The sequence below is a fragment of the Xiphophorus maculatus genome, chromosome 16 (assembly GCF_002775205.1).
Source record: "Xiphophorus maculatus strain JP 163 A chromosome 16, X_maculatus-5.0-male, whole genome shotgun sequence".
Classification (NCBI taxonomy): Eukaryota; Metazoa; Chordata; class Actinopteri; order Cyprinodontiformes; family Poeciliidae; genus Xiphophorus; species Xiphophorus maculatus.
In genome coordinates, this window is record NC_036458.1 from 13,884,233 (window position 1) to 14,172,590 (window position 288,358).

At 39.5% G+C, this 288,358-nt stretch overlaps 14 protein-coding genes and 1 pseudogene across 19 annotated transcripts; 5 read left to right on the forward strand and 10 right to left on the reverse strand.

Moving 5' to 3' along the window:
* Positions 1 to 14,034: 14,034 nt before the first annotated feature.
* On the reverse strand, positions 14,035 to 14,785 carry LOC111611659 (annotated as a pseudogene).
* A 249-nt stretch (positions 14,786 to 15,034) lies between these two features.
* On the reverse strand, positions 15,035 to 17,502 carry LOC102234805 (methionine-R-sulfoxide reductase B1-A). Its single transcript, XM_014472406.2, has 4 exons — positions 17,370 to 17,502; positions 15,851 to 15,993; positions 15,620 to 15,734; positions 15,035 to 15,481 (listed from the first exon to the last, which is right to left on the reverse strand). Exons 1-4 carry the CDS (start codon positions 17,422 to 17,424, stop codon positions 15,462 to 15,464), a joined length of 333 nt encoding a protein of 110 aa, XP_014327892.1. The 5' UTR covers positions 17,425 to 17,502; the 3' UTR covers positions 15,035 to 15,461.
* Positions 17,503 to 18,390: 888 nt separating this feature from the next.
* On the forward strand, positions 18,391 to 29,945 carry LOC102218385 (testis-expressed protein 2-like). Its single transcript, XM_005808757.3, has 12 exons — positions 18,391 to 18,771; positions 22,332 to 23,603; positions 24,257 to 24,457; positions 24,816 to 25,095; positions 25,204 to 25,385; positions 25,855 to 26,055; positions 26,653 to 26,752; positions 28,417 to 28,549; positions 28,653 to 28,790; positions 28,894 to 29,103; positions 29,221 to 29,341; positions 29,436 to 29,945. The coding sequence occupies exons 2-12, from the start codon at positions 22,404 to 22,406 to the stop codon at positions 29,580 to 29,582; spliced, it is 2,913 nt and encodes a 970-aa protein (XP_005808814.2). The 5' UTR covers positions 18,391 to 18,771; positions 22,332 to 22,403; the 3' UTR covers positions 29,583 to 29,945.
* A 127-nt stretch (positions 29,946 to 30,072) lies between these two features.
* LOC102218121 (60S ribosomal protein L3) lies at positions 30,073 to 33,221 on the reverse strand. 2 transcript variants are annotated; one of them, XM_023349091.1, is made up of 3 exons: positions 30,478 to 33,221; positions 30,327 to 30,388; positions 30,073 to 30,190 (listed from the first exon to the last, which is right to left on the reverse strand). In XM_023349091.1, exons 1-3 carry the CDS (start codon positions 30,623 to 30,625, stop codon positions 30,131 to 30,133), a joined length of 270 nt encoding a protein of 89 aa, XP_023204859.1. In that variant the 5' UTR covers positions 30,626 to 33,221; the 3' UTR covers positions 30,073 to 30,130. The 2 variants fall into 2 exon arrangements, with proteins under 2 accessions (XP_023204859.1, XP_023204858.1); XM_023349090.1 differs by having other exon boundaries at positions 30,268 to 30,388.
* Positions 33,222 to 33,930: 709 nt separating this feature from the next.
* Positions 33,931 to 35,897, forward strand: ndufb10 (NADH:ubiquinone oxidoreductase subunit B10). Its single transcript, XM_005808736.3, has 4 exons — positions 33,931 to 34,179; positions 34,285 to 34,423; positions 35,330 to 35,469; positions 35,749 to 35,897. Exons 1-4 carry the CDS (start codon positions 34,032 to 34,034, stop codon positions 35,835 to 35,837), a joined length of 516 nt encoding a protein of 171 aa, XP_005808793.3. The 5' UTR covers positions 33,931 to 34,031; the 3' UTR covers positions 35,838 to 35,897.
* Positions 35,898 to 36,983: 1,086 nt separating this feature from the next.
* Positions 36,984 to 39,218, reverse strand: rps2 (ribosomal protein S2). The gene is made up of 7 exons (XM_005808735.2): positions 39,156 to 39,218; positions 38,737 to 38,874; positions 38,568 to 38,657; positions 37,933 to 38,040; positions 37,529 to 37,862; positions 37,202 to 37,293; positions 36,984 to 37,108 (listed from the first exon to the last, which is right to left on the reverse strand). Exons 2-7 carry the CDS (start codon positions 38,869 to 38,871, stop codon positions 37,028 to 37,030), a joined length of 840 nt encoding a protein of 279 aa, XP_005808792.1. The 5' UTR covers positions 38,872 to 38,874; positions 39,156 to 39,218; the 3' UTR covers positions 36,984 to 37,027.
* A 211-nt stretch (positions 39,219 to 39,429) lies between these two features.
* Positions 39,430 to 42,080, reverse strand: rnf151 (ring finger protein 151). The gene is made up of 4 exons (XM_023349087.1): positions 41,557 to 42,080; positions 40,878 to 41,047; positions 40,684 to 40,780; positions 39,430 to 40,388 (listed from the first exon to the last, which is right to left on the reverse strand). Exons 1-4 carry the CDS (start codon positions 41,557 to 41,559, stop codon positions 39,921 to 39,923), a joined length of 738 nt encoding a protein of 245 aa, XP_023204855.1. The 5' UTR covers positions 41,560 to 42,080; the 3' UTR covers positions 39,430 to 39,920.
* A 1,161-nt stretch (positions 42,081 to 43,241) lies between these two features.
* tbl3 (transducin beta like 3) lies at positions 43,242 to 53,985 on the forward strand. The gene is made up of 23 exons (XM_005808755.2): positions 43,242 to 43,401; positions 43,497 to 43,548; positions 43,649 to 43,744; positions 44,042 to 44,089; positions 44,174 to 44,315; positions 44,423 to 44,507; positions 45,185 to 45,355; positions 45,451 to 45,526; positions 45,604 to 45,700; positions 45,783 to 46,000; positions 46,791 to 46,932; positions 47,387 to 47,445; positions 47,547 to 47,653; positions 47,780 to 47,909; positions 49,056 to 49,295; positions 49,400 to 49,470; positions 49,900 to 50,056; positions 50,170 to 50,228; positions 50,799 to 50,902; positions 51,362 to 51,433; positions 51,621 to 51,779; positions 52,320 to 52,413; positions 52,728 to 53,985. Exons 1-23 carry the CDS (start codon positions 43,370 to 43,372, stop codon positions 53,095 to 53,097), a joined length of 2,781 nt encoding a protein of 926 aa, XP_005808812.1. The 5' UTR covers positions 43,242 to 43,369; the 3' UTR covers positions 53,098 to 53,985.
* A 112-nt stretch (positions 53,986 to 54,097) lies between these two features.
* noxo1 (NADPH oxidase organizer 1) lies at positions 54,098 to 57,472 on the reverse strand. The gene is made up of 8 exons (XM_023349080.1): positions 57,314 to 57,472; positions 57,150 to 57,230; positions 57,001 to 57,073; positions 56,739 to 56,922; positions 55,760 to 55,950; positions 55,572 to 55,685; positions 55,369 to 55,486; positions 54,098 to 55,081 (listed from the first exon to the last, which is right to left on the reverse strand). The coding sequence occupies exons 1-8, from the start codon at positions 57,377 to 57,379 to the stop codon at positions 54,361 to 54,363; spliced, it is 1,548 nt and encodes a 515-aa protein (XP_023204848.1). The 5' UTR covers positions 57,380 to 57,472; the 3' UTR covers positions 54,098 to 54,360.
* A 1,364-nt stretch (positions 57,473 to 58,836) lies between these two features.
* Positions 58,837 to 62,984, reverse strand: LOC102234038 (glucose-induced degradation protein 4 homolog). 2 transcript variants are annotated; one of them, XM_023349088.1, is made up of 6 exons: positions 62,571 to 62,984; positions 62,139 to 62,198; positions 60,926 to 61,033; positions 60,513 to 60,614; positions 60,306 to 60,430; positions 58,837 to 60,212 (listed from the first exon to the last, which is right to left on the reverse strand). In XM_023349088.1, exons 1-6 carry the CDS (start codon positions 62,793 to 62,795, stop codon positions 60,149 to 60,151), a joined length of 684 nt encoding a protein of 227 aa, XP_023204856.1. In that variant the 5' UTR covers positions 62,796 to 62,984; the 3' UTR covers positions 58,837 to 60,148. The 2 variants fall into 2 exon arrangements, with proteins under 2 accessions (XP_023204856.1, XP_005808791.2); XM_005808734.2 differs by having other exon boundaries at positions 60,306 to 60,436; positions 62,571 to 62,975.
* An 872-nt stretch (positions 62,985 to 63,856) lies between these two features.
* On the reverse strand, positions 63,857 to 68,273 carry drc3 (dynein regulatory complex subunit 3). Its single transcript, XM_014472410.2, has 12 exons — positions 68,179 to 68,273; positions 67,922 to 68,093; positions 67,720 to 67,836; positions 66,613 to 66,779; positions 66,351 to 66,497; positions 66,114 to 66,194; positions 65,920 to 66,014; positions 65,658 to 65,832; positions 65,386 to 65,517; positions 65,219 to 65,257; positions 64,097 to 64,210; positions 63,857 to 64,009 (listed from the first exon to the last, which is right to left on the reverse strand). Exons 2-12 carry the CDS (start codon positions 68,073 to 68,075, stop codon positions 63,914 to 63,916), a joined length of 1,317 nt encoding a protein of 438 aa, XP_014327896.1. The 5' UTR covers positions 68,076 to 68,093; positions 68,179 to 68,273; the 3' UTR covers positions 63,857 to 63,913.
* A 479-nt stretch (positions 68,274 to 68,752) lies between these two features.
* On the forward strand, positions 68,753 to 91,747 carry tom1l2 (target of myb1 like 2 membrane trafficking protein). 3 transcript variants are annotated; one of them, XM_014472404.2, is made up of 16 exons: positions 68,753 to 68,861; positions 74,862 to 74,946; positions 76,048 to 76,126; positions 76,902 to 77,051; positions 77,883 to 78,017; positions 78,090 to 78,233; positions 78,355 to 78,471; positions 79,490 to 79,623; positions 79,752 to 79,794; positions 80,503 to 80,674; positions 80,906 to 81,020; positions 81,426 to 81,501; positions 82,238 to 82,312; positions 87,708 to 87,767; positions 88,165 to 88,201; positions 88,460 to 91,747. In XM_014472404.2, the coding sequence occupies exons 1-16, from the start codon at positions 68,810 to 68,812 to the stop codon at positions 88,603 to 88,605; spliced, it is 1,620 nt and encodes a 539-aa protein (XP_014327890.1). In that variant the 5' UTR covers positions 68,753 to 68,809; the 3' UTR covers positions 88,606 to 91,747. The 3 variants fall into 3 exon arrangements, with proteins under 3 accessions (XP_014327890.1, XP_023204846.1, XP_023204847.1); XM_023349078.1 differs by lacking the exon at positions 82,238 to 82,312; XM_023349079.1 differs by lacking the exons at positions 82,238 to 82,312; positions 87,708 to 87,767.
* Positions 91,748 to 93,774: 2,027 nt separating this feature from the next.
* On the forward strand, positions 93,775 to 108,219 carry srebf1 (sterol regulatory element binding transcription factor 1). The gene is made up of 19 exons (XM_005808733.3): positions 93,775 to 94,124; positions 96,078 to 96,635; positions 98,602 to 98,777; positions 98,868 to 99,008; positions 99,089 to 99,307; positions 99,494 to 99,608; positions 99,744 to 99,901; positions 100,019 to 100,235; positions 100,316 to 100,500; positions 100,584 to 100,845; positions 100,984 to 101,150; positions 101,251 to 101,419; positions 101,526 to 101,634; positions 101,782 to 101,891; positions 103,202 to 103,334; positions 103,491 to 103,656; positions 104,281 to 104,496; positions 105,364 to 105,475; positions 106,714 to 108,219. The coding sequence occupies exons 1-19, from the start codon at positions 94,022 to 94,024 to the stop codon at positions 106,932 to 106,934; spliced, it is 3,537 nt and encodes a 1,178-aa protein (XP_005808790.1). The 5' UTR covers positions 93,775 to 94,021; the 3' UTR covers positions 106,935 to 108,219.
* A 501-nt stretch (positions 108,220 to 108,720) lies between these two features.
* On the reverse strand, positions 108,721 to 171,316 carry rai1 (retinoic acid induced 1). 2 transcript variants are annotated; one of them, XM_014472413.2, is made up of 5 exons: positions 170,641 to 171,316; positions 114,410 to 120,905; positions 114,202 to 114,295; positions 113,240 to 113,289; positions 108,721 to 110,376 (listed from the first exon to the last, which is right to left on the reverse strand). In XM_014472413.2, the coding sequence occupies exons 2-5, from the start codon at positions 120,833 to 120,835 to the stop codon at positions 110,368 to 110,370; spliced, it is 6,579 nt and encodes a 2,192-aa protein (XP_014327899.2). In that variant the 5' UTR covers positions 120,836 to 120,905; positions 170,641 to 171,316; the 3' UTR covers positions 108,721 to 110,367. The 2 variants fall into 2 exon arrangements, with proteins under 2 accessions (XP_014327899.2, XP_023204835.1); XM_023349067.1 differs by lacking the exon at positions 108,721 to 110,376 and having other exon boundaries at positions 110,826 to 113,289.
* A 4,791-nt stretch (positions 171,317 to 176,107) lies between these two features.
* On the reverse strand, positions 176,108 to 218,399 carry LOC102233525 (extracellular serine/threonine protein kinase FAM20C). Its single transcript, XM_014472412.2, has 10 exons — positions 217,045 to 218,399; positions 216,437 to 216,621; positions 212,160 to 212,238; positions 185,230 to 185,322; positions 181,420 to 181,535; positions 180,164 to 180,344; positions 179,936 to 180,045; positions 179,730 to 179,811; positions 179,102 to 179,161; positions 176,108 to 178,400 (listed from the first exon to the last, which is right to left on the reverse strand). The coding sequence occupies exons 1-10, from the start codon at positions 217,587 to 217,589 to the stop codon at positions 178,142 to 178,144; spliced, it is 1,710 nt and encodes a 569-aa protein (XP_014327898.1). The 5' UTR covers positions 217,590 to 218,399; the 3' UTR covers positions 176,108 to 178,141.
* Between the last annotated feature and the right edge of the window lie 69,959 nt (positions 218,400 to 288,358).

Consider the following 288,358-nt stretch of genomic DNA (forward strand, 5'->3'; position numbering starts at 1 on the left):
GCCAAACAACTTATATCAGTGAACCTGACAAATACATCCATATTGCAAGCATTGCATGGTTAAACACAAAAGAAAAACAGAAGACGGTGACCACCAGGAAGGTATAAAACCAGTCAAACCGTTTTATTTTAAAGGATATTTAAACTAAATACTGAATATAAAATTCAGTGCATGAACACACATTTATATTTTATCGAACTTTTCACAAAATAATTTTTCCCAAGACTTATTATGAGGAGCCTACTGATTTTTTAAAGATATTTTGAAAAGCTTCACGTACCCCCTGCAGTACCTCCACGTACCCCCATTTGAGAACCACTGCTCTAGGGTGTCCCTACGCTCTTTCAGGTCTCATACTGATGTTTCCAGTTTTGTTAGAGCCAAATTATAGACAGCGTTTCACCAGGAGACCTAGAGTGAGGAGCCCCGCCCCTTTCCCCCTTGCGCCTCAGACAGAGTTTGGGGAAAAAGATGGCGGTCGTTCTTCGTTCGCTAAAGCTGTTCTTGTTTACAGGTTAGTAGTGTGAAGCTGGTGGAAACTATCCCCGCTAAAATGTAAATTTACAAGTTCATTCGGTGCTGATTTCGTAATTACTTGCTAGACGTGTTTAGACGTTCGAGGGAAAAAGAGTGATTTTGTTTCATAATTACGGTTTGTAGCTATAACGGTCGTAAAACAGCCGTTATAGAAGTTTGCTACATGTATCTAAACTTCGATACACTCTCCGACCCAACCTTATTAAGATTTCGGTGGTATCCTGACGGGTTGTGTTATCTTTTGATAGGAAGTGTTAAAGTTACTCTGTTACATGTACCGGAAATCAGTTCTCATCAGTTTCAAACATTTATTATAGACGTTACCACTTGTCCCCTACATCCCTGTAATTGATTCTACTGTACTAGCTTAAGCTAGATCTAGTCCTCTAAATATGCCCGTATTAAATTATAGAACTAATAATATGATTACATTTTTCAGAGTTATTACAATTCAAAGAAATTAGTAGCCTTACAATTTCACTGAACTTGAGGAATAGTTTTCTTTTTATGTAAATCTGTAAGATTTAAATCAATTGTTGAATTGTTTTGATTTGGCCCATGGATGCTGTCACAGCTGGTGTGGGCTGATGTTGTTTATTGAAGTAGATGGAATATGGTTGTTTTGGAGCAACGGAAGGACACATGGACATGAATGCACAAAGGAATGTTCAATGTATGATTGCATGATTTCATGATTTTGACAATTTGTAATAAAACAGACAGAGTTTGGGGAAGAAAACGGCGGTCGTTCTTCGTTCGCTAAAGCTGTTCTTGTTTCCAGGCTTCCCACTCGGAAGAAAGGAGAAGAAGAGACAAAACAAAACAAACATCAATTGTTACAACTGTTTCAATACAGCTGAGACATGTAACATAGGTATAAAAAACATTTTTTCTGAGGTAACAGCCTGCGATGTCATCGATGACATCACGTCATCGATGACATCACGTCCGTCCCTGACTGTCACTGATGACATCAGACCGACAAAACGAACTTGATGTCATCGATGACATCGCAGGCTGTTCCTTCAGAAGTGCTTGAATAAGACGACCACGTGGTAATGTGAAGGCCTGTGAAGGCCCTCGCACCGAACGTGGACGCGAGGGCCTGTGAAGGCCTGGGATCCTTCAAGGACCTGGCCTGTGAAGGCCCTCGCACCGAACGTGGACGCGAGGGCCTGTGAAGGCCTGGGATCCTTCAAGGACCTGGCCTGTGAAGGCCCTCGCACCGAACGTGGACGCGAGGGCCTGTGAAGGCCTGGGATCCTTCAAGGACCTGGCCTGTGAAGGCCCTCGCACCGAACGTGGACGCGAGGGCCTGTGAAGGCCTGGGATCCTTCAAGGACCTGGCCTGTGAAGGCCCTCGCACCGAACGTGGACGCGAGGGCCTGTGAAGGCCTGGGATCCTTCAAGGACCTGGCCTGTGAAGGCCCTCGCACCGAACGTGGACGCGAGGGCCTGTGAAGGCCTGGGATCCTTCAAGGACCTGGCCTGTGAAGGCCCTCGCACCGAACGTGGACGCGAGGGCCTGTGAAGGCCTGGGATCCTTCAAGGACCTGGCCTGTGAAGGCCCTCGCACTGAACGTGGACGCGAGGGCCTGTGAAGGCCTGGGATCCTTCAAGGACCTGGCCTGTGAAGGCCCTCGCACCGAACGTGGACGCGAGGGCCTGTGAAGGCCAGGGATCCTTCATGGACCTGGCCTGTGAAGGCCCTCGCACCGAACGTGGACGCGAGGGCCTGTGAAGGCCAGGGATCCTTGAATGACCTGACCTGTGAAGGCCCTCGCACCGAACGTGGACGCGAGGGCCTGTGAAGGCCAGGGATCCTTGAATGACCTGACCTGTGAAGGCCCTCGCATCGCCACGTGGATGCGAGGGGACTGTGAAGGCCAGGGATCCTTCATGAACCTGGCCTGTGAAGGCCCTTGCACCGCCACGTGGACGCGAGGGCCTGTGAAGGCCAGGGATCCTTCAAGGACCTGGCCTGTGAAGGCCCTTGCACCGCCACCTGGATGCGAAGGCATGTGAAGGCCCTGGCCTGTGAAAGCCCTCGCACCAGCACCTGTATGCGAGGGCCTGTGAAGTCGTGTAAAAGTAGTAGAAAAAGTTGAGTACCTTTCTACCGTTTCTACTCTCTGCTCCTTCCATGCGTTGCTCTAGAGCAGTGGTTCTCAAACTTTTTTCAGTGATGTACCCCCTTAAAAATATATTTTTAGTCAAGTACCCCCTGACACGGGCAAAACATTTTTGGAATTAAAAAGGGGTACAGTGCTGTAAAATCACTGTCTGATTTATTAAAGCCAAACAACTTATATCAGTGAACCTGACAAATACATCCATATTGCAAACATTGCATGGTTAAACACAAAAGAAAAACAGAAGACGGTGACCACCAGGAAGGTATAAAACCAGTCAAACCGTTTTATTTTAAAGGATATTGAAACTAAATACTGAATATAAAATTCAGTGCATGAACACACATTTATATTTTATCGAACTTTTCACAAAATAATTTTTCCCAAGACTTATTATGAGGAGCCTACTGATTTTTTAAAGATATTTTGAAAAGCTTCACGTACCCCCTGCAGTACCTCCACGTACCCCCAGGGGTACACGTACCCCCATTTGAGAACCACTGCTCTAGACAACTTCTGTTTAGGAGCCCAAATACTCTAATATTTGCATAATAGGTATTTACTGGAAACAATTTATTTGAATGTATTTAGGAATATCTGAGTATAAGATATAAAGGGGCTGAATACAAATCCAAAATGTTCACATTTCTTTCTGATATACAGTTGTAAAATGTAAAGAAAATTCTTCCGTTTTACAATTGTTCACTACTACACAGGTGCAACATGACAAAAGGTGAAAAAGGTTCAAAGGGAATAAATATACACTTTAAGGCATTGTAGCTTTTTGTGGATTCCCTCGCCTTTAGCAGATTATCTAAAGGATGTTAAACACACACACACAAAAAATAAATTTCAATCCTCATATTGTTCTGTCTCAGCTTTGGCTCTTTGAAGAGAGAACAGATGCCACGTTCTCTCTCAGACATGAAAGATGTTTAACAGCCAGGCCCTCAGGTAGGGAGGATCTCAGAGCACAAAGCCTCACAACAAAGCAGCTACAAAGCCCCACCTCCCCAACTTTTCCCAACAAGCTCAGTGATAAAGTCTGATAGAAAAGGGAGGAAAAATGTCCCTCTGATCTCTCCGGCCACGCACACAAAGCCTCTTCCTGTCCCCCCTCCCACCCTCTGTCGCTTACGTCCTGCTGCCTTCACACAGGTGCGCTGAAGGCTTCATCTCCGTGTTGACTTCCAGACTCTCGCTCTTGCCCTGCAGCTTCATGGAGACATCACTGGATGGATCAGTGGAGCAGAGATCAGAGAGGAGACATGTTCGGCGTCTGCGCGGCCTGGAAAGCAGACCCACATCATGCCTCAGAGTGCAACATGGAAGTAATTTATGTCTGTGGGAGAACTTACTGACTTTTAATTCAACTTGTTTGATTATAGCTTTTTTTTTGTATTTGAGAAAAAATATTTTAGATAAACAAACACACACGCACAAAAAAAATAAATAAATATCAGCCTTCTCCAGCAGCAAATAACCAGCTGTTGGGAACAGTTTTTGATATGTCTTTCATCTTGACAATAAAAACTTAAATACCTTTCCAGAGAGAGCATGTCTACACAGGAGCTTCGGACGGTTTCAAAAGTGTTATTTACTGTTTTGTCTGTGCTTTATCATAGCAGGAGAATCAGGCAAGACGGAATCCAAAGGGAATTAAAGTGAATGACAATCATGTCATCGCATAAGCCGCAGACCGTTCGGGAAATGCCTTCTTTTCTAATCCTCAGCTCTGCGGTGAAAAGTGTGGGATCTGGTGGTTGGCTCCAAAGTGGCTTTGGGTGTGTTAGGAAGGGTGGAGGAGCGAGGGCAGGGGTGAGATGGTGGTGGAGGAGGGCGGGCGGGGGGGTGGAGCAGGCGTGTATGTGTTTGTGCCTGCGTAATAAGTGGGAGACACAGATCAGCAAAGTTAAAGAGGAGATGTTCAAGAGGAGGCTCTTGTCATTCGCTAAGTATACAATTTCATGGCCCCGAGCTCAGCTTGGGAGTTTTAATCATGTAGGTCTGACAAAAGGTGCAAAGATGGAGCAGGCATTACAGACTGAAGCATGCGAATGACTGACATCCAGTGTCTCTGGGCCTCACTACAAAATTTATACACTTTGAACTTTTTCCACTTCACATCCACAGATTTCAACATCTTTTATCGGGAGTTTATGAGACAGACCCACACCAATTAATGCATAATTGTGACACATAGGGAAAGTCTCCAAAAGTGTGGCACGTATTGACAGTCAGTCCCTTTTATATCTGACACACCTTGTCAAAATTAGGTGAGGTCGCTCCTTATTTCCATGTGTAAAATAACTGGAAAGTAGTCTAACGGTGTTATGTTGCATGTGAGTAATTAAATGTGCATAATTGGATGCAGTTGTTCTGAAGATCTCAGAGGCTCGTTAGAGAACATTAGTGAACAAGCAGCAGCATGAAAACCAAAGAACAGAGCAGAGCAGACAAGGCAGGGAGAAACCTGAAGAAAAGTTTATAGAAGGTTTATGTCGTCAAACGTACAAAGCTTTAAACATCTCGCAGAACACTATTCAGTTCATTCTTTAACAATGGACTGACATTTTTAAAGGACAAACTATAGTTTTCCATTGGGACTGAAAGATTCGATCCTGCAGAGAGGGTGTAAATCAAAGAAGTAGTTGGTATCTCTGGAGGAGCTGCACAGATCCTCAGCTCAGGTGGGAGAAAGTGTTGTCAGACAGCTACCCGCCTACAATTCTGACTTTTCTGGACCAGGCCATTTTTACAAATGGCCTAGTCATAGAAGAGACCTACTAAACCCAATCGTGAATCTGCGATAAGACTTGAATACTGATGTTCACAGATGCTTTTCATTCAATCTGACTGAGACCGAGCTACTCCACAAGGAAATCTGGCCAAAAAAATGGCAGTCTCTGGACGTTTCAATCTAGTGGAAACATAACCCAAAACGACTTGCAGCTGTATTCGTAGCACAAAAGGTTCTATGAAGTTTCTACTCGGGCGCCACATTAAAATTTCCACCATTATGTTTTTTTTAAAAATATGTAGACACAATAATGATTCATCCCTGGAATTTAGCAACTTTTTCCATGCATGGATGAGACAATTAGCCAGAGTCTAGACTGGAATATTAAATTGATGAAACCAATCATCAAGGCCACGTTGAAAGAAAACAACAAAGTTGGATTCTTTGAAATGAAAATAAGAAGCAATTAGGAGCAATTTAAAACTTCTGCCCAGTTCTGCACATATATGCATGTGTTATGGAGGCCTATTGTTCCGTTCTATAACTATCTGTGGCACCCAGTCCTCTATATGGTTTCTCAGAGAAATGCCTGTGGGTTGCTCTGTGTGGCTTCCCTTCATTGAAACTCCTCATCGCCTTAAATGTTGATTGCCATGACGTCAGCCGAAAACCTCAGGCCTGCCCTTTATGTGTCGCCGTCACCATCTATTTCCGCCCAGTGAGCGAAAAACAACTTTTTCTTTCCATTGCAGTGAATCCTTAACGTGAACCCTCAGATTGAACACTGAGCTTCTGTTGCTGGGGCCAGAATCTCCACCCAGATGGGGGCGTGTGACAGCTTTCACACTCGCCAAACGTGTAAAACAGCTAAAATGCGTGGAGTTTCGTGTGTGCACGGTTGGCAGAGTGCCGCGTAATTTCGCCGGATCCAACGGGTCCATTAATGTCAACAAGTCCAGCCTGGTTTCTGTAAATAAAAACACAAACAGCCATCAGATGGGTGTTAACGGAGCGTAATTACTGGTGCAAAACCACAGCAGTTTGTCTGTCCGTTTCCTGGAGTTTCCAATGTTTTTCGAATTCCAATCTGTCACAGTAACTGTGAGAAAAAAAAGGATCTATCATCCTAAAAAAGAAGAGAGGAGGAGAGAAAAATTTCTTCGGTTCATGGGCTCACAGTTGAGTCAGTTATGCTAAAATAGGATCACCTGTCCTCTTAGATCCTGCAGGCCAGAGGGAGGGATGTGTATGTGTGTGTGTGTGCGTGTGCAGCAGAAACAGGAGATAGGCCTCTACCCTGTGGGATCTTTCACAGGAATGTGAATTTGTGTGAGAAGCAAACGAGCAAACCAGCAGCTCGGGTGCCGAAAGTTGTTTTGGCCAAGAGGGACAAGAGTGTACCAAAGTATGTGGCCTAGGAGAAGGGAAAAAACAGACCTGCTGGGAGATAAATGAGGTATTTCTTCTCAGGGATTGACACGTTGATTAGTTTGTGTAAGATGAATCAAAGGTGATAGATAATTTAATTGCTTTGACACTCACAAGTCACCATGAGTATAATGGCATCTTGGTCTTTCCAAAAGTGTCAACACAGTCAGAGGTGTCAGAATCAGGAAACATACTTTTTTCATTTTTGCTATAAAAAAAGTTCTTCCTAACAACTAGAGCGTGGACAGCAGGCACGTTTTATGTTTTATTAATAGTCGGAAAAAAGCAGGTACATATTTATTTTAGTTTCATTTTTTTATTGAAATACACAAATCTGACAACATGAAGAAGGCTAGAAGATTATGAAGAACATGTTATGTCCTGATCTGAAGAAATCTGAGAGCAAATAAGAAACAGAGTTGATATTCATCAAAAGAAAACAAAACATCTGCAGCACTGCATGGCTCACTTGCCTCAGTTAAGGTCAGTGTTCAAGATTCAACAACAAAAACAACAGTGTAGGAGAGTGACAAAAAAAAAGTCTGATAAAGAATTTCTTGCCGCTCCCAAAGAGTCCTATAAAACATGCTTCATGGACTCACAAAACAAATGGGAATTTCCTGGAAGACGTGTGTCATTTTCCACTTGACATAGAACTAACAAAGCATTTCAGAAAAAAGACCATACCTGGTGTCAAGTACGGTGGTGATAGTGCGATGGTCTGGGATATAAATCTGAATAAAATTCTGTGAAATTACGCTTTATAGGACGTTCAAGCACACAAATCCTCCAGTGTGGCTAAAATAAAACAATTCTGCAAAGAAGAGTGGGCCAAAATTCCTCCACAGCAATGTAACGGATATATCCATATGTACCTGAACTGTATTACATTTGACTGAATCGTCGGGTCTTTGTGCCAACCAGGCTCCAAATGTAATTTCACAAGTCAGCGCAGGTTCAGCACATCTTCAGTTGTGGTAATATGAAGTCACATATCCGTCCTCTGTCTTCAAAGCGTGACCACAAGCTCATTTTCTTGCTGGCCTGATAATCACAAGAGGTTGTCAGGGAGCTTCATTCCTGTGGGAACATATCCGGAGTCGTCTTCTTTTTCAACCTCCACGCCAGTGGAAGCGCAGCGCTCAAAAGCACATAACTCGTCCTCCCCTTCCTGAAGCCCTCATCTGGTCTCACTTTAGGCTTTTGAGGTTTGTGATTTTTAGGGACACGACAGTACTGCTGGTCCACATGAGAGCAGGGAGGTTTTTCTGAAGGCGAGCCCAAAACAGATTAGAAGTTAATAAGGATTCACTTCCTGCAGTAATTGTTGCAGATAGGCACTGCAAACCACTAACTTCAATGTGTTTAATGTTGGCAGTGTTCTCAGCTTGACAAGCAAATGAAGACAGACTTCAGAGTTACTGTGCAATGAGTGACAGGGGAAATTATGGGGTATTTGATTTTTTGGAATGGAAGGATGTATAAAAAAAATTGTGATGATGATTATTTTTGATATGGAGGGAGATGAATGATTTAATGCTGTCGAGTTTAGAAAGCAAATGTTGCACAACGTAAGTGCTGAAGGCCATAAAACTGAAAAAAGGTATGTGGAATTCCCCTGATTTAACAAGGATCCGCGTACAATATATCACACAAACACAGCAACTGACAACTCAGCTTCTGAATTTATTATTTGATAAAATGCTCCTTTAATACATAATCTCACTTTCTGCCTTCACACAGGTTGAGTTTGAAATACTTTCTCCAAAAATGTTGCCATCACGTCGAGTGAAAGGCAGAGTCAGAACACCTCCTTAGCTCTCTTTAAACACCAGGAGTGATGTAGATTATAAGGCAGCGATTGGCTTGTAATCACCGAGCAGCTTAAAGAGCTCAAGCACCTCTAGACACAGGAGTTAGCAATCAGTATAAACCGAAAGAGCAATTTCTACTATCAAGACCACCCATCGGGGGTGAGGGGGTGGTGGTCTCCGTGCGGATTTGGAGGGGTCACAAGGTCTGATCAGCTCCGTGTGTGTGTGAGTTGCAAGTTTGGGTAAGCACTAAGAGGGAAACGAAAGACCAAACAGGGAAGGAACTTTCGCAAAGGTGTTTAAAAGTCAGTGCTTTGCAAAAGTATTCACACCCATTAATATTATACCAGACTGAATCACAACGCCGCTTCAAAAATAGCCCAAATTCAATTCGACTACCATAAGAGCCTCTACAAACAGAAGTTTTCATGCCTGTTCACAGATTTATTTCTAGGCTTTGACTGGAACATTCTTACAAATGAATTCTCTTTGTGCCAAGTCATTCTGTAGGAGCTCTGACTGTAGTTTTAGGATGGGTTTTCTGGTAGAAAGGGAACTTCCAGTCCCAAGTCTTCTGCAGCTTTTAGCAAGTCTTCATACAGTTTCATCCTATTTTCAGCTTCATCTATCAGGAATACCGAGAACATGAATTAGAGCAAATTTAGAATCCAGAGAAACTCCGATTAGTTTATCTAGAGAAACTACTCATTACCTTATATCAACATTTAGCATTAAATTTCCAATATCGGAGCAAGACCTAGAGAAACTCCTGTGAGTTTACAAATCTAGAACAAACTTAGAAAGTACCATCTAGTTTTATCAGAACAAAAACCCAGAGAAGCCCCTATTACTTTATAAACTACGAACTACTTCTTCTTAAACATGGAGAACTAATATGTAGTTTTACACTTTTTGGGTTTTTTTTTTTTGGGGGGGGGGGTGTTGCTCTTTGCTTTGGTTTTATTGTGTTGTTGTTTTTCCTTCTAGTTCATGCACTTTGAAGTGCCTTGTTGCTGAAAATGTGCTATATAAATACAATTACCTTGCCTTACCACCAAGTTAACCAAGTTGTCACTTCTAAAGAAAAACATTCCCACAGTATAACACTATCACCACCGTGTTTCTGTATGAGAATGGGAAGAATTTACGTTTATTTTTGTAACATGACAAAATTTGAAAAGGTTAAAGGAATATACGTATATGTGTATATATACTGTATATACTGTATCTTTTTTTTTCCTACACCATTGTACATTTAGCCTGGATTAGATTTAGATTGGATTCTGCTGTTAGTTCTGGTGAATTTAGGGGGCTAGTTTGAGGGGCAATCTTGTCTACCAAAAAGAGATGCAGATGTGTACATTTTTGGGCATGTGCTGCAGCCTTGTCCACAGAATGTCTTCGGTGTGACTTAAATCCCTCATCGGACAAATCTGCACTCTGTTTGATAGCCATGGTCTCTGACTCGAACTCAAAGCTGGAAAATGATTTCACGGAGGTTCACCTTTGAGGTCTTTCAAAGCCCCAGATGGTCTGGTATTAAACATTCGAGACAATCACTCAACTTCTTTTAACCCATCCCTCACCCTCTGCAGTGTCCAAGTAAAACAAGGACCCCCTCTCTCAGATGATGATAGAGAACAATAACAGCACCACACACCTCAAGTACTCCTTTGAAGCCTCGAGACAAAACTGTGCCGCCGTCTGCAGGGGCCTATCTGCCTGAAACCGATCAGAGTGCAGATAGCAAATGATGTTTGCAAACAGCTGTATGTCCAAAGGCTGTCTGTGTTATTGAAGCTGCCAGTTCTCAGAAGCACGAAGATGAATGTGTGATAAAGCTGGCAATACAGAGGGAGAGCTCATTGAGTTTTACATTTTGTTTATTTTCTCACTGGCAGCCCTCGTGCTTTCAGAGTGGGCTTTTTTTGGAGAAGGCTTTAGTTTGCGTTCTGCGCTGTCAAGTGATACTTCGCAATACAATTATGAATCTGAAGTTGATTGTTTTTAAGCGTTTTTCTTTCTGGTTCTCTTTGGGGTCAGGGTGCAAAATAAGAAGATTCGCCAAAAAATGACAACAAAAATTAAATAAATCTGAGATTTAAGGGGGATCCAGCCAGCTGTTGAGTACAAAAAGAACAACTTTTATAGGGAAAAATGTATATACATGTTCCCCAAATTAATTTATGTTTTAAGTGACTGGATTTAAGTCTTCTTCAGCAGAATGTGGTTGTTTTGTAAAACTTTGGTTCCATTTAGAGTTGAAATACAAGTCTTCGCCACTTTGTGACTCCATGATAACATGCCTGTGTGACATTTCTTAAAACTGAACTTTTAAAATTCAGTTTTATAGTGTAGTGCAAGTATTACAGAGCAACATTATGTGGCTGTTTATTGTTCTAGTTTTTCCTTGTATTTTCTTTCCAGACACTTTGATTTCCTTATGATCTCTTAAAGTGGAACTTCAGGCTTTTTGTTGTTGATTGCAATGATTTGTTGCAATCTGATCTACAACTTTTCTGAGGGTACAAAAGATATGTTAATATGACGACACGTGTCCATATGAACCTAAGAAAAGCAAGAATCCGGATGTGTTTGTCTAACCAATTAAATGAATGAGGATTAAATGTGTACGTAACGAGTGCAAAAATAAATTGACCTGGATTTAAAATTTCAAACAGGTTTTAAAAACAAATTTATAGTTTGCAATATAAATTTGTTTAAATTGACTGGATTAAAACAGCCAATTAAAACAGGAGTTTATGGAAATATTTATTGGTTGTAGAATCTTTATCATGATTTTGACATTTTAGTTTTTTACTTTCTCCTGATTGAGTTGTTTAATTCTTCTCTTCTTTGTTTTTTTTTTTCTATTTAGCTTACCAATTATGCGTGTTGCCATTTTGAAAATGTTAATTTGACATGTAGCGTTGATATATTTTCTGAGATGTTACTTTGCTTTCTTTTTTTTTTTTTATGTGTTCCACAACAGGTTCACGTAATGGAGCTTTTATTTTCTGAAACTGCGGCGCCTTTTTCAAAACCTTCCATGGTGTTTGTGACGACCTCACTCACACCATATAAACTGAGTAAACTGCACGTTGCTGGAAGGACGGGCAACTTTATTTCTGTCTTGACAGAAACAAAACAATGAGCTTGTGCTCCCAGAAGGTTTCTCTGAAGTTATTCCAGTGTCATTTATAAAGCCCTATTTACTTCTCAAGTCTTCAGACAGACGTTTGGTCAGCACATGTACAGTAATGCTGAAACATGTGCAGAGCAGCCCCCTCTGTGTATGTATGAAGACATCCCATACAGCCTACATACTTGTCTCTGATGAAAGGAGCTTTCTGTATTTTTGTTACAATGTTGCATTAAGGAGCTTTATTCTTTTAACAAAGTAATCACAGCCTTGGTGGAGAGCTCAGCGCTGCTGGACAGATGTTTTCTGGACCAACCTGGTTATGACAACACGCCATTTTCTGCGGCTGCAAAACAGAAGCAGGTGCAGTTCCTGTAAACATCTAAAATTAAGCAACATGTTCATATATGCTCCAATTAAAACAAGATGTCCCGCCCATGAGTCAGTGTGTTCGGTCAGGCCTCGAGGCTGTCGGCCAGTGGGAGCGAGGGGAGACTTTGGACGAGCAGCGGTTTTGATGTAATTAAAGATCCTATTTGGTTAAAAGCAGGATGAGCCCCAGAGGTCAGGGGAAGAGTGATGCTATCAGACGATTACCACTTCCTCCTTCCTGTTTGCTTCCTCTCGGCCATACAGCTGTGCTCCGATGCCATGCAGAAAGGCCTGCTCTCAGAGATAGCAGATGCTAATTGCGAGCCCACGTCCTCTTCCTCCCTCTTCGTCCTTAAATCTCACATGTGGTTCATCTTGTTCTTCCTTTAGTCTCCATTTGTGAGGATGTCACTCTTTCCTTTTTCAATCTTTCCCACTCCCAAAGATGCCGCAGAAGTAGTGTGTGTGTGTGTGTGTGTGTGTGTGTGTGTGTGTGTGTGTGTGTGTGTGTGTGTGTGTGTGTGTGTGCGTGTGCATGTGCGTGTGCGTGTGCGTGTGCGTGTGCGTGTGTGTGTGTGTGTGTGTGTGTGTGTGCGTGTGTGTGTGTGTGTGTGTGTGTGTGTGTTCCAGCTGGCCACATTTATAGACAGCACAACAAAGATGCCCAATCAGTCACATGGAAGTTATTGGTTGATTAATGGGGGGGGATAGAGAGCTTGAGATGATGAGGTCAGAGGTAGCATCAGAACGGAAACTGATAGTTTTGTGGGTTTTGGTTCGGAGAAGGACGCACTTCAAATAAAAAAAAACTTCTTGCTTTTTCCACAAGTGCTGCCTTCAAAGTCAGCTCAGGAGTTTTGATTGCACACCTTACAGACAAAATCATCCAACATCAAACGAAGAACCCATCTAAGCGTTGCTCTCCATGAATGTTTGCACTTCCTGTCCTAATCCTGTGGCTGACACCGACACTTTCATCTCCTGCTCTGATCTTCTGGCCTTTAAAACAAGCAGCTCCACACCTGCTTCTCCCAGACACCTAAAAACTCCATGAAAGCTGTCGAGCGTGCCCCCACATCCCCGCTTTGTTTGAAATTCCACCACTGCATCAATGAAGCGCCTCTCTATATGAGAAAAGGATTCCTTCATGTCTGTGACATGAACTCATAAGAGTTTAACTTGAGGGTGCTTTCCAGAGGTTTTACATCTGTAGCTTATCTTAATACGGGATAATGCAGAGAAGTAGCACTATGCAGTGGAGATCTACTGCACAGTAACCATGTGCTTGTAGTTTTGATTTAAAAAGATCAATCAAAGCTTCCAAAAAGGAAAATAAAAATGTAGTGGAAAGCTGCACTGTATTGAATTCCCAACTTGGGAATATTTACTTACGTTTCCTTGCTGCCCTTTTAACTGTGAAATTACTAATGGATAAAGGTCAGAAAGTGACGCGTGATTGTACAATTACTCATAGAAAAAGTCTGGTTTGAAAAAAATGTGGCAAAAAGAGAGAGACAGCATCCAAAAAATCAAGACGTTCCGATAAATTTGATTCTCTGTTTTCAGAAAAACTCACTTTGGAATAACGGAATGATTGCCCATACTGCTAATATTACACTTTAATACTTGTGATTTAACTTAAAATGTTAAAAAAAAAAAAAAGCATTAATGGAAACCTTTTTTCTGGGTTTCTGGGTTCTTCAATAAGCTTCTCAGTCTGCGTCTTGTTGCTTGCAGTGCAAAGGAGATCCATGAGGGTTTGTTGTTCTGAAGCACATCATCCACCCTGGGACACAGGAACAAGTTTTACTTCTACACCTCACTTTTCTGTTCCCCACTCTCTGCTGTAGAAAAATGTTAGAGATTTTGTCAGTGTCTCGTTTGAATAAATAAACTAAAATCCCTTTTAGGGATGAACTTCAGTGAGCTGCTGAAGACTCAGAAGCACGACTGTCCCTTGTCTGGTCCATCGTGTAGAAACTCCAAGTCCATTTCCACACTTTCCACAGCAAATCTGAGGGTTGTAGTTTTAGAAGGTCCTCATGAAAACATTTGATGTTATTAGAGTAAAAATCAAGCTAGCGCTTAATGGGTCACCATGCCTCAGGATGTCTTGAGACGCTGTCTCTGGAGAAGAGTGCTCAAATTTTGAGGTGCTGGAAAATAACTTTTGACCACATTCAGAGCACACATACACACCTAAAGACACATAAAGACATGAGGACATTCATACAATTGTACTAAAGTATTTGGTTCTCAATCAATTCCTTTCTATTATGCTTTAAAAGAAACAGACTTTCTTTTCAATGAATTTTAAATGTTCAGCCATTTTGCTCATTTTCAGAGGAAAGTTTTAAAAGTTTAAGAGCACCACAGAGAATCTGTGATGGAATAAAGATTTTAAAAAAGTTCAAAGTTTTTCTCCAGAACAAAGACTGGACTGAGACTAAGAGGTAATGTTACACAACAATATCCAAATGAAAAGCCGTCTTTGCCTAAAAAAAAAAAAAGAAACAGAATATCTTGGGAGTCTCAGCGATTGCAACATGCAGCTCTGACACTCACCTGGCTGGAAGTTATTTCTATAAACTTCTCCCACAGAAAAAGAGCAATACGACATCTCCCCCATTCAGATGTCAATTGCCTAAATCTTACATTAGTTACGCTTTAGTTTGGAAATGAATATTTGCAAAAACGGACCCAGCTTAAACTGGAAGCAGCTGGTGAGTCCAGATCAAGTATCAACAGCTCTGGCTGTCTTGTGTAATGCCTGATCTTAATGTCACTACTTCCACCTAGTGGCAACATTTTGCATTTAAAGCAATGGCAGCTTTTCTACAAGGCTGGTATTATATTAAACACAAACAAATTTGATTAAATACATTTATTTGACTTTTATTTTAAACACTGTGAACAATTTGCATAAAATGCTCTTCTCATTTGATAAATGATTAAATATTACATAAAAGTCACATGTTTCTCAACAGTAGATTCATCTCTAAAAATAACTTGTCCCATTTCTTTCAGAGAGACTGATAAAAAGCAGAGTTGATATAAACAGTCTGTTTGCATAACGATGTGATTGGTGTGATCAATCTTGCAGCTCAATCCGTGATAATTGCATAATCAAAGGGTTTCCACCGTCTCTCTGTCCTTGCTCTCCAGTGAGGTCATAGTTCATCAGAGTCCTGGGGCTCCCTGAGAGGACTTTGTCCCAGAACACTTCATTCATTTTCCGCACCTGCAGCAGCACAGACAGGCTTCTGGCCCTTCAGTCTCCTGAATCACAGCTCACTTTACTGTCCATCGACCTTATCTGAGGATGGGGACAAAAACGAGACATTCAGCAACTTATTCAAATTAGAAAGATGTTTGGCAATGCATTGCTACACAAAGGTTGCCTGGTTTTGTTATAATATGTTGCTAATAGAACAAAGACTAAACTAGATTTTACCTTTAGGGACGAACTTCAGTGAGTTGCTGAAGATTCAGAAGCGAGAAACGCCCTTGGCTGGACCGTCATTCACAAATTCATGTCCCAGTCCGTTTCCGCACTTCCCACACTTCACCTGGGAAAACATTACACCAATTAGTCAAAACAACATGTAAACAACATGTAAATATTGTCTTTGAGAAATTATTCATTTTGCAGTATTCTGCTAATAATCTCAAAGTTTGAAGGTACCTTATAAGCCCCGGGCCTCTCCTTAAATTTGGATACACTGTTTTCATGAATGGTCTCCGTGAAGGCCGGCCAGGGGGACGAGTGCTCGTACTTGGAGCGACTGGAGAACAGCTCATGGTCACATTTAGAGCAAACATAAATCCCTGAGAAAAAAAGGAGAAGGGATCTTACAAAAGTTGTGGTTTCAATCCATTGCAAATGTATTCACACACCAAGAACTTTTTTTAACACAAGTTTCATGTCATTTTAGGTACTCTGTGTGACAGACGAACACAAAATAAAGCAGACGGGAATATTTAATCATGCACAAGTCTGACAAGAACAAAGCCTTTGGAAAAAAATAAATTACAAGAAGTTTGCTGTTTGAAATAGAACCTGAGCGCAGTATTCAAACTATAAAAAGTAGTTTTGGCTGCATGATGCTGTGGGGAGCAAATGCAAGGCAAAATGGAAAAAAGCATATTAGAGTAAAGAAATGAATTGTTTGGATCAAGTAATTTCAACTTTTATTTATTCACAAATAACACACACTTCATACAAAGCATGCTTTAAAGCAGGGGTGTCAAACTCCAGTCCTCAAGGGCCGCTGTCCTGCAGTTTTTAGATGTGCCACAGGTACGAAACGCTGGAAGGAAATGGCTTAATTACCTCCTCCTTGTGTAGATCAGTTCTCCCAGCCTTGCTAATGACCTAATTATTCTATTCAGGTGTGGTGCAGCAGAGGCACATCTAAAAGTTGCAAGACAGCGGCCCTTGAGGACTGGAGTTTGACACATGTGCTTTAAAGGGTCATTTTACTCTTCCAGCTTGGAACAGGAATGCTGGACAAAAGACTTATTTATAGAGAAATGAAAACAGAACTGCTAAAAAAAAACATAGAACTGCTAAAAATAGCTGAGGCCGGTTTGGTCACATATAGTCATGAAAATAGATATGTAGAAGAAGGATAAGGGTGTAGTTTTGACAGAGTCCTGTCTGTCTGCTGGGACAGTGATTGATTTCCTGACATATCCTAAAATGGCGATCAGAATCATAAATGAGAAAAAAGAGGTAACGATAGAAAGTCTTCAGAAAATAATGCACAAGTGGATTAGATTATAAATGAGATTAAAACTTTATTATGATTACATATTTTTTTTACTATTTTCTTCTTTTTAAATCTCATTGAGATCCAGATTCCACATTTTTTTAGAGAAAATTCTCTAACTCGTAGTAATAATTAACTTATTTTGTAAGACTTGTGTAAGAGTTATGTTATAGTGTAACCAAAACACGGATTACAAAACCTCAACAGCGAAAATAGGTAGCGTCTACAGCTGGATTAATGCCTTTCTGCAAGCATAATACTAACTCATCCACTATGTTTCGGTCCGAGGCGCATTTAAATTTCATTTATTGGACACACTTTAAAAGTTACATAGCGTGTGACGCAAGCAATAACATAACAGGTAGACAAACAGCTTAGGTTGGCCAGAAAGCGTAAAAACGTCGTAAGGAGTAACTGTAGAGAAGAAGATACCTGGTTTAAAGTGGTCTTTAAAGACCTCTCCGCCGACAAAAGAGCAAAACGACATCACTGCAGGTGAACTTAATCCCTTGCTCTCCTGCCGCACTGAGACGAAACGCAACGAGACTGCGCCACTTCCGGTAACTTCCGGCTCGATTTGAATTTCAAACTAAAACGTTGCCAAAAAGTTTTGGCCACACGCGGATTTTATTAGATAGCTTTCCGAATGTTTATTGTCGACACAGAATGCAATTATCGTGTTTGACTTTTCTTGGACATCATCACTGTCGGAAGCATGCAAAAATAAATTACTGTGCAGTGCGTGAATAGTTTTTGTCATTCCAGTTGTTGTTTTTTATTTAAAAAAAAAAAAACTATGCACATAAAGCATAGACAAAACTGATACTTGTTTAATTACAATTTTCAATCTGAAACAAGCTTCTCAGTTGAATAAAAATAACTTTACATATACATTTGCTCGCGGTGTGAATAACTGTATGGATTCAAAGATCAGATAGCTACGTTTACTAAAATATTACTAACTGGTTTAAAGTGGCCACCTGGAATACAATAAACATGTTTTGTTTTTTTAATTTAGACATAATCAGCATTAGGTGTCAATAGAAAAGCGTTACCTCCTTGCGGCCACGAGGCTGAAGTGCAATTGGAACAAATCCTAAAATAATAATCATTAACACCATTTGTATGCAGTCTTGTTTAAATGTTAGGCTTGAGGTTCTTGGTGCAGCCTGATGGTTATTTTTATAGGCAGCTAGCACAGGAAAATGTCTGACTGCAGTGGTCTGCGTTAGCAGCGATTTTGTGCGACCTGGCCAGATTTTTCCAGGTCGTGCGTAAGTCTGCTCTGCGTACAGGACTGCGGTGTTGGAGTTAAACTCACTCCGTGTTTTGACGCTGCTGAGGCAGCACAGTGGAGGAGGGGGGAAGAGGAGGAGGAGGAGGAGGAGGAGGAGGAGGAGGAGGAGGAGGAGGAGGAGGAGGAGGAGGAGGAGGAGGAGGAGTTGCCGCCGCCGCCGCTCGCATCTAATCTGGATTAAAGAGTCCTCTCTGCGGTCAGGATTCCCTGTAATGGTTTCATGATGAACCGAACTGGTCTGACGCTTCATGCAGTCAGCAGCGACGCTTAAACTGCGGCGGGTTGAATAATTTTAATTAAATTTGAGTGAATTTTTGAGACGAGAAGGACCTCTGGGGCAGTAAAGTTGCTTGAATAATTGTTGGTTCATAGATGGATGGATACCGACGCGTAGCAGCAGCGACACACACTGCGCTCTGCAGCAGCAGGCGGGCTGAACACTGCAGACCCACGCTCCATGCACGCTTCTGCATTTCACGATGAGAGAGCATCGCTACCGAATAAACAACGCCATCTTCTTAAGCATGTCACAATCAGGTGAGTAGGTCCTACTGCTGTTATTGAGGAGTGCAAATAATCTGGCACTTGCACTGCAGATGGCGGTTTTTCCAAAAGTAGTAGAATTGTTTAAATGTGGAGTCAGAAAACATCTCCAATAACTGATCATTTACTTGTCTTCAAATACGACTTTTTCTTAATGAAAGGTGTCATATAGTACTAAACGGTTCTCGTTAAGCCAGTTATTAAAGTTTTTTTCTTTTTTTTTAATATAATTATCAAAATGTCTGTGGCAGACATTAGAGGTAGATTTCACTCTGATAACATTGGGATAAACGTTCTGCCTATTTTTAGTCTGCAATCATCGTGTCATCCCAGAGGCATATCCTCTCATTTCTCATGTCTGCTATGCAAAAACTAATCTTTCGTTTTATTTTATTCATTGCATTTTATCCCACTGCAACTCATAATCCAGGATAGACAGAGTGACACGCACATAAATTCACAATGCTGATTTAAGGGTCAGGTCAGTGTGGGATTTTCAGATGGTTTCATCAAGATTTTACCTTATTCGTCTCTGCTTGTATTTAAAAATAAGAAGTGAATTAGGCAGATTGGGGGTGTAAAAAATGTGGCTTGTGTTGTGCCACCGATAGCAGTAGATCAGTTCAGTTTATGACTCAGTATTACATTAAAATTGATTATCAGATATCCAGATGCTGATTCTGACCAATCATTCATGCCTTCAACAACTAGTTTTCATTCTGCATCCTGGATTTCTGTTACCAATTCACCTGGTGTGTGTGTGGGAGGGGTGGATGTGTGTGTGTCGGTAAAGATCTGATTTCTGATAAACATCTGTTTGTCTGAAAACAGTAAGACTTTATCAAAGACTTTCAAAATTCAGAGATTTGTACACAATTCCTTAGTATTTGGTGTAGCTGCTTTTTTAAGTGCATGACATGAGTCAAATGTTGTATCTTTTCTCCTCAAGCTTTATCTAGTGTAACTGAGTCAGGTTTGCCCGTCGATCCTGCTCATGCTCACTTTCAGGTCTGCCTATAAATTTTCCATAAACCTGAGGTCAGGCCTGTTCAATGGCCACTTCAAAACCTGGTCTTTGTCAACCTTAATCCACTGCGTAGCTAAGTATACCGTATTCTTAGAGTCATTGTCCATTTGGAAGAACCATCCGCGTCCAAGCTTTATTTCTTGGGTAATGTCTTAAGTTGTTGTTTCTGTATTTTTCACATAATGTCCATTACTCATGATAATTATGATCGGTTTTTAGAGTGCACATGTTCCTCCTGCAGAAAAACATCCACAAAACATGCGTCTGCCCCTCCGGTACATCACAGTTGGGATGGTGTCCAAAGACCTTGAAACTTTCTGTTTTCCCCCATAGTCATCGTGACCAAACGCTTGAATTGTGGTTTCATCAGACAAGACGAAATATCTCCTTTGTCCCATGAACGCATTTCCTTTCAATCCATGCCAGTGGTGTTTAATCTTTTATATCTTTATTTTTTGTATATTATAACTTGGCACTATAGATATCTGGAAATTTAGCTAAAAAAAGACCCAGAATTGTAGAAGTCTTACAAACTTCACCCATTACTGTGTCTCCAGTTAACTCAAACATTGGGAATTAACCTGAAACTCACAAGGCCATGATATCATCATGTGGCCTTTCCCAAATTATTTAAAGTTGTAATAATTTTACTGTTTGTAAACCTGTGAATATAAAGAACTTGTTTTTATTCTAGCATTTAGCAATCAGAAATAATTTAGCTAAATCCTAACTAAATCTATCTAAAACAGTAAATGCTTAGTCCGATTTAATTTGACACAATGACAAAGAAATGTTATGTGTATTTTTACACCGTGCATTTAATTATAGGGATTTGACTGCAGATAAGAGTGGTGAGTTGGCTCTTGATGCTTTTTTTGTTGCCTTTATTTTTGGTCATGGGTCTCTTCCATGGTTAGCTGAATTGTCTGGGAACCGCTCTCTGAAACAGATAAAATAATGTCTTCAATAATTAAATTTTTTTTAAAAAACTTTACCATTGATGTTCAGGTAGGAGTGTTTTTCTTTCTCCTCTTAATTGAGCTGAAAATAGTTCAGAGTCCTCCCTGGGAAGCTGCCAGGCCTCTGCTGACTCCACTCAGCAGCAAAGATATTTAACGTTTTGCTCCTTATGTCAGCAGGAACTTTTTCCAAATTGACTCGTGAGTCATAATTGATTAGCCTGACACAGGGTTGTCTGCAGCAACAGCAGCTCAACCATATGCAGAGCAGCACTTCTGGTTAATTAGATTGAAAACGAAAAAGCCCAGCGTGTTTGTGTTCAAATTGATGTCCTGATGATGTTCATGAAGTGGAGGCATATTGTGGAAACGTATAGTAAGTTGTACAAGTTGTTAATGAATTCCTACTATGATGTATTGGAGTGATATTTTTATTTTTATTTTTTTTTTGCAAAACCAGTAAATGTGGTGGATTATGTACAATCTTTACACTTAGATAAACAATTGCACAAATGTAATATTTGAATGCACATGAGAAAAATAATATTTACACCATGAAAATCTGTTGGTAGAACAAATGAATCTTTCATTTGTTCTTTAAAGCTTTCAATCTTTCATTGAAAGCTCTTAAATGCAAAAATATTGAAGTTCACAGTTAATCCACTTTTAGCCTGGATCTTATGACATTGTGTACTCTGCCCAGTCTCCCTGACATACTGCATGGCTGTGGATGTTCAGTGTAAACAAACTTTTAAAAGGCTTGCTATAGATCAGCATGCTCTCAAGGGCTTGGTCTAATTGCTGTGCTTTCAAAGCTTTAATGGGCCATAGTTTCTAAAAGCCAGGGTTTTTTTGTTGTTGTTGTTCTTTATGTTTGCAACAAAGTGAAGTTTTGGCTCAGCTTTGATGTAAGTGGTAATTGTTAATTGGCTCTGTAAATACAAATCCATCTCACCAAATTAAAATATGATCAAAAGGTTTCTTTTTTTCTAGTATTTGAATTTAAAGGGGGGAATTCACATAAAATCACTAATGATAGAGTAACATATTTCAAAAATGTCTTCTTGTTCATTTGAAAAAACATTGTCATGATGGTGATCTGAGACATTGTATGAGAGTGGGACCCCCTACTGATCTTGAGGCTATGAGCAATAGTATAGTTTGTTTATGTCTTGGTTTGGGAGTTATCAATCCATTTATAGATTTTGTTTCACCTGAACGTGACTTTTTGAGTTTAAAAAATATATGGTGAGGTTCCAAAATGACCAACAGACTAATGTTAATACAAAAAATAAAAAAGCTCTGAGATAAACACTTTGGGAGAACTCAAGAGCTCACAAGGGCCTCTGCTGATCTGGAGGCATTAAAAGGCGGCTTATTCGACTTTGGCCATCTCTGGTTCCCTGAATGCCTGCAGAGGGGTAGGTTTAAATCAAGGAAATCTACAGAGAGGATTGGAAACAAGGGCAGTGCAATTAAAAGGGAACGTAAAGTGTAAAGTGGATGTGTTGCTGCAGATACATTAGCCACCGTTTAACATGTTGTCCCTTTTCCACTCCATTTGCAAGGTACGTCTGGATAAACTGCAGCTAGGCCTACAGTTTCACATTCATGACATTAGCTCCTGGTTTATATTCATCATGGAGGAGAGCAAGCTTATCTTCAGCCTGGACCACCATGATGAAGGTCCCTCTGTTGTCTTTTCCAAAGACAAACTGCAAACCCTGGATTGCCAGCATGACCTCAGTTTAAGGATGAATCTAGACCTGAACCAAAGCCACCACCCCCAGCCTCTCTACCTGCCGCACTCTCCTTTATCTCCAGGTTCTTTAACCGATTTAACATCAGCATCAGCAGACCTCCTCATCTCAACTGGCTTGGTCAAATCCTCCTCCACAGACCTGAAGCCAAAGGAAAGCAGCACCCTGAGAGGTAAGCCCCTCCTCAGCCTAGTCAAGTCCCTCAGTACAGAAATCTCCCGCCGGGGTGAGCCTGATGACAGTCTGTCAAAGTCAGACTCCAAGCTGCATCTGCATCCCTGGAAGCAAGTTACTCATCCAAAGATGCCAGAATGTGGGCCTGTATCGGGGGTGTTGAGCGAAAATGAGGACTGGGCATCCCCCCGGTCTGCCGGCAGCATGTCTCCCACTGAACCCCGGGGCAGTTCCCTAATAGCTGAACTGGAGGACACCAGGAGGAGGTTTTCAGAGGCCATGCAGGATCCATTAAGCATGCTGAGTAAGATCATGGGGGATGAGAGCTCTGGAAGCCCCAAGCAGGGCAGAGCATCTGGTACAGGAGACTCATCAGCCTCCCAGGGAAGCAGTGAAAGAGACGGGTGCAGTGAAGATTTAGACCTCAGGTGTAGAAAGAGAACGGACAGTGAGAACAGAGCTCTGTGTGACGCTCCACTCAAAAGACTCCAAGAAGATCAATTGATGCAATCTTCAGACTTCCCAAAACAAAACATGCAAAGCCGAGACAAGCATCTAGAAATCTGCACCTATGGGGATGTAATGGAGCTTCAGACGATTTCCACAGGGAAATATCCCAAAACTAACCTCCAGTCTCAAGTCTCTGTATCAGGAACATCATTGCCTTTTTACTGGCTCATCCCCATAGGTCTACTGGCTTACGGACTCTTTGTTCTCCCTCTGCCACCATACTTTGCCGGTCTGTCCATGGGGATTGCATGTGGCTTTATATTGGGCTTAGTGGTGGTCTTCGTGTTTGCCCCCCGACGTGTCCGCAGCAGAAACAAACAGGGGTCTCAAGGCAAGTCCACTCCCATGAACGTGGATCTGCTGGATGGAAAGTCCATGGACACAGAAATCATTGAGGTAATTCCTGAGAAACACTTTGATTATATGTTACTACTTCTTTTTTGGAATTAGTAATGTTTTGTATTTATACAAGTTGGAGTCATTAAGACCCAAACTCTAAATCTTGGACAGTTCTTCCTCTCCAGTGGTGCTGGAGGTCTAAGGTGCATTACTCCTGCTTTTTTCCGTTTTTATAATTAAATCTCTAAGAAAGTTTAGAAATTATTCCTTTGCTTGATCTCCTTAGGAGTTTACTCTTTGTCACATTACTTATTTGGCTACATAAAAACAAGCTGTATTACGAGCTTTGCATGAGGGAAGGTTTGCACAGCAGCAGATATTTGAGATGCCGTAAAGCACAAGCAGCCCATCATAGATTATTTTTGAGGCTATTTCTGTCTAACAAACTGCCTGCAGGCTCTGCAAGTTCAGCATCGTGGAGAAGGTCATAATGAACACAGAGTTATTGAGATAAACAAAGTGACATTTCAGATACATCTACTGTGGGGTGAGATGGAGGCATTCTGCTGGGTCTCATGTTTCCCCTCCTGCTGAGCTGTACTGTTACATTTTGCTCTGTCACTGAGACATTATCACCAACTCACAGGTTATTTATTGCTTGCATTGCTATTTATGATTTGAGATTTGGAGGTGTATCTTTCTACTTTCAGGGCTGGATGAATGAGGCGCACAGCTATGATCCTGACACCTTCCACCCCTCCATACTGCACTCAGTTTATGTGACGCTGGATGGGAGCAGGCTTCACTTGGCAAACCCCCGTGCCAGCATCCCCCGGTGGGCAGCTTTTGATGAGCCACTCCATGAAGCCGTGTTTTTGCACAGCCGTACTTACCAGCTGGCTAACAGCAAGGTGAATGTTTGCTCAAACAAGTCTAACCTGTTTACCTCAGAAGAACAGAGCACAGACCTTGATGGGGGAAAAAGGAGAAAGCAGAGGTGACCTCTGAACTGAACTTTTCACACTGACCTGTCTGCACCCACTTTGTCACCTAACACTGAGGTGACAGACCTACAGGACCAAGTGATGATGCACTGAACAAACTTGATCTCTCTGCACTTATCAGGCTTGCAAAGCGTTTCAGCTTAATGACAGGATAAACATTTTGCATGCCATCTCTTTGACATGCACATTGAAGGTTTAGAAGAATGAAAATAATATGGAAATGATTGCTATTTGTCAGTGGCTGATGCAAATGTGTTTCTCCCAGGTGTCTCTGGTGCCTCCTGGTTTAGCTCGTAAGAGGGTTTGGAACAAGAAGTACCCCATCTGCATCACTCTGGCTGAGGAGGAGCTGGAGGTAGAGAGTCTATTGGAAGGGCAGGAGGAGGGTGAAACAGCAGAGAAACCCAGCATCCCTAGCCATCGGTCTCCTGCCACTCTGTACCTATTTGGCCGCACAGGAAGAGAGAAAGAGGAATGGTTTCAGCACCTTCTGTCTGCTTCAAAGGCTGAACCCCAAAGTGAATCGAGCCCAGAGGAGAACACAGGTAATAAGAATGTACTTACCTGGTGAGCAACTTATCTTATTTTGATAAGGGTTTATGCATAAGATCAGGGTTTTATCAACCAGCTGTCATCTTCTATCTGTCATACAGAAGCACAGACTGGCGGAGAGGCTGTTAAGGAAGCCCCAGAGGAGTTCGCCGACTTGTCAATGAAAACAAAAATGTTGCTGGAGTACAGCACCTACATGATGCAGCTGATTGGCTCAGACAGAAATAGTCCTATTCTCAGCCCCAGCTGCAGTGACAAAGGAAGCCCCTCAGCTGGCAAAAAGGTCCAGAAGCTACATTTGTACTTAGCTTTAGCTCCACTATGACACATATAGTGCCTTGCATAAAATCCTGAGAATTTTCAAAGTTGCTAACTTTTGGGGGGAATTTATGGGAATCAGTGGAATAAAAAGAAATAAATCTGGAATTTGAAATATCAAAGTTTGGCTTTTTAAATATGGTTTGAGGAAATACTATATATTTTAGCATTAAATTGACAAGCAGATTTCTTGCAAATTTGCTTTAGTATATCAATGTTATCTTTCAGTGAAATGCACATAGCACACTACTAGCTGTCACTGTAACCAGCTTCCTTGTTCATGCTGAAGTTGTAACATGGTATAATGTGAAAAGTTAAAATCCTGGGAATTCTGTTGCAAGGCACTGTAATGGGAACTGCTGATTAAACAAAGTACCAGATCAAGCAGCTTATTTTGTCACCCAATATAATAACTTTCTTTATATTATCCACAGATTTCCACTGAAGATTGTGTTTCTGGGAGTGAAGCCGGAGAGGACATCGGGCCGGTCACTGAGTCGGGTGGATGCTCCACAGACAGCCAGTCTGCATGGATAAATTCTCTGGTGGGGAGGATTTTCTGGGACTTTCTCCGAGAAAAATACTGGGCCGATCAAGTGGCTCACAAAATCCAGAAGAAACTCAGTAAGATCAAGGTGAAGCTGACTAATTTCGTATTTCTGACAGATGTTTTTTTTTTTTTTATTATTTATATTTGATCCATCAATGAGTCAGTACACATCAAGTGTTCAAGGACTTCCTGTTGATCCTGACTACATTAAAGCAAAAATGAGATGCTCATCTATTTTTATCACATAGGCAGCGGGCATGTTAAAGGTTTAACAATGATAAATTGCTTGTCTTTAAGTATTGCTTTGCACAAGATCATAAGACAGTCACACATACTCCTCAGCTCTTTGTTTACATGAGAGCGAAAGCGTTTGCTGACAATGCACTCTTCCGGGTTTTCAAGTCAGGTGGGATACTACAGAAGACAAATGATGACACTGCATCACTCTTTACTCATTTCTTCTTCTTTTTGCCTCACACCATCCCTTTTAGTCTCCTACATGCACACACATTCATCCACGCTACAGTTAACCCTTTCTGCTTATTGGTTTGAGAGGTAGATATCTCTCAAACCAATAAGAGGTAGATATCTCTCAAACCAATAAGCAATAATCTGTGAGGTTTTTCTCTTTGATATCAACACTCCATACTTACAGATGAAATTCTCCTCCTGTTTTATACAGTTGCCTTACTTCATGAATGAGTTGACCCTAGCTGATCTGGACATGGGAAGCTGCCTTCCTCAAGTCTTAACCACATCAACACCTACACTGGATCGCAGAGGTACAGCATGCTTTATGCCAGTTTATATTGATTGTACTTACCCTGAACCTTCATCCCAGGGAGCTTTTTGATTGTTGGGAACTTTCAACATTTCTATCAATCCTGGTTCATTGCGTTACCACTAAGTACCTCTGTACATTAGGTAAATCCAGTTCTCAGATCAGTTGGGCTGTTAAGCATTGTTGTCATCTTAAATGTAAAAGAAAAATTGTGAAAGAGCTTTGCAACCTCCAAAAGCCATCTATAGGCAGACAGATATTTTGCAAATACATTATTTAGATTTAGCCTTTTATGCAGTTTCAGTCAGATAGAAAAAAAACTCAACAGGGGTTCACAACAACTAAAATCAGACTACGCATTACTTCTGATTTATTTTCAAAACAAGATTTGCATGGTATCATGCAAAACATGACAATGTGGTTTTATTGCTAAACGTGACTATAACAATATCGGTTGAAATTAAGTAATATTTTCCTAACTCTACTTTTTTCCCTCATCTTCCCAGGTCACACACTTCTCTCCTTGGTCTCTCTGATTTAGGTCACCAGGATCTCTATTAGTTGTGGGTCAAAAAGGGCATTGAAAGTTCATCCGAACCACAGCACTGCATATTCAGTAACTGATACATCACCTGTTTTTATTAGTGCCTCTGAACAAAGCCAAAACACTTTGTTAATGAAGACTGAAAGTACTAAACAGACAGAAAAAAAATAAACATGGAATCAGCTTGTTTGTGAAACTGATTAATCCAAACTCGGAAATCTTGGCAAACAACAATGTGGTAGACCATTGTTGCAGAAAGAGATAAGCTTAAGTAAGGCTGAGGATAGAGTCAGACGATACAGATAAGTAAGTTAGAAAGAAGGAGCAGCCATGACATAGTGATCTAGAAACTCAAGAAAGCCAAACTAAGGGCATCCAATGTTAATTTGACATCATATATAATCATGTCCTCTTCCAACAGTCCCAATGTATGTATGTAAGTTTAAATTGGCCCTAGGAGTTGGTGCATCAGTGCTTCATTACTCATCTCAAGTGCCTGTTTGCTGCCCGTGATGGACTAGCGACCTGACCATGTTGTTCCCCGACTCTCACTGAAAGAATAATTCAAAATATCTTCTTAGTACCACTAATGGGACCTGTACCCCAGTTTGGGAAGTATGGTAATAGATTTTTCCCAAATGTGGTTTACTATGAGCAGATAAACATCATAGTTTGGTATTGATTTCTTGGAACGAAGCCACGAATATTTAAATTGTTAGCAAAATGATCAAGCTGAACATGAAAATTCTAATTACTCTTAAAAATAAACCTAACCTTTTCATAGTTATTTCATAAAGAGTATCCCCTTATAATTTTTACTTCTATCTAGTAAGCAAAACAAGTGTACTCAAATGGTTCAGGTCATAATCTTGTTTGTTGTGTAACAAATAGGATCGCACTCTCTCATTGTCTCATTTAGTGAAGTGATTAGCAATCCTCTTAATCAAGCATTTCCATCCATGACATGTCAAAGCTAGGCTCTACTTATCTAGCATCGCTCCGGCCAGATTAGCTTTTGGCTCATGCTCCAAGATAACCTCATGGCTTAGATCAAAGTCCATTAAGGACACTGTTTGTCCGTATTCCCGCTACTTAACTTCCTCCTCCCGTTTTACCTCCAGGTTTGTGGCTGGACGTGGAGTTAGTGTACACAGGCTGCCTTCAGATGACCCTGGAGACTAAGATGAACCTGTGTAAGCTGGGCAAAGAGGGAGAGGCTGAAGCTCACAGTATTCCCGAGAACCTGCAAATGGGGTGAGCCCCTTGGAAACTTTACATGAAATATGCTGGGGTTTAATGAAGAAAAATGTTCAGAGCTCGAGGTTCACAGCAACCAATGCCACTGTGTTTTTTTTAGCTCTAAGCCGAGGCTGTGTTTACTAGCAGATAGCGACGAAGAGTCCTGCAGTGCTGGGTCTTCTGACGAAGAGGAAATACCCCCATTTGATCCACAGAGTTCACTGGGTGATAAGAACACTCCTGCAGCGACTGATGGGTGAATTTTTGCCACAAACATAATCAAATTACAGAAGAACGGCATATCAGCTGTGCAAAGCTATTGATTTACTCGCCAACTTTGCAGTTTTTCTTCTTTGCAGGCACGCAGGTGGTAGTACAGGCAGGAAAATCCTGAGATTTGTGGATAAAATAGCAAAATCCAAATACTTCCAAAAGGCCACCGAAAACGAGTACATCAAGAAGAAAATAGCTGAGGTCTCCAACATGCCCCTAATGCTCAGTGTCGAGGTCCTGGAGCTTTCTGGAACACTCACCATCAACATACCTCCTCCTCCGACTGATAGAATCTGGTACTTACCTTTACCCTCCTGATCTTAATTTCTTTTTAAGATTTTCATATTTACAGGAAACCTCATATATGTTTTCATCTTCCGCCAATTTCCTAGCTAACATTTGTTTGGTTTCAGGTATAGTTTCCGAGTGCCTCCCAGGTTAGACCTCCATGTGCGCCCCATGCTTGGAGAGAGGGAGGTCACCTTTACTCATGTGACAGAGTGGATCGAGAAAAAACTCCAGTGCGAGTTCCAGGTCAGTACATCAATTCACCATCTGTGTTGCCTTCATATTATTTAATAATCCCTGTATTGATTAGTAAATATGTTTACTCTCTGTATCTGAACAGAAAATATTTGTCATGCCCAACATGGATGATTTATATCTGCCCCTGATGACATCCGGCCTGGAAAACCCTCCTGCATCCCTCCACTCCTCTGTGATTTCAACTTCCCACCAGTCTTCCATGGAGTCTCAGGAATACATGTCAGAATAGCGCCACCTTGTGGCTGCAGAGCACATGTGATGTTGAAGAAAACTAGATGTGCATCTTTTGTGATGAAGCTTTGAGAGTGCAGCAGGTTGATGGTCATCCTAAATGACCTTGTAATCAGTGAAGGAAAAATGCTTCCTGCTGAACTCAAACTGTGACCTTGGGACCACCAGAATTGTGGGGACCAGGATAAGCCCCCCAACCCCCTTCAGGGAGTTTACTCAATTGCATTTTATTAACTAACAAATGTCTTTTTTTTAAGTAGTGCAAAACTGATCAACAGAAACTGCACAACACAAAAAGACATTCATCATTCCATCCATCCATCTCGCATGATATTATTTTATGTTCTTTTCAAATTAAAAATTATTTAAAATTTCAAAATTTTTCATTTTTTAAAGTTTTATTTGCACATAATACATGTACATAATAGAAAAACATATTTCTATTCCTGGTAATATTTTAAGACAGACAAACTAAAAAAAAAAACATGTTGTGAATAAGTAAAATATATTTATTGTTCTGCAAGTAGATTATCAGAAGCCATTCTTTCAGGCCTCCTTTGACAGAGGTTGCGGCATGGTCTTTAGAGGATCTTTTTTCAGTGGCCCCTATGAACAGAGGAGAGGGTAAATGTTTAAAAAGCTTCTGATCCTTAAATTGCAAAGACATGATGTGGTAAACTTGCCCGGCCCGAGCTATAGTGAAGGCCACACATGCAGGATGCCAGGCACCAATGCAGGCCACCTTTCTCAGCCCCTTGTGGGTCTTTCTGGGAAGCTTCTTCGTGTGCCAGCGACTTGTAACTCCTTAATGTAGGAAGCACAGATCCAATCTATCTTGTCATGTGTATTATGGACAGTCCTGTTACTGCAACAAGCTATAACACAGATCCTACCTTTGAAGCCATGACCTTTGGTGACTCCAACGACATCAATCATCTCATCCTGGTAAAACACTGCAGAAATGGGCACGGCTTTCTCCAAGTGCTCCTTGGCCCAGTCCACTTGATCTGCGGCTCTGCCTCCATTCAGCTGCACCTCCATGATGTGAGCCTTCTTCTTCTTCTTCTGATGCGACTGAATCTAGTCGCATCAGTCTAGATGCGACTACAGCCTTCAGTCTAGTCGCATCTAGACTGAAGGCTCAGTCTAGATGTGACTGAGCCTTCCTCAGTCGCATCTAGAGACAAGACAAAAGAGCAACAAGTAAATCAAGCTCTGAAATATCGGGCAATTGTGTTGCCTTTAAGTGGGGATGAAAGACATCTGGCTTTCAACCAGCTATAATTAGGATTAGTAGAAGTCATATTTAAAAACATGTCATGTTGTTATCAGCTTTGTGCAGAAAAAAGGATCCATAAAGCCATTTTAAGATCTGACAACTTTTCCAAGCTTTAAATAATCTGCTTCAGCTGTCAGGATTGACCCTGAAAAAATATTTTTAAACTGATATTTGAAACTGGACTCCTCAGATCTCCTCAGACTCAGTGTCGTGGCCTGAGCCAACGTGCTAAGGATTTACAAGCTGTTCTGTCTGTTGCCTGCTTCTTTTGAAGTGGTGTCATTACACTGTGGCGCAGGTGAATTAAGCCCACCTGAGAGTGAACAATAACCCTGATGACTGAACAGTACTTCTTCATCAGATTAAAATCCTTGGTAATTATGAGAGATGGTAATTATTGGCATTCAAATAACAGAGAATAGCACGTACTAACTACGTTTCTGTGTCTAGAAGCTAAACAACTTCACTGTTTTTCTAATATGCGCATACTTAGGCCAGGGTGGTGCACCTCCCTCAGAGTGTGGGTCATGCCAGCTTTATATCCCAGGAAGGCAGTGAGGTGGACGGGGTGGCTGGGGTCGTCTTTGGGCCACGTGCAGACCCTGCCCCTGTGCTTCTTGCTGCGCCTGTGGGGCAGGAACCCCATGTGCCCGTGGCGTGGGGCGTGGAACTTATGATGAGACTGAAAAACACCATAAGTAGTGCTGAATAGAAGCCGATGACCACCTGAACATTCAATTGACGTGGGTGAGATTTGCACTGAAACATTAAAACAACCTTTTCCAGTCATAGTTTTGAACTAATCCACAAACATTCTTCACATTCTGATATTTTTAAATGTGTCCAAATAAGAACTAGAAATTCACTCTATACATAACCAGCTACTAATCTAACAGTGCCCTCTTTTAAATCCATCATACAAAAGAACACACACTTTCATGTCAAGGACAGAATGGGATACAGCCATGAAAAAATGTACAAAAATATAACCCAAAGTAAGCAAAACAGTGACCCAATACTGACCATCACTTTGCAACCGTCCAGGCAAAGGAGAGCAGGAAAAAGGAACCTGTACTGCTGCAAGTGTCACACATAAGATGATACACAGACTAAGCACTCTAATTTGGTGTTTGGCCCTGTCCAAGAGACATATTCTCTTTCAAACAAGGCAATCTTTGCCAAGCTCTGACAGGAGAAGACAACTACAGGGAAAAGGGTAAAGCGAAAAGTCTGAGGTGGGTTGGGAGATCCAGTAGACGGCAAATTTACAACCGATAAAGGAGAGAGGGAGGACAACAAGGGCTTCACTGTCAAGAAACTAAGGTTTAATTGGACTTTATTTATCCCAGCCAGCAAATTAAATATTTTACCTTACCCTGATGAGTCTTTACTTTCTGCTCTAATATGAGATGGACTCTGTTTGTTGCTACAACTATCAGAATGTAGACAATTCCTTGGGGCTCTGTGAGTGTACTTACTCATATGATCAGATAGACCTACTAGAAGATGCAATGTGATACAATAATATCTGAGTCATCCAAGAGAAGACATGAATCAGATATGATCAAATAGTTTAATTACTTCTCTGTAAACACAGCTCGCTCCTAAAGTTTCCTTTGAAAATGAACCTATGGCAATCATCAGCGCTCAGGGACTGAATTGTTTCTCTGATAGGTTTTTGTATTTTAATCAGACTGTCTAGGAGATTTTAATTAGTAGTTCACAAGTTTTTCTTTTTCCGGGGTATGAATTCAAAGATGAAAATTAAACTTTCTTTAAAGATCTGGTTACTGAACTTGAATATGAATCACGGTTATCTATTAGCCACCAGTGAGTAGGATGGAAAGGGAGGTAAAAAGAAAACAATATTGTCAGGAGAAAGCTACAAAATGAGGTCTTTCAGAGACATTTTTTGAGTAACCAAGTCTTGAAAATAATCCACATGATAGATTTTTTTTCTGGCAAGAATGCCAGAAATAAAAGTCTCTTCTGTCCTACCATTACAAATGTGAAACAACTGTTTGGTAAACCAAGGTGATATTTTGAAGAATCAAAGGATATGCAGAAAAGTACCTCAAGTACAGTGAAGGATCTATTATGCTGTGGGCCTGTTTCAAAAATAACCCTAGGATCCTTGTTTAAAATCATTTAAGCACGACTCTTTCCAAATCTACACATTTTGAATAATACCCTGTTAGACTGTATCAGAAAACTGAAAAAGGGTCATTAGAGGATCATTCAGCAGAATAACCTGAAGATAATAGACACACAAGATTAACAACAAATAAGGCACTGGAGATTTTTCAAAAGAATGAATAAATGGATTTAAATTAAATGTTGGATTTTGTACTTTTTGATGTACAAATATGTACCTGAAAATTGATAAGATGCTCTGTCAGGAAAAATATTCCTAATTAAACAGCAGACAAAATCATATGAATCTCCTTCATTTTAAATTTTTAAATTGTCATACCTTACATTTAGCTTTCTATCAAAGGTCAACAGTCCAACAAATAAATAATCTGTCAAAGGAATATCAATGTTTGTGATGATTGAAATAAAGCTGGAATAAATACAATAATTAATTCTGCATAGCACTTTAACTATAAAACTTTTTTTTCTATTATAGACTGAAATCCGTTGAGAGACTCTAATTACTTAAGCTAACAAATAAGAAATTTTGTAAAACTGAAGAATGAGATAATTAAATCAACACTAAAACAATTATGCACACACTTTTAACGTTTTAATCAGTGATTATTTGCCTATTTTCAATCAAATAATTAAAATATGTTCATGTTTACATTCCCTCCATAATTTGTTAAAAATGTAATTATTCATGTGTAGCTTTTGAGATCTTCCTAGCTCTCTAGCACCTTCTAGTGGATTTAAAATGCACAACAGCTCAACCTTTATTTTTCGACCTTTGTGTTCGAGAAAAATGTCGTTTTATTATTTTATTTTTTTTTACATTATTCCTCATCAAAATCCTTTCCCCAAGATAATCACAAAAAACGCAGCTGTTAAATTATTATTTTTTATATATATATTTTGCTGACCTCTAATTCGCCATTGTGGTGTGTCTGCTACGCATGCGCCACCTCGAAAGGAACTCTGTCGAGGTCGAACGGTAGGATCTGTATAATCTTGAGCAAAACAAGACACAAAATGCCCGACGACTATGATAAAGCAGCATACCCCGAGCCTCCGCGACAAACTCCAGCCGTGGATAAGCAGACGGCGCTGCCAAACCCAGCTCTAATTCTGTCTAAACTCTTCTATTACACCGTGGACCTTCCTGTCACCACATTTAGAGGTAAGAGAAGCTAACGGGGCTAACAACAGGACACAGTGCAAGCTAACATAGCCTTCATTTGGTTTTCCTTCCCTCAGCATGAAGCTTGTTTCTCTCTTTATCCAGATACTATCGACAGCATTCGGTCTAAAAATAAGCTGGTCTACTACCACCAGAAGTTTCGCCGTGTTCCCGACCTGATGGACTGCAAGGAGGGAGACTTCACCTGCTACTATGAGGCTGACATGCAGTGGAGGAGAGACTAGTGAGTTGGAACAAATAATATAATAATATATAAACTTTTGCAAAACACTGTGTGTGGGAATATGAGACATAATCCTGACGCAAGGAACCTTAAGGCTCTAAATCTGCAAAACAATAATATAAAAAAGCATTTAAGCCTGTTTATGAATTTGCTCTTGGGAGCAATGGAGTCCACAGAAGAGGCGTGAATCTGTTTAGAGTTCAATTTGAGTCTTCATCCGGCTTCTCTGAGGCCAAATGCGGTTCTAAATAGCTGATATAGAAATAATCAGTGTTTTCAAAAAATAAGTCTAAAAGACTTGCATTAGCAGGGTTTCTATGCATTTTCATTCATGCAGTATATCAATAAAAATCCCACAACAGTGAGTCTTGTCATTATTTTTCTCATTAGGCAACCAATCTCATTTCTGTTGTTTTTTTTTTTATTTCACAAATGAGCAATTTTCTTTTCAAGAAAATGCATTCACTCTTTTTTTGTGGAAGTTTAGTACTTTTCTTTCCTCTAAAACCCAAATATATTAAGTCATGTTTTTTCAGCTGGAAAACAAATTTGGTATTGCAGATATAAATGAATAAACTACTTTTTATTGAAGAATCAATAAGGTTTTCTGGCTCTAATCTAGCTATAAAGCTCTACAGTAAGTCCACAGACTGTACTGAGTGGAAGCTAAGATACTACTGAAATGCCATGAAGAGTTTAAATGTAACATTTAATTACATTTTATGGACAGACCAGTGATATTTCTCACTTTGTTGTTTTCAAGTGTGTCTTGCCATTAACTTACATACTTCCAAAGTGTTCGGATTTTGTCCAATGTTGAACAGGATCAAGGAAAGGTGTCACTTCTGTTCCTCTGTGGAAAGTGAACTTGGTTACCACTTTTGGTTATCATTTTTCTCACCACAGTAAAGTGGATCAGGAGATTGTGAAGGTGATCCAGGAACGAATGAGGGCCTGTCAGCAGAGAGAAGGGCACAGCTACCAGCAGAACTGCACCAAAGAAATCCAGCAGTTCAATGAGGTGACCAAGAACTTCCAGTCACGCTGTAAGTATCTCACTGCTGAAACCTGGACACATTTAGTGCAACATTACAGCTAAGCCACAGTGTTACTGTGCATTACATTTTTACATTGTTATGCATAGAGATGTGCATTTCATTTTTTTCAAACAGAGCAAAGACTGGAAGGACCTGGGCTCTAAAATGACTTTTGTTGCTTGTTTTAAAATTAAAACAAAAACATAACTTTGAGTCCAAGCAAATCATGAGAATGTTTAGATTTAGGGAATCCTTGCACGTTTTAATTGTGGCCTAATTCTTCCCCAGATGGAGACCTTGGGGCCTACGCTAATGCGAGGAAATGTCTAATGAAGCAAAAAGAACGAATGATGGCCGCTCAGGCCCAAAGTGCTTAAAAATGGTCCTTTCTGTCTAGTGTATGAATTGTAAAATAAAGTTTATGTGAGTAAAATGTGTTTCTGTGTGCTTTTTTTTAAATCCCCCCGCCCAATTTGTTTTTCCAACATAAATGTCAACTGGCTGCTAACTTGACCAGTTCTGCCAGGTTGTGAAAAAATCTGAGCGGTTCAGCCGATTTCCTGAGTTATTTCAGCTTGGTTTGTTTTTGTCATTGTCCTTAAGTTCATTCACATACAAAATATCTTCATTGCTGAGATTTATTTATATATATATTCATTTTAAAAAATCTGAAAAATACTATATTTTTATTTGAAGAGGTCAAGACTCAAATGGGTTTTTAAATTCTGTTAATATAGAATTCTGCTGTAGCATTTAATTCAGTGTTAAATTACCATTTTATAGTTACCTGAACATCCTTGAATGTGCTCAATTTCAAAGTTACGCTGAGTTATTTTATACTAAAAATGGTTCATCTGCAATCCAGTTAATCTACCAGTAACTCGAACCAAGTGGATCTATCAGCTGAACAACTTGGATTGGAATGTGGCAAATGAGTAGAATGCCTTTTGTTCTGGATTTTTCCCCAGGGACAGTACAGAAGAAAATCTAGAAACCTGGATTTAAACCCATATACAGGTTTTTCTTAAAGTGAAGATGTGCCAGTTTTTTAGGTCACTTAATGAAATATCCACATTTATTTATAAAATACTACCCTGAAAGTCTGAACTAATTATGCATTAAGATTATAGCCTGATCTTTAAACTATCGGTAATCATTTGGTATAAAGTCTTTTGGATTCTCATACATATTTAGCATGGGTATTCCTGTCAGGGCTTACATTTTCTAGATGCTAGGTATGTTTAAATCACAAGTTTGCTCAAAAACTCAACATGCATGCTGAAAAATACATAAACTTTAATTTCTCAAAAATTGACACTTTTCAGTAAGAGCTCCTGAGCAACACCTGCCCATGAAATGGATCAATAAATCCCAATATATTTGTATCCCCATGTTGCCACCTCCAAGCAAATTATTTAATCTTACGGTGAAATAAGTTAAAAGTACAAAGTCAGCAGCAGCACTATTATTTTTCAGATTGCAAAAGAAACTTGTGCATGATGCAAAACTCAAAACGCATCAAGTGGTATCACAGAACGTTTATTCAACGATCTTCTGTACAAAACATTTAGGAGGTAGGAGCTGGCACAGGCTGGCCCCGCTGCACAGACACCCTGGTGTGAGTCTTAGCCAGATGGTCGGTGAACTCCTGAAAAAACAAAAAGATTTTGACCAAAACTGTACATATACAACTTTTAAAAAAAAGAAATTAAAATTTTTTAAAAATATCCATTGCACTGACCTGGTATGGAGACTTTGTGAAAACTGTTTCCTTCCACAGATCAGGGGTCAGATAGCTGTAGGTCTTTGAGATGGCATCAAAGGTGGCCTTAGCTAGTAAAGATAAAGGTAATTAGTGGATGATGCACAAAACAAACACAAATCTGTTCTAAAAAATAAAGATGTTCAACACAGTAGCTTGGGAACAGAGAAGACGTATGGTATTCGTTCTTTTCTCTCCTGATAATAAAGACAGCAACACCATTGCCGAGGTGAAGCTGAGCAGAGCAAAGAAGAAACTCAAAGACTCATTTGTTCTGCATTAAACTCCAAACACTTATCAACTTACCAAAGTTGCCGAGCGTGGCGGTGCAGCCCCTGGCGGAGGTGTAGCAGTCATCAATACCAGCCATCATGAGCAGCTTTTTGGGCACAGGCGCCGACACAATTCCAGTACCACGGGGAGCCGGGATGAGACGCACCAGTACCGAGCCACAGCGACCCGTCACCTTGCAGGGCACGGTGTGGGGTTTGCCGATCTTGTTACCCCAGTAACCTCTCCTGACTGGAACGATGGACAGCTTGGCCAGGATGATGGCTCCACGGATAGCTGTAGCTACCTCCTTGGAGCACTTCACTCCCAGACCAACATGGCCGTTGTAGTCGCCAATGGCAACAAAGGCCTGTAAATGAGGACGGACAAAATTAGAGGGCAACTATTCAACAAAACGAGTCGCAAGACACTCAGTTTACCTTGAATCTTGTGCGCTGACCAGCCCTGGTCTGCTTTTGGACAGGCATGATCTTCAGGACCTCGTCTTTCAGACCAGAACCCAGGAAGAAGTCAATGATCTCAGACTCCTACAAACAGGAACAACATCTCATCATCATGTAATAATAATAATATTTTATAAAGGCTGAGACTTTTTGGTGACGACTACCACCAAAAAGAGAAAGCTGGAGGAAAAGACAATGACACAGAATAATAGATTTGAGATGCGTTGGACAAACTAACAGATGTAGAGAAAAGATGGAAATGGGAAACGTGGGTGGAAGGATGTAACAGATTCTGTCATGACAGAAAAGCAACTGGTTGAACAAATGGAAAGTTGTAGGACAGATGGAGAGGTGGACAGAAGGATAAGTTTAAAGTGACAGAGCTTGATAACTTTCTGAAATTGCATTCAAGATGTGGCATATGAAAATAAAAAGCTATGGGGATTATCACTAAACACACAAACCGGTAAAAACTACATACATTAGGTAATATGTCACATATATAACAGGGACAGATCACAAAAGCTTAGATTAAAAAAAACACATTCCCTAGAATCACACAGGAAGTAATATTCACTGCATATTTTATATAAAATAGCTGATGCTCTTACCTTGATGGGCAGAGAGTAGAGATAGATCTCCTCCAGCGTCTTGATCTTCATGTCCTTAACAAGGCGGCCCAGCTTGGTGACGGGAACCCACTAAAAGGAAAGAGCATCACTGTTAATAAGTAACACTTTAAATCAACCGAGTTTAGCTTGATCCAAATAAAAATCCTACCTCCTTGTCTTCGGACTTGCCACCCCGAGCACCGCGGCCCCTTCCACGGCCCCTGCCGCGTCCACGGCCACGACCGCGGCCACCTGCGCCAAAGCCTCCGCGAAAACCTCCTCTACCACCGGCGTCGTCCGCCATTTGCTGTAAATGTTCAAATCAAACCCAAACATTGGATTATCTGCTATACCTGGATAAAATACAAGTTTAATCATCTCTACAAGACACGAGCATCGCCGCCATGTTTTGCGATTTTCTTTCATTTAAAAGTGTACATTTAGTTTCCATTTGCACTTAAATATCCACAGATAAATAAGAACGGACGTCTATATGTTTGACTGGGTGTTAAAATAATGTGTTTACGTGAACGATGCATTGGATAATTAAAGATTTCAACACAAGAGATAAACAGCACGTCCACTTACGTGATCAGTATAACAGGAAGAAGAACCATGAGAAGTTCCGCCGGGTTTTGTCTGGATCGTGTCATCGCGATATTTCCGTGAGGAGAGAATCTGCTCTCTGCTGCTTCTAGTGGTAGCTTTTGCAAATGTGATTCCTACCCCACTTAATATTACATATGTTTAAAAATAGATATTTTACAAAAATGCTATAATATTTCAAATATAATAAAAATACTATGACATAATAATTGCTGCAGATATATAATTTTTCCCTTTAAAATGCTCTGCTATGGTTTAAACACTTAAAAGAAAGAACAACACACATTATTCTTTCTTTTAAGGTGATATTATCCACCTTTGTTTTAGGAAACTTGAAATGTAAAGTGTTTTAAAGGTTGCAGGTATGTATTATGATTTTTAGTACTATTGTTATCACTATTCACAATGCTACTAATGCTATTATAATTTCTTATTATACATAATTACATATTTTGTATTCTATTAATTCATTAGTCTTGCTGAAATGACTAATGAGCCAAGCAATCTTAGTATTGCTTGGCTCATAAATAGTCAAAGTATTCATAATTCTACATTTAAAGTGTTTGTACTAATTATCAATCAACAACAAATTGATTCATTCTCTATTCCTAAGGTAAAATTCACAGACAATTTAATACTGAATAATTTATTTAAGAAATAATTAGGTCTACAGAACAAACTGGCCAAAGAATCACTCATTTTAAGCACATCACCTGAAGAAAACAAACACATGAGCAATTTGCTCCCTTAGCAGTTGCTGTTGCTTGAAGACCCACTGGAACTGCCGCTGCTCTCTCCAAGGTCCACTTCCTCTTCCACCTCGTGTAGGTCATCCATTACCTCCAGGCTCTCACATATTAACCCTATTTGCCTCTTCATGTGGGCCATGGTGCTTTGCATCCTTTTCATCTTCCTATGCAGGGCCGTGGCGATGGCCCTGTGGTTCCTCTGCCTGGCCTCGTACTCCTGCCTCAGCTGTTTGTAGCAGTTGTGCTGAGTCTGGGTGCTGTGAGTGAGTATTGTCCCACAGCCCATGTGGCAGGGCTGCCGCCAGTGCTCACAGTGGCGCGCATGAGTGTCAATGTCCCTGCGCAGGAGTTGCGCCCTGCAGCCCTGGTACGGGCAGGGGATGAGCTCGTACAGGCATGTCATGCTGTGACAGTACTGCTCTGAGAGGGAAAAGGTCTCTGCACAGCCACGGATCTCATTTTTACACTGTGACAGAGATACACACACAGATTTTTTTTTAACAATTACATAATTTAAATTAGGCATGCAATATTTGGCAGAGTAACTCAGGAAACAAAGGAATTAATTCATATTGAATTAATGCCAAGCAAATGTGGAATTAAGCATTACATTCCCAATGTCAAGTTTGTTTGAGTAGTCAGTCATATAAAGTGTAAACAAACCCTATAAAATACTCTTCAGCCAATAAGATATTGAAGTAAATGTCTAATAAAGGATATGACAGCCCACAAACATATTTAAACTGGTTTTAATTTCTTACCTTTATTTTCAAGCGTCCAATCGATTTGCTCAACTTGAACATGACAAAGATCAGGCTTGGGTTTACCGGCTTCCTGCAGCAGGGGCAGGTCTCCTGTCTGCACAAGATAAATATCAGCTTGTCGTTACTTCTCCACTTGAGCAATAAATTAAAGTTCATATTTCAAAACTGTTTAGATGTAAAGTATTGTAGACCTTTTCAGCCACTGTAAGATGCATTTCTTGCAGAAGATATGGTGGCATGCACTTCTTACTGGACATCTGAGGACCCCCTGACAAATGGTGCAGATCAAATCGTAGTCCGGAGGGTCTACAAACAGCTCCACGTCGTAGCCCCCACTCTGTGCTGAAAGGTCTGGGTCAGCCTAGTGCAGTGTCAAATCTTTATTATAGCATAGACTTTGTTGAATAACATTTGGTTATGGAATAAAAGCAACATAGGAAAACTGATAACAATCATAAATGAAGCAACATGTTCTCTCTAACATCATGTCCCCACAGCTCCCTACAATAGCTCTTTGGCATAAAGGAAGGGGCAACAAAACAGAATTGTTCTGGAAAGTCATATGACCAATCACATGATTACAAAAAAATAAACATTACACACAGCAATTTTCTTCCCTTTTTGTCATTAACTAGCTCCTATTATTTTAACATCATGTTTGGCTTATTAAGTATTTAATTAATTCAAATATGAACTGTAATGATAAAAGAAGTATTTGCTTATTTAGTTAGAGCAAAATACAAATATCTTCTTTCCCAAAGATTTTACCATTGCCTATGTTTATAATTTTTAAAAAAATATAATTTGTTTATGGTGTCCATCATAAATAAATAAAATACAACTAAAGCAAATAAACTGGTGTTTACTTACCATGGCAACTCCTCGTCCCTTATGGTGTTTCCATTCTCGGTGCTGCTTTACTCCATATTATCGATCTCTCACATGTCACACACAGACACACACCCTTGTTATCAATGCAACACACACATGAACATTCCTGACAGAACATGAAGAAGAGAGTGCGCCCGGACAAATGGAGACTTTAGTTTTTACTGTAAGCAGCGTCCTTTCCCTGCTGTTCTAGCATCAAACTCAAGCTTCCCGTGTCTAACGGGGACTTTTAAAACCTGCACTTGCCTATTGTTGTAACTGAACCCATATAAAACATTTTAAATCTGTCTGCAGTAATCTTAGTAACTCTGTTTACTCAGTCTAAAAAGAACATTTCAGAGCTAGGACTGGGATAATGTTTATTTCTAGCAAAGGTAACAAACAGGTTGGCACGACAATGAAGCCGCCATATTGGAGAGGGACACCTGTGATCACATATTAAAAAGTCTTTCACCACCCCATTTCAGTAGACCTTTGAGAGAGAGGGGTTCATCGTGTATTTTATTCAACTTGCTAAGATCGCATATTTTTAAGTAAAAAGTTATTTATTGCAAATTAATGCATATATTTACTGATAATAATGTATTCTCACTTGCAAATCAATGCCACTGATAGCTTATCTTACATGGAACATCATCGGTGTGTTTATTTTGTGCAAATAACATATTTAAAGAGTTTATCAAGATTTTAAAACTATCTCATTGCGAGGTCAACACTGCAACCACTTCTTTTCTGTGGTTTCTTGCGTAACTCTCGAGGTTCTAAGTTATTTTATTTTCTACAACAGAAACATCAAGAACCTCCATGTAAACCTCCCCCACAAACGTGGCCGGCGAGTTAGCGTACATACCTTCTAACAGGATGATTACAACGATAGTATCTTGACAACAACCAATCTGTCTATTATAAAGAAGGCGTTCTCCAAGTATGTAAAATGGCCGATTTCACCAAAGGTTAAGGAAACTCACTTCAAAATCTCTCACAATTTTTTACCCAGTGGCTGAATTTTTGCACAAAAGATTTAAATTTGATTCAACATGTTGTGCCTTTTGTGAATGTCCAGAAGAATCCCTTAATCAACTCTTTTTTTCCTGTCCTTTTTCTTTTAAACTATGGAGAGACATTAAAAACAGGTCGTCCCTTAAAATTGAAGACATCCCACAGATAACCATCACCCACATATTATACTATGTTGATGGCCTTGATAGTCAAATATCTGACATGGTAAATATTGTCTTCTTGCTTGTTAAATATCACACACACTGCTGTAAATGGAGAGATTCTACACCTTGTTTTGATTTTTTTCTTAACCAATTTAAATTGTATTACACCTCATTGAAACATTTGAAATCTATTTCTGCAAAAAAAAAGTAACTGCCAGTATCTCTACTTTTCTTTTGTTTTAAAATCTTGCTCTATTGTTATTCATTTGCCTTACTGTTTATGTGCTTATCTTTAGTCTTAGCCCCTTGTTTTTTGTTTATTTTTTTTCTACCTATGTTGCAATGTTCGTATACCTCAACGAGTCTTTGTATACTGTTTGTTTAATAAAAAAAAACAAAACAAACAAAAAAAACAACCTTCTAACAGAATTGTACGTAGTGTTTTACGTCCTGAACGTTTGACCAATCACCGCTCCGCTCACTCAGATGACGTACAACGCGTGCGACTCGGGCAACAACATGCGGAACGGATGGTGGCGGCTGTAGTCAACGTGTGAAATGAGAAACCGGTGATTTATATCGTGTTTGTTTACTAAAAATATTCTGCTTTGGAGGTTCCGGCTATCATTATGGCGAACACAAACCTGCAGTTCAAGACGAAGTAAGTTTATCTTGCGTCGCTCTTACCCGACTGAAAGTGTGTGATGGAAAGCTGTAACCTCGCGTTGATGCATTTCCGTCTTAATATCGTTTCAGTTACGCTGTTTCCAGCAAAATTGAGCCGTTTTACAAAGGAGGGAAAGTGCAGGTGAGCTCTGAGAAGTTTGTCTAAGCTGAGCTGTGTGTTGGTTGGAGGGTGAGTGAGTTGGACTCTAAATGTGAAATTGTCTATCTGTGTTTTTTTCCAGATCAGCAAAGATGAGAAGTACATTTTCTGCACATGTGGATCCCGTGTCAATGTTTTGGAGATCAGCACGGGCAAGATTGTCCACTGTGTGGAGCATGTGAGTTCATATCGACTTTGAGGCATAAATATAACAATAAAGTAGTTTGACTTGGTCACATTCGAGCTCAAAGTGAAATAAAAATCTCAGCTGAAATTCTTTTATCAGTAAAACTATTTTTGGCTATATAAATTTTTCCCAGACATTTTTCCTTGTGGTTCTTTGTCACAAACACAACAACTTGTATGTAATTGTCTGCTTTTTGTTAATGTAAGTAAACTACATTTAGATGCACTCAGTGATAAAAGCATTTTGTGTTCTTTTTCTTTCCTAACTTTGTCCAAATACGCCCCGCAGGATGATCAAGAGGATATCACATCATTTGCAGTCAGCTGTGATGATGAGGTCGGTAGTGAGTGCTTCCCCTAAGCTTCAGGGTGTATCAACAGATCAGGTTAAAACAGAAACTCATGTTTCCTTTGTGTCCAGCTGCTGGTGACAGCCAGCAGAGCTTTGCTCCTGAAGCAGTGGGACTGGAGGCAGGGTACCTGCACTCGCTCCTGGAAGGCTATTCATACCATCCCTGTGGCCAGCATGACCTTTGACCCCAGCTCCACCCTACTTGCCACAGGTCAGCAATGCCATGATTTGAACACAAATCACCTGACCCCTGCTACATCATCATCATCAAAAAAAAAAAAAAAAAGTATGTTTTTCTGATTTGTGTTTGTTCTGCAGGCGGTTGTGACGCTACCATAAAAGTTTGGGATGTGGTTAAGCAGTACTGCACTCACAACCTCAAAGGATCATCCGGTGTAGTACAGTAAGTGTCTGTTACTATGGACCAGGCCCAAGGATGAGGATAAAACAGACAATTTCATGTGCCATCATGCTCTTATATTGCTGCTGCAGAAGTGCTGCTATTGCCTTGATGTTTTTGTCACAAAACAGCCACAAATATCAGTTCATTAAGACTTTAAGATGAACACAAAATGGTGCAAAATTGTGAAGCGTGTAAAAAAACATAATAATTTTCAAATAGAGAGACAAGTCCTTTAAAGTCTTTCTACTGGCTTGACCCATTTAGAGACTGAAAGTCGACCCATTCCTCTTTATAAAGCAGCTCAGAGGATGGAGTGCCTCTGTGAACATACATTTTCAAGTCTTGCTGGAGATTTTCAATTGGATTTAGGTTTAGGCCATTCTAACACATATCTATAACTAAACCTTTGCATTGTACCTCTAGTTGGATGTTTGGGGTAGTCATCCTGCAGTTGATCTCTGCTTAATAATTTTCTTGCTCAGTCTGTTAGTTTAGGTGGACCTTATTGGATATTGTTATTATTGATATTATGTGGTTGTAATATGACAAAATATGAGAAAATTTGAGGAATATGAATAGTTTTGCAACACCCTGTGAAGGTTAAACATCATCCAGCCACACAGAATCATGACTTTGATTAGAAAACAAAACGTGCTTTCGACTGTGTGTTTGTGCAGCTTGGTCCAGTTCCACCCTGACATCAGCCGACTGCAGCTGTTCTCCTCATCTGTGGACTGCGGCATTCGGCTGTGGGACCTGCGCTCCAGCCAGTGTGTGTGTGTCCTGGACAGCCACTACAGCGCCGTCACCTCTCTGAGCTTCAGCAAAGACGGTGACACCATGATCAGGTATGGAGAAAATGGCCAGCACCTACGCAGTTTGTTTTTATTACACAACTGCTTTTCGGATGTGGCACTGATTAGTCTTAATGTTTTACTTGTAGTTCTGGGAGGGATAAAATCTGTACTGTTTGGGACCTCAAATCTCGCCAGGCTAAAAGAACTGTTCCTGTTTACGAGGTAAGATGTGAGAAAGCATTCCCATTTTTTCTGTTTCAGTAAAAATAAACTTAGTGTTTGTTTATTTTTGTCTCCAGACTGTTGAGGGAGTTGTGCTGCTGCCTGAGAAGACAGACTTATCTCAGATCGGAGTAAAAAGCAAAACCTTGCATTTTGTCACTGCTGGAAGCAAAGGTTTGATCCACAACTATCTTTAAGTACTTTTTTTTTTTTTTACAATTCTATGCCTCACATTTATTCCCCTTTTTCCCTGCAGGTGTGCTGAGAGTGTGGGAGGCAAGCACTGCTCGCTGTGTTTATACCCAGAGCCTTCCCTCGACCCTCACTCCTTCCTCTGAGGAAGACAAAGAGGACGACGACCCTCGCAGTTTGACGTACCTTTTCCACCTGCCTGCCTCCTCCAGACTGGCCACGGTCACTGCAGAGCACAACATACTCTTCTACCAGCTGCCCAGTCTCACCACACAGCAGCAAGTCAGTACTGCAACTTACTTATTATTGACTGATTATAGTCATGACTCATGCTGCATGTGCTGTCTTGTTTAGGAAGCCTGTTAGCCAGACTGATCTATTATTCTACTATTGCTAATTAAAAAATACAATTATAAGAGGAAGGTTATTTATAACATAAATCGTCTAGACTGTTTTAAACACAATACTGGCAAACAATTTCATGTGCCATCATGCCTTTATATTACTGCTGCAGAAGTAATATAAGAATTAATTAAGAATTACATTAGAGTTGTTCATTGCAGTGATTTTGCGACAGTTCTTGTAACCTTTGACTTTATACCTTGAATAACATCTGTGTGGTTGAAACTTGGACATAGTTGGGTGTTGCAGCAGAGAAGTGACACCATTTTGGAATTGATAATGCAGGTTTATAATAAACCTTACGTGAATAGAAATATTCACATAACATTCTTATAAGTGAAAACATTCACTTCAAATCTGTTCCACCTTTACTCTTTAGAAGATGGCTCAAATCTTTAGTCCAGATGCTGGTTGATGATTAAAAGAAGCATAAGGTTTCTTAGCAACCATCTGGAAAATTAATCCAAGTATTTAAGCGGGTGTATGTATGAATTTGCTTGTACATACTTGTGTTAATTCAAACTTGTGCACCAGATTCTGGTTTATAAAATTCATCGAAGTTGTATGTTGGATTATTTTATGATTTTGCTGTATTAAGAAGGTAATATCTGCTAGATTATGCAGATATTGGTTATGTTAGAGTTCATGGAAACGTGTCTCTTTCTCGTAGTTTGTGGGTTACAACGACGAGGTGCTGGACGTGAAGTTCCTGGGTAAAGATGACACTCACATCGTGGTGGCCACTAACAGCTGTCAGCTGAAGGTCTTCCAGCTGCTCACTAACAGCTGCCAGATTCTCTACGGACACACAGGTGAGTGACCAGCAGAGGGCAGCACCTGTCCTCTGGCTGGGTGGGAATCACATCCAGGGTGTTAATCTGATTCACTGAGCTCTGTCATGATCTTTTACTTTCTGGCTGTTTGCCTCCAAAAGGATTTTGCTTAAAACAATGAAACGAGCCAGTCAGTGCAGAAGTGTTCATATGTGCATTAACAGGGTTTTCTAACTTCCCTAACGAGATGATTTTAAGTTTGTTTGGAGTCGAATTTTCTGATTTTTACAAGCATTCAGCTAACAAATAAAAAGGCGTCAAACATTTGTGAGAATTTTAAATTATTTACTCTTTCTACACAAAAGACAAGCAATAAAATCTGTGTGCCAGAGTCTAATCAGATCAGGTCTGTAATAGTCAAGTTTATGACTTGCTGAGCAGGTTAGATGAAGATGTTTATCACTGCTTTGTTTTATTTGTTTATCTTCCTCAGATACTGTCCTCACTCTGGATGTGTTCAAAAAAGGCTCTCTGTTTGCAAGCTGCGCAAAGGTAAACACAAACTCTGACTTTGTTTGTCATGTAGCACATATACCTACAGATTGTTGGGAAGCCATATACATTTGCATGCTGTTTTGTGTGTGTGTGCGTAGGACCGGTCAGTGCGTGTCTGGCAGCTGAACAGTGACAGCGGTCAGGTCCGATGTGTAGCTCAGGGATCCAGCCACACTAATGCTGTTGGCTCCATCAGCTGCTCCAGGTAAAGCTGCTCTCTGACTGCTGAGGTTTCTCGTCTTCCTTTACACACACATACACACACCCACATTGTGACAGCTGCTGATTAATCCAGCTGTTTGAGTGAATTTCCATTTTTGTTCGTGTCCAGGATGAAAGCGTCCTTCATTGTGACCGGCAGCCAAGACTGCACCGTGAAGGTGTGGGATCTGCCAGCCGAGTTTTCCAGTGAAGAAATCCATCAGCTGAGCCCCCGCAGCACAGAGAAAGCACATGACAAGGTACAAGATAACAACAAAAAAATCACAGTATTTTTGTGGTCTGTTTATTATATTGTGTTGTATATTTTTGTATATATTTTATGTCTTACCTAAATGTATCCAGATGTTGGAAGAAAACATTGGAATAGTATTTTACCTTATGATTGATGAAAAAATAAATAAAAATAAAACTTAGTAAATCTCATGAAATCTGAAAATCCAGAAACCAGTCTGGAAAATTCGGAAATCTTGAAATGGAGATTTGTCAGAACCCAAAATGTGAGATTGTGATACTCTAATAAAAAAAATTTTTGCACATCTTTACCAAGGGTGCCAACACATATAGTGCAGTTTTTGTGTAGGTTTTTTGAAGAGTGGTTTTTAATGTTTCACCATATTAGAAAATGCTATATATTCATTTATTCTTTGGCCCTTTTATTCTCATCTTTAAAAAACCCTGTCTTTGTCTGCATCTTTGTGTGGATGTTTATACAGGACATAGAGAGTCTTTTGTTGTTGATTTAATGCATATTCCATCCAACATTTTACCTTAATTACATGTCAAATATTGAAGTTAAGGAAGAAGAAGCTGAGCATCACCTTTTCTAGATCCACAAACAAGTAAATGTTTGATATGTGTTTTTTTAAGCTCATAAGGGACAGATTTTATTTGTAGAACAAGATATTTCCCTTTACCCAAAGCAGGCTAAAATCCCAAGTCCAGATGTCTGTCATGGAAACAGGTTCATGCATGGCAGCTCTGCTCAGAAGGAAATGCAGGATCATTTTTGGAGTTTTGCTCACTCCTGGTTTTGTCTCCCATTAGCCTGATACCGGAAAGAAAAATTTCCATGCAGCACTTTTTCCCGCTACACACGCACACTTTCAGGCATGAGACGAACAAAAGAACAATCAGAGTATTATCTGTGCCAGGTTACCTAGCTTTCCTTTTTCTGTGTCACATTCCTTTAACGCATTGTGAAAATGTCAAGCCCTTTTACCTTGGAAGCAACTCTTGAATGCATGAATGATAAGAATCTATTTCAGTCAGGAAGAGAAACTTCGAAGCACATCCTTATTTTTAACATTTTAATCTTCAGGGCTCTGAACTTTTTTTGATTCCATTCCAGCTGATTCCTGTTGTTTTCTTCTTCATTGTTTCTGCAGGATGTAAACAGTGTTTCAGTGTCTCCCAACGACAAACTGCTGGCCTCCGGCTCGCAGGACCGCACAGCCAAACTCTGGTCCCTGTCGGGGGACGGAAACCTGGGACTCCTGGGTGTGTTTCGGGGCCACCGGCGGGGCATTTGGAGTGTGTGTTTCTCTCCCGTGGACCAGATCCTGGCTTCCTCCTCTGCAGACGGCACCACCAAGCTGTGGGGCCTGCAGGACTTCAGCTGCCTCAAGGTGGGTCAGCATCAGGGCATCTCGCATGTCTGTTATGATGTGTGTTTCATTTCAAAGCACGATAAGATAACTGAGGACTGCTCTTCAAATTACTTCCTGTTAAGACATTTGAGGGCCATGACGCATCGGTTCTGAAAGTGATCTTTGTGAGCCGTGGCACCCAGCTGCTGACCAGGTATTAACTTACCTCTGTTCCCATTATTGCCGATTCCTTTTACGAGATCGCCGTATGACTGCATTGTGGTGTTCGTAAAGAATGATTGCGTAAAACAATAAAGGTCAGCTACCCAGAACTTTGCAAAAATATTTAATACTTCTTTTCACATTTCTCTCAAACTTTATTTTGATTTTATGTGACAGATCAGAACACAGTAGTATTAGTGTATAATATTTAATGGAAGAAATCTGAATTTTAAACAACTGAAAAGTGTGGCTTGCATTTGTATTTTGCCCCAATAACTGGATAAAAAGCAGAATTGATATTTAAGTATACATACTAAGCAGTGAGATTTTTGCTAAAGCTTTTTTAAAAGACTTTTTTTATCTTGTCTTCAATACACACAGCTGCATGAAAACCTTGTTGATTAACTTTTTCTCCCCTCAGTGGTTCAGATGGTTTAGTGAAGCTGTGGACCATAAAGACCAATGAGTGTGTGAAAACATTGGATGCCCACCAGGATAAAGTGTGGGGTCTCCACGGCAGCCGTAAGGACGACAAGATGGTGACAGGCTCGGCAGACTCAAACATCACAGTGTGGCTGGTGAGTTCAGAGTTCACTGATGCTCAAAAAAGCAGGTCAGAGTGTATTAGGTTCACTAATATACCACCATATAGTTCTTACTCTCATGCTGGTGTCATTATTTGCATCATTAGGATGTGACGAAAGTGGAGCTGGAAGAGGAACAAGCCAAACAAGAGGACCAGATACTGAAGTAAGATTTGGACAACTTGTTTTTATTTTGTCACAGATCAAGCTGCTTTAATTTGGTTTTCGTCCCCGTCTTTTTACTTTCCCTAAAACTGCAGACATTTGGTGGTTTATTTATTTGTTAAATCACCAAATCTTTCCTGAACATTTCCATCGATGTGAAGGGCTGCACAATAGCAGAAAAGCTTTATTTGTGATACTATTGTTGTATGCTGTAATAGTTTCGATTATGACTAACTCAAAGTTTCCTAAATCTAAAAATGTTATTGAAAAACAGAGTTTGAAAGAATGACACTTGTAAATAATCTTATCAAATATCGTGTCCAAATCATCCTTTGCATTTGCTGTATTACACATATTAATATTGTGATGGAGATTGAGATTTGGTATATTTTACAGTGGTAATCTAAATTAAAATATCATCAAAGGATTGATTTATTGCAGAAACTCAGTTCAATATGGAAACTCTGGCATATTGATTGATTTCAACTACTTATTTCTGCTCATGTTGATAATTATGGCTGAAAGTTTACAAAAACCCCAATTTCAGGTTTTTATTCCATTGTGTTTAAAGGCAGCAGGAGTTGTCCAACTTGTTGCACGAGAAGAAATACCTGAAGGCCCTGGGTCTCGCCATCTCACTGGACCAGCCTCACACAGTGCTCACTGTCATCAAAGGTCGACCTTAACTTGTGTTTTCAACCTTTATTCTGTTTTCCTTCTAAGCTAAGTAAATACAATATACAAAATATAAAAAGACAATATAAACTGTCTTTGCCGTATTTCCACTGCACTGCGTTTATTTTCCATCTGTCATGAATGGCTTCCCACGGACTCACTTGTTCATTGAAGCATAAAGACAAACTCTTTCCTAACAATGGCTGTTTTTTTGCTAAAGTACTGAAGAATTTGAACAGGAAGTGAAGAAACGTATTCATGACTTGTTGTTCAGATTTCTGAGTGTTGACAGGAGGCAAACCTGCTGCAGAAATCTCAAGAGACTGTCCTTCTATGGACAGCTTTAAAAAATAATGTGTTTATCTGATAAAATAAGAAGCCAGTGCGTTTTCTGTATGCAAAATATTCTGTTTGTTTTAAACCTGGCCGCTAACTCAAGTCTTGCTGTGTTGTTTTTAGCCATTCGTCAGGTGGAGGACAGCAGCGATCTGTTGGAAACGACGCTGCTGCGGCTACGAGTAGATCAAAAAGGTAACAAACAAACAAACAAATAAATCTGTTTTGGATTGTTAGAAGGTTCTGAAACAGACAATAAGTCCAGTTTGATTTATTTGGAAGCAATTAATGTCTTACATATGCTAATTTTCTAATAATAAACAGACACCTGAAATGTTTTTTTTTTTCAGCATCTAATGTTTCTGGTTGCTGTCCCACTCAGAGTCGCTCCTGCGCTACTGTGTCGTGTGGAACACCAATGCCAGGAACTGTCTGGACGCCCAGGCGGTCCTCCAGGTGCTGCTGACCCACCTGCCACCCGAAGAGCTGCTGCAGTTCCAGGGGGCCCGGACGCACCTGGAGGGTCTCCTCCCGTACACAGGTCAGCAGGCGGCAAAATGGATACAACATGTTGCATCTAGAGTAAAACACTGGCACTGCAAGCACCCTGATATTTAGTGTGTTTAAATTTGTAGAAACAGAAAGCAGTTAAAAATGCACAGATTGGGTTTTTCTTAAAGGTGAAAATTGTCTGAGTTCTTAATTTTGATCTGTTTAATGAACATAAAACCCTAAAATTTAGGTATGCAGCATTTTAGGTCCCAATAGCCCAACAGAGACAATCAAGGAAAGATCTGCAAGTTTACATTTAATGGCAGGTGTGCAAGTAGAAAACCTTTTGCTCTCTATTAGAAAGACAAAGGCCAGAAAGACGGCGACATGAACTTTATTAGTGGAAAGCTTGACCCTAGCTATTCATTCTCCTTCCTGTTGAAATCATAATAATAAAACAGCCATTAGTGTAGGTGAAAGTATTTTGTTGCATTTTAATCAGTACCTAGGCATATTGGCACCCTTATTTGGGTTTTACGTGTATATAATTTACTAAACAGGTCGTTTATTCATCTTCTTCTTCCCACAGAGAGACACATGGAGAGGATCGGCCGCCTGCAGCAGGCGTCCATGTTTCTCAACTACATGTGGCAGAAAATGCGAGTAGCTGGAGCCTCATCTGGGTGAGCTGTTTCACTCCTCAGTTTGAAATTCTTCTGTACTGACTGCTGGTTTATGTGGAGCTTTCCAATAATCTTACTTCCTGATGAGTACGTGCAGCTTGGCTCCTGCATAAATTAAAACACAGACTGTGTGCCAGTGTTTCCTCTTCACGGTGACCAAGGATTGCTAGCTGAGCTGCATTTTTGTAAATCCATAAATACCTAGCTGAGGGTTTCCCAGTTTGAACTTGCTGACAGGAACTACTGCAAGTGATTGCTTCAAACATCTGCAAGCTAGATCTTTAATCTAATCCATTTTATTCCATCTCGTCTAGTATGGAGCAGGATGAAGACATGGACACCACTCCTCTCACGCAGATGCATCCCTTGTTTTTCCTCGATAAAGAAAAAGCAAAAAAAGCAAAAGGCGGCACCGACGAGAGGGAAGACCAAGGCGATGACGGGGATAGAGAGCAAGAAGAGGAGTCTGGTTTTGAGGTGAAAGATGAAGAGGAGGCCGAAGAAATCAGCGCCTCGAAGAAAGCCTCTGCTAACGACGCACGGGAGAAAAAGGGAGAAACCAACGGGCGCCGCAAGTCAGAGAGCGAGGAGAGCTCAGAGGAGGAAGAGGAGGACGATCATATAATGCAAGTGATGCGAAATCTCCCGATTTCATCTGCTCCCCGACTCCAGACTTTAAGCTAACAGGATCAGTGAGTTCGCCTCTAGAAGGAAACCTCCTAAGGTTTTACTCTGCAGATCATTAGCTGACTGACTGCAGTCGTCAGGGAAACAAAGGGGGAATTGATGCAAAGCAGATAACAGGTTTCACTGTAACTATTTCTGTGCTGCCTAAGCCCCTAATCAGTTCCTCTATGCAGGTTTTAGACTGGAAACAAAACGACCGAATTATCCTGATTTCATTTCACGTAATGTCAAAGAGGCCTTGGGGAGGAAGAACTGGTTGCATAAGCATATAGGCTGTGTGCCAGGGCGATTTTTCTTAAAGCTAGGTATGCAGCAGTACATAGCGCCTGTCTACAGGATTATAAATCTGCAGCTTCCTCATGTAACCTGTCAAGGAACCAACATTTTTCTAATGTAGTGACTCATATGTTTATAAATAAATCTCTTTTTATGGGCCTATTTTGTAAAGGTTTTGAACTGAATATTGATTTTTTTATTTATTTTTACCTATTATTTGTCTGATTGCTAAACAGAAGACTTGGTTATTTTTCATCTCTGAGAAAGAAAGTCTAGACTCCACTAGCTCTCGTGCAACCTAAGTACTTTGCATAAGTTTTCATATTCCTCTAACTTTTTCACATTTTGTAACATTAGTCTTGCGTATTTCAGAACAGCATCGTGTTCTGGGCTTACTGTCCTTGGCAACTGAGGCAGAGGTTCGCCTTATATCCAGAACACAACTATTACCATACAGTCGAAGGGTTAATATGGTCCAGCCAAAGTCCAGGCCTTAATTAAAAAATTGAAAACTGATGTTTACAGAACCTCATTGAGTTAGTCCAGGCTATTTCACAAAGAACAACGGACAAAAATTAGTCTACATGTTCAAATCTGATAAAGAAATAAAGTATAAAAAAAAGAGACTCTTCTCACTATGATGTTTTACATGTGAAGACTCCATGTGTTGTACATTTTCTTTCAGGAGTGACACAAAAGCATTCAGTATTAAACCCACACGATCATTTTATTCATTTCATCTCTACAATTAACTGAATATAATATGTACAGATATCAGATGGGGGTATTATCTGGTATGAGAGTTGATATAAAACTTAAAGCACCTAGTCATTCAGACAAAATGCATCCAGTTGTTGGTTACTTGATTATTTTATATATATATCAATCAAAGTATTGGCCACATAAGTGGAAGGATAAGAAACCAGTGTGCACAGTTAATGCAAAAGAGCAAAATAGCATAACAATAACAAAAAGCTTTAACTTTCATCGACCCGTTACCTCAGTCGAAGTTGGTGACAGGTTGCTTTTAGTCGCATTTTTACGGGTGATTGAGGAACAGCGGGTGAGAATCTCCTGGGCCCGGGGTCTCGGGGGAACCCTCGGGGGTTGGGGCCCCTTGTAGAGGTTGGGGTCGGAGACGCTGGGTAGCAGAGTTCCCTCAGGGTTGCTCGTTGGGCTGAGGCTGTTGGACACCGTGGGCTGTGGCGTGCGGGAGACTCGCAGCTGTTGGTCGTTGGCGCTGTAGCTCAGGTTGAGGGATGAGCCAGTGGACATGGAGAGGGCATCATCGCTGAAACTGTCGCTTTCAAAGCTGTCCACCGACTCTGCTCTGAGGATCCGTCCGTTCTGCTCCTGGTCTTCGTCACTCTGCACCAGGATCTCTGGAAGAGGGGCTTGTACTGGAGATGTTGGGGAGGTGGGGTGGTTGTTTGCTGGAGCAGGGAGGCTCACTGCAGGCTGAGTGGACAACTGGTTCAGAGACTGGGACCTGTGGATGCTTTCTGTTGGGGTGAGGCTGGGGGAGATGGGTCTGGGGTTAGGATGCTGGGACAGGTTGCCATAGGAACGGCTGTGGTGCAAGGTAGAGGAGTGGGGCAGGAGAGAAGAGGAGTTTTGGACATTATACTGAGACGTCATCTGAACCTGAGGATTTATGTAGGGCTGCAGGTTCAGAGATGGGACATAGCCCATTTTTCCTTTGTGTCTGTCAAAATACAGAGAAGATAAAAGAGGATAAGAAGATGTTAACTATAACAGTTACTGAGCTACTCAGAACTGAGCTGTTGTTTGTTTTATAACTTAAACGTTCTTTAAATCTGATACAAGTTTATCCCTGACCTGTGAGGTGTGTTTATTGATCTTCACAATGCTTTATGTACACTGATATACTCTGGCAAACTTCAAATGCTTTCATAGAGCAACCACAAACATAGATCCCATATAACAGTAATTAAGGACATCTCCATCCCTTGTAGAAGGATTAAATGTTACCTTATGAGCCACCAGCCATTATCCGGGGTCCGCAGGACCTCGACCACTACACCAATGTTCACGCTTACTTCATCCACTATGTTGGAATTGTAGCTCTTGACAACTATGTAAAACATCCCTATGGGAGGCATAAAGAACTTTAGGAATAATCTCATCTAACTCATCAACTAATGTTGTCAAAATGTTGATTTCTGTTCGTATACCTGTTGACGGTGTACCATGCACTTCCTCTTCATCCTCCTCATCTTCTAGGTTCTCCAGGTAGGGTGCAGGAAACCAGGCCATCCTCTTCTCCTCGTTCTCTACGAGCCACCACCCTGCACAAACATTCACAGGATCCCCGATTGGATTTTGAATGTTCTAAACATTGCTGGAGTTATGCTATGCTCACCTGCTTTGTCTTTGATAAGAACGTCAAGCATCTCATTCACAGCTACTTTGAAAGGTTTGTTTTTGGTGTCTTTGGTCTCGTATGGGGCTATACATCTGTAGGTCTCTGTGACAAATGGCTGGGTCACATTACCGCTGCTGTTCTGTCTCCCGTAGCTCCTGATCTCTTCCTCAGAGGGTATGATGATGATACTAAGGTGAATACACAAAGCTATTTTTCATCTGCAGACATTCAGTTTGTTGTGCAATCAGAAATCAAAACTTTTAAGTTGCCTTTTCATCCGGAAATGGGAATTAAGCAATGCATACTTATGAACTTCTCCAATCAGATCTAATTACAGTAACTCGCCTTGCCATGTGCTGTAGCGCACACAAAAACGCTGAATATGACATTTTTCACCTGTGTTCCCTTCCCTTCAAATCAAGATGTCCTCTCTGTACTTATCAGATCCAGCCACCAAAAAAAACAATTTCTATTTACCACAAGTGCTGTTCCCGAACCTTTGAAATGTCATTGTTTTTATGACGGCGCCAAAATGATTATTTTTGTCTAAATGCCTATGAGTAAATATGAAAGTTCTCTGGTATGAGTGATCTCATTTTGATAATTGGGAAGTTCAGAAATCTTCAAAACAATGAATATTTAGTTGCAATTTTAACGAAAAAAAGGTTTTGTTTCTTTTTTAAATGTGTGACAATGACCTCACAATTGCGAAAACTTCACATGATTTGATTTAATATCAGATGGATTTATGGACGTTGATATGGTGTCTCATAGCAAGAACTGAGACAGGATGCACAAACTATGTGAAAATGACAGATTTATGTTGTAATTAAGCCCTGATAACTAATAGAAGTAGCAATATTTCCTTTTACTTGATTTTTTGAAAGTTTTTCCTATGTTGTTAGTCTTCTCATCTCATTGCATGCATTTTAACAGCTCCAATTGTTGCAGAGGTTGTTGCTGAAGAAACTCCTACCTGTTTTTGGTGAACTCTGGTTTTAGCTCTTTCTCATTTGGTTGCAAGAACTTTGCCAGGTCAGCAGACTGTGAGACGTGTTGATCACAGCTCAGGAGTTCATTACAGTATTTCTGCAAATACTTAAGGCGCACCAGTGATTTATTAGGCCCCTTGCCTTGGCTCTTCTGCTTCACTCTGTTGCCTAAACAACAAAAATGTATATTTATTTAGTTACATCTGTATCCAGCTAAGCATTTATTTATTGTTTAATCTCACCCACTTTGAAATTTAGGGAGGATTCTGTCAGATTTTTTCGTTTTACTTCCAGAGGGAAACTTCTTCTTCAGCTGTTTCTGTAAGAGAGAAAACAATGAAATAAGTCATTTAGCACAAGCTCAGGGAGTAAATAGTGCAGTTTTGAATACTTACATGCATTTCTTTGAAATCTTCAAAGCTTCTGTAAACTACAATTTCATTCTGATCCGACCAAAGCACAGATGTTATGTACATCTGAAAGAAGATACACCATATTCTTAAAGAAGAAAATTCCTCTACAATTAATTCCTACAGACAAAGGCACCATCGCTCCTTACTTTGTTCTTCTCCTTGTGAAGGACTCCGGTTAGACGGATGCTGATTGGAAAACGCTCAGACGCCATGACAACTGGACGACTGGACAGGAGATCATGTGCAATAGATGCCTCTCAGCCTCATTCAGGAATGTGCAGGAGGCGTCCTGCAGGTGAATTTATATTTCCTCCTCCACACACAGGCGTGGTTAGACCGCTCACGCAGCGTCTCCCTTTGTGCAGGCGAAATCACTGATCGTCTGCATAAAGGGAATTCCTGCAGTGTTCCAAAACCAGCATGGCTGACAGTGAGAAATGTAAAGAAACAATCAGGTTGGCTTATTAGGGGCTAAGATGCTGGGTTGGAGGCGTGATGGTAGGAGAAAATATTTGACTTTTGTTTACAGTTTTGCTCAGAACGCAGTTTATTTATCTTAGGTCTGAGTTGGATGAAAGCAAAAGTAGAAATGACAAAAAAGTGAAGCCTCAGCCACTATAAACACAGTAATTATTTCCCACAGCCACATGTGCCCTTACAGGAAGAGAATGGCTCAAATAATTTCCTTAAATAAAGTATCTAAAAATAGATTTCTCTTTAAGTCAGTTAGGGTGATGAAGACAGCTTTTTTTTCCAGTTTGGCAGCTACAAAAGCTATACAAGGAACATACACAAAATAAAGCAGTTCTTATGCAAAATAACCAATTATGTCCCACATATTGCTCATGTCCTTTTAAATAAATACATTTTAGAACGAATCACTGAGAAAGTAAAGCATGTATAAAAGCCTGGATGAAAATATATTCCTCAGTTTTTATTATGTACAACTTACTTTCCATATAATTTAATTAAATTAAGCCCCTGCTTCTGCTGTTCTCCAAAAAATAGACGTGCGTGCCTCGTGTTGGAAATTCAATCTGAAAATTTAGGAATAAAATATTTCATATAGCTAGAAAATTACAAACCAATGAAGAAGTCAAACAAATTCAAAGTATTATGATACCACAACATTCTGGTTCTAGAGCAGGCGCTTCATACCAAGTACGAAGGTATTCCTAGAGCAAAACTATTTGCGCCAAGTTCACATCCAACACTTTCCGGTTCGTGAATGATTTAAAGTTTAAGTCTTAAACTTTGGTTGTTTTTTGATTGACTTTGTGGCTGCTGCCATCTAGCGGCAGAATTTCAGCACCTGAGAATAAAACTGAATTTTATGAAAATGCTGCATTTGGACAGCATCAAAACATCCAGAACATATAATTATACTACATGAAGAGCAGATTTTATATAAAGGTTTGTGGATTTCAAGGAGATGGCATGGAAGAACATGGCTGGCATGATTATAAGAACCATTTATATTATGCCATCAGAGAAAAGTATTGTATATATAATTGCTGTTACTCTTTACATATTACAATTAATTTTTAGGATTCATTCATTGGCAATATTGCAGAAAATATCCAAAATTCAAAAGGTAATAACCCAGGGCTCCTTACAAGAAGTAATGAGTCTATTTTTATGTTAGGAAACAGAAGCAACATCATGTACAAACATTTCTATCAAATATTTTATTCAACTTCAACATTCACAAAGCCCAATGTTCTTGTCAAATTAGAAACGCTCTCTTTGAGATACTCTCCTAAACATTTGCTTGTTTACATTGCACATTGTTTTGCCACATGGTTAATAAATAAAATGAATTTAAAAAAAGAAACATTTTCTGATTGTGTTTATGCATTTCATTGCACTACTTTACAAGAAACCTTAGCTTGCTTTAACCCAGCTGTAAAATTGTAGGCTAGCAGGCCAAACGCAATTTGGCTTTTACATCATCCCGGTTCAGGAAAACTTAAAAGGATCCCAACAAAACGATGAAGAGATATTTTGCACAAAATCATCCCGGAAAACTGTATCTTTAAGGAGAAAAACTTTACAAGTGTAAGGCAACAGATTTTTTGAAAAATAAGATATTAGATTTTTGTTCCCACTTGTCATTTCCTCACTACCGTCACCATTTTTTTAAAAAATAAACTCTAAAACTCTCAAAGGATAAGTTACCAAATGTTTTCTTTTCCTTCCCCCAAAATCTAGAAAACTCTATTTTTGGGTCTGGGATTTCAGAAACATCTTATTTGACAAATCATTAATGCCTTGTCGCATAAATAAAGCAGCAGTCTGAATTCTAATAAATTAAACATTTAAGAGGCAAGGGAAAATCTTTCCACTCAAGTTCTTTGGCTTGCATAGAAAACCATGGGAGGAAACCATGATTATCGCCGACCCGTTCTGATCCAGGTGGATCTGTTTCACTTCAACTAAACATTCTCTTATCAAATTCATTCGTCGTCTTGCATAAAATAAACCCTCTCGGTTATAATAGAATCCTTTAGCCACAAACCACCAATAAATCACTATGGGTAATTAAACATATTTTCTATTAAATATAAGATTTTTTTTGTTGAACAAAATTAGCTTTTTCCTTTGCAAACCTTCACTAAAAGTGCAACTTGTCTCCATAATCAAGAATCTATTGTGATCTATTGTGATGTTCAATAACACAGAGCGCAAAAAACACTTCATGGCAAGGAATAATAATAATAATAATAATAAAGCCACACAAGAAACAAATTGTTGTTTTTTTCTCGTCAGCAGCTCAGTCTGGACTGTTCATGCCTTATCGATCTTTCGTCCAGCTCTTCTTCAATCCGTGCTTCCCTATTTGCAAATCAGGAAATGAGCACCTGGCCACTTGTTAGCTTCCTCCAAGAGAGGAAAACTGGTTATCCATCGGTGTTGTGGCGTCATGTTCCAGTTAACTCCAGAGCGGTACTAGCCGTATCTTGACGAAGAGTTTCTTCATATCACCGAAATTCATAAATAGGCATACTATGCTCCTGAACATGATTCAGACTTAGTGATTGGTACCTGCAGAAATGAAATATAAAAACTCACATTTATAACTGTACCCCCCCACCCACCCCCAAAAAAATGTTTTTGTGGGAATTTCACTTTTATTACCACTCTGAGCTCCTATGGTAATAGTAGCCCTCAATGGTGGCTGTGGACTTCTGGAAGCAGATGTAGTAGAAGCCAGCGAAGGAGGCCCCGCTGATGTCTTTGATCGTGTGGTCTGGAACAAGAAACTGCTCCTGGAAGACCAACAGCAGCTGAAGCCAAAGCATAGTTCGAACAAGTCGGAGAAATGGTGACGTAAAATCTGCTCACCTTCCACCTCATGAAGATGTAATCACTGTTTTCCAACGCCTTGTAGTCAAAGTTGTCCGAGTTAAAGGTTTTGCCATGCTTGTAAAAAGCCTGAAACTTCCCCTTTTAAGAGAATAGGAAATATGGGGATCAATAATAGGTTCAAATACATTTTTAAACTTATGCTCTTTAAAAATATATCATCTGAAATGTAAACTATACTCCAAAATTTAGGTAAAAGACGTCACATATTGATTTTTTTTTTTGCTTTTCACTAATCTAAGGTTTAATACAGGGCACAAAAAATGTAAATTATTTTTAGGTGAAGTACAAACTTGGTTCAAAAGAATGAAATTATAGACCAATATTTCATTAGTAAAAAACGTAAAATGTGATGCTTAAAAATAAAAAAATAAAAAACTGGACAGACATACCCAGTGTTTTCTGTCCACATCCTCGTCTGCATCCCACTTCCGGGTTAAAAAAGGCCGCCTGCGACTGATTATTTCACCAACAAAGAATGTTGTGAGAGTGGGGAACTCCTACAAAATATAAAAGGACAAGAAAAAAAAAAGGTTCATATTGCTAATAAACTGCAGGGTTCAAACACATATTTTTCAGGTCAACAGTCCAGACTCTTCTAAAATCATATTTCCATAGTTTTCCGTCATCCTTTATTTAAACTTAAAGTATAAATAACAACAATAATAATAATAATAAAACCAATAGACTTAAGGTAGATTAGTTGACCAGAGATTAAACTTTACATATCTAGTCTGAAAATTCACAGACCGAAAGGAACGGATTAATGATTATGCAGTACAATAAGAAATAATATCAGTGAGCATCTTTACAAGGTCTTTTGCTATTGTTCTAAAATTTATGTGCACATTTTGCATTGAAATATATTAAACTCTGGGATAATGTTTATTACTAACATGCCATGATGAAGATGATACGCTGAACCTTCTAGCCTTCAAGTGAATGAAAAATGCTCTTCTTAAGAAAGGAGAAATATTTGTTTTCATATAACAAACATTCAAATTTTACCATTATTCATTAACATGACTGCTCATCTTCCACACAACAACCTTCCTTTCCCAGCTGTGGGCCTTTTATTTATTTATTTAAGTTTATTCGATAGGGACAGACACACATCGACATAGACAAACAGAACAGAACAGCACTTCCATGTTTGTGTCATAGTGCTTATAGCAACAGCTAATTCTAATTCGCAGAACTTGTCCCTAAATAGGCTTTTAAACAGTACAACTTAAAACTAGTAAAAATTGAAGTAATATTCATTTAAAATAGCAGAACATAATCTTGACAACATATACAAAATCATGCATATAAAACAGTGAGACATTAAACATTAAGTGTGGATACAGTTCTGTTTTTGACATAACCAGAGTTTTACTACTACTAAACCTGGTTACAGACTTTAAATTGACAGGAAGTGCGTTCCAAACCGCAGGTCCTCTCACAGACAGAGCACTTTGAGCAAAAGTGGTTCTACATGTTGCATAACTTAACACGTATCTGGCAGAAAATATCTCACTTTGACCAATCTCACCTTCTCTAGATTCAGCCTGTGGAAGCATAAAGGTTAGTCTTACTACACCTGACCTAGTTTGAGTAGCTTACCTCAGTCAGGCCTTTGATCTTCAGGTATCCACACAAATATGAGTCGTCCATCGTCACATGCTGTCCAAGGCAAACAGATTATGGTACATTCAGTAATGTCTCACGGGGTTGACATAAAAAGTGCAAATGCATGATGTAAAAATGGCAGCAGGAGGCACTGAAACAAAGAATTGCCCTTTTAAACACAGAATCTAGTACGCATTAAGCTATATATTTGAAAATCTGCTCTCCTTCCTATTCAATAAACATCTGCAGCTAGAATATTACAAAAAAACGTAGATAGTCTGGTGCACAGAACGTAAACTTTTAAGACAGGTGTCAACAATTTATTTTTAGTCTACATTCAAAACAAAAATATAAAAATTTAAAATAATTAAAAATATTAATCAAGCTAAATTTAGGATAAAACCCCCCAATATTTGTCAAAAATACCTGCAGAACAACTTCGACATCATACGAGTTCCCTTTGCTCCTCTGATAACCCTTATACTGCGCGCCGCTGTAGAGCAGAGAGGTGGCCACCCCGGGTTGCTGGGTGTTGATAGGCGCAGGGGGAACAAGACAGGCCGAGGATGGACAGGCCGCGCCGGCAAGACAGTGGCACTCTGCTCGGACAGGCATGACGAGCGCTAAGGAAACACCGTCAGCAACCGTCATGAACGTCAACAAGGAGCACGCCACAACCGGAGACAAAAAACGGGACTGGCAGAAGTTTTATCACCGTAAAAAATAACGGTGAGGTTGCCCAAAAGTATTAGCTTTCATGAGACTGCCGGACTGAATAAATGTTGCGAGTCTTCCTATAATCGCTCAGCTTTCTTGTATTTTATTGGCTAAAAACCAAACGTCTGGTTGCAGCACGATTCTTATTGGATGATGTGCCAATATGCATTCTGGGAATTGTATGTTAGACGCTTTCCACCTTTTGAAAGGTAGTTACAAAAACAAATGATCTAGAAATATTTTAAATCTCCTTACAGAGAAGAAGAGAGCGTGTCAGAATAAAGAGGATGTAAATTAATCGACAGATGAAAATCGCTTTGAACTATTAAGTTGTGTTGTGACAGTTTCCTCTTTTACTTTTTTTTTTGCTAAATATAAAACATATGCATATATTTTTAAAAAGGGCTAAAATAAGTTTTATTAAAAATTTGAGATTAGGAGTTTTTTGTTGTTGTTTTGAAAAGCAATAATTTATCTACAGTCGCTCATCTCTTGAAGTTTTTCTTTTTATGGGACAACTGCACATTGCAACGTAGCTCAATTGAAATGTGAAGAAATTTTCTGTGACACACCAACAGCTTTTCAAAATAGAAAAAGTTTGGTCAGATTTGATCAGATACAATTTTAAAGTTCAGCAGCAGGTTCTCAGTTGAATTTAGCTGTGGGCTTTGACTGAGCCCTTCTAACACATAAATATGCATTGTTACGAACAATTCAAAATCATGATGTGATTTATTTCCTAATGTTCTCTGCCTAACCTTCACAGAACTGGATTGCTACTACAGTTAAGTTGCACTCAGGTGGAAAGGTGTAATTTTATTTAGTAGGATCAGAGTACAGGGGCCTGAATATGCATTCTACATTTTCAATTTGTTATTTTTGTAATTTTTAATAAAGAAAATAGAAATCAATGACAGAAATATGACATTTCTGTATCTATATGTAGACATATATATATATATTTTACATAAAACATGGAAAAGTAAATATATGTATATTATCTGCTAAATATTGTAATAGTGCAGACGCTGTCAGTGAAATATAGCAAAATTTCATTCCAACTCCTCCACAGTTTGCATCAAAAAGTCATAAAATCGGTAGATGTCTGAGATGCGCACACGGTTCCTCCTTTCCTCCTCTTCCTGAATCTGCAATAGTGCATAAAGATGGGGGTTGTGGATGGGTTGTCATTTCAGTTGAACATACACTTGTGTGTTTACTACAAAGTTCTTTACTTCTCTGATGAGAGGTTGTTTCGAGTCATTAACTTGTGTATCCATTTGATTTTCTGTGTCATTGATGGTCTCCGGGGGCTCATCTTGATCGGGTGACTCATTGCCTGTAGACAACTACATGTAACGACATTTTCAGTCTGAGCAGCAATTTCTTTTACATTTCAATAATAAGAACGTTTTGGACCACACTCATTGACATCTCTGGTAAACATGTAAAAAAAAACCTTAAAATGAATTTTCAACCTTAATAGTTGTACAGAAACAAAGTCTCTGGAGGTACAATTGGTCCCTTTAAAATAAATCTGAGGCATGTGTTTCTAATTATACTTTACTTTTCAGGTTGATAACAGGTTTCACAGACTGCCAAGTATTAATTAGTGACTATTTGTATATAGACATTGCACGCAGTCCCATTTTTTTAGCTGCGGGACAATGGGAAGTACACTTTGTATGCTTTAATCAGATGAAAGGAAATTCAGTATTTTATGCAAAAAACAATTTTAGGCTAGGTTGCATGTGAATCAAGGAATGAATATTTGAAAAAGTGTGGGGATTTGGTTTTCCATCCTCACCACTTCAAATCCCAACTCATGACAAAAAGAATCCCATTGTTAAGTAAGGTGAAAGATCTAGCATGCTGTGGGTCTGTATCTCTTCCAAATGTCAGCCTCGTTAGAATGCATAGCATCACAAAGTCTCAAAATACATAAAAAAATAAAAAATCTGGTGCCCTTTCAAAAGAGGTTGCGCATGCTGCTCCTCAGACACTTCTAGAACCAGCAGACAACCTAATATTGGTAATATTGGGTCTTTAATCAGGATAATGCTAAAATATGTGGCCAGATCTAAAACATGCCGTCAAATGCCGTTTATTTATTTATTTCTAAATAAACATAGAAAGGGTTCGCCAGACACAAAATCAACCTCCATGCCCCTCTCACTCACCTGGTCTAAAAACCTGTAATCACTGTCTTTGACACTGCTCTCAATGTGAGTAGAATAATTGTTGCACTTTTGATATGGTTAAAAATCAATATTTTCTAAATGTAGCATAATTCACCTCTTGAGTAGCAAAGAAGAAAAGTATGTATGCACTGCATATTATCACAAAAATTTACCCACCTTGTCTGAGATGTAGTTGTCAAGCAGCATGATGTTGTCCTAACATAAAAAGAAACAACAGCACAGATGTAAATGAAGGATTTCATTTAAAAAAACAACAACAAAACCACGTATTAGGTTACAAGGTGATAAGAAAAGAAATCAAACACAATCTCATGAAGACTTACATCTAGATTTTTGACAAACTCAAACTCCAGAGTCATGAGATTTTTAAACAGGGTGGAGGTTACATTTCTTAAATCGATGATTTTGAGACGGTGTAGATCGGGGTCTTGTATTTGCTTTATATCTTTTATCCTCTAGAACATTTGAAACTTGTTAGATGACAATAAAAAAGAACAAAACAGCAGTGAATATGTACAAAGATTTGCTGCAAATTTGCTCTAATAAAGTTAGATATCTCTAACTTCGTTAAGTTGGAGATATCTGATCTACTTGCCACTGTGTGCTCCTCATGGAAGTCTGCAAGCATCTGTGATGACCTCTGCTGGTAGTAAGCATCAGTCTCAATCTGGCCAGCGAAGAAAGAGTTCAACTCTGTCTCAAGTTGTTTGTACTCGTCTGAGTCTATAGCAAATATTTGTGAGCACAGCTTCACAATTTTGCTCTGAGACGTAAATGCAATGTTAAGAAATTTGAGGCATTTTGTCAGTTTGCGCAACTCGATGAAATAATACATCAGCAAAGAAAACAGAGGATATATCTGTGCGGGCGGAGCTCCTCGAAGGCTGTCTGGCCTCGTCGCCTCTGCTTCGTCTGCTGACTTAACTGGCACAGCACTGTCCACAACCGCATCCTGTTATAGGAAAGAGCTTAAATCAGACAACATAGTACAAGAAATAAAATGTGCACATTTGCAAAAAAACTGCCTTTGAAAATACGATCATTATCATACTTTGCCTATTTTTTCCTGAGCGTTCTGTGACTCAAGGAACTTCTTAAGCTCAAATTTGTACTTGATGGCAGCCTCCTCTCGCTGTAATTGCACAAGACAGAAATGTCTCACTTACAGTGTGACGCATCAATATGGCACCGCATACCTGGATAAACTGATGCTTTAAATGGAAACGTTATGCAAAACGGATGTAGAAAATAGAGAAATCCAAAAAGATGCGCATGAACATAGACTTACCATCTTTGGGGTAATTAAAATGTTGTCTAAGAGGGTCACATTTGGAACAAAGGCAGCAACATAAAGCGAGTGATCGTCCTTCTCAGTGAAAGGATTTCCACCGATGGAGAGTTTGAACAAGTTTTTAAATTTCACGAGGTACTGCACCTTTAATTAAATAAGATGAAGATGAATAAACAAGATGTACACAATGTCATGCAGTGCAAACGTTCCATAATTTTACATAGTATTGCAGTCATTTGGATAAAGAAAATAATCTTACACTTTCCTTGTGTATGATTTGGTTTTTTGAAATGAAGAAGTGAGTAAGGTTCTCAAGAGTATCCATGTTCTTGATGACAGAGATTTTGTTGTAGGCCAAATTCAGCAATTCAAGCTTCAGCAGGGAGTCCAAACCCTCAATGTTCTCGATCTTGTTAAATGACAGATCTGCAAACACATTTGAAAGAAACTTCTATAACGTGTGAGCGTACAGAGCCTTGTGGAAGCCATCATGTCCCTCGACAAGTTAAACTCTCAACTTTGAATATATTTTATTAGGGTTTTTCTTTTTTACTGCTTATGATAGACTAACACAAAGCAGTGCATGGTTGTGAAATTAAAAGAAAAGGAACATGTTTACTATGAGTAAACATAGTAAACAGAGTTGACCAAGGTGTAAATCAGTTTCAATAGCTTAGGACCTGATCAGTGAAGTTCTCAGATGTTTGTTTATGAAGACTAATGAATAAACAGCAACATGGAGACCAAGAAACACACCAGAGAGGTCAGGCATTAAACTGCAAAATCCAGGAGAAAAAATATAGGCAATATATAAAAGACTTGGTAATGAACTATAAAGCTATCCAGCAGCAGAACGGCATCCCTAAACATACAGTCAAAGTTAAAAAGGAATGGTTTTGACCAAAACAGAGCCATGTGTTAGAAAGGCCCCATAGTTAAAGAATAAATTCAGTTTCTAGTTATGTGAAATTGTTAAAGAAGTACCCCCAAACACTAGCAGCTGTACTGAGCAAAATAATGTGCTGTAAAGTACTGGCTTAAAGGACATGAAATAAATTTCTATTTTTATTTGGGGGAAAAAATTGATAACTTCATATCCTTCACATTCATGTTTCATAATTATTCACCACTTTGTGTTGGTCTACTATATAAAGCCCCCATAAAATACAGTTATGTATACGGCTGTAACATAATCAAATGTAAAAAAAAGAAAGGAAAAAAACAAAAGGTTTAACAGGTATGAATACTTTTAAATGGCTTTTAAAAAATTGTTTTTTTGCTTTTTTTTGTTGTTGTTGCTGTTTATCGAACACACTATAGTGTTTATTTTAGTAACAGACTAAAAATAAATGAAATTGTCTCTTACTAAGCCAGGTCAGATTAGTCAGACGGTCCAGACCCCAGATCTTCTGTATGATATTGTTATTGAGATCCAACCTTATCAGAGATGTAAAATCATGTAGGAAATCCATCTTAACCATGCCTGGAAACAACAACAATCTGAATCAGTGCACAAAATTAGACCCAAAACTTTTGACAAGATTGTTTTTTTGTTTTATCCTTTATACTTTTGAATTCCAGCTGTAAACGGATGTGTTCTCTGTGATCCAGACTCCCAAGATTGTAATTGTGCAGAGAGTATTTTTCTTTTGAGGTGTGTTGCTCGAGTAACATCTCCTGCAAGGTATACTCATCGTCCGTCGAGCTAGATTCAGTATCCATGTTTTAGCAATTTTCCCTCTGTTGAAGGCAACAAGGCAAGTCAGAGATTAAGTTTACTATAACCCTCATTTTAACTACGCAAATGTGTAACGTTCTTACTTACCAATGAAAACTATAAAAAAAACAAACGAATGAACTCTTTGTATCCAATGTACGGTCTACAAAAACAGCCAAAACATTTGTGTCCCGTTGTTTCGTTTGTTTATACCCTGTTACTTAGCAACAGTTTAACGCCACAGGTAAATTCGTCAAACAAATAATTATTTTTAACGTCATTAAATAAATGCGAAAAGCAAAATAAAACTCAACAGTAAAGTTGACTGTGAAACATTACCTTTACGTTAAATCTCTAAAAAAAAAAAACGGTTGGCTTGTAACGGTCTTTCCTCAATCAACAGGTTGATTTTCAGATGCGTTCAGGTGCATTCACGAGCCGTTAAAATGCAAACTTATTTCATTTTAATTTATTAAAATTTAAGGAAAACTATGAAATATCTCTTATGCTGAAGCTTATCTTGCGTATTGTTTAATTCGTTAGATACTTTTGAGAAATTCAGGACTACGTAGATTTTTTTTTTTTACCATATATTTACAATTGACACAATTTCAGCCAATCAGATTCAGGGCTTATGTCAGTTCATCCAATAGGATTTACCAGTGGGTGGGGCTTACCCGTGCAGCAGCCTCTCGCCCTCAGCCTCCGTCATTTCCAAAGCGGATCGTTTGTTGTCAAAATGGAGTTTCTACTTGGAAATCCTTACAGCACGCCTGTGGGCCAGTGTATAGGTAGGTGAAGCTGCGACGGTGTTTATTAGAGATGTGTTGTTTTGTTGATACATCGAGATATTTATAATTCACTCTTACGTTGGTGAGAGTAGAGCGCGCTTTGCTGGCATCTTCCTAGCCAACGTCATCCCCTCGGAATGAGCTCTCAGCTAACGTTAGCCAGAAAATCTGAGTAACTTCTCCTTACTGCCTTTTCTCGTTCTGGTAAATCCCCCTTTATCTGTGAGAGCAGAGACTTGCAGGTTTTAAGGAAAATAAATCACTGAGATTTCGTGGCAAGTGATGATATTTGACTGTTAAGATAGCTTGCCGAGATTGACCAGACTGTTTGGTCACTGTCGTTTTTAATGTAAAACACCCAGACCGTCTAATAATGTGGTACTTATTACAGAACTGAAGCACAGAAGGAAGCAGTTTGGTGTTCCCCACCCCATGTTGGTGTAGCTTTAAATTACACTCCATCTAGGCAAATTAATTGTTTTGATTGATCATAAAAAAAACATGTAGCAAGATGAAACGGGTGCAAATCAGTATATTCGCTTATTTATTTCAGTAATGTGATTTCAATGGTGGAACTAATGTGATTTTTTTTTTCTTCTACACGCAGAGTACATTTCAAGTATTTATTTTTGGTAAGAGTATGGTTTGTAACAAATCAAAACCTTACATTAAGTTTCTTTAAAAATAACAATAGTACATCAAACAAATATTAAATGATTTGCAATACAGAAACTTTGAGCAAGTGAAATGTTTGTCCAGTACTTAAAGCACAAATCAGACTCCTGATACTCAGATGACCTGGAATCGTCAGGTGTGCCATAGATGGACGAGAAGCTGAGTAAACAAAACAAAGGAGATAATTGTAGATTTCAAAAGAAACTTGCAGAAGACAAATCCTATTTCCATCACGGGAGAAGAAATGGAAGTGGTTGAGGAATATAAATGCGCAACAGTAAAGCCATCTATAAAAAGAGACAGAGCCGACTGTAATCTTGAGGAAGCTTAGGTCCGTCAGTGTTTGCATTGAGATGCTGCACATCTTCTATCGGTCTGTTTGTGGAGAGTGTAATCTCTTCTGCCATCAGCATCAGAGCCAGGGCTGAACAACCCGATGAAGAACCACTGGAGATTATGGTGCAAAGAAAGATTATTTCTAAAATTAAGAAAATTACAGACAACCCTGAGCATCCTCTTTATAGAGAGTCTTCAGAGGCTTCGTCAGAACTGCTGTCATACAGACTGCTACAGGAGATCCTTCCTGCCCACAGCCATCAGTATCTACAATAACTCTTTAAAGAGCCTTGGATAGTATAAGTTACAACATTTAATTTTCTTTTTGTATCAATAATGTACTCTTCAATTAGAATTTTTAAATCTAATCAAATGTACTCCGCTGTATATGCACACAATACTTGATCAGTGCTCCTATTGCATTAATTTTACCATAAATATAATACATCGCATTTGGATTTTGTGTCATCGACTTGCACAAAGAAAAACACACACAACATTTTTTTATACATAAGATTTTGAGACGTATGCCATATTTAGCGCTTTTAGTCAGTACTTTGCTGCATCACAGAATATTTTTGCTAGAAATATCAAGCGCAGATTTCATGACGAGGCTCCATGATCATTAAATTTGAAGTATTTCCACAGACGCTCTAGTGTCAAGAAAGCTCAGGTTGTTTAAGCTTCAGCTGGTCTGCATTGTTGGATTGTATGTTTTGCAACCTCCTGTTGACAACACTCTGTAAATTCTCTACGGTGTTTAGGTCAGGCCAGATTTCTGGCCATTCTAGCATAACAACAGTCATTAAAGCAGGTATTTTTTTTTCTTTAATCAAATGTACTACATTTTTGGAAGTGTAAACAGGAAGCAAGTGCTGCTGGAAAATGAAGTCAACATCGCATTAGTTCTTGTTGGCAGAGGGAAACATAAATGACTCTACCCTTTTGGCAACTTTGTACTTCATAAAACACAATTAGACCAACACCAACAGATGACATGTCTCCCTAAATTATCGCTTGACTGAAAATTCATACTCGGCCTCAACCAACTGACTTACAGTCCAGTCCTTTTTCTTTTCTCTGTTTCACTTTCTTTTCGAGGCCGTGATTATCCCTGTCACTTGTGCAACTTTTTTCTAACACTCTTTTTCCTTCCACTTCTCGTTATTGTTCTTCAAAACTTATAGAGGGTGTCAATGCCTGTCTTCTTTATAAATGTCACTCGCATCGTTATGTAATATGTAAGAATTTTAAAGGTGTTTTCATTGGTCCTAAACTCTTATTTCTTGAGACTGAAAACTTGGAAAACTGATGTAAGTAAAACTATAAAACAAGTTTCCCTTTTTCAGTTATATTGCTTAACCTTTTAATGACTTAATAATTTATTGAAATGCATCTATATACTCATATTTGTAATCTTAATGCAAGAGTTTAGGTTCTGATTGCAGTGTTTCAATGTTTTGATTTTATATTGTAGATTTTATATCTACACTCATTCATTTGAGCTGTTTAAAATGATATTTTTATTAGTAGTGCCAACTTTGCATTGACTAACTTCATGACAATGTTTAAAAAGATATTTAATTTGATATGGTCATTTTCCAAGTCTTGACAAATATGGAAAAAAGAATATTCCTTGTTCCATTGTTGCAGTTCAGAATGTCTTCTGTTGTCTTTCTATTTAGATTGTGTGCTTTAATTTCAGTTTGCCATATATAAGTTTAGGTTTTTGTCAAAATCACTACTTTAGTTGCTAGAAGAAGACAGAGATAAACTTCCACACTCGCTGTATAAAAAAATAACCTGTTGTATTCAGTTTAAGTGCTGGACAAAGCATTGCCACTTCTTTTTTTTTTCTTTTTTACAAGCAAAATCAAATATCAGATATGTGTTGTGGAACTGTTACATGTCCAACATTTAAATTTCTAAAACAGTCAGACAAATCTGCAGATTTATAGAACTGAGCTATTTATTCTTTTTAAAACTAGCATTGGGTTATTGGCTATTTGTGGTACTTTTATCAGCAACACGATTTAAGCATACAAAACAGCTTAAAATGTTTTAGAATCATTTTTTTTACTCATTGTTTGGTAATCTAACGAATGTAAATAAAAAAGGATGATCATTATCTCCTGTGTTTTACGGTGGAGTCGCCCCCCTGCTTCATGCAGTAGTTCGCATTGTGTTGCACATCTTGAGTTTCACCATTTCACAGAGCTATCTGCATCCCCAGGCAGACAGCAGATGGGTTGCTGCACCCTGTGGGGCTCTGACCAAGTAATTGTGATCTGTACCCTGCAGGGGACGGGCAACCGATCATTTTACTTGGCCCAAAGATGGTACTAGACGACCGATGCATGTCAAGTCTTTTTTTTTAAATTTATTTTATTTTATTTTATATTTTTATTTTTTAATAAAACAATTGTTCAGTTGTCTCTGAACAACTGGTATCAGAGATTTAATATTGCTGGCTAGGGCAGCAAAGATGAAACATTTGAACAAAATGACAAACAATTATGTGGACAAGGCAAGCAGTTGTAAGGAGAGATGGGCTGGAGAGGAACTTTGCAGCTTTGTTGGCGAGTACGTGGTACAGCTCGTCACCATTATACACGTGATCAGCTGGCTTCAGTTTTGCTATCAGTTACTAAGACCTGTGGGGGCTGGGAGGGTTTTGACACTAAACCAATGTGCTTTATTTCATTACCGAAACTTGCTTAACGCCATTGCGACTCTTCTCTCCTGTTTGTTCTTCCTCTTCGTTCCTTCTCTCGTGCTCTGTCCCGCCCTGACTCCACAATCCGTTTGAGGAGCTTAAAGGAAGGGTGTTGTGGTTAATTGCTCCAAACTCAACTTCTAGATGCTCTTAAGACGCAGAAGTTGGACGCAGTGTTAGGTGTCGTTTTGGTTTAATTTTTCTACATGACTCCATCTTTTTTTGCAGATGCGATCAGCGACTCAACTTCACATGCGTGTTGCTGTGGGCCAATAAAAAAAGAGAGGCTGGGAGACAACACCGAATGCAAGCCAACTTAAAAAAAAATGAAACAAAGACAAAGCTTATTTCTATTGGAATAAATTATAGCCTAACTAATTACAATAAATAGTAACTAGTAATAGGTCAGACATCTTGCTAAGAGTCAGAACAGAAAAAGAAAAGAGGCGATGAACAACAATACCCTAAGTTTCAGATCATCACATTGTTCTCATCATCATCCCCTACCTCTATCCAAAATGCTTTTAAAAGCGAAGAGTGAATGTGTGTGTGTGTTGACTTCTCATTTCAAAGGCAACTGCTTTAAAGTATTTAAAGCCGATGTGCAGTTTGTGAAAGTTAAACAGGACAAAAGGAGGTCATTTCCAGTAAGGACAAATAACAAATGATGTTTACACATGGCCTCTAAAAGAGGAACCTCAGAGCAATATAACTAATGTGCTTTTTTTTTAATTTATTTTTTTTTATTGCTTTGGTGCCTCTTTCATTGTAATGTCTGTGTTCTGCTGATCTGCAACGGAGATGGTAAACAAATAGACTCCATCAGCTTGTTTTCATTATTTTCTGCTAAATGTAATTCCATCACTTTATGTGGCTGTTTTTAAGTGAGAATGTCTTCTTCAAATGTAGTTGTTGGTTCTGGTCATCCTGACCAGAAAGAATATTGCTTTGTTGTGAACATCTGCATAACATTTCAACCCAGGCATTAACAACCATTCTACTTGACCGCATTGATGAGGGCTTTGTGCTTTAATGTTCAACAATTAAGTACATAAAAATAACATTAGATTTTTGCAGCAAGTTCTAATCTTATGTGGTATGAACTACTTACTGTAGCTTGATTTGCTCTTAACTGCTTACTGGATTGGTTACAAAGTGTGACTTTTAGACATGCATCAGTCAGGATTTTACTGAACAGCACCTTTGAGGTCTTACCGTTTTTTTGTTGTTGTTTTTTTCCAGATACGAGAATTATACCAGAAACCACCAGGCGAAATGCTGAAAAATCCCAAATTCTTTTTTTCCTGTTAATTAAATGCTACCAAGTATGATTCAGTAGGATGAGCTGTTGTGGATGTGGCCCTGAGAAAGCACTTAACCCCAAGTTGCCTACTTATCTCTATATCTGTGTATTAATGTGTATGTTTGTGGGTGCAGCTGGGTGAAAAGCGCTTTGAGGGATTAGTGTATTTGTAGATAGTAATTACTTTCAGTCAATGGATTTAAACTATCACTGTTTCTGTTAAGAATGCATTGATCCATGATTTCAATAAGCGCCTCATCAAATTTAGGGACATAAGCAGAAATGATGCATAAATGAACATATTTTTGTAATTCCTTAATAAGGTGTTGGATTTAACAGTGCAACATCTACCTCAGAACATGGAGCAGATTTTCCCCCCTGAAATATACGAGTCCTCAAGAGGAAAAACGTTACTGAATCGATAGGTGCGACCTCAGAGATGCTGGAAATCAATGTGGGACAAGAAAAGTCTAATCCGTACATTTTTAGAATTCATATTTGCTTTTAAGGCATCATATTTCTGTTGAAATTATGGCTTAATTCAAAAATTCAATCAAAGACACTTTGAAAGGAAAAATGTTCTGCCGATTGCTTTGAGTTAAACAGGGAAGCAAAAGATTTGTCAACAAGTTTGCTCCCAAACACGCCTGTTTCCCCCACAAGTACATCATGCTGTGTTGTGTTAACAGACTTGCAAAAAGTGTTTTAATGCATTTAATAAATAAAAATAATCTGTAGTTTTTTATTTATTTGACCTGCTGATTGTTAGTCAAACCACATTTGGCTAATTGGGTGTCTGGTTTTGCTGATCTTTAGGTTGTAAACTTAGAGTAACCATAACACTTATTATATTGGTTAATATAATACTATATTATAATATGAAATTAATTTTTTTTATATATGGTGTCATTTTTCATGTATGCAGAAAGTCACTAGAAGTCTGGTTGACGTCTCTGTGTTCTTCCTCCAGAGAGAGCCACAGACGGAGGCCTACAGAGTGAGGACTGGACTCTGAACATGGAGATCTGTGACATCATAAACGAGACAGACGAGGGGTGAGCAACTTTTGTTCATTAACGGTGTTATTATTGGCCTCGGATTCTTATCGCTCTGTGGTCCAAAAACAGTTAAACTCCCACGGCAGCTTGTGACGGAGCTTCCACCGTCTTATCGAAGGACGGACGGACGGGCGGAGCGAGTGACTGAAGCGAATAATGCACTGCCTACTGTCGTTTTGCCAGAAGTCGGCACACCGGACAAAAACCCCTTTTGTTTGTTGTTTTCCTGTGTCACTGACTGAATGAATGAAAGATTTCAGATCCTCAGCCGGGCCCGGTTTGCAGTGAAGCATGAGGCTGGCAGATTTAGCAGATTGGTTCCAGTGCAGACGCTCTCTCTTTCTCTCTCTCCTTCTCGTTTTGCCACTCTCACTGCCAGCTTTCAACAAAAGCAGATCTGGAGAGGGAAAGAAAAAAAAAAAGAACATTTTGTCTTCAAGATGTTCAGCGAAACTGTTAAACTCCCAAAAAAAACCTGAATTTCGGGAGATTCTGAATATGTTTTGAGTAACCTTTGTTAGCTGTCATCCTAACATGCTGTGTGTGCCTTTTGCACACAAAGCTTTTTTAAAAGTGTGACAGCAGATGGTGTGCACTTGAACAAGATAAAACAAAACAGACCCAACGCCCAATAACAAAAGAATCTGAAATATGTCCTCCGATTGCACTCGTGTGCTTCGTACACACACACAAAAAAAGAAGATTCTGACTTATTTTTTTGTCTACCTCCATCTCTATCAGTTTCAGCAGCCTTGCTAAGTACCTGTTATGCGCTTATGAATGAGCTCATAAGAGCTTATTGTGCCCCATCTTCATTGAAGGGATGGGTAGTATTAGGCAGGAAGCCAGCCTGAGCTCTTTATGCATGGGTAGCTTTGATCTTGCCTTTTGGGAGAGGCTTTCTGTCGTCATTCAGAAGGGGAAAAAAAAAGAGACAGGCAGATGGTGTGACAGTTCTTCTCAGTATCACTCAAATAGTTTCACTCACAGACAGACCGGCATCTGTTATCGCGACCCCGAAAATACTCCATTCCAGCGAAGTCCGTGGTGTTCTGCTCGCTCGCAGCCGGGGGCACTCAATGCTGTTCTTCCTTCCAGGCCAAAAGACGCCATGCGGGCCCTGAAGAAGAGACTGAGCAGCAACAAGAACTACAGAGAGGTCATGCTGGTGCTAACGGTAGGTTGTTCATGCGTTCAGCTGGATTTGAAGGCCTATGTGGCAATTCCGCAGAGATAGCATTGAGCTTTGTGCAAAGAAAGCTCGGAAAGCACTTAAATGTGTTGCAGAAAAACCTGAATGTACACAAACACGTTTGAATGAAAAACATGAGACAATGAGTTAGTCAATTAGTTTTCCTGTTCGGTTAATGGACTGTAGAAATGTGTCTTCCTACACTTCCTGTGGTATGCAGAAAGTTCAACAATAAGTGAACTTTCCAAACTTTTAGCCTGGAAAAGTTTTTAATTTAATATTTTCAACATCTAAGTATGAAAAAAGATTGCATTCACAATCTCAAATGTTGTTCTTCCTTATGTCTTTTTATTATTTCTTTCCTGTGTTTTCACTTCCATTCTTAAAGGATTTTTTTGGCTCCATTGACCTTTGTTTGATAGTGTATTGACAGGAAAGCATGTCTGTTGTGTCATACAACCTCCATCCTTTTATCAATTTTTCTTTTTTCTTTTTTGTGTTCTTCCTTACATTGATCCTTCTTTTTTTTCCTCCCCTTTTTTCTTTGTGTCCTCTTTTCCCTTCTGTCCCTTCTGTGCCTCATATAAAAGCCTCTAGAAGACTTCGGATGTCTGTTAAAAACATAGACAGTTACCATTTATGCCAAACAGCAGAACACCGAGCTTCTTCCAAACCAAACTTGATGCTGTGTAAATTCCTCAACTTCCTCCTCTGTTTCTCATTTTGTAACGTCTCTGCTTGATCGTTTTGCTCTCTGCAGGTGTTGGAGACGTGTGTAAAGAACTGCGGTCACAGGTTTCACATCCACGTGGCCCACAGAGATTTCATTGATGGCGTCCTGGTCAAAATCATCTCTCCCAAAGCCAATCCTCCCACAATAGTGCAAGACAAAGTTCTGTCCCTCATACAAGTAATGGAGCTTTCTCTCATTTTTTTCCCCCCTGTTGTAACTATTTCTATAATGTTATAAGTGAATTGTTATTTTTTTCCTGTTTACAGCTGCCCTAATCAGCGGTTCTGTGGTACAGAACGAACATTACCTTGCCAAATGTTTCATAGAACTTTTTCATATTTTGTTTTGCCCAATCTTTGCAAGGTAGCTCAAGCTCACTCAGATTTTAAGAAGAGGGTCTTGCCAGATTGTTAATTGGATTCAGATTTGGACTTTAACTGGGCCAGTGAGTCTCTGGCTTTATGTTTAGGGTTGTCGTCCTGCAGAAAGGTGAACCTCAGCTTCAGTCTCACATCTTTTGCATCCTCTAACATGTTGTTTTCCAGAACTACTCTATATTTTGTTCTGTCTTTTGAAGGAAATTGGCAAATTTTTAAAATGGCTATATATATATATATATATATTTTTTTATGAACACTCTGCATCTTTATCTTCCACTTTTCAATTATGTGCTACTTTGTGTTGATCTGTCACTTAAAATTCAAAGCTCATTGAAATGCGTGGTTGCATGACAACAAAGTGTTGAAAAGTTCAAGATTAGTTTTGCAAGCTGCTGCAGGTCAGGTGAGTCCCTTATGCCCCATTTGTAAGATGTTTCTAGTGTTGCTTTTTTACTACATGAGGTCACTTCAGCCAACAGATGGCGACTGTTTACTTATTTATCAGTGTTTGCAGAAGGAATGTTTACACAGTTAAGTATTTATAGAGGAAGATGCTTTATTCACTCACCTTCATTTTCAGTGGAAAAAAAGCTAAATATTTGCCCCCTTCATTTATTTTTCCTAACAGTCCTGGGCTGATGCCTTCAGGAGCAGTCCTGATCTGACTGGCGTGGTCCACATTTATGAGGAGCTGAAGAGAAAAGGTGTTGAGTTTCCAATGGCCGACCTGGATGCTTTGTCTCCCATCCACACGCCACAAAGGGCAAGAATAAAAACTCTTTCTGCATGTTAGTTAGCAGAGGACTTCTGCTCAGTTTTTCCTCTCGAATCGCAGGGCACACCTGAAGTGGACCCAGGGATGATGAAGTACCTCGCTCCTAATGCGTCGGCTCCTGGCAATCCGAAACCCACTCAGCCCACTCCCACCGCCACGCAGGCCTCCAGCATACCCAGCCCCGTCACTGCCACACCTGAACAGGTGATGACCCACAGCTCCATAGCTGCATTTTTAGCCACGGATTTGTAATTGTGCAATGAATAAAATGCGATTTGAAGCAGAAACGGACTGGAAGGCCTTTATGGAGTTGTTGTGCTCTCAGATCGCCCGGCTGCGGAGTGAGCTGGACATCGTGAGAGGAAACATCAAAGTCATGTCAGAGATGCTTACGGAGCTGGTCCCCGGCCAGGAAGACGCTTCTGACTTAGAACTGCTCCAGGTAACATTTGAACTTTATCCTCAGATACTTCAAACTCTACTAATGTCCACATGTGAACAGTCGTATAATCTCAAAAACACACATGAAGAATGAATTCTTTACCCTAGCCATTGAGTTACCAGTTGGTAAGCTTCACTGGTTTGTGATCTTCGCTAAAACAAGATGCATGTTAGCGTACCACGCGGTGAAAAAAGGCATTTAGTTCAGTTCATACCCCACAGATCAATCAGGGCTTTTCACCAGATTGGGTCAGGCTGCTTTCAAGGAAAAACTCTCTCCTCTTTTGAGGAAAATATTTTCTCCCAGTCCACATGGAAATAGACTTGATTAGCCAGTCAGGAACTGACATTTGTGAAACTATGGCAACAAGTTGACAAGGAGAAATGCATTAAATGTCAGCAAGTTTGGGCTTCTGAGACAGAATCTGATAGCTTGAGCAGCTGCTAAGTGTTAGCAGTTTCTTTATCTTAGTCAGAATTGGGAGGTGTGTGTTACTACAACGTTTTTTGACCAAAAATGTTTTCCTGTTGTTGTGTCCAAAATGAGTTGTTATAGCACTGAGCGTCCACCAGGAGGTGCAGTGTGTCAAGTTTTCACACCATTAGCAGTTTAAAGAGGTGTGAGACTGAGGAATAGAGGTGAAATTCTCTAAACTGGCCATCAGCCAGTGTTACAGGGACCCATGCAGAGTTTAATCTCCTCTGGCCAAATCCACTCAGGTATTCGTGTCAGCCTGACAGATCTGGCTTGCTGCTCACAAACTGCTGCCAGTTATAATCATGTTAATATCTTTTTGCTACAGAACCGCACTGAATGAAGTTGAGCAAATATTCTCATCTCTGTTACGGATATTTGTTTGTTAAACCTCGGCGCAGTTTTGTTTTCATCAAACATGATTTCTGTTTCTGGATTGGCGTTTTTTTTTTTTTTTCACCGCGCTGTGTGGTCCTCACAGCTCTTTTGTTTTCTGTGTCCCTTCCCCGCGCGTGTCAATCTGTCGGCGTGTCCCTCCACCCAGGAGCTGAACAGAACGTGCCGCGCCATGCAGCAGAGAGTGGTTGAGCTGATAAGTCGTGTGTCCAACGAGGAAGTGACCGAGGAGCTGCTGCACGTCAACGATGACCTCAACAATATATTCCTTCGATATGAGAGGTGCCCTAATGCATAAATGTCACAAAACGTGCTCTAATTATTGAACTCGTTCTTCTGAAGCATTTTTTTGGCTAAATACCTTAGTCATATGGTTTTTGAATATGAAAGTGATTTTCCGTTGCTCACAGGTATGAGAGATACAGATCGGGCAGGGCTGCACAAAACAACGGGGTAAGTGTCATCAAGAGAGACTGTGCTTGTGGAAAAAAGCAGCACATTTTTGACATTTAATTGAGACTTTTTTTCAAGCTTAATTTGTTTTCATTAGTATCTGAATCGTTCACTGTTATTGGCTTTCTGTTATGCTTTACACAAGAAATTACAAACAAATATGAAAAATGTTCCAAACTGTGAAAATGGAGAGTCGAATTGAAGGAAAAACCATCAGCGCTTATGACCCTCCATGTTTCTGCTTGTGTTGATATTTGGTTCTGTGCTTTCTTTGTTTGTTTGTGTAGTCAGTGATGTACCTCAAAAGTTTAGTTGAAGGCAGTTTTAGGAGATGTGGCTAAAACAAATTGAGATGATTGTGAATAATTTCATAAACCAGGGTCACTTTTATCATCATACTCATACTTATGCTGGTCTATTGCACTAAATCCTGCTAAATGAGAAACGTTACAAGTTGAAAGCGTACTTTGGGAGGCACTGTACCTCTGTTCTTTTGCAAAGCCGATTCAAAAATATTAGCTGAAGTGGTCAAACCTGAGTGTTGTTTAATAGAAGTCACTTTAAATCAATCAATCTGTGAACGAAAACTTAAATAAACCACAATTATAGTTGATCTGCAAAACAGTTGTCGGCTATTCTGTTACCTAAACATTGCATATTCACACATATTTATGTTTAAAGTTTCTGTTTTCCTGTCTGTCCTCTCAGATGTTAGCGGAGCCTACAGAAGACAACCTCATAGACCTGGGCCCAGGCTCCCCTGCCGTGGTTACACCCAGGGTTGTGTCCAGCCCTTCGTCCAGCTCCGCCCACAGAGCCACAGCCTCCCCTGCCCACAACCCTTCCACAGCCTCCATATCTACTGCACTCGCTAGTCTTGGTAGGGGCAAAGTTAGAATTAGTTTTCTAAAAGATCCAAAGAACAGGAAAAAGTACCTGTTAGGAGGACTTTGAATGAGCGTCAGTTCATATAATTTAGTCAGTATACCTAGAACCTTCTTCCTTCAATGTTTAGTTCCCGATTTAGGTTTTTTTTAAGTGTGTTTTCATTCAGGATCTAATTATTTTTGTCAAAATCATCCAATCTTCCCTTCCTCATCTCTTGTTCCAGATGTAAGTTCTGACAGTGTTAGCGGTACCCTCACGGCTCTGTCGGGCCACAACAAGGACGACTTTGACATGTTTGCCCAAACCAGGAGCAGCTCACTGGCGGAGCAACGCAAAAAGTAAGTCTTAATATCAGTAAGGTCTTTATTTTGTGTTTAGCAAATTCCTCCTTCCTTATATTTTCTTGTGGACATTTCCATAGATGTCAGGTCGATACCAAGTGCCAATTATGCAGTTGTGGGTTGATCCCTCACTGTTCTCATTATCATCGTCCTCAAACCATGAAGCAGGATTTTTTACATGCTGCCTTAAGCTTCTTTGTTTCTTTGCCACACTTTCCCTCCCACATTTGGGGTTTCTTTCCTTTATGATGTTTACCTTACACAATAATATCACTAACGCCAATACCACAGAGGTTAGAGGTCCGATTGCCTGAATCAGAATTAATCTAATCTGGTTTTTGTTTATTTTTCTGTTTCTGAATTGCCAGTGTTAACTTTAGTTTTCATTGTTTTGGTGCACAGTGTAAAATATGAAGACCCCCATGCTCTGGGAGGCCTGGCCTCTGCTTTGGATGTGAGGCAACAAAACACAAGTGGGGTGAGTACATCAAAGCGTCCACTTTGTGTCAGATTTACCATGTATGGGGCGTGGAGGGGAATATTTATATGAGAAGTCAAGATGTTTTTACAAATCTGTCAGATTTTTGGGTCCCTACAGTTTATAGTAAGTCATACTGTATTTTTTTCGGTTTTGCACCGTGTAATTTTTCGTATAATTATTTAACTGAAGCTGGTGGTTATATTTACAACATTAATTCCAGATGAAATAAAGTGGACAAGTTTGGATTGTGGAAGCAGATTAAACCAGTGACATGTTTTAGGCCACAGACATGTTCACTCTGGATCTTTTTATCATTTAAAAGGATGGATTAAAAATGGATGATAGCAGTTGGTTCTCCCAAACACTTCAACTCAGGAGTCTGAAACTAGTTTCAAGATTTTCTGTCCTTTTTCTCAGCAAACGTTGGAATTTATGTGGAAGTTATCTCGTCATGTGTTTCCAAACTCTGAGTAGTTTTCGTCAAGTTTTTCCTTTTAGGATATTTCACTTTTTATAGAATTCAAATTCTTTTTCCCCACTTTGTTTTCCTCATTTCCATCTTTACGGAATGATACATTTCTCTTTTTGTTCTCCTTTTAACGTTATTCTCTGTGAATGAAAGTCGCCTCTTGCACTTTTGACTTCTCCTGTGTCTTCTTCCTCTGGACTGTGTGCTTTGCTGTGGCGGGGCCTTTCTTCTCTTGTGTAAGGTCTTATTCTGTTGTTGATTCAGCTGAGGGTAAAAGGGGATGATAACCCAGCAGATCAGGAGCTGCCCATAGACAGCTGGCTTATTACCCAAGGAATGGTGAGGACTCTTATCCACAGTGTGTCCTCCTAGCCCTCCCGTCCTGTTTACCAGCATCTACGTTTGCATCATCTACCATCTTCATCAGCTGCTGTTTTGCCTCGCCTCGCCACTGTGGTTTAAAATCCTTAACCAATCCCAATAACAGTGTTTAATCTCCTTTAGCGTTCACTTTCATTTTAAATGCAGATGTGTTCTAGTGGTGGGGGAAAATTATGATGAAATGAAAACAACGTCAAATGCAAAGTGACAATACTAACTTTATACAATTTATTTTAAGTGGATTAGTTGAGAGAAAATATAAAATTTTTATGCATGCAAAGTTTTCATTTTGTGTTCCTCTTTTAAAATATGAAAAAATTATTCAAGATACAACAAATTTTGCCCACCTCTATTATACTGTCTGTTTGTTTTTTGACAGAGCACTAAACATTGTGTTCATTGTTGTAGGTGTTAAATTCTAACAATGCACCCAATGGTTCTTATCAAGCTTTTATATGCTCCATCACCACTTAGCAGTCATGAACTAAAACAAAATGAGTGGACATAACTCATTTTACCTTACACAATAACCCCAATGCAGCAAAATCACACCAACGATTCAATTTTTTTTGCAAATTGTAAAGGTCTTCTGGTGCAAAACTGAACAATTTGAGGATTTAATCAGCTAAAAAGCAGAATTAGGAAAAATCCAAGAACGATCTTGTACAGAGCGTCTGACCCGAGACATAAGAAGACTCAAAAGCTGCTTACAGGACCCCAGGCCAACAGGGGGGAGTGAAGAGCCATTAAGTTCTCAAACAGTATATATCAAAAGTAAATGAGCCAACTTATTTTTGCAGTTGAGTACAATACATACTTTTATATAAAGAATAAAAACTTCTTAATTAATTGAAACTATTTGTTATTCTAACATTGAAAATATGATTTTAAAGAACGGACACTTTATATACAAAAAATACCATAATTTTATTTTTGTATTTAGTCACTTTGAAGTAGCCCAGGAACATGTCATTGGATAGTGAGGCAGGCAGTGTTGTGTTCAAGACCACCTAACCCGAGACCAAGACAAGACCAAGACCAGAGTGTATCGAGACCGAGACAAGACCAAGACTTTTAGGGTCCGATACCAAGTCAAGACCAAGACCGAGGGAAGTCGAGACCGAGTCAAGACCAAGACCAGCGCCAGTATGTGACAATAAAATGTGAAACATGATCAAAATCACTAAAATTGATCTAAAAGACCCACATTCACGTAAAAACACCTAGATATTTTACACAGAGAACTGGAATAAACATAAACATCTTTATTTAGTACTTCTATGTTGTAATCACAGAATTTCAAACAATCAAAGTCGATCAAAATAGTATTTTCTCTGCCTTTCATGAACAGTACATACATTTATGTTGTTTTTAAATGTGCTATTTCAAAACCATGTGCAAATATGTAAAACTGAAAAAATGCCAATCATTTCTCTCGTTTCTCTCTCGTATACAGATTATAGCTACATTATATAACTTTTCTTAAATAAATCTATATCTATCACCAAGTTGTGACAATATGTTATGAGACAGATAATTTGTTGAAAAAAAGATTGATCTCCTTCACTTCCTCCCTGAGCGACTACTGCCATCTGCAGAAATACAAACCCCATTGAAATACGTGCACAAAAACATGACTGACTTTTATCAGTTCTAAGACCCTTTTGCTGGATCAGATGGTTTGTTTACAAATACATGTCAAATATGTGTAATGTAATGTTACTAGAAACGCATGTAGATAAACAAAATGCAAATCAATGGTATTTTGGCCATCACATTTTTGAAATGGATAAACAAGTAAGTTAAATGACTGATATGGTATGAACCATAGAGAGTGAACTGGTAAAAAGTTACTTATTGACCTGAAATTGTAAATGGCAACATAACAATGTGGTTTCTAAAAGTAATTTGCCTATATCCATACAAAGCAACTAATTTATTAATTTTTCATAAGGTGAGGCATATTAGTCTCTTCACTCTCTGCTTATATCTATAGACTAGTTCCCACAGCCAAACAACAGAGCATCACCTCCACGTCTTATCTTCAATGTCAGGAGCTATATCCAGCTCCTAAGGTCAATGTAACTTACATTGACCTTAGTTCATAATTATGAGACAGTGAATGAATTCATTCACTGTCTCATAATTGTTTTTCATGAGAAAGAAAAAATCTAACTTAGGAACAGGATGTTATTATATGTCCAGTCGACTCAGTCTCTCAAGGTTAACTGCATTTGCTTACTTCCCTTAATAATGTTAATTGTAGGACCAATGCAAGAAAATACAACTTATTTAAGGTTAAGCATATCAGGTTTGGCACATTAATAAATTATATATGATGGCTTTGGAGACATTGGGGTTACCCACCAGCACAAGCCAGCACATGCTGACAGAACCATTACGTTCTGTCATGGTTACGTTACAGAACGTAACCATTACGAACCATTACGTTCTGTCATGGTGACTTATTGACAGAACCATTACGAACCATTGTTCTGTCATGGTTACGTACGTCACCTTATTATGGTTATTAATAAACATAGGTAGAGACTTCCACATCAGTCTTCTCCTTCATGAGAAGTATTGAACAAGAACCAAAATATATTACGATTATCTATTCAGACTTTTATTTTTGCTCTGCTTCCACCTATGTGCTGCAATCCACTCATGAAGCCGACAGAAATACGGAGACATGTTCAGGAAAGCTGTAATTGAAACAGCGTTGTCCATGCACAACACGAATCAACACTTCTTTAAATTAAATCAGTAATGTCCGACATGTTTTCACAAACACTACTAGGTGACAACTTGTGCATCAAGCTAGGTGGCAAATAGCGGATAAGAAAGGAGAACATTCACCCTAAAAGATAAAGCATACATATATAACTTTAGCTAACTTAATATGTGTAGCTAATATTGAAATAAAAACTGTGTGATGGCCGGGTAGAATAATTTTGATACCGAGGAAATTGCTTACGTTAACTTGCTAGCTTTCCTAATATCACTTTTACACACAGCTTACCTTTCTTTGTGCTTTCTTTCAAGGTGTCGATAAAAGTTGGACGTAGTCCCCACCGTCTCTGATAGTGAAGCACTGCAGAACTTACATTGCGCTGTATGCTTTTTTCTCAATGTTGCTTTACAAATGTATTGTTTGTGATTTAAATAGCCAAATTTTATAACCGATGATTTGGCTGACATCTTATCCCCTTCTCAGACAACCACTTGTAACTTTCAATCGAAGTGCTGCAGTCCGCGCTCAAGGTGAAAGGGGGTGGGGCGACAGCAGTTAAAAAAACAACAACATGCTTTTACCAATGAGACGGGTTATTGCTTGGATTTGAATCAGGAGTGCATCCAATAAAAAGAAGGATCTTAAAGAAATTGATACTGATGATTTAGCGTTATTTTCACAGTTGTGGTCTTGACCGGTCTTGAAATAAAATACCGAGTCCTCAATGTCCGAGACCGAGACAAGACCGAGACCAAATGTGGTCGAGTCCGAGACAAGACCGAGACTATCAAAAAATGGTCTTAAGACCGGTCTCGAGACCAAGACCGTTTTCGAGTACTACAACACTGGAGGCAGGGAATTTGCTAACGTTGAGAAGGATGAGGGTGATGGCAGCCTCAAGGAGTTTGTGCTCATCACCAAAGATAAATCATCAAAATATTTGTGGAAACTTGTTAAAACAATTACAAAAATGGTTTTGATTCCTGTAATGCCGCTGACTATTGAGAAAGATATACACATAAACATAATACATATGCTTTGTATGAACAATTTTGGGTCTAATGATGCTTGTTAATTCGAGCACTATGCACTTGTATAGCGCTTTATCTAGTCCATTGGACTCCAAGACACTTTACCCTACTTTCAGTTTTGGGAATTCATCTTTGTCTCAGTATTTAACTCTAAAAACAGTACTTTAATATGTAATATGCAAACAAATAAACAGACAGTGGTTGCTGGGAGGCAGTGGTCTCTACAGGCACGCTCCTAAATGAAATCCAGCTTTGGTCCCCGTCCAACCTTGGGCCGGCCCTGACATTGGAGTGTATCTGTTCTAAAAGTGCAAGGACAAAGCAGACAGAGTTCTGTTGAAGGTAATGGTCTATGTCAGGCTACACCGACCTGCCTCAAGGTCATACATAAAATCAAACAGAGGTTTTTAGTCTTCATACTCTCTCTGGTATTTTTGAAAATAATTGAAAAGAAAGTTAATGGTACGGCACTGATTGCTGTGTTGTGGGGAGTTTTATAAGATCTTGCACATTTCGCTTGTAAATAATCTCAATAAAACAACTAACATAGATACTTATAGCCATATGAGTTTAATTCTTTTAGTTTAATCTCACTTTATATACAAAATGTTGCATTTTCCTAACTTGTGTTAGGGACAGATGTGTTATTTTTCTCTTCTCTGCAATTTTCCCTCCTCTCTTCTCATAGATGCATGACTTTTTTGTCCTTTGAAGGGCTTTTTTTTTTTTTTAGCCCTACTGCCTCAAGCTGTGTTTTAATATACTCCTCCTTTGCATAAACTGTGCTCTCACAAAAAGAAAAAACTCCCCCGGCATTTTGTACTGTGAAAAGGCCTCAGAATAAGGCTTTTGTTACCTGTGATGATTTAGTGAGATTGAGCCAAGAATGAAAACTTTGATTTTGATAATATTTCATAAGATCGGAATAATTTTAAAGGGGTTTATGAGGCAAATTTTGCTCTAATAAATACAAAGTAGTTTTAAATGTTCTATTTTTAATCTGGTGAAAGATTTTAAAACTTTTGTAGCACAGCAAGCTCCTCATTCAGACATAAATGAGCCAAAATGCCACCCCCTCTGACATGGCTTCCATCGTCACCGCCACTGCACGCCATGCAGCACCACTCTCGCTCCCTGCGCTCCGTGCCGTGAGCATGCATACTCCGTACAACCGGCCCGTCCCCGTGCTCCCAGCTTTCCGCATCCAATCAATCTCTGAATCCCCGCTCAAGCGATTTGCTGATTAACTAATGATGTGGAATAAGGACTGCGGCTGTGCGACATCAGTCATCGGCTGTTCAGCTATGCAAGCGCAGTGAAATCGATGAGAGCCATATGCAAACTGGGAGATCCTGTTCTCACATGTAGGCTGGCTAATTAGCTGCTCATTATATCCAGAGAAGCTGTTTTTGTCCCTTTTTTTATTTTTGTTTATTTTTTTTATCCTTTCAGTCTGTGAGGTTTTGGTGATTCTTCTTGTTATTTGTGTGTGTTGTATCTCTGTTTTATGTTTTTTGGGGGTTTGCTTGTCTCTTATTTTTGTGGCTTTGGTGCGACCCTGTGGTTTGTCCATGGCTTTGCTCTTTAGATCCCCGTATCGCAGTCCTCTGTCATGGATGATATAGAGGAGTGGCTCTGTGCTGACGTGGTGAGACTTTTTTTTTTTATACATTGATTTTCTTTGTTTTGTCCCCGTCTTTTCTTTTCCTCATCTCTCTTGTTTTCTTGGTAGCATATTTTACCCATCCATTTTATGTTACTAATCATATTTTCCTTTAACTTCATGTTATTTATTTATTTTTTCATTTTGAGCCTGTTTATTCCACAAATGTTGGACCTAACACTGCGTTTGGGTCTGTCCTACTAAAGTTAACTGGTTGAATGCTGTTGAGGATATAGAGGGGCTCAGGGAGGTTTTTTGGTGTGATGGGTTTGCATGAATATGAGCCACTTGGTGTGAATTTTATGACTTGACTTTCGTGACCTCCTGGTGTTTCTCAAAGGTTTGTGTCTTTATAACTGCATTTTTTCCCCCTTGTGAATAGAAAGGAGATGCTGCTGAGGAGGGAGTGACCAGTGAAGGTACTTGAATGAATACGTAAACATGCCACACTTTTCAGATTTCTGTTCGTACAGAAAAATGTTGAAAACCACGTGTCAACATAGCATCCCAGGAAAACACCATATGTTCATGGTTGTGTTGTGACAGAATGTGGAAAAGTTCAAGAAGGTTAAAGCAAATCTTTGTATTGCCCAATCGTCCAAACATTGTGCAAATTTGTAGGAACTGTCCTTCCACTGATATGTGTCAAAGATGAATTGATTTTTTTTTCCTTACAGAGTTTGATAAGTTCCTGGAGGAGCGAGCTAAGGCAGCGGACACTCTGCCGTCTCCCCACGGAGCTAACCCTCCTCACCCCACTCGTCCCCCCACCGGCTCCCACAAGAAGTCTGAGCGGACGGAGGACGCCCTCTTTGCCTTGTAGACTGTTTGCAGCGAACATTAGCTTCTCCAGCGGGGAATCGGAAGGTCATCGCAAACAATTCCCCTCCAAAGCAGCTCTTCTAGTTCCGTTTTATTGCAGACTGGATGGAAGTGGTGTGGCGAGTGAGCTCCACCTCCTTGCTCCTCCTACCCTTAAACCCATTGAGGCCAATGGTGTTTACTGCACACTCTGCCTTTGAGTTTTACTATGAATGGATGTATAGGGCTGTTATCGTGGGATGTAAAACTCGCAGGCCTGCAGCTCATTTGCAGCAGTCCCACCAAGTGAAGACAACCTAACTCGTCTCATGTGCTGTAAGAATGTGGTATATTACTGCTAAGACGAATAGAAACTGCAGGCTCATGCATTGAATTTGTATGGAAGCATTCAGTTAGAATATTATTTTACTACATTCAGCTAATTGCTAATTGCATTTGTTTTTCTAATGGTTTAAGCTGTATAATGTACTACAGTGGCAGTTGTGGTTCATCGATTATGTCTTTAAATCAGCAAATATTCCATTTAAGAATCCTTAATAGCAAAATTTAGTAATGTGGATAAAAGTGCTGTGTTGCCCTGCTTGCCAATAACACTGCAAAACAAGAGGCTGATTTGTTATTAAAAAGGAATATTCTGGAAAAACACAATAAACCAAGCATTCACAGCATTCTTCTAACCAAAGGGAAATGTAATAGTAACGGCAACAAAAGGAAACTCATTAACGCATTTCAAAGCACTGAAGGGAAGAGAGTTGTCCATTGAATATTTTATAGATTCAGAAAAAATATATACAAACATGAAGTGGGAACAGCAACCAGCTACAAGCACCTTTTAGCCATTCCAAAGAACGTTAAGGCTTTAATGACCAACTAAGATTTTATTTATACACAGAGAATGTATAAAATGTTAGGGATAAACTGTGGAAGTCAGTACCTGTTTTGGTGATTGATTGAAAAACATGTTGTTTATTTTAGTAATTCAAGTGATGAAACCATAAAATCACAAGCAAAGTGATATTAAAATAGGCCAGATTTGTTTATACTCTGTGCAGCTCAGCGTCTCCAAAGCTTATAAATGGGACGGGTGAATGTTTTTGACATTCTCACAATCTGAAGAAAACATAGGATTCGGTTAATATATATCTTACTGTTAACTCTTCACAATTTAAGGAAAAATAAACTTTTACATAAGAAAAAAAATCTCCTCCGAATATGCAAATGTGATGACTGAAGAATTACATGCCTCTCTGGACATGTACAAAAAGCTCCAAATTTCCTTTCCTTTTTTTTGACAAAATTAAAATCCAGTATGAAATATTAAATTGAAGTATGAACATTTTTGGTCTATAATAAATGAGCAGATTTCTTTTCATATATAACATGAACCATATGAACGTATGTTGTCTCGTTTTCTCATATTACGACACCGTCCAAGCGTCAACTTGCACAAGCAAAATATATGCTTTATATCGTAACATCACTGCAAATATATATGGTTGGGGTAAAGCTTTGAAATAATGGGCTCATTCACATTTGTTCTCTGATGGGGGCGGGAGGAGAAGGTGGGACTGTACCTTTTTAGGTGTCCCACATCGCTCATCGTCAGTTTATGCAAGATTAGTTGCCTGTGTCAAGACATGGGACAAAAAGGGACAATTTTCTATTTACTTTTGCTAGGGATTAATGTCATTTTATAATAAAAAAGTAAATCAATCTAAATTAAAATTTTTGCCCAAATATTGGCTACAAATGCATAAGATCACAGTATGTGTTTTAATTGAACGTTTTCTATTTTAAAAGCAAACAAAATAACCACTTTTTACCTAACATTTCTGATAAGATCTACTTACCAAAACATGCATGGACAGTAAAAAGAATATACTATTTTTTATGAATTATGATACCTGCACTTTGATGCAAAAACTAATATGTTTTTTTTTTTTTGTCTTTTGTGTTTGTAAAGTTAATATTTTTTTTAGGGATGGGAAAGAATCTTAAAAATGACTTCACACTGCTTTTGTTTCTTCATCTCTCCAGTTTTTGTTTGGGTTCATTCCAGGATGTCAAGTTTAAGTTTGATAAAACATCAATATTAGACATTCGCATAGAAAAACCGCCGTTATTTTTATGATCAGTATGAATAGTGTTGACTTTAAAATTGCCTACATGACAACGTATTGAAACTAGAATGATGCAAGCTTTAAAAATGTGCATTCTCACTGATGGATCTCCGTACATTTGATGCTATAAAATCTATAAACGTCAACATACTCTCCTGATTTAATATTTAAAATTTATTTTATATTTTATTATTATAGTTCATGTATCATTCACAACATTGTTAGGTGCGGTGGGAGGCAGATGTTTATTCTAGCATGACATTTCTGCCTATGTTACAGATGTTTCCAACCACAGTTTACCTTTGGTTTAGATGGAAAATATAAAGCCAACAAAAAATAAGAAAATCCCCCCTATTTTAATACTCTATTATTAATTTTATTTAATTACTATAACAGCCTAATAACTAGAATCAATAGTTTTCATTCGGAACCTCTGAACCTCTTATGGGGAAACAACTATGATTTGTTATTTTCACAGTTACTAAAGTCTCAATATTTTCTCCATAGTCCTTGTAATATTCAAATGTAACTTGGTTCAAATGTAGTATTGATCTTTATTTGGTATTAATGCTGTATCGTTACAACTGTTTTAATATGGTTGCCAGGTAACTGAGATATTAATTGTAGTCCTTTTGTTTTTTTTTGAAAACTCTTACTGTGCAGGTTGTTCAATGACAGATTCCAAGAAAGTCATCAGAGGTGATTTCAAATGAAACTTCTGCTATTTTCAGTATTTGTGTTTCACAAGTCTTTGGATAAGTAATGGTAACAGTGTTTTTGTTACTTTCTTTGAAGATTGCAAAAGTGTTTCTCACAAATGTCTTAGCTGTCTATATTTGGATACAGTATGTCATTAACTGGATTAATACACAATGTGTGTACTCAAAGTTTGGACATCTCAGGTGTTCGACGTCTGTGTGGCTGTACCTTACTGTCTGCTGCCATTACTTACAATCAGATTTGTATTTGACTCTTTGCACGTGTGTGACTGCCCAATAAAACACTAGCAATGTGTGACCTCTACCTCATTACTCTGTTTTTATTTTAGTTTTTTGTCTTGTGTGACAGTTTTCTACTCCTTAATACTGAAAGCAGCCAAGCCTTAATATTGCATCTTACTGGTCAATTACTGTCACATGGGTGTTTCCTCCTCTTCCTCCTAAGGTTATGGGTACGTTGTCCATTTAACTACTAGTCGTGTAGGCAGCAACAAATTCTGTTCACATGATGCTGTGCAAAAAAACTGAATCAAACTTCATCTCTTTTGACTTGGTCTTAAAATCACTGGTTTATAAAGAGAAATTTTAAAAAGCCTCCAGAAAACCTTAAGGGATACTCTTTAAGAAAATTTTCAGACATTTAAGATACATCTTGTTCCCCAGAAGTACTATAAAAGATGTGCAGTTCATTACTGGTTTATTTTGTTTACTAAAGGATCTAATTAATGTGTGTACTTGTGTAGTGTAAAGATGGATCCCAAAGAGAAATTAAATGTTGTAGCTTATATTAATTAAAATTCTTCAAAGAGTTATTGTAAATAGTGATGGCTGTTGGCAGGAAAGATCTCTTGTAGTGGTCTGTATTACATCAAATTTGAAGAAGCTTCTGACTGAACATACATTTGACAGATTAGAGTTTCAGGGTAATTTTTTTCTGATTCTGATATTGAGATTGACAAAATAATACGTAAAAGAAGTATCGGTTTAAAAAAAACAACTTATCTGTTATCCACTTTTCAACAAAACCAAAAATGTCTTAAAGTATATTCATCCTCTCCAATTGAAGATTTTTTATTTATATTACAGTAATCGAACATTTTTATTATTATTCCTGAATAACCTTTTACCTGTTTCCACTGATATTTTTAAAATTAATTTGGCAATGAGTCTTGGCATCATCCAAATCTTCAACTCCATTCACAGATTCTCTGATTCAAGTTGGAACTAGCTTTGCCACTCCAAAATTTCTCATATTACTTCCAATCAGGAGAAACATGAAGGTAAAAGATACATTTTAGAATAAAACCTAAATCTGTCATTTGTGTAAATAATTACTTTTGTGTATAAAATTTGCGTGACATGCCCAACAACCCACCCCAAAAGTACAAGGTTAGCCACAGTGACAGCCACTGTCAATGTAGTGCTACTGTAGGTCACTGACCTATTTCCATAAAATTTTAAAGGTACTTATTTGTTTATAGAAGATATTTTGTTTTAATTGCAATCTTTTTAGCATGTATTTGCTTTTTTTTTTAACCATAACCTGTTTAATGTTTTGTTAAAAATCAAAAGTACTAACATTTTAGTTTGTTGTTTTGCTGAACTATATCGTTTTTAGTCTATTTTTATTAAAGTTATTTTTATGTTGGGATTTAAAGTGCTTATTTGTAAGTTTCAATAAATAGGTTACATCTACAATTTTAGTTTTTTGTTTTCACAAAAGTACCTTCGTTTCATTTTAGTGTCGCTACTTCCACTCCTGCAAGACAGCAGCACATGATGTAATCGCTCAGATTCAGAGCTGTGACGTCGAATCACCCCACTCCGATTCTCAGCTTCTCATTGGACAATTTCGCTGGTTCTACAGCAGGAGGTGCTGATTCCGGTCAGACAAACTTAACTACCGGCAGCTCCCGCCCACATGGGATTTTGATTGGTTGTTTCGCAACAGGCCCATAATAAACAAATGCACGCTGCTGGCTCCAATATTAATAATTTGTTATCATAATTTAAGATGGAGTAAACATTACTGAATTGAATATTAGAATGTATATCAATACATAGCACAGTATTGTTTTAGTTGGCGTTTTCAGTTATTTCTTGTCATTGGATTAATAATGAATACGGTAGAGTATTGTGTCGTGTTCATCACAAATTAATAACCATAACGTCTCTTGTACAGTCTCATAAAATGATTGAAATGCACTCCACATTGTTTCATCAATTTGCTCAGCAATCAAAACAATAATGAGAATCGTGGGAATCTGCTAGAAGCTCGCTGATTGGCTGGCTCGCCTGTCAGTCTTCAGGGTTGCGTGGGTTCCTCTGTTGGTGCTGAATGAGCCTCAGTGTCTGACTCGGTTTGACAAGTTTCCCAGCGGCGATCATGGCGGGTTGGTGTGTATAGTTTAGTTGACGTATCGGCAAACAGCGCATCCTGGATAAGTTTTAGGTCGACTTGGGATCCGACAGTTTATCAAATGTAGGGACGTAAACGGTAAGAAGACCCTCCAGTTCCCTGAGATCAGGTAGCGCGTCGAGCCGATTCTGTGGTCCATAGAATCAGACGAGAGTGAAGATGAACCGCCTATCTTTTGACGATCCTTCGCTGGATCTGGACCCAACACTGTCTCTTAACGACCCAAGTGAAATTGACACGGTCCTCTTAAGCGACATCGATGGTAAGGAGTTGTACACTTATTTATATGGATACCTGTGAAGTCAGTCATGTTTAAAGAGCTGCGAGAGTAAGCACTGCATGGACTTTTCTCTGTTTTTTTTTTTGTTTTAGTAATGTGTGTTGTGCACTTTGTAGCAAACAGCAGAAACAAACTTAATGACTCAAACAGCTTATAGTGTGTTTTTAATAAGACACATAGCTAGAATGAGCTATTTAGCTTGTGAGTTTTCTAAAAATGCTTCCCTTCGGTTGTAAGTGGTTTTTACTATAACTTAAATGTGCACAAATTGGTTATTCTGTTGCTAATTTTAGCAAGTGAGGCTAATGTGCTGCTAACGGTTGTGAGTGAGCCCCGCCCCCCGCGTGCCTCACCGACAGAGGTTACTGTCGTTCATTCCTCCTTCCTGGGTTCAGCTCCCTCAGTTGGGACGAATTAACAAGTTTTTACGGTTTTGCCCTAATGCAATACGACATTCTGCATTATTACGCCTAGTTATGTCTTTTATCTTAAATCCTTGTGAATTATGAGATGTTCCACAGTTTAAGGAGGGGGAAAACTGCTTTTTTTTTATCAATAATGCCAGATTTTCTGTGTCCTAAAGATTTTTCCACCGTTCTGCAATGTGTGTTTTATGAGAACAGCCAAAGTGTAACATGATAAACGGGGTGTGGGTAAACAGTATTGGGTCGTGCTCTCCTAAATTTGACCGACTGTAACCCGCTGGTGACGCTGCACGGAGGTAACCTCCAGTGGAAACCGAGCATCTCTCCCTCTGCTCGCTGTCTTGGTCTGATCGGCATAGCAAGTCTGAGAGCCGCGCTCTGATTGGTCAAGAGCGATCACCTCATACACAACAGTGGTTTTTATACATTCAGGCTTCAGCGTTGCACAGCAGACACAACATACACCCGGTAGCGCGTTTCTTAAATCAAATCAAAATCAAATAAAATTTTATTTGTATAGCACATTTCAGCAGCAAGGCATTTCAAAGTGCTTTACATCATATCAAACACAGAAACACAATGCAACATAGAATCAACAATCAAAACACGACATTAAGTCAGGTTCCATCAATACATTTGTAATTGATTACGTTTCTCAGGGATGCGATTATTCTATACTTTACCAGTCAAATCTAGAAGTGGGAAATTATTTTCAATATATGCAAAGAACACTTTATCTTTGTCAAGAGAGAGTTTGAGTTCTCAAACCGGTGATACCTTGGAAATCCAATGATCACTAGAAGCTTTGGTATTGACTATTTACAAATTAAATAGCAGTACTTTGGTTTAAAAAAGCTTAATAAATACAAGCAGCTGGATATATGATTTATTAATGCACATTCTTATTTTCTGGAATACAAAAATGACTCAAAAGAAGGTTGCAAGTCATCCAGGTTCTCCACCAGCCCCAGACTGATATACTACCAATTAATTGCATATCATTTAGCAAAGAAAAAAAAGGCAGAATTTTCTCTAAATTTCCACCAGTGTAAAAAAATCTATTAAAGAGAAACGCAGATGGAAAAAACACGACACAGGTAAGGTGAAGCGCATATACTTCACTTCACTTTGGCGTTTAAACCGCTTGAGGCAGAAAGCTGTGCGTCCGTCTGGAAGGTTCTGCTTTTGATGTGGTACTGTTTGCCTGGTAGCAACAGTTCCAGGAAGTTCATGTTGAGTGTGTGAGGGGTCTCTATTAATGTTCAGGACCGGTCTCCCATAGCTACACTGGACCTGATCCAGGACAGAGAGTAGACACACTCCAGACGCCTTTTAAACCTCTGATCTGCAGGGCCCTCTTAGCTGTCACTTTGCCGTTTCACCTTTTTATCACACTTGTATTTCAATTTTTAACAGATGCCTTTTAGCTTTTAATGGAGTAATTATGAGGTTTATTTCTGGTTTATGGGTAACATTCCTATTTTTTTCTGGTTTTTCTGCACTTCTACAGACATGCTTCAGCTCATCAACAACCAGGACATGGAGTTTGGAGGACTCTTTGATCCCACTCCCTTCTCAGGGAGCCCTTCCACCCAAGAGATGAATGCCTTGTCCCAGACCATCACCTCTGCTTCACCTCCTGCCACCACTCCCACACCTTCATCCACCACCACTTCCTCCATCTTGAGCAGCAACCCCCACTTAGACGCCCTGTTGGGCCCGCCTATCAGCCGCAGCTCCTCGGCCCCGGACAAGGCCTTCCAGCCTGCTACCTTCCAGCAGTCTCCCCTGGCTCAGGTACCCAGCTCCGCACAGAGGCAGCAGCAACCGTCGTCGAGCCAGCAGGCTCAGAGCCTCAGACAGCCCCTGGTGGAGCAGCCCCAGCCGAGCGTCAGCCCGCCTGCCGCCGCGCAGGCAGCAGCGTCCCCTCACGGCTCGCCAGGTCCAAATCCGGCGTTCAGCTCCACGACACAGACACTCTTCACATCCCCTGCGCCTCAGACTGCGCCTCAGCCCCAGGCACAACCTCAGGCCCAGAGCAACTTTCAGAGCCAAAGTAGCTTTACGGGTAAGTCTTTTGCAAGGTGACGAACGTGTCGAAGAGAAAGACGTGTAGCTCGAAAAAGCTGGAAAATCAGAAATTCTCTGTAAGGGAAAAATTGTTCTGATACTTTGAAGTGCAGTTCCACGATCGTTTTTTTTGTGTGTCACAGTCTAATATCCATCATGAATTGACGTTCGCAATGTTTTGATTTGCTCTATAGACGTAATATGAGTTAAAGAAAAAAAGTTGTCCCTATGTCACCAGTGTCTTAGTATGGGCTTATTTCAGTGAGTGCTGTACGAATTGCTGTGTTATTGGCTCATAATGACTAGTGTTGTAACGCTGCTTAATTACACAATAAGCTCTTCGAGTGCTGTCAATTTATCCTTTGCTCATATCCGCTTAATAGGTTTTGTTCATTTTAATAATGTTGACATTTGTCATGTGTCTTCTACTACAATCATTAATTAGATGTTGAGGTGTGACGACAAAGAAGCCTTTGGATATTGCAACTAATTTCTGTCTAATAGCCCTGGCTAAATTAATAAAACTATTATCAAAGTTCTGTGTTTGCACAAAACCCTCTGTAGATATAGGTTCAGCAGAGTGCAGTAGCTACTGTGTAGTGTATTATACATGCATACGCAATAATTAGTTTAGCATAGAAGCAACTCTCTGATTCACTGATTGAAGGAGATACTATGAGGTGTTTGCTGGGGTTAGGATGATGTAGTTCTTTTTTATAGTTCTTTTTTATCTTTTTTTTATTACCACATGGCTAAAGTCTCTGACCCTGGTGCGATTTGGCACATGAAACCGTTATCTCAATTTTACGTGATAAGAGGAGGTATGGAATGACTCACTGAAATTTCTAAATAGGTAAAAGGTTATCTTCAGTCTACACACTTATTAACAAATCGTTTTATGAAATTATAAGCTTAGTTAGGATATTGGCAAAAGGGCTGAAAACGGTTTGCTTCTTGTGTCGCCTCTTGAAGTCCTTCATCTGTTACAATACCCTGATAGCAAATTAGCTTTTCTGGCTATTACTTTACTTTAATGGTGCTTTTCTTTCATGTTTTGCAATGTCTAGATTTGGGATTTTTGTTGAATCACTTTCTACATTCATTTGACTTCTGTTAGCCTTCCAGAGAAAGTGATGATCTGATTGCTAAATAATAAATGTCTATTCTGAGCAAACTGTTCTACTGTTCTTGCCTGACATTCAGCTGATATTTTTTTCCAACTGCTTTCCACCCCAACTAATGACAGAAAAGTTTTAAAGCTGTTGGCGAACCTCTGCTTTCTGCTTGTATATCAGTATTTTTAGACCACTTTCATCCACGACTGTTTCAATTCTTCATGCTAGTTTGCATAATTCTTATGCTAAAGTGACACATTTTTAGAAAACTACAACTAAAATCAATTAGTTGTTTGTTGGGAGACGGTGTTACTCATAGATGCGTTGTCTATAACTGTTGAATCCTTCGAAAAGCAGCTTAAGACACTTTTTTTTTATTTAGAGAAGCTTTTAGTTAAATGCACCTCTTATTGTTTTTGTCGGCTGCTTCGGCTTGTTTTTCGTGGACTTTTTACAGCACTTTGTGATTTTTGTCTGTGAAAGGTGCTATATAAATAAAGTTTACTCACTTGCCACCTTTCTTTTAGTGAAATAAAAGATAGGCTTTTTAAAGAAATGATAAGATACACACCGATAACAAAAGATTACAATAAATACTTTGTAGTAGGTGTAAAGACATAAAAGTTTTAGAATTTGAATTGCTTCCACGATTCTCTTTTTCACAAAACCTTTGCCACCTTTAGACTTTGCTTGATTACTAGTGTTGATGTTCCACATTTGCAGCAGTTCAGTTGCAATAAAAAATACAGCAAATACCCATATTAATTCATCTGAAAAAGAAAATGCATTAAAGAGATATTTTATCGAGTTTAACCTGCTTGGCTTAACGGTGCTGTCCCTGTTTTTCAGCCGTCGGCCGCAGCAGCGTGAGCTCTCCTGCCACCAGCTTATCGTCCTCGCCTCCAAGTGTCCAGCCAGTGACCATTCAGACCCAGCTTCAAGGCCTGACCACTGCCTCCCCCCTCCTGGCTGCCTCAGCTAGCCCTCCAGCACAGACTATTACAACCCAAGTACAACAAGTACCTGTAAGTGTGTGAAGCTGCTCCTTGATTGCTCCTGGACTGGATAAAAGATGCCTTATTTATGGGTCATTGGTCTGTGTGTGTTTGCATCAGGTGCTGCTGCAGCCCCAGTTCATAAAGGCTGAATCCGTGCTGCTCACCACTTTAAAGCCTGACCCTTGTATGGTCACAACCATGGCCTCCCCTACGTCTCTAGTGACCACCACCAGCTCGGTACAGAGCACATCCCTGCAGGTAGCAGAAGAGGCCAGATGTCAATGTAAATTGTGAATTTTACATTTGAGAAAACTTTACTGATTTCTATCCATTTGCAGGCTTTTATGGGTGGGGGTACCATCCTGACCACCGTGCCTGTGATGGTGGATGCGGAAAAGCTTCCCATCAACCGCATCGCCATCGCCGGCAAGCCGTCAGGCCTGCCGCACAAGGGGGAGAAGCGCACCGCTCACAACGCCATCGAGAAACGCTATCGTTCCTCCATCAACGATAAAATATTGGAGCTGAAAGATATTGTCGCTGGCACTGAAGCCAAGGTTGGAAACTGTTTATTCTATGCTCTACTATACTACGCTGCAATGCTATTTCATTGTAATAAAACCAAAGTATTTGCTTGATGTTCTTGGTTCTGGTGGTAATGTAATGACTGACTGGTGTAGGTGCTGTGTTTAAAGTTGGAAAATTCACGGCGCGTTTTCTGTAACATTCCTCCTCTTCTTTAGCTCAACAAGTCGGCTGTCCTCAGGAAAGCCATCGACTACATCCGCTACCTGCAGCAGACGAATCAGAAGCTCAAACAGGAGAACATGGCTCTGAAAATGGCAGCTCAGAAGAACAGTGAGCATTTGAACCCTCATCCTGTCCGTGTTCTTCGGCGCGCTGTTAAGCCAGGCTAAAGCCCTCTGAGCTGTTGGTCGACACTCCTGACTGTTCTTTTTTTTTTGTGTGATCGCTTTCTCCTTCCTTTCAAAGAGTCTCTCAAAGACCTGGTTGCCATGGAGGTGGACACTCAGGCAGAAGTGAAGAACGAGCTGCCCACTCCGCCAGCCTCCGACGTCGGCTCCCCTACCTCGTTCTCGCGCTGTAGCAGTGACTCGGAGCCTGACAGTCCCATGGGAGAGGACACAAAGGTGTGTGGCGAACATTTAATTTGCCAGGCAGCGATTTTGAAAGTTGCGAGACAGTAAATTTTTATTTTAGGTTAAATTTACACTAATTGTCTTTTTCTGGATCTTCCTTTGCTGCAGTCAAATTTAGGCTTGCTGGACCAATCTGCAGCAGGTGGCGTGGTCGGAGGCATGCTGGACCGCTCCCGCATGGCGTTGTGCGCCTTTACCTTCCTCTTCCTCTCCCTCAACCCACTGGCTGCTTTGCTCTGCTCATCCGGCAGCAGCTCTGCAGGAAACAATGCAGACATTAACCCCCATCATGCCGGAAGAAGCGTCTTGGGTGTAGATATTCCAGGTAAACCTGCTGGTTCGTTGTAGCAGTTGTCTACCGGAGTTATTTTTGCTCATTACTGAGTGTATCCATGCTGTCTGTAGATGAGTCTTGGGGCTGGATGGATTGGATGCTCCCCACCATATTGGTGTGGCTGCTGAACGGTATTCTGGTGTCAGGAGTTCTGATCCGATTGTTGGTTTACGGCGAGCCCGTGACCCGTCCACATTCAGGGTCGTCCGTGCTGTTCTGGAGACACCGCAAACAGGCCGACCTGGACCTGGCCAGAGTAAGATGGTCTGGTAAAATCAGCCTTTTGAATAACGATTCATCCATGCCTTACATTAGCTTTTCTGTCTTCTTTCACTTCAGGGGGATTTTGCTCAGGCCAGTCATAACTTACGAACCTGTCTTAAGGCGCTGGGTCGCCCCCTGCCCACCTCCCAGTTGGACCTGGCCTGCGCAGTGCTCTGGTCCCTGCTGAGGTTCTGCCTTCAGCGCCTCTGGGTCGGCCGCTGGCTCGCCGCAAGGGCTGGAGGTCTGCGCAGCGATCGCCCCCTGCAGGAGGATGCGTGTAAAAGCAGTCGTGATGCCGCCTTGGTTTATCACCGCCTGCATCAGCTTCACATGACAGGTAGATTTAACACCACAACTTAGCTGATGTTAATCGCATTTGACTTCTTAAAACAACATTTTTGATCTATCCTAATATCATCTACAATAACAGGAAAACATTTGGATGTTCTGAACCTTTTCTTGTGTGTTTGTGCAGGGAAGCTGAACGGCAGCCACCTGTCAGCAGTCCACATGGCTTTAAGTGCGGTGAACCTGGCAGAATGTGCTGGCTCATGCCTGCCTGTAGCCAGTCTGGCTGAGGTCTACGTCTCTGCAGCGCTACGAGTCAAAGCCAGCCTGCCAAGGATCCTCCATTTTACCTCTGTGAGTCGTCATTTCCAAGCTTATATTAATCAGTCAAAGCCTTCAGCGACTGAAAAAAAGCGAACCTCACTGAACCAAGCTCCGTCTTCTCTCCCGACAGCGTGTGTTCCTGAGCAGCGCCCGCCAGGCGTGCCTGTCGTCCAGCGGCTGCGTGCCTCCGGCCATGCAGTGGCTCTGTCACCCTCTCGGCCACCGCTTCTTCGTGGACGGGGACTGGGCCATTCGCAGCACGCCTAAAGAAAGCATCTACAGCCAGGCTGGAAACACTGGTAGGCCACCAGTTACCTAATGTAGCCTAATTTAGTCCTTTGAATTGTCTTCCATTTCCCCTGAAAGCTATTCTAAAATAATTGAAATGGCTTGGCGTTCCTACAGTGGACCCTCTGGCCCAGGTGACTCAGGCTTTCAGAGAACACCTCCTCGAAAAAGCTCTTTACTGCGTTGCCCAGCCACACGGAGAGAAGAGTCCCAACCAGGCTGACGGGTGAGAAAACACCGGGGGCTTTTAAACATTTCTCTGTGTTTTTGACCGGTATTCATTATTTTTTCTAGTTTCCCTATTGTGAAAAAGTTCCTAATAAATGAGAATGTTGGAGCACTTGTTGACCTATTGACTGGTCTCTGCTATCAGGGAGTACGCCGATGCCTTGGAGTACCTCCAGCTGTTGATTAGTGCGTCTGATGCCGCCGGTGCAACATCCCAGTCCTTTGCAATTGTCTCCAACATGGCTATAGTCACTGGTAGGTTAAAAAATTATTAGAATATTAAAAGTTTGATCAAAAGTTTTTGAAAATAATGGTAATTATGACAACTTTCTGTTTTTGCTTTCTGTAAATGATGATGATTGTCATAGTTAATTATTCATTTGGAATATTCACACGTTAAAAAAAAAGATAAAAAAATGTTTGTCGATTTTAACATTAATAGTATTAATAATAATTAAAAATAGCATCTTTATAAATAATAAACCTATCAAATTAAATATTTAAAATGCATAAATAAAACACGCCTTTGTAAATAATAATGCTGTAATAATAAAAATATAATAACTGAGTAATTAAACCTATCTGAATGTTGAGCAGAAAATGCATGAAATACAGTAATAATTATAACAAGCATTATTATTATTTTCTACTATAGCAGCATTTTAATTCCTAATAACTGCACAGTATGTATTCATGTTACAGTCTTGTACAGTAGATTATGCTGTTGTTGTTATTATTAAGCTTTTTTTTATGTGTTGTTTTTTTTTAAACACTTTAAGAACTTTTTTTGAGAACCTTTACATCCAGATTCCCCTTTGCGGGACAGTAAAGGCTAATTTTATTCCATTCTGCAATAATTCAAGCAATTGATAAATCAGAATTACAAATTCTAACATTCCTGGAAAATCACGACAGAGAAATGGCTTTTAATTGAACCCTTTAATGCATCGCTTCATTTTGCCTTTACATGTCCCAGCTGTGTCATTACCTGGGTGTTTTTACTAAATCAAATAACCAGCAGACAAAGTCCATTTATACTCTTTAGAAATCACATAGTCTGATTTCCACTTGACTTTCACTCCCACAGCACTTCCTTTCGTCTCCACTAATCTAAGCTTAAAAAAAAAAAAAAAAGAAATTTAAAAAAAGGGAACCTGGTAAAATGGAGGCACGCCGGATTGCTTCATTTATCTTCAGCACTGTCAAATCTGTGATCACCTTGAAAGGAGGAAGGGAAGCGAGGCTGTGCCGGGGTTTTTAATCGGAAACTTTTTCTTGGCAGAGCATGAGGATGCTCTCGGTGTTTTAAAATGTGCTTGTGGAGGTTGCATGGGTGTGCAGCAGAATATATTACCCTCCTTAAAAGATCTCGCTGTGGGTGCAAGGTGGGACTCAGAGAGAATGATTCAGGACTATAGACAGCAGCTGTCTTTGTGTATTGTGATGCATGTTAAATGTGGGGGAAAAAAAAAGCCAGTGGGGGATTTGAATATTTGCATAATTGCATGTCTATGGGAGGGTGTCTCATTTTTTTTACTTTTTAAATTTTTTTCTCCAATCACTAGGCTGCGACCCCCACTCTAAGTGGTGGTCCTCGGTTGCCATAGTGATCATCAATTGGCTTCAAGGAGATGATGCTGCAGCAGAGAGGCTCTATCCAACTGTGGAGCACCTGCCCCGCAGCCTGCAGAACGCAGAGTAAGTTCTGTGTCCGATTCGAGAGGATTTTATGGAACTTTGGCCTTCTTTTACTGCTCCACACACACGCGCACATGCCCACACACACGACCACCGTCACACACTTGCACTGCTTTAACCTGTGTCCTTTGTCTGGTTTGCCACTGGTTCTGGCAGGAGTCTTCTGCCCAAAGCGTGCCTCAACACATTCAGGGCAGTCAGAGCTCTGCTGTCCAAGCCAGAAAACTGCCAGCTGAGTCTGAGCCACACTGACAAGGCCAGCGCCCTGCTCCGAGACAGCCTCAACCTGGGACCGCACTGCCACAGCTCCAGCTTAGACAAGGTACGCACATGCTGGAGTCGAGCTGATTTATCTTTTAAAAGCTTACAGTGGAATACAAAAAAAAAAAAACAGAAGAAAAAAATACTTTTAGGATATTATTTGCACACAAAGCCGCAGGATTTTTACCTGGCCTCAGATCTCCAGATTCCCCCCTGCAGTAGTTCCTCGGTTCCTCTGTGGGGCGCTGTGGCGGCCCTCCCTGTGGTTTCTACCAGATGGTGATTCTGGTGGATTGGCAGCACAAAATGATTGTGCTGTGTTTGTGTGTGTGTGTGTGTGTGTATGTTTATGGCCAGAGCTGCAGTGCATTGTAGTTGCATTGCATGTGTGTCTCCTAAGAGTGCAATGTACCTGCAGTGCAACACAGAGCTGGACCAAGAGCAGCAGAACACACAATCACACACACACACAGGATGGAGGAGAAGGGAGGGTTTGTTTCTGCTTCATAAAATCTCTGTAGGTTTTCCTTTCAGTCTACATGTGAAAGGCAAAAGCAACCATTAAAAATATGAAATATTTTAGGTAACACATTTTCGTGACCTGGTCGATTTCTCGTATCATTTTCATGATGCCAACACACATCCTATTTGCGTACTTCAACCAATCCGGTCGATATTTCTACAGGTCGTCGAGTTAATGGTGTGCGACCTCCTGCTGGTTTTGAGGACCAACATCTGGCGCTTGCAGCAGCAAGGAACGAGTCCTACAGGGTCCGGCTTGGTGGGCTCCAGCGGTCCTGCCAGCCTTCATCAGGCGTCGCCACCAGAACTTCAGGGCTTCCAGCAAGACCTCTGCTCCCTGCGCAAGCTGGCACACAGCTTCAGACCTGCAATGCGAAGAGTACGTGCAATTTTTACCCATGTGTTTCCAGGTGGCTGACAAACTGCTTTAACAGATCGATTGCTATGTGACCAGTGGTAAAGATGTGGCCAGTCAGAAAGGCTGATTTTGGGTTTGGTGAAACCATTTCGCGGTTGGTTTGGATCAAAACTCTGCTAAAGATTTCATCATTTTAACAAGGTCATTCCTTTGGAAGAGAAACCGGCCCACAGCATCACAGATCCTTCACCGTACCTATCAGTGGGCATAAGGTGTTTCTCTACATATGTATCCTTTGTTTCACATTAATTCCACCTGATCTTAGTTCTATCTGATCAAAGCTATAGTCCCACTACAGTTCAGCAAACTCCCACTCTAGACATTCTATTTAACTATAAAAACCTTTTTTAATTTTGCAAGAATTTTGTTCGCCTTTCTGCATAAATGTACTCAAATTGAAGGTTGGATTTTTCAGATTTCTTATCCAATAAAGGGCTTCTATAACAACACATAAATACGCTTTGTGTCGTTACAAAATCCATTGTAATGAATCTCTAGAGATGGTGAGCACATTGTTGCTTCATTTAAACACAAACTCATGCATTTTAAACCCCGTATTTAAATCGGCAACACAAACCAAAGCAGCTCTGACTGAAGCTGATCGTTTACAGGGAGTCTGTGGAGCAATTCTCAGTAAAAAAAAAAATAAAATTCTACTCACTTCCACTCATAACACACACGCCCACACATAGCCTTAGGCAAGTGTGTCGCAGCATTGTTCACAGAGACTCTCTGAGGTAGAGCTGAGCATTAGGTGTGAGTCATCGTCTCTCGCTCTTGTTCCTCCTGTTTGGCTCTGATCTCTCTCTGCCCTCTGCTTCTCTCCAGTTGTTCCTTCACGAAGCCACTGCCAGGCTGATGGCGGGGGCCAGTCCCACCAGAACCCATCAGCTACTGGACCGCTCACTGCGGCGCCGAGCAACACCTGGAGCCAAGACAGGTGCGTTCGTGTCAATGGAGAGACTTCAGTGGGTTTTTAGGTGTCATCTGACCCGTGCAAGTAATCGGGACACTTTTGGCGAGACGAATGTTTTATGGTCAGAGAATCTGCAGTGTGGGGGTTGGCTTGGTCTGTTTTGTCTGATAAAAGTCTAAAAAAAAAAGAAGATTTTTTTTGAGGGACCTAAAAGGGGCTGAATGCAAACGTATGTCAGACTCGGGGTGCTTGAAATCGTTGAAAATGCTTGAATTTCATTTTTGGTGTTTTCTAGGTTTGGAAAGTCCTTGAAGTGCTTGACATAAACCTAACAGTTTTGCAATAAAGTTCAATCTAATAGTTGATTAAAAGCCTACATGTGGAAACTGTTGTCTACAGCTGAAACCAGATATTTTCATACACATAATAAAAGACGCAGATACATTTCTTCTCACTGTCTGAAGTTGAATCAGATGAAACATTTCATGTTTTAGGTCGGTTAGAGTTACCAAAGTTATTTCTATTTGCTAAATGCCAGAAAGCTTAAGGAGAACACTTTTTTGTGAATTTCTTTGTATGTTTCTTTATTGACCTGTGTTCCTATGAAGCATTTAATTTGAGCAGGAAGGTCGTTTAGCTTAACATTACTTTTGTTTGGATTGTTTCAATGTAATCAACATTTATTATTTCCAATGGCTCAACAAGTTATTGATTGTCTTATTTTATAGTTTGGCAAAATTATTCAAATTAGGGGATTTTCTTTTTGTTAAATTAAAATTTTGTTCTTAGATTAGTTGGGTGTGTAGGTTGTGTGTGTGTGTGAGACATTTCAAAACATAAGATTTTGTTATATTTTACTTCACCCTGTCCCTGCTGTAGAATGTAGAATACCATAATAAAAAATATTAACATTAATAAATTGTCATATATTGATTAATTAAAACTATTTTTTTAGTTAATTTGTATTAACAAATTAACTAAAAAGTGTACACTTTTATCTCCAAAGTGTAGTGCGAGAAAAGATTGACAACTTCCCTCTAAAATTCTTGAAAAGTCGTTGAATTTTACTGTGAGCTAAGTGAACGTACCCACTTAACATTTATATGTACTACTATTTGTGTGACATAAATCACAATAAAATATGTCAATGTCATGGTGGTTGTTGGAAAAAATAAAATAAATAAATAAATAAAAGCACACATAATCCAAATAGTTGACCTGAGCTCCATAGCTCACCAGATGTTTGGTTTCTCTGTGTGCAGAGGAGTGCGAGGCGCGGCCCGGCCAGCGGGAGCAGGCCGAGGCTGTGATGCTGGCCTGCCGCTACCTTCCTCCCTCCTTCCTGTCGGCCCCGGGCCAGAGGGTGGGCATGCTGGCCGACGCAGCCCGCACCCTGGAGAAGCTCGGCGACAAGAGGACGCTCCACGACTGCCAGCAGATGATCATAAAGCTGGGGAGCGGCACCACCGTCACCAGCAGCTAGAGCGAGGGAGAGGTGGGGCGAGGGAGACTGGCACCGACACTGTGTACTGAAACACCTCCTGTGTACAAACGCGCGCAGGAACAGGTGGACAAAAGACCTGCTTCCGCAGAAACCTTCCAGTCTCTATTGAAATTCACAGGTTGCTCCTCCTGCCTACCCGGCCTCACATCTTAAGGCACTTTTAGAGTTTATGCACTCTGTTTCTTTTTAAATTATGAAGTAATGTGAAAAAACACAAGGCATCATTTTTCCTATCAGGCCAAACTCCCTTGTGAGAATTGATTGCAGTGTCCCACTCTGACCACAGTGAGGAGCCACCACTTCCCGAAGGTGGGAGCAGAGATGTGTAGCTCCTCCCCCTCTCCTTGACCGCCTGGCAGAAATGCACCTTTTCTCCCCAAATCGGACAGCCAGGCGTGTGGGGGTCTTGGTGTCTCTTTGTTTATGGGGAAGGGAAGGGGGGGGGGGGATTATTAAATAAAAAGTAACCAAACTCAATGGTTTAATCGTGGACATGCGTGCTGAAAAGCCTCTCCACATACTGTAAAGGTTTGAGGTCATCATCTGGCTCAACCCCCCTCAATCTCTTATCTGCACTAAGCCTGAGGCTGCTCTTAATGGAAAACAACAATAACAATAAGGCTTTATGAAATTATTTTCATAGTTATTGTGTATTTGTTTTTTGCTGTGTACATATTTTACACCATATTTATAATCTGGAGGAACTTTGATTAGGCGGTTTTTTTTGTTGTTGTTTTTTTTCCATATGCAGAGTGATATTTGCTCATTTCCTCCCCCTGAATCCATCTCGAGTATTCTTAGACCAGGTTTAGGCGAGTCAGGACTGTACTGCATAGATCTGAGCTGGGGTTGACTCTTTAGGTCTTGGACATTTGTAAACCTATGAAATCAAAAACGATTTTCTATAACATGGCTTTGACATTTCTGAAGATCATTTGTTGCCGTAAAAAAAGTGAAATATTCGAGGGGGTTTTCCCCATTTGTAACACTATCATACAAGAAAATATCTTTTTCTCATAATCTAGGTGGACCACATCATTTTCTGATGATTTTTTTAAAAGCTTGTAAAAAGTTTCAACAAAATGCTTGCCATTTAACATATGTTTTTTTTTATATATATAGTTGGTCATGTGAAAACTGAGGAGAGAGCTTGTGTAGCAACCTTGTTGGAAGGTATTGTCTTATAGCTGACATTTAACGTTTTTTTCCTCCTTCCTCTCTATTATTTCATCCTTGCATGTAAATATTAAATAATTTTTTTAAAGAAAACTTACGGCTTTTTTATTTATTGGTGAATCTTCTTAATTTGAAAATTTAACTAATAGTTTAAACTTCAATAATTGTTCTGACTGGATATGTATTAAACTAAAATGACATGATCTCTTGTGTTTCCTCTTTTGAAGAGTGACATATGTTCCTATGTACTTACTTTGTAGGTTTTGACATTTTAGGTCCTTTAAGCAGTTTCAAAATTGTATTGCACACTCTTCAGATTTTTGTTGTGTTTAATGCACACAACAAAGGCCAAACACTCCCAGAAAGTCTCAGTGAATATTTATCCTTAGACGGGAAAAATATGCTTAAAAAAAAAATGCCAAAAGTTTTATGATCTCAAACCTTTGACATAAACGAAATGGAAAACATGCTACTTCTCCCCTCCGCCCCCTTATTTTATCATAAATTAGCCGTGCGCCGTTAGTCCAGGTATTTTCTTCAGTGTGTCAAAGTGTGCGTGTCGAGGGAAGACAAAAACATCAGGCATTGGTCGTAGCAGCATTGAAAGGTGCTGGTATATTTAACATTGGCGTTACAAAAAACATTTCAAACCAAGTGATGCTGTAGTGTCATCGAGTCCAAAACAAACAGACATGAAAATCAATAAAACGGCATGCTCCCACTTAAGACAAGTGACATTCCAAAAAAGGGGGGTTATTTTTTTTTTTTGTATCATCAGTGGATTCTTTTAATAACGTTTTATAAGCAATAACATATTCCATTTTATAGAAAATAAACATCTCTAGGAAATACTATACACAATTATATTAGTACATCACATCTTACATTTAAACAGCATCAAATACTTCTGTACACCATTAAATAATGAGCTTCGAAAAGAGAATGTTTTGGTGTGATGTTTTTGCACTTTCTTTTCTGCTGTTAATACTTAAATATGTCTCTTTCTGATATGACTAGAACGTTAACGGTCTCTCTGCGCGGTGCAGCGTTATATTGCCCGGCAGAGAGAAGAATAGGCTACATTTTCGATACACAAACAGACAGGTGGAGCGTCTCTTTGCGTGGCTGTGGAGTAATTACACATCATTGGATATTTCTGAGCTGTACATTGATGTGAAGTGACATGAAACCGAACTCCGCTTCTGTAATCCAAGCCCTCGTCTGATCCGGTACGATGAGGATGTCTGCTGTACATACTGAATGTGCACACAGTTGAATTAAACTCAACAAATTTTATATTTTTTTTATTATCATTTTTTTTTTTTTTTTACATATATATCTGTATATTTTCATTTCTGAGTAACACAAAGTCTGACATATAACAAGGGTGACGCAATGATGTTGCCTAGTCATAATGCACATCAATATACACCTTTAAAGATAAGAGCATTATATTAAAATACATTTTTTTTCTTTTAGAACCTGTAAAGCACATCATTTACAGTTTCCTCGTTTATCGTTTTTAGTTTCGTCTCGTGTTCCAAACACAAATGCTGACATTGAAATGGTACATCCACTGGTTGGTTGCTGTATTTTTGTTTATTAGGCTGTTTACAAAAACAGCCCAACGTCATGATGCTACCGCCACCATGTTTGACACTTGGTACAGTGTTTTTTTTTTTTTTTTTTTCCGTTTTTCTTTTATATATATGTATATATAATCCTCTCCCCCCCATCACCACCCCCCCCCACCAAGACAGACGAGATCTTGAATTGAAGATGCACTCAGACACAAACACATGGCGAGGGTGTGGCTGTGGAATGAGTAATCACACACGCACCGGGAGGACACTGCTGTGGGATCCTGTTGGACGAGGCGGCCAAAGGGACCTTTCTGTTCAGTTCTCTGAGCCCATCCGAAAACACACACTCACACGAACGTTCCTCGCTCTGCATTTCAAATAGTTTCCACTGGGGTCCAGACAAAAAGCACGTCCCCTCCCGTTGATAGACGGCGTCACCACCCCCTGCCTCGCTGCAAGGGATTGTTTTTCACCAAGCAGCTGTTCAGCTCTCCAGGGAAAAAGCGGCTCCATAGCCCCACACCTCGACGCAGCCTCTCACCGTCGTGCTCGTCTACTGTCATGTATTTTATTTTTATTTATTTATTTATTTGGCTTGCAGGACAAGTGGCAGAGTGATGATTTTGGTAGTGAAGATGGAATGCAGGGATATCTTACAGATCCTGTTAAGGAAGAAAGGAGAAATTTAGAGACGTTCAGAGCGACTCTCTTCATCCTGTCTTATGACCCTTTTTTCCCCCCCCTTTGGTTTGAACCAGAAAAAGCTTCAGGCAGCTGTGATGCAGGTGGAGAGAGCCTCCAGGCCACTCTGAGCGGTGAGAGTTGGAGCTTTTCCTGCAGAAATGTGCAGAAAACATCAAAGCGAGGCTGCTGCATGAAAGAGGAGATGAATTCAGCTGACCAGCTTGGCTGTAAAAAGAAAACCATGTAAGAGGCAGAGATGCACTTAGAGTGACTAGCAAAAGTTTTCACACCGCTTGAGCCTCTTCTTGTTTTTGTTGTGCTACAGTCACAAGTTTCTGTGTATTTTCCTAAATTTTTATCAGCCAACACAAAGAAAGTGCTGCATCATGATGAAAAAAAAAACAAGCCCCCCCGCCCCCCCCCCACACACAAAATTTCAGTTTTCGTAACAAATAGAAATTTGAAATAGGTTGTATGAGTTTGTATTTAATGTGCTGAAACATGTTTGGCTCCAGGCAGCTTTAAGTCTTTCTGGCTACATCTCTAAAAGGTTTGCACATCTAAAAACTTAATTTTCTGTTCATTCCTTTTTTGCAAAATAACTCCCAGTCACTCTGAGGATCTGTGCATGTCAATTTTTTAAATACACATTTATTGGTCATTTTCAATTTTGACACATTTTAACACTGTGGCAGTATTTCATGTTAACTTGCTGAAAGGCCTCCGTCCAGTATCAAATCTTTATAGTCTCTTCCAGATTTTATTCTATGTTTATTTGCATACATTTGAAAAGCAGTGTATTCTTCATTTATTTTCCTCCTTCTGACTTCAGTCCGCCAGCTGCCCATCCTCATGGTCTTCCTGTTCTCTCTCTGTCTCTGTCTGCTTTCTGGAGTAACACATGATGTTTTATTTTTACACCTTTAGTCTCTCCACCTTGCCATCACACGAAGGCTCTCCACTTTTGTAGCTTTTCCTTTCTTGCACCACCTCGACGTCTTCCAGTCTGCTGCTCTCTGATGTAACTGTCCTGATTCGGCTCTTTTTATTCCAGCTTAGCCTCAGCGTGAAGCTGTCTGCGTTTCTCCTGTTCCTTAATTTTTTTGAGGGGGTGGGGGTTTGCACCCAAGTGGACATATGTGAGCTTACAGCTAACCTGCTATTAATGCGTCACGTTTAGGTGAATTTTATCCCGCCTTAAAGTGAGAACACAGGGATAAAGAGAGTCCTCTGACGTGGCAACCCATGGGTGCGGCGCTTGCATGTTTATCCGTGTCTCCTCTTCCCTTTGATTGGGCCGCTCAGCTTAAATTGGCTCGGCGCAGACATGCAGCCTCTCAGATCCCTCAGCCTGATGACAGCTCTGCCTCAGCGCAGCTAATAACGTTCTCTCTCTCTGACTTGCTCTCATTTTCTCTCTGTTTCTCACACTTCGTCTCTGCCGCTCAGACGTGGGAGTGGAGGTGAAGGGGGAGGCGCAGGGAGAGAGAGAGAGAGAGAGAGGATGGGAAAGGAAGCGGGTGAGAAAGGGGCTGATTGAGGAAGGGTGAAGAGAGGATGGAAGGGGGAAAAAAACAAATCGGGGAGCTTATAGGATATCAGAAGGTGAACGGATTGAGACGCTGGGAGAGACGGAGCAGCGGGGGAGCAAAGAAGCGGAATGAGGCTAACAGGAAAAAAGAAGGAGGAAGGAGAAATAATGAGAGGAAGAAGTAGAGAGTAATGGTGGAGAGAGCATGTGGGGAGGATAACAGGCAGCGATGGTGGGTGGGGTGTTTTGATCAGCTGCCAGCTTTTCATCCCTGCCAGTCTGCACAGAGGAGAGCAGGAAAGGGAAAGGGAGCAAAGGAGGGAGGGAGGAACAGAAAATGCAGATGCAGAGAAGGGAGGGAGGATGTGAGGCTGGTGCCACCGCTGCCTCAATGCACTGCTGCTCTCTGCTGAATGTCAGCATCTCTGCCTCTCTCTACCAGCCCCCCCACCCCACTCGCATTTGACCTTCCACGCTGTGCTGCACTGTCCATTCATCACCAGCAGATGGTGTCTGTCCCACAGGAAAAGCAGGTGTGGTGCAGACTGTTAATGTTCACCAGAAAAGCAGGGAGCCGTTGTAATTGTGGAGGTCTGAGGGTGTTGGGTCGGTCTAGGCTGCTGGAAATGTTTAACAATTAGTGAGTCTGGGATGATAATGATGAATCTGTCCTTTGTAATTAAAGGACACTAACAGGGACAGGAAGAGCTGCGTAAACTGCACTGCATGTGACATGCAGTATATCCAGGGGATTCACATTTTGGATGTGCACAAGTGTACACTGTTCCTTTTAGAAAAGTAAAAGTAGGACAGGAAGGGAGTCATGAGAAGAAAAGCTAAAGTATGAGCTCTGCTTGTTCACATATGCCTTCTAAAAATAAAAATAAAAGTGAAACTTCCACAATATTCATTCAGACTTGAATCATACATGGACTCTTTCCATGCACTGAATTTTATTTTGGGGTTTCAGAGTAAAAGGGGGTTAACAAAAATACATAACATACCTTTCAGATCTTTCTTTTTGTAAACTAATGCTGAACTCTATTTGTCATTTCCCTTCCAACAAATAATTATGCAGTACCTTTTGAATATCACTGAAATACATTGTGATTGTAATGTGACAATGGATCTAAAATTTTAGGATGTAGGAATACTTTTGCAAAGCACTATAAGATACTCTACAACACGATGCTGTAAAGTGTCGACTTTAAGGACTAGAAGTTCTTCAGTTCTTGTAAAATATCATCAGCAACAAACACTGTAATGATTAAAATGCATAAATTTTACTAGTAACAGTTTTCTTGTCTTACCTCATGTTTTGGGCATTTGATGGAAAAATCATCCTCATGAAATGTGCAGCCTACAGGCAGCGAGAGAAAAGGCAAAGAGGAAGATAAGCTTGCGTCGCAGCTAAACAAGAGAAATGAATCAAACAGACGCACGACACCCTTGAACCCCACGTAGATGGCAAAAGCCAGTAAACGATGAAAATGCAAAAGAAAGAATTGCACAGAAAGTAAGAATGAGAGATGGGCGCAAGTGAGTGGATGAGTTGCAGAGCGGGCAGGCAGATATGGCTGGTGCACTCAGCAGGATTAAAAAGGGCCTCACTCCGCTCCCTCTGGTGGCTCTGCAGACGTGGCAGGCCTTCTAATCCTCACACTGTACCTCTCTGGCATGAAGTTTCACAAGGGTAAGCCATGTCACACACATGCTGACACTTCCAACAGCAACAGGGAACAGGAACACACAAATGGGTGAGCTGAGGGGACGTACATATTCGTAACATGCTCCTGAGATGAACAACTAATGTTTTATTGTTTTATTTAAGCAAGCATTGCACACGTCAGTAGAGGTTCACACCCACATTTAGAGCCCCGACAGCCGCGTGGATGGATGGAGCCACAGGGGTTGCAGTCAATAATGCACACATAGAACCCCCCAACCCCCCACACCCACCCATTACCCCTGTCTCGTTCCCTTCTCTGTCTTTCATACTCACACTTTCATCACTCTCTTTAATCAAAGCTCTCTTTTAGGTTTTCTCTTCCTCTGAGCTCTCAGACGTATCGTTTTGCATTCAATATCGCTACTACTCTATGCATTTTCCCTCTCGGTTTACCCACATCTTCTTCTCTTGACTCACCGTTTAATTTTTCACTCTTTTTTATTTTAACTCATGCTTGACCTCACTTTCATCTGTCCACATGGGCTTCTTTTGTTTTAATTTCAGTCCAGTTCTCTGGTATTGTTTCCTACCGTAGCTTCTTACCTATCTCTTTGGCGCAGATGTAGTGGTACTTATAAGAGCAGCCTCTCCAACAGCAGCTGAGAGACGCTCCCGAAATCTGGCACTTGTGACAGCTCTGGGGTTCATCAGACAGAGAACAAAACCAGTAAAGCACCATTCTAAAATAAATAACACACAAAGAAGGATTGTCTTGACCGTATATTGAGCCTCTTTATGATTGTTAACATACCGTTTGAACTGACTTGTTGGCAGCTTCCTTCAGTCCATACAGCCTTCCAGCTACCATAATTATCCCCTTGGTCCAGATGGTACAGTTTTCATGAGCCCAGTGCTCCTTGGCCACTGCCTCCATTTGTAGCTTTTGGAACATGCTTTCATTGCCCTCTTGGTCTTTTGAAGTGGCCGTGCAGAGATTCTGGAGCTGCTTCATTCTCCTGAATCTCTGTCTGAGGGTAACTCTTCTCGGACCACCTTCCTGACACGGTCTTTCTGGTCTCAGTAGCCGTCTGTAGTGCCGGTGATGGTGCCTGCTGTTTCCAGCCTCTTCAGTGGTAGCTTCTGTATTTCCCTCCTTTTCTGAGTTCACTCTATCTTCAGTCTTTGAGGACGTCCCTGGTTCTTCACTGCTGTTACTGTCATTCTCATGGGTCTTGCTGTCATCTTCCCTGAAGAGTTGCGTATGTGTGATAGTCAACATTTTCCGTGGAATACTATCTTCTGTGTAGTATGGTCCACACAAATCACCCAGGTCTTTGTAGTTTGGTGGTTTCCCACACAAGCAACACATAAGACGCATTTCAGATAGATTTGTGTTTACCAATGGTCCTAGTTGCATGGCAGCAGTATGTGGCACTACTTTAGCAACTGTGAAAGGATTCCTCATTCTAAGTATGCCCTTTTTTCTCCGTCTCTGAAATACAACAGCGTCTTCAGGCTTGTTGACTATGGCACACCAAGAAGAAAAGTCTCTAGAGTTATTGATACGTACATAAGGACAAAAAGATAGTTTGGAATTCCTGTTGATTGGTCTCCTTCTGATTCTTTTCACAGAAATGAACTCCATCTGCTTTTCTGTAACGGTCACCACAGGACCCACAATACTAGTCTCTTCACTTTCTATATTCTCTCGTTCTCTTTTTTCTCTTTCTTCTTTTTGGTCCTGCTCACATCCGGCTGCCCTTACAACTGCCTCAATTACCTCAATGGCATCTTTCATTCCAGGTTTTGGCCCAGGTTTTTTGTGGATCTTCACTGGCTTCCCAGGAGCATGCTCCATTGAGGCTTGGCTTCTTCTTTGTTTAGTTGGGTTTGCGGATGGTTTTCGGCCTCTTCGAGGTTTTTGAATAAGTTCTACAGAGATGGCTTGGGGGGTTTCTGTGAATTTATCCCCGTTAGTTGGTAGAGGTTCTGTGGACTTTGTGGTGGTGACTTTTTCCTCTATTCTTTCCACAGGTTCTGGCGTTTCTGTTGTGTTGAGCTCATCTAGTGTCTCAGTTTCCTCTAAATTGGCTTTGCCCTTTCTCTTCTTCCTCCTCTGTTTAAGGTGCATTTCATGGTTGTTCTTAATAGCTCTCTGTTTAGCAAGTCTTGGTGTTGTAATAATGAGGCTGTCTGCTTCCAAAGCTACCACTGATGCATCTGTACTTTCCACCATGGCCCATCTCTTTCTCTTCGTTCGGACAGACTTTGTGGCATCACTCTTGGAAGTCTGTTGTGTCCTCTCGTCTAGAGTTCCAACTTCTAATGATGTCTCTGTTGAAGACGAAGCCTTATTGTCAGCAACCTCTATCTTGGTTTCTACTTTACCTTTTTCTTGTCTTCCATAATTCTTATTTGTAACATCTTCTTCCGCTAATGGTCTCACTATATCCTTTGCTGATTCCTCTTGACTTAACTCATGCTTGCCACATTGTTGTGATACATCTTCCATTGTCATTGCTTCTTCTTGCTCTTTCATTTCCTCCTTTGTAAACTTTAGTGTCTCTGTGTTATTTATTTGAATAAAAGCCTCACCTTCCTTAAAGACAAATTCAGAAAAAGCCTTCGACGTAAAATCCTCACTTAGACTACTGTCTTGTTGCGTAGCTGGGAAGTGTTTTTTTGAGCTGGGAGATGTAATCTTCTGTACCATTGCCTCATATTTCTGTCCTCTGCCTTTGCGTGGGGGGAGAACTTTTGTTTTGGTGGGGCACTGAGGAGGCACCACAGGCATGTCACTGTTGGTAGATCCACTGCTGTTAGGAGGAGCATCTTTTGTTGAGGCACTGACAAGAGAAGCTTTCCTGGGTGGTCCTCGCTTTCTTCTGGGGCCTCGGACACTTTTCTCTTTGCGTGCTGGTAGAATCTCTTCAAACAGGACTGACTGAGATGGTAAGTTTCTTAGTTTGGGCTTTGGACCTCTCTTCTTTTTTACAGGTGGTGTGGAAATGTCTGGGCTAGATGTGCGCTTTAGTATTGATAATGTCTTTTCTTTAGATTCTTCAGAGAGGGCTGGCTTTGCAAGTGGTACAGATGAGTGTAGGGAAACATTTGTTGTTATCATGGCATCAGGATTTGGAGTTAGCAGTTTTTTTACAACTATGACCTCTTTAACTTTTAGAGAGATATCGCTGATTTTATTTTCTGTTGGTGTTGAAGTTTGAATATCTTCCCCTCCCCTTTCCTTTTCTTTTGTTAGCTTATCCTGTGAGACTTTTCTGGATCTTAAGACCATATTGTTGTTTTCCCTTTCTTGTACTTTTATTTCTGGGAGAGATCGCTTTTCCTCTGTAGGAGATCTTCCGTCTTGGTTATATTGCAGTGTTGCATGTTTTAGAGCTTTCCTGGTCCTGCTTTGCATTTCTGGGACTTGTTGTCTTGGATCTTCCCGGTCCATCAATTTTGATTTTGAAATTGAGCCCCTGGGGCGACCAACTGGAGCTTTGATGGGAGCAGCCTCAGTAGGAGGCAAAACCTCAGCAGGCTTGAATCCAGGTTTTAGACCTGGTCTTAGGGCTGGTTTTGGTCCAGATTTTGAACCTGGTTTTGGCCCTGGTTTTTGCCTTACAACAGTATCAATTTTCAGTGGCACTTCTGATTCACGTGATGCAGGCTTTTGTCCTGTCTTTTTCCCAGGTTTTGGTCCAGGTTTGGGACCTGACTTTAGACCAGGCTTAGCACCTGGCTTAGGCCCTGGTTTTGCACTGGGTTTTGACCCTGGCTTAGATCCAGGTTTTGGGCCTGGTTTTCTCTTCACATTAGGTTCAACTTTTGTTTGCATATCTGGTGCATTAAAAGAGCGAGTGCACATTCTGGATTGAAAACCATCTGTCAGCATTTTAGGAGTCTGGCTCACCATAGAATCCTGATGAGCAAGGTTAGTTTGATCTGAGAATAAAACAGTCTTGCTTGGAGCCATGCTCGATTTTTGCTGAGAGGAATTTGTTTCTTTGTCCTCCTTTTCTTCCTCCTTCTTCAAGCTCAGTTGTCGCCTTAATGCCACACCTGAATGTATGATTCTCCTTCTACCCCTAACATGCTTACGCCCATATGTCCTTGGCTGAGCAGATGGAACCATAGGCTCTGGTTTAGCTAGTGGTGTCACAGCACTGGAACAACTTATGCCTGGTTCTATATCATCATCCCCTTTTTGAGGAGATGGTGGAGTGTCAGCCCAGGAAGGGGCAGAGGGAAGTATTGACTTCCCTGGCAGCTGAGGAGAGTCTGGCTCCAGAACCTTAGCATCGCTGTGATCAATATGATCTCTAGCCTGAGCAGGAGGAGCTGCCTTATCATTGAGAGCAGAGAAGACTGGCATAGCGGACTGTGGCTGAGGTGCTGTGTCGCCAATGGCTGACTCCCTTGTTGAAACATCTGTTGCTGTCGTTGCTGCTGCTGCATTAAGATGACCGGGTCCCCCTGCAAAATCATTGTCAGTTTTAAGAGCTAAATTGTGGATTTCTGTTCTGCTGCAGAGATCTTCAGAGGGACTCATTTGGATGTCTTTGTCATCTGTGTGCTCTTCAGTTAATGACTGACTTTCTTTCTCCTCCTCCTCTGCTTCCTCCCTAACTTCTTTAGACAAAAGCTGTGAAAGAGAACTTTTTTCAATTTCTTCTTTCTCATCTTCATTTATCTCATCCTCTTCCCTATCTCCTACTACGTCTTTGTCATTCTCCTGAGTTCTGCTCTCCTTCTTGTCACAGCTAGAAGCTTCCAGGACTTCAGTTTGTGGGGTTGGAGAGGTATTTGCTGAACTGTCATCTTTCTCTGTGGAATATGGATCCTGCTCAAGGTCTCCTCTTGAAATGAATGGCAGTGTTTTCACAGAGCTCTCAGATGCAGTTGGAGATTCAGATTTGAATATCCCTGACTTCATCTCTTGACTAAAGTGATCTTTGTTACTGGAATCAGAGAGATCAGCTGGGGACTGTTCAACGGAATCTCTTGCATCTGAGTCATATTTGCTCTGGACCTCTTGGTACATTGTGTCTTCATAACAATAGCCTTTTTCTGCCATGTTCGTGTTTATTTTGCTGTAGAAATTTGGGCATTTTTCCTCATCAGTCCATTTCCCTTGCTTCTCTGTAGGGTTGCTTGAGTCTGAATTACTTATAAAATCAAGAGTTTTTTCCATTGCTTCCTCTTCTTTTCCAGCAGGTTTTTCAGTCCAAGCTGACTCTTCAAAGTTCTCTTTTACAGGCTGATTGATGTGTTGTGTGTCTGATGGGGAATCACTTTCTTGTTTCATAGGACTTGGTATTGTAATGCTTGTTGGAGATCTCTCATCACCAATGCTCTTCACTGGGGTATTCATGCCATCTCCTCCTTGCCCTGCCGTGCATCTTATAGGATCAGGGGTAAGGTTGTGCAACCCCGAGTCCCCAGACCTAGTAGACATATCATCTGGAGAGGCAATGGAGCAAGAGGAGGCTGTGTCCAGGCTGAGTTGTGTGTTGTTGTGGGCCTGGGCTGGACTTCTACCCTGGCCAAAGTAATAGAAACCTCTGTCCAATGGTTCATCACTACTGCTGGAGTAGCCACCCTCATGGAGTTCCATAGGCAATGGTTGGTGCTGTGGGGTAGAGTAAGGTTCATGCATGGGGGCCCCACCCACATTGCCACCACTGTCTGGATATGGAGGGCTTTTGTATTCTTCACCTTTCTTGGTGGAGGCCCCACTTCCAGTGCTGCAGTTGCTCCCTCCACTGCTGCGCTTGCTGCCCTTCTTGTTTGCAACCAGGGCTTCTGAAAGCAGGAGCTGTTGAACGTTATTGGAGATATTCTCCACCTGAGAGGTGAGAGCATTTAGGCTCCACAAGCTGGGGTTTGATAACAGCTTCTCTGAGAAGCGCTCTTTCATTGTGGGCGCTTGTGGCGTTGAAGTGTAGCTGTGGGATGCTGTGTGGGATATGTTGGGTGAAGGGTGGGACCGTGGGGGCATTAGCATGGTGTTTGTGCTGGCTTGATCTTGCATACCAGCTGAAGAGGATGACGACGACGAGGCTGCCCCAGGTGTCATTGGTGGTTGGCCATACTGGAATGATTCTGGATTAGTCATCAGTGGTGAAGGGGTGGAACTGTATGAGGGTGAGCGTCCGACAGAGCGAGCAGGGGAATGACTTGAGGAGGGGCTGCAAGTCTGATAATACTGTTCTGGAGATCTGACAGGGAGCTCTGACAGACAGTAATTTTGTTGGGGTTGGCTATAGTGTTGGTATTTAGGGTGGGGTTCTTGGGGGTTGGTCATTGCCTGTAAAGATGTCTGCTGCTCATAACCTCTGGGTGTTGACTGCTGGTATCCATAGCTGTTCTGGGTTGACCTGTAAGTCCCCTGCTTCAAACTGCTATGACTACTTAGCTGTCTGCTATACTGAGAATTTGGAGGTATGTTGTAGCCTTTATAACAATGGGGCATGGGACTGCATTTTTCCATGTATGGGGATGGAGAGGGGGAGGGTTGAGGATAGTGTAGGTGACTTTGGGGATACATGAGAGGTGAGGGAGCAGGATTAGGAGGGTGAGACTGGTGATGTGGACTTGTATAACTTGGGGTAGAAGGCTGGTGGCATGGGGTTTGGGAGTGCCCCAACATGTTTGAGTCTATGTACTGGGAGGATCCAGGTGCAGGGGAAGCACCAGCCTCCAGTCGCCCCACCATCTCCTGTTCATACTGTGCTAACTGTGCAGGGTCCTCCCATTTCTGCTGGAGATGGCCCTCGCTCATGTACTGGGCAGAATAATTTCCTGGGCCCATGTGATTACTATAGCCTCCAGGGCCCTGCAGGTGTTGACTGGGGTTTGGTGGGGGAACTTTGCTTCCTCTAAAGGATTTTTTTGCCTGTGAGGCTGATGAGCTACCATTTCCATTTCCACTGCCTCCAGTACTTCCTGGGTACCCAGAATAGTTTTGTTGGCTGTAACAGTCCTTGGGTCCTCCAATTCCAGCTGCTCCACCTGTGGGCACGTTTGCTGCATTAGACATAGCCTCATAGCCTGACCTGTTGTGCCCAGGGCCAGGGCCTGGATGTGGACCAGGGCCTGGGTGTGGATGCTGCGGATGGGGATGATGTGGGTGTTGCCGGTAGGTCTCCAGGCGAGATAATTCATGGGGCTCCTGCTGATAGCAGGGTTGGTTGCTGTGGTAACCACTGTTGCGCTCACGAAAGGACTGCATAACTCACTCCGTCTGTAGGCTGAGCAGGGAGGGGGAGGTGAGGTGAAACGGGAGGAAGGGGAAGAGGGGTCTGAAGGTATGGAGGGAAGAAGGAGAGAAAATAGAGAAAAAAGACAAGAAATTATGAAGGTAGGTTCTAGGGTATAAGCATTTTTCTTTGTCTAAAGAGAACTTGAGTATACATTTCAAGAGACACTTAAAGTAACAAATAATTTCTCTTTCTGAGAAAAACACACATGCAGACACACAGGCATTCAGATCCAAAGCAGATAATGTGTTGCATGCATTCCCAAACACACATATTCAGTTTTATTGGTCTGGTTTGATTGACCAATGTAAAACCTGGATTTTAAAGCATTCCTTGGTATTATTTTTCGTTCTCATATAGTTCTGTGCCATTATTTGGGTTAACTGTACATCTATCAAGTGTATTTGAACTACTTGATAAGTAAGCCATTTTTTAAATTTTAATTTCTTTAATTTTTCAACCCTTTAGTAATTTTATGTTATTTTCTGGTCAGATGTTTATGAAATTTTGAGCTGGGACCCTTACTCTTTTCTGCCTTCTGGTCAGATAGAAACTCTAGTTCACTCCCAGGAGAAGTGGTCACTTACACACTGTGTGTGTGTGCATGCACTAAATGCGCCAGCAGAGAGGTTGTGTTGATAGTGTAAGTTGCATTTCTTCCAGTATGTGACTGCGTTTTGGGACTATACGGTTTCACCTGCATGCAAGTGTGAGTGGGGGTGTGCGTAAGTGTGTGAATGTGTTTATACAGAACAGAGATGAACAGGGGAGAGGTGGAGACTTTTGCCGATCTATAAAAGCAAAAGAGTCACCAGGAGACACTGAGCATCAGAGTGAGCATCAGAGTGCGTGTGTGTGTTGCGGTGTGTATGTGCGTGTCCGAGAGAGTCAGTTTTAGTCCCCACTCTCAATCCACTCTGGGACTGTGTAGCATCTCACCAGACACAACAACATTCACCTATGAATACTCTGTGTGTATGTTTGTGTGAGTTCAATAGACTATCTTAAACCTGCGCACTTCTTGTTAAGAAAAGCTCTGGTCCGTCTTTTTAAAAATACTACAAACAAATGCTCACATTTATTGACCTAATATGCGTTTTCCTACCATCCTTGCTCCCCTACTCTCAGGTCAATACCGCTCCACCTGGGGTGACGTGCGTGTGGGCATACTTGTTTACACAATATCAAGGAAAAGACGTGGGATTCTCCAAAACCAAGCATGCTGAGAACAGCAGGCGGGTTCAGCAAAGACACAAATTATTTGTTTTTGGAGTAGGCCCTCTCATTCCACATTGCACATGTTTCAGTGTCGACTGCTTTACTATAGATTTCGCACTCCTTGAATGTTTTCCAAGTTACAACCGTAAACTTTATTGTGCTTTTCGGGACATAATGTGATTAATTTGATGTGGAATAAAAAAGTTAAATCTAAAAATTGTAGCAGGCAGTTTTATGACTCAACCTCAGTTGGAATGGATGCAAAGCAGAGTTGTGAGCGATGATTCTGAACTTGAATTGGGTCAGGTCTAAAAGAAGAATGTGTTTTGGTCTAAACCAGAGGTCTTCAATTCCAGTCCTCCAGGGCTGCCACTTTAAGATGTGTCCCTGGTCCAATACAGCCGAATTACTTCATTAGTATGCAGACAAGTTTTTCAGAGCCCTGTTAATGACCTGATTATTTGACTCAGGTGTGTTGAAGCAGAAACACAGCTAAATGTGTTTAAACTATTTAGACTGAGATGAAATAACAGAGAATTTCTATATACTAATCACCTTTTAAGACGCTGCACTGAATTTATGTGTGTGTATCAGTTTAAAGGAGGGGGATTGATTACCTTACTCTTCACTTTTATGTTTTCTATATAGAACTGGAAAACATGTTTCAGTTTACTTGGACTTTCTAATTATAGCACTTCTTTACATTGGTCTATTACATAAAATCAAAATAAAATGAACAGCATTTTGCGGTTGTAACATGACAAAATATGAAAAAAAAAAAAAGTTCCTGGGGTTGGGCATACAAGACATGACACTGTAATCATATTTTTTGTGCTTGATTACATCTTGCAATAAAACAAAACAAAGAAACCAAAGACACCTTCCCTCGAATCGATTTACTTCGCGCTTGCTTTTTCTCAAACACACACCACGTGTGTGTATGGCGGCGTCTACATTCCCGTCACGTCCCCCTTCCACCTCCATTCGGCACCTCCCTCCCTTTCCACTGTTATCTTCCGCACAGAAGCGCGGCACCATGGTGTCGACCGATTGCCGTATTTGTGGATGCACAACGTCTCCGCTTCAGTGAGGAGCAGAGAGGAGAGAGGATGGAGCACACATGCTGAGATCACCAAATCCTCCCTGTTTATTTGTCTGCCCATTCTTCAGGGCTTGCATTAGAACAGAGGAGGAGGTTTGAAGGAGAAGCAAACTTGCATATGTTTTTTTTTCTATATCTCCATGCAGGCCTATACATCTATATATTACAGACATCCAGCAATACACCCACATTTTCCCCCCTCTATTCTCGTCTTCTACTTTTCCAAGCTGATCGTATTTTGCATCTTTCAACAAAGTGATATCTGCACAAGAAAGATAATTCCCATTCCCATTCCCATTCCACTATCTCTCCATCTTCTTCATCTTTCTATTTTGTCTTCAACCTTCCCGATAGAGATGGGGGTGGCAACGAGAGGGGAAAAGACAACATGGCGTTGGTGGTCTAATAGAAGGTGAGAGAGAGAGAGAGAAAGAGAGAGAAATTTCAAGCCACTAAAGAGACGGACGGTGAGGGGATGCAACAGCAGGGAAGAAGTGATAGAATGATAAGTTTGATGAGGAAGACAAGGAGAAGGGGGGCTGTAGAGGACAGAGGAGAATGCATGATTTAGTGAGTGGGCTTCACAGCCTGAGCTCATGGGAAATACAAACTGCAGCAAATACCACACATCCGCTTGCATCCACATTACACACAAGGTGGGTTTATAGTGCTTTGCGAACACATTCATATCCCTTGAAACTGGCTAATCTGCTGTATTCCCTCAATTTCTCATCTCCTGAAACTATTAGATTTATTTATCTGTTTTAACTTTTCTGTGCATGTTTGCTTATTTATCATTTCTAGCAGTTTTTCTTTTGTTATTCCATCTGCTTTTACCCATTGTGACGCATTTTGTTACACAGCAGCTAAAGATTTATTGAGTGACTGAACTTTTTGAAAGTTTAACCACAAAGCTTATTTAATAGCATTTCATATAGGCAAACAGAGTTAAGTGTGTATAATTTTCTTTTCTCATAAAAATAAGAAAAAAACGTGCTATCCTTTTTACACTTAGCTCCATTTACTCTGCTATCTCTAGGTCAGTGGCCTCAAACTGCATTCCTCGAGGGCCAGAGACCGGCAACTTTTAGATGTCTCTGCTTCAGCACACCTGGCTCCAATATGAACTCATCAGCAGAGCTCTGTAGGGCTCGACTGCATGCTAGTGAGGCAATTTCACCATTTAATTCAAGCGTGTAGGACAAGGGACACATGTAAAAGTTGCAGGACTCTGGCCCTCAAGGATTGCAGTTTGAGACCACTGCTGTAGATTATGTCTAGTGCCACCGTTTCCCTTCAACACAGAATCTCAGGGGAGGCCTAAGGAAAGAAAAATAAAATAAAGTGCCTCAAATGACAACCCCTCGAAAACCTAGAATTTCACGTCACCAGACCACAGTTGTAGTAACACCAAGATGTGAGAAATTCTTGAGTGAAAATTGCATAGAACTAAATACAAGGCAATTCTACGAAAAAACCTGTTACCGGTTTCAAAAGACTTGGAAGCGGGGCAAAGGAAAACAACATTCAACCATAGCTCCTATTAAATACCATAGATGAAAGCCAAGTATGAGTTAGAGTGGTTTAGTCAAAGTCAAGACCTAATTCCAACTGATGTGATTCCAAGTAATCTGTGGTGAGACCTGAAAATGTATGTTTTTGAATGCTCTCCATCCAGTTTGACAGCAAATGGTTCTTTCTACAATGACAATTAGACAAATTCTTGAGCCCTACAGACAAACAAGACCCAACATTGATTACCACTGCTGCATCCAACGTCTTTTCCCCTTTCAGCTGCCTTACTATTATAATTTGAACAGTTTTGTGCTTCATCACACCTGGGGAGGATCTATTCGTTTGAAGCATTAAAATGCATCTGCCTCCAAGTTAAACACTGCCAGGAAGGGATGAGGAGAAGGAAAAGCAGGAGCGGGAGGAATAGAAAGAGGGGTGAATTTGATTGTTCCGCTGAATGGTTCATAATGCGCAGAACTGTGGCTGGTTCCAGTACCCCCCCTTTCTCTTCCTCTTTTTCATCACATCATCTTCAGAGGCAGCTTGAGATGGGATTTATCTGCTTTCTCAACACACATGCACACACAAAGGGACAGAGAGAGACAGAAAGAGAAAGAGAGAGAGAGAGAGACAGCTCACTCGTTCCATCAAATCTGGCTCTGAAGCACTTTGGCTTCAAATCTCTTTCCTGCTCCTGGTCCGTCTGTCTGTCTGACACCAATAAACACACATGTGCGGATGCACAAAGCGGAGGCACACAGAGAGCGGAGGGATGGAACGTCTCTCTGTGTGTTTACCTCCCCAGTCATCCTGGTTAATTATGCATGCAGAGGCAGTTTGCTGGGAAGGTGGAGCGGCCTGGGAGGAATTGCACACGCACGCACGCTTGCACATTCAATCACAAGTATTCGCTAAAAAAAAAAAAAAAAAAAAAGTCACACACCACCGCTGGAACTACACGGCCCAGCGACACACATGTTCACTAAAGCTCAGCTCGCATGCTCCTCAACAACCTGACAACACACTTAAATATACCAGACACGAAACGCTCTCTAACTTCTCTCTTTTAGCACACACACACACACACGCACCCCAACACACACACACGCGCACGCTCTCGTGCCTAACACATCTTGCTTTAACACTGGGCTTAACGCAGCGTGCTCCAAAATAACGCAGAAACCCGCCCCGCCGCTGCTTCCAATCAGCACGCTGCAATCCCCTTCCCAATTACACACACTTCAGCAACGCGACACGGAGAGCATTCAGATGCCTCAGACATCACGCTCCCTTTTCTTATTTCCTGTCTGCATCCTCTCCTCTCTGCATCCTCTCCTCTCTGCACCTCCCGTGCCCTTTCATTCGATAACCTCGGGTTCAATGCAACGGACGGGCTGACAGGCCGACCGGATGGCAAACACGCAACATCCCCCCGTGTCTCGCTCCTCTGCAGTGTCGAGGCCAGACTGCGTGGGTGGTTTCCTACCCAGGAGAGAGGCTTAGGAGATTGAGGCAGCCAATATCTACTCCGACATTTGTCAGTGTCCCGTTGTCATGACACTCAGCTGGAGGTCACAGAGGGTCACCAGCAGCCAGTCACATAGATTATTGGAAGACACATGGAGGGGGGCAGAGACGTGCCACCAAAGACAGGCAAAGGGATGCTGACGTGAGGCCACAGGATACAGAATTTGTATTTGTATTTTAAAAAAAAAGGGAAACACAAAATTATTCCATTTCCTGGACTTGATGGCTGTGCTTCTATTTGCATATATTTGCAATTTGCATTGCAAATCTGATTCAGAAATAAAATAGCAAGTCAAAATTGTTCAAAGTGGTTCAAATTGTAATGCTTTGTGGCCTGCCTCTTGAATCCTCACTTATTCTTTCTTATATTCAAGGGATAAGGCTGTAAGGGTATATACATCTGTCCTAAAATCAGTATAAATCACTAAGATTTCTATTTTAATTTACTGACTTTAAGACAGTTGTCCTTTCCTCAGTCACAATAAAAAAGGCGAAATGATAATAGTGGAAAATTGCTGCATCTACTGGACTCTGCTAGTGTCTGCAATCTGCATTGTGACCCTGGTGGAACAATAAACCAGAGAGCATTTACAAAACGCAGCTAGTCAAATTGACTGGTGGATTTCTCCCAGAATCTTCGCTTGTGCTTCTTTAAATACAAACTAACATTGGTGCATTATCACCAAACCCAAATGCATTGTAGTCATTTGCAAGAACACATCTTTTATTGCTTTTTGTTAAGTGACATGACAGAAAATGAGTTGACTATAACCTGAGGAAATCTGCACCAAACTAATCGAGATAATCCCAAAAAAAGAGAAAGAAAAAACATGCTCAGGTGAGCTTCATACGTGTGTTTGCCCCTATAATCTGAGTTGTGAATATGATACAGAAATAAAGCAGATTCATGTACAAAACAGGCAAAGTGATGCAATTTAATTTCTTTGTAAATTCCCCCCAATATCTTCATTTAGTCCTGTTTACTAACCAGCAAACAGGGGTGTCAGGGTAGATGTACTGGTGAAGAACGATTATGGGCACAGTCATAACTTGCAGGTATAATGTTTTATAGCTTTTGGTTAAATGACATGGCTGAAAATATGCAAGACATGGGCTAAAGCAGTCCACACCAAGATAATGCAAAATGGGTGGATAAACCAGAAATGCACATCTATTTTTTTATTTATTTTTTAGTTTCCAAGGAGAACAGCAACAGTGGAGTGAGAGTGTTTTGATCATTTATGTAGTGGGCACATATCTGATTTAAGACATTCTTTGAAGTGTTGAAAAGAGTCTCGTCTTTGGCCACAAAACTATAGCAAATGCAAAAATAGGTGGAAACTACTGCGTCCGCTGAAACTGATAGGTGTGTTGGTGAATCTGGTGACCAAAAACAGCGAAAGGCAAAGCTGCATTACTTAGTGAATTTTATCGCAAATCTTCGGTTGGTTTCATTTATGTAAAAGCTAACATGGCACAAGTATCTGTACAAGCAAATCACAATACAGCTGTTACGCATGGATGTATATTTTTATGGCATTTTTTAAGTGACACATCAAAACAATCCACGCCAAATTAATGCAAGACTGATGGTGATAATCTTACCTTTTAGAGAGAAAAAAAACATGTTAAGTTCTACTTCTGCAAACTGTGCATTTATTCAAATCTTTGATATCAGGCGTGACCTCATTAAATATGTCAGAACCACAAAATGCAAGATAAAATCTACTGCTACCTAGTGACAAACTGTAATAAAGGGTAAGAAACAGGTTTTTGATTTATATACATTTATATTACATTTATATTGAATTTCTGTCCTACACCAATACGGTTCTCAGTTTGCTTCATGTTGACTAAATCAGTTGAAATAAGAACATGTTTATTTCAAACACACAAACATTTAGCTTTACAAAAATTTTGTTAGTGCTGCATATGAACTGCTAGTAGTTATTGGTATAATTACAGTTATCCCGTAATGGCTGTGGGCACCGTCATACGGGATACGGTCATACAGGGATACGGTTATCCCGTAATTATACCAAACCTTACCTTATAAACAAAACCTATAACCAAATTGCCTGCTATGTACCCATTACGCCCTTACAGTCTACGAACTGGAGTGCAGCACAGTTAGCAACTAGGATAAGTTAGAACAACTGCAGTTTAAAAGTCCATTGCACTATGCCTTCAAAATTCACGGGCTTTTTGACAAACAACTCTTTTGATTGACCATATGTAAATATGGACATTTTCGTTCACAGCCTCTAATGATAATTTGTCTTCCCGTGAACCTGATGAGGGAGGAAAACAACAAGCCCTGATGCAGGAGAGCATTTTGATTCGGTGAGGAAGGCCAGCTAATGTGAGGTTTGTGTCTGAGCATGTCTGAGCAATGTTGCCTTTCCTCCTCTCTGGAGTTTAGGGATGACTCATCCACAGCCACAGACATGGCTGGCTTTTCCGTTACAGAGGCAGGACAACATCGGAGACACAGATGTCTGCACAAACACTCTCAAAACCAAAAATACCAACCGTGCGCACTGCACACAGTTTATTTAAATACACAAAGCTGGTATAATAGCAGACAACAGGAGCACAGACAGACACAGAGCTGCAGGTTTGGAAGAAAACGACAAAGTTTGGAGAAGGAGCGGCAGATCTTCAACACCTCGTAGAAGGATGCACAAATGAGCCTGATTTGATGCACATAGAAACAATCTCTCTCTAAATCAGTTATTACAAGACAAAAACGTTAATTCATTAGGGGTTCTGTTATGAACGTTGCATCTCTGCTTTTCCTTTGCCTTTCTTTGACTGACACATTCAGGTGATGTCCAGTGACCTTTGGGAGAGGTGCATCTTTTTTAGCACGTTAAGACAACAACAAAAGAGTCCAGTTTCCATGGTATTCACACACCAAGAGAGCAATGAAGTGAGGGCAGTAACCAAGAAAATACATAAAGAATTAAAAAACGGGCCAGACTCATGAAGGGCCTTAGAATCTTCTCCTCTCTAAATCCATCTAGTCTTTGATGACATCTAGTTGTTGTGCTGAAATAAATGTTTACTACAGAGTAAATTTACCCCCTTGATGTTTGATGTTGTCCTAAACGTATGGCAATGAATGCTCTTTCTCCTCACATTTTCCTCTCCTTATTTTTCATCTTACGTCATCTCACCTGATGTAATCAGCGGTCCTTTGTGTGACAGCCATTGCTGTCCCCACCATAAAACATTTGACCGCTCAAGTTGTAGGAAAAAAGCAAAGCATCGAGTCACACATTTTACTTCCATTTTAAAAAAAATAATTGAGTCATTTGAGTCACTTGGACATCAGACCATCAGAACTAAGGTTATATAGAAAGATAGATCACTTCATGGTTCTTCAAAAGCCAGAAACAGAAGCACTTCAGCTTGGTGCTGCACAATGGGCAGGAGATGAGCATGTGATTTGTGAAAGGACAAAATCCTGTTCACCTATTTTTTCTGTATCCCTTCTCCTTCTTTTCCTTTCCTATAGCCTTGACCCAAAATCATTCGGCCCTCCTCTGTTCTGGTTCTCCACACAGCTATCATTTGTCTCTTTTTTTTCCCTCCACAATCCGTTTCTCTCTTTCCGTCTCTCTCGCCGTCTTTCGGCACGGTCACCTCCATCCGGCAGCTGTCGAGCGTTGCCCTTTGAAGGACTAAACCTGGTCTTTGTTGACATGGTGACAGAGTGATGAGATGGGGCGGGGATGGAGAGAAGAATGAGCGATCGAGAATTACAGGCACGCAGGCACAATCAAGCACATGGCATCTGCAAAGGGCATTTTTTTCCTCTGGTATAGGCACAGGTTGTGCATGTGATGGGAATAAGAAGAAAGAAAACTGATTGCTCACTCCCTGTTGTGCGTCTTTGTGCTTTTGTGAAAGAGAGTCTGTGTTTTTCTGAAGCCAGGTGACAACAAATGTGTGTGCAAGCATTCTGAAATCTGTCCCAGACATGACCATGCTGGTATTTGTGAATATTAGACTCTAGGTAACCTTTCTTGCTCCAGAGTATGAAAAACATGCTTTGTGGTCTCTATGACGTGTCAATAACCTCACTAATGCCCACATGCGTTCTCATTTTGTGTACATGGTTTACTTCTCTCTTATACACACAAAACACACGCGAGGCAGTTTGGATCTTGCTAAATGGGGCACAAGCCTACTTGGTATTCAATCAGAATCATCCAGTGAAGGAGACTTTGGAGCAGAGGAAATAGGATGCAGAAGGAAGATTGGACAAGTGAAGACAAAGCAAAGTAATCAGCGTCTGCTCAGTCCCCGTCAACATCCAGGACTAGAATACAAGCTGATTCTTTGGAAAATGCAACATTGATCTATTTCCCAGCGATGCATTCATGCACACACAAAACACACGCCACACGAATGTCTTTTTTCAGGTAATGGGATGCAGCGTCGCACCCCCTTGTAGAGGGAGCCGAGCTGGGGCAGGTTTGGTGTGACGTCCCCGCTGGGCTCCACAGTGTGTTCCCCTCCCATGTCTGCTCATCCCTCAACTCATTTGCACGTACCCGGCTCTCACACATGTGCAAGTGTTCACAAATTCACCGGCACACATCCAGACAGCACGCACACACTGATCTGCACCTGCTCCCGCTTTGTGCCACTTCAGTACCTCTCATTGATGACGCTGCGTCACTCCTTCTGTGTCGGTGTTCTGACATGCATAAAAACACACATTCTATCTCTTCCTGTCTGCTCTTTTTTTCCCTTCTCTTTTTGTCCTCCAGGTTGTCCTATCCACGACCTCTGTCTTCCACAGTGATTCCTTGCCCTGAAGCAAATGTGCAGATGCTCTTTGTCTGACTGGAGGTGTGCATGTGTGTGACCTTGTATTGGATTGGGAGAGGTCAGACTTCTTTTTGGTCTGGCGCACTGAACTCAAGCTGCTGGTAATGTGTGTCCTCCATCGTGGCTGTTGCTTTTGTGTCTGAAAATGAGATGGATTTGCTGTTTTTTTTTCTTTTTAAAAAAGAAAGTAAGGCATGATAGAAAACCTTTATTAACCGGCTTAAACATTAACTGGTGAACCAGGAGTTTGAGCCTCACAAAAATGTTTATATCCAAAACTACAACTTCATTGGTAGGCGGCTATTCTAAAATTCAGCTAAAAATACCAGTGGCAAGGACATAAAAACGGAGTATAAAAATAGGAAAGGGGATCTTTCCTGCTAGTCAGGGCACAGTTGATGATTCTCGAGATATATTCTAGATAGATTAAATAGTGGGAGCTTGTAGAAGAGTCACTGATCCTCTGCATTGAAAGGAATCAGTTGTGGGGGTCAAACATCTGATCAGAATGTCTCCTTTACTCTTTACTTTCACATGCAACCAGCCTAATGTGGACCTCGACTTCTTGAAGGCGATTGCATCCAGATAGTCATTACTGACTTGTTGTGGAGTTTTTAGTAAATCTTCTGCGAGAGCAAACCACAATTAACTGTTGAGAACAAGAGGTAGACATCACTGTCAGCTCCAACATCCAGTTTTCAGAACTGACAGGGATTATTTAGTAAGTTTAATGGTTAATGTTCTTTGTTGAGGATATTGTCATCCAGTAGAAGCTCAAATCACACTACGGTCTGCTGAGTGAGCGTGCAGGTGATATTTAATATTTAAAGGCCAAGCAACTTTTTTTTAACTTCCTGTTTTGTGATCATCTGACAGCAACAACACTAACCACTGGCAGACAACTGCAAGCACTTACAAAATGGCTTCAGCAGAAAATATTTCTCCAATTACGAACCGCAACAAAAACAAGCTTTTGGCACTCAAAATTTCAACACCACCAACAGATGTTGCCAACATCTGTTTGACAGAGAATCTAGTGGACAATATCTACCAGAGTTGACTTGTGGTGTCTTGCACTGCCAGTCCTTCCTAACAGTCCTAACAGTGTGTGCATGAGAACAGTTTTGAGGAGCCAGCGTTTTTCACAGCGTCTAACTTTAAAAAAATATATATATATATATTCTTAAGGGGCCTATCACTTTGCTGAACAGGATGCTTCAGCAGCCAAAGTGCAAACTACAATTTCTTCCTGGACCACCCCTATAAAGCCCAACAACTTTTTTTTACGGGTTGTGAGTGTGTGTGCATGCAGATAACAATGTGTTTATGTCTGTATTTGTACACATGATGATTAAGAAATGCTTTATGGAATATTGTCCTCCTCTGCAATATTTCCTTTGACTCAAGATCCAAAACACAGACATTTATCCACATATACTGTATCTGGGCATGTTGAACCTCAACTATAAACTTTTTCCAGCTTTTAACACAGCTTTGTCTGGATATTTGACCACTCTCGATATAAAAAATGATAAGGCACTGATATAGACAATATCACTTTGAATTTCTAAGAGAGAAATTCAAATGATTTATTTGACCATGCGACTCGCATGGATCCATCCTATGAGCATAGTTCAACAAAAATTTTCAAATCAAAATGACTTTGAGGTCATTGCAGGAGCTTGATGTCAGCATGCTATAGCCATCCCAAAATCAGTTTTGATGTGTGTGTTGGGAGCTTTGTGATGTTGGAACACCCCTGTTTCAACCATCTGACACAAACTACCACCCTCCAGAGAAAGGAAATTGGCTTAGACCAGCAAGGGAAAAGCCAGCTGTGATCTGGAAACTGCCGCTACACCAGTTTCAATATCCACAGTGAAGTCAGTAAAAGTTTGGACTCAGAAAGAAACCCCAGATCCAAAACCAACAGGCACGACTGAAATTTGCAGTTGCTCTTAAAGTCAAACCCAATGTCTTGGGTACGGTTGACTGAATGAAGTACAGTTAAGGCAGTCAAGTACCAACTGTTAAGCATCATACTGAGGGTACTGACCTCAAATCAACAACTAGTTGATTTAAGGTCAACAACTAGTTATATGAAACTTGAACACAAACACAAATATATTCTTGTATTTTGCAGCGGATAAAGGAAATTCACATGATGCTTCTGGAAGTTGGGAACTGGCCCATTTTCAACCCATTTTGAAAATGTTAAGAATAACATTTATAGGAAGTTCAGGACAGTTAACTATATCTGTGTGGATTTGAAAAAACAGAAAGAAAAAAATAGTTTAAACTTGAGCATCCTACTTGCTTTGAAAGGTTTAAGCAGTTGTTTGCTGTAAAGTTATTCTAACTTGGTAAAATAAGCCATTAAAAATCAATCCCCAAATGAACATTTTCGGATTTGTAGGCTATCCAACACAGGCAAGTCACCAAATCAGTGATGGTGGGTCACTGAAATAAAAGAGCAACATGAGGGGAAAAGTGGAGAGTGTGAACCAACGGCCAAGGAAAGGAGATGAGCAAATGTGGGAGAGTAGGATTACTGAGGAACTAGAGGCCAAATATAGAGGAAAAGAGCACATGAGGGGAGATTGGGAAGAAATGGAAGACCAGCGGGGGGATAGGTGAGAAACAGTGCAGTGATGGAGAGGGAGAAGGGAAAATATGAAATGAGAGTAAGCGAGGGTGAAAAAAAAAGACGGAGGGAGCAACGGGAGATAAGTGGCAAGATATGAAGCCAGGCGTAGGATTGGAGCGAGGCAACGAAGGGCAAAAGTGACAGAGCGATGCTGTGAGATCAAGGCAGCTGGGGGAGGAAAAGATGCAGAACAACAACAAGGAGAGGAGAGGATTGGGGGAACGGATGTGAGATTGAGGGCACAGAGACAAGGGAGGAAAAAGAGTGGGAGGGTTAGGGAGAGATAGATTGAAGCTGCAAGATCAAGGCAGATGTGAGGGAGGGTTTACGGCGAGAAGGGGGAGGGCATAGCAACGAGGCGAATGGAGGGATGCAGGGAGGAGAGGAGAAACGGAGATCGTTATCGCTGGGCCGTGCTGCCTATCGATTTGCGTCAGTGTCTCGAGCCCTGGTGAAATAACAGCGCTTGCTGAGATGCAGGCACCAGCCGTCATTAGCTAAAAAACATAGCTCCGAAGACACCTGGGTGTGCGGCGGGGGCTCGCGCCCGTGTCAGCAGCGTGTGACCATCTGGCACGTTTGATGTCCCCCATGATCGAGACCAGTAAGCACGTTAGAGAGAGACAGATGACAAAGTTTGAGCACTTTGTAGGAGAGGAAAACAGATTGCTGGCAGAGTAAAAGCAGATTGCGTGAGAAACCAGCAGATTGTGGCAGGAAGAATGACGGACAGACAAAGATGCTTAAAAGAAGAAGAAGAAGAAACAATCATGCTACGATGTTTCATGTGGCGTTCCTTTCACTTCGGGTGACAGATATATCGGTCATTTCTCACACTAAGATGAAGGAAGACAAAGTGAGCACCCTGTCATCCCTCTCTTTTCCCGCATGTGGTGCAGTGTGATGGTGGCAGTGGAGGTGATATGAGCGTGTGTGTCTCACCAGGGACTGGGAAAGTGTGAATATGACTGTGGAACTCTGCCAACTGAGCACTGGAGAGGGGGAGAGGAAAAGAGATGAGATGGAGGAAAGGTGGGGAAGTTGGAGGGGATGAGGTGGGGGGGTCCCATCCTTTGTTCTTCGCTGATGAAAGACGGACTCGGATCTTCTACTCCCACTCCAGCTTTCACTGATGAGCCCTGATGCGTTAGGGCCGAGCGAGTGAGCAGAGCGAACACACACACATTCACGCACACACATGCAGGCAGACAACGGTGCATGCACAGCGGCCTTATTTCACTCAAGAAAGACCCAAATGACTCCCCGCTCACTAATTAAACTTTAATCTCCAATAGCTGCGCACAAATTACCTGCCACGCCACTGAGCGCTGGATAACAGGAATACGTGAAGAGAAAGAGCGAGAGAGGGGTGGACAGATGAGGCGCATTGAAGGTCACGCTACCTGTAGGATAAAATGAAATGTCGTGCGTTTCTGGCTCTGTATGAGCAATGAGCATCTGTGTGTGTGTGTGTGCCAACATCCATTACCATGGTGTTTAGATGTTTTTTTTTTCTTTTATGTGTGTAGGTGTGTGTGTGTGTGTGTGTGCGTGTGTGCGTGTGTGTTGAGAGGGCTGGGAACTCCTTAATGTTGCATCACACACCTGAATGTTATCACACACATGCAAAGTTGCAGTCAAGTCCTCACATCCTCCTCCTCCTCCTCCTCCTCCTCCTCCTCCTCCTCCTCCTCCTCCTCCTCCTCCTCCTCCTCCTCCTCCTCCTCCTCCTCCTCCTCCTCCTCCTCCTCCTCCTCCTCCTCCTCATGGCCTCGTTCTCATTACGCTCTTTTTCCAGGCACATCCTCTGCTAGGACACGCAGACTCTCCGCCATTTTGTGCCACACAGCAGAGGACAGCCACATCAGTGTATGTATGTGTGTGCATGATGGTGTGTGTGGCACATGGTTAATCACGAAGAACTAATGATAATTACGACCACTTTCCATCCAGTCCTCTATTTCCAAGCTGGACGGTTAGTTTATATTTGTGGTTGTGGGTCTAGTGTCCATCAGTGAACCACTGGCAGGCAAAATTACCGACATGGAACCCCAAAGCTCTCCCTACATGCCACATTCACAGCTGTATAGTTCATATTATCCCATCAGTGGCAAAGATAAAAGCCTGTTTGGTCAAAAGTTAAGTTAAGACTTACAAATGATCAGTATCTTACATGCTGCATCAAACTCTTTCTATGAAAGTTAGGCAACTATGTGTGTCTAAATGTCTGAGTTTGAAATATTTTAAACCAAACAAAAAAGCAAAATGGTCTCCAGGATTCATTGAAAGCCAAAACATCTTCTTTTCAAAGTTGCTCAACCTTAGTCATGTTGGAATGAGAGAATTTATCAATTGATATTTCAAAGTTCAGAAACCGGTTGCACATGATTGTTTTTACAAAATAGATTATTGTTTTTTTTTTTTTTACATTATTTTAAAAGAAAAACTGTAAAAAGTCATGTATCGTGTTTTAATTGTATGCACTACTTTGAACAATCAAATTTGCTTTCTGGTTGTAATGTGGCAAAATGTGACTTTTTTTTTTTTCCCTGAATCTGGATGCCTTAAGCGAGACGATGAATTTTCCACCAATGTGGAGGAAATATAAACAGTTGTCATCATTTTACAGTCAAGAAAAACATCTTCCATCCCCAGGCTATATAGTATTTCACTTTGCTGTATTGATGCCTGATGTGCCGGTGTTTTTTTAAAAAAATTTTTTTTTAAAGATTTTTATTTCTACATTACTGAAAATGAACTATATAAAGAAATGTTTTTTTTCCTTTCTTAAGACTAAAGAATTTATATAGTTTTTCATAATTTTTTAGTTGATTAATGTCACATTGCGAGACAGTATATGTGTTATAGCACAACGTGAGAAGAATACACTTTTGTTCTGCGGGACTGAGGCAAAACAAAATTGATCCAGAAAACAAAGACATGAATAGAAAACAAAAAACAGGTTCCCAAACACACACAAAAGGACTACGCAAACCCCCAATGTACACAACCACGGTAAAATGCACAAAAACTGAGTAAAAATGACAGAAGTTTAATTTACTGAGGTGTTGTGCGTTCTGTGATGATGAGTCGCAAGAAAGAAAGGTTGTATTAGTTTAAAGATGTCTCAGATTAACTTGAAATCTGCCATTCAGTGTGCCAGTCTAGATGTCAAAGTGAGTTCAACCTGAAAGCAGACCAAAATTTACAAAAAGAAGTCTCCATAAGGTCTGAAACATTATTACGGAACCTAAGTGCACCATTCCATGAAAACAACCTCATGCCAACTGTGAAGCCTGGAGCTGATAGAGTCATGGTTTGGGGATACTTTGAAGCAGGAAGTCCTGACCAACTCACCATCTTAGAACACATCATAAATTTTCCTGTGTATTATAGAGGGTGCTTGAAGAAAATCTAAGAGCATCTGTAAAAAAAAAACAAACAAACAAACAAACAAAAAAAAAACTGATGCAGAAGTGGACCCTGCAACATGACAATAACCCAAAACTAAACAGTAAATCCACTGAGAATTAAGAAATGAAAAGTCCTGGGTTGAGTCAAAACCCATCAGCTGGCTCCTTTTCATACCATAGAAAGTAGAACAAAAAAATAATACTTATAAGGGGGTAAAATTATCAGCACGTACTTTAGTGTTGTGCTTTAAAACTTGCTGATGTTTTTATACAAGTTTTCATAATTTAAATCTTCTTCTCAGACTGCTGGGTTTTTCTTAGAAGATGCCCATATCTTACTGCAGCTGTTTTCTGTAGTGCTGAATAGCTTCTTCTTGCACAACGTTCTTTTCATTTGTTTGGTAACTTAAATATCAGTTTTAGTAGCCATGAATTTGGTTTGTAATTACAATTTCAGCTTCTCCAATAAGCTAAGACAACACTCGTAACAGTTGCAGTGTCAATAAAAAAACCTTAAAAGCTCTTAACACTTTCACGGTCTATCACCTATAAAAGTAAGCCACAGGCTAGATCAAAAGACAACTTACCACCTCCTAACCCTTTTATACCAGCTATTCATACAACACAGCTCCTGTTACAAATAGTTGGAGATGAGGTTTTGTATCAGGGACAATCAAGGATACGCCCGTCATGCAAGGATGCTAGTGTGTGGAATTTTGTGTATGAGTTAGCCTCTTTGTGTGTTGGCGTGTGGGCGTGTGTGTGTGCGCACTGCCCGCCATGCGTGGCTAGACAGAGTTAGGTGTTCTGGGAGGGGCTCTGGCACAGCGGTGTGCCCATATGCTTGTGACTGAGTGGCGGGCACGGGGAGGGCAAAACGAACGGAGATGGGATGTGCACTATGCCTGTGGTGCATGACTTCATCCCTCCTGCAGGCACAGAGGGCACCGAGTGAAGCTGATTTACTAAAAAACATGCTGCTAATGCAGGAATAAGAACAAGGGAACAAAATAACAAGCATAAAAGACAGAAAAAATAATCTCCGCAATTAAAAAACATACGCGTCTCTCTTTTCCATCCCCTTTTTCGAGTTTGTTCCGTGCGTCTGTTTTTCAGAAGACTCATTTAACTTTGCAACACCAGAAAACAACTTTTCTGATTATCCGTGAAATGCATGCATCTAGTTAAGCAGCCTAACTCTTTAACATTAAGCTCATAAGACTCTAGTACGGATGCGTCTTGATGTCTGTTAGGTGTGAGTTTGTGTGCAGAGCTGACATTGCCACAAGGTGGCTTGGTCAGTGCACCGAGATGCAGCTTGCGTCATCTGAACACCCACAGACATTATCAGCGTCTCACACACACACACATTTCCAAAATCTGTAGGAAGAGGCATTTGGATCATGACACCGTGCAGCTGCATTAACACACGCCCAAGTTTTAGTTTAATCCAGAGAGACGTGAAGAGCAAGCGATGCCTTTGAAAGTTCATTAGCAGGCAACTCCCACAAACACGGAGACCTGCAAGCAGCTCGTGTGATTTGGAGGTTGTTGATTTTATAACTTTTGATGTAACCACATCAGAACATCAAACCCATTACGCCAATTTTCTCTTTAGGGTTAGATATTACATGCACTCATCATGGAAATGCTTATGATAAGTTTTAGATCTTAAAAATGCATTTGAACCTATATTTTTGCATTACAGAGTATTCAACGTCAATAACTTTTGAAAGGATAGCTTTAATTTTTGCTTACTCTAAATATTTATGGTTGTAGGGTTACTTTTAAGCAAATAGAGATTCCAGGAAATTCAACATGAATCCAGACTTGTACAGCCAATTCTTGTTTTTAATAATAGACAAAGTACTTTCTTTTATAATCAGCCTATCAGCCAGCGCCACTGGAGAAGGAACAGTTTAAATGCTTCGGCAGAAGACCCAAATGTGAACACCAATCTTGTCCATGATGACTGCAGGTAAACTTTTCATCAGAATTGTGAATGTTGTTAAGTGTTTGGCTTATAAGCTGCGCCATTCGGCACCTAGCAACCAACCTGAAGCCAATCAGTGCGCCTCCTTCCATGTATCCTTGACAACGCAACACGATTCTTCAAATGTACATCCATGCAGGCCCCATACAGCGCTTTCAGATGGCGGGAGCCAGACTTTAGGCAGCATTAAACCTTAATTTTGGACATTAGTGTAGCGAAGATAAACAAACATCTCAGAAAGATTGGCTGAGGTTTCCAAACTGTTCAACAGGGTGGGATTTTGCAGAAAATGCTGCTCTTCTTCCAGTAAAAAGTGGAAGTACACTGCTTAGAGCTTCGCACTCAGGCAGATGGCGAAAAGAAAGGCTGATGGAAAATTTCTCTTCCAACACACTCATCCTCTTCTATAAACTGAAAATAAGTGCATATGGATGAAAGAGGAGGAAGCCAAAGAAGCCACTACTTTCCTGCTTGCTTAGGTTAAAGTTAGCAAACACTCAGACATCATTTTCTATGTTAAGGCCCAAAATGAACCAAGCTGTCATTTCAGTTTTTATGTATGAACCTCATGGCTTCATGTTAAAAGAAGGCAAAGCATCTCATTGACTCCCTAAACCACCATAGAGATGATCACTTCCTATTTTAACCCCCCAGACATCCTCTATTTCTCCTTCCCGCCATCCCACGTCCATTTCTTCTTCCTCTCTGCTGCCTGTTCCTACCTGTCTCATTTGCATAGGATGCCTTATTTGCATACATATGAGCTAAAGAGAAAGGGGATTTGGGAGCTGGAGGAAAAAAAAAACACAGGGGAAGAGGAGGAGGCGAGATATGCAGGCAGGCGGCTGCTGATGAAAAGAAATGAAAAAGGGGCCTTTCAGGAGGAAGCTGCATCCGCCACCCTTCTCCCTCTCTTTCTCTCTCCGTCTCTCCTGATTTTTTTCCCACCTTTTCTCTTTCAATTCTGTTCTCGCCCTTTAGGTCGCACCTTAGAGAGCGCCTGCAAAGGCCCCATTAACGTGAAATATCAGGCCAAGAGACGGAGAGGGCGAAGACGGGGAGGGGGAGAGAAAGAAAAGGGGAACAAATAACCAGCAAAAGAGCAAATGCAGCGTGGGCCAAGTAAGAAGAGGGGGATAAAAACAGAAGAGAAAAGAAAAACAAGGAGAAAAAGCTGACAGATAAATACGGCAAAGGAGCTTGTGTGTACGTATCAGCCATATATTCCCTGCAGCAGCCTGGCTCTGTGTTGCTGCGGCGTTGCTGTTGCTGTGGTGGCGATGGATGGTTGCTTCGGCAGAGCAACATTGATTGGTTGTGAAGTAAATCCCCCCGTTTTGTAAGCCCCGCGGGGTGAGCTGCTTCCCTCTGAAAAGGACGGAACATGACAAGCCCCTTTGCTTCAGCTGCACATTAAACATGTACACCGAGGGTGCAGCAAAATATCCTCGCACATCCGCTCATAAAAAGAACGAAACATAGAGGAAAACGTGAGGAGCAACCCATCTCCTACGTCTCCACATCAGGACAACCCAGATGCAGCCCATGAAATCCGTCCCTGGTTGCACACAAATACCTTAGCGTCTCACACACAGAAACACACGCCCCCCCACACCCCCACACCCACAAACAGCCATATTTATCCCGCTCGCTCCTGCTAATTGCATGCTTCTAATAACCTGGTGTAGATAGAAAACAGAGCAGTGCTCTCTCTTGTCTCTCGTCTCCCCGTGGACAGAGTCCAGACGTGAGGCAACTGCAGAAGCCAGGAATATGAAAAGGCAGCTGGAGATAAGAGAAGGGCAGATACAGATGATTGTGTCTTGTTTGTGTGTTTGTGCGTTGGCGTGCGTGTTCGTCTTCTGCTCTTTGTTTGATCTCTACAGCCGGGCCCAAAATGGTGCAGCAACACTGGAATAGCATTCGTGCAACACACATGCATAGACATGAGCAACAATGCACTGATCAGTTTTGTGACCTATTTCTGTTCTGTTTTTTTTTTTTATAAAGCTTAGACATTTTTTGCTACTGAAACAATGTTTTTTGTTTAAAACAAAGACAAAATAATAAACAAATTTGTATTTTACATTCTAATGATAAGCAGGCCTAAGTTAAAGTACACTGACTTGCCAAGAACTTCTTAAAAAATTGCATGGTTTCTAAGAAAATTGTACTCAAAATGCTTACATTTGTTAATAACACCTGATTCGAAGTGGCTTCCACTTGTTCTTCTGTTCTGATGTTTCACAATTTATTTGGTGATTGCTACAAACACGAACATAAATATATTACGAATGTAAATATTTGCAAACAGAGACGCAAGTCTGTTTTCGCTCGGCCTACGCAATATGCGGCTTCACAAGAAAATGGCTTCTTCTTTTAGCACCCGAAAAACTTGGGTTTATTATATGTTACAGGTTAAACAGTATTGCTCTTTTAATTCTATAATTTTTCAGGGGCACAATTAGAACCAAATTAGCAGAAGCCGTGACAGCGAATATGCTCACAGACAAAAAAGTTCTCGATATAAATTAGATCCAGTCTTTGAATTTCCTTTTTTGTAGTAACAACTTCTGCTCCGAAGAGTGTTTAGGTCCATGTAACCTGGTAGCATTAAACCAACAAAGTTTGGATTTTTTTAAAACTAAAAAATTTGGACTCCAGAAGATTTTTTTCTGTAAACTTTTACGGAGGAATGCTACACGGACCAATCGTGCTACAAGCTACAGACAAATATCTGTGTTTGTACATGTTTGAGAGTGCGCGCACAAGCGCATGCGATCACTTGTGTGTGAGGCATCTCCTGGGTACCATCAGGAGCGGGTAGAGAGAGGACAGTCTGCAGGGGGAAGGGAAGGGAGAGAAAGTGATGAAAGGTGGCAGGGGGTAAGGAGCAGAGATGAAAGCATGGAGGGTAAAAAGGGCAGAGAAGGGATGCGAGAAGGGAGAAACAAAGGGGAGAGGATGTGCCGAGCCGGCTTGAGGGAAAGAGGGAAGGACAGATGCACTGACTGCTGATTGGACAGAGAACAAGGGGAGAAGCGAGGGAGAGAGCAGAGGAGGGAAAGAAAGAGCCTGTCACCTCTAGTCAGCGGCTATTAGCGGCAGCAGCAGCTCTGAGACACCATCCCTCATTCTGCTCTGCCAGCGCTGGCACAATTAGACACACACACACACACACACACGCACACACACACACGCGCACGCATGCACACATTCATACATCCATCTTTCTGCTCCCTGATTCTGTGTGTGTGTGTGTGGCTGAGACTAATTGAGAGAGTGCGTCAGGCTGGGCGCAGTGTTTTTTTTGTCTCGGTCTGCTATGTGTGCGTGCGTGCGTGTGTTCACGTAATGAGGAGGGAAAGAGAGAATGTCCTTGCGTTTGATCTGCTTGTGTGCATACGTCTGTGCATGCATGCATGTGTGTGTGCAGCACACAGGGCCCCCTGCCCAGGCCTGAGAGTGACTGATAGAGTCCATGCCAACTGGAGCTGCATGCCACAGTCTCCACGCCTGCACCCGTGTCCCGCCACTGCCAGCCCCCTCGCCTCTCATCTCTCCGTTTCCCTCTGTCGGCCTCCTCCTTCTCATCTTCCTCAATCCTTCCAGCTTCTTTTTTCCCTGGTTCATGTTAAATCGCTTTGTTTTTTCAGTTTTTTTTCCCGGCAAGACGGCTCTTCCCTTTTTCCCTCTCATTTGATGCCCTCTCATCCTTGAATCTGTTTAATAGTCGAAGCTCAACCTGCCCTCCTCTAATTTGTCTCACTAATTTGTCGGTGCGTCCATCTGATGCACCGACGCCACATTTCGTTACAGCCTTTCTGTTTTTCCCGCTCTAAACATTTTTTGCTTTTACCTTCCACCTTGAAATGAACCACTTTTCTTCTCTGTATTTTTTTTATAATCCTCTAGTCATCTTCTCTTCTTCCTTCTTTTCCCCCTACATCAATAATTAATTTTCCGGATGCCGCCACTAGTGGCAGCTGTTTCCTATTTTCCGCTCCATTCATAAACCCTTTCCTCACTACTGTCTCGATATTTTTGCTCTCATCTTTCTACTTTCTCCTTTTTTCCCCTCGTCAACTCTGAGAAGTCCCTATTCATGGCTCGCCTTCGTTCTCATCGGAGTTCTCATTATTTACCATCGCTCTTCTTCCTTCCTTTTCTTTCCCTTCCCCCTTCTCGCTCCTCTATCACCTTCTTCTCAGCCGTGAATCTCCTCATTTCCATAGAGCTTTGCAGCAGGCAAACCAGCCTGTCTTCTCACACATGCGCACGAATCGACGCAGCACGCATTCCTCCATCCTGAAACGTAGAGGTCAGGGAAGATGAGCACGTGAAGTGTTTATGCACTCGCACAGGTCTTTTATACAGTGAGATTTGACTGCTAACTTTTTCCTATTTTGTATTTCTTGTTTTACGTGGTACATTTTCTTGGTGCCAATAGCCGTTACTGACAGTTACCAGACATCAAATGGACAGACACAGAAAGGGGGGAAGACATGCAGCAAGATTTTCAAGTTCGGGATCGAACCCAGGATGGATGGACACACCTGCCTCAATTCTTTGTACTTTTTTGGAAGATAGCATGACAAAATAATGTTATAATTTTAATACATTAATATCTGCATTTGTATTCAGCCTTTACATACTAAAGCTAAACTGAAAAGTCAAGCAAGGAGAGAGCATTATTCAGAGGTGAAGCCAAGATCACCTCTGATCTTGGTAAAGAGGAGCTGCAAAGATTCACTGCTCAGGTGGGATAATCTGCAGGTCAGACAACTATTAGTTGCGCATTCCATACATCTCACCTACTGTTGACCTGTTGAAGTAAACTACACCTTCTACTGTCAAACATGGTAGGTGAAGCATCATGCAGAAGCTGATTAGAGTTGATACGAAGATCTGTGGAGCCGTAAATAAGATCCAGCTAAGAGGCTAGATGGAGAGAGTATTCATTGGAGAAGGAGCCTGCAATGGGAAGATCGTGCTGCGTCTTATTCAAGGGTATCAGAGTAAATCAAGGTTGAATACAAATTCATGTCACAGTTTTCAGATTTTCGCTTGCATTCACAAAACCACACACACATTCACACACTCATGGTAAGCTACTACACTTAAAAAAACAACATTTTGGAAAACACATGTCACTTTTCACAATTATGTACTGCTGTGTTACTGAATCAAATTAAATCCCAATATAAAGCACTGAGATTTGAGGTTAAAATGTGTGCAAAATCTATGCCATTCACTCTGGTTCAGATTTATGCATTTGGAACGCTAGTGACTGATAGTTTGGGACCTGTTCTTTTATGAGAAATTAGGGCTGTGCCACTGAAGTCTAGTACCTCAACGTGGCAGGGTGCATAGAGTTTAAATGTTGAACCCAGTCTATTACGAGGAGTCGAAACTAACCTGCCTTATTATGGCAGAGCAGAAAAACATACCTGTAAAATTCTGCCTCTTTTTAAAGCTTGTCTGCATTGTTTTCATTGCAACTTTGAGTCCACAGAACAAACAGCAGCAGATCAAGAGAGACGGAAGCGGACGAAGAGAAAGTCTGCTTATTAGGGCACCACTGGCTGCAGCGTGCATGTGATTCATTGAGAGAGCAACGAAGACACAAAGGGAGCGAGAGACAGAATGAGAAAGAGGGAGATGGATCGACTTGTGATCTGGGGCGGCTCAGGATCAGGGTGGCTGTCTGCCGTCCTAAGGGAAAGAAAGGGCTCGCTCATTATTTCAGGAGGGTGACACTGGTTTTCACCACGCGTAGAATAAATAGGAACGCCGCAGTCCAGGCTGCACAAGTTATCACTGTGCAAAATAGGCTGACAGCACATTATCCAGCAGCAGGCAGAGGTCTATCTGTCTCAGGTAATGGTCACCTTCTGCATTCCTTTTGTGAGCTCGCCCCTTATCACACAAACACCTACGTCCGTGTGGAAATATGAACGACCTTATCTGTTTCTAGAAACCACGTGTATAAAATTTCATCAGTATGCGAGCATCCTGTGTATCTTTTTGTGTTTGTTGGTTGGGGGCAGGGGGAGGTCTGTATGCGATGACGTGTGCGCACTCGTGTGTGAAACGCTGGTGCAGCCGTGCAGGCCTGTGACTTACTCTGTGTGACATTTGACATACTAAAGTGCCCGCAGTGTCTGCTCCACGGGACCCGGACTGCGCTCTGAGAGCACGGCAGCACGCCTCCGCTCCCACTCGCCGCATCGCATCTCGTCAAGTCCGTCCCCTCGCATTTTCATTTTCCCATGTCACCTCATTCATATGCTATTTTTGGATTTAAAAACCAGGTAGGCTTTTATTTCCCCCCCCTTCCCGTCTGGTTTCCAGTCAATACGCGTCCCCCTGTCGCTGTCACCTGTTATTCTCTTTTCTGCTACATTTTCCCTTCCCCTCGTTTGTTTTTTCTCTGTCCTTTTTATCGTCTCTCGGCTAACACCACGGCCCATTAGCTTAGTCCACTCCCGTTGCCTTGATAACTTTGAGCGGGTAGGCTAGAGTTGTTTTACGCAGTCATGGGTTTGTTGTTTGTCTTTGTTGACACACGTTTCTTTGAGAAGGAAGCTGTGGGAAGGGCCAGTCCGCCGCCGCCACCGGTGTTTCTGGACGCCTGTGCTCGCTTGCATCCGCACAAACTTGCACACATCAGCTCAACGAGAGCGCCCACCACGCACGCTCCAGATAAACAAGTGCGCTCACATCTCCCAGGAAGTTACCATGGCAACTCCCTCTCTTTCATTCCCCTCACCGGTTCACTCCGTCTCTCTCTGACTGAGCCGCCTGGTTGGCTGGCTGTCCTGGAGGCGAGACAATAGCGGGTATCAAGGCCAATGTCACTTTTTACTCCTCCCCTTCATCATTCTCTACTCCCCATTTTCTGTCTAAAACCAACAACACTGTGTATATATATATATATATATATATATATATATATATATATATATATATATATATATATATATATATAAAATGAAAGCAGAAAACAAAACACTTGTATTGATAAATGTGACATCACATGTACCAATGTGATGTCACATGTTTGAAAACAATAGTACAGTATTCAGCGATTTCCTTGCAATTCTGCTCAATCTTTCCCTTTTCCCCCTCCCTCTCCTTTACTTTTTTGCATAATGTGACCAATTGCCTTCTTCCCTTTGTAGGGCGCGAGAGGAAAAGGGGATTTCATGCAGGCTAACTAAGCCCCTAATCCCCTGTTTCATGCCAGTCTCCCTGTCTCACTCTCTCTATTTTGGGTTGCTGAAATTTGTGCGTTTTCACCAAGTTGCCTTGGTGGAAAGAAGTATTAAGATTATTCCAATCTGTAGATATTCAGTAACTAGGCTTGCAGCTAACCTAATCAGCATAAAGTGTGTGAAGATTTCTGGCAAAGCCATGAATGAATGAATGAATGAATGAATGAATTGAGGTTAATCACGGATCCTAAAAGGTTTACACATATAGTTACTTGCAAACCTGTTTGTATCCCTTGAACGTTTTTACATTTTGCTGTTTTACAACTGAGTTTATTGCATATTATAGCACATTATCATTTATTAGAAGTAAAAATCAGAAGTTTGTTGACCATTTATTTTCGAGCTCTCTGAATTGACACCTTGTTGAACTACGTTTCACTGCAATTTGTTGCTCATTTTGCTTTGCAAACTAGCTCAAGCTCCATCAGATAGCACGGAGAGCACCTGTGAACAGCAACCTTCAAATCTTATTCTACATTCTCAATTGGCTTTATAGCTGGACTTTGACTGAGGTATTCCGATACACGAATGTGATGCTATTCCCTGTATTCCAAAACGGCATGCACTGCAACAGAATGGCCATGTCAATGTAATGAAGGCATCCATTTTAACTTCTGTGCCATCCAGTCTTCACCTTGGCATTGGGATTATATTAATAAATCAAAAAGATTTAATACTTTACGTTAAAGGATGACTGATTGATAGACTCATCTATGTTATTGTCATAGTGAAGAAAGAGCTGAGAAAATATTTAGTGGTCCTTCTATGTTGAGACTCTCTCTCTGGTCATGAGAAATGGATCATGACTGAAAGAATGAGACTATGGATAAAAAAAAACTTCCTCTATAGGGTGACTAAAGTCAGCAATTGAAAAAGGGTGAGGAGCTCCATCACAGTGGGGGAGCGAGAAGTACGTAGCGTTGCTGCTCCTCCGCATTGAACGGAATCAGTTGAGGAGGTTAAGACGTCTGATCAGGATGCCTTACTAATTTAGAGGTTTATCTGGCGCATCCCAGTGGGAGACCTAGAACATGCCTGGTGGATTATGTTCCCCGTCTGACCTGAGAATGGCTTGGGATCCTCCAAACTGAGCTGGAATGTTTCTCTGACAATGGTCTGTGTTTCCCTCCTGGACCTGTTAGCTTTGCAACCCAATCTCAGAAGTAAATGGACTGATGGACTATGGTCTCAATTTATCTACTAAACTGTGGGATTCTAATCAAAAATACTGAATCACCTATGCAGTTTGAAGTAAGTAATAATAATGTCCAAATTAACCACATTGATATGAGAGAAAATCTTGAGCGTGGCTAAAGAAGGGCTTTTCTAGAGATTTAAGATATTTTAGACAAAAAAATCCTCTTCAGCTAACAGTTTAAATTTAATGATAACAGAGTGCACTGGCAGTCTTCTTGTAGTTTTAGCAATGACAGCGGAGGAAGTGAACAAAGACATTAAGTCCATGTGGCCACACTTTCAAATACTGAATTAACATTAACAGCCATCTTGTTCGGCTTGGCACTTCTCTCTTCGCAGTGGAGGGCCATTGTTTACAGTGCATGCAATTTCCTGTAAGCTTCAGGCTTCAGTCTGGAGCTGGCACATTGCATACACCACAACCAAACTTTAGAGATTGGGTAAAATTTAAAACTTCAACAGAGTCCGCGCCTCCAGCAAGCTATCATTTCTCAGTAGCCGAGAGTCCAGACCCTCTGTACGAAGCAAAGTGTAGAACAAGGGGTTGGCTTTTATCAGGTTACACATCCACATATATACTCCACATACAGAGTTTTAAAAAAATATGCTTTTGAAACTGTTTTTTAAAAGCTTTTAATGAGAACACGGTTTGCGTGTGAACTAGGGCGCAGACAACAACAAACTGTTTTTCAAACTATTGATGTTTGATTAAAAATCCAATTAACCCTTTTTTAGGCTACACCCGCTTTAAAGTTGTCAATCCTTTCTGAAAACAACTTGAGGCTACTGAGGGTAATATTTCAGTTAATTTCAGGTAGGATCACTAGGTTATAGCAGGGTATGTTACTTTTATTCTACATAAGTAAGGAATAACCATTCTTATTTGCTTTTACCTGCTGTAACTCTGCTCACTGTTTCTTTAACGTTTTACAAAAGTTCCTATTTTCTGGCTTTTTGTTTAAGAATAGTCATTGCCTCTATTGTTAACATTAATAATGGATGACTATGGCTTTAAATACAACAGCGTGGTTTAGCAAATGTGCTATACTTAGCTACAGTAAAGAGGAGCTGAAGTGGGTGTTCTTAAAGCAGATGGGAGTCTTTGGCTGTAATGCTCCCTCACTGTCTGTCTCACGTCTTTCTTTCCGCCTCTGAATGACTGCAGCTCAGACCGTCACTCTGTGGTGGATGTGTGCGAGGAGGCAAGAGAGTGAGGAAGGAAGGAAGAGACCTGTCAGGCGCTCTGGCTAAGCATCTAATAGGTTCCCATACTGAACTGACATTTGAAGGCTGCAGGAGCATTAGTCTTGAAATGAAAAGAGAGACAGATCTGGAGAAAGAGAGAGAGGGAGAGAGAGACTGGGTGTGCAGCAGGCATTCTGCAGCCTTTATCAATGGATCTGTCTATCCTTTCGCTGTGCGCAGCCTCATCTCTGTGATCTCCACCCACCAGAGTCCTCCGCCTCCTCACACCGTCCCCTGGCCTCTCGCTGTATATCTACCGAGCCCAGAAAGAAGAGACGGGAAGGACGGAGATGAAAGCAGCGAGAAGGAATACAGTCAGCGGTTGACCCAGGGAGCGCTGAATGAGCATGCGAGGCATGGCAAGAGGGATGAGAGGATCTGATGAGAAAAAGATAAGAGCCAAAGAAGGGGTGAGAAGACTGAATGTTAAATGTATAATTAAAGGTATGTCCTGATGGAGACAGATGTGGCAGAGCTGACAAAGGCAGCTTATAGAAATAAACGGACAGAAAGATGGACACAAGACAGGTACATCAACAGACATCCAGAGTGAAGACCGTTTGCCCTAAATCTCAGTCTCCCTCTCTGTCTGACAGCAACGTCGAGAGATCAGAGGCTTCTCACAGCCTCTTTATGCTCAATTTATCTCCTGTCATTTGTCAGTCATGTTTTCTTCTAGGCTACTTCAGTCCCTGAAGAGCCATCTCAGGTAATCTACTACAAACAGCTGTAACTCCTGGAACTAGAAGATAACTGCATTACTGTCTTGGCTTAGGCAAGGTCCAGGAACCAAATGGCTTCTGGAGACGAACTATGCAAAGCCAGGCATTAGGACAGAGTGTTACTGGGAGGGTGGCTCTGGGGTTAACTGTTAACTTCCTCGGTCATTTTACGAAAGAGTAAAAAATATTTATTGAAGTTATCTTGAGATAAAATTTTGCACCATAGTTGAACATCTACTGATAAATAATGGCAAAACACAACTTCATCTAGGCCTTGAAAACTTCAAATGAAGAAATACTTTCAGATGAATGTTAACCGATGAACGTTAAGTCACGTTATGATGCTGGACATCCAGAGAGGTCTTGAAATGACTTCAACTTTGCCAAGAGGACAAGTAGCTGCTTTTGAAAAGATTCCCTATTTATACATTGTTTACATCTATATTTTTATGAATCTGTCTTATTGGAGACATATTTTGAACATTTTGTAGAATACTCTAGATTCCGGAAGCAAGAAAGAAGCACCTAAATAGATGTATGAAAAGGGCATTAGGTTAACAGCCACATTCCCTGAACTGTAAAACACACTTTCCTGAGTATATGTGGTTTACTTTGGGTGGTCACTCTTCCAACATTCACAATAAATGTCTGATGAATGTTTGCTGTCTGGACTTTAATGTGTGTGTCTGTGCACTTGTTTGCACTGACAATCAGTCGCAAAGTTTGCTGTGCATATGTACATACATACGTATCTGTGTGTACGCACGTGCATCCAAACCTGTGCGGGAGCCTGTGTGTGGAGATGATAAGCACCTGAGCCCCGAGGCGGCCTTCAGATTTCCCCTCACGTCCTCGGTGAAATCAGCCCAATCACTGCACTGTCATCTGCCTGCCACCAGAGAGAGGCCTGAGCTGCATACTGACAAGCTCATTTGCCTAGTGCTGTGTACACACATGCATGCACACACGCACGAGCATGTGCACGCTCACTTATGCCCTCCAGGCTTTCCACTTTCTCCCAAAATTGAGTTCAAATAGAACCACTGTGGGAGACATTTGTTGGATTTTTTTTTTTTGCGCAGGTGAGAAAAAATGCTTCCTTCTTTTTTTTATTTGCCAAATTGAAGTGTCATTTTTTTCTTCCACGCCACAGTCAGATGAATACCTTTACCCCAAATGGATCATCAAATATTACTTATTACGGCTAAGATTCCCTATATGAGTTGCATTAAAAATTCATCCGGTGTTGATGGCAACTGAAGCTTTCCATTGATCAGAGAACAGAACTGATTCCAATCTTGCCCGTGTGTGGATACGTTCGAAAAGGTTACTTCTGATGAATTGTCATATTTGATTCATTACATTTTACAACTGACTCAAAAGTGATTCTTCTGAATCTTAAAAATTAAAAGTAACAGAAAGCAAGATAAACATAAAAAAAATATTTCTGCATGATATCTTGTTTTGGTAGATCTTACCTATATGCCTTTCATACACACCACAGTAAAAATGTGCATTAATTGGCAGCGATTTCAGTTTATACTTAATCTTTTGAACATAGTTGCAGTGCTTGTACAAACCAGACCATCTCCAATACTTTTACCTTGTTAAATAGTCCCACAGGGTTCTGGTATGGAGCCACTCTTTTTTGTTTTTGTTTGTTTTGTGGCCTCATGTTTGGACTGATGATCAATACATTTGTTAACATCTGTATGATGCACTTATGCAGATGATATTGAATTGTGCTGCAATATCTTCAAACACAATCTTCATCACAATATAAATGTTTGCAATACTAGAAATGATTTATGTGTGAAATGCAAGATGGGGCAGGGTATTTCTATTCCATTCAAGCTGCATGACAGGAATGCTGTGTATTTGGTCAAATTAATGATTAATATGCTTAAATACATACTGGGAGGGGCATTCTTTTCATTAGTTATAACTGCTTTTCACTTGTTAATGAAATTATGAAATTATACCTTGAGTTTGTATGATAATTGTCCCTGACATTGTTCCATAATCAGACAATTAACTCTTTTAACCACAGTTGTCCATTCAAGTCTTGGAAATCTAATAGTTGGGTTTGACTAATTTAAATCTCCATATAATCCCATCTTACAACTCTGACCATCTGGACACATTGATTAGTGTCTGATTAGTGAACATGGTAAAGTATCCATGTAGGCATTGGGTGTTTTATGACAATTTTAAAAAGTGAGACCTTTAAGAGCCCAATACATTTATGCATCATAGCATTTTATTGGTTATAAAGACTTTTAATGAGTGACCAGAGATAGGGAAGGGGTTTCTCTGGCTATATACATGGTTATATAGACTGCAAATATATGTAGCTCTAGCCCTCCTCCTGTTTCTGCAGATCAGCTGAGTATGATGGCTAGAGAGAGAAAAATACCCGCTCCTCCAGTTGAATGTTTGGAAATTTGTCTAATAGTGAAAAACACAGTAATGGCTTCAGAAAAGATGCCACTCGTCACTTTTCTTAAGGTGGCACAGACCAAACATTCACATCAAGCTATGAAAGATATAGTGCCCATCTGTTTAATAAACAGTCCACTCCAGATTTGACAATTTTGCAAATGCCCTGACTAATTAGCAAGCTAATTAGTTAAATTATTAGCTAAAAACTTGGATGCTTTTATTGTTACATTAAGAAGAGAAGGAATAAAGGTTTACTCTTCTTGCTGGCTTTTCCCAGCAGGCACTATTAAATTTCAATGTATTACTTAAAATTGAATGAGAACTTTAACACTAACCTATAAAAATGTCTACAGTGCACGATAAAAACATTGTAATAAGTAAATGGGATGATAGGCTGATTTGAAAGATTAACTGGAAACCAAAAAATATATTGTGTAGTGTTGGAGTTAATTGTAGTTGCTTCTCTGATGGTTTTCGTATTTTTGTCGATCAATTTCTGCTTCATTATCACATCACTGTGCATTTTGGCCTCACACTTACGTTCTGTTGACCCAAAACTGTCCTTAAAACCTATATATAGAGACAGACAAGCGGAAGACAGACATTTACGAGCTTCAGGCTGAATGAACGGATTTGAGAGGAAGCATCTTGCCGTGTTTGTTCATGTTTTGCAGTCCGGTAACGTGCGAGCTTGAGAGTAAGAAAATGCGGAGAATATATTAATTCTGCATGTGTTTATGTCCGTGTGCCTTGCCGCGCTTGTGCGGCGGCAGAAGCCACACAGAGTGCTGCTCTCCTGTCAGTGTGATTAGACGGCTGCACTGACAGAGCAGCGATGGAGAGACCAGAGGGAGAGATAGAAAGCGGCGGAGAGACGGGGAAAGACTTTCAACCGAGGCGGGGGATTTGAGGGAGGGAGTCTTCAAAGAGCATGCGGCCAGGCGGCTGACACGTACAGCATTTCTGCCTCTGTTTTTCAGACGCACTCACCCAAATGTTAACACTCACCCAGGGCTGCAGTGAGGTCATTTTAGCTCCGCTTTCCTTTCGGTTTAACATGAGCACAACACTTATCTATGCATGCACACAGTTCACCTTGACTCTCGTTCCTCAGCCCAAAAGAGGCCAATGTGAGAGCGTGTCTCAGTGTCGGATAAGAGGTTTCCATGAGAACAGCAACAGCGGCAACCCCCATGGGCTCATTTGCATATTCAAGTGCAGAAGTGTGGTTGAATTACAGTGATTGAATGACCTAATCGATAGGGTGGACTTAATGGATGGATGCAAGGAAGGACAGACAGAGGAGAATGGAGATGAGGGGAAAGCGAGCTGGGAGGAAGAGGGGCGTGCCAGCTGATGGTAAATCGGAGTGCAGATGATGCAATGGACCAGCATTTTGGGTACAAATTGAAACCGGTTTGTGTGTTTTCCGATTAAAGCCATACCATGGCTAGTACGCACACTTCCACAGCAAGTTACATAAAAAATATGAGGAAGGAAAAATTGGAGGGCAAACATTTTTAAATATTTAGTTGCACAAAATGGTGTAAGAAGAAATTGTGGCACTCATCATGGTATTTCTTGTCAATAATGGGCATCCAACTTTATCTGATGAAGTAAGTGTGAGCTAATAATTTAAGCCCCAAGTATAGAGTTGGGTGCTTCATCTATGTTCGAGACTCTACTTTTAATGTAAGAAAAGATGTAACTCAAGTTACCTGTTGTGTAGATGCAAGAAAGCATCAACAAAGATGAGCTGAGAAGGGGGGAGCTTCCCCCTATTGTGGATAACGGATGACACATGCATAAAAAAAAATGAAAACGAAGACAAATGAAACATCACATTAACTTTACTAGTGCTTTGTAAACTTGTATTGCAAATGTATTTTAACATGAGGAGTTAGAAAGCGTTTTGTAGTCAATTATGTAATCTGAAGAAAAAAAGCAGACATCAGTAGATTTTAATAGAAACATTTTAAATTGGGCATTTGCTTCTCAGCACAAGTTGAAGTCATGTTGCTGAATTTACGAAAAATACCAACAATAACACAGTTTAAGCACCAACTAACTAAGATATTTTTTCCCACTAAACAAGTACCACTGCTAAAGCCATATTACTTCAACGGAGCGCTTCGGTATTCAATATGACAGATTAAAAACAAAGCTATCTCAGAAGTTTTGAACACAATGTTTTTGGTTCGTTGTTGATCTCTGTGAGCTCACCCTCAGCACACAAACTATGATGAGTAAGCACCAGTGTTTTGGTGCCTGAGTTGCTGCTTTTGGTGGTGAAAGCTGAAACAAAATGGTCCCCAGCTAGCACTAGCATCAGTTTATCCCTTCCTTGTGTTTAGAGGGAATCCAACCAGAGAGCTCTAACAATGTGGCATCCCATGTCCACTGAAGAATGACCGTGAGTCCTGCTGGGTGAGGTCTATGCTGAATTTGTCCCACTAGTCCGCTATTCCTATTTTTAAAAGCAGAGACTGCACAGGGAGCTGCCACTGTGAGGTACAAGGACGGGTCAGAAAATGTGTGATAAAGCAAATCCAAGAAAAAAAGTGAAAGACCTTCAGAAGGCCAGCAAAAACTTTGAACGGTTGTGAGAAAGTCTGACTCCTTCTTGAAAGAAATGTAGAAAACAAAAAAGAGGGGGGCTTAAAACTACTGCACGGTACAACCATTCCCTTGAATTATCAAACATTAAAGATCCATAGTTGCATGGTGTGATCTTATTAAACTTTTTTTATTTTGATCGTCTTTGACTCTCTCTTGCTGACCACACAGATTCACTGGATATGCAACGGCCAATTTTCTGAAAGGCAGCCTTCGCTCTGCTTGGCTGTGTCTGAAAGCCCAAGATTATCTAAGCATCAGTAAGCCACCGAGGAACTGGATCAATCACGGTTTTATTATGATGAGTGCGTTGGGGTGGCTGCGCAGAAAAGTAAATGGTGCTACATTATGCAGTGCAATAACTTTCCATAACGGAAAGGCAGCCGCAAGAGGCGAGCAGCACAATGAGATGTTTACATAAACATAACGGAAAGGATGCTGACTGTGTGGAATTGACAGTTTATGGAGGTGTGTGAAGCTTCCAAGAGCGCGATGTGGAGATGCTGTGTTCTGACAAACAAAAAAAAATAGAGAAAGAAATCTGTGTTTGACGGTGGATTTGTGGCACATTTCCTTTAATCTCTTTGTAAATTCACACGCGCATCCGCACCCAGATGTTTGATTTGGTGCAGTGGCAAGAGCTGGACCGAAGGTGAGGCTGCAATCAGCAGCTGCTGTGACAATGGAGCCCCGGTGGTCAGAGGGACAGAGGAGTGCGATGGGTGGTGGAGGATTCAGAGCGAGATGGGGGGAGGGAGAGAGGTCTGCTGGGGGAATCAGTGATGGGGAAAATGGATGGAAACGGGGGCTTGGGGGAGGAGCTGGGGTGGGCGGCTCTAATGGCCCGAAGACACAGCTGGCTGCAGACACCGAAGGACATAGACACCGAGAGAGTGAGACAGACTGAAGGAGGGCGATGGTGGCAGCGTGGGGTGCAAAGCGGATAAAAATAGAGGGGGAAGAGAGAGCAAGAGATGAGGAAAGGAAAGAAAAAGATTCTTCCTCTTTTGTAAGATTTCTGCATCTGGTCGCCTGCTGTGGTGGACATGGACGCTCATAGCTTGTGCACGCACAATCAAACACATGGATGCCGCTGCCATGCATGACAATGAATTATCTATGGAACAATGGTGGCTCCTTATTAATAATGAACATTAAGGATGCAACAAACATAAGAGGCTGGGTGGTAAAACGACAGAAAATTCTGATTTACTTCAGTTCCACCCATTTACGGGAAGTTGATTAGAAAACACCATGAATATAGAAGGTCATTTAAATTTTTTTTTAACCCTTTGAATACTTCTAATGTGACCATACCAAATATTTCCTGTGAGGGACAAACCAAAAAGTTTGCGGCTTTTAAACTAGAAAACCCTGAGCTTCATCAGGCTAGTCAGAAACCTAAAACTATAAAAAAAAATGTCCAAATGCACCTGGTGTACATGCAACCAGCTTCGATAACAGAAACAAACTTTGGTGTGGATGTCGTTACTGCAGGAAGAATTACTTGGTGGTAGCTATTTTGTGCATCAGTGAGGTTTTTAAAATGGAATCAGATGAAGAAGAGAACAATGAGGAACTATTTAAAAGGCGAAAATATTTTCTATACGTTCAGACATGTCTGTAGTTCAATCAGGCTGTGAGAGAGTGCTACTTTAGCAGATAACAAGAAGGCAGGACAGGGTGCAACAAAAATGTTCTTTATCCTTTTGAGGTTTCAACCTGAAACAGGCTGGATCTGGAAAACATTGACCGAGTCAAGGTAAGAATCTCCATTCTCTAGAAAATGGAGATCCTTTTTCTAGAGAATTGCTAATTTAAGACGCTGAAGACCAGTGAAAATGTCTACACTGTGAAGTAAATGTTTTTCAATCCTTCCTTTCCCACATAATCTCTGCTATTAATCTAAAAAACTGAACAACGAAAAAAATATCTCAAATAGTCTTTGCTTAAATTTAGGTTCCCAAAGAGAAACTGGAATTGGCTAAAATCGGCCAACATTTTTCTCAAAAAGCAGAGAAATCAGCTGCTAAATTCTGAATGACGCATTTCGATTTCCTACGAAAGCGCTGGCTCCTCCGACGGATGCACCTCAACTATTAACTGTAATAATGACATAATGCAGAATGAATATATTAACGAGGAGAAGGAATGTGAATTTGTAAACTCCGCTGAGACGGGAATGTGTAATTATGCGCCATGCAGGAGAGAGAAAGAGAGATAGAGGGATATCCGAGAATGATGAATAATGAAAAAAAAGGGGAGCAGACCAAATAATGTGGCGTAATACTCTAAAGGGGAGCATACCAAAAGGGGAAGAAGATTGGCGTTAGAACAGCAGATGTAAGATGAAGATAGAAAAAAAGCAGGAGGGGGTAAAACAGAGAGGAAGAGGCAGAAGGGGTAGGAGCGAGAGGGAGGAGGCATGGGGTCGGATGTTGACGGAGCAAAACGGAGAGACACGCTGCAAGAAAGAGAAAGAGTGGCATCTGTGCACACCAGGAGAGCAGTGGAGAGCATAAAAGGTTAAAGGAAAGGGAGCTGGGGAGGAGAAGTTGGGTCAAGGAAGAGGCAGACAGAAACAGTGGAAAACGGAGCCTCTGAGGGAGAAGGCAGGGGGGGAGAACGGGATGACTCAAAAAGAAGCAAGGAATGAGTCGGAAAGGTGGAAGCAGATTGCCACGAGGAAAGATGGATCTGTTGCAGGCTAGAAACAGAAAGGAAGTGGTGCAGGGAAGACAGTTACATGAGGAAGAGTCAGAAGGAGTCCCATTTATCTCCAAGGTGAGGCTTTAAAACCTACCTTCCTTACTCGTTTTAAACAGTGAGCAAGGAAAGTCTACTTGTTACAGATCAACAGAGCCTAGAGGGTGCCAGGTGAGGAAAAAAAAGGAAATCCATTTCCAGAGCTTTGGAAAGCACACCAATAGATCTCCAATAACACTGACGTCTATGTGCAGCAGGTGCTGTGGTGAGCTATGTTTTCAGTTTGAAGCTGAAAGGGTAGAAACAGCGGTCAACACGACGCTTAAAAAGGGTTTAGAGGCCGTCCCTCTGGGAGATGGCTATATTTAGCAACTTTAATAGTTTTCAGGCCATGCCTTCTTTAGAGAACAAAACCTTTTAATTGATCTTTGAAGTTGTCCAGGTTTAGATCTAATTGATCAAATTAAGATAAAATTTATAGTTGGAAATTTCATTGAACATTTTTAATCAGCCAAGGCTGTTTGTGAACAAACAAACAAAAAAAAAAAAATTTTTTTTGGTTTGCAAGTCCCCACAGCACAGACATTAGGTATGAATATATAAACTTTAATGGAAATAGAAGAAGGATAAAAGAGCAGACTGTAATTGTATTTTCAGCCATTTTTTATATACATAAAAAGAAGAATAAAAAGATTGCTGTGACAATGCAATAATGCTTATTTAGTTTCACAGCAGAGCATCTGACTACTCAGGCTGTAAGGTATTCATTGTGTTCAGCAGAGAGACAACCTGGAGAAATAAACTGTCTCTGTGATGGATGGTTTAGGCAAATAGCGCTCTATGGTGCAGATCTAAAGGTAAAATTTGGAAGAATTTGTGTCCAGGATGTGTGGAGTCTGCAGAGATGCTAGTTGGTCCTTTTTCTGACCCTTGATGTTTACGAGTCCATGAGAGAACAAAGGTCAGCCCTGTTGACCCCACTGCAAACCTGATTTCTGGTTGCAATCTGCTATAGCTGACTTGTGGATAATCCAAGCCACAAACCGATGATTTGTCACAATATCTGTGGAAACAGAAGCCTCAATATCACCATCTTAATAAATTTAGACTATTTTAAACACCAAGAGATGTTTTTGAAGGCTTCAGAATAAAGATCGGCTGGTGTTCGAAACACACCAACGGCACTGCAAAAACGGGAGGTGACGACAATGTTTTGACTGGGATGAAATGAAAAATATGAACTGGAGCTTCAGATCTACGAGGTGCATTGATCTAGTTAGATTTTGTTATTGTACAGTAGATGACACGATACATGGAATCACTACAATATTTTTTTCAGTCCTGTACCGGATACATTTTGTACACTTGCTTTTCTGCTTCAGTTTTTATATACGCAGAAGATGTGCCTCTTTAGTTGGTGCGTCTGCGTGTGCGTGTACGTGTGTGCGTGGGTGTCGAACCACATGAATAAATATCGCCACAGAGATAGCCCAGGGTTTGTTGACTGCTCTGATGTTTAAATTTGTGCCGCGGCTTCTCCCGGTGAAGCTCGTGACTCACTCTCTGATATAAGCTAACGCGCTAAAAGCAACTCCGGGTCAGCGCTTACCTCTTCTAATTTAATGCTGAAGGGGAAAACTGCTTAGGTAGCTGCAAAGTGTTGCCAGCCCAAAGTAATCCCACCACCCCGATTACCGTCTCGGTTACTTTTTAGGGTGATCGATGTGTGCCATTGCGCTAGATGTTGCCTCATGTTAATGAGATCGACACAGATTTTGTTATTAGCCAGCTAGGCTAATGTATTCTAATACATTCTCTGCTGCCCGTCTCTTATCCGTGCAGGATATGCATGCAGCATCCTGTCTGACTCACAGAGATCTCATTACAGATCTCTCCAGCTCGACGAAACCCTGTCGCTGGCCTCTCCACCTTCATCCATCTATCCTTCACTCCATCTCCCGGTGCTCTTTGCCCCTCTTCCTCCCCTGGTCTTTTTAGTATGCATTGCTGTGTGGCCTGTGTAGGTGAGAGTCGCTGCTTCTGCTTGAGTTCACAGGTGAATGTAAGAGGAGGAATGCAGGAGTGTGCATACATGAAAATCCAGGCTTAAGGTGGACTTTTTGCATCGTGATTTGGGTCTTGATCCTGATTCTGTTTGCATGGGTAAACATGAGAGCTAAAGCCTAACACAGACACAACTGCTACATTGGGCAGTCCCCCCCCTCCTTTTTATACCTCTGCGTTGCTGCTTGCTCTGACTCAAAAATAAAGAAAGGTATTCATTATGTTTTGCTTAGTGAGGTGGAAATATATTGTAAAGACTCTGATAATTGATCGTATCAAAATTCTAATTAAATTTGAAAATTCGGCCCAGGCTTATCCGTTTAAGCCTCAGGTGGTTTGTGCGTGCAGTTGTGTGTATGTATATGTGTGTATTCTCCTCCCGGCTACCATGACTACGGCTCGGTCAGTCGATGGACATGTGAGGCGGAAAGGAAGAGGTTATTAGCATCTCTCTCATGTTTTCTCTGCATGAGAACATCAGCAATTAGCCAGATCCCAAACACACTCTGTTCAGTTCTCCATCTAGGTGACTGAACATCCCTCCTGGGGATGCGAATGCAGGTCCGCCTCTGACGTGTTTGGAGTGATTGCTTTGTTTACATATTTTTTCATATTTTGCTTTGTTCCTTGTAAGAGAAAGTTTGACTGAATCAACACAGCTCATTATGCGATTTGCTGAACACCGGGTCCAGCTTATGGGAGATGGTTAGTTCTTCGTGTTTGACGTCAAAAGCGAGTGTGTATGTGCGAGGGTGATTATTCTGGAAGCCCAAGGTAAAGAGGCAGCCTTCATAATAACTGATTAAAAAATAAAAATCAAACAAATGAAAAACTCCTCTGCCCCCGCTCTGCATCTACCTCCGCAGTGTGGCAACCTTTTCCTCAGAGAGTCATGAAGAGAATAGATGAGAAAGCAAACAAGGAGGGAAAGAAAAACGGATAAGGACAAGGTTTTAAGCACAAGTTTGCAGAGCTTTGAAAAATGATTTGCCTTTTTGCCAGTTTCTTGCATCATTCCCTTTTTTGTCAAACTTAAGCGTTTCAGAAATAAAATAATTTCAGGTAAACATGACCTGAATAAATACGATACAGTTTGATTTAAGATGAAACCTAACCATGCCCTATGTGGAATTGTACAGTATGGTCAGAAAATCATTTTTAAAAGTAGCTTTTATGAAAAACATTTTATTTATATATTCATTAAAACAATTACTATGTCCTGGCAGTACTGTATGAGACAGATAATCTGTGAGAAAATCAAACTCCTCTGCCTCCTCCCTGCACTGCCATCTGCAGAAATACACAGCTCGGTCATAAACAACCAATCAGAGCCAGGAGGAGGGTCTTCACATGGTGTACACAAGCATCACTGACCATGTGATGACACTCCTCCTGGCTCTGATTGGTTGTTTTTGACCAAGTTGTGTATTTCTGCAGATGGCAGTAGGACCACAGAGAGACTGCAGAAAAGATTGATCTTTTCACAGATTATCTATCTCATGTTATACTGTCACAATACAGTGAGCATTTAAAGTATATGTAAAAAAAACATGTTTTATAAAATTACACACTGCAGCTATGAGGCTTGGTCGGTCCCCTAAACCACAGTCATGGCTATTGTCCACAAACAAAAGAGCACATTGAACAATGGTGAACATTTCCTGGAGTGGATAGTCTACCAGAATTATTCCAAGAGTGCATGGACGACTCATCTGCTAAAACATTTCATAGCTCTCTTGCCTCAGTTACACTGGTGTTCATGGTTCAATAATAAGAAAGCAAAAAAAAAAAAGCATCTGTTTTCCAGGGTCAAAAACACTGTTGACCAAAAGAACAAAGGTCAGTCCAACATGTTCCGAAGAGCATTATGAAAATGTGATGACACAAAAGTGGAACCTTTTTTTGTGGAAAAATTAGCTTCTAGTAATGTGTAGTTTAAAACTAACCCAGCAATTCAGAAATAACCTGACAGTGAAACATGGCGGCGGTAGTGGTGACCCGGGGCTGCTTTGCCTCTTCGTGATCAGGACGACTTGCCATAATCTCAAGTGTATTTAAAAAATGCAGACGGAAAATGATCTGACAAGCACCAACAAGTCCACCTCTAAATGATTGAAACTGTAGCAACAGCAGCAACAACACCAAAGGGTTTGGACTGTGACACTTAAAGTCTGGACATAAATCAGATTGAGATACTGTGGCGACACGACGTTAAACAGGTTGTTCATGCTCATAAACCTTCTAATGTAGCTAAATTTGAAAAAAAAAAAAAATAGGCAAAGAAGAGGTGGCCTAAGTTTATATGTGATTATAGATGTTATGTTTGGAGAGTGATAACTTTTCCACCTGGGTCAAGTTTTGTTCACATAACAATTTAAATCATGGTTAAATTTTTTTTCTGTATTTACTTTATCCAATACTGAAATGTATTTGATAATCTAAAACTATATTTGATAAATTGCAGAAAGAGAAGAAATCTGCAGGGGGGCAATTTGATTTTTACATGACTGTAAACAGAAGTGAGCTAAAATAGCAATGCAGGGCGAGAAACGGTAGCAAAACAAGCCGAAGCAGTGTCAGACAGAGAGAGACCCCATTATCACACTGGCAGCTGTTTATTTATATTGTCCGCTGCCCAAATTTCAATCCAGCTTCCCTTCTATCACCACAGCAACACCATATTGTCAAACCCTATCAGCATGCCAGCAAGGCTGCTATATGCAGATCTGGCATCGGGCCGTTGCTTACTTCCAGATCCCACATGCAGAGCAGCGTTCATTGGTTTCACCACCTGGCTGGCTTACTGTGTGCCACCGGTTGCTATGGAAGCTAATTCACAGGCAGGAAACTCACTTTGCAGCACAGACACAAGCAAATCACAGGAGGAGCTGTCACGTACACAAGGATTGAAGGAAATGCTCACATGCTGGCCTGCAAAGCTGGCCAAAAACCAGATTTCATTTTCAGGGTATCACAACAATACTTGAAGCAGTAAAAATATTCATTATTGAAAATCAAGCATCACACACATTACTACCACTGATTCATCATCCGTGAAAAATATTTATAAGTACTTATACCTCTTATTTGTGGCATAATTTTACTGATCTTTTGGCCACTTCTGTTGGTTTGTTGGAGCCCTAAATAGCTGATTAGACTGCTCATGACTTGGGCCGGCTCTGCTTCAAAAGATATAAATTATTCTCCTCAAATAGTAAATACACTTTGTATTTTTACAGTAATAGCCGATCAAGATCATGACATTTTGTGCAAAACTACCTCCAACTTTTAAAGAAGGCTTTTGTCATTTTTTAAGGTTTAAGATTAAAATTAAAGTTAATATCTTTGGAGGAAAAATACAAGCATTTCACTCAGCACCTTGTACAATCAGTTTCTTCTGCATTTACAGCTGCAAACCTTTTAATGTATGTCCGTACCAACTCTAAGCATCAAACATCTGATAAGTGTAAAAATTCTTCTTTGCAAAACAACTTCAGATCAGCCAGATAGGATGTGCTTCCACTACCCATGTGTAGCTTGGAGGTTATGATGGAAAATAAGAAATCAAAACCAAAAACAGTCTGCTGCATCTTAAATCATTATTTCAGAGAATGTCTTAAATCTATCTGCAATAAGCAAAACCACTACAACTACCTAAGATAAAGAGTGTAGAAATGTTCACATTTGTAAAAGATGAATTTGTCCACAATAACTGGACAGTCAAATTCCCTTTTATTCTTAAACTTTTAATTAATAAAAGAAAGTTCAGATCTCATCATCTTTCGTCATTGGCAGGTTTTCCTAAATTTAGCAATGATAAAATTGGAGGAATCATTCTCAAAGACAATACAAAGTGAAATAGTTTTTAGCAACTTGATGTTTGTCAGTCATCAGAAGTGACTGATCAGGTGAGGAATGTAAGAGAGAGGATGTTTTTTTTTTGTATGTCACGTTCTTCAACATTTCTCTCTCTTTGCTCCTTTTATCTTTTCTCTGGCTTGTTCTTAATGCTGCGTTATGTAACCGCAGCAGCTGTTTGAAGTCGCAAGAGGGTAGGAAGATGGGTAGAAAAGTTTTCAAAGTGCTGCTGCTGCCACTGATCAGAGCACAGGGGAGAAGCAAGTGACAGTGTCTGCTTCCAAAACAAACGCCTGGTCCCATCACACATTCTGCCTGTGAGCTTCGGTTTTTATACCCAACTATTTGTTGTTCTTTTCAACAAGCATGTGAAAATCTGCATGTCTGACAATTTGTGTATAATGTGTGTCAAACTATTCACAGAAAAACCACAGGAAGGTGCAATACAACTAACGACCACAAGGTGAAAGATCCAAAACAGCCAAGAAGGAACAACAATAAATTTTACTTGAGAAAAGGACTGGGACATACTAGTAATGTCACGTATTTAGTATTGTTTATTTGTTTGTCACATACACATTTCAGTCTAATTGCAAGTTCTCTTCCTAAAGGAACAGATGAAAAACTAAAATGTTTATGCTTAGAAACAATGAAAATTGACAAAGGTGAAATAAAGAAGAATTAAACAAAATTTGGGTCATTTATGCATGGAAGGGGAAAACAATAACTGCACCAATCAATAGGCAAAAGATTTTAATTGACCTATTTTCAGTCAATCAATGAGACTTTAAAATCTAACAAGTTAAACAACTATATTAAAATGTCCGAAATGAATAAATGCACTTAGAAATGAGAAAACACCAGATGTAGAACGTTACATTTTTTGAATTATTAAACTCTTAAATTAGAATGACAAAATATAAAGTCTATAACGAATCAAATGTAATCGAAAATAATACTAAAAAACCAGGTACAAAGATAAATAGTATCAATGGCATTTTAATTAAAAAAAAACCTAACTAAACATAACATTTAAAAAAACAAACAAACAGAGCACAGTAAGATAACATAAAATAAGATGTTTCCTTTGCCTCTCCCAGGTGATATTCACACAAAATAGTAAAAATATATTTTTTTATTCTTAATTATTATTCAGATCTACTAAAATTGAGATGTACAATTTTTCTCAGTCCAGTCAGTGTTTTGCACTGACCAGTAGAATGCACTCTTATAAACTGATTTAGTGTGTGCTTAAAAAAAATAAGATTTGGCAGATAAATGGAAATAATCTTGTAATTCCTTTATTTTCTGTTGGATTTTAAACTGATCTCTAACAAACCTGTGGCACATTTTGAATAGACTGAATTCTCTTTTATGTTTTCTAGACCTTATAAAAATATTTTTTAGAAATTTGCCAAGGAAAAACTCTGGTCAGTGCATCTCCACTTTGAAACGATGTATTTTTTTTGGTCTCTGAATTCTCGCTTTTGGTCTCTGAATTCTCGCTTTTGGTGCCATTTCTCTTTGATAAAGCTAACCAGCTGCTGCTCTCATTTCCCTGCACTCTCCCACACATTGATGTGTTCACACTTAAGTACCTTAAAACACACTCTAAAATTACTAGATTACTATAATTACAGCCTCGCTTGGCGCTGACAGCTGTACAGCCAACTGGATGTGTCCTACATATGCAAAATTTGACCAAAAACCTTTAAAAAAAACGCAGATACAATTCTTCACACTGTAGAAAAAAAGGGGAGTGCGAGTGATGTCACTGCCTTCAGGTGCATCATTGCCCCTTGTTCCTCCTGTGATTATGTATTTCCTCACAGGAAAGCACACACGCAGCATTGAGCCATTAACACACACCTGTATGTGTTGTTTTTCACGTGTGATGTATACAGACTTTTCCATTTGAACATTTAGCAAGTTCCAAACCCAGCATCCTGCTAACAAGCTGTCATTCTCATGGAAACACTGTTTTACAAAATTTAGTGCTCACAGTCACACGTGAGGTGCCTTTAAGGCCTCGTGCCGACACTTATTAGCATGGATACACACTAAATGTGTTGATTACTGATCTTTTACAAGTATTATTTATTCCTCTCTAATGAGACACATGTGATCAAATACTCATCAGCGATGAAAGATGGCCCACCACCGCCCCTCGACACCCCTCCATCCTTCACCCCCCCACCCCCACCAGCCTCCTCCTAATTCTGTCTATCAGCAGCCGCGATGTAAAGCGTTGTTTTGATGCAGTGAGGCTGGGATGAGACGATGAAGAGGTAGAAAACAACTCGGAGGAGAGGAAAGAGGAGGAAGACGGTGAGGGACGTGAAGGACAGTTGATGAACTGCACAGAGCTGGACACCAGCCAGATGCTTTTAATGAGCAAAGTACTGCACCCAACACCTCACACCTAATTGCACACACACGCATACACACACTGAACCATACACATTGATGCAGGAAGCTTATTTTTGCCTCCCATACTCTGCAGCATCCCGCCATCCAGCACTAAGTACTCCCTCAAGATCAAACAAGCAGCTCACAGTAACCAGCATACAGATGAGCCTTTCTCCCGTCCTCTTTCTCCTCCTCCTTCTCCTCCTCCTCTTCCTCCGCTTTCTCTCCCCTGCAGTAACCTCTTGCTCTTCCTCTCCCCCTTCCTTCCCTCTCCTCTCGCAGAGGGGAACACATCGGCCATCACTCAACAAACACACTGCGCTGACACTACCCGGGATAGTCCAATAAAAACATATTACCTGCAAACTGCATTATGGCCCAAGTGTGGGCCAGATGCACACAAACACGACCTGGGTGCGCACGCGTGTGTGTGTGCGAAGGGGCAACTGTATGTAATCAGATCTAGGTTAGCAGAGATAGCATTCTGTTCACTGGAACAGCATGTACCCGCTCTGTCACACTGCATCCGATCTGAGGCCCCGGATATAAACCTTGTGTTCTTAGGAAGCTCATAAAGATGGAGGCCAAGCGTCTGAGATGACGAAAGACCAAGATCTCTCTCGGTCTGTCCTTGTGTTTGGGCTTTGGTTGCGACGTCGTGTTGCCAACACCATGTGTTTACACTTTTGCTTGTAGTTCACAATGAAGCGACAAAAACACTTTCGTGTTGGCAGTTTTGAAGTGCTGCGTTATTTTTCATAAACACATAAGCTGCCGTGTGATTATGCAAGCCGCAGCGCCTTGCAAAATTAACAATGCAACCAAAAACTTTCTTGTATTTTACTGGGATTTTAAGTAATAGGCTGAGAGTTTGTGATTTTTGGACAAAATCTGAAAAGTGTGGTGTATCTTCCATTGTAGAAAGCCATTTGTACAGATTACTCCAAGCGGACAACCTTCATTACATGCTCAAATCCAGATTGCTTGAAAGAAGAACTTTATTCCAAGTTGAGCAACTCAGACTACAAGTCTGAGTTGTGATGTTGGTATTAAAAGCATCAGTCTAAGTCTAGCCTTGAGCCTTTGTTTTCTCGCTTTAGATGTGACATGAATCAAACTTGCAGTTCTCTGTAGTGTGTACTTCTAAATGAATACCAAGTACACCCATGTGACAAGTTTATTGTCATTTTATCATCAGCCCTTTTTTCCTTGGAGAAAAAAAGCAACCCCAAAGCATGATGCTGCCACACCATGTTTCACTTTGGGTAAGGATGATGTGAAGCACTAGTTTTCTGGGGCATCTGCTTTCTGTGCAAACTTCTTATCAGTTTAATGGGTCAAACTTGAGAAGACCGTGAAAAATAGTTTTTCCTTCCTGAGCTGTGGATAGCTACTGGGTTGCTATTGACATCTTGTTTGCTTACCTGCTTTAAACTTCTCTACAACTTTCTCCCTGACCTGTCTTCTGTGGTCTGATGATGCTGTTAGTGACCTAGTCTTCTCTAACAAACATCTGAGGCTTTCAGAGAATACCTGTTTGTGTCCAGATATAAAATTATGCACAGGTTGACTGTATTTAGTAACGTATAATGGCGATTCACTAAACTGGATTTTATTTAGGGTATCATAACAAGGGTAGGAGCTAAAAACAAATACATATTGGACGTTTTAGATCTTTAGCTGTAAAAATACTGAAAGTCATATTGGTTTTTTTCAACTTGACAATCGTGCATTATTAGTTTGTTTTGTTGAGGAAACGTGACAACATGTGGGAAAGCTAAAGACATCACTGGCTAATTGATTTGTTTCACATTATCTTCCTTCTGCTTGCAGAAACTATAAGCCCTCGTTGTGCTGCTTTCTGGACAGAAATTCAAAGCACAAACCCACTGCAGCATGCAGAAGCCCGGATTACCAAATGGGGTCATTTACCAGGTTTTGCAGCGTAGCAAATACGTTGAGAAGTTTAATAAATTGAGGCTGCCGGTCTCTGGGCGAAATTAGCACACACTGTTTTCCACCCTCTGCAGCCCTCAGAAAGTTCACACATCTCTTTGCACACACTAAGCTGAAAGGGAGCAGCTCGGTTTCGTTTGCATCACAAAATCAACGGAGATAATTTACTAACACCTAAAGAGCGATGGTTTTAGGGAACCCGTTTGTAAAAAGGAAACACAAATTGTCAGCAACCATGAATAACAATGAAAGGCTGTGAGTCATACGTGGATGTGCTGTTCCCCGTTTGTGTTTGTGGCACATTTCTCTAATGAGGGACAAACAGTTTTTTATTTTTTCCCATTTTTTTGTTCCGTCTATCTCTCCGTTTGCTTAATAACAAGCCCAAAAAGATGACCATGAGCCATCTGGGCAATTACATGGGCACTTGGGGGCTTATAGTGTGTTGCTTAGAAACACACAGACACAAACGGAGAACTTGGTTATAATTGATGCAAAAGCAATGGAGCAAGCAGATCTAAATGCAGGTGCAGATACATGGACAGGCGGGGAGATTAGGTGTAAAGAGGAGAGACGACAACTGGGTGCTGGGGCCTTAAAGAAAAGAAGCTGATTTTCCCTTCCTCATGTATTTGTTTTGATCTGGAACAGAGGAGCGGAAAGGAGGATGGAAGGAAGAGGAGGTGGAAGAGGAGAGAAGCACAGAGGGCAGCCTTCGCTTTTCATTTCAACACAACAGCATGTTTCCAATTTCAGCATGTCTTTTACTGACCACCTGAGAGACAAACAACAACAAAAAACACCCGCTCTCTGCTTTTTCCAACTCTCCTCCCCATCTCGGTGATGCTTCCTTTCATTGTGTTGCATCATGCAGGAGGGAGGTGAAGTTGGGCGCTCCTCTGCATTTTGATGTTGTGGCCTGCATCTGTGATTGTGCATTTGGTGTCTTATCGGCCTCTTTTGACACACCAAACTTTGCTCCACATATCTCTAAGAAACACACTCTCTCCACCATCAGCTGCACGCGAAACAATAGCAAAAAGGTGATACTTTCTGCCATTATTGTGCTTTATTTTACACCAAAACACACCTCCATTCATATAGGTGCCTCTCTGTTTATCAGAATACAATTGAAAGGCTGATTTATCCCAGTAATCCAATTCGACAATTGAAACTCAAATATACAGATTTGCTCCACAGGGAGAATTTCACGTATTTATTTCTCTTCATTTTTGATGGATGTGGGTTAGAGTTTATTAAAACTCCACATTTTCTGAGAACTTGAATATTACACAAGTAATAAGTGGATTTTTATGATAGAAGTGTTGGCCTGCAGTGACGACCACCATATGGACTCAATACTAGATGCTTGTCTTGCATTAATTACTGAATCAATGCAGTGTGGCATGGAGGCGTTCAGCCTGCAGCACTGCTGACGCTGATATTCCTCTTGAGAATACTCAAAAGATTCTTTATGAGGTCTAGGTCCGTGTAGTTTGCTTGCTAGTCAAGCAGAGTTATATCATGGATATTAAACCAGACATTGATAGTTTTCGCTGTGGTGCGTCATATTGGAAACCAGCATCTCCATAAAGCTTTTCAACAGAAAGAAGCTGGCCTCCCTATATCATCACCCACATCTCCAATTTTGGTTCCTGCGTTCCTTCACTCTGCCTCCAGATCCTGGGATCTTGATTTCCAAAAGACTCTTTATTGCTTGAGCGCTACAGTTTTTCCTACCACTAAACTTTTCATTATTATTCTTGGATACAATGCTCCGAACGTAGCGAGCTTCATCAGCGATGACCTTTGGTGTCCAACCGTCCTTGCCAGTGACTGATTGCATAGGCCTCAATGCTGAATTTCAGCATTAAAAATCCCTTTTATATCATTCTTATGCCATACTCAAATTTAAAATATCATTATTTTATTATCTGTAAGCAGTATATATTATATAGAGATACACCAGTATTGCCTAATTCCGCTTTTCCAGGACACACACACACAAACATTATCTCACCCGTTTTCTCTCCCAGACGCTTCTCTATGCACCCTCTCTCTGCGTTATCTCGGCCGTCACCCTCCCCTTCTCCCTGTTGCGCTGCGCACCCACACGCTCTCACATGTTCTCCACCTCCCTTCCAGCTTTATTTACTCTCCCTCTCCGTCACACCTCTTTCTTTCCATCCATCTCTCCCCCTCTCGGATCCTCTCCTTTCCTGTCTCCTCCGGGTCAGTGAGGCTGTGGGGCAGCATCACTTTCAGTCAGCGGTGACAGTCTCAGTGCAGATTTTTTTTATGCCACTATAGTAATAAAAGCTGCATCCGAAGTGGGTTTTTGCAAAAAAAAAAAAAAAAAATTGTATGAGTCAAATCGTATGCAAAGGGGCAAAACATGTAAGACCATGCTGTACTAAAAATAGCATGCAAGCCAGAGAAACTCCTCAAAAGCAAGCAAGAGAAATACACACCATAAAGAAATATATTCACTCACACACACACACCCCATGCATGTGGGTGTGTGTCAGATCCCTGCTTATGCAATGGTCAGAGTAAACAGCCATGCTATGACACATCCCTGCTCTAACTTATAGAGCCGTGTTATGAGGCTACGTAACACACGCTCGAGATGCCGACTGCTGCAAGGGAAGAGTTGAGGCTTAAAAGCTCGCATCCTTCCCACATTCATGTGTTTATAGAGCTGCTTTTCCATGCTGGTTGTTTGAACAGATGCTGGAGGAAAACAAGGTCGAGGCAGGTGTCGAGGAGTGTATGTTTGTGTGTGTGTGCGTGTTCGTGTGGGAGGCAAATGCTCTGCCCCAGCAAAATGAAAATAGAACGCAGTCCCGGGAGAGAGCCAGCTGTCCTCTATTTGGCTTGCAGATGTACACGCAGACAGACAGCAAGACAGACACACACACCCCCTTTTTTTTTTTTTTTTTTTGCATTCACTGCCCTCACTTCCATCTGCATCCCGCTGCCTTCCCCAACAACGTTTGGAAACAAATGACAGGTGAGAGCTCTGTACCTGTGTAGGGGTAAGGGGCGGGGGTCAGCCGTTCTCTCCTCCTTTTTGTAGTTCTCCCTCCTAAAGCCCTCTTGTTCAGCCGGTCTGAGCAGAGGCGAGCCGAGCAGAGGCGAGCCGAGCCAAGCGTACGGCGGCGAGGCTCAATCCTTTCACCCTGCGATGCTGAAAATGGCACCAATATTCCCTGACAGCAGCAGGCTTCCTGCCTCTCTCTCTCTCTCTCTTTTTCTCTGGCGCTCTAGCTTGCCTCACTCCTCTGCTTGTCTGCTGCCATGTTGAGTGCACGTAGGGTAAGGGGCGGGCTCAAAGGAGGGGAAAAGGAGGAGAGAGAGGGGTGAAGGGAAAGGAGGAACAGTGAGGGGGACTCAGGGGGATAAGAAAGCAATTAGAAGACAACCCCTCTTCCTTCCAGTCAAGAATATATAATGGAATTAGCTCTAAAAGTGTGTGTCTCTGTGTGGGTTGGAGGTCAGGGGAGGTGAGGAAAGGGAGGTGCTGGGGTGCCTCGTCTTGCAGCCTCTGCTGGGGAGTCTAGCAGCCACCAATTGCAAAAGTGGGAGAGAGCAGATGGGAGGATGTGTGCGGAGTGATTGCAATCGTCCTGCTTGTAGGCGTGTGCGTGAGTGTGTGTGTGTGTGTCAGGGCTGGAGAGAGAGCGATGGAGAGATTGCTGATGTGCTGTTTGGAGGGAGGAGGCGGCTGCTTCAAAGCCTTCTCCATCTCCGGTTTTCTCTCCCTCATCCTCCTCTCCCTGCTGTGTGAGTGTGTGTGTGTGTGTGTGTGAGTGTGTCTGAGAAAAAGAGAGAGAGTGGCGAGGAGGTTGGAAGCCTGTTTTGGTTCCGTTCTATTTTTTTATGGCTGTATATTAACTTGAAGGGGTGTGTGCGTGTGTGTGTGTCTATGGGTGAAAAAAAGGAACTCCTTCAAATCTGTTTACTCATGTATGAAAAGAGATGACCATAATCCCAATGTGAGAGACAGTGATAGGAAAAAGATGAGTGGGAGCTCGCAATGTTTTTTCTGCATTTAGGAGAAAATTAGATAACAAAAGGGGGGGTGGAGGAAGCAGCGAGAATGCGTGTTTGTCCCCGTGTGAAGATGTGTGAGTCTGTCTTTTGATGGATGGGGACTGAGCCAGGCACTGCATGAGGGAGATATGTGTATGTCACTGATTGTGCAATGAATGAAAATAGGAAGGAAATGAGAGGGAGAGGAGGGGAGGAAGATTCTCCTCCCATTTGCAGCCGTCTCCATCTGCCAAAAGCGCCACATTATAAATAAATTAATAAATTAATTAGTAGTAATTGTGACTAAAGACAGTCAGAAGGTCCCCTTAAAGGCAAAACTTGCCATGTTAAAAGTGACGTAAACTTCCTGCAACATCTCAGTTTTTATAGTCAGTCGTCAGTTAGTAAATTGCTGCAAATGGGGGGAAGGGGTTTGTGAGTCTGCCTCTGTAAAACTGTCCCAACTTAGATTACAAAAGTGTTTTTCTGTTGACAATCCTAATAGCCATGTGGGTTCTAAATATATACACATAATAAAAGCACATCAATATTTGTTAGAATTTTAAGTAACTAACAATGGATTAAATCAAGTGTGAAGGATTTTTTTTCTTTTTTTTGTGGCACCTTTCATGCCTCCACAAACTCCCCAGAGGGAAGGGCTGCCCAGGTGCATCAGCGCCACTCTCCTGTTTCAGTCTGTTCTTTCGAGCAGATGGTGCGCACGTCACAGCGTCATTTTGGATATCTCCCACTAAGCCAACAGAGCAAAAAATCCTACAAAAAAATAAAAAATAAATAAAAAATGGCGCTCGCGTGCAATTGAGGCGCTAACCCGTGATCGCTCCTGGCGCGCAGACGCACGCACGAGACAGAGAGACGAGCGGCGTCTGCTCGCACCCTCGTGTGACAAACTCGCGCCGTTCAAGGGCGATTGATTCGGTGTTTAATTTCTCCTCCGGTGCTCTTGACGCAAGAGGATGCGCCTCAGTCTGACCTTGACAGCAGACTGGAGGTTTGCTTCTGTCGCCACGGACACACAAACACCAGCACCGTTTCGTTAACGTGCCTGAATCTCATTCAGACTGACAGAAACGTGTGTACGTATGTATTACATAGCCGTCTTAATAACTCACAGGTTGAGATGAAGTGTGTTGTTGACTTAAAAAAACAAACAAAAAATAGAGGCACCATTTCTCATTGAAGCTACTCCTAAAACCAATCAGGTTGACCAATCACCTTGAGAAGAAAAACAAGGTGTTGTGGCCTGTGTATATGTCAGCCATGTCATGGGTCTTCTACGCTTTTTTTTTCTCTTGGTCACCCCTTAAAGCATAGAATCACATCAATCTAATTTAAAGGTAATGCTCTGAAGAATATTGTGCAGCCTGGAGCTCAATAACAACAAACTAACGGAACCAAGCAATGCGTATAGATGCAGAACTTGCTCGAACTCACGCGCCCGAATCATTTTGGTGTGGTTATCCTCCACGGGATGCAATTGTTTTGATCAATGCGAATCTGAGCTAGACGTGATTTTGCCTACAGCGCTGCCATCAATTGAGATGGACGGGGGTTAAACACGACTGCTTCTGAAGTAGCGTTTGAAAGCACATCTAATCTCAGTTTATAAGACACACACACAAGCACACGCACACACAGGTGTGCACTATTCAGTTTGTAGAACTGCATTCAGCATCTTTCTTTATTAGGTTCTTTTCTCCCAAATACAACCAGGCACAATACAAAGGGCTTAAATTAAACTACAATACAGGCATCTACAGAAGGAAGATGGATGTAAGGCAATGTTCAGCTGCCTAAACCTACTTTGCCAAAGAGAGCCAGATATATTTATACCAATGCTGCTGTATATTAGAGAGCTAGAGAGTTTCAGATCATCTATATGTTTGCTTTCATAATAGTATGAAAGCATTGCTTTGCAATGTACTGTATGTTTGTGGAAATATTCTAGTCTGGAGTCAGTTAAATGGTGTTTGCCATGTGAGTCACCCCACAAGGTTAGCAGTAGAAGAAGAACAAAGGAAAGGACATAACACACAGGAAGTATCCAGACGTCTCCCGTACGCAACTTAGCTAGCCTTGCTGTTGTTGTCGCACTGCCCTCTAGAAGATTTTTGAGCCAACCTCATTTAAAATATTAAATACATTTAGAAAGCCCACAAGATTAGTTTCTCTCAATACAATCTCGGCTGTTCTTCTGTCACTTCACCCTGCCTGCACTCTGCTTTACCTCTCTGGTCCACTGCCTGGTGCTTTGATGGTTGAACTCAGGTACTTACTCTCTTCCATCCTGTAACTCTTCCATCAACCTCCCTCTCATTCACACACAGGCTCTCTCAGTTTTGAAACTATTTATATAACTACTTTGCAGTATTAAAGCAGTGGTACTGATGTTTAAAATCCACTGAATTCACTGTAGTAATCCTGTGCTCTTCTTGTAAAATACTACACTATTATTTGTAATAAATCCATGCTATTATTAAGACCCCCAGATATGACTACATTGTGCTTCAAGCTCGACTCTTTATTATATTCATTTGAGGCTCTTATTTTAAAGTAAGATGAAAAATAAATTCCCTGTTGTGTGGATACAGTCAGAGTCTAAGAACTTTCTGCAAGGCTGACACAAATCAGTTTTACTGATATTGGCTCCAGTAAGTTGGCATCTTATTCTTAGGCGTTGGTCGACACTAAACTAAAGAACTGTTTTATTGATTATCTCTAATTATTATGGAAAACATTGAACTCTAGACTAAATAATTTCAGTCTGCGTAGAAATTTTATTAAAATTGTGTTTATTTGACTTGGGTCTGCAGTTGAATGCACCTTTACTCCACTAAATAAAACAAATGCTAATTTTGTGGCCAAGCAATATCATTTGTACCATAAGCAATCGTTCAAAGTAATGCAAGTTTTGAACAGCTACTTTTTTACTTCCTGCAGCAGCTAGCTGTGCTGCATCGCTAACATCAGCTTCTACTTAAACAGCAATAAGGGGGGACTGGATTTCAGTGGATCTGTTAATGCTAAAGGTAATCAAAATATGTTGGCAGGCATCTTAAAGTGCATTATTCTTGGAGCAAGATTTTCCTCCAATTCCTGCCTTACGATGAACTGAATATTTACTCACAAAATGTTGAAGTATTTCTGCTGAACATCTGCTAAATAATTTTGTGATAACTTTAGTGTTAAAGAAACATCTATTCAAGTTACCAGGTGACGGATAAGGATGAAGGTGAAAATGGGCTTTGGTTGAGGATCCAAACACACATACTGTACCTCAGATCAATCGCAGGCAGGGCAGGAAGGGGTGGCTCTCTGTTGCCATAGAGGCAGGACATTGGCGTTTGATGCTGTTACTAGGCAGGATAAGCTGCTTCTGAATGAGGTGAGAGGACATGGCCCGTGAGCTGTGGACGGTAAACAACACCAATACTCAGTTTGAGTGATCCATAAATGTGTTGATACTTCTGACTGTTTGAAGAGAACTTTCACCTTTTCTTACAAATTATGTAGCCTACAAAAAAGCTGTGCACATATAATTTGACAACTTCACTTTTTCTGTTAGTACACAACCTCATGGGTAGGTTATTAAGGGCTTTTCTGCCTATTTTTAATATTCAGATTTAATTTGAGCCAACAGGTGTCTTTCTGTCTACAAAAATGAGGAAGCTTTGCTCGTAGTGTTGTCGTGCTACCTCATTAAATTGAAGTCCAGTTAAAGTCTGACCTTGGGCTTAAATGAAAGTCACAAAGAATACTTACTGCGAAACGCAAAAGTATATCTCCGGCTATGATGTCAATTCAGGACAACAAAAAACAAAAACACGTCACAGATGTAAACAAGGTAGCCATCTTAACCAAGCTCTACCGCCACCAAGTGAGCTATGACGGTACTTCTTTTTCAATCAGAAAAGCTGCCCACTGGCTCCCTCTACTGGCAAAGAAACAGTATCGTTTTTTGTTTTGTCTTCTTTTTTACTCCGAATTGGAAAAGGCGGAAGTTCTTAACATTTATATTTTTCTGTTGCTGCAGAAAACAGGATCAACAAGTAAACATCTGATAATAGACATTTAAAAAATATACCCCCAACTTTATATAATTTGCATCTTACTATGGCACTGCAGATGGGGCACATAATTACTAAAGTCAATCTAAAATGCTCTGTCTGGTTCTGTTTTGATTGAATCAAAAGGACAGATAGTCCATGGTGCTGGTCTCTGTCACTGCAGTATTACTCAACCTTTGATGGTGATATGATGGACCAGCAGCACCATGGACAGAGCATCTGTAACTCAACAGAGTGGCCGCTGTGTTTTTTCAGCACCATGGACAGCATCATACGTCCTGCCCCCACCACTGACAGCAATTTGCTACGCCTCGGGCATAAAACTTCACACATCCCCAGCAGCATCCACATAAAAAGACAACTGTGGTCCCTTTTTGTTTTATTGCACACTTTAATCATGTTGTAAACTTCACAGTAACAATGCAAGAGCAGGAAACAGAAGCAAACCACTGTGCAGTGCAGCTCAATAGCTCTTCAAAAATATTTATAGGTATTTACACAGAAAATATCAAAAACATGAAACAGTGCCCCATGGATATACCTGTGTGTGGATGAGGCATTTAGTTTCTTGTTTTCGCCCAGAAGCACTTCTTTTAAGTCGACTTCACACCGCTTGTAGCTCTGGGAATCCTGTTAATACTGCCAACCCAAACACATTCAAGTACTGTAGTTCTGGCATTGCACAAGTACTGGGTTAGCCAATACACTGGACTCTTAGAAGGAGAAGAAGAAAAAAAATACAATTGCACTGGCAACACTTGCACAACTTAATCTCTAAAATTGTATAATCTGAACAGAAATGTGTGATCGAATAGAATGTCAGTCTCAATGCCAAACAATTACAAAGAATAATAGCAATGCATGATGCTGCCCATACTTTCCTAATCTTAGAGAGTACATTCAGGAACCTCTCCGAACTTGCCAAACACTGTCCTGAAAAATACTATTTGCTGTACTAGACATTACTTGGTTCTTCCAACTTACTGTATTAGAAGCTGACTTGTAATTTGGTACTTTCCAGGTTCCAAAACTTTCATGGAACCTGGTAATTGTATTTGAAAGGTTTGATGAAAGTTCTGGGACAGTTACAGGAATACCCAGTCAAGGTTTTGTTAGAAGTCACCCCACAATAAAGCCTAATTCCTACAAGTCTGCAGTAAAATGTACGAAAGAAATCAGTAAGTCTCACGAAAGCTCCAGAAAGTACCTTGTATGTTCCTGAAAAAACATGGTCAAAAAAAATCATGAGAGTTCCTTCAAGTATCTAGAAATGTCAATGAAAGATCAATGAGAGTACCTGATACATGATGGGAAGGTCCTCTGAAAGATTCAGAAAGTTCCAGGTAAGTTCTGAAAATTAACTTTTAAGTTCTGTTAGTTGTTTTAGCTAAAGTATTTATGATGAAATCTGTATTTTCCAGTTTCTTAAGCAAAAGTACAATATATAAGGAATGACAGCAAAGTATTCCCTTTTTGGCGCACCAAATAAATAATGAAAAAAAGACCACCAAAGCTTACTAAGCCAAAAAATATACAGGGAAAATGACAGGGAGGTTGAGATTATATCTAAGATGATAACACAAACTTAGGACCTGTTTGTTATTAATTAAAGATTGTATTCCAGAAATTTCTCTTTTTTTGCTAAATTTATTTTTTCATGTTTTATGTTGTTTGCTTTCTGCATGTAGTGCAGGATAAATAAAATAAGGAAAAATCTGAACAACAAAATAACAAGAAAAATAAAGTCAAAATTCTTACTGTACTACAGTGTAAAATACAAACGTAATCTGTGATTTATACTTTTCAGAAGTAAGTAGTAATATCCAGCTTGTTCTTCTGTAAGTCTGTGCCAAGGGAAATAAAGCTTACAAACGCATGTTTTTACACACCCATGTTCTCCTGGCTAGAAGATGTTAGTTTCCAGGCATGTCATAGTTTTTGGAACATTCACTAAAAACAATAAATCTTGCTTAGCTTCTAACAAAGTCTTCTGATATATTGTGATAAATGATAAAGCTTATATTGTCTGACTATATGCCCTTCAGTCAGTCAGTGTGTTGCATTTGGTTATGTATTTATAAAAACACATAAAACATACCAGGACAAAAAAAAAAAAAATCAAAACACTTCAGGAGATCCTCTATGTCTCAAACAAAAGAAATTATGGCTGTATATGACAAATATAAAGCCTCCACATGAACATGTTTTTTTTAATTATTAATATTATTATAATTTTTCTATATAAACACACCTAAAAGCACTTTCTATAGAGGCAATGACGGCAGTCTTGGAATTCACTGAATTCAGCTTGATTTCAGGGGTGGGATTTTTGGTCCAATCCCAACAGGTAAACAGCCAAACGCTGCATGGTGTCCATGTTGTCACCCTGGAGGATTCTTGCCCCCACTACCTGTGGGCTGGGCCCCTGTGAGTGGCCGTGTCCCCAGAAAGGTCCTCCTCCACAACGTTAACATAACCTTCTTTATCTATGCAGCCCGTCAGAACCTGCAGAACCAGCCGGAGCCTCCGATCCATGGCAAGCAGGTGAGGCTGGATCAGGACAGGGGACAGGCGGTCTCGCAGCAGAGACTCCTCCATCAGGGAACTCAGCTGGTACTCCTCTTTGGCCAGCAGCTGCAGACGCAGGTGAGTGGACTTCCTGACCCTGAAGCAAATGGGAAAAAAACCCCCCAGATGTTTCTATACATCCAGATTTTTATTGTGACCCTATTAAATCTATTTGAATTTAGTTAATTAAATTAAACCAGCTGAAAATTTAAAAGTGACACTAAATTATCATTATTAACTGGAGCTTCTTATCGCATGTGTAAGCAGGTTTTTTTTGACAACTTTTGCCGGAATAACTAACCATTTACCATGGGGGGAAAAAAAAACAAAACAAGGTTTGCATAAATGGGAACAAACTGTATAGTAGGAAAAGATTCCTGAAAGAAAACCAATGTCATTGTCTCCATTCAGAGATATTTGCTAAGTCATGTGGCTGAGAGGTTGCTGTTTAGGTTCCACTGGTTGGCACAAGATTTAAAAAAAAGTCTTCCGATGAGATTGCAGTCACTATGGCACGTTGTTAATTGGAATTAAACAATAAAAAAAATAAATTATCTGTAAATCATGATCAGTAAAATTAAGATGTGAAGAGATTGCAAAACCCTGGATTGCACAAAGTAAACGGAAAGTAAACGATTACTTTGAATAGTAATCAGTAATAACAGGCTAACTACAGAAAGTAAAATATAGGATACATTTACAACATCCCTTACAAAGTCTTGATCTGAACTACTTTGTGTCCAACAATCAACCTGACACCGTATGGAAATCTATCACAGAATTAACCACCAATCTGACCTGCAGCACTGGCTGAGCGGTACGAGGATGGACAGCTCATCATGCGAGTGTTTTCCAAATCTACAAGCAAAGGAAAAACATGTAAAAGTGTGATCAGTCACAAGATATTTTCAGTAAGCTCAATATTATTTGAATCAGAGATAAATTAGAATAAGTAAATTACAGTTTCTTGGCCCATTGAAGTAGTTTTACATTTTGTCACATTACATTTGATGTGCTTTATTGGGAGCTCATGTGATAGACAAACACAAAGCAGTGAGCAATTGTGAAGTAAAATGATAATGGTTTTCAAAAAGAAAACCTACGATCTAATTTTCCATCAACTTTAACCAGCCGCCTTGTAGAAATCATTCCCACAATGTGAGAACGCCACCATCATGTTTCATAAAGGGGATTAGTGACTGAGTTGGCTAAACACGACTCATTTTTCCAAATGCTTACTCATTCTCTTTATTGTTTCTGTCCCCAGATGGTGGGGAATTAACTAATTATTGTTCTGTCAACAGATTCTGTGAAAGAGTTTAAGGGGCATAAATACTTTTGCAGGTTGCCTGAAGTATCCTATGCTGCCACCAACCTTGCATTGAGATAGATACGGGTGCAACAAAAGATAGTTGAATGTATTTACCCCCTTCCATTATCGAGGTGAATGATGAAAGTTTCGTTTCCAAACTTCTCAAAAGTTTCATAATGATGACGATCCATGTTGCCTGTATAAAAGCAGAGCGTTACGGTGACAAAACATTTCTCATCTTTTATAATAATAAATCATGAGTGGGATGTCTTTAAAAAAAAAACATCTATGAATTTAACAAAATAATTATCAAGCCTTACCCATTAAGAAATCAAAGATAGTCATGTCCATGATGTCCAGCAGCCTGGTGCCACGATCATATGGAGGTGTCTGCTTCACCTCGTCACAATAATCTGGATCCACTTCCCATCTAAAAGCATGTAAAAAGGGAAAAGGTGTTGATAAATTGTTAAATATAATTTCTAACTTTCTTTTTTTTTTTTTTTTACAGAATTAAAGACTGTTTAATCATGATAAAACTTGCTCACTCTGCTTTCTTGCGCTTGTGATAGGAGCGTCTCCAGGGGTTTCTCCATGTCTTGCGTTTGGCCAGACTCAGATCTGGTAGGAAAGCTGCTAACGAGCCTTCGATCTGGTCCGGTTTACCGCACAGAGCATGCTCAGTGGAGCAGTAGTAGGAGCATTCGCCGTAGAAGCAGACATTGTTGGCTGAAGAAGGAAAAGGGGAGACAGATTTAGACCTCAGAGAAAGGAAAAGGAAGGGTTTTAGTCACATTAATGTTAGTTCTGTTTGTATGTAATATGAATGAGGAGAAAAATGTTTAAGCGAATTATGAGAAAATGGTATAAAGGCAGGATGATAAAAAGCAAAATAAACCTTGGGTCATTTAAGGAAAACTTGCCAATCATTCATAATTGTTCTGTGTAATTAAATGCATTTAAAAACAACCTATTTTTGTTTGTCAACTGAATATGTTTGTTGCATAAAGTGCCATAAGATGACATTTGTTGTGAATAAACATAATTAATAACATGAAGTGAATTGAATACAAAGTATTTGCTATGTTTAAATTGATAACCTCTACACCATTCAGAATCTGCTTCATAGCAAAAACACAAATTATTTTCTCATGCAGTTGTTCAGGCAATAAAGGATTGAATAGATTTTAAATTGTTTCATATGTCCTTTCACTTTTAATAATACAGACAAAATCTGCTTAAAATAAATTTTAAAAAAACCAAACAGAATCAACTGCTTTATGTTTGACATTTTATTTGGAATTTTTTTAATTATTTTCCAAATAAATAAAAATATTAAATTTTTAAAATATTAAATAAATTCATCATATTTTCAGTCAATTTCTGACCAGATTGTTATTTCCCTTTTGACAAAACGTACCCATAATAATTAGGAAACATCTACAGAAAGTTTTATTCAACAGTGATCTTCTAAATAGTTTACCTTCATTTTCTTTTATTTACAAAAACTTTATTTATGTTGCCTAATGAGACCATGATTATAATTCCTTCTCAAAGAATTTCACTCATCAACTGTGGACTCACAGTGCCACCATGTGGACAGTTTCTGTCATGCTCTGCTATATTATTTTCAGTACACTCAGTCCTGCACCACTGCTTTGAAGAGCTCAGCAGATTGTCAGACTGACTGGTCGAACTGCTTGCGCTTGCAGTTCACTTGCAGCAGAAGTTAAATATGGCTCCTCTGTGTTTGTTTCTACTTAACACATCTTCCTACCCATCAAGCTACGGTCAGAGTTTCTACCTGGTGAAATGAAGAAGGTCCTCCACAGCTTCTTGTCTCGCGTCACGTCTCTGATCTCGCTTGTCATGTTGACCAGTCGACCCGCCACAGGAGGCACTCTGCGAAAGTCAAGGATCCTAAAATGACAAAGATGGACAAACAAACATTTAGAGATCATTCGGCTTTGTGACAATGTTTGATTGCAGCAAAATCCAGATTTCAAAATGTTGCACCCTAGCTTTGATCTCTCAGACTCTCAGACACAGCTGGGAGTTCTGTTAAATGATAGTTAGAATTTAAAGCTAAAATGAAAACTAAACGTTTTAGGCATTTACTTTCTACATGGGATTTTATTTTATTTTTTAAAAACACCATTGATTTGACTGTGTGGACATGTGCAGACATCTTTATGTTCATCTAAATAAAGATACCCAACAGTAACCATGAGAAAATCTATCACTACATGTTTGATGTTGATAATACATCATCCTACAACGTTTCTGTGTTTTTGCTCAAGTTAAACTCAACCCATAAGGCCATTGAGCATGTTATGGTCTAGTTTTATTGTTTCTCAAAGAGACAGCACAATCAGCAAGATCTCCAAAAACCAGACATTTTCATTTCTTCCTCTTTAGCTTCATCAAGTTTAGCATAAACTCCACAGGTCCAGTCCATTGTTCTTGTTCCTTTTCGTTTTATTCCTTAATGCTTCTATAGCTGAACACTATACCTATTCAGCTCCTGTTTAGCCTGCGTCACTGTATGTTTGCCGCCCCCAATGACCCTGAAACCATTTGAGACCAAAAGTGAGCCTCCTGGGAGCAGGCGGACACACAAACAGCCCGGCTGAGTGTGTGAAACTTTACCTTACAGAAGATATCATTCAGCGCCTGCAAACTGCACCGTCACGTTGGGTCCAAGTGACAAAGGAGCACCTGTGAGTATGCATGCATGCATGAGTGTTTATTGGCAACATACATTGGGTACCCTTAGTGAAGATGTAAAAAGAGCCTTGGAATAATTTATATTTTATTGCATGAGTTGCAAGTCACATTGAAAAAAAAAAACTAGGAAAGAACAACTTTTAATTTAAGTACATTTATTTAGTGGTGAAAAAAAAATTCTGTTAGGAATTAATTGCTTTTTTTTCACTAAATCAGCCTTTCTGTAGGATGGATGTTTGGGAATAGTGAAAATGTATTATTATTCTGGTGAACGATTCAGTAACTTTCCCCTTTCAGTTTAGTAGTTTGTTAGATTTTTGTTTTAAGTTCCAGATGGAACCATGCACTCTAACGAGGTTCCCAGGTCTGTTTGAAGAGAAACCAGCCCACAGCATGCCCACTGTTCATGCTAAACAGTGGGCATGAGGTACTTTTCCTCTTTGTTATATACAAAATGTGTCTGCAATGTTTATCTCAACCTTGGTCTCAAGTGACCAAAGCACAGAGTCCTAGTTAAATTCTCAGTCGTGTTTAGTAAACTTAATATTTATTTGTGACGGTTGGAAAGAAAACTGTTGTTTTTTTTCCCCAGCATTCTTACCAAACAACTTTTTTTTTTTACGTGGATCTCTTTTAACTTTTGTTAATAAGACTTGACAACTTCAAAATGCCACCTTCTGCTCTGGGTGTGAGCTGTGGAGACTGTTTTTTTTATATATATAACTCTACAAATAATCCTTCTTGGTATTCATGTGGCCTGTGGCTAAAAGTAATGAGCCTCTTTTTCACATCATGTTTATTTTGTAGAGCCATGCTGTTCTAATTAGAGATTCATGGAAACCTTGAATCATGTGAAAAAAGTAAAGCATAAATAATAAAAGCTCCTCTTACCTCTATTCTAAATTAGTTCTCACATCAGTGTTTTTTAGAGAATTATTTCTTAACATTTAAAACCATTTTTTCTTCTTGAATAGATTTAGCAAAAATGAATTATTTATGTATGTGAGCTACGCTGCCTTGATGAAAAAATATTTATTTTAATGTCTTAATGAGCAGATTTGTGGAATGTTAAAAAAAAAATCCGCATTTTAACTCTTAATGTTGCTTTCAGGGGTAGGAAACACACACAGTACATTACTGTGAAAATGTTCTCAATTTCTTTTGTCCCACTTAAATGGATCAAATCCTCAAACACATCTTATCTTAGCATCAGCCAAAGAAACCTGAGTAAATACAAAAAGATACTTTTTAAACAATGATTCTATTCATTAATAAAATAAAACTATCTGGCCCAATATATAAAAGTAAATGTCCCCTCTAATAACAGATTTTTCCATCCTATGTGGCAAAATCTACCATAAAGTCTTTGTTTACATCATTGGGAAGGAATTTTGTCCACACTTCTTTGCAGAATTCCATTTTCTAACACCGTTGTCCCTACAGGGGTCAGAGGGCTGCTGGTGTCTATCTCCAGCTAACGTTCCGGGCGAGAGGCGGGATACACCCTGGACAGGTCGCCAGTCTGTCGCAGGGCAACACAGAGACAGACAGGACAAACAACCATGCACAGGGAGAATTTAGAGAGACCAATTTACCTAACAGTCATGTTTTTGGACTGTGGGAGGAAGCCAGAGTACCTGGAGAGAACCCACACATGCAAAGGGAGAACATGACCCCGGGCAGAAAGACCCCGGGCAGAGAATCGAACCCAGCACCTTCTTGCTGCAAGGCAAAAAAGCTACCAACTGCAACACTCTGCAGCCCTCTGCAGAATTATTATTATTATTATTATTATTGTAAATCCAGCAATGATCAAGAGTTTTTGAGCGTGAATGACCTTTTTAAGGTCAGAGTCATCTATGTCAGTATTTAAGACAAAACATTCACTAAACACGATGTTTGTTTTTTTTGTGCCTTTTACAGGTACCAGTTTTCATATGACTATTTTTCTAAAACATTGTGTCTTTAGCCAAAAGAATATTTTCAGGTTCATCAATGTGTTAATTTGTTTTTGGAATTGTCAGACTGCTGTTGCATATTTGCTTTAATTTTAGATAATAGCTCTGTCTGTGCTTCAGTGGACTTAGAGAAGAGTAAAATTGTAATTTAACAGTAAGGGCGACTTTTTATCCTCATCGAGTCAAGTTGGTTTGGATAATTTTTTTCCCTTAGATTAATGAAATAATCATTTAAGAACTTCTATTTTGAATTTACACAGGGTATTTTGTTCTGATATTAGAACTGATATGATTTTAAACATGTAAGTGTGACAGAATGCAAAAATGGAGCTTATACTCATTGTTTGTAGGAGTTAGGTGTTCTCACGTCCTCCTATCCATTCCTCCATGATCCAATTTGAATTAACAAGACAGCTTTGGCTCAGACAGGTATCCTAAGCTTCAATGGTTGTGCACAAAGTTTAATTTGAAGGCAACCCCGCATGGTGCAGGAAAACTGCTCTTTAATGGTAACTCAGAACGCCTCCCTGCAGGGTTAAACTCATGTTCTGTGGGTAATGATACACCTGTGATATTCCTGTCTGGCTCTTCCTGCCCACTGAAACAGGTGCAAGGAAGAGCAAATTTAAGAGAGAGTGAGAGTTCGACTTTGTAAGAACGTTGAAAATAATTATCATGCTCCCAGCATCCTCCTCCTCTCTCATTTATCGCTCTTCTTAGTGCTGAGTTTGTGTCCCCTGAAGTCGTCGGAGTCGAAGGATCACACTGAAATCAATATGCTCAATTGCAAAAAGAAGGGATGATCCCTTCTCCGACCATGTTATTCAATCCCCCGCACTTAATGCTATGGAAATTGTCGCAGGACAAATCCACCGCTTCCAGATTATTTGTATGGATCGAACGATGCAAACCACATGAAAAAAACTCACCTGTCCAGGTGGAAAGCAGCAATCTCAGCATTGTGTCTCTCAAAGTCGGAGAAGTAGAAGAAATCTGGAGGCGTTTCCTGCTCTCTGGTCTGCCTGGAAAACAATTGGGATGTTTTTGTTTTATTGAGACAATTTAATTAGAGTTTAGTTTAAAAACATTTAGAACAAAAACACATTATGAATGATTTATCCTTTTGATATTATTTTAATCTTTTTTAATTTGAAACATTTTCTCCCCTCTATGTGCAAACTGTTTCACCTCCATCAGTTTGTTTTTTAAATATATATATTTTTTACTCTTCTGTGAGGTGAAACACATCTCAAGGCCTGCACCCATATCTAGGAAAGAAGCTGACGTGTGAGACCAAAGCCTGTGTGAACAAGTCTGCTGTAGGGAAGCTGGCCGGAATTCTTGTTCACGTCCTGCAGCCTCCTCTCAGCTAACATGAACACACACACACACACACACACACACACACACACCTACACACACACACACACACACACACGCACACACACACACACACCCCCACACACACCCACAAATTCAGTCGCACTCTCATTCAGGAGATATGGAGCTCTGCCAACCAAGTCATGGATCTGAGTCAGAAAATGTTAGAAGCCTCTTTGTATCTGACTCTCTTGTCTTTCCCTTTTGCCTTTCCGCTCACCCTGGCTGTCTGACAGCGGACTTGTCTCTTTCGCTTGATTTTTCTTTATCTCGGCAGTACATATGTAGACCCACCTGCCAATAACCTTCTCCGTAAAAGCTTACACTAGCACAAACCAGACGAAGTGTGCACGCACCCATCTCTTATGTCTGCACCAATTCTCCACTGTATTAAAGTGAAAACTACATGGTTAAGTCAAGTGCTACTGTTACCTCCTCTTTCGCGTCTTATATTCATGTCGCACCGCAAAGGCAAAACACCGCTAGCAAAAAAAAATCTTTCCTCCCATTACTTTACCTGTCATCGAAGCAACCATTTACCCATAAATCAACTCCTGCCTTTGAGATCCCTTCTTTGCCACCCAAAGCAACTAGGGGATTAATGATCTGTTTATTTTCATGGTAGATTCTGCGTAGAAGGAAATAATCAGCAGCAAGTTTTAGGAGATCATCAACAGAGCTTTATTTACATAGCACCTTTCAGATGAAGAGACGTTTCTAAGTGCCTTTTGAGACTGGAACCATTAAAATAAACCCACACATGGCATGTTTAGCAGTACCACCACTTTTAAAATCTGTTTAAGTATAACAGGCCTACATGCATCATGCGTGGTGGGAACCTAATGCTTCTTATAACCCTAAACACAACAACCCCAAGGTTAAAAAAGGATGGTAGAAACATCAAGATGTGACGTTTGATGGTTTGGAGCAACTACCCACATCAACAGCCCTGCTGGGGAAATCGAAATGAACCAAACGGGTTCAAATCCACAACGTTGGGAAACCCCTTACATAAACATAACGTTCATTAGGGACATCTAAAAACTGACATATATCCAATAATTATTACCCAAACCAAGTCAAACCATTCCTCAGATCCTAATCATATATAAAAAATGTTGTGCAAGGATGACATGATGAACTCAGCATTTAAATTACACAGAATCGGAATGAAATAAGATCATTTTCAGAGGCAAAATGTCAAACAAATTGATGTTTTTTTAAATGCATGCTTTAAGACAACCGTGGTATTGCAATGAAAAAATTCCTCTATGTCTCTGAAGTCTTTTTCCAATGACACAATTCATTCTGAGCTTCTTTGCAAGTATTCTTTCAATGAACTGCCACAAAAAGCCATGTGATGGTCACCGCAGATCTGGTTTCCATGGTCCCAAGGGAAACGAACGGATATGATGTGAAAACCTATAACAAGACAACAGATCTAAAAACAATATGCAGAGTCACAATCTTGTTTTTTCCTTGCAGTAAAGCAACCAGCCAACCACCCTCCATGAGGAAGTGTCCTTGCTAATAAAAAGGGGCCTTTATTTGAAGCAGAGTGAGCTGAGGGTGCCGCAGAGCTTCTGCATGTAGCTCAGGAGTGTGTGTGTGGGGGTGGGCGTGTGAGTGTGTGTGTGAAGTGATGAAGCTGAACTACTTGCCTACATGGACCATGTTTGTGCTGATTCTGCGGTTTTAATGTCCTTTCATGAGCTTAAACCTGCACAACTGAGGGTTATATTAGAAGACTTTCAAGGGGGGCTCTTGACTCAACATTCACACATTTTCACTCTGCTTTCTCTCATAAATTCCCACACTTATGATATGAATTGGCGACAGAGAGGGGGCAGTAGAGACAAACAGAATGAAAGAAAATCGTTGTGCGAGCCACCTCCATCTCGTCCTTTGGAAAAAACCGAGGAGGGAAAATAAGCAACTGAAATAAACATCTCTTTTAATGAAATAAAAGAAAAGGCTAGTTTCTGATAAACTAGTGAACTAAGTGGCTACTACATATCTATTTTGGTTCTGTAGTAGACAGCAATCCGCACAGATGCAGTTTGTAGAATCAGAAAGAAATGCTGATAGAGGAAGCCATTAAGACCTTCAAAATTCAAAATACTCTAAGTTAAAACATATTTACAAATGCTACATCACTTGAAGTTCTATGGAGTATAAATAGTAAACATGTACTGTATATCCCCCATTAAGTTAATTCTGTTTTTGCTTTTATGTCATGCCTTAATGCTTCACAGCATTAAGCAAATTTGAACTGGTTCTGTGTAAAAATAAAAGTGCGATATTTTATGGCCCGGCGTATTCAGGAGTGTTTCCACCACCACTTGGACTTAAATCCAATTTCCTAGTGTTGCATGTTTCTAGTGCGACAACAAAAAACATGACGCACCTGTATGTGCTGTGCTTGTCGCAAGCAGTGAAATTTCTCTGTCTTCCAATCAACAAACTGTTTGTGGTGGTTGTTTTGTGTGACACCAGCATCGCCGTCCTAACTGTACTGTTCAGTAGGGCTCTGGACCTACAACTGAAAGTGAACCATGGTGCGGCACAGGTTGGTTGTATGAGCCGCTTTTACAATGGAGACAAAACAACGTACTGAACGGCACCGAGCTGAACTGCACCACCCAGTGGAAATGAGGCATTCATCGTTCCCAAGACTTTTGGGAATATATTGTGTGGACCAACAAGACAAAAGCTGAATTTCTTTAATGTGTGTGTCCAGTTACATCTGGACACTGCTTTTCAAAAAATGAATATTATATACTGCACAACATGGTGGTGGTTGTAAGATGATCTGGGCCCACTTTACTGCTCCAGGACCTGAAAGCCTTGCTATAATGGAGGGAACTAAGAAATGTATTCTCTAGCAGAAACCCTAGAAGAATATTATTCGGCCATTAGTTTGTAAGCTTAACCAATGCTGGATTAGGCAACAGGAAATGATTCAAAGCACACCAGCTAGTCCACTCTAAGTATAAAAGTTCATCAGCATTTCACTGGAAAGTTGGAGAAGTTGAAGGGAATTAATGATTAATGACTTGAATCCATAAACTAATCTGATTTAGTCCTACAAAAAACTTCAATACTGATCCAACAAGGAGACAGCAGGAGGGTAGATGAGAAACCTGTTTATACTAGTAATCCACAGACGATCTGAGACCCCCCACTGGCGAACTGCTGTGTTGCTGTCTGGCCCTGAATTGCACATGGTTTTGGGCTAAAAGTCTGTGAGGACGTGGGCAGGGTGCCTCTAATGTAAATGGGGAACAAAGAGATATAAATACGCAGACATGTTGGCAAGGTTTTGAGATAAACACCGAATAGCAGGCTTGAAAGCCTCCTGCTGATGGAACATTTTCCTACAAAAGGTAATGCGACTGAAGGGTATAACAACTCGCTTCTTGTAGCTTAAGTGGCTTTTAATCTTCTACTTTCATATTCAGAAGAAAGAGAGAGCAGAAGAGAAGATTTATTAAGAAGACTGAAGCCTGCTTAGTGTCCTCTTACCTGCACCAGTTCAATAGTTGTTCTTACAGAGTGGCCAAATCCAACGCTCTCAAGTAGTCTGACCCTCTTTAACACTAATTATCAAGTATCCATCACCGTCTTTTCAAAACTCAAATGTTCTTTCACTTTTCATTATTTTCCTGTGCCTGTTCTTAGTGTTGCATCTCGACTGCCCAATACAAGCTTTGTTTTTCTCACAGTGTTGCAACATTGCCCTCTTAATTTTAACCTGCACAACTGAATGACATTAGAAAACTGTTTTTATATTACAGCAATGAAGTTCATGCGTTTTATTAGGATTTTATGTAGCAGTACATGATTGTAAAGTTAGGGAAAATGATACATGGATTTATAGAGTTGTTTGTTTTTTACATTAAGGAATTAAAAATGTGTACTTCGCTCCTATTAACTAACTGCAATTTTTTCCAATTTTGGACATCTGGACATTATTTTTTCTGTTAATAATTCTTTGTAAAATTGATTAAGCTCATCCTGATTGTAGTGTGAGCCTCTATGATTTAAGCAGAGCCACTCAAACACTACAGGCAAAAATGATCAAAATCTGACTGCCTTTGCCATTTTAATCTTGCATCTGATTATTTTATGACATCTTGAGCTGAACAGTATGATTGATATTTTCAAATGTAGTCCTGAAACGGATATGTATATATTGTTTTTCAAAGAGATGTTGTATAAAAATTTGTGTCACATTTCATGTGACTATTACTTTATTGGATGTGACAGACTTTCCATTTTGCACCAGTGGAGATAGAGAGTGGTATAATCGAATTTAAACAATGGATGAAACAAGCATGACATATCTTGTCACTACTACTCTATTTATTACTTGCTCGCCCACACTGTTGTTGGAGTTGCAGCTTTGATATGAGCCTTTGTTATCTTTTTCCATACAACTTACATGTGCGTCAAACTAATAATGAGTCATATTTTCTTCTGAACATCCAGGTCACAGAGATGTCGATGGTTTACACTGGAACTTAATGGCAGTCACTTTACAGTTAACTCCAGTCGGTTTTTCTATCATTATTCTCCTGTTTTTTGGTCTATTTACCTAATCAACTTTTCCCACCTTCTCTGTATCTTCAGAAGAAAAGCGTTATGGCATCACAATGATGCCACCACCATATTTCAATGTGGGGTATGTGCTCAGAGTCATCATTTTTTCTAGCCAAAAAGCTAAAGTTTTTGGACTCATATGACCTTCTGCAATTCCTCTACTTGGCATTTGCCACATTTAAACAAGATTTCTTCCTGGCACTCTTCCATGAGGATTTGTGAAGTACCAGAACCATAACTGCCCAGTTGAACCATAACTGCCCAGTTGAATCCTATTCAGTTGTGTCCTTTTGGTCTTCATGATGCTGTCTGTTCACTGTTTTCTATAACCTCTGATGTCTTCATTAAACAAAGGGAATATTTTACTGATTAAATTACACATAGGTGGATTTAGAGCTGCACAATATATCACAAATATTTATTCCTTTTGCAATATTACAATATGCTTTCTAATACATCAGCTCCTTATTTAGGTACCGTCAATCAGGCTCTCAAATAATATACTGGATGATGCTAATTGTTTAATGAGGCATAAGAATGTTTTAGAAAGTTATCGCATTATCACAGAACTCACCAACTCTATTTCATGTCATATGGTTTCCTGATACTGTGCCACCCCATATGGACTCTACTTCCTAATTAGTTGATTTCTGAAGGCAACTGGTTGCATTCTTCTAGTCATAATGCATGTTAAAACCATGTACATTTTTAGTTGACTTTACATTATTGTCCACTGTTGTATCACACCTAATTAAAACAAAAATATGTAGATGCGTATTTCCTTACACTTGAAATGTATCAAATTTCTTTAAAAAAGATATATAGTAGTGGGCGTCATTGAGGGGTGTAAACCCCAAAGGTCTTCTGGGAAGAACTAGAAATGATTAGTGTGATTTATACAGAGCATCTCTGGGTAAATGACATCTTGTTAAGGACTCACATCACCTTTAGGAGGCAGACAGGTAAGAGGAATGGAGGACAGGAGTAAAAAAAGCTTTTCAGGAAGGTGATTTGTGTCAGAGCGTGCTGCTCTACAGGTAGTATCCAGCATGGGCCTATCAGAGATGTAACTGTCAAGGCTCTGTGAATCCATACGTGTGTTTACATTTGCAAACAGCATCTTATCGAGTGGGTGATATGCATTTTTTTGTGGTTCATTCCTCACTCTCTGTCAGCTCGTTTTCCTTTATTCCTCCCTCCAACGCCGTCACCAGAGAAATATCTAAGAGTCGGCCCACGGCCCCAAGGTAGCTGTCGAGATTGAATTTCAAATCAGCATTGCACAAGTTGTGTTCTAGCCTCAGCTATTTTCAACACATGGGGTGAGACAGTGCCGCGAGGGAAAGGCAAGTCATCTGCATGTGTGGGACGCAGTGTGCGTGATATCATCACAGGAATGCAAAAGGGAAAAGACTTGACACGAAGAAGATGGATGAAGGCTGAAGTCAGTGCTGCAATTTCAAAGTTATTAGATGCTCATATGGAGGGGAGATAGACTGGAATTAATAAGAGCATAAAAAGACCATCAGTGATTATCCTTCGGCTGCACCAAGCACTGGTTTGGAGCTGGAAACGTCTTTTGATTGAGCTTTAATAGAAGAGAGTACTGGGCAGCTATTTTGCTTCATTAATGAACTGCAATTAAAACTATATGATCAATTAAAGCCGCAGCACTTCATATGAAACATTTAGCACCATAATTAAAACAACACATTAGACAGTAAATGTAATATCTTTTCAAGGAAATTGGAACGCCTGCTTTCATGGCAGCAATGCGTGCTCTTGGGGTCGTGCTGCTGAGTGAAGCAAACGACGCAGCTATTGCAGACTGGAAGCTCATCCACAAAATACTCATGGTGGAAAACCATGTTACAAAAGAAACTCGATAATTTGGTGATCGCATTTTAAACTAGATACTGTGTTTATACAAACTGACGCATACAACTTTTTCTTTTCTGCTCGACAATAAACCAAGACAGTGCTTTTCTTGTTTCATGTCAGAATCAGTCAAATTACTTTGGTTTTCTAAACACCAGAATAGTAATAAAATTTAGGTCTTGAAAATAAATTCCTGTAAATAAGTTTACCATTTGCATTTAAACTATTTGGGAAAAGAATAGGTGATGATGTGACGGTTAATTGACATTGCTAGAGTTAACTAAAGGAGGTCGCTTGGTAAAGCTGGTAAGAATATCATTAACCAGAGTGAAAGAGTCTTACTTCAACATGGACTGAAAAGTCACACATTGAGAAAGAAGCAATCCATCAAAAAGCAACATAAAAAGCCAGATTATAATTAAAAATGCATTAAAGGACAATAAGCATAATTTGTGGAGATGACCTGTGGCCTAATGAGACTTAAGTTGAAATGCTTATCTGTGGTAACCATTAATGGAGACCAGGCCTAAAAATAAAGGAGAAACAGAAAGGGAAATAGGGGGAAACGCTGAAGGTGTTTAGCTGGAGTTCAGGGCAGCTTTCCAACTAAGAAGGGCAGGCCTGAAGCCCCCGGGGTATTTTTAAGAAACACGGATCACTGAAGGTGATCCTATGATGCTTTACTGGAGGATCATGGGATTATGGTTGCAAGGACACAAAGTGTAGCAGTCAATAAATCAAACCCCTTTGTACCTACAGACTGGATTGCACCGTGATGGTTTTATATTACTAAAAACATTCATAAAAAAGAAATACGAAGACTTTAATAAGTGTTTAGGTCAGGTTTATACCTATAAGCTCCAGAGGGAGTCAGACCAATTAATTTGGTGAGTATATGAGACAGAAAAGGACTAAGAATGGCAGGGCCTAAAGTCATTTAACATCACAATGTTGAATTTTCATGTCATTACCCACTCACTTCCTGTTGAATTACAAGGGTTTAGTTCAGCATTCATAGAATTTAAATGCTCTTGTTTGGAATTACTTATTTCCCGTTTACATATACGGGCATGCATATACTGTAGCTGTGTTAAACGTACGCATTCACTACAGCTCCAGAATAGTGTGGCCAAGTCATAATTGTCCAATCAGATTAGAAATCTTGATGCTCATATTATGACGTTTTTGAATGCACACATGGCACAACTTTAGTGTATTTGACCTTCTGTCTGCGACAGAGGCTGTGAGCAAAATCTGTGAGGTTGAGTTTGGAATCTAAGCAGACATCTCTGAGCACGGCGGCAGTGCTGTGGGCTAGGTCACTATCTGTAACCACCAGAACTCCCTGGCAACCCCTCAGGTAAATGGCACTAGCCCTCATAACCATTGGAAATAGCTTTTCTCTCTGTGTGCGCGTGTGTGTGAGAGTGTGTTCATGCTCGCCTGGGGTGGAGTCCCGTCAGAGCGTCAAAGAGGATGTGCCAATACAAGCGTCTCATCTGGCCAGATGGCTGCAAATCTCTGTCTGAATGTGTCAGGGATCAGGCTGTGGCTTACAGGGCTGCAAATCCCTGCTGCTCTCTAACTACCCTCTATGCATACTGTTCAACAGTGCAGTGGAAAAAATGAAAAATGAAACCAAAAAAATGACTGCATTACTACTAAAAGGCCGAGGATCAGGAGAAAAACTTTAATATGAAAAGGTATCAAAAATAAAAGCTCTTTCATTTAAAATGTGTAAAGTTATTAAAAAGAACATTTCTTAACCCTGAGGAGGACTTGGACCATACAGCAAAGGGAACTAAAGCACTGCAACACTAGAAGACACTATGAATATAATATATATTAACAATATCTCTGCAGTGAATATTTATTTTATCAACAAAGAAGAATGTTCTGTGCTGCTAAAAGAATTAGTCCAATGAAAAATATTTTTAAGCCTTCAGAAAGCCTCAAGAACTTTTATTCAACCCAGCTACCTTGAAAGCAAAGGAGTGACAAGAAAAAGAAAATAACATTTTGGTTAATAGTAAAAAAAATAAACTGAGAATTAGTGTAAAACTTGCGGACACTACTTTATAATAAAATATATATTATCAAACCTTGAGTGGAATGACAAATTACAAATGTGAACTGAAATGAGAGAGGAGAGAGGCACTGTGATTCAGATTGAAATAGATCACTGGTGCAATAAAATGTAAAGATCCAGGCTTTTCTGCTACATATACAGACAAATAACACTTTATAGGCCACTGCACATTGTTTACTTTGCTGCATTTGTTGCAGCTTTATTGTTCCTTCTCTTTGCACATTACTCTGAAAACATATTTATAGTTTGTCAAATTTTGACTTCATTGTGTTTCACTGGAATTTTAAGGACTATAGCAACATAAAGTAGTAGAGAAGTGTGAAATGGAGGGAAACTGATACATGGTTGTCGAAGCTTTTCACTATTTCAGGTCTTAAAGAGGTGATTTACGCTATAGTTCATGTTGAAAACACCAGGGTGGAGGGTTCACCTTCCAGCAGGATAACATACAACTTTGAGCTACAATGAAATCAGATGTTTGAACTCATTTATTTTACATTGTTGTGTTAAAATATCCTACATAAGTCCATTACTCCAGTTAAGAACCTATAGCTAGTCCTGATTCAATCTATGAGACCCTTAACTAAAAAGCAGCTAAGACTTTCAGCTTCTACAAAGTAATGATTGGTTGTTGGGTTGTGGGAGACAAAAGCAGGCCACACTTAATCAGATGATTGTATAATTATATAAACTGATCTTTGGTAAATAATAATAATACAAAAAACATATTTGTGCATTTTTAAAAAATTATACTTTTGCCACAGGCAATACCTTTACAAACTGGCTTAAAACGTGGGTTAGCTAATTTTCCAAAACACAGCACAGGAGATTCCTAAATGCCTGTTTGTTGGCACTTTTTAACCAGCCCAGAAATAATTCAGTTTGCTTATGCCTCAAAAGTGCATAATGCTTAAAACCTGCAGTCACTGTGCAGGACTGAGTCACATTTTAAAATATGTATGCGGAAGCAGGAAATCTCATTAGCGTTGCTGTGCTATATTCAATTCCACAAAGCCCAATTTCACTGAATGCATTCTTGTGTTTCCATGTTGAAATAACTCAATTGAGCTTGTTACTAAAAATGTATTTACTAGTGATGTGCTCTCAAATGGTAGCCTTCTTGAATGAATGGAATAAAGGTTGATGACTAAACTGCATGCATTTTGTCCATTCAGAATATTCACAAGAGACTTTGATTGAGGTTTAGTGATGCAACAGTTGCTCATATTTATATCTTAATTGGATACTTGGGGTATTAAACATTGCAAAGTTATGTAGTTTCCCTGTCTGCAGCTGTTTTGACTCACTTATGAAGGACTATTTCAGCTATTTAACATTCATAGCACTGAAGATAGATAGAAGGGGACTCATTTCCGCAGAGCTCCTATACATACACGACATACAGTAAGTTAGAAAGCGTAGGATTTGATGATGCTGCAGAGAATGATATGATTAGTGTAGGTTCATATACTGGAATAATGTATGTAGTAAATATATGTTGAGTGTATTCACTGAAAGGGATTAAATACTCAAAGAAAGGCAAGTCTTAATGTTTGCAGCTACTTCTTTTGTCTTTTTCTCCCACACCATCGCCCACAACAAATACACATCGTTTTTATCCCCAACAATCGGAAGTGTTCCAGCAACGCGGAGCCGTACTTTGTTATATTTACATATCCACATTCACACAGTGGATTAACTGTTTTCAATAGTTTGAGCCAATCCTTTAGAGTGCGAGATTCACAGCAGGCTTAGCACACAATCTGAACTCTGAATTATGCAGAGCGCACAAAATGTCAAGGGTATTCTTGGGTCAACAGTGATTTAATGTCAGAAAGCACAAGCATGAGAATATCTATAACAATAAGCCGTGAAATGTGACACTGAGGTCAGGCCATGTGAAGATTTTCTTGTTATCTTGTTTTTTTTTACATAGCCAAAATCTGCATTAAGTCTGTTTCAGAAGGCATCGGCTGAACTGCGTAGAGTTCCAGTCATAAGTTTACACAGAATCATCATTAGCATATTTTAAGATTGGGTGAGTGAATGCTGGTTTCCATGCATACTATTTTAACAAATCGCACAGTTTAGACAGAAAGTATTGGCTCTCTGAGTGATTAAGGCCAAAGGCCAGAACCATGAACCAATGTCTGTTCTTTTTCTTACAGAGCTGAAGCAACTGGGATAGGACTATTGTTTCTTGTTATATGTTTAATTTTTTCTCTACCTGACATATAATCACTAAATCAAACTGTGATTTCTTATTTGGAGAATCAGATTTGCCATAAATAATAAACATTAGGTGACCGCACGATGATGGCTATGCATCTGTAGTAGAATAATAATTCTGTAATAATTTGAAATATCTGTTATTAGGTCTACTTATGAGAAGTATAAAGGTCAACTCTGTTCTACAGATGAGATCAAAAGGGAGAGCAGGCAGGATTCTTATCAGCTGCCACAGGAATTGAAGGATGGGTTGTTTCAGGATGAGAAAAAGGTTTTCAAGCCCAAGGCGTCATCACCTCCCAGGACAAGGACCACAGGAGGGGTAACAAGACAGAGTACTTACACTGCTTTGCACTCAAACAGTTGTCTCCATCATTCACAACTCAAGAATTCATAACGGGAGCCGGGCGATGAGAAAAAGAAGAGGAATAAAGTTTCAAAGTACCCAAATCTTAGCTGTAAACCTAATTATGTGGGAAAAAAGCATAGGATGGCTCCACCCTGACACATTTGGGACCTTGAAGGGCAAACAAGAGATCAGCATTCTTTGTGAAGGCCAACTTTACCTCGATAATAAAAAACAAACTTAAAATCTCTCCGCCTGCAAGGATCTGTGGTGATTTAAAGAGCTCTCCCTCTTTCATGTGTGTGAAAAGGTTTTGTTTATAGCTGCAATCCAAACTGAGCATTAGCACCAGTCTTCATGTCACAGAGGCTGAGTAAGAAGCCGTGGTATTTAGCTCAACTTGTAAGCTGCAGCCGTTGGGAAAAAGAAGAAAAATCCCAGCTTGAGCGCGTCAGTTAGGTTGAGAATGTGCAGGGTTAGCAGCAGACTTTTCTTTATTCTCTAGAAAGGGCAGATAGTAAGGATACTACTGTGTCTTTCTTCTGCTAAGTTAAACTGTCTTCTGCAATTTGCAGAGTTCTGTCTAGGAAGCTCAGCAAGGAAGTTCAACCTTCAAAGCAGTTTGAGGAATAAATCATGTATAAATTAGATTGTTCTAATATTAGAAACATTCCATATTATCCTGTTACAACACATGAGTTATAGTGTACAAGAACACTCCTCTCAGCCAGTTCATGGAGCCTGTGTGGCTTGCGCCCAGAAGAGTTAGTCGGATTGTGAAAACATTTTGGACCTCCCTTATCTTTGCCCATCGGTGTGGTGAGCATCTCAAGGTGTCTCAATGAAAGCAATCCTATTATCTCAACACAAAGATAAGAAATGCACAGACAGAGACACATGCAATTTCTTGTCTTGAGAAATGTTCTTTCTCTTAGTCTTTAGTTAAAAAGAGAGTTCGCACATTAGGTCTGCTATAAGCATTTAGACAGAACGATGCGCAGTGCTTTTTTCAAGGGCAGCAGTGAAAACACCTTGCCAGCTTTCAGATATTTACCGGCATCATGTGTTTTGTGATCATCTTGACCCACTCTTCTTTGCAGAATAGTTTCAATGCATCAAAAAGTGGGTGACCAATCCAGAACCATTTAGAGGAGGATCTGCCAGTCGTGTTGTGTTGCATAACCCAAGAACCGTTGAGTTTTCTCAATGGTAGAGAGCAAAATGTATTGTTTCATTTATGGAGTTTTATGATGTGGGAATCATAAAACTATAAAATTCAAGATCTGTTTTGGTCATTTTGTTTACCTTTACATTTAACCTGCACCTTTACATTTTGCAATGTTTACTAAAAGTTTGTTAGCCATAAGTAGCACAATTTTCAATTTAAGTTTACACATAATAACAAGAATATAGGACATTGCTTTTCATTCAAAGTGAATTGTTTTGTCATGTTAATTCATTGTTCACATGGACATACTGTACAAATACACACCTTTTTGTTCTTTACATCCATAGAATGAAACACTCACGACACCAGAGATTTATTTCAAAAATGGCATCACTGGAAGCTGTTAGGATGAGAATATGGAAATATAGTTTTAAGTAGTACTACTAAATTAGTAGGACTTTATATATGGCACTAGTTCAATGGTTTCAGAGGTGAATTATTATTTATATTGAAATGTAAACTTCCCAGAATTTTACATTTTCCATGCCAATGGGGATAGGTTATGTGTTATGTAACTCTACATTAACTGCTTAAAATATTAACAGCATTAAACTTTCTGTTTTTGCAAGACTGTCAGTCATTTTGACAGAGAGAACGTACAGCACATCTCCATGCCTGGCGGTGATTTGGGAAGTCAATGACTTATTTTAAGTTTAAATCTGAAAACTGTTTCTTTTCGTCTAGCAGAGGGAAGCCAAACTCGTTTGTGGAGTTTAAATATCATTCACATTGTATCCCTGATTCCATGGTGAAGTGTTTTTCTTAAAAGAACTACTTAGATGTGACCCAAAACAAGATATGAATACCAATCTTGTGGTAGTTTTACACTTAGTACATTTGGCTAAAGAAACAAGAATTATCCCTCTTGTATCCGCCATGCCAACCCATCAGCCTGCACCCATTTCCTTTTCTTCCTTAGTTTCCATTCATCCTCCTTCTGATTTCCTTTCTAAACTCACCACAGTGACCATTAGGCACAAACATGATTGCATTCACAAGCAAAAATAAACAGGCCCACAAAAGCAACTCCATCATTGCTGAAGACGTTATTCTAGGAGTGTTTATATTCTCCCAATATATTTCAATGAAGCTGTTGAAACAATTGGCTAACTGTTCAAAAATGAAGTATTTGGCCACTTTTGAAAACATTTATTTGAGTTAGAAAACCCTGTGGTTTTCATTGCTAAAATGTACACACTCCGGCAGGAAGCAGCTCAGAGAGTGAAAAGCTTAGGTTTACCAGGCTGTCAGATATTTTTAGGACGGCATTTTTGTCTCCAAAATTCATTGAATACAGCAACATGAAACTCAACTAAATAAAACTCAAAGCTTTGATACTTTCGCCCAGAAAGCAATCGAAAGACCCCTCTGGAAAGCTATTTTCTGTGCCAGGCCCCCAAATTGAGCTTTGTTTCCTCCATAAATGAACTTTTCTATTTAGATCTGTCAACAAGCTTGTTGTGCTCTGTGGTTCGAGGCCGGATGCCATTCCTAAATAGAAACCATCTATCAGAGGCTAAGTGGTGGCTGAGAGATGTCATTGTGGTCATGAGTGGGTGACGGTGGCAAAGGGCAAAGTGGTGAAAGGTCTGGAAAAACAGTTTCCAGGGTTGCATTTATGCTTGTGTAAGAGCTAAGTGGGATGGGATGCGTCCAGTGCATTGGTGGATAAATCGAGCTAATAAGTATGTGCAACAACTGAGGAGGAGACTTGCCACCAAAACCACAATTAATTTCTTACAAATCTCAAGATGTTCGGCCGTGACTCAAAGATTCTTGCACGACAAAATTGATCTGAATAGAAGAAAGTTAATTAAACGTTGGATCAAATTTCAAAAAGGCAGTACTGCATGAACTCTGAAAAAGAATCCACTGCATTTGAAAAACGCATTATAATCCTTATTGCTAGTCAGGACAAAGAGGTTGGTTGCTCTCCTGAGCATTGGGTGAGAGAGCATTGTAAAGCTTTGTGGAATTCAATTGTTTCATCCTTGTGTGTATGATATGAACAAAACCACAATCCTGTTGCACTACAGTTAAATACAGTGTAATCTGGCTTTCAAAAGTTTCACCAGGTCATAAACACACACACTTTTATACACTCATACAGAGATCTAAATAATTTCCCTGCTGGGATGAATAAAGTAATTCTATTCTATCTATTCTATTCTATCTGTTGGCAACTTGGGGTTAAATGCCTTGCTAAGAGGCTCATCGACATGTGAAAGGCGGAAGGACTATGCCAAACCCTGATCATGTTTGGATGATGGACTGAAAAAGGGCTGAACAAAGACTCCCTCTAACTAAGGCTGGATTGATCTTTTGGGCCTGATGTGGTACAGAAGCCGCTATTTGACAACATCCTCACCCTGTTAGCTACGCATTCCCCACATATCAGTATGACATTTTTACATATCCATGATTTAAACTCTTTTTTTATATATATCTCTTCTCTCCATCTATCTTATGATAGACGGAGAGAAGAATGACCTTTATGTCCGTGGCAAAATTGTGGGCCTCTGAACCAGGACAGAGAATCCTCTGTTTGCATCACTTCTACGTACAGCTACCAAAAGAAGGGCAGGAGGAGGAGGGGCAACTTAGGGAAACCCCTGGATCAGGTTCCTGCTTCCCCATCCTGGTGATATCAGACCTGGAGAATACAGACCCTCCCACATCCTGCCCTGACAATGGCCAAAGCCAAAGCAAACCCCGCTCCTCTCCTCTGGTTTAATTGGTAAACAATGAACGCATTTTCCTCCTCTTCTGCTGGCCTTTGTCAGAGGGGACAGGGGAGTCACACACATCCTAATTACCACCTTGCACGGGACAGGCTGAGACAGGCACAGGCCTGGCTCACAATGGATGTATTAACCTTTGCATAGCTATTATAAAGAGCCAGAGTTTTACAGAGCTACAATGCTTTCTCTCATTCTCTCTGCTGAAGAACTGCTCCATTCATGCAGCTCAGACAGACATTCAGCAGGGCTGCGACAGATCTACCTGGGAAAGGTTGTTCACTACTGATGATACTCAGTTTTACGGACTGTGCCTTGCGTGCGGTCCTTTTGTTGAGACTTGGTGACAAGTAAGAATGAAGCAGGTGTATGCAGTTATTTTCAAACAGCTGCGATGACAAAGATAATAGTCCAATTTTTGTCCCTGTTTAACTGATCACACATTTTCCTTTCAGAAAGACTCAATAGCAATATTACGGGCCCCATAATAAGAAGTCCTATTTTCTTAGGCTCACTGCAAAAAGGCAAGTTTCCTAATCATAGATAAGGAATAATCAAACCATTTTAGAGGATGGCTATCAACCTTCTGAATTCTAATTTAAAATACCTACCTAGGGAAATCTTCCATCATTTCAGCAGCTATGCTTGCTCAAATTAGATATTTTTATCCAAGGCAAAACTTGGCCTGCTTTTCCTGGTATTTTAGATGAATACTCATTTAAGCTGTATATAGTAAGTTTTCTCCATTCCATTCAAATGTGGAACTTGGAGTGGGAAGTTTAGGAATACCCATTTAGGATTTAAAGCCATAATCATATGATATGGAAGAAAAGACCCACACAAAGCAATAGCAAGTGCAGTTTAGCTGCCAAAAAGCACACAGAAATGCAAAAATGAGAATAGTAAAGAATGAGTAGACACAGAGTTGGACAAGGTGAAGCACATATAAAAAGTTAAAATCAGGCATAAAAACATAAAGCTAATTGCTAATAATCGCTGAGATACAACCTATGAAAATATTTCATAGGTAGGTTTCATATTTCACAACAACCAGTTAAAATGCTTTAAAGATTCAACAAGCTGGTGTCTTCTTCCAGTACATTTCCCAGTTGCTAATGGTAGCGACCACTGTGATTGTGATGTAGCTCAACGCACCCCCACATCCAACCATTAGTTGTTATAGCGATGTTTACATATTGATCATGTCTTGTCTGTTACTCTGTCACCATTAACAGTTCCTACTGGAAACTCAAAATGCTGTCAATCATATAAAGATTGTTGGGGCATCTTCTAAAACAACATTACCAGGCAACGCCATGCTGACCGCTGCTGAATAGTACTTGTAAGCTAGCAGTCACCTCAACAAGAAATATTGTAATTTTTAAAAATATTGTTAGATCTTGTTACACCCCTTGTTACTTTCTACAGTCATTTTAAATATTCACATTTAGCTGCACTTAATAGATACTTAGTAAGATCGTATTCAAGCACAGATGCATTATGGGAAAAGTAAAAGTATACAACATAGTGCTCTGTAAGTTCTGGGGTTTCACATATATAGACATAAAAAAACAATAAAGTATTTTCCAGATTCTAAAGATATTGGACTCTGATCAAAATCCAATATTTCATAATTTATTAAATGAAGACTATGCCAAAATGGAAATTCTCTGTGCTAAAAACAGTCTGACTACGATTCAGCAGCTTGCAGAGCAACATTTAGTAGCAATTAGTGTTAATTGTCGACTAAAACTATGACAAATACGCCCAGGTTGATGAGCTGCAGTAACTCCTTTTTCAAAAATCACACTGTTGTATCAACAGCTGTGTGCATCAGACCTGCAAATGGTAAACATTTTAAATTAAACTGAATAACTTTCAAATCTGTTGGAGACTATATCATTTCTTTAATGTCCTAACACAAAAAGTTACAATTATAAGTTCATTTTTTAGATTCATATACATTCGGCTTAGTAATTAGAATTCGTGGATAATGCATGCCTATAATTAGAGTCCTGCTGATGGTAATAATGACAGCGATGTAATCATGATGGTCATATTGTTGTATCACGAGCAATCATTCCGAGCACTCTTGGTATCTTCGGCTGCCATTTAATTACTTTATGCTAAGGCTATTCCCAGCTCTGTCATAGTATACTGTGAGTGCATAAACACTTTGTTAAATCAAGAGCGAAAACAGCGAGGATCTAAAAATACAGAGCTGAGAGGCAGAGAGTGACAAGCCGGGATTAGCGCCGCCTCGGTGAATCAAACAAAAGCACCCGAAAAGAAGTATGGATGGGAGGTGGAGACAGGAAGGAGCATGGACAGCAAAGGTTGAGAAGAAGGTGGGGATGGCGATAAAAAAAAAACACAACTCATCCTTGGGAATCGACCGGGTAAAACATTAATGAGACAAGTGTGTGAGAAGGATAAGAGGAGAGTCTAAAATAAGACAGCCCTCAGCGAGTCTGTGTCTGAGTGCAACTGTCAAAAAACAAAAGTTATTTGAGATTTAAGATGACAAACAGGTACATTCAGAGCCAGAAACTCTTCTGTCAACCAGAACCAGGAATAGAAGCCAAGAAGATAAAAAAAAAAGGAACCGGATGATGACACAAGCAGTACTCATAATCATTACTCATGTGACTGATACAAAATGACTAATTTTTGCAGATTCAGAAGTTTTGCAACTCCCCAAACACACACACACACACACACATGGTGACACATAATAAGATAATGCGCAGAACGAAGGAAGATGACTGACACTTCAATTAAAGCATCTCATGCTGAAGTTCTGCCACGCAAATTATCAATTCAAACTGTGTGTGTGTTTGTGTGTTTGTGTGTGATGATGAGCATGCAGATATGACAGACCACTCAATGTGGCTGGTTTTATGACTGTTAACTGAGCACTAATTAACTGGCTCATCTCACAAGAGCCCACAAGAGGTCAGGGCGCCCACACACTTGGATTGCACTAAGCAAACACACATTCACACACCAAAACACACACAAGCAACACCATCCGCAGCCACAAGAATGAGAATTTTATTAAAAGGCTTTGCATACATAGTTGCTTGAAATAGGAAACATACACAGTGAAGAACAAGGGGAGGTAAAAAGAAAAACACTGGAAACCAACTTTGTGGCAGAAGGCTGTGTTGAGAATGCCGACTTTTACAACGGTGTCAGCCTCAGGCGGCACTACACAAAAGTCTTTGATGGAACACATAGAATTGAGTGGGGAGAAGAAGGGATGAAAGACGAGAGCAGAGAGAGGGTGGGGGAGAAGGAGGTGCTGTGAGATGAGCAAGCCTCATCCACATTAGAGCGGCTTAAAACCCAAATTAATCTTAAAGACCTAAGGAGGGAGTCAGCAGCGCTCTGAGCCTGGAGAAGAGCTGCTGGGGCTGGCAGCCTGAGTCCAAATACAAAGCTGCAGGAGAAACAGATGTTGAGGATGGATGCCTCAGACTAGAATACAATATATGTGTGCCTGAGTATGTGAGTGAGAAAGACCATTAGAAGTACAAGATAGAGGAGAGACGAATGGAAATATTGTTTGATAGCAGATGCTAAACCAGCTTCCTGAGGTTTTGTTCGCTTGTGGAGTAGTTCCAAGCGAATAAGGCTTCCTGAAAAGAATTTAAATTAAGGAGCCAACTACTGTTTGTCACTACAGCTCAACTAATACCAACTTAATATCACCTATGTTTGAATGTTTGTGCATAATACATCTACTGTTATAATGGCTTTTTAAAAGACAGGTCTGTGGTTTCATTGAGGCTGGGGAGAAGAACAAGATTGGAAGCAGATAACAGGAAGGCTTAACACAGTAAAGCAAAGTTGTTCTCTTTTGTCCTTTTGAGACATAAAACATGCTGGATTTCAAAACGTTTGACAGCTTACGAATCATTGTGAAGGCCACAAGCCCAAATGAGTTTAGCAGATCTTTGAGCTTCTTTATGCATCTTGGGAGTTGTGCCAAAAATGTTTAGGACTTCTGGACTTATGGAAATCTCAAAATTGATGCAAAGATCAACATTTAGAGCAAGGCTTTCAAGGGCTAAGGTTCTGTAGTGTTTATATGCTTACCTTGTCCTACATACATGTTTAAAATGGCTGAATTGCCTCCCTAGCATGCAGTGAAGCTCCTGTAATGACCAGTACATGAGACATCAAGTGTTGAAGTTTTAGGCCCTTGCGCTATAATACATAGAAATTACAAATGATGGTCCCAGTGGTGCTAACTGCCAGAATTGTGAAAAATTTTCTCCTTAATAATATATTTTCTTGTCTGAGATATGAATAAAACCCAGTGTAACAGCTATGACACTCTGTTGTTTTTCTTAATTCTTCCTGTAGATTTTTTATAAAAAATTTAAATCAGTTAAAATCAATTTACAAAAATTGTTTTGACGCTGAGAGCACTTTGAATATAAATTTACATTTAACGTGAGAGGGTGAAAGCTACCAAATAAGACACATGTTCTGTTTCACAGCTGCTCAGTTTGCATGTGCCTTAGGCTTTCTTTTTCTGCTTGATTCTCAGAGCACATACCTAATGGTGTAATGTTGTGTCAAAAAAAAAGAAACAAATATGTTTACAATGTAAAAGCAAAACAGTATGATTTGCTACTCTGATGAAAGCTATAATCTCTACCGGTGTTTCTGCATGGTCCTCAGGGTCCACAGTCCTTCGCGTTTTAAATGTGTCTCTACTCCAGCATACCTACTTCAAGTGATTGAACAACCTCAGCATGCCGTCAAGTGCTGCAGATGCCTGTTAATCAAGGATTTATTTAAGGCAGGTTTATAGCAGAAGGAAAACACCTAGAACACACATTGTGTGCCCTGAGGACCAGGGTTGTGAAACAATGATCTATTTTAATTATTCCTTGTTTTCCATGTGTTCAAACCACAGAGCCATTAGATGACAGAGTCTGATCGAAATGACAGATAAGGCAATAAATGGGCAATATGCCGCAGGATATGTGCTGTAACGTTTTGCTCGAAACACTGTACAACCTTATCCAGCTCTACCTCACTGGGTATTAAAATCAGCCTCAGTTTAATCATCTAAATAAACAGTTTACCTACCTCGTTATGTTTACTACCTAAAGATATGAGTTTTAATATTTCAAAAGCTATTTCTACTCCTAAATCATGTGAAGCACTTTGAACTGCCTTGTTGCTGAGATGTACAAATAAATAAACTATACAAATAAACTTGACTTGTCTTAAATGCCAAATCGTAAACAAGTAAAATAACAGCGCAATCAAACTGTCCACTGGATTCATTAGGAAATGTTTTACGGCACTGCAAGGTTCCGTTTAACTGCGAGTCAGATTGGCTTTTAGCGACACAAATTGAAGAAATTTTGAACAGTATCCTTCATTAGCATTATTATTTACGAATCAACACATCCCTTTTCTCAAAAATAAAGTGAACTGGTCACAAAATTATTTCCAAACACAGAAATATGAACGTGAATGTTTCCTCATCTAAAGCTGTGAAACTAACATGCTACAGGCGCACACCCAAACAAACAGCCTTCACTTGAAATTTATTGCCTGCTTCATCTCTTCCCACTCATGAATGAGCCACACCTGCTCTCTGCAGATTGCCATTGATTGGAACAGCCAGGTCAGAGAAATTGCCTGGCATCCTGAGGTGCTGCTCCGTCCCCCTGGCAGCCAAGGCAGCAAAAGCAGAGGCTGCAGACAAGCCGAAGACTCTTTCCCTGACGAGCACATTTTAGATCGAGAGGCTGAATGAGCTGCAAGAAATCCAAGAGCAGAGCTGTACGCAAGTAGCAAATAAGGAGAAAAATGGATGTGTCAGTTCAGCTAGAGCTTTTTGCACAACAAGCTGGGTGAAAACCGTCTTGAATTAGGTTGCTAATATAGAATGATTTTAAGATCTTCAAGGGTTTTTGACTTGTCGCAGGAAAAATAATCATGATTAAATCGTGTGTGCAGTTTGGAGCAAGCAAGCTGGTATTCCTTTGTGGTCATATCCACAGTGTGGGTTTGCAGTCATCTCCTCATGCCGAGAGCGGGCGCTCTGAGTGAGCGGCTACAGCTGCAACTTGGCTCGCGGTTCGTGCATTTCCCAGCACCAGTTGTGGGTGACAGAGGGTGCACAAACTCCGTAACCTTCACAGAGAATGTCTCTTTGCAGCTTGTATGTGTGTATTTCTACATGTGTGTGCACAGCAGCTGCACGAACAGCTGTCTATAGTAATGTGACTCGTCTGTGATCGTGCATACATTTAACAATGAGTTCAGACAGCAGCTCCTAAAACCGTGTCTAACTTATGATAGCCGGCGGAGCTGCGATGGCCCTTGAGAAGAATTTGAGAGATGGGAGCAGCAGAGGAAAAACAACTCGAAATGTAAGATGTCAGGAGAGTTTTTCACTTCACATGCATCAAAAATGCAGGTGCATCGCAATTCATTGAAAAGTTACTTGGATGTACAGAAAAGCTTTAAGGAGGGCAATCATGGGGAAGGTAATTATCCAGCAGAAGGTCATTCACTCCCTCCATAGGGATAGAAAGCTACAAAAGGTCAATGTTAAGGAAGACAGCTATTTAAGCAAATTAAGGATAGGTTGTATCTTTTTTCAACTGCAACACAATTTTTCAATTGGCCCAGGCTTGCTTGTCATTTGAGCCACTTTATAAGGCCTTCATATCTGTGTAACCAAAGTTTTTACATCGTAGCAATATTTATTGTCCTCTCAGCGGATAAAGAATCCCAAGCTTTTCTAACAAAGCATTAAAATTCATAATAAAGTCACTAACCTTTCATTGTTTCAGACAAAGAAGGGCTCGTTTCTCCTTATTTAATAACTTAATATTCCATGAATACCTTTGAGAAAGATGCTATAACTGAACCAAGGGGGCAGCCTCATATAACAATGGGCTACAATAAACGTGCCTGTTCACAAACTGTCTGAAGATGATAAAGAAAATTGCCTCTTTGTCTCAGCTATTAGATTTCAGGGTAGACACAAATACAAAGAGCTCAAGCATGTCAAAACTGATTTGGTTTCTGTAGATGCTGTATTTAGATTTCCTGTGGTATTAAGGGTTTGCCGTGTGTGTCCTATATACCTGTGCTGCATGTCAGATGTGGGTACACAATGAAGTCTGCTACATGCATTAATTTTACAGCTGATGGCAGAAAGGCAGCATCAGTAAAGAAATCCTTTTCAGGGAATCCTGTAATACACAAGCTATTTTGAACAACAGAAATATTCAAAAAGGAGGAGTGAAAACAAGCCTGTACTTTCCATACGAAAGGTCCACACCACCTCCCTCAACCTCTCCACCTGCCATCTGACAAATCCATTTAGAGTGAACATGAACATTAAGGTCCTGGATGCACACTAAAACCAGGATTTTGGCAGAGACAGATAGGCAAAAGAAACCTGAGCCAGACAGACACAAAGATCTGGCATAGGGAGGGGCTCTGCTTGGTCTGTGACCTGGCTCCAGCTGGAAGACCCAGTTCCCTGACAGGTTGGCAGTGCTACAGCCCTCTGGGGTTTAACTACTTCTCAAATGTCTTCCTAAATCTGTTTCTTCTCTGTTCAGATGCCACTTCTTCTTCAGTCTTTGACAGCCTCTGATTATCTCAAGATACAGCCATCTTATATTCTCTGGTTTGGTTAAGACACCTAATCTATTGTGTTTGGTCTTGTAGTAAAGCATCCAGCACAAATGTGATGGTTTATAAGGTTTTTTTGAGCTTTGAGAAGAAGAAAATTAGGTGAAATATTGTCTGAGTAGCAGTGCTGGAGATCTAACAAACTAGCATTTCACTTAGGGATTGAAAAGTTCACTGTGGCAAGCCTAGTGGACACAGAATTAAAGTAGGTTAAAATGTAACTTTTCTGCATATATCAGTCCATATTACACCATTATAGTTTAACAGCCTCATAGTAATATAACTACCAAAGCCTTATTCCAAAGACAACTTCTTAGGTTTCTCACAAAAAGGTTGTTTGTCCCTATTCCAGTCCTATACATGTCTTGTTTAGAAGAGAAACTAAAATCAGATACACTGTCTTTCATTCATTTGGCTCAAACTTTGAACAAAAACATGAACTGCTGACTTTGCTTATTATAATTGGTAAATATGCAGAGGAAGAGGCATTTATGAATTTGCTTAAAGCAATCAAAAGACATCAGGAGAGCTTTTATATTGACAAAGGATCTATATAAAATGCAAAACTCAAATTTTCTTGATAGATAAACTTTATGCTCACAAACACCACACACCGTCATCTTCATGTTCTGGTAGTTGACTGTGCCCATTTTGTCATCGTCATGGTATGAACTGTGTTCGGGTCTCATCCATCAGAAGCAATTAAACCATCACCTTGTAGCAAAAATGGTTTCACATGAAGAGACTGTTTTTGGTGAGGATGTACAGTACTTCATAATCTAAATGATTGTTCTTCAAAAGTGGGCTCAAACTTTCAGTCAAAAAGTTAGCTAGCCAGATAAAACAAAGCTTCAAATACTTTCTGAAGGCTCCACAGGGGAGACATCTTGTGGAGTTGGCTGGCAAGCTGTCATCTTGTATAGACTCCAGGCTTATGGCTTTGTAGAGATTTGCATCCACCTCAAAGAAGGCCTGAAACATCAAACCCTCTCTGAAGCAACACTTGATGCTGTACAGCAGGATGGGTCAACACAAACACTGCTTTACAAGGATGCTCTGAACCTCTGTTATCCCTACAATTCCTAAAATAAGTAAAGGTTGGATCAGTATGACAGAAACAACAAAAGCTCAGTGTATTCTTTAACAACAACGGAAAAGTTTGTTTTTTTTTTCTCAAGGATTTGTTTTTCAGAAAGGTCTTTATTGCAGTAATTTTGCTCCGAGGAGTTTTGTATAATATCTGTACACACTGCAGACAGATGACTGTGACAGTCAAAGCAAGAAGCCTGAATAAAATATGACAGGCCAAACAAAGAGCTGCAGGAATCTGTAGCTCGTGGTTCAGAAACTGACATGTAATTACTGTCAAAACGGTTTCCAGCAGTATCTGAGAAAGACAGCTTCGGTCATGTCTAAAGTAAGAAACCAGAGCTTTTCATTTCCAATTTAAATGCATAATTTTTCATTCAATCAGTCCTATGGTAATTTGAGCTTTACGATAGCATTTATTGTACTCAGTCATTTAACCTCTACATTACAATTCTGCTTGAAGTTGACTTTTTTTTGTAACGGATCATATTTCAGCGTTGCAAATGCATCTTCATAATGCACCAAAGAGATTCAACTGCTTGACAAAAATGAACATGGCCATTAATAATGCTGTTTAATACCAACCTCTGCACTGAGAACCACCCCAGGACTTCAACAAACCCTGCAGTTCTCTTTTGTTTTCTTGCCTACCACCAAAGTTACGCTCCTCTTCAACTCATACATGTATCGTCCGATTGCCTGTGAATCACCCACACAGACATGCACAAACCTAGGGTGATCTTTGTTCTTGTCAGATGTGACTACGCTGATGGTGCCTGCCGGGTGTTGTTGTTGACAAAAAGATTCACATTTATGGATGTTACAGTACAGCATCGACTGTTGTGCTGTTAGTTGTCACAGTCGGAGCCCTATGCAGGGGCCACCGTTTCACCAAATTTCTGAGGAGTTCTGCGTATTCAGGAACCACCGCTCAGAATAAACGCAAAACATTTCCTACCAGAACTTCTCTACATTCATGCATTTGTTCTCAAAATAGTACTAAACTGACAAACTGTGTCTGACTCCATCAGGCCACTTTGATGTAATGTCACTTTGGCAGTTTTTTTAAGGCAGGCTCAATGTTGAATGGAGCCCCCAGCAGAATTTGATTTGGGATCCCAGTTTCAGACAACCAGCCACCACGGAGCCACCCTGTTTAAGTGTGTGAATATTGTACATTTAAGACAACATGCAAAAGTAGTCGCTTTCTTTTAACCACCTGATAGGCAAAGTGTAGCAACAGGTGGAGGAGCGAAAGCATTACATTACTCTATGCTCACTCTGACAACTACTTTGGCATAGACTTAAGGACTCTAAAGTGAAAAACTTGTGTGGGTTTGAAATTTTAAATGTTTGAAGGTCTTGGTGTACCCTGAAACAGTTACCGGGCCAACACCAATTAGCAATAGGCAACCTTTAAACCTTGATTTACATATTACTGTTAATTTATTTAAATTAAGACTTTTGTAGACTGTGTGGTTTTCTAACACTGGAGCAGATTTAAAAAGTTTTCCCAGTCATTAAAACCCTCAATGCAACCAACAACAAAACAACTCCTGGGACTTTTTTGAGAATCTTATGGGGACACCTGCTTTTGGATTGGGGGCTCAAAGCAGTAGCTTAGTTTGCTTATGCCTGGGGCCAGCTCTGGCTGGTTCAATGATGTTTTTCTTCTCTTCTTGAATTGATAAAGAACATCAAAGCCAATCCCAAGATCAAGTTGTCAAGCTAGGTTATTTTGAACCTTTCAGAGCTTCACTCATAACTCTTGGAGCAGGGAGATGCATACACAAGCACGCACATACACACGTATTCTCATGGATGTCTTCATTGCTTTACCTCTTTCCTTTCCCTTCTTACTCCCCATATCTAATGTTCTCCACAGGGGCTCTCATACTGAAAACCTTTTTGCATTTCATAGCAATCAAACTGGGCTTGTGAGCAATTACTTCTGATCGCCGCACAGTTGGCCTGGACTCTGTTTATCCGTGCCGACATGGGAATTCATGGGGAAAAACTCAAGACAGCAGAGAGTTAAAAGGTATTTCTTTTTCAAGAGCAAAGTGCCTCTGCCGGCGTATCAGGCCTCCCCAAAGACGACTATGGGATGGCTCAATGCTCGTTTTAATTAACACATAAGCCTGTTGATGTTAATTAAAAAGGAGACAGGCGATTCCCCAATCAGAATAAAAACTCACAAAGAGGAGAGAGGTGTCTATGTGAACGGAGACAGTGTCAGCACTCAGTACTTATTACCTTGTTCAACTCACCTACGATTGCAGGATTCATCCCATCTCTTGAGTGTTTTCACATTTTGTCATGTTACAGTTACGAATTTTAATGTGTTTTAACGAGATTCTACATGATAGACCATAATTTTAGTTTAATCTAACCTCAGCTGTGCTGTGATATCAACATGACTGGCTACAACTGCATACCACACTTTTCACATTTTTACTCTTAAAATGTATGACAAAACAACAACAAAAAAAAAGGTTGTGAGGGGTATGAAAACCTTTGGAAGGCCAATGTTTATAAAAATCCACGTGACTGTAGCGTACCTATTAAATCATTTTAGCCATTCCGGTTCTACTTACTTCATGGGCTTGAACAGCGCTTGTCCATAGTTCTGGAAAGTCATGATCAACTTCAGCTGGGTGCCTCCGGATTTCATGGCTGGGAGGAAAACAAGTGAGATGTTAGACTATAAGTCACACCGTTGAAAGTGTAAACAAAGGCAAGCACACACTCTAACGTGAGACGGCATCACATCTGCACAAATGACTCTGTGTTTGCTAAAAGTGAAGCTTTGTGTGAATTCACAACAGATCTGCGTGTCTGTTAAACAATTTAGCAGACACTGTGTAACGAAATAGAAACAATTAGGGTTTTTGAAGCTGTGTGCGATGTAAAACAAACGTGACAACTTGCAAATAAAGAATGATCTGAATTAATCAGAGAAGTTTCCTTCTCCTTTTAGAATCAATAGCTTGACATTTCTCTGCAAGCCTCCATTGATTGCTCACATCACTCGTGACGTCTTGTGCACATTAGCCACTTCCTTTGTCACTCAGACACGCTGACCTCCTGTACGCTGGAAGCTTATGTCTCTGACTATCAGTCATATCCGCGTTGTCTCCCACGGGGTGATGGATTCTGACGGCGAGCTTCCTGCCTCCCTCTGACTCAAACAAAAGGACTGCCAGGCTAAGCTAGTCCAAAACGCCTTGTCTTCCTGTCACAATGGACCTGCTTTTTGAGGGGATTTGCTCATTTATTACAGCATATTAACTTGAGCAAATTACAAAACACTGTGCCGCTGCCCAGCCCCAATATCAGTGTAAGCTCCCTGTAGTGGGCCAGATTGTTGGACGAGCATACAGTTGTATTCTGTGTTTACTGACTCTCTTAGTGCTGTCGTCTCGAGAGCTCTAACATTTTGTTTCTCTATTTTCTCCTTGCTTCTCCTTTTTTTTGTTTGCATATGTCATCCTTGTATTCACATCCTCTCTGTTATGCTCTGTCTGTCTCAATCCATCCTACTCAGCGCCGGCAAGCTTTTTTCCTCTTGCTGTGACTCAGTTTTAAAGGCTTCTGGATAATTTTATTTATTTTATATACACTGTTTCACCCAGCAGTACATAACCTCAGGTGCTCCACCTTTTTACTTCTGAAGAAAACATTCTGGGATTAAAGCCATATAACACAGGACATAATTCTGCACATTGAATTAAGATGCACCCTGATGACCAAAATCTGCTGTTTTCCAGCCTGATCAGCCCTGACTAGTGACTGCCCAGGCTAAATTTAAAAAATCCGATCACTAAGTGCACATTTAACTCACCAGCAGGTCAAACTTGTGGTGCTCTTTGAAGTAGACGCAGTTCAGAGGAGCTCATCTCAATTTGAGCTATTTTTAGAATCAGTGAAGCATTGAAAATTAAGACAGACCATGAAGCAACAGAATGGATTTTCATGTTGTTCCATGTTCAAAGTCCCCATTTAAGCATGAATATTATACCTATGTTTATGGCCAAAGCTTAGACTTAAAATAATAGCATAAATAGTTTTTATTTTTATTTGTATGTAGTGTGCACATGTATGGCTCATCTAGTGCGATATTGAGAGCTCTTGACTTCAAGCCCCTTTTGTTGCTTTTATCCTAGTTAGCAATCACAGTTAAAATAATGTTTGGACTTGAAGTAAATATCTAGAAAATCATACATAACAAAAACTGTCACTTTTGTGGCAAATACATACATACATAAAAGACCAATAAAACTTTGTTGAGAGGTATTTTTATCTAAAACAACCAGATGAAGCTATTTAAAAGAAAGTTGTTTGTTATATTTTATATTACATGATGAGACACGTCTGTCATTTATTCAGGTTGCAAAAGAGCTCAAAAGAGCAAGGCATTCAGCAGCTGACAGGAAGAGGGAATGTAGTACATCAAAGTTGCTGCGTTTCATCTTTTTCTTTTTTTTTTTTAGCTCTTGACCTCTGTATGCGTCATTGCTGTTTTTGGAAATGTTGACAGAATTTGGAAAATCTGAAATCGAAAACTGAAACTGCTGTTTTTACGTTAGCCACTCTCACCATGTTACCTGCAAATATCAGATGCTGAAGCGGCTATTAAATATCAACATATTAATAATTTAGTCTTTGAAAAAAGAAAAGAATATAGTAAAACCCTGTTTTACAGGTACAGCTCTGTGTGAAAGCACTTCTCTGCCTAATATAAATAATTCCTGACCTCCTCTGACAGGAGGGCAATAAAATATTTCTACTGATGTTCTTATATTGTCCGGTATTATAGCTCTTAGAGAGAAATTAGAATTGCCTTGGTATCAGCAGGTCAAAGCTTTACAGAAAATTGAGATTGGAAATCAGCTGCAAAAGTCTGATGCATCTCTACATGTAATAAATTTACTCAATCAAGGTCGGGTGGATAGTCTCCTGATGTAATCATGAAGTGCTGGATCGTGCAGCGTTGGAGAAATTGAAAGCTATGACCTCAGTCTTATAAGCCGAGCTTCCAATTGTTGCCATAATTTGAATATTAAATGAAATCCCCCATGCAAAAAGCCCGAGCATAGCTTAAGTGATTGTTTCTTTTTGGATGTTATCTCCACTGACATGAATTTACAATAACATTTACCTGCACATTTATGTTCTACAGGCCTCCCAGCCCCCAGAAGCATTCAAAACTGCACCCCACTCTCCGCGCCGTGATGATAAATCCATCGTACCTTCACCTGTGCCTCTTTGTGCTTCCATGATTGTGATTTATGAGTTAAGCTGAATCCCGAACAAAAGGCCACAAACGCTTCCCAGCAAAGACAGACACAAAGGAGAAAAAAGAAACAAGCACGATTTGGAAGAAAATGCTGACGAGGGAGGCTTTCTAATGCCATGTAGCTCGTATATGTTTTTGTAATTTCAGCCAAGCAGATATGAGTATAAAGGCTGTTTTCAACAATGTGGGTCACTGCTGAACATGCTTCTGAAGACACACAGATTACACGGGGTTTTATAGCAGACAAAAGAGATGGAGGGACGACGGCCAGGCAGATAGCTTAAAAAGGCTTGGATATAAATGAAAATAATACAATTGCTAGATAATAATCCAAAAGAGTGCTGGATTATAGTAGAAAAAGAAGAAAGAAAACAGCTGCAGCTCATTTCAGTATGAATTTGGCTCAAATTTGTAGATGAAAAATATACTTAATGCATGTTATAAATATTTATAACTTCTATGTAGTCTTTATATATCTATTTAAATTGCAAATACAACAAAAAATTAAAATATGTAAGGGTTTTGACTTTTTGTTTGTAGGTTAATCGAGGGCAAGGACTCATCACCATAAAGGTATGAAATTAGAGAATTACTTCTAAAAATCTTTGCAGTAATCTTATCAAAGGTACATTTTTCTGGGTTCTGAATGAATAAAAACAAGACTTATATTGCCCTTTCGAAATAATGGAATGTATTAATTTGGGGTTGGGAGAGAGGGAGAATAGTTTATGAATAAATAAAGACAAAATTATAACAAAAGACAGAGGAAAATCATTGCCTCATTCTTGTCATTCTGTTATAATTATATTATGCAGACATTGTAAGAAACCACAGGTGGAAAAAAAAAAGCTACGATTAGCATTTTTATTACCATAATATAGAAGGACACTGAAAAGCAAGATAACCAGCTTGAAATAACCTGATGGAGTTGCTCAGGGTTAAACCTTCTCCCAATATGTTCCTCTCTCATATTATGTCATATTTTCACCACATCGCTTTAATTTGATCTGTTATCCACTACTACTTATGGACTACCAAACACCGAGATCCAGCACTTTGCATGTCAACACACATTGCATGTTAATTAATTGTTTTGGACATTTTAGACTAATAAATGCAAAAGTAAAAACATATTTATCTCAGATATTTCTACAGCAGTCAGGCTTTAAGTATGGAACAACCCAAAATAAATGGATGGATGGATGGATGGATGAATGGATGGATGGATGGATGGACAGCTAAAACTGAATGCACATCAACAGTAAAGAGATGGTGGCAGCATTATGATGTGGGAGTGGTTGTCTTCAGCAGGGAGAGGGAAACTGGTTAGAGTTGAATGGCAGAAAGAAGCTATAGAATCAGGGGAGTTCAGCAAGAAAATGAAATTTTCTCACACTCTTTTTGTTTCCTTTTCCAGACAATCCAGAGATGGAAAATTAAGCAAATTCCACAATACTCCAGCAAATATGTCGAAGTATATATATATAAAAAGAAATCTATGTACATTCACCGCCTTGGCCTAACTTGGCTGTGCCTCACCATTCCCTATGACATGGCTCTGTCTGAGTGACTCACCAACGCTGGTGATCCGCTGAGTGACCAGGTCCTTCAGCAGGGCGTCCAGCACGGGGCTGTGCCTGGGGTACAGCTCGTATCGGTTGATCCCGATGTGGAAACGCAGCCAGTTGGGGTAGGATTCTGCTGTCGCCTCAGCAGTTGGAGAAAACTCGTCTTCGTCCTCGTTCCCCTCCTCGTTATGCCTGGGGGACAATGAAGCAAGAATGAGAGGGGAGGACAATGTTTAACAGGAGTTTGTCACCACATAGGTTTAATGATGTAAGGGAATGTGTAGAGGAACATTCTAAGACTGTGCAGAAACTGAAAGTTTTTCATTCAGCAGAAATGTGGATAGATAGATAGATAGATAGATAGATAGATAGATAGATAGATAGATAGATAGATAGATAGATAGATAGATAGATAGATAGATAGATAGATAGATAGATAGATAGATAGATAGATAGATAGATAGATAGATAGATAGATAGATAGATAGATAGATAGATAGATACTTTAAAAACATTAACATTAGTTAAGTATTTTCTCTATTACCATCATCTTCCTAACATTAACAGTTAGACATATAAAGAACTGATCACTGTTTTCCTGAAAATTCAACTTACCATCCCTGGTTTCCTGTGGCTCTCGGATAAAACCTGATATCATTGTTGACGTTAAACAAAGTATCATCATCCGTAAGTGGAGGAAGGTCAACCTTGTATAAGGGATGCTCAAACAAAGCCGACAACCGAGAGAGAGCCTGGGCAGAGGCGGTGCGACCCACGCTCCCGTCACCGATGAGCGGCTTGTGCTCCTTTGCCGACGGTCCCGTCCGCCCGCGGGAGTCTCCGGCTCTGTCCACGCCCGCCGCGCTCTTTTCCAGCGAGTGGGACGTGAGGTTTGAGCTGGGCTCGTTGCTGAAATCCTGCAAGATCCTCAACGTGTGCTTGTTAGGCCAGCCCGCCTCGGCGGCCGACCTGGCGCGCTGCTTCCCCCAGCCTTGAGAGTCCCTGGCCGGGTGCTGCGCGCACTGGCAGCCGCCCTCCTCGCCGTCCGCTCCGGCAGCTCTTTTCTCCAGCTTCGGCAGCAAGTCTATCATGATGTGCAGAGTGCACGCAACTAAAAACACCATGAGGATCAACACTCTGAATTTACGAAACAATATCATGGTTATTTATGGGCTATTTTTTTGTCTCCCTACAAACAGATCAGGCTTTTATGGTCCAACAGTAGTATGCTATGAGAAAGCAGCAATATAACTATCTTCTATTACCATTTTACTCACAATAAGCGCTAGGAATCCCATCATATTTAAGAGTCATGTTTAATTTGTAGTAGTCCAAAATCTTCACGTCCTGACAGGTGGACTTGCATGTAAAGCGCTCTTCATGTGTTGCCTTCTGGAGCTGGATGTTTGTGTCAGGAGGACGGCGGTGGGAATAAATGTTTCAGAAGATGTAACAAAGGGGAGCGGGGTCCCGTTAAACGCATCGATGCTCTTCCTTTAACCTGCTTCCCAGCGCGGAGTGAGACATCAAACGAGCCATAACTGCTTTCTGTTCAAATGTAAAGTCGCAACAGAGGTAGATTTCACTTAATCCGCTTCCCAGGGATAGCTGCAATTAATTTCTAAGACCAAAAATTGAAGAAGAAGAAGAAGAAGAAGAAGAAGAAAAACATTCCGCAAAAAGAGGACGTTGTCGGCGAGATGCTCGGATGCTGCCCCACTTCTTCTTTTTCTGCTGCGAGCGTCGCTGAAGTGAAATCAGATGCTGCCTGGCAGGTGTTGCGATCCAGGTCGTGATTTTGTCCTCTCAGCACCACCTTGTCTCTCCCTCCAAGTGTTCATCCAGGGTGGGTCCGTTAAATCTTAGACATCTGAGCCCAGCCTCGGTGGCGTCATGAGGAAGAGATTGGCTGCGTCCCCGCACATACAAGCAGCGCCACTGTGACATGAAAGGCGAGCTTCAGCGATGAAACGCTCCGGGAGCCGACAGGCTGCAACTCTCTGGTGAGCAGCCAGAGGGCGTTGGCGCAACCTGAAACTTCCGGAGGTCCAATTCTTATTTATTCATTTATTCCCTCCAGCCTCCTACAGGTTCAGTCTATTGGTTCTAAAAGTGAGATTTCTGGACACTGAATATTTAATTACTTTAGTGTAATAACTATTATGTTACAACTCTTAAAGTTGTAGTTCTATGAGATAAATTAATCTTTTATTGGAGTGAACATTTGAGAAATATCAACATTAAAATAAGACAATATTTAGCAAAATTATGACCACATTTATAGTTTTTTTTCTTTGCACAGTCTCCCTTAGTCCCCAGGTTTAGGTCGGGATCCCACTTGGGACCACAGATAGATAGGTGTACCATCTTCAGATATTCTTGAAAATATAACCTATATACCAAAAAAGCAACAATAAGAAAGCACAGGCATTTTATAAATATTGTAAACGATACAAAACCAAGCTTAAACAAATAAAATCAACATATTGGCAAGTATTTTAACTGTCGATGATAATTCTGCAGCTATTGAACTTCTTTTTAACTAACTCAAGGACAATACTTCTATGAAGAATCAAAGTCAAAAGTCTCTTGCGCGTTTTTATTTTTGACTCAGAAACTGGAGAGTTTGAGAACCACTGCTGCAGATCATCCATAATACTGAATTCTCTCTTATGTTTTTGTTTCTTTGGTTCTCCTTACAAGTTTTGATAGCTCATGGTTTGGGGACTGAAACAGGCATAACGGGACAAGCTTTATGCTGTAGCTGATGAACAATTTCTCCTCGTTGATTTGACCAGAACATAAGGAGACCAAATAACAGCAGCTGATACGGCACGTTTCAGTTCAGCCCAGGAGAGTGAGCATGCAGACTGGAGCATGTGTGGCTGCTGTGTGTGAGCGTGGGCACAGGTTAACCCAGAAGCTGATTTACTGTCTGCTTTCCTCTGCAGGAGAAATTTAAGGGAGTTAATCCTACAAGTAGAACCATTGAAGAGCTTTTTGGCTGCAGAGGAGCCTCCAGCAGCAAAAACAACAAAACCATTGACTCTCCAAGTAAGATGTCAGTTGAAAGCTTAAAGGAGAGGAGTGTGTTTTAAAGGCCGGTCATGATAGTGATGGAGAAACTATCTTTTTCTTTTGTTTTGTTGTAATTATTACAATTAAATTTCAAACAGTCAAGCCAAATATGACAATGTATTGTTTTCCATCTAACAGTTTTTTTCTTGCTCTTTCCTAGTTTTTCTTTGTTATAAAGCATAAGTGTGCGATGATTTGTTAATTTAATCATTTTAAATAGCATAACCAAAAGTGTACCATTACATAGCAAGCGAGAAATGAATCAGGAGAATCTTTATACTCACAGTAACACATACAAAACACACTGACGATGGAGTTAGTGTTAGCCTATAGATGTTTGTGCCACTTGTTTAATCAAGGGCAAGAAAGTGCCTGAATAAGTATTTTTGTTGTAATATTTCACTCACTATTAGTTAGTAACCTTTCTATTTGTAACGTTTACACAAATGGCTCTTAGGTTTATTGGATAACAACAAACTGTATTGTACAGTTTGTTTTCCAGACCAGAAGGTCCTGAGGAATGAACGGCTGGAGGAATGTGAATAAAACAGTGGAGGTTTAGTAAAGTGATGTGCAGAAACTTTATCCTTTGTAAACATCAAAATGTATGTTTGTTGAAAATATTCATATGTCAGAATAATACCCTCAATCTGGGCCCATCCAAGAGAAAGTCTAAGGCTGTATTTAAGTCGTAGGCTACCAAAGGATAGGAATAAAGGCTTGTAGATGCCACTTTTTCCTGTTTTTCTAACAGTGAGGAAGTTTTAAAAAAAATTTTTTTAACCTAATTTTTCACACTGTAAGCAAAATAATTATGGGCCCTCTTCCACTGTCTGTGCATTGGCAAAAAGAAACATTTGTATTACATAGAACATGCAATTCATGTATTACAAATTAATTCAGTGTTTATTTCTTACATGAAAATGTAGTCATTTAAAAAATGCTCAGTTTACATGTTTTTACAGGAACCATTGGGTTTCAGCGTTTTCTTGCCTCAATGATTAATTTCACTCAAAGGTGGATTTTTGTCAAAAATGTTAAATTGAAAGAATTTACTATAGCAATAAGAGACTGATCTTAAGGATTTTTACACACCATTTTTACACATCATTCCAAATAACCATGAACACATCATTCCACACTAAAATAGTACAATTATTGACTTCACATGTATCAAAAGGGCAGACTTTATACTTATCCTTCCTCCCCAGCAGCTCCGGCAGGATGGGACTTGTTGCAGCCTCATCTTTTGTTACACGACTAATAACTGCTTGGGAACATAAATGCTAAAGACCACCAACCACGTTCACTAAAAATACTATTCCTTTTTAAGCAAATGTTCTTGGGAGTTTAAACCTCCACTTTTCTAACTTCTTGTGACACCTAGCTATGCTGCAGTGCAAACAGTAGTGCAGTGTAAACAGGAACAAGTGAAGATTCTTTACTGTGCTGTATTTTTTATTTCCATCTTCTTCCATAAAATTACAAAAAACGTTGTAGGCAATTATGAAATAAGACATTACAGTGATAAAAAAACAGGAAAACATTATGCAAGGGTTCAGTTAATTCTCTCCAAATCGAGTACAAACCGGACATCTGATTCCAAAACTTTTAATTCTTCTGTGAGAGAATGTTTCTCTTTAGACTGAATTTTGAGTTTTGAAACACTTTAAAAAGTTAAAATATTTTCGGAAAAACGAAACCCCCAAAAAGCATAAACTATTTCAACTATTTCAGAGACCCTTGTCAGACATGCATATAAAGAATGCAATTTTAATCAAAGGTTTAAATCATGTTAACTACATTCCTCACATATTATTCCTTGGTTTCAGACATTTTGCAGTCAAAATACACCCACCTGCTGCAGCAGAGGTTATCTGTCTATTTCCTGATGAATTGGAAAACCTTTTTATGTTAACTATGGGAACGTTGCAGACTGAAAGCAATTACTGCATTTGGCACTTGGGTCTGGGCTGGGCTACATTTCTTTCTAACTTGGAATAAATGACCAGCACTTTAAAGCATTAAAGTTTCAGTTTGCCAAATGCAGACTTTGCCTGCCAGAAACCAATAGCAAAAGTCTAGTTAAGCACTTTGTATTTAGCTCAGTCAAATCATACCAAGGACAGAAATCTGAGCAAATTATGCATATTTTCTTGGCTTGTTTGTGCTTGCTTTGCACGACTCATGGTTTGGGCCAAACTGGAAGAGTTTCTTCTGGCTTCTGTCTCTCCTCCCAAAGGTGGTGAGCTGGAGTGTGTAGCCACAGCTAGATTTGTTCACCCAAATAAAGAAGGATCTGAAAGTTAACAAGCCCATGAAATGACATCCCTATTACAAGCTTGGCATCCTAATGTACACCTAGCAAAAAAAAAAAAAAAGATATGCACAGACATGACTGGATGCTACCAGTGCCAGAGTTATTATCTGTGAATTCTATAATTTTCAGCCACACAAGACTGAAAAATACCAATAATAAAAAACACATGAGGGATTTTGTATCATTTGGAGGAGCAACTGAGAACCAGTTGCTTTTGTCACACAATATCCATGTGTGTTGCCAGTGGGAAGAGAACAGATTCAGTCATTTTCACTTTTCTTGTCTCTTTCAAAAGGGCATGTTCAGACTGAATATCTTCTTATCTCAAGGCAGAAAATGTATCTTAAAAACAGACATGTACTTGTGTTTTAAGCTACTGGATAGATAGACTGCTCATCCTTGACTTGTATCTGGAAGGAAAAAAAAATATATATATATTTTTAATGCAGACTAGTCTAATTATTGCTGTGATCAAGTGGTATTTATGTGAAGTTGGTTTATTGGTTATATCCTGAGACAACAAACTGCATTTGAGGCTGACGCTAGCATCAAAGTCGTTTCTTCTATTGATGGCGCAGAAATACGGCACTTCGTAATCTTCAGAGTCTCCTCGTCAAACAGGAGAGACATTTACCCGGCTGCTTTGGCTCTGTGGTCATATTTTGTTTTGATGACAACGCAGAGCATTTAGAAAAATTGCTTGAATTTTTCTGAGGCAAACTATTACGGATATTTATACCAATAAATAATATATATGATGAGAAAAATAACAAATGCAAATGAATAAACACATAAATTTGAACAGAATAATTTGTAATCTAATGAATTTTTGATAGCTTCATGATTTTCTGTATGAAATAGCTAGTAATTGTTGGGTTCGGCAGGGAGTGGTTCCTTCTCTTTCACAGGGTGGCAGGCTGATGGGATCCAGCTGTTGCTCATCACCTCCAATCTGCAAGGTCCTTAAAAGGGGAGCGGCTTCCAGAGTCGGATGCCAGATGGTTCCGCTTCTACAGTGGTACTCTCTAGCTGTCAGTGCTGTATTCCCAGTGTTCTCCTTTTTCTGACTCCTTTTCGTAGTGATGGTGAGATGAAGCCTCATGAGGCATTGAACCACTTGAGCCAACTGGTTCGAGAAAGGGTTCATTTCTTGAGGCTTCATGTGCACACGAAACCACCTACTGGCCAGGTGTATAATCACAGCCAGCTGTATCTTAACACGTGCGATGCATTGAATTTTTGTCTATTATGGCTCTTGGGAATGACTTCACAAAAGATGTAGGACGGAATAATTTGTCTACATAAATTATGTATACACATATGTGTATAATAAAATATTGTTTGAATGCATTCTCTGTGTGTAATTATTCCCAAAATAGTAGTGTCATGTGATATGGCATGTTGGCATGCCATATCACAGTAAAGTTGGCACAGTAAAGTTTTTCTGTGACTCTAGAAAAATGGCCTGGGCTTAATCAGGCAGAGGACAGTTAAAGTGCTTGTGAAATAGGGAGGGGGTAGTGAATAGGCTAATGCTTGTGTAACTTGGATGATTTCATGCATTTTTATTAAGAAACAACAATTTCTCCACAGTTTTTGGTTTCAAACGATTTCTCTTTTTTGACACTACATGGATGAGGTGTTATTATTGTACCCCAACTCCTTGGAGCACAATAAACACCTCACCTTTACAGAAAATAAGAAACAGTGAAAAATACAGTTCCTCATAAGCAAACCTAATGCATCTGCAAATGTTCAGTTCACCTTACCTTGTTAGGGCTTATCAAATCGAAATGTTCCCACATAGGGGAAATCCTCCTCTTTCTCGCCGGCTCCATCCTACTCCTATCCTGTCCTCGGGCTCCTAAATCTCCTATCTATCTATCTCTCTCCTAAACTCTCCAAACACCAAACTAACTGTCTCAAACTAAATAGCCACTATCCAACCTCTGCTATCCAAACTATCAAAACTCTTTCCACTCTCTCAACTGACCGCAACTCGCCTACAACAACCCACATTTTGAATGGATCCTGTGGGGTTTCTAAAGCTGTCAAACCCCGCGCCAACATCTGAGCCACTTCCCGAAGCAGTCACGTGGTACAGCCAGGCAGCGAGGCTTCGGACGTCATCGTTTTCGGCTCCTCCCCTAAATGAAGCAAGCCTCGATACGCGCTTTACGGAAACGCCCCCTCCATTACTCGACACACGCCTCGAAGCCTCGGCACATCACGTAACATCACTACCTTTTCGTCTGCTCCTCCCTCTACAGTGAACCCGAGCTGTACACTCTCCGAACCGGCCCCACCTGAAGAATCGGATCCTAGCTGCTCTGTTTGGCCTTGCACCTGGGTGCGTCACGCCCGCCACTCAGCTGCTGCCTGTCCGCCCTCAATCGCCTGCTGGAACATCCCCCATCTGGAAAACCCTGCCGGACCCCCATGTACCCTCCTCTGCTTACCTCCACCCGCAGCCTGTAAGTCACCATCAGGTTACGCCATCATTCCCCTCATTACTTCTCACTTTAAACCGCTCGCCCTTTGCAGTTCCTCCGCTGGCCCAGTTCCTCCCTGCTGCCGCTGATCGACGCCCCTCCACACACTCTCCAGCACATTCAGTTACCAAATAAATCTGTTAAAACTGTTTGGGTGTCCGTAGTTGTTGCTTGCCTTAAGAGTCCTCGAAACCTCGCATTATGACAGTAATGGGAAAAAACGAATGAGAGAAAAAGTAACACAACGTACATAAAGAAAGAAAAAAAACAATCATTACAAAACAGATGAAAGAGAAACAGGAACTAGTTTGCATAGGTTGGGATAGCACTCCATCCATCCATTGTCCTCCACTTATCCCAGATAGGACTGCAGAGGTAACAAAAGTGAAACAGAATAACACTGTCCTTCTTATTCTTGGGGATTTTCTGGCATTTTCATTCCAGATAGAAAATATATCCTTTCCAGTAAATTCTGGATCCCAGTTCAGTGGAATCTGCTAAATTTTCCTCCAGAAATTAGGAAATGAATTTCCACTAAAAATGGTTAATCCAGTGATGATCACTAGAACCTTGCTATTCAGGATTTGGGAAAAAATGTTTGCTCTGTTTATTCCTCAGTCTTTTAATTTGATGTGGCACAAACATGACGGTGAGATCATGAAAGAGCTGTCTGAAACCACCACAAAAAGACTGCCGGAGGTCTGGCAAGGGATTCAAAGAAGCCTCAAAGAATATGAAATCAAGCATTCAACTGTTCAAAAAAAAATGTACAAGTCGAGGACATTAAAACAGCAGGGAAATTACCCAGGCTTGGCAATCCAAGAAAGTTTTTTCTGAAAGCAGACTGCAGGATGTTAAAGAGGTCTCTAAAATCACTATGATGTCAATAAGGCATCTAATGCAGACTCTTGCTAATGTTTATATGAAAATACATGCCTCTGCAATCAGAAAGTAAATAGACTAGTTAAACCTTTACAGGAGGTAACCAGAGCAGAGGAAATATTTGGCATAGACAAAATCCAGCATTCAAGAAAAAGAACTATGACAAAGCAACTTTGAAGCATGGAAGTGGAAGTGTCATGGTTTGGAGGTGCTATGCTACAGTAAGGAATTATATTGTGAATCACAGGATGCCTGAGAGAAATGTAAAGCCCACTAGAAAAAAAATAGATGAAGCAGCAGTGGATCCTGAAACATAAAAATAACCCAAAACATACCTGGACATTCAATGACTGAGAATGACAAAGAGCATAAGTTTGAACTCAGTTATTTGAGGCATACGTGCCAGAAATCCCTCATAAATCACACAGTGGAAAGTGAGGAGTGGAACAAGTTTTCTTTCAACCAATGTCAGATACTGGTACATGTTGTCAACAATCCTCTCATAAGTTAGGTAAGGAATGTCTCCTTGCTTTCCCCATTATTAAACTACAGTTTTTTTCTTAATATTTTTTGTTTGTTGTGTAGAGTGTTACTTTTAATTACTTTTTTTTTGCTTACCACTTTTTCCTCATATTGCTATTTTCTCCTTCTACTTCCCAATGATGCATCTGCAGTGATTACTTTACAGTGATTACATTAACTTTGTCATTTTTTTCTGTCCTTATCTAGATTGCTTTGATATTTATGTATATACACTCAATAAATATGACATTTTTGTGATCTGGTGCTGCATAAATAAACTGAACAGAAAATAAATGAACTCATTTATATTTGAAAAGGAGAGCAGAGAAAAAATGATGACCTGAAATCAAGGATTGGAAAAAAAGAAAAAATCAAAAGATACTCAGGATTCAGGTCTTATTTGGCACATTGGAGTTCTCAGAGAAATATGTTTGTGTCTGTCTCTCTGTCTGAAAGATTGACCCGAGGGCTTGTCTGTTCCTGAGGTAGGCAGCAAGACTATTCAAAGTTCAACTTGATTTCCCAGACCTACGGATCAAGATACAAGAGCAGTTACAAAGTAATGCAGACCAATAACTCTGGCCGAGATGAAGTCACATCACTGGTCTGATCCAGTGAATCAGACATACACACATCTCCCAAAGGAGCAATGTTGAGAAAATAAAAACAACAACAAAAAAACATTTTTATGACTGTCTTCCATGAAAGGATAAAAACTCCATCAGTTCAAGCTCGGGCTGGCAGTTATACGAGTGTGATGATTTGTTAACAGTTCATTTCAAGATGAAAGATAAATGGGTGTGTAAATTTTCTAGGCACAGAAGTTATAATTGGGGACTAATCTGAGGCAGTAAAGCAATGAAAATGTTCAGAAATGGCTTGATGTTGGGTATAACAGGAAAAAAAAGAAAAGAAAGGCTGACTGAGGGACTCTGAGCTGGTGACTGAAATGGAGAGAAGCAAAATGAGTGTGAGGGTGTGTGCTGAGCAGTGACACATTTATTCACTTGACTGAGAACAAGCTGGAAAATGGACTTCTTTGGCGACATGCGAGGGACATTGTGTGAAAGGAGGCCATAGTTGATGGTAATTTCTAGGCTATACTCTAAAAAATTATCTTCTAACCCCCATAAAATCTGTTTTATCAATGAAACAAGTTTCATTTCTATGAGTCGGGAGTTTAATTGTTGTTGTAAAGTCAATGTTGTTCTCAAGCTTTCAGGCTTAAAACAAAGACATCAAGCAAAAATGAATAATTCATCGGTCTTACAGTGCATGGCAGAAATTTTCATTTGCGTTGAATTGCTTGAAATATCCACGTTACGACCACAAGCTATTCAAAAAGGGTTTTATGCAAAAGAACCTTGCAAAGTACCATGTTGTTGAGAAGTCGATGGATAACTACACATGATTTTCAACATTTTAACAAACAAAAATCTGAAAAGTAGGGTGTACATTTGTATTCAACCCATGCCCAAGTTAATGCTTTGCACAAACACTTCTCCCTGAAATTATAGTCGGAAATCTTTTGGGGGGGTATGGCTCCAACATTTACACATATCCATTCTGCTTTGCAAAATGGCTCAAGCTCTGAAAGAGCGGATAGAGAGTGTCAATTAAGTCCTAATTGGATTTAGGTCTGAAACTTTGACGATGCCACACGTTTAATATGGTTTGATTGAAACACTGTCATGTTGCTCTGGTTGTGCTTTAGGCTACTGAGGTGATTCTCTGCCTCAGTTTCAAGCCCTTGCATGACTTTGAGGCCTTCAAAGGTCATTTTCTGAGACTCAATTACACACAAACTGCCCATTAGGACGCTCTTAGAGTCAACAGCTTGCATTGGGTTTTATTTAGAGGTATCAAATTCAATCTGTCTGTAAGCAAATTGCTACAAAAGTCTTCACATATTTATTTGGAAAAACAATTTGGAAGCCATGCATATTTTTTTTCCTCGACTTTACAGTTTTGCAAAACCTGATGTGGATCTGTCATATTAAATCTCAATAAAATACACTGAAGTTTGTGCAACAAATTATTTTCATGTATGGGTTGCTCTTAATTTGCAAGTCATAACAGGAAACAGAACAAGACTGGTGGTCCTGTTGTGCTGATCGGTGTATTTTGAGCCCTCACAGAGCAGAGTACGATAAAGGAAATGAGGGGACAGCAGGCTTTGACCTTGAAATGTGTGTTGTTGTTTATGTTTTCTAAGGCCGGGTGTGTGTTCCCAGAGACATGACAGCTACTGCAGCTGCTGACCTGTCCGTCATCAGAGGACTTGGGCGTGAACTCTTTTCTGTCTGTCATCCACTCATCAGCTGACAGTGTAGCTGACAATGTTAGTCACTGTCCCAATTCATTGCACAATCAAAGGGCAGATGATCGATGTCTGATGTCTGATTTTCACCTTCTAAAAATCAGCATCTTACAAGTTGAAGAACAAAACGTGGGATTTATTTTTGTTTCCTTCTTCTGACGTTGTCATGTCTGGAATACTGTATATGTAAACACAAGGTTCCTTTAAGTGTAACTCTGAAAATTAATGTCTATTTGGTGTAACAAAGACTTAACATGACTCAAGAATTGTTGGCAGCATGTGCAAAGTAGTGCAGGCTCACTAACCCAGACTTATTTCTCTCGCATTGAACAAAAAAATTTATAATACTTCTTTTAAACAAGCATTTGAAAACCCTACTTACTGTTTTCTTATAGCAATAATTAATCTTCCTGATAACCAATTATTTTTGCCACAGAAGAAATATTTTCTTTTTGTTTAAGATAAAAGCAATTTGGTAATAGAACTCTTTTGTTTTAAATGCTGTTATTACTTAAAAGTATCACACTTTACAGTCTTATAACAGGCCAGGCCTGACCCGCCAAGAAGAACACATACATACAGTTTAATTGAAAGGTCTAGCACAGCTTTCAAAGTTGTTTTCAGAGGCTGTGTTTAGTGAGTTAGTTAAGCTCTGGAACCAAATACATGAGATGTTGAAATGTGCATAAACTGTTGGCTTCCTTAAGTCTAGACAGAAAACATCACAGTGAGCTGCAGCTTACAAATACAGGCCAAAGATTGCTTCAAGTCATTTTTATCCTGTCTCAGCATTTTAAATACATATTTAAATATTTCTTTTTATTTGATATTTAATTTTTTTTCTTGCTAAATATTTTTCTTGTTTTTAAAATGTTTCTCATCTCTGTTCCTTAGTTAGTTTTAAAGCATTTGAATCCCCTAACGCATGAAGGGTGTTACGACTGGTGTCGTAAAGTTAATTATGCAAACATGAGTGTGCAGGTCCCGTCCCTGATTGGTTCCTAGAAGACGACGGAGAAGTCCAATTGGTGGCCTCCTGAGTTATTTATTTATTTTCAATTAGGTAAGTTGGTTAATATTCAGATAGTTTTCTTTTGTTTGTTGTTTTTGGCATTATACAGATCTCAAGAGGATGGATCCTTCATGTTGTGATCTGGCCACCCCTAGACGGGTCATAACAAGAGTACATTACACTATGGCACACTTGCTGTACATATATTTACATATACATATCTGCATTTTTTTTTAAATCTTTGCAAGGACTGCTCTTAAGTTGCTTTTTATATTAACAGCATTTCATATTTTTACAATTTATAGCATTTTATATTTTATTTTGTCTACAACTGCTACTCAGTGGTAGTTGTTATTGTGTCTTGTCTCTATGCTGTAACTGTGAAGTAATTTCCCTGCTGGGATGAATAAAGTACTTCTATTCTATTCTATTAAACTTGACCTACAGATCATTAGATATGGTTCTTTTAATCAGAAAATGTAAGGACTTTTTTTTTTTTCTTTGAGGTTTGGAAGTTTAAAAAAAAAAAAAGATTTAATCAATAATGCCAGTACACAACAAACCCATTAAACCAATCCAGATTTTGAGGATGTGAGTAATGAAACAAGAGCAACTTTACTAAGGTTTAATTTATTTAAATGATAGTTTAAAGGTAAGGACAGTCTGCTCTGGCTCAAAGTGTGATGAAATACGCCGCTGAAGTTTCTATCTGCAGGGCAGGGTTATCATGACATCTTGATGGTCATTGACCAGGAAAACAGCTCGTGTGCTGATGTGGCACTCTCCACGCTGATTTGTGTATTTACAGTTCAGTTTGTGAACAACAGGGTAGCCATTCACTCTCACCGCCTCCCCATGACTTTAACAGGCAGTTTGTTGCTCAAGAGTCTGTCATAACTCTACAGTAATCCGTCGTGGGCCACATCCTGTTGGTGCTTTGCTCCCACTCGCTTGTTGACACACAGGTCATTGCAGGGCATTCACTTTGGCACTAAGATTCAGACATAAAATGATGTGACAGACACTCAAATATAGAGAGCAATAGGCATTTTTTTTCCTTATTACAGTTGCCAGTGTGTGTGCTTGATGGCATGTCCCCTGTTGTGTTTGGCCACGACTTTTCATCCAGGAAGCCCGTAATTAGACAGGACCGGTCTCTGCCAAGGAAGGATGAGGTTAAGGAGTGGGAGTGAGTGGCCTGTTTTGCTCTGTGGTTTTTAAAATGAAGCGTAATTATAGGAGAGACACCCCTGCTGGACCTCAATGACACATTTCCTGTGATTACAGGAAATGACTGGTATTGATTGTAAGAAGAGAGGAAAAGTCATGTTTAATTGCATTAGAATAATTGCTTATTGATGACTGGGGTGAGGCCTGTCGCTAATCATAAAGCTGTAGCCTGTCAGGTGTGAAACTTGTTTACGCCACAGTGGCCAGAAAGTTGGAAAACTCACTTGACCTCACCATGTGGTGAGTTAATTTCATCAGGTCTGAAAGTCTCGCAGTCCAGGAATTCTAGAAAAAGACATAAAATATCAGGACTATTTTCTACCCCCTAATCTACAGATATAAGGAAATTTTGTTCCACATTTAAAGGAATTAAACTGTGTAACTGTTCCCTCTTTAAAACCCTTGGATGAATCACATTAAGTTTCAACTGAATTTTCGAAACCTGCCAAGTAGGCATGAGCATAAATATGAGTAATATATTTCTTGGTAAGTGCTGGGTCACCATGTGCATCACTCAATCGTTATTGAGGATGTAAGTCCTGGCTTGGAAGTTTCTCCTGCATTATGATTTTGTAGATCTAAATTCTTCTAACAAGAGTAGAAAAAAGGCCTACATATGCTTTCTGGTGGTTTGACTTTAACAGTAGTCCAAAGTTAGACTGAACCACACTCTTGGACATGTGTTTTTAATGAGCTGCTTATTTATTTATTTATTTATGCAGCAGAGCAACAGAAATTGGAGAAAGTCTGTGGACATCAATCTTCATGTCCTACCACAGATTTGGAAAAATAATTAAGGTCTGTGCTTTGACTAGACCACTCTAAAAACTGCATATAGTTTCATCTAAACCACTCAATTGTAGCTCTAACTTGATGTTTGATGTCGAGGAGAAATACTTCCTGGCCACAGTATTTGCACCAGTTTTGCCCTATATTTAACATGATCCCATCAACTCTGATTGTTTCTGCTTAAGGGAAGCCTCTCTACCACCACCTTGGTTCCTGGTATTTAGTGTTTCCACAAATGGCTTTTACCATTGAAAGTCCAAAAAGACCAAGTTTGTCTTTTGGACAGTCTAATCAGATTAAGGTCTTTCAGATGTCTGCCGTGTTCCCAATGCAGCATGTGGAAAACTGTACCTGTTATGGATTTCTTTCTTTTTGCCTGTCTCCTATGAAACCCAGATTTGCACATCTAATGCTAGTTATGTCAATAGATCCCACTCCCTAAGATTTGGATCTTAGAAATAGCTTTGTAACATAACCCTTATTTAAAGTTATTTTTTCAAGTGCTTCTTGGGCTTCATGAAGCTTTGTTTACAAAAACCACAGAAGGCTTCACAGAATAACAGGATTCATAATGAGATTAAATCACACTCAAGACTCTGTTTACTAAAATAAGGGGTCAAATCAAAAGCTTGTTTTATTTAAGGGTGTCACAGTAAAAGGAGCAGAATGCAAATTCATACCAGAGTGAAAGACAGTAATACCTCAAAATAGCTTTCCTTCATATTAGAAATCATAGCACAAACAGTTTATTAGAAGACAGGACTGCAGTAACAGATATGGTAATTGTGCTGTCAGCAGCATCATGTTTGCCTGTCTTGTTCACTAGCTCCGTATTTCTGTCCACGTCTCATAGTGGATGTGTTTTGAGCAAACCAGACAGCTTTGATCTTCAGCCAGGGACAGCGGCTTCAGGGCAGGCCATAGTGCAGAAAGTTGCCCCGCTCCCAGGTCACCGCGGTCTGGAAGCCAACACGGGATCACAGAATAAACAAGTGGTTTTAGTCCGGGGAAAGCTGCGGGGCGGCCAACAGAAGGGCGTGTGTTTGCAGGGCCGTGCATGTGTGTTATGTGTGCGTTTGTGTTTGTGCCAAGGAGTCTAAAAATTACAGACTTGTCCATGACCTGCTGTCTCCCGGAGCTTTTTAGAAAGTGTTGACTGCTTCATGTCTCAGCTGAGAACAGTGATGGTGTACATTTTTCAACTTGTGTGCTCAAACTTCTTCAATATTATTTTTTCCTAGTACAACTCATCACAGGCTCTAAAAGTACTTTCAGATGATGATATTACATTGAAGTGCTGCTAGGGGACATTTATGCCTATCATTTGCAATGTCGTCATACACGAGCTCCCCATCATCAAATTAACATGCAACACAAACAGACAGAGATGGATTTTAATCTAATCAGCTTAGCCATGACACTGCCAACTCCAGGAATTACTCCATGATGACTCATTTGCATAATTTGTGTCCTCAAATAAAATGTAATCATTTCATATCGTGTCAGATATGTCAAATTTATTAAGACATTTATGTACCATGAACCATGCGTTTTAAGGAAATTTTCAGCAGAAGATTTGTGTCAAATGTATTAAATGTGTCAAGGAATGACAGGTTAAACATGAGTGGTCTTAAGATTTCCTCATTTAAACAGCTAATATAGGTGTAATTACCAACTTTTATCTCACTTCTGCCTTATTTTTTGAGTTTAGTGTAAAGGTTTTACACTTTGTCTAAGCACTTCTTTTACAATGCTTGATTTTTGTTGCATTAAACATTAAGCTATAAATCTTTTTGAAACTAACTCTCTTGGTAACATAACCACAAATGAAAGTGGGACGATTTTTTTTTCCGGACATTTATAAATTTACAACATTTCGCAAAGCCTTAGTCTGTAAAGAGCTTATAAAGAATCAAAATGATAAAATTCTACAAAGGTACCTATCAGGAGAGGAGTCTAAAAAATCCACAGCTTCATAAATATGCAATGGCACAGAGGAAACCCTGATGAATAAATTGGAGAAACTTACTGAAACTATGCGTTTGTCCATAACTGTTTGAAAAAATAAATAGAATCTGGACAGGGATGTTGCCAAAAGTACAAAAGATGAGTGACACAAGAGATGATGGAGGGATTTCTGGTTAATACTCATGTTTTTTAATGAGGACAGTCATCTATCTGTATTCTCTGTATGTATGAACTAATATGTCCAGGCTATGCTTAGATTTCTCAAAATCTTGTGGAAGATTGTGACACAATCAAGTCAAACCAGACTGGAAATTTTGGTCACAATTCCAACATTGAACATCACAAAGGTAGCCCTAGTAGTGATGATGGTAGTAGAAGAGGTTAGTATTTACATTTTATTTGAGGGCGCCTTTCTGAAATCCCATGCCACCTTACAGAGAAGAATAAATACGTAATCAGTAACAGAAAATCAATAAAACAAGATTTGACAACAGTTAAGGTTTGTGCTTACGGAACGTAATCCAGTTTGAACAGGTGTTTTTTGAGCTGTGACTGATATAAGGCAAGAGAATCTATATTCCTAATTACTGGAGGAAGTGAGTCTCAGCTGTGAGGAAGAGAGCGACTGAAAGCTTTGTTCCCTATGGCGATAAGATGGGCAAAAGGAACAATAAGATGATTGGCAGACGAAGATCTGAGAGAGCAGGAAGCAGTGGCAATGTGAAGCAGGTCACATGAGGAGATATGGATGCGCTTTAATGTGAGAATTAAAATGTTAAAGTTTTTTTTTCGAGCTTCCATGGGTAACCAGTGAAGGTGTTGAATAACTGGGGTAATGTGTTCTCTTGAGAGAATATAAGTTATTACCTCTGCTGCAGAGTTCTGAGGGAGATGGAGTTTATGGACAGACATGGGAGACCAAAAAGAAGAGAGCTGCAATAATTGGTCGGTTGGCAACAGAATTGAGACTAAAGATGGGACAAATTCAAATTATATTACCAGCATGCAGACTGGTAATTTAATTAATATGGGACTAAAAGGAGAGAGTACTATCAAGTATGACTCCTAGACTTCTACCCTGTGGGGAAGGATGAACGGGTAAATATCAATGTCAATGGAGGAACTATGAAGTTTGGTTACAGAAGAGATTGTACCAACAACTAAAAGTTCTGTTTAATTTCTGTAAATTAGACAAAAATCACAATCTAATCTTTATGAGGCAGTCCAAAAAGGAGGAACTGGGTTTTGGGGAGATGTAGAGTGGGGTGTCATCTGCATAATGATGAAAATGAAAATTATATGTCCTGAATATGTGGTCAAGAGGGAGCATGTAAATAATGAATAAAAGTACTGAATTCTGGGGTGCACCTCCAGAAACAGGAAATGTCCTTGAAGAATGTGATTTAAATTGGATGAACTGTGGATGAAGTGTGGACTAAAAAATATGAGGTAAACCAAATGAGGGGTATGACACGCCATGATGCACTCAGTGAAGCATAGTGGTGGCAGCATCATTCTCTGGTATTACTTGCATTTGGGTTGCAGCAGGGTTTTGATTACTCTCAAAAACCTGACTTTTGAAATATGTGTTTGTATTTTAAAGTAAAATCTGTAAAAATGACACTTAATGTTGAGGGGATTCAGTTAAAAGTGAATCTTAAATTTAAAAAAACCCCAAAATTAATATTCTGTAGATTTATGCAAAGCACATTATAAATGGTTTATCATTTTCACATTTTTTGTTTATTTGAATAGACAGTGAGCAAAAGTTTAATTTTACAGAAACACTAAAAGTGACCAAAATAGGATTGAATGATTTTGCCTGAAGGGGACAATTTCTTGAACATAAAATATTATCTTGACTTTCTGCTATCATTCAAAATCACACAAGGAAAAACTGACAACAATATAATAGATAAAATTATAATATCAGATTAAGTGTTTTGTCTCTTCAGAGGCAGTTGAATAGCAATAGTAATTTATCGATGTTTAGCTCTTAAGTGTAATAGCTATTATTATTATGCCATTGATATTCAATGCATGCCTTTCCCTATTTATCAAAATTTACATCGTTAAAAATATGAAGTTTTTAGTTTCTCTCTTTTCTGATTTTCTAAAAGTTATCCAAATAAAAAAAGGTTTATTTTTGTTTTATATCACTAATGATTACAATGAAACTTCAGAGGACTGAAATAATTATAGATCGGATGTTTTTCTATCAGTGTCTGCGTTACAGTATAGTTTTGTGTAGTTAGAAAAGGCAATCTATGACAGCAGCACAGAGGCAGCGGTTCAGCAAACTTTGTCATTACCCTTCTGCCCAGGGGGGCTGTTTCTTATCAGACGCTGAATGAGAGGCGGGTATGTTGCACAGAGCTGACACTGAAGGACAGACACTACCATGCACTCTCGTCTTGTACCTGAGGCCAATTCAAAGTCACCAATTAACCAGGATCGCATGTCTTTGGACTGCGGAAGTCAGAAAGAAAAAAAAAAGCAGCAGACCAAACAGAAAAACTCAGACAAACAACAGATCCAAACCTTGAACCTTCTTACAACGATGCAACTCTAGTCACCACTGTGCATTTTCACATGCCGCGATGTATTATTTTGATATGATACGTACGAGCTATTCATAGCCTGTATATTTAATCTTTCTTACATTTGTTTGTTTCATGCATATTTCATGCGCAACATTCACAAATGCGGTATACAAGTAGCACAAAGTAGCTTTCTGCAACTCACTGAGAAAGTGTGAAATGCCTTCCACCCACAGCCGTCCCTGAGGTCCAGCAACACAAATGCAGCCCTAAATTCTTTTTATTCACCAGGACTGTCGGCCGCTCCTATGATCCGTGTCCCATCGCTCCTATCCTGTCGCCTCAGGCCAAAAAAGCCCTGAGTGAGCTGTGCTAATGTTTCTCCCGTCTACTGGGAGAAAATTTGATAGACTGGACAAAGAGGGAGGCCAAAAGAAGAAGGAAAAAAAGTGCCTTTGTCCTCTATGAGAATGGAAAATCTTTAAGCACAACAGACATAATCACAAGAGTATTCCATAACCGTTTTGCAAGGTAATGTTATCTTGATGTAGAGGAGAAGACAAGGAGATTGAGCAAAAAGATTTCCAGTAAGTGAGAAGGCCTCTTTCACTTACTGGATTTGTTTTTATCAGGTCATCCTGCTTTTAAGCTGCACTGGCAGGCGGGCACATTGCAGGGTTTTCAGTGAGTCAAATTTTTACTTCCAGATTTAGCTCTTAAAGTCTGCAGCTGATCCAAAACCATCCAGGATAATTTTCCAGCGGTATCTGACTGCAGATGTTGATCTCTGACCATTGAACTTTCCCCTTAATTTGTATCTACACTGATAGGTTGTTAAGTTATAGATTGCTTATATCCTATGTCAACCAGAAGAGAACTTGAACAAATGCAATAGAGTTGAAAGTCTGCAGTTACATACAGGTGACATATTGGTTTTTTTTAAATTAATCTTAATGGTCATAGCTTTCAGCTATAGTTTTTGAGAATATTTTAAAACAGAAACATTACTTTAGTTCCACACAATAATGGGAAAGATGGCTTTCTTGACAGATATCCAGCAAAGTGGCAACAGATGTATTTTCACTGACCACGTAATTGCACAATTTGACATTTGCTTAATGGAAACATGCCAATTTCGAGAGAACTCTCAATTTTTGATGAAAGGTTTTGGCCCTATCAAAAATGATTTATTTCCCAAAACTGCATTGAAAACATACAAATCACATGATAATTAACCGGCTGTTACCATGGGTGTCCAGCAAACCACAAAGAATAAGATGACAGAAAATACTTGGAGGATTATGGCGTGGCATATTTTCACTGACTGATCACATGGACAAACTTACTCACGTGTGATTTTAATTGTTTCTTATTAAATGGAAACACTGCAATTGTGAAATTGTGCTTTTTTGTTGAATATTGACAAAGTTTTCAACATATTTGTAATGGAAACACAAGCTACTGACACCAACCAGAGAGGGTAAGGAAAGGCAAGGTAAGGTCATTGCTAATGAAGCTGGCTTTTCACAGAGTACTGTATGGTGCAGCATTTTTTTAAAGAATTTTTGCTGTCCTCGTGGCCTTTATTTGTAAGTAATTTGACAGGAAGAGGCCAGAGAGAAGGAGGAAAAGAAATGCGGCAATGGTATCAAGGGACAGGTGGTAATGCGTATGTCTTTTTATACAGTATGTAAACTTCTGGTTGGTTTCACTTGTACAATTAATTTACTTAACATATAGTTTCAATGACATTCTAGTTTAATAAGTACTACAATCATAATCAGCAATATTGGCCAAGATTGATTTTGCAATCTGGACTACAAAGGAATAAAATAAAGAACTCATCTCTTTCTGGGAGATTCTACATGTTAGATATAGATCAACCTGAGTTAATTATAAGTGGTAAAGTTAATAAAGTGGGCAGCTACAGAAACTAATACAGTGTGACACATTAACACGACCTCAAACAGCAAAACAAGCTTTCTCTGATAGCTTCCAAGGCATAAATGTTACAAAAAACACAAGCCACACCAAAACTCTGTGTTATGAAATGCCTCCCCTGTGTCCAAACATTTCCTGTCCTTTAGAGAAGCTGCATATTTCATTCAGTCTCTGCTCTCCTGCAGCATAACCATAACAACAAGGTCAAACGAGATGAAGCATGGTTCTGTCCTCACTCCAGGCCAATTTCTTTAATTCTTAAACAAGATGTGCATGACAGAGAATTAATTTTCAGCACAAACAAGCCTCTGTTTGTTTCCTGGGGATGTTTGGCAGCCTTTTTTTTTGTCAGGAGCTGGAAGTGATTAATAACACTGTCCAGCATCTACTACAAGTGGGAATTAAAGGCAACTGGTAAAAATAAGTGTAGGTGTTAGAAAGTGAACTGGGTCGTATTTGCTTTGTGTGGCTCCGGCTCTGGACGGAGAGCTTTGTCTACATGCTCTGTGGCTGCAGTACTTTCCTGTGCAAACACTTGCCTTTACCTTGTGTCCTTTCTGAATGTCAGCGGGGCTGCTGCGGACCACGTGTCCCCCCTTCTTGCTGCAGATAATGAGCGTATTAATATGTACATAGGCAGCCAGGTTAATGCCTGCCTGGCACTCCAATTTCACGGCCCAGTCCCGGGTTGAGCACCAACGGGCTGTGATTTTGCCTTTATCAGATGAAGAAAGAAAAATATAGTTCTGAATTATTGAACAGATACATGACTGACAGGCCAGCTGATGAAACTGAAAGGGAGGGTAAAAGACAGGGAAGGGAGAACAAAAATTGTTATAGTGAAAATGACTGATGTCAACGATAAGTGTAGTTGAGGAGGTTGATGCTAAAAAATACTGACACCAAATGTGGCTGGAGGAGGTATGGAGGAGGTGGACAAAATTGCTGAAATTGTTATTTGGTTCTCTGTTTTCTTCGACGCCACGAGTACAAAAAGTTTCTCCATGGAGTAGAACAGAAGCAAAATCCTCCATCCATGTCTATATGTCTTACTTTATGTCACAACCTTCATAACTCTGAGCTTAGTTATTTTGGTTTTCAGTTTTGTGTTGCATTTTTGCTCATCGTTTGTTAACTTTTGCTTTTGGTTATGTTCATTTCTTTTCTTCTGTTTTAATTGGGCTCCTGATCTCAGTGTTTCTCGGTCTGTTCATTCTGTTCATTAGCCATTTTCCTCCAGCTCCTGCAGTCATGCCCTCCCTGACAGCTGCAGTGTATTCAGGTAAGCTGACACACTGGTTACTCACTCCAGTAAACATTGGATCTATGTATTCAATTATTTGATCTTCAGTCACTCCTTGCTGGTTTGTTTTGTTGCTACCCAGAGGAAACCTGCATCCTCCTGTGTTCTCTTCCATTTTTCTGTTGTAAATTTTCCTTTCACTTCCAATATAAATTATTTAATCATGGTTCTGCCTGCCTCCTGCCCGTGTTGGTGATGGTCCTCGACAACAGCAAAGTAACTTTTTCATGTACCAATTAAAAACAAAACAGACAGGAAGTCAACTGAGGTCAAATTTTAAAGGGGGACAATTGTTGCCAATGCCTTTCTTATAATCCAATATGGCTACTGTGGGTTCAAAACAAAAGGATAGACACAGAAGTGAATTGTTCATTTGAACTTCTTATAGTTTGTGTGTTATGAATTCAGCTTGGCAGTAAGCACAGTAGTTAGGATAACCCAATTGCATCTAGGACATTGAGTTTAGTGTTATTCCCAGATCCATATTCAGATGTAAATAAATAGCAACTAATACTTGTTCTTGTTTCTTTGGTTTATACTGGTATTTTATTTCGTATTTTCCATTGCACTGTTCTGTTTTTTGTTCCTGACTGAAACTAAAATCTGTGTCCTAGAACAACTCATCCATTATACATTCTTATGAAGTAGTTATAGTTTTTTGCAATCTCCTTCTAGGCTTTCTCCGCTTGATGCATGCCAATGATTCGGACTCTTCTTAAACAGGCTACCATCTTATCCACAACACCACCATGTTTTTGTGGAAACATCCTGTTCCATTTGGTTGCTTAAGAAAATAGAAGCTAATTATTGCATCAGTTGAGGTTAAATTACTCATTGCCTGCTTAGAGATGATTGCAGACGCAGTAATTATCCAATAGGAGGGTCTTATTTGCTTAGCTAAATCCAGGCGGTGCCTTTTTTGTGGCCAAGCAGTTCACATTAAATACTTATACCTGTTTTAGTAGAACGTTATTTAAGGAATAAAAATATACAACTTTGCTTTAACATTTTTAGACGAATTCCTTTGAGTGAAAATCCACTGGTATTTGTCAGCTATGAAAGTGTTGGAGAATATTTTCAGGTAAAAGTCATTTCCAAATGTCACACAGATAAAGCAGCTCATCCAAAGTGCTGTCTGACAGACTGCTGGGATCAGACTAAACGGTGGGATAACATGTCTATGCATGTTATCCTGTCTGGTTGCATCCTGCTGATATTTCACAATTCCAGAGACTCAGACACATTCCAAACATTTAATTGCCTGCTTTAAATCAGATGTCAAGAGAAGTAATATTTTATCCACACTATCAAGCTTTGCTGTGAAAGACAACCTAAGATTATCTTTTACACTGTCTCAGTCTCCTCAATTTATTTTCCCACAATACATCAAAACCCAGAGGAGACTCATAACAACTTGGTATGAACTAACAAGCATGCCAATCTACAATATGTATTTATTACACAGTTTCTGTCAATTGTTATTTACTTACAGGTTCTGTTCATGAAGTTTGCAAAGCCCCTTATCGGGTTGGTATGAAACACTTTATGAGAATATAGATAAGACATGTTTATAGATCAATTTAGGCATATCTTTTTTTATGATAAAGAAAATACACCTGGAAGAGAACTGCAACAGTGTCAATTCAGTCAAATAACTTTTACTCTGGATGAACAGGTTATTCTGACATGGTTCTCTCTTTCTGTGTGGCTTCAAACATCAGAAACATTTGTTTTTCATTTCCACGGTTGCATGGTTCCAGAAATGCAAACATGTTTGGTTTTCATATATATTTGAATATCTATAAATATCATGACCTATAAAATTATTCTTTGTTGCTTCATCCTTGTACATATATTAATTCAGTGAGTCAGAACATCTGTAGCGTGCTGAATTGCCTTAAGAATCAAGAGCAAAACCAAACTTTAGTTTTAACACCATTGACAATGCAGTACTCTTAAATACAAAACATAAGCGATTTGTGCTAAAACCTCAGAGCAGACAGAATATCTGGGAAACACTTAAATAACCCCCCCCCCCTCCCCCCCAACATTTTAGCCCCTAAGGACGATAAAATTGGAGCATCTAATGTATCAGAAAGTGGTATCATCATTTATATTGAATTAATGTGAAGTCAGACAGCACTGTAGCTACAAAGCAGCACAAGCTCTGCAAATCAGGGAGTTGCTTGTGGCATTTCAAAATCTTTTGAAGGCCAATGTGCAATGGCTTTATGTGAAAGCAAAACTGGACATTTGGAACAACCTGCAACAGATTACAATAAATGCTTTTGCTTGGCTGTGGATCATTGAAATTTTAAATGCGACACAACTGAAACAAGAACTTTCAGAACATCACAAAATGTTCCTATTCTTAGCAAAAGACACAAAGCTGCAAACAAAGCATTAAGTAAATGCAGGAATACAAGAAGTAAATACTATATGAATACAGTTTTGTTTCAAAATGAAGGAAAGAAGTACTGCATAGGAAGGACAGGTTTTCTGCTAAATGTTCCAGCCTGCACAGTAATTCTCCAAATCCTTCTTTTGTTTTTTTTACTCATCAGTATCAGACAACCATAAAGCTTCTGCTATTGTAAATTATATTAAAACCCCTGTTGGTTTCTGATCGTGTTTCTTCCTTCTACCTTATTATTGAAGGAAATGCAGATGAGTTTTATGGACATGTCAATGGTGCTTTCAAACTGCTGTAAACTTAAATTTTCTTCAACCTCTCAAAACAAATCAGACTCTAGGTACAATTTGGAGGGGTGTGCATTCCTCCCCAGCTAAAATCCCTTTTCCATAGAGCTCAGTACATTCTAATTGTTATGTGTTTGATCAAGTCACTGTATTCTTTGGAATAGATAATAATTTGCTGCAGGCCCTGTTGGTTGTTTCTACTGGATGGTATCAGGTAAGAACAGGTAACTGGTAGTGAAACAGAGACAAACATGGCAACTAAGGACAGAGAGAGGCTGTGAGAAGAATTATAAAAAAGACACTCACAGAATAGCGCTCAGACTGATATGAATAATCAGAATCTAAAGCAAAACCAAAATTCAAAACGACGACTTAAATCAAGAGGTTTCTTCAGTATTTGAATTTCAGGTGCTGTGCAAATATTTGTGCTTACTTTGGATTTTGTATTAAAAGAATTTGTAAACAGATGTTTGATTACAGAAATGTCCACTCAAATCTCAGCGACTATGCGCAGCACATTTCTTGGTCAAGAGGGCGTCAATGGCCGACTCAGTGGTTGTATGCAAATGTACATTTCTGAGAACTAATTTGCACATCTAAGAGTGCATTAAAAATTGTACGCTCCTTCTGCAAATCTTGGGTTTTATACAGAAACGAGATGAAACATTTAATTTGCAGATGAATGTTTGATGCCGATAGTGTCTAACCAATTATGTGCAAATAAAGCAAGGAAATGCATGTTTATCTGAACATTAGAGGTGGTTCTGATACAATCCTGTATTAGTAATGAAACAGAGAACGGAATAATGATATCATCTCACTGTGCTACTCAACAGCTCCACCATCCTCGTGTACCGCCTCTGGCACTGACCTTTCAGGAGCCTCCCTCTCTCACACATGTATTTTACACTTCAAAGTAAGCAGTTAAATTATTCCAATTAGGCCCGAAGCGTTGTTCTGGTCACACCAAACTGCTGATGAAAGAGCACACTAAGCTTGTCATCCTCCCTCAAAAACCCACTGCACTTGTATATTAAACATATTCTTTTATTCGCTAATTAAGGGAGAAATCTGGTTGTCTTTACCGTTACACTACTCCAAAAGCTGCCCATTGTGGATCCTTCGTGGATATTCTCAATCCAATTAAAATAACGTACGGTGATTAAAAGATAAGGGATAGAAATTTCTTTCCTTCTTACGAAATCTGCATTAAGGCTTTAAAAGTGGCCATGGATTTATACCTGAACCACCAATTTACAAAGAAAAGAAAAAGATGAGAATTATACACAATTTTAGATAGATGAAGACTGAGGAAAAACATGGAAGACTGTTGTGAGCCTGGTAATTCTTTATGTAGTTTGTTATCCTACTAAAGAAACTAATCATGACCCCATTTTCAGTTATATCTAACAGAGATATAAGCCCACAACATTATACATCCTGTCTCGTTTCTAACAAGGAATGGCGCGTTTTGATATTTGGTGTGGTGTGCCCTAATGTGAACTTATTAGTCTTTTACCAATCATGAAGTTTTTCATGGCTTTTTAGATTTCATATGCATTGCACCATGTGTGTCTACACTCATGGATGAGTTCTCTCTTCTGTCCAGTGAACACATCCTCTTGCCTTTGAAGGAGCAAAATCAAGGGAATTATGTAGGAGAAAATTGCAGATGGAGCCTATTATGTCTACTGTAATATCAATTTCACAAACAATAATGTCGGGGAAAGAAAACGTAATGAGAGCAGAGGACTATTAGCCCAACATCTGCTCTGTTCTGCTGCTTCATCTGTCTCTGCTGTCTGGACTGCTTTTTATTTATTCTAACCTCCTCATTAGCTTCTTCTTACTCTCTTCCACACGAGGATCAAACTTGATTTCTTTCAGAGCTTTGATCTATCTTGTGAAATGTACTGAGGACAAGAGAACATATATAAAGCAAATATATTTAATATATCATTGTTGTCTGGTTTATTAAAATATATATAGATAAATATATATTTCAAGCTCTGGAAAAAATGAAAAGATCACTGCACTGAACCCAATTGAAAACCTTGTGGTTATTCCACCCACCCAATATTGATTTCTGATTGATTGATGCATTCTTTAGGAATAAAAGATTTCTCCAAAAAGTTATTTACTCCCAAGTAGTCTACAAGAGATAGAAACACTCAGCTGAAGTTTTTTCCTCCTCAGGTGGAAATAAATGAGTACAAGAAGGCTGGAGTGACCCTCAGAGTCATCATGTTTAGGTAAAATGCTTTTATACTCTATGTCACTGTCAAAGTCTCATATTTTAAATCGTTTAATTCATGTAATTTTACCTCCCATTCTCTCCTCTAAAAGCATTAGATGCTGGATGCTGAGTGGGTACACCGGCACTTATGGTGCCCCCGCTGTCTCACCTCTGTGGAGAAGAAGGCGCCGTGACATTTAGGCCTCCGTGTTCTGCAGGTCTGGGGCAAGCTGTGAAAGCCAGCCAGGGAGAGTTGAAAGAAGGGTGGAAATGCCAGCAATCAGCCAGGTTGTACGTCAGAATCTCAACCTTTTTATTGTCTTTATGTGGGAGGGACAGCCATTACCATTCAAATTAGAAATGCTCTTGTTTTTGATTATATATGCTTATACAAAACCATAAAGTTGATTTATCTGTGAGCTTTGAGGTTTCTCTCTGGAAAAAAAAAGATGTCTTGTAACTTAAAACTTATTTCCTGCTTTATCACAAAGCTCAAGTCTTTCAGCACCAACTTCGCTTGTGTCTGAAAATTGGATGAGTTTCATAGTCAACAGCTACATGTAAATAATGAGAAGTTCACTGCATTTCATTGAGATTTTGAGCATCATACTAATACAAAGTATAAAGGTAAAGGTAATTTTATTAATATAGCACATTTTCAGCAACAAGGCAATACAAAGTGCTAGGCATATTTATCAAGAAGTTGAAGGAAAATTACACATTGTTTTCAAAACTGCTCAATGTGAACACTCTGAAAAGAGTGTTCACATTGAACTGTGTTCAGTGCTCTTGAATTCAACCAATGGCCTTCATGCAGCACCAAAGATGTAGCTGCTTGTAATTTGTCTCAGAATAAAAACAGCTGTTTTGTCGTCATTTGTACCGAAGGCGTCAGTGGTTTGTTAATTGGCAATGTCGACCATGATTCACTTGATCCACCAACAACAACAAAAAAAACGCACTCAAAACAAGTAAATAAACCCCACAATGTTAATCATATTAGAAAGGTAATGAATTGTTGGCGTATCAACAATTATCATATTTGATGCTGCTCGCAAAAAATAAAAGAAAGCCTGACCTGTTCCTGAGCTGCATGAGCCTTTTCTTCTTCTTTTCCTCCCCAGTGGCCAATTTCCAAAAACGGTCAGAGTGGCTCTTGAGCACCTCAGGTTGGCAAGGACTGTAGCGGGGAAATCCACGTTTACCACAGCTGACCACACACACCCACATGTCTGGATTCCACAGCTCGACCTCAAACAAGTCGACACAGACTTATGACTGCAAGTCACATATAGGCCAACAAAAACAGCATCAACCTGCAACCCACACACAACCCTTGTGACTCAAGACCCTCATTTTGACCTTGTAAAAGGATAAATATTCAGACGCATGTATCCACAAACGTACACATGCATAGGAAATTCACAAGCACACAGGCAAAATATTACAAAAACAACATAGTCTGCTACTTCTATTTAGGACATATGGAAAGTTTGTTTTGGTGCGTGCATTTAGATGATTTATATAAACATTAAAAAAAAAAACATTGACATGGCTTGAATCATTCAAGTTCTCCGACATGTGTCATAAACCACAGATGTGGTTACAGTGTCACCACTGACATGCTGAGAAAAATCCCTCAGTCCTCAGTTTAAAGCAAATTTCAGTCTGAATTTGTCTCAGTATAACCTCTTTCATGGTTCAAGTTGTTCAGAACTGCACAGCACTTTACAGATTGGTTAAATTTAGAGCTCCATTGCAGAATAATTTCCAAATAAGCATTATGTGATAATCCTGGTTGGTTTGTTATTTTTTTATGGCTCAGCCTTACCTGTGTTTTCTGCTTGCCCAACCATACACTGCCACACATGCACACGCTGTTTCCACCCTAGTGAAGACAATAATGCTTTTATCACAGCTGAAGTGTTCGCCGCTCCTGCAAATGCCTCCTCATCACGACTCCTTACTTATCCTAGATTTTGAACAGAGCTTTCCCAACTGACTGTAATTTGCCATGCGCGAGGTTGAGGAATGCAATGAACGGCGAGAAAATTTGTGAGCCTGTACGGGGGGAAATGTGCATTTATTTCATTGAGTAACATCGCTTGGCAAAACCACCACAGTACATACCTGGGGTAATGACTTGACAAATCAAATCTGTCAGACTATCAACACTTGCCACTTCTCCTTCCTGAGGAGGTAAAGAGGGACCCAGTTAACCAGCAGTGAAGGAGGAGAGCACAGATGTGTACAGCAACTCAAAAGGTCGAAGAAGATGTTTCTTCAACGTTTTGGGTTGAAGAAATTTAATTTGTCTCTGTGTTAGACACACAGGGACAAATTAACAAAGCTGCTGGATGAACTAAATATGTGAAAACCAGAATTTCTTTGTCGTTAACTGATCCTAGACAAACAAGAACGTCAAGTAGCTCAAAATCAAAATGAGACATAAATCTAGTTAGTTGTGATTTCTACTCTAGTCAGCCATGAACATGTAGGCAAAGAGCCTGACTGCTTACAGGAATGGTGAAAGCATAGGAGGAGCAGCCGCATACACTCAGAGGGTGACACCACAGAGTTGAGAAGGGCAAGGAAGCATAACAATAACACAGCAAATCTAACACTGAAATTGTCAGGAACAGAGAAGTCTGTTTAAGAAGTGTTAAAAAAGAAGGAGGCACTAGGAAATGCTGAATGTTGCCTGGAAGAAGTGATGATATGTTTGAAATAAACAGGGCCCTGTTGCATTTCATTATGTCATCGAAAGAGAAAAGTACAGAAGGCAAAGCTCAAATTTGAGATATTAAAATTAAGATTTGCATGGTTATTTATCCAGTGAGAAGACAGGAATTAGAAGAAATGCAATCTGAGAGCAACAGCACAGAGACTTAACAGACCAGCACCCTAAACAGGGATTTAAAAGCAATCTGTAGCGAGTCTACCTTTTCTACAATTAGCTATATTTATAAAATAACCCTTGTGACAAAATATAAATTGAAAAACACAAAGAATTTGGTAGTATCCAGGTAGATGTTCAGCTTTTGTTCAGAACAGCATTATTAGCACAGACATCAACAACGTTCCAGCCCCCTGCAACCCGAGTAGCCTCAGTCAGTGTTTATTAAACGGTGGGCTCTGATCAAAAGTGGGTCCCGGACCCATTGTCGGTGGGTTACTTGCCTTTGTCTGGGAAAAAAATTACAAAATAAAAAACAAGAAATCAATAGAGTCTTGACTTTCAAGTATCCTTTCTCTAAAACATATCCAGTCTTTGAACAGGATATTACAGAATGTATATTATGTACCTAATATTTCTGCAAATAATTTCTTATATGAAATACATTGTCCAAATTGTGTTAAAACGTTGTAGTTGACAGTTTTAAAATTCAGATTACATGTTTAATATTATGGAATATTCCAACAAATAACTCAGTAGTTCACTCTGTATGTTCCCTTATAATAATAATAATTAATAATAATAATTTTTACTTTATTCATCCCAGCAAGGAAATTATTTCACAGTTACAGCACACGACAGGAGCTGTGTCTGCAGGCAGCCAGCTGAGCCGGCGCCATTTTTTTGAAGGAGGACATGCGGCCGAGGTCGTCGGGACCGGGAGTCGAACCCGCGACGTCCGCGGGTCTAAGGCCTCTGTGTAGTTTGAGGATAATTCACAAATTATCCTCAAGCATTCAAATTAAATTCAAATTTAACATTAAAATTATATTGTGAAGTATATGAATTAAATTTTCTGACAAACGATCCAAAAAAAAAAAAAAGTCAAAGATCATAGTCAGGACCATAGACACGTTAACCTTTTAATAAAATATATATATAAAAAATTACTTTTGACAAATAAAGCATGGAGCAATTGATGCCTCACTCAGTTTCTGGTAAAAACAATTATTCCCTCTATTTAATAGTATGTTTCTGGTAAAAACATACTATTAAATAGAGGGAATACTGTTGTTCGCACACTGTATGCGTGCATATAAAAAAATCACAATAAAATACACGTGAGTTTTAAATTTAGAAATAGGATCTCCTCTCACTCAAATAACGTTTTAACATTAAGATTTTTTAAGTCTTTCAAATTACCCCATGTTCCACATAAGCAGTTAAAATGGGATTACTGCATTGGTTCTGAAACAGCATTTTGAGATCCGCAGAGAATCAAGGTTATATTTGGTCACTTTCTCTGAAGCTTCACTCAGCATGACGGCTCATTTCAGAAAGCAAACACTCTTTGTAAGAAGTTGATATTTGTATGCAGCCTCCCAGATGCAAAAATGGCGATGCAGCCTGAAGAGATGCACAGGCATCTATAGACTTAGATACAGACATGGAGCACAAAAATGTAACTAACGAGCATTAGAGTTAAGATTATACTAAATATATTTCAGTAAAATCTGATCAGGATGTACTACTAATTATATATATATATATATATATATATATATATATATATATATATATATATATATATATATATATATATATATATATATATATATGTCTGTGTGTGTGTGCGGGGGTGCGCGAGTGTGTATAATGTCTTAAAAGATTCTTTGTATGGAATAATGCATAAAAACACAGACTCAGGATGCAATCCGTACCCCTTAAAAACATATTAGATAATAGTCAACGTAAAAATAATTATGATATTTTTCAATATAGTGTCATGGTTTAAGTTCCTCTATGTGGAAAAGTGTTAAATTACACATTTGAAAGTATTTTAGCAGGATACTGGATAAAGTGCTAACCTATTAAAATACTGAGCAAATTACAGCCACTTAACTAATCTAAGCGGCATCTCAACGGAGGCACAATAACCTAACATTAATAATTTGAAAAGGTTTGCTTTAATGTAGCCCAGCAGTTGGCTGGATACACCAACAAAAACATTGCTCAGAATATAAAATTCATGCAGTTTTGTCTATGAAATTCTTTAGACTGACACATTATAGGAGGATAGAGTAATTATATTAGACTCTAAATACATTTCTGCAAGGCACAGGCTGGTTTGTTAGAAAACACTTGGCCAGTGGAAACATCTGTGGGGGGGATAAACCACAGATGGAGATCTAACCACATTTATGGAGGGACTAAGATTGGCAGAAGGATCTAGTTGAGAAAGATAAACAAAATACTCCCTTTTGTGCCATATTGTGAATTCCTGTGGTGCCAGTCGACCAGAGAGTGGGTTTAACTTCTTTTCTACTCCTTTAAAGTCAACACATTTCACAGCTGACTGACACTTGCGCAGTCTCTTAACGTGGTGTTTTTCTTAGATTTCTATAAAACAGTTGAGGCTTTATACAAAACAAATAAAAATAAGCTAAATATTTAAAAGCTGGTAAATGTATCAAAGCTGATATGTTTGTATGATGTTCCTTGGGATTTATTTTTGCACAGAACAAAGAGGATTGTGTGAAATCAACATTTGGGATGTTGACTGCCAGTTTAGAGTACTTTCCTGGTGACATACTAGGTAATGGTGCATTAGAACAGAAACGTAATGACTTAAGCTGAAAAAAATTTGATTTTATTCTTGTATCGAATACTGAGGGTCCATCCACCAATCTAGACCACATGGTTCTGTGTTGCACCATGTCATAATATGAATAATTCTGTTCTAGATGTTTAAGCTGTGGCTCAAATAACATTTTGTGCACTAAAATAAGTCCAATGTTTGAAGTGCAACCTGTTAGAAAGCAGTCAGTGCAGAATGAACACATTACCTAAGGATTTGGAAATTTCTGCATCCTGTTGGAAGACTTTCACACAACATAGGAAATCACACTGCTGTTAAAGTTGTTGACGCTAACAATTCAAACTATGCTAATTACTTGGCTTTATTTGACTAAAATAGGATCCGACTAAACTGAACCCACATTGTAACATCTTGTATTGCAAACAGAAAACCTAAAGTTAGGTTTGCTACACATATTTCTTTATCAGACAGCAAGATGTGTATCTGGAAGGCAGCAACAAATTAGACAAAAATACCACCGTAATAGTATCTTGAGGTTTGAAAGGTAAGAACAGCTATTTGGGATAAGTGCCTCAAGGTTTCTGTGGCCAAATTAAACACTGCGGCACAAAGAAGGCTATTTCATGGATCTTGTTATGAAAAATAGAAGAGAGGAAGAAAAGAAGAAATACATACACTGAAGTGCAGACAGAGACATTTTGCCTAAGTACAACAGTAATTTTTTTTATTCATAATTTCGGACCGTTGCTATTAATTCCTTCACACTGACCTCTCTCTAAGTATTTCAACCACGTTTAATACGCATTCAGAGTTCGAATTATTTCCATTCATCTCTCAAATCTTCACAGATCTCAGGTATTCAGTAGTGACCGTGGCTCAAAAGACAGATTTTCTTTAAATCTGAACCACTGGTCCCTGACCTCTAGCATTTGTCTGCAATATGAAAACCCAAGCTTAAAATGCCAGTGTGAAACCGGCTGACAAAGACAGCAGGATCACAGAGTAAAAAGTCACCACACTGGTAGGCAAATACAAAAGCAGCGGTGGTGACTAATGGTTTCCACAGAGAGCACTGGCACAGAGTTCAGACAACACATTCAGGCCCCTTGTTATTACAACAAAGAGCCTCTGTGAACCACAGAACAATGAAACCTTCTCAATCTCTTGTTTAAAATCTTGTTGAGAACAAAGAGTGTTTTAGTGTGTAATTAAGTCAGTGGATACCTGTAATTTAAGAAAACAGTTTATGTCAGTGTTGGTTTTGATCATAGGACAATAAAATGACCAGATTAGGATAACCTGCAGTCGTTGCTGTTATGCCCTGGCTGGTCCAGAGGATATGCAGCCAATTTAGACTAGATTTTACTTTATTTACCTTTCTATTCTGATTGCTTGTAAGGCAGTGATGGTAACCGATGTGATTAATTCATTCATTATTGCTCTAAATAAACTAAAATTCAGTTTTGACAACTTGCGATCTTCCAAGAGTAAAACACTTTCTAAATCTGTTCCAGTTCTGCTACAATCCAAGCAGGGTTGTGTTCTGCTTCCTGCTCCCCCACAGCCACCAGCCAATAAAGGACTGTCCGCTTAGTTTACCAAATGAGCTGTAAAATGAAATGGAACATGGCTTGTTTTTCCCGTATGTTGAGTTAAATGCAGCTGTGCCTCTAGAATGAGTTTCACTTTCTCTGCTTTGTATTAATATTGGTTGATAGAAATGCAGCATTATGCTGCAAGATGTAATAATAATAATAAAAAACCTTAAGTGCAGTCACTACTCTGGCTCTTAATTGGCTTTTTTCATATGTATTTAAAAAGTATATAGTGGAATCTAATTGCATTTTTCTGGTCAGGAGGCCATGAATGAAGTAGTTTCTTTCTTTAGATGACAATGATCAAGTACGACTAGAGATGAGAGAAACACTGACCACATAATTTGATGAAACATCAGGAAAACTTGCCTAAGGAGTCAATGGACCCATTGGTCAGTAATCTCGCTCAAGAAGAGTACATTAAACACTGTGATGGTGTCGGTGCTCTCTACTACTTCCATTACTCCATTGGGTTTTGAATCAGCATCTTAAATAAATTACATCATAGGCAGCATCTGTCCGGATGGACGAAAGGGATAGTTGCAGGGTGGAAACGCATGCAGCAGGATTCACAGATTTTGAGGCATAACCATCAGAAGCAAACTGCATTCAGTCAACCCAGTCAGGTGGCTGCCTCCACAGCAGTTAGTCATGAAGCCTCTCCTCCGTAACAAGCCACTGACTATACTACTTCACACCTTCAAACGTTATGTTCATCTTCATCAAAAACTAAAAAGAAAGCTACAATGTGGCATACAGTACTTCCTCAAGCTAATGAAAGAATGGTTTGGTTTGGATCTTTGCAGCTGGGTGTGAGTCCCCTTACATGAAAAGTAAGATGGAGCCTTACACTGACAGGAAAAAAAATTCCACAAAATTAGATAATTGTTGCCATGACACAATCATTATGGGAAATTTGATAAGGTGCAATGAATGATTTCCAAAGAAACAGAAACATCTTTTTTTTCCCCCTCAGCATTACAGTGGTGAAAATTCAAAGTGATGTTGTGTTCAAAACGGAGTGCAAAATTGCTGTTATGAAAAAGCCATGACATGTCAGTATGCTTTGATTTGCTCAATATTTGTGTTGGATTGAGGTCAGCTGTGGTCAGCTGAATATGTGATTTTGTCCAAAGCTTTCAAGAGGAGAAAATGAGAATCCCTGATGGCTGAGTGAAGTTGTCCACAACCAAAGGAAATGTTCCAACAAATTACCAGTATTAACTTGTGATATGTTGAAAAGAAACAACTCTTCTTTCAACCTAAAATAAAAATTCCTTCAAGACACTGCAAGTCTCAACTGGATTGATGTAAAAGAAATCAAGACTTGCTTCCTTTAGGCAATGGAAAAACAATCACCCTGTTGCTGTTAAAATTTTTTTTGGAGGTTTGTAAATTTTGCTCTTATCTTAGATCCATCATATGAAGGCTCACTTTCTTATTGTGGGTTTTCTTTCATCTTTTATACCGAATCTTTTTTTTACATTTCTGAATCTGAGGTTGAATGAAAAAGAAAAGAAAGAAAAATGCATATAGTATAAAAGATACTTTCTGGTCTCTTCACACCAGCATGTTTACATTAATAGGATTAAAAACATCATTAGATTGGAGGACATTTGGTAAATCTCAACTCAATTTCAAGGCAATTGTGATTCTACTTCATTCTTAGTATTCACTAAGCAGGCTTATCTTTGTCACGTCTATACTTATAGATTACTCCAGGGTTTTTGAAACCTCAAATCGACGTTATTGAGTCATGTTGCAAAATATTGATAGATTATGTCATAAGCCCTGTAACCTGCTGGTCCAGCTTTTGCTTGCCCCGTCTTTTTTCACATTGCTAAATGCAATGCCACGGCCGCTCTCGGACAGCATGAGACAAACAATTTGCACTTTATCTGCAGCATGAAAAACTCAAATCTTCTCTCAGTCTCCCAGAAACCAGCCTATAAAAACCACACAGTGGTCTAATTTACATAAAGTGCAACATCCATATAATTTTGATGCAAGCTGTAAGAGAAAAGAACAATGTCATTGGAGAGAAAAATTGGGAAAAAATACTACATTAATAGTGCTGCAAATGAATTTTATTCTTTTGATTTTGATTTCGTAGCTCAGTGGTTCAATTAGGGCTGCAGGTCAAGTCAAAGTAATGCAATAACAATTTTAAAGACCCTAATTGTGGGTGGGATCCGATTGAAGTGGCTTTGCACATGCACTGTTTCTTGCAGTCTGGAAAGCTCTGAAACTATGTTGTCAAACTTTTGTTTTATTTAAACTTTTAGCAATTCATTTTGGTAATTAAATAAATAATTAATTTTTTGGGTTGTGGAGGTTATGTGTTTTTACTACGAAATGCCATTTTTTGAATTTCTTGCAAAAAAAATACACTCCTTTTAAAAAAAGGAGTTTTAAACTTAGTGAGTTTTAATTTATTTCTAAACACAAAGGGAAAAAATGAAAGCATTGATTTTATGAAATGTCTCACTAGATTTAGAAAAGTATTAGTTTTAGCTGACTTACATAAACTTACAGTATTTCAAATATATTTATAAAGAACCCATGCGTAGACATCGATCAGAAGAACTTTTGTGACATATTGAATGAACATATTTTTTCTGAATCCACTGCTTTTGATTTCATTCTTTTGTAATTGAATCACAGCTACCTGCCTATAACGTGATAAACCACTCAATCACCCTGACAGGCATCCCTTTAGCTGTCAGCTGTGTCTGTATTAACACTGACAGACGAAACCAGTGTCTTGAAACACAACTGTCAAAAGTCCCTTTTCAAATGAATGAAAAAAATAGCACAGCTGCTCACCCTCATAGCCACTGGACAAGTTTGCAGGCAAGGCCAAGGCCTTTAAAAACGAACCAGACAGAGGGTACAGTTAAATTTGTGTCATCCTCACTTTAGTATGTATGGAATATTAGCAAAAACAAAACAAAGTAAAACAAAATGAAGAAAAAAAGAGGCATGTTTTGGAGGGGGGAGTACTTTTTTATGCCCGTAGGTAAAACTTATAACCCAGAATTAGCTTAAGTACCTTCAGTGAAGTAGAAAGCGCCATTAGGGAACAAACAAAGAATAGTTCTGGGCTATCCAGGCAATCACCTGCTTCCCAGTACCTATTATCCCCAGGAGGAACCTGCACTACTCCCCAGAATGTCTCCAAGCAGCTTTGCTCTCCAACTGCTGCCATATTTCTGCTCCACTGGACGATAAAATAAAAGCCCTCCCAGCTGCACACACACTCGCACGCCGAGGCACACGCGCGCATACACACAGAGATATACAGCACTAAGAGCCTTGCAAGAAGGATTTACAATTAAGGGAACAGTGACTCCTCTTACTGAATGCAAAAGTGGGCTCTTGAGTGATCCATTGCCTTGAAGTGGAGCAAGTCACTTGTCAACACGGCAGACTGAGCTTCAAATATTTTGCTGTGGGCTTATTGCAGTTGTAGCTGGGCCATGTGATTAAAGTTGTGGTTAGTCAAACATTATGTGTGACCACGTATTGGAGCAGAACTCAAGTCAGCAATTCAAGACAAGCTTTGTTTGAAGTCATAGTAATTAGTGTGAATGAATCTGAGAAATTTTAACCAGAAAAAAAAAAAAAAAATATATATATATATATATATATATATATATATATATTTCTCACCAATAAAGCAAGGCCTCTTTGGAAAATCAATTACCTTCCCAGGAGTCAGACAAGAGTTGATGTTATTTATTTATTGATGACTAATTTGATCAACCTGCTGTACACTAAGCAAAAATCTTAGTTTGCAAAGCCTGATGCCAACTCTGTTCAAAGAATTCAATAAATTTACAGCAGCTCCTATTAAAATTTCACAAACAATTTTCTTATTTTTATCAAAACAAAATTAGTGCTAGAGGAGACTGCGTTTTATACATAAATAGACACAGAACTCCATTTGCTTTTGATGTCAGAAGTTGTCGAATGTTTTTCTGTTTCAATGAAACATGTTATTACTTTTCTCCTGGTAAATTGATGTTAATTAATAATGTATTTTTGACTTTATATATATATATTCATAGGTTTTCAGTAATTCCATTTCTCTTCAACTAATTATTGCCATATCAGTGTTTAGTTGTTACGTAGCAACTGAATTGGTGCATTCAGGCACACAGCTAATATCTCCAGAACCTTCACAGACCTTTTCTGAATAAACAGTCTATTTTTTGCAATAGTGTTATTGAGAAGTTCACTTTTCTCCAAGTTTGAGGTCCTAAACAGCCCGTAGTTTTTAATTAAGATTGCCTGACACATTGTCCATTTATCTTGCCTAGTCAAAGGCTCACTACAGAGAAATAGCACCACATAATGACTGGCCTGTCACACATTTTTTTCTTCAGTGAAGAATCACGCTTTTCTTGCTGCTTTTGCAATAATCTGACAGGTGAGCTGATGGTCGTTGCCCTTCTATAAGGTTATCTCTTCTCTACAAAGGAACACTGGATCTCATTCATCCTGATCATAGGGTTTTTGGTTACCTGTATGACCAAGCCTCTTTGTTCCCAAGCACTCTGGTTGGACAGATGTGGGATGTCTGTTGGTGGTCTAAATTTCTCTCATTTTCCCCTGATGAAAGCTACTGTGGATGCTCTTTAGGTCATGAAGATTTCCTTACAACATTGGGCAGATTAATACCTTCACACACTCTCATCTTACAGGTCGTCCATACGTTTCTCTCAACATTTTAGGTTGATTTCCATCACTCTGGCAATCATGTCATATTCCACATCAGGACATGACATACAGATGCCATGCCAATAAACTGAAGTACCCTTGAAAGGCCATTTGTTTTAAGAATTCAACACAAAAGTGTATCTCTTATATTTGACATGAATTTACTATGTATAGTTTGATATACTTCTTATGTTTCTGTTTTCAGTCATGATGATGGCTTACAGGCTAATTAAAACTAAATGTTTAGTTTATCAGCGGATTTGAATACTAACTAAGACCAATTCAAAGACATACTGTAGCTTGATTTAAAAAAAAAAAAGATGCTGTGTTATGGTCATGTACGGTCAAAGGACACTAAATCATAAAAGGTTATTACTAAGAAAAGTTGGGACTTTACAGAATGCTGCATCCAAACATGTCAATGAAAAGTTGAGAGGAAGGAAAAACTCTCGCAGAAATAGGTGGATAAGCATCAGGATCAATCACGCCCCGCAGACGGCGGCTCTTAAAGGACTCTGGATATAAGCAGAGGATTGCTTTTTTTAAAGCCACTCCTTAACCAAAAACAATGTCAGAAGTTGTGACTTCATTTAAATAATTTGGGATCTAATTTGATAGAAAATAATCATTTGATGATCATGTTGAAAACTACAAAACTGACTTAAAATAGCTTTTTAAATATGTTAAGTGCAGCTTTCTTTTGCAGCTTGAAAAAAACTCTCTTCCCTCTGATTGCTGGTTTTGGTGATATTAGTTATATGCAAGCTTCTACCTCCCTTTTAAAAACACTGGACTACGTATATCGTGAAGGATTATACTTTGTAACAAATTCAGCCTCTGACTCATTCTGTGAATCCTTGGGACGGATCTCTCTAAATCAGAGGATAAACACGCCCTTGTTGCTGCTTATTTCAAAAGCTTTAGTTAGGTAATAGAACTGCTTAACTTTCAAATGTGTTGTTGCACGATTCTATTATTTATTATATCAGGTTTAGATATAATAAATATCTGTTAAATGTTTCCAGAGTGAAAAGAAACTTTATTTTTTGCTTCACATCAATAGTTACCTTAAAAATGTATTCAGTCTTGAAGAATGCTTTTTACTCTTCCGGGTAAAGAATTGTGTTGGACTTCAGTTGGTATAATTTTAAATATTAAACATTGGCCTTCTAAATTTTGCATTAACTACTGGAAGTATTTTATTGAAGTCTGTTTTTTTTTTGTTTATGTTTTTACTAGGAACTGTTTTAGCTTACATTTATGCCACCATCTTGAGCAGGAGCCCTTGGAAGAAATGTGCTGTAATCTGTAATCATTCTAATTAAATAAAGGGTGAAGTAATGGTAAATAGGCATCGAATGCCAGTTGTTTGAGGTCCAGTGGTAGGTTTCCTAACTCATTGATGATTTGCAAAGCCATGTCATCTGGTGCTGTTGGTCCACTGGCTTATAGTAACTGCAAAATCAACAAAATCTTATGTCACATTGTGGTTTCTTTGACCGACAAGCTTTAAGTAGACCAGAACAAGAGGCTTGGGTTGACTTCATTGTCAAAAATACCAATACTTTCTTCAATAACTATGGTATCACTAGGGACATTTTGAAGAAGGTGAATTTTTGGTTTTTGTTAGCATCTAACTTAATAGTGTGTAATGCGTTTGAGTTTCGATTTTTGAATTAAATTACTGAAATAAAATGCTTTTCAGTGACAATTGCCTACATATGTTACAAATATCTTAATAGAATTTTTACAGCTGGTACAAATTGTATTCAACAAAAAAATATATATTTTTTTGTTGAATACAAAAAAATATTGTATTCAAAATGGAGCCATAAAAATGGTTCCATTTTTACTTTATTTTTTTGACCATTGGGGCCGTCTTTTCTCAACTTTCTGTTTGCATTCCAAGTGTTTTGCAGGTTCTTTCCATTTTTTCCCCCTCCTCGTCTCCCTGGAGTATAACATCTTCAAGTTATTTAAATCTGCGCTGGTGAGTACATTTTCATCCAAAGCTTGTATTTTGCTTGTTCTTATATCTTTAAAGAAAAACCAAAGACTCCCGTTCTTTGGTGTCCCTTGAGTGGCATATAAATTCATGAAGTAGATAAAGGGTAAGAGCCCCTCTAGCAATGCTGCTTTGTTTGAGCGGTTGTGACATGTTTACCAATACTGTGTTATATCATTGCTGAGATGCTCCCATTGTGGGATGAATGCATTTGTGTTTGAATGCACAAGGATAAGTCTGTTTTGAAGAGGATAGCAAAGGGCTTGAGAGTCAAAATGTCTTTCCAAGTGCTTTAATTGTTTGCTTGTCCTTGAATCAACTCAGAAATATTTTTCTGTGGCACCCAGTTGAAGGAGCATCAGGCAAAATTAGATATAATTCATCTTTTGAGAACTTTGTAAAGTTTAAAATAACATTTCTAATAATAAGGGCAAAGACTAGCCACGGAGTGCATTGTGAAGGAGACAACTTCCATGGAACAAGCTCAGGAAGATTGCCAGAAGATTGTCTTCCATTCATGTCATACAGTGCAGCTACACTTTGATGCACCATAAAAGCCATTATTTCTTTGGGTCTGATAGGGACTTAATTAGAAACATAATGAATCCGCCACACATCTGACAAGCCTAATTAGGTCTATCTGAAATGTGGGGTTAATTGGGTTTTTAGTTCAGGGCCCCCAGAACACAGATCCAAAACCCCATCCTGGCCCTCCATCCAGGTCCCCAGGTCCCAAAGGCTGTTTACTCCTGTGGAGACGATGGAAGGTCAGTTTTATTGTTGCAGGAAATGGCAAACAATCTCACCCTGTTTGCTGTCTTCCTTGGCACTCGCGGTGTTGTATCTGTTGAGAGTGTTGTGATCCATGGGAACTCCTCCTGATGCCCTTTTTAATCCCATTAAAACTATTGTCTGCAGCTTTTGGCTCACAGGCCAGAAGAGAGACAAAAGTGTGAGGCTGCTGGAACAAAGCTGAAATCTTTGGTGTAGGCCTGTTCACCAACAGGGATGCAGAACTGAATAATTGTGTGTTGAAATAAATTATTTTTGATAAATGAAGTCAAATGCATGTTAATAAAAATGTACATAAAATAAGAAAAAATCCCAGATATGAATTCTGGTTTTATTTGATTTATTTGCTTGTAAATAAGAAGTGGGGTGCATAAACCTCTCTGCATTGGTTAGACAAGACACTCCTGTTAATAAACATGTCTTTACACTTAATTACACTTAAGGTAATTTGTGGAAGAAGAGAACACATTATCTTTTAGCAAAACTTAATATTGTCTTTGTTTTGTGGTTTAAAAAATTGCACTTCAGTCATAGCCAATTATTGCTTTTTCCTCTGACTATTGGTTTTGGTGGGAAGAGTTGTGAAAACCTGATCATAGAACGCACCACCGATGTAAACTCAGCTTGGAGTTCCAGTCTCAAGCCGAACTCCAGACCACCAATCCCTCAAGCCTTTCCCACATAACTCCACCAGACTAGCAGCAGCAGCAGCAATTATATTTCAATTCATGGGGTAAAATTATGGAACAAGTTAAATTAGGAGTTAAAAAACTCAAAATTTAATACAATTTAAAAGGAAATATAAGAAGTGTTTAAGCTGAATATACGACAGGTTCAAAGCCTCAGTATTTTTGCCTTTAAGGTGTGGTGTAAATGTTTCAAACATCTTTAAAATCGACATTGTGCCCAAAAGACTGGTGATTTAAACGTCAACTGCAATGTTTATTAGAGTACAAAAGAGATAACTGAATAGCTGGAGAGACTAAAAGATAAACTTCTTCAATTTCTGGGTCAAAGATTTCATTATGGAAGGCCATGGTCAATAGAAGGTGAACTCTGTTAAACCCAAGGTTTTTAGATAGAAATTATCCAGACTTGGGGAGGTTCTAAAATTCCTAACCACATGCACATGAATGTTTCATCCATGTCTTTATTTATGAAAGCAAAAATGAAGCAACAATTGGAAAGTGACACTAAAATACATTCCAAAAACCTGAGCTATTTTCTAGTATGAACTGTACATCGAGCACTGAGCTATGCCTATAAATAGTTTGGAGAACTGTCTTGCAGTGTAGGTGGTTATGAGCAGGTTCATGTTGGTTCATAATGTTTTTTTTACTTGATTTACCATACACTCTATATATATATATATATATATATATATATATATATATATATATAAAATCTAGTTGTATCACTTTGTAAATTATACAATAAAACAAGATAGATTACAAAGCATGTGTGCTGTGGTGACAATCTCTAATAACAGATTTTCTATAATTACAATTCAGTTCAAAGGTACTTCATTAATTCCAATGGTAATCTAAATAATATATATGTACATTTCTGCATTCAACATACTAACTCAAAATTCATATTTCAAACTATTGTTTCTGTTTTTTTAACATTAAACATGTATATATTTAATGAATAAAGGTTCGGTGTCTAATCTCTTTAAATAAACACTCATGGCTCTGAGTATATACAATAAAAAACTTTTCCATGCTCAGTGTTTCATTGTTTCATTAATGTGTGATCAGTTATAGGCATTTAAAATATAAATCTGCCACAACTTGAACTCACATGGACTAATTTAATAATAAGCCTATTTTATTTCCCCGTGGTGGTATTGACTTTACGAGTCTATACCAATTTGCAGGCTGTTTTCTTTACAAGTTTGCCGCAAATATTAATTCTGCATCCACTAGATATTAGGTTTTATTACTGGAAATATTGGTTTCAATGCCGTGTTCTTCCTGGTGAACTTGGTAAGTTAGAAACGTTTTTTCATAACATATGATTCTAAAATTGTGACCTTCACAAACAGTAGAATTAATTCATGAAAAACTCTGGGAAGTTCTGCATAAGCATTCAAGACCAATAAATGCTGAGCAATTTTGTGATTTGGCTAATGCCTACGAACCATTTCACGCAGAGTGCAATAACATAATGTGTGTTTTAGAATAGTTCTGCTCAGAAACACACACTTTAATTCTTGTTGCCTTCATGCACCAACGTCCAGCCACATTTGGAAATATTAGTATGTGCATAGACTTCCAGTCGTCAGTGTTATTACACACTGGACCGATTCGACATCTAGCAATAGCTTGGGTTATCAGAATCAACAGAGTTGTATGTCGAGAGTTACTGTAGGTGCCCTATCAGCCAAACAAAATGCAAAAGAAATAGTGAATGCTTTCATCAACATTCAGGTGGAATTGTAATTATACCCAGAGGAGGAGCTGACAAACTGATGACAGTAAGTGAAGCTGTGAACAGCCTGGATTTGGCTCTGAAAACAACAGAAGCACCGAGGCACACACAGGTGAGAAGACATCCGTGCACACAGACACTGTGAGGACAATGATAGTTCCACCAACAATATAAGTCAGATAATCACAGCTGCCTTGGTGACAGCACAGCATAATTAACACTAATGACCCTACACTTTATGTGAGCCTCTACAAAGACAATTAGTCCTCCCACTCTCCTCCTCCTCCTCCTTCTCTCTGGGGAAGTGAACATGAATTTAACCCACACCGTGCCCACCAACCTAATCCCACTGCTGCCTTTTTTTTAATCATATAGAAGCTTTCTGTTTACATTTATTTATGCTAATAGCAAAGATATCAGCATCAGTATGTGCATATAATTCAGTTTTTGATGTTTTGAATTGCAGCGTAGGGACGCTACATCACTTCTGAAGGATTTTCAAGTTTTGTTCCGTCTTGGGGACAACTTTTGTCCAATAATTCATGACCATTCACAAGCAAGCAATTACATATTGTAGATGATGCACAAATGCAAGACTTGCCAAGGTGTAGCTGACATGTGATTGATCATAAGGCAACTGATTAATGATTGGAGTGAATACGACGACAAAAATGCCTGGTGTAAGAGACCCCTGGGGTGGAACAACACTTCTGTGGAGTCAGCACAATGATGGGGGAAAAAGAAAGTATTGCTGAGGCTGACCAGATATCAGTCACTGAATTTCTATAAAATCAGCTCAATTAAAGAGACATAAAAATATTAATGAGGTGGTGCAATGTCTCTTAACTTAACAGTACAGTCAAACTAACTACATTTATTGAATTTGTTTTTACGGAGACTCATAGATTCTCTGGAAGTAATGTTTAAGCTTCACTTGAACAGGTTTTCTGTTTTTTCCCCATAAAGTAATTGCTGCTGAAACTTAAAGGGATGCAGAAGTTATGACTGTGTTAGTGAAGACAAATGCACACTGTTCTTTTAGATTTTATTTTTAAAGTGTTGAAACCTTGTAATTTTATCACTCTACTCTGCAATTATGCTAAATATTATGTTAGTCTGTTTCATGAAATCCCCTTAAAACACATCAAAGTTTGTAATTAAATTAGGACAAAAATTAAAAAAGGTTTTTTCATAAATCCTAATTTTTTTGGCACCAAGTTTCAGTAAACAGCAGACCTCGTATTGTTGCAGCCGGTCTCTCTGACATCCTATGAAATTGCAATGTTGTTAACAAGCACCTGTTATTGTTTCTTCAAAGCAGGTAAATAACACAGGAGTAGCAAATTAAAAGCAGGAGGAAAGTAAAAATAGATGTCAGACATCTTTTTTCTGGTGCCAGACACATCAATGGCCCCTTTCAACCAAAATGTCCAGCATGAATAGCCACTGAAACTAACTTCAGTTCATCAATGTTGCCAGCATCAAAGCACACAAACTCATATATGACTCTCAGCTGGTAAAAATACTGCGCTGCTGAATACCGAATGACAGCAAACCTAAAAGAGTTATTGAATGCAGTGTAGGAAAAAAAAGAAATGACATGCAAACAGAAGGCATCATTAGCAGATAATGCAGAGAAAGCAATACTATCAAATGCAAATGAGTGGCCTTATGTAGAGTTAGCACTATGTTCAGATGTAGCAGTGATAAACCAGACCTGCTAGCATTTTCCCTTCTTGCAGCTGGAGCAAATATCTGGTTGACATTCAGTTGTCACTGATCTGAAACGTGTTATTTCTCCGCAAACAGCAGAAATAATTTATGAGGTCGTATTTCTCTTACTAATAAAATTCAGTGGCACATTATCAGGGATCATGTTTTGGTTTAGAAATTAAACTTTATTAAATGGAACTTGTTACTCAACTTTAATAATGTGATGCGTGTCCACAAGGCTTATTAATGCTTGCAATTCACACCTGTGCATGATATGTGCATTACTTCTGCATAAAGCATATAATTTAGCCTTTTCACAGAGTACAGTGTGGTGGCCACCCCCTGTGCTTTGACGCTCTCTGGTACTCACAACTAATTCTCGTCTCTGGTCCTCATGCCAATAGATCTGCGGCGCGTGGGACCTCCGATAATGACTTCCAGCCAAACTCACAGTGCCAGACCCTGGCTTCTAACACCATGTAATTAGCAGACTATTGACTTCTTCAGACACCTGGTTCGGGGAAGTTGACAAATGGCTACAATTAATCTTGTGCTCTCTAGACAGTGCTGTATTTGGGGACCTGACATTTATTCGTTCTGTACAGAAGCTTCATGCTGTTTACTCCTGTTGTGTGACTGTGACTTTCGTAGTATGGGAATGCACAGTGTGGACTTACAGTAAGTATTCCTTGAAATGTGCCTGGAAATTTGATTGCCACATTAACTTAGGGGTCAAAATGATTCATATTCCTTTGAGATGTATAATTAAAACCAAGAAGTTTTAATGTGAATTTCAATCAGAAGAAAGATTTTGGAGATAACTTTGAATAGAGGCTCTAGACTGTATACCGAGTCTCTTCTGATAATTAGGAAATAAGTGTTCTCTGCAGTTTAAAAACAACAGGAAGTCATTTGATCCTTGCATTTCTCCCAGATGCACAAACTTATGGTTTTATGGAAATATACACAGCCAGCACTATTTTAATAATAATTTGAACCATTCTTTTTTGGTTGGTAGGATTATACAAAAAAGCAACTTCATTGACTTTTAAAAGCAAGAATTGAGTATACAAGTTCAAATACATTGAGCACCCCCTTAGTCCAGGTTGATAACATCACTTCACTGTGCAGCGTGATACTAATGTTCCAACATCTTAAAAAATATTTGAGGCTTTATTCTTGGTTGTAGCTGGCGATTGATCTTCAACATCATAACCAGTTTCCTCTCATCTGAGTGAAGTCATGACAAAACTGGATGTTCCAGTCAGAGGTTGATCCCAAGCACATCTTGAAACTGTTTTTAGCTGGATCTTAAACCTATTGGACCTCAACACATATGGAAAATTTATGAGCTACTCTTAAAAACGGTGTCCATGGCTGGGGACCAGCAACTTTAAATAAGCTATTTCTGCCAAGAAAGATACTGAAATATCCAGGCAGAATTTTTCGAATAACTTGTTGATTGTCTAAAAAAAATAAATAAATAAAAGTGGGATTGATGCATAATTTTTGAGCCTGAATGATAAATTTTGCACGTGCGGGGAATAGAGAAATCTGCATTAAATTCAAACTTGTCCACCCAGTTTCTGTTTTTACAATTCTTTGAAGTTGTACATTTCACCATCATTCCAAAAGGGAAATGAAAATTAAATGGATCTCTGCAAGCCAAAAGTGAATATGAGATTCATGAACATGATGAGTGCGTGCTAACCTCTAACTGGCACTGTGTATACATTTTTTAAAAACTAATTTTAACCAGGATGAACTTTGACAGGCACTTTCTGCAAGCACCACCTCCCTACTGAGAGCCCAAATAATCTGCTTCTTTTCAACATAAAAATAAAAAAGGACAATATTGATAACACGTTAAAGATAAGGTTGTGCAATCCAAACACAATTAAATTGCTAATTTAAAACGATGTTACTTGGCATTTTAATTACGTTTCAGACTGAACTGCTTCATTCCACTATGAGATGAACAAAGCGCAGAAACGGTAAGAAAAAAATATCTCCTCTTTAAAATTCACCCCTTCATGGTCACAGCAGCAGCCATAAAAACAACATTCACATGTACCCATTTATCAGTTACATCTGCAGTGCACAGATGAACAAAATGGATGATCCGGAGGATTTCATTCCTAGTTTCTGCTGCTATTCTCTGCATGGGGCCGAGAAAACTTTGGGCATCAATGCAGGGCACATCCCCTCTGCTGTGATAGCACCTCTTTGGAATATTAAATACTGTATAACCTGCCATTTTGTCTGCTTTCTGGTCAAATGGAAACTGAAGTCTGAACTCACAATCAAAACCGCAGAGTTTGAATTCACCCAGAATAACTTGCGGACATTATATTAGCCAGCTGCGTCTCTTTATCAGTGTAGATTTAAACAGTCATCTGCAGCCAATATTAAAACTTTTGTCACTAAAGTGAAATATTTGCTTTAAACCCACTCTGTTTGTACCATTTGCATGCTGAATTTATGAATACTGCATTATTGCACATTAAGTTTTGTGAAAAAGTAATTGCTGCGTTTAAGAGGTTTTCTTCATTAAATGTTTCAGATTAATATTATTAAACATTAGACATTAGACCATTTTCAAATGAATGATTACATGTATTGAAGAAAATAAAAAAGCTACCCAAACAAACCTGGCTTTGTGTGAAATTAAATTGCTGGACTTAAATTTACTTGGAGTGGCATATTATTTATTTCTTCCTTTACAGGAAACATTTTTTTAGCCATCATGGAACCAGGAGCAAAGCAACAAACGACCTGATCTTGCCTGCTGGTTTTGAAATACATGTCTTGTTGTGACAGAGGAACAAATTGATTTCTCCTCTCATTTCAAAACTATGAAAAAGGCAAAAGCCACATGACCGCTGAGACAGAGTGTGGTATAAAATCGGAGTGTTTTATATTTACTTGTTATAAATGTAGCAAACAGGACGACATTGTAAGGGAGTTGTTATGGGGCATACTGAAGGGGAGTGACGGATTTGGAAATGTAAAAAACAAACAAAAAAAAAAAACAAAAACCTGCAGGGCAGTGCTATATAATCCTGCAAACTAGGTGCTCAAGTAGGTCCAGTGAAAGTGAGTTTAGTGCTCTGAATAACATACACACACATGCATAGCTGTTTGGCTGTGTGGTCACAAAACACAGGGAGACTTAATGATATTTTTTGCAGCTTCCCTAGGAGACATGAGTTGGCATGAACATTTAGATAGACGTGGGGATGTTAAAGTGTGTGTGCGCAGGCAAACAATATTCCCACATGGCCAGGCCACCAAGAGGAGCACAAGCGTTAATGGGATATTTATCAAGCCTGGACACTCAGCAACTGACAAGGATAAAGAAAAAAGCCTGTCTGACCAGGACACCCTTGGCTATTATGATAAACAAGCACATTATTTGGAAGTCTAATGGCCTCTTGTTTAAAAGAGCAAGAGCTCCAGTGTCCCACTCAAAGCTTTATTCTAAGTAACCCCTCATCATATAAGGGGCAATGATCTATATGTTCCCCATGTAATGCAGACACTTTTTATTGTTTTAACAGATTTTGATTGCATATATTATATAGTGCCAGTCAAGCAAAAAGGCAATTTGCAAATTAATTGCAATTTGCAATTGCTTCTAGTCATAGTAGAAGCAAGTCTAGTATAACTTCGCTAACTATGCGACTATAAACAGTGCCTTTTAAACACATTCAGAAACTCACGCTGCAGTATATTTATTGGGATATATTTGAGAAACCATTACCAAGTAGAGCGTAATTATGAAAAAAATCTGAACACTGTGCATTTACCCTGATACTCCTAAATAAAGTCCAGTGGAACAACTGCCTTCAGAAGTCATTTAATCAGTAAATTACTGTCTACGAGTATTTAAAAAATACTCTCTGAATTGACTTTTTGAGCTTTATGTCATGTTACGATGTTATTTCCTCACCAAACACATACTCAAAGTGCAAAGTGTTGCTTTAACTCATTCATGCATGGCTGAGAAATCCTCTCTTGGTAGCCATTTGAGGGTGCCTAAGCACCTGTTCATACAATGCACTATTTACCTATTTACACAAAGCTCTGCCTTAGAGATTCAGTCTGCAGCCAAACTTTCACCCCACAGAGCACCCCTGAACACACCCCACTCAGTTCCATCAGACTAGGGGCAGCAGCAATTACTAGACTCCATGTGGAACTCTGTGTCTGCTGAGCTTATTGTACAGACTACCATGCTCCTAAGAACGATTGTAAATGGCATCATTGTGATGGCATGCTGAAGGAGGAGTGCTGGAAGGGTAGGAGGTTCTTAAAGAGACAGACATCCCATACGACTACAGTGTGAAGTCAAATTTCTTTTCAGTTTGTTTTATATACATTATTTTCATAAGAACTAAAGGTAACAGTTACTTGATTGTGATATAAAGTGAACCTACATGCCTGGAAAACATAATACTCCCTGACCGCCTTTTAAATATCGCTGTTCCTCATTATAATTGTATTTATGAAGTTTCTGATTACTCGATTGGCCCTTTTTAATTTTCTCAAGCTGACAGTTGTCAGAATCAGTGCATTGCTTTAATTTTGCCATTCTGTGCTAATGTGGGAATTGTCATAATTCTAGAAAGTCAAATCAGCGCTCGCATAATTAGATAATAAGCAAAGGAACAGAAATTACATGGTCCATTGTGCATAATATTTTTGAGGGTTTACATGCCTATAAACTACAGAGCCATGGCTTTGTAAGCAAGTCTGCAACTACAGGCCACAGAAAGACAAAGTCAAGCAGGTATTTTGTGGAGATGATTTGCAGAATATTCCCCTTTCTTTGACAAGAGTTGAAAGTTTACTAGTTGTGCAACGATGGATTTTCACTGTAACTTACTATTATTTTCAAATGGTAATATAACTGCTTCTACTGCTTCACTGTGAATTGTTTGTGTAACCGATTCAGTGTAAACTCACATAACCTTTGGCTAATAATTGGTGAGATGTAACAGTTTCATGCTCAACATTTAACAACCACATTTAAGCCTTTTTACAAAAAAATAGAAATTCACTTGAACTAGTTTGTGTTGGCTCTGTTCATTTGGCATATAAATGTGAATATTAGCCTGACTTAACTTAAATTAAAATACCATCCCCCATGTGATCTCATGAAAAACGTCATGTTATTAAATTAATGGAGAAGTTCTTTACAGATGTGTTTTTAACTGTGATAATAATCCCCTTTTTTCAAACTTGCCATGCACAACATATGTGCTCTTAAACAGACAGTGCAGTTTAAGAGCACATATATTGCTGCAGGCAACCACGGAAGAAACATTTATTACAAAAAGTTAATTTAGAAAGAAAAAAAAAAACACACACACACACACACACACAACAGCCAAACTTGTAAATCCAAGCAGTGTGATTGGGAAATGCTTCTTTTTTCTCCCTGCTACTTCTTGTTGAGCACAGACAATTTTTGCGCTCTGTAGTAAACCCTTTCATTCAAAGTACAACTTTGATGCACTTGTCCTGTGTCTGAAAGTGTTCTTGTTGACATTAGAATGTGCTAGTGAGATAAAGTACATCAGATGACTTCGCACAAAACATTATCTGTATATTGCACTTAAAACAACAAAAGCAAATGTAGCTGTTTTAAATTTATATAATTTCTTATAGTAGACTGAGCTGCACGGTGCATGTACAGCAGTGCAAATCTGGAACTGAACAATACACAAGGCTCCTTCGTCACCACATGTCTGATAGATTTATTATTTATTTTGAACAGAAACTATTCAAGATGTGTACGTCCTTGTTTCACGTTAATATATACAAATGCAAGATAACATTTTATGACACCTAATTAAGGGGGTAGAAGCAAGAAACCAATCACTTACATTTCTCTTCGCAATCTTTTATTTTTTAAAATATTTTCCAGTTATGAAATTAGATTTTTCACAGTAAGAACAAGATACTGATCTGTTTTTATGTAAAAGGGCAATTGAATATAATTTACCATACTCACATGCTTTCTAAGGATTTTCAACAGTGAGCAATGTAAGCAATTGATTGATTTAAAATCTTTTTTTCATTAACTATTATTTGAAAGCAATGTTGGACATATGGGTTCAAGTATTTAGTGCATTGAAAACTATTCATACCTTTTTAAATACTGTATGTCTTATTTCTATGACTACAAGCACTAAATTCACAGTCTTCTCTTGAGATTTTGCACATCAGCAGACAGACATTTTTGCTTTTTCTTTTTTGAATAATTCCTCAGGATTCAGATTCTCAGTAAGATTGAAGTTTGGACATTAGCTGGGCCATCCTAACATTTTCATTTCCTTTGATCTAAACCTTTCCATCATAGCTCTGACTGTATGTTTAGGGTCATTTTCTTGCTGCAAAGTGAACCTCCATCAAATTCTCAAGTGCTTCCAGCTTCTAAGAGATTTTTTTCCAGGATTGCCCTGTATTTAGCTCCATCCATCTTTCTCTAAACTTTGACCAGCGTGTCCCTGCTGCAGAAAATCCTCCCATTGCTCTCGCCCCACGGTTTCACAGTGTGTTCTTGGTGATTTAGAGTTAGTTTCCACCTCACATGACACACCACCTATATCCAATTTCTATTTGAACAACATTCTGAAAACAATGTAAAGTCTTCCTGCCACTTCACAGTCATGCACCACTTTGTGGTTGTATGCTGACAAAATGCAACAAAAATCAAGGGGTATATTTACTTTTGCAAGACTTTGTAAGACAATCCGGAGAGAGTAATCAAACAAACATTTTGTGCAAAAAGTTTAAATAGATCTCTGGCTCAGGACAGCAATCCCATCAAATCGACCATTTTTTTTCTGATAGAATTCGAAGTGACAGCTCATATGGAGGCTCCTGCTGCAGCAAAGAAATGGGGTTCTCCACGCTTGGCCTGTCTTATATAGACTAAAGTAAGACGAGCAACATAAAACGTTCACACATAACCTTGCCTATAATGCTTTTAAAACAGATAAATTCATCATCCTTTATGAAAACAAATTCTATCTATATATAGCGCCTATATATATATTTTACCATGAAATGATATAAAATATGGCAAACCTATGACAAAAAACTGAAGGCCTTACAAATATGAAAATAAATGTTGCTATGAAACCCAGAAACCAAAGTTGTTGTGAAGATGGTCGGGTTTTATTTATGGATGCCTCTCTGCACTCAATGTGTCACTTGCTGTCTGTAGGGATGAGGAGCAGTGTTGACATGTCAATCATAAGTGGTGTTGCCTTGAAAGACAAGGTGAGGCACCACCTCTTGGGACACAGTTTTGGAACTGTTGAGCAAGTTTGACATTTTACTGCAAAAGAATGAAAACTCCTGAAAGAGCAACGGAAAAGGTATAGCATGCTAAATCCTATGTACACAAATATTTAACCTCTGGTATGTACCGCGTTTCAATAAAAAAACAAAAAACTGAACGGACAAATGAAGTCTGAAACCAGCAAAATAGAAAGGCTTAACTTGAAATTGAAAAGATAAACTGGGAGAAAAAAACGAGTGAAGGATTAAAGGGAGTTCTTGCTGGCAGCATAGTCAGTTCATTCCCTGATGTCAAAGTGCTGCCATATAAAGAGGCTGTCAGAACAAGTCAGTTTCCACCAGATTCACTTAAAAGTACGCCACTTAAAGATCCATAAATAATAAACTCCCTCCTCCCTTGAGCATCATATTTTGATCACCTTCATTAGAAATATAAGAGCTGTTCAGAGCTTTTTTATCGTAAAATAACCCACTGCCACTAAAAAAAACCTCACATTTTTCCACAAAATAAAGCAAATGTGCAACTTTATCAGGATTGATTCTTTGGCCTATATCAGTGTTGTCCTAAAAAGTAAGAGTCTACTTAAAGTTTTTAAATTTCTCTGATCAGAATTAAAATTCTCATTCCTGCTAGTTCAACCTCTACAACATTTTGTCATTTGTGCTGCTCATAGTAGGAATTTATAATTTATTACAAATTATAATATTGTAAATTAGCACAGTAATCAATCAATCATACAAAGTGAAGCGTAGTCCTGGAAGGGAGCATGATGAACACCTTTACGTAGTGGGAGAAAAGAGGGAAAACTGAGATGAGCAATGCAATGAAAAATATTCTGACTTGATAAAGTCTAATGTTTTATAAGAAATTTAGGTCCCAGATGTGTTACTGACACTTAAGATGTTTTATTGTGTGAAGATTTCAAAGTAACTATTCTTACAGTTCCCATTGTGCAAAAACAATTCTCGTCATTGTTTCTTAAGTAAAAATAAAATTGAAATAAATTCTAGCTTCAAAGCTGTTGTAATATGCATCACCAAACACTGTCATGTTTTCATTGACTTACTCTCTCATATTAGCTCCATAATTACAAAGCCTTTAAAGTCAGTTTTTTCTCAAATCTTTCATTCAAAAGGGAATAATAGGAAGCATTTAGTCTGATTGCTGATATCATGAACTTCCTTGAGGCAGAGGGAAAAGGGAAAGGCAAGTAAGAGAAGGCCAGATGTGAAATTCCAAGTTAGTTTACTTTGTGTTCCTACAAAAACAGCTGGTGGTCTTTAAAGCAGCACTGTTTCTCATATCTGTCATGCTTTTCCCCCAGGGCTGTAGCCCTAATTGCCAGGACGTGCCGAGGACAGACTGGTGAGCGCTGAAGCTTTATGTTTGGCTGCTTGGGAGCGTAGGCTGCAATCACAGACGTGACAGAGCTTGTGAACTCTTCATTGGCACTGTGGGAAGTGGCCTGGAAAAATGTCTCTTTGAGTACTTATTATATTTACAAAGCCTGAAGGAGATGCACTCAACTATGGATGGGTCCATTTTAGATTCTAATACATATGCACACTACGGGCATCTGTTTGGCAACACTGTGAAACGCAAAACTCTAAGTAGTTGTAAAGGAAGATGTGACAAACCGAGTGTGGACTGAAGCATGAGTAAATTAGACAAAAACAATTCCACAATAATACTGAATCATAAACATGAGTCAGTGTTTGTTAAAGGCATGGCACTGAGAAATGATACCTTCCCTGAAACTCTGGTCATTCTCTGGAGACAACCAAAAAAATCACTCAGCAGCTATCCGCCGAGTGATTAATTAGGCTATTAAAATTAGTATGTTGTACCTTACATTTCCTCCCACCTATGTACCACTAAATTCTAACAAAAACAAAACGATTTCTCAATACCTCGTAAAAGTAGTAAATCTATTTAACTGTAGTAACATTTAAATGTTTCATAATCACAAACATACATTCACTTTTTGGGGATTTTATGGGAAAAATCAGCAAAAAATATTGCTCAAGTACTGTGTGATGGAATGAAAATAATAGTAAATATGAATCCCCAAATATCACACTTAAAGATTTTTATTTGGAACAAAATAAGTAATCAAAAATTTATACTTGTTATTTCACTTTAAAATATGCACAGATTTATGTTTGTCTATCACATAAAACTACAATAAAATACAGTGATGTTTGTGTCTGCAACATGATAAAAAGTGGAAAAAGGTCGAGAGATGACAGTGATTTTAGAAAGCGCATTATTTCAGCTTGGTGTAAAGTCCGTCTGGTGTGATGAAACGCGCTTGATTGAATCCTTTGGTGGTTTATCCCATTAGACCTCGAAGAAATTATTAAAAAGCCAGCCAAACAGTGAGCATGACTCCAACCCAATGTGCAAATATGTCCATTTCTGCCTTGTCTGAAGTTTTACAAATGTGAAGCCAGATGAAAAAATTCAATACATCAACGTTGCATTGACTATGTTTATTTTTATTGTTTATTGTGATTTAGCCTGCACTTCCCATTTTCCTGTGTTTTTTTTCCCCTTCTTTTCTGTGAATCTGTTGCTTGTGTGAGAATCACAACTACAACTTCCTCCGCATGTTGCTCCTTTGGGTTCCAGAGCTGAAATATTAAACCTTTGCAAAAATCTAAAAACTTCAAAACCTTTTCAACTTACCCCAAAGCAAACATGATTTTTGCAAAGTTGTTATACTCATGAGTCAAGAACAATGTCAACAGATCAGACTTCTCAAACCAGGCTTAAATGAGGGACATGAAGCAAGAAAGTTAGCAAACAGCAGCTACGTTTCATCTTTAACACAAAAATAACAGGACAATCTGCAGCACTTCAAAATTAATCTTTTGATAGTTTTCACAAGAAGCTACTGGAAAGCTACTGGAAAATGCACTCATTAAGGGCAAAACACAGCAGCCCTTCTCTGCCCTCCAGCAACATGTTCAAGCTTAGCTTAGCTAAAATCCTGCAGACACACAATTACCACTGGAGCAAGCCGGGTCCAAGGAAAACGCCAATGCAGAGAGAATGAGAAGAATTAGAAGCTAGATTCACACATTAACTTATATTAATGTAGAGATGAACTGTAAATGCCGAAATGAAGAAAGATTTACTTTTTGTTGAAGAAAGCTATGATGAACATGTTTATTCTCAACCCCTCAACCAATGTGCTTTTCAATACTTTGTAAAGTGAGGAATGTTCAGCAAGATACATAAGATACATAATAAGCTGAGAAAGATATCCACTTCCCATTTTCAAAATAATGACTACCAGTCCCAGAAATTTGTGGCATCAACATGCCTGATATTTTCATTTTTCTTCTTTGGATATCTGATCAAAGAATGCTTGGCTTGATACAGGTGGAAAAATCACATGCTGTTCTGTCATCAAAATAAAGTAAATGTTTTAACCCTCTGGGGTAGCGAACAAGAAAACCATGGATATCAATTATTGGTATTAAATATCATCACTCCATAGGTACACAAGCTCTTTCCACAGTTTTAGGGAGTGCCTGTATTGTGTAAGGACCTGAAGCTCCTTGTTGAGAAATATTTTTGACTGTGACTGCATCCTAAAAAAAACTGAAAACAGTTTGCTTCTTTTGGATTTATAGGGCATGTTTGCATCTTGTATTTAGTATAGCTCGCTTTGTGAATCCAGGGCAGAGATAAAGCAGATAGCATATATAAAGCAAGGACAAGAAATTACTTGGACTAAGGCTGGAGTCCCTGGAAACTGTGGTGGAGAGGAGGACACTGAAGAAGGTTCTGTCTATTATGGACAATAAACAGCACCCTCTCCACCACATAGTGGACAGACAGCGGAGCACCTTCTCACACAGGCTGCTCCAGCTCCGCTGTCATAGGGACAGATACAGGAAATCCTTTCTGCCACATGCCATCTCACTGTAGAATAAAAGATAAATCATTGTTCTGCACTAATCAGTCCAATTTTGCACAACTGCACTGTGGCACACTTGCTGTACATATATTTACATATTCATATCTGCATTTTTTGAATCTTTGCAAGGACTGCTCTTAAGTTGCTTTTTATATTAACAGCATTTTATATTTTTACAATTTATAGCATTTTATATTTTATTTTATCTACAACTACTACTCAGTGGTAGTTGTTATTGTGTCTTGTCTCTATGCTGTAACTGCAAAGTAATTTCCCTGCTGGGATGAATAAAGTACTTCTATTCTATTCTATTCTAGCAGAAGAGCAGTTTTGTGAATTTTTCTCACAGTTTCCATCTGTTCATCAACATGCCTAATCATTGTTAGTGTGCATGGCATCATGAACAGTAACATACTGAAAATAAGACGGTACTCAAAAATAAGAAACATTTTGGCTTTATACAGTGCTCCAGAACTAGGCCAATGCAAACAAAACAGGTAAAACACTGTTCTCTATTATACAAGACTGAAAATAACAATGTTACAGAAAGGAAAATGACTTGTTTTTTTAACCTACAAATAATGTGCCCCTTTGCTGTTGAAAGTATAGAATAAAAACCTTTTACTGGGTTGTCTCAGTTTCTTTGGGGAGGCTGTTGAAGCCTTTCTGAGGTTTTTATTCAGAAAAGAAGCTTGCATTATGCCTTGTATCTGCTTCCTCTCAGAAAGCTTTGATTTGAACTGTTCCTCATTAGCTTTTCTTTGCGTCTGAAAATTGTGCCAGCTACTAAATATTCACCAGTTTTCAAATCATGTTGAAACTGCTTCAACTGGATCAAGACTGAGTCGTTTTTGTCGTCAGATCCAACAGAGTTACGGGGGGATGCTTCGCTGTTTTGTTTTTGAACGTTTCTGTTTTTGTGTGTTTGTGTATCATATTGTTTTGTGTCATCTCGAAATCACAAGCTGCTCTCCAGGGAAGCAAAACAGTCAGAGAAAGCAAACTGCTTTGTGTTCATTTTTATACAACATCCAAGGGGATGGATTGTTACAGAAAAATGAACAGTTACATTTCTAAAAAGGAGCAGGAATGTTTTGGTTAAATGTCATCAAAACATCCAACTCAATGATTTTTTTTAAAATGTTGTGTTAAGAAGATAATACACCATATAATTAAAATTTGTTTGTATGTGTTTTCTCATTTTATTCTGGAATAAAGTTCTGACTGTACAGAAATCTTATTTTCACTGTACTACCTAAAATATTATTTATACAAACAATTTAACATAAAAAAATCACATTACATAAATGTAATCAAATTACACTGAATTAATGTAACAATATTAATTAATAAAGGTGCTATGTTGTGCATCAAAGGCTTAAAGTCTAAAGAAATTTTGTACCTAATAGTATTACCATTATTATTGAAATTAACTATTTACACCAGTATAAACTTTTCAATAACTTTCAATAATGGTACTAGTCACTGGTGTTTATTGGCATTTATGTATCAATACACAAATAATACTACTTTACTACATTTCAATCAGCAATTAAAGTAAATACTAAATGTAATAAAACTGATTTCAGATACAGTAGTTTGTATATGTACAATTTTCCTAAAGCTCTGAATATTAATGAGTATGTGTGGGTGTGATCATGTACACAGGCTCATATAGATTACATTATTATGTAATCACTCTAATCTTATAAGAGGGGTCTGCTGTTACTAAAAAAAGATATTGTTGGATCGGGTGGAAAACATGAACATGAGACCATCTGCTCTGAATCCATTGGCATTTCATTGCATATTAGAGAACAATGGACCTTTGGAAGAATGAAATGTCTGAATCTGTCTTGAGGTTGTGATTGATGTGCCTAGTTAATTATTTGAAACACAACTAATACAGATAAATAACATAGCCAAAAATAAACATGAATCACAAAACACTCAAACAATCAAAACCTTTTCAAGATGAGTCTCAGTTTTATGCTTACTCGAATAGTGTGCTATTTACAGTCGGCTTCCTTCTTATCGGAATCCTGGAAAATTATTATTAAATTGTGGTGATAACGTTCGTTAGTCTCTGTGTTCATACGTTATCTTTTTAATGTCACAACTTGGCCTAATAAATCCTGGTTTAGCTTATGAATCACTGAATGGCTTAGCGCCACAGTACATTAAAGATCTGCTATTGTTCTATCAACCTTCCAGACCTCTCAGGTTTTCTGGTTCTGATCTGCATAATGTAATGTTTCGATTGTTGACTGTGTGTTGTTATGAGGTAAAGCAATTTGAACTGCCATGTTGCTGAAATATGCTATACAAATAACTTGACTTACTGATTCCCAAAGTCAACTCATAACTCAACTTGTCTGGCTAGTGAGGGAGATTTTTTCCAACATGTGCAGCTAGTTCAACTGAAACGCTAAGAAAAGTTGTTTGCCTCCATACAGGTTGAAGTGCATTTCGGGATAAATTAGTTTTACAAAAAACTTCAGAAGAAATAACCTATTTATCTTGGACAATGATTTTCAGGCTACGAATGCACTACAATTAATATTTTTGTGTCTTTTTTTTTTTACCTTATCACCCTAAGGGACCAGTTTATTGCAAAGGCATGTTTTGTCTACAAACGGTTTCATGCTAAAGATTACTAGAAGAGTGCTTTCACATCATATGAGCTAGCTTTCAACAACAATTTGCATACACTGTCACAATGAAGTTCAATTGATGCTTACTGACAGTTTATTCATAATCACTGACCTCAGAGAGCACAGACTGAACATTTAACCAATGTTTGCTAAATCTGATATTGCTGCTGAGAGAAGATATGTGAATCACAATACAAATATACATGTTGTTAATGATAGAGAGTGGCCCATTCAAATGAAATGTCTTCTATTTGATTTCAATATGCAGCTCTTTGAGCACTGAACAATCTTGCATGAAGCTATTATTAAAGTTTTATTAGCTGACCACGCTTTGTTCTGTCAGTGAATGGCTGTTATTATGTCATATGAATAGAGTCCCTTCTAAGCCAAAATGAAGTTAGCGTCAATTGTATTCAGCTTGTTGGGCTTGTATTACCTTTTAAATCAGTCTGCAGATTTCAAGTATTACTATTCTGGAAAGTCATTTTCATGCTGATGGGAAGAAGCTCCAAGAAAGAGCTGAGTGGCGTCTACAAAGAGTGGTATGGTGACAAACTGGGAGACTGCCAACTGACTGTTGGAAGATTTCATATTGTGGAGGCAATCTATTCTATTTCAAACGGTTTACGTGATTTTAATGGATGTGCGCTTGAAAATGACTGAGAACGAAACACTTTAAAGCTTGAAGCAGCCACTTAAGTGGAGGATGCAGAAGATATAAAGAGCCTCTTCAGTTTGACCTTTTGCGGTAATGCATCACAGATTAAATGTACTCTCCCAGTTGATTTTTTTTTTTTTTTTTTTTGGTCAGTACCACTACCACACCTAGAAATATAAGGGCGGCAGTAAGTAAGGGCGCAGTGGGAAATGTTAGACAACTGGACAGCTGGTCAATGAAAGTGATGAGGTTGACTATCTTATCTGTTTAGAAGTAGTTCATTAGAAAAAAAAGCTGCCAAATTGGGTATTTCATGTTATCTAAGGGAATCAGGTATCATTAAATAAGATATTTAATGTATTTATTTCTAAAATGATTCAAAGGATCTATATATTTACATATTAGAGCTATCTATTTGTATGAAACACATGGTCTTTACGAATCAGCCAAATCTCACATTAGCCTCAACATAGTCAGTGGACAGTATATCCAGCAGTACAGTTACTTAGGATCTTTAAGTGATTAGGAATGGGCATGAAGCATTTATCCATATTTCAACATCCTGTATTTCAAGCTAAGTCCATTTATTGTTTGTTTTTAGATTTTCTCACTTAAGGTATTCCGTACTTATTTTGCTCATTTTATTTCTTTTTTCAGTACTTTGTGTGCTTGTTTAGGTTCGCACTTTTGTGATGATCTCTAATATTTGAATCCTTTGTATTCACATTTGCATTAAATCTGGTTCATACGTCACTGATCGCCTCCCCCAGGAATTGCAAACCTGCCAGTTCTTTCCTCATCAGTTCCTGTCCAGGTTGTACACTGCTTCCCACCTAACGATTGCTTCAGACAGCTGCCACCCTGTGATCCTGCAAGAAAAAGTCCATAGGCAATAAATGGGTGGTATTTTTTTAAAAAAAGGTGGCTACATTTAAAAAATATATATAATTTCATATATTGTAGAAGTTTCTTAAAATTTACAACAATTCTTAGTTGAGAATATTTTCAAATGTGTTTCTACATATGAAGAGTGTGTCATTTATTTAAAGCTTTTTGATGCTATAGGTCACTGTCTTACAGATGGGTTTTCTATCACAACATATAAAAAATGAGTCATGTTCTTGTAGCTTTTCTTTGCTGGGACATTTTTAAGTCATGTGTTACTTGAAAACATATGATGCAATGTTTATTGACTCCCCTTAGTGATATTCCTTCCTGGACTGGTGGTTTACAAATATTTGAGACTGATGTTTGAGATAGAAATTTTATATACAGGTGTGGTGCTGAGAGGAGACGAGCAAGTTGTACATTTCCTATTTAAGAGTTCAATACAAAAAAGAATTCAGATTATTACTGAAAAATGAGAAAAAGATACACAAATGTTAAATATCAACTTCAAATTTGCTTAAGAAAAACTTTACTGTTTGTTCTTGTTCAGATAAAAAGAAGCACTTATCTGCACATTTAAACTTGATATGCATATGCACCTAATGAGGAGTTGTGCACCTCTTTTTCTTCTCTTACACCCACAGAAAATATTGAGACTGATGTTAGAAATGTGGTGGCAACAGGAGAAAATACAGTAAAATGGATAAGAGGCAAAATGATGCAAAGTGAGGATAATTGGCTCATCATTAAGTGCTGTGTGAGGGACAGTCCAACACCATCAAAGTATTTTCTGTGTGAGAGAGAAAAGTGCAGAATTTAGTGGGCAACTCTGAAATACCTGTATTTTGCTCTCTGAATAATAAAATCTCTCAGAAAATCTGTGAAGGGGAGAGAAGGCAACTTATATAAAAAAGTTTAAAGTAATAATGAATTGTGAATGAAGAGAGCACCTCAGAGAGACAAGATGCAGGAGCAACATCCAACTTAGAAACTTGAAAAAGTTTCCAACTTAAATCAGCAGCAAAATCAAAACTGCAGGTTTCAGTGAGGAGATGATGAAAACACACTGAGAGGAGGAAAATGCTGTTCTTATGCACAAAAGCCTCAGTTCTAGACAGATAATTTAAAATGTAGGTAGAAAATTTGCATTTCTTGCAAAAATGCAGAGTGAATGCTGCAAGCTGAATATTTTTGGTGAAAATTGCAAAAGCATTTGAAGTAAACAGCAGAAGACTTGCAGAAATGTATGAAATGCGCAGGAGTAGCAGAAGAAAGCCAAAATCTGCACAACGCACATTGAAAAGCTGCTGAAACTGAGTGAAAATATTCAGTCAATGCAAAAATCCCACCCAAACACTCTGAAAAATTGGTGGAAAACACTGCTTTCAAAGCTAAACTGTAGAGTCCCAGCAGTTTATACGGTAAAATTAGCTTAAAAAGCTAAAGGTAGCTGACATGGACCTGGATCCAATGATGGCTCATTAGAGGCCTAAGAAGAACATTGACATGCTGAAAAGGTTGTTACTACCACCAGGGAGCGAACTGAAACATGCAGGATGCAGGCCCTCAAGGAACCAACTTTGGGACACCACTGATCTAGGTTATCACCAGCAAGATGACCTTCAGTAAAATACCCTATGCAGTGTGCTTTCAACTTATGGCAGTAAAATTCCCCCATACATGAGACAGGGTCCAATCTGGACAGCTTTTCAGTCCATCTCAGGACAACTCAGAGGCACACATGACAAACATTCAAGCACACAACAAGGGTAATCAACATAGATGATTTAACCCAATAGTGATTTTTTTTTAACTATAGAAAGAAGCCAGAATACCTAATGTTAAGGAAATAAATAAGTCTTATCTAAGGTGAAACACTGAGTCAATCAAGAATGAATCAAAATGCATTTTGATTATTATTTTATTAAGAAATTAAGCAAAGAATATGAGCAATGACTCCCCTGGCTAGTCCAGGGCAGTGAAGAAAAGATAAAAGTACATCGCTTTAATATCCACCAGCCCTCTTACAAAGATGGGAGTAAAAGGGAGTATCCCACCAGTTTCAGTTTACTTCACAACTCTGGTATTTGCACCTGCAGACTGTGACCCTGGATGGTTCAAACCCAGTTCAGAAATGTCCTTTGTTATGCGTTTCCAGCGAGCTGCCTCCAACATGAAGGGTGCTTTATAGCTAAAATTGATTGTGTGATTGACTGATTGAAATAAAACAAAGTTTGACATAACACTACAAACTCCATGAGAAAGACCCCAGGCTGTGATTTGAACCCAGGACCTTCTTCCTGCAAAGCCACAGCATTTATTCCACCATGCAGCTGTAAACGAGTTTATATTTACTCTAAACACTATCCAGACAAAAGAAGAAAGCTCAGCTTGCATCAATTGAATTTTAAGCAGAAACATATGCTCGCTGTACACAACATGATGTTGCTTTATTCTAACACTTTTGTTCTCATTTGTTTTACATCCAGTTCATAGCGGAGGTGTGAATTCAGTTTACCGTTATAAAAGGAGCCCTGCTTTGTTTCATATTAATTCACACCTTTCAAAACGAGCATGTAACCTGCTGCGACAAAGCACAAACGATTTGAGCACAGCTGCGAAACAAAACAGAAAGTAACCTTAGTTTCTGTGAATGTGTGAAAGAGCGACTTCAAAAAGTGCATGTGTGCAAGCATTAAGTGAGTGTGTCCAAGCGTACGGAGCATTAACTGAGGAAGACATGCTGTTGCAGCGGGGCTCAGGGGGATACGGAGATGGAGACGGGCTTGGAGTGTTCCCCTTTAGTGAATCTCTGACGCGGTCCTCGTTTAGCCCGAGTGTTTAAGCTCCCCTGCGGGCGCCATGTGTTGAGGTCAACACCTTTCTATTTTACATGAGCTGCCCTCTGTGTGCTTCTCCTCCCTGCCTCAAGTTGCTTGCAGAGATCTTCAGTCATCATCAACAGACACTCACTTGAAACAACTTCAGAAATAAAGTATATTTGATAAAACACAAATCTATTTCATTTAAAAAAAAATAAATAGAGGTGGACATTTTACAAGAGAATGTAAAATGGTGAATTTCTGGAACCAACAATTATATTACTCATCCATAAGACATTTCTACTTGAAATTTGTAAGCAAACTATCCTTGCAGCAGGATTTCATAGCTAGTATGTCTAATTTTATGTGCATTGATTTTATGTTCGCTTATTCAGAAAAAGGTCATGACAATGGCAGCCAAAGGTTGTTTTGCCCTAAGCAAAATTTAATTGATGGAGTCACATCTGCAGTTAAGCCCCCCAACTCCAACCATACCACGGACCTCGCTTGTACATTGTTCATGTTTCACCATTTTTACATCCACCACAGCTTGCTTCGCAGCCATTATAGTCAGTGTGACAATTAATTAATAAACTATACAACATAATGTATTTTGTTCGAGCACTTGATTTTGAGAGCTCATTCTATTTTAATTGCTTTAATATTTAATTTCTTTCATATTTCTACAAAGCATCTTAATCTTGAGATGAAATATTTAGTAGTATTTAACAAGCAAATTTACACTTTTTTTGCAAGTTTGATTTAATTTAGCCACTCTGAAGGGTTTTCAAGCATGAATGTCCTTTTTAAGGTCATTCGCCATTATCTAAACTCACTTTATTTTGCTTTAAAAAAATACTAACTGGTGGCTGGATGTTGTCTCTCAAGGTTTTCTTGTAGAGAGCAAAATTAAGAGTTCAGGTCCTGAAGCTATGTTTTTTTTTTCTTTGAAATTATGTTGGTTTTTTTAAGCCAGAACTACAGTAATGCAAACACAGACAAAGGATACTTTTTTTATTAAAATTTGGGATCATCAAGCTATTTTTGCCAAATGTGAGATGGTACCTTACGTCGCTCTGTCTTGGAAGTCTTCCTTTTTTCTTTTTCATTGCTGATTCATAAACACTGATCTTAACTTTGGCAAGTGAGGCCTGCATCAGATGTTGTTTTAGGTTCTTTTGAGATCTCTGCTATGAGTTGTTGACATGCTCTTCGTAGGGTGGTTTTTGCAGACTGACTCCTGTGAAAGTTCACAACAATTCCAAACTGACAAATGTCAGACTTAGACTTAGACTGACTTTATTGTCATTTTGCATGCACAGGGTGTATACAGAACGAAATTTTGTTGCATACGGCTCAGGACAGTTCGTGTAATGTTATATTTCTTTAATTTGGGGAATGTTTTGTTTCTTTCTGAGACTTTTTAGCTTACTTCAAGTTGTCAGAAATGTTCGGTCAGCTATTTCTTGATTCTACATTTCTGTCATTAACTGGTCCTTGGCTTTGAGCACAGCTAATTTCATTGAACTCAATTTTATACATCTAACAAAATGTTTAATTACAGCTTACTTGACCTTTAACAAAAGGGTGTAATTGTCTTTCTTCACCTAAGATCGGTTTAAATAACTTTTACAATTGAAATGTCTTGAAATATTATAGTGCGACTAATAAGGCAAAAAAAAAAAAAAATCTTAGGGGAATAAATATGTTTCCAGAGCAATAACTGAGAACAAATATTCTTGAATGTCAACTAAGTTCTCTGGCAGAACATCTTCAGACATCCTTATGTAAACCGTTGAATTAAAAATTCTTGATTTATCACTGTGATGAAGGAGCCGTCACCAGCTGGGACTTAGTCCTACAATATAGTCTGTGCCGATATACAAGCACACACCGGAAATAACTTACTTTTGGTTCCGCACAAACTGGCGCGGATCGTCGTGGGTGCACACGCGGTGTTCCTGCCTCAGTTGTCGTCCCAGTGTGTAATTTTTCAGTGTCAAACATTTTCCCGGTTCAGATATTCAAGCAAAGCTATTTCCGGATTAAAGCACGCCCGGGGGGAGTGACCTGTCGACGTAATGACGTCACCAAGACGTTGTATTAATTCAGTTATTTTCTATTAATTTGAGTATTATATGTTTGGTCACAAGTTTCTTTTTCTTTTTTTTTTTTTTAAATGTTATGATTATTTTATTTATTTTGTGTAGTTTGATAAGAGTTTACTTGAGTTAGAAATAATTGTTCAGTTTTTTTGTTGGTTTTGTTTTGTCTTCTCGTGACTGGGCGGAGCCTGTGATTACAAAAACTGTCTCCATCGCAGGGAGTCAGTCTGAGTTTAGACTTCTGGTCAAACTGAAGGTGATGGACTGATCTGCTGTGAAGGTAGTGCTGCTTTTTTTTTTTTTTTTTTTTTGGTCTGTTTTTAACCTCCCTGGATGACCATTGTAAACATACTGCACATCTTCTCCAGCTATTTTTACCTGAAGATGAGCACAAGCAACACCATCTGAAGTGAACTACAGCATTGGCCTATCATTTTTTATCCACATCATAACAGAGTTCCTGCACAAACACCAACATTATGTTTTATACTTATTGCTTATTTAATGCCCCCTGCGTTTAACCAGGAACATATTTTTTAGAAAATTGATGGAGAAAGGATAACCTTTCTCATATTTTAAAGCTTGAAAGCTTTTACTGTTGTTGGGACAAGTCCTGATCCTCTCATTATAAAACCTTTAAATATTTTTGACCTTTGAAGTAAACTTTCAAAATCCCACTTGTCTGGTTAGTATGAGTTTAAAGTCAGCCACATCAGAAACTTAATGTATGCTGCAATAAAGTACAGAAATTGCACAAGATTGCGCTATCCCGCATCAGCTGCACCAGAGAATTTGAGTCTATGAGGTCCTTGTTTCCTCAGGCAGCAGAGAGAAAGGGAGGCACACAAAGTGCAAGTTTTCTACAAGGTCCTTATGTCTCTGTTGTCCCTTAGGACATAATCCCCTTCTGTTGGCTTCTCTGGCACAAACAGCTGCATGAACATTCATACAGAAAAACTGGAGGTTTTTGTTGGTTCAAATAGAAACACACCTCACTCCCATATTTTCCTCCAAATTAATTGGTGTCTATTTTTAGCAATTAAATCTGAACTGTTGTAAGAAGTAATTTAATTTGTGCTCTACTCCAACAGGAGATAAATCATGCACAGCATGTGGGATGTTTGCCTCCAGCCTCTAAAAACAAAACAGGACATTCCGCAAACTGTCTTTGAATACTGGTCGCAATTTCAGCCTTATTTTCTTCTGAGAGCAGAAGAAAGGACTTTCTGCAGTCTAAAATCAGGACTCTTATTAAAGCCATGTTTGTCCCTGGAAAGTCACAAATGACATGCTGTGAATCCTGAGTTAAGTTTTGTGGCAGTATTGGACCCAAATGCAGGCAGGATAAAGCTAAGATTACGATGGCACACAAAGCCATTATAAATTAAAGTAAATTTAAGGTCAGGTTGCTAAGTTACTGTTCATTTCTTTCTAAAAGAAGAAATGTACAAATTCCACCTATAATATTTGGTATTCAGGAGATTCACGACTGAAAAAAGGGAAATCTGTAATAAATTATTCTGACCTCTGCTGCAAAGAGTACTTGGGTAATCTGTTCCTCATGAAGGCATAATGATGAGGATTGTTAGTAAACTCAAAAGCAAAATGTTCAATTGACTTAGCATGATTTCCATCCTGATTTCAGCTTTCAGTAAGGAACCTCGCAAAGTTTCAGTTTCGTTGTGGCCCTGAATGCCGACAGGAACCATCCTGGTGTCACATACACTGTACTGGTATGTCCTCAGAATGTCCTTGCATACATGGTGCTTCCAGGTTAGGGCGCATCCCGTTGCGTTTACACATCGCTTCAGAATACAGTGAAGGTTCTGGACCGTTCAGATAAGGATTCTAATTTTGCGAGTCAGTGCACTTCGTGTCGACCACTAGTGGCTAATGGAGTAAATAATTACAAAGCTACCCTGTGATCATTCTGATTAGCTCCTTTTTTCTCTCTCCTCTTCACTGCACAGAAGCAGAGGCTTTGGCTGCTTAGCTGTCATTATACCAACCTAGTTCAAACATAAATCAAAACTCAGTTTTTTGCAAAATATCAACTTTAACCAAATCCTATGCCTGTGTCTGATATTAATCTCCCATGCTAATTTTAAATCGCAAAAGTTTTAAACATCCAAAGTTCTGTCAACAGATATATAAAAATAATATTTTAGATCAAATAGATTTTTTTGGATGAGTCTTCTGACATCAACTTCATTTATTGATAAGAAGAATTGATTACACTTCAAATAAATAAATAATTTGTCAAGCAATTTTTAGCCACACCTCCAGTGATAAATATATCACAGCAATGGCGAAGCACACAGAAAACCACTGTTGATGGAAATTAGGTGATTTTAGGCCCAGTGGAAATTGAGCAGATTGAAACCCAAAAATCTAATCATTCTCCAGTCAGTAAATGCACCATTCTGACCGCTAACACGTTGCTCCACTTCTGAAGAAGTTGTTACTGAATGAGGAAGAAATAACATTAACTCTTTACAATATATACAAAATTAGGGGAGCAACAGAATAGCATAATTTTAAGAGGGAACTTTCTTATTCTGTCTCCTAGTGACAAAGTTTGAGTGTCATAGTGACACTCTCGCTATGTATACTACAATAATGTTGCTGTTTTATCCTTCTGAGATTTCAAACTAGGTCTAATAAGAAACTTGAACATTATAGCAATCTTCCAGAACTCTCACAGCTGGGGCTGGGGGAATAATCTACATTTTAAATAGAATATACATAAATACAGATATTATTAATAGTAATTGAGTTAATTCCTATTACGAGAAGCTAAAGCCACTTTAAGGTGTGCTAAACAGAGCTTAGCTTTTGGTTTAGCCTAAAAGGACCGGAAGCCCAGTTTTAAAGCAAATACTCATTCACAAACCTGATGGTAATATATATGATTTATGACCATGCATGGCTAGAAGGCTAGAAGAAATATTTATATTTGGTATACTGTAATACAATACATATTTGTATTTGGTATAATGAAAGATTTGTATTACTCATAAACAGAAATCAGAATTGACTTAAGTTGCTGTTGACAGACCACAAACAATCTAATCAGTGTTTTTATTATCAATAAAGCCAGAAGGTAAATAACTTCACATTTATGATGTACTGTACAATTCTGCATCTAAAATCCTCTTTCTTTTAGTAAATAAGAAATAGTTATTAAAAATTCAACCTAGTTTGAACAACACAAAACATCTTTTTGATAAGAATTAAGACTATTGTTATGTTATTTTTAACTATTATTTTTGGTAGGACCTAAAAAGCTTTAACTATTTATCACTTTGAAGTGTAACACCAACATGCAGAAAATTAATTGATTTATCTTGCATAATACAGTATCTGTTGGACACTGAATGAAAGAATCACATTTGCCTTGTACTAAATCAAAAGAACGGACCTTCTGACTTTGTTCTGTTCGGCGAGAATGTGAAATTATATGTAGAGGTGCTGGATCAAAAATTTACTCTGTCTTTTTAAGAACTTGCTGTGAGTGAAAGATGAAAACTCACACGTAGGGATTTCCCTTCACAGAATCATACCAGATGGATGCTTTATTCATCGCCATTCCGTGTGAAACATCATGTTTAATTATCTTTTCTTCTTTTGCATTGTGAGCATTATCTGGAAACTTCTAAAGATCTTGACAGAATATGGAGTGGCCATTCTCCAAATCTTTTAGCCTTCTCAAAGATTTATAGCCTTCAGATTTGTGAGCGACACATCAATTTGTCATCTTTGTTTACAACCATATCAAACATCATATAAAACCCCTTCCTCCATGGAGTCACAGGAGATTGAGCTCAGAAGTGAAATGTTGAGGTTAATGCCGGCACTGAGCCACTCCTGGGAGGTGCAGCAGTGGGTATGAATTATCAGTCCTGGTTGAGTGGCCAGCCTGCTCACAGTCAGACCTGGATCGCATTCCCTCCATCAGCAGGATGTTAAGAGTCAGAACATGGAGAGGACTGCAAAATGAGGCCTGAAAGTGAGGGTCTTGGAGCGGTTTAAGAGTTCATGGCATGGGGGGGGAAATGTGTTGTTTTGTCAGGGGGATAAGTTTGAAAGAAAGCTTGGCTTGCTATTTCCAAAACTTTGCTGATGACATTAATTGATCACCACTTTATTTCATATTTTGCTTATTACTGCATTTTGCAAAGGAAATGTAATTATGATAATGCACTGTTGGCTGTTAAGCATTTTCTAATTTTAATAAAATGAGTTAAAAGCCTCTGTGTTTTGTTAGGGAGCCTTTTCATCTCCTCTAATATGCAAAATCCTTTAAAAACAAATCAGGAAAAAAAAACCAAAACTGTTTCCAGTTGTGATTTGCTGCAAAATGGATGGTTAATAATTTAATTTCAACCAATGTTGTTTTGGTTTTGTTCAAATGTATTCAAGAGCTTATATTTACAACCAAAGAAATGTTTTTTTTTCTCTGTATATGCAGCGTATAATTAAAGTTTATTACTTATGCATCTAATTAAGTTCTCAATACAAGCACAATTTTACAAACCGGAATGATTCCCACTGGGGAGTTAAGTTAAAAGCTACTCAGAGCAGGACAAATTTCCACCTTCTAGAAAAATTGAAACATAAAAAATTGTAGTTCAAGTAAATAATTATGTCATTCAATTTTTTTAATTTATTTGTTTACAGTGCCATTTTTCTCAATTATTGTTAATGTTCTTTTACACATGTATCTGCTTTAATTTCCTTTAGAGGTCAGAAAAAAATACAAAATCAATGTTGTCAAAGTTTTATACTAATGAAAAAAACTCAGGATAAAAATAAGTCAGAAAAATATGGCAGAGGAAAAGTCGAATAGTAAAGCACAGTGGTAAAACACAGCAGAGTGGAGTTTGACGCAGTAAGAAGTTTTATTTAGTCAATGTGCAGATGACAGGAAAAGAACAATGTCGTTCCCCAGAAAAGCTGAATATTCAGACTGATATACACATATTTTATCTGTGACAAAAGATTTTCTCTGGCAACTACTCAACCTCTCAATAATGTATTATTTCCACTCCTGTAATATAGATAGACCAACACGTACTACGCAAATCTACCATGTGGAAAATGGGAAATACAAGAACTCAATGTTTTTACAGTCACGAACATTGAAAGTAATCACTTTGATTAAATAAAAAACAAGCAATCATAACATTCACAGTTATAAATTATTTATTTGCAGGCAATATCCAGACAAATGTTTAATGACAGACATTTGGGTTACGACACATATAAAACAAAACATATTTTTAAGTAGACTAAGGATCCGTAGACCACTGAACATCAATCCCAAGATGGTCAGCCAATATTTAAATGTATAAAATAAATTCTTACACAGTTTCAAAGTATTAAGCAATAATAATGTACCCAGTTTGGTCAAGCAAAACTGTCAAGGTGCACAAATACGTAATAATTTTGCTTGCCTGATAAAATGTTTG

Coding starts and splice junctions, on each gene's coding strand:
- srebf1 (XM_005808733.3), top strand. CDS start 94,022: ATGAACCGCCTATCTTTTGACGATCCTTCGCTGGATCTGGACCCAACA. Junction 100,236..100,315: donor CTTGGGTGTAGATATTCCAG/GTAAACCTGCTG, acceptor TGCTGTCTGTAG/ATGAGTCTTGGGGCTGGATG. Junction 103,335..103,490: donor CGCAGCCTGCAGAACGCAGA/GTAAGTTCTGTG, acceptor TGGTTCTGGCAG/GAGTCTTCTGCCCAAAGCGT.
- drc3 (XM_014472410.2), bottom strand. CDS start 68,075: ATGGATACTGAATCTAGCTCGACGGACGATGAGTATACCTTGCAGGAG. Junction 65,833..65,919: donor GGAGCTCCGCCCGCACAGAT/ATATCCTCTGTT, acceptor CATTGCATTTAC/GTCTCAGAGCAAAATTGTGA. Junction 65,518..65,657: donor TCCATGAGGAGCACACAGTG/GCAAGTAGATCA, acceptor CAAATGTTCTAG/AGGATAAAAGATATAAAGCA.
- noxo1 (XM_023349080.1), bottom strand. CDS start 57,379: ATGGCGTCTGAGCGTTTTCCAATCAGCATCCGTCTAACCGGAGTCCTT. Junction 55,686..55,759: donor TCTTATCAAAGACAAAGCAG/GTGAGCATAGCA, acceptor ATGTTTGTGCAG/GGTGGTGGCTCGTAGAGAAC. Junction 55,082..55,368: donor AATGGCTGGTGGCTCATAAG/GTAACATTTAAT, acceptor GTATTTTGACAG/ACACAAAGGAAAAATGGGCT.
- rai1 (XM_023349067.1), bottom strand. CDS start 120,835: ATGCAGTCCTTTCGTGAGCGCAACAGTGGTTACCACAGCAACCAACCC. Junction 114,296..114,409: donor CCAACAAGTCAGTTCAAACG/GTATGTTAACAA, acceptor GATGAACCCCAG/AGCTGTCACAAGTGCCAGAT. Junction 113,290..114,201: donor CATCTGCGCCAAAGAGATAG/GTAAGAAGCTAC, acceptor CGCTGCCTGTAG/GCTGCACATTTCATGAGGAT.
- LOC102218385 (XM_005808757.3), top strand. CDS start 22,404: ATGGAGGAGAGCAAGCTTATCTTCAGCCTGGACCACCATGATGAAGGT. Junction 24,458..24,815: donor ACCAGCTGGCTAACAGCAAG/GTGAATGTTTGC, acceptor TGTTTCTCCCAG/GTGTCTCTGGTGCCTCCTGG. Junction 29,104..29,220: donor CCTCCGACTGATAGAATCTG/GTACTTACCTTT, acceptor GTTTGGTTTCAG/GTATAGTTTCCGAGTGCCTC.
- tom1l2 (XM_014472404.2), top strand. CDS start 68,810: ATGGAGTTTCTACTTGGAAATCCTTACAGCACGCCTGTGGGCCAGTGT. Junction 76,127..76,901: donor AGGTCATGCTGGTGCTAACG/GTAGGTTGTTCA, acceptor TGCTCTCTGCAG/GTGTTGGAGACGTGTGTAAA. Junction 79,795..80,502: donor GGGCTGCACAAAACAACGGG/GTAAGTGTCATC, acceptor CTGTCCTCTCAG/ATGTTAGCGGAGCCTACAGA.
- LOC102233525 (XM_014472412.2), bottom strand. CDS start 217,589: ATGATATTGTTTCGTAAATTCAGAGTGTTGATCCTCATGGTGTTTTTA. Junction 216,622..217,044: donor GCCACAGGAAACCAGGGATG/GTAAGTTGAATT, acceptor ATTGTCCCCCAG/GCATAACGAGGAGGGGAACG. Junction 180,345..181,419: donor GACCTTCTTCATTTCACCAG/GTAGAAACTCTG, acceptor TTCCTTCTTCAG/CCAACAATGTCTGCTTCTAC.
- tbl3 (XM_005808755.2), top strand. CDS start 43,370: ATGGCGAACACAAACCTGCAGTTCAAGACGAA. Junction 45,356..45,450: donor GACGGTGACACCATGATCAG/GTATGGAGAAAA, acceptor TTTTACTTGTAG/TTCTGGGAGGGATAAAATCT. Junction 49,296..49,399: donor AGGACTTCAGCTGCCTCAAG/GTGGGTCAGCAT, acceptor CTTCCTGTTAAG/ACATTTGAGGGCCATGACGC.
- ndufb10 (XM_005808736.3), top strand. CDS start 34,032: ATGCCCGACGACTATGATAAAGCAGCATACCCCGAGCCTCCGCGACAA. Junction 34,180..34,284: donor TCCTGTCACCACATTTAGAG/GTAAGAGAAGCT, acceptor CTCTTTATCCAG/ATACTATCGACAGCATTCGG. Junction 34,424..35,329: donor ATGCAGTGGAGGAGAGACTA/GTGAGTTGGAAC, acceptor TTCTCACCACAG/TAAAGTGGATCAGGAGATTG.
- LOC102218121 (XM_023349090.1), bottom strand. CDS start 30,625: ATGGAGGTGCAGCTGAATGGAGGCAGAGCCGCAGATCAAGTGGACTGG. Junction 30,389..30,477: donor CAAAGGTCATGGCTTCAAAG/GTAGGATCTGTG, acceptor TCCTACATTAAG/GAGTTACAAGTCGCTGGCAC.
- LOC102234038 (XM_005808734.2), bottom strand. CDS start 62,795: ATGACGGTTGCTGACGGTGTTTCCTTAGCGCTCGTCATGCCTGTCCGA. Junction 60,615..60,925: donor ATGTGGACAGAAAACACTGG/GTATGTCTGTCC, acceptor TTCTCTTAAAAG/GGGAAGTTTCAGGCTTTTTA. Junction 60,437..60,512: donor ACATCTTCATGAGGTGGAAG/GTGAGCAGATTT, acceptor TTGGTCTTCCAG/GAGCAGTTTCTTGTTCCAGA.
- rps2 (XM_005808735.2), bottom strand. CDS start 38,871: ATGGCGGACGACGCCGGTGGTAGAGGAGGTTTTCGCGGAGGCTTTGGC. Junction 38,658..38,736: donor GCAAGTCCGAAGACAAGGAG/GTAGGATTTTTA, acceptor CTTTCCTTTTAG/TGGGTTCCCGTCACCAAGCT. Junction 37,109..37,201: donor TCACAAAGTCTCCATACCAG/GTCAGTGCAATG, acceptor TTGTTTTTTCAG/GAGTTCACCGACCATCTGGC.
- rnf151 (XM_023349087.1), bottom strand. Junction 40,781..40,877: donor ATCTTACAGTGGCTGAAAAG/GTCTACAATACT, acceptor TATCTTGTGCAG/ACAGGAGACCTGCCCCTGCT. Junction 40,389..40,683: donor TTGGACGCTTGAAAATAAAG/GTAAGAAATTAA, acceptor TCTCTGTCACAG/TGTAAAAATGAGATCCGTGG.